The sequence below is a fragment of the Homo sapiens genome, chromosome Y (assembly GCF_000001405.40).
Source record: "Homo sapiens chromosome Y, GRCh38.p14 Primary Assembly".
NCBI classification, from domain to species: Eukaryota; Metazoa; Chordata; class Mammalia; order Primates; family Hominidae; genus Homo; species Homo sapiens.
The window spans coordinates 9,667,965-9,956,322 of NC_000024.10; the positions used below are offsets into that span (position 1 = coordinate 9,667,965).

The following is a 288,358-nucleotide window of genomic DNA, read 5'->3' on the forward strand; positions in this document are numbered from 1 at the left end:
AATATTTTTGAGAAGGAGAATTGTAAGATTGCAGACTGAACAGAAGAAAGCAAGACAATAAATCAAAGTTCTTAGCGATGACTTTTAGCAGAACAAAATAAAATTGTTACTTATTCCTCCATCCTAATATGGAGGAAATTGAAAACTGCCATTTTAAATTTTACATTTCATGTGTAGAGTATCAGTGAAGTTAGGTATTTATTGAATTCAGGATACACAAGCCAACACATTTCCATAGGAAAATTAGCTGGTGAACATATCATAAGTGAAAGGTGGACCTCTAAGTAATAGCACGTGAAGAGTATATTAAAGGAGAGTCTTTTCTATTTTGAAATAACAACAATGTTGTCATGATCCCTTTAACAGTATTGCTTATTGCAGTATAAGTAAATCTTGGTCATCGTTAGAAAATATTCACTAGTATACTTTAATTTGTCAACATTTATGATAAAGCCAACCACTTAGAGATAAAGGAGAAATTTTATGTAAAAGTTTAGCATGCAGTCATTCAAAGGTAGCAGTATTTGTGTGTGTGAGATGGACTGAACAGCATGGGAAAATTTACCTTCTTCAGCTGAGAAAGGACAATGTATGTAAATTTGAAAATCAGTGAAGAGTTTGATGGTTTTACATTTTTCCATGTGTCATTAGTAGTCATCAGTAATTCATATAAAAAGGAAAATCATAACTAAGTTGTAATTAACTATTACAAATGAACCTTTACCAAAGAATTTATGTCTGCCATCAGCTTTGTTAGAACTAGCCTTGCAGGAGCCATGGGATTATCCAAAGCCATAAGAAACATTCACAGTGTCATGATTTTCTAGTAATTTAGGGAAAAAAGAGTGGAGACATAGAAGAAATAATTTTAAAAAGTTGTTTGAGAGAAGAGAAAATAATGTTTCAGATTTGGTGTTCTTACATTATGTTCCTTCATTTTAGCATTAAATTTAATGGAAGAGAGAATTATGGAGGTCCTCCACTCGAGAAGCCAATCACTTCATGGAGAAATGACCATATGTTGTCAAGAGATGGTGGTTATGGAATTAAGGATAGGTAAAAGAAAAATCCCACTTAGCTGGAATTACAGACACACACCACCATGCTCAGCTCTTGTGTTTGTGTGTGTGTGTGGTAGGGACAATGCTTCCATATATTGTTCAGACTGGTCTTCCAGGCTTAAGTGATCCTCCTTCCTTGGCCTCCCAATGTGTTGTGATTATAGCTGTGAGCCACTGAGTCTGGCATATCACTTATTAGTATGAGTGACATTCCACCTTCGCTGTTTTAATTCTTCTCAGATATACAATAAATCATTATTAAGTGTAATCATCCTGGGCTACTGAACACTAGATTGTATTCCTTCTAAGCAACCACAATTTAACCCACCCCCTTCCCCTCTTTGATCTCAAGGTGTTGGCCAGGCTGGTCTTGAACTACTGACCTCTGGTGATCCACCCACCTCATCCTCCCAAAGTGCCGGGAGTACAGGAGTGAGCCACTGTGCTCAGCCTTTTCTTCAGCCTTTGATATCATCTATCTTTGAAAACATAAGCAATTAAAATATTATTTTCTTTTCCTTTTTTTTTTTGAGATGGAGTCTCACTCTTGTTTCTCAGGCTGGAGTGCAATGGCACCTTCTCAGCTCATCGCAACCTCCACCTCCTGGGTTCAAGCAATTCTCCTGCCTCAGCCTCCCAAGTAGCTGGGATTACAGGCATGCACCACTATGCCTGGCTAATTTTTTATTTTTAGTAGAGACCGGGTTTCTCTGCTTTCCTGATTATACACCCTAAAGAAATGAAATACATGAAGTTCCAGAAGTTTTACAGTCCATAATTCTTACAATTAACATACTAATCTGCAAGGAGGAAGCACTTTCTTGGTAAAATTTTGACAAGATCATCAATTTTTAGAGGGTAAGTGTGGAAATAATTTTAAAGACAGAAGTTACCAACTTTGAATTTCAAGTGAGTTCTTCATGTTATGAAGTTGTGTTTTCATTCACCTATAATGTAGCATTGTGAGGACGAAGTGAAAAGATAAAACTCCCTAGTCTTGTGTATGTTACTGTCCAGGTGTGATGGCTCAGTCTTTTAATTCCAGCACTTTGGGAGGCTGAGACTTGCAGATCACTTTAGGTCAGGGGTTTGAGACAAACCTGGCCAACACTATGAAACCCTATTTCTACCTGAAATAAAAAAAATTATCTGGGCTTGACGGCCCATGCTTGTAGTATGTTATAGTTAATTGGGAGGCTCAGGCAGGACAATTTTTTGACCCTGTGGGCCTAAGGCTGAAGTGAGCTGATATTGCACCTTGCACTGTAGCCTGAGTGACAGAGCAAGACTCCAAATCAAAATCAACAAATATATAAATAATACATAGCTTATCCTTCATTTCAAGCACTTTTTTTTTTTTTTTTTTTTTTTTTTTTTTTTTTAGACACAGGGTCTCACTCTGTTGTCCAGCCTGGACTGCACTGGCACCATCGTACCTCACTGCAGCCTTGAACTCCTGGGTTCAAATAAGTGAGACTTCCATTTCAGCCTCCCAAGTAGATAGAATTATAGACACACACCACTGTGCCCCACTTTTGTGTTTGTGTGTGTGTGGTAAGGACAATGCTTTGGATATATTGTTCAGGTTGGTCTCAGACTCTGAGGTTTAAGTGTCCTCCTTCCTTGGCCTCTGAACGTGTTGTGATTATAGCCTTGAAACACTGAGTTGGGCATATTGTTTCCAGAGTTGCTTCCTTCTGGTGCATTCTTGGTCTTTCTGACTTCAAGAGTGAAACCTTGGACCTTCAAGTTGAGTGTTACAACTCTTAAAGATGGTGTGTCTGGGGTTTATTCCTTCAGATGTTCAGATGCATCCAGGGTTTCTTCCTTCTGGTGAGTTCCTGGTCTTGCTGACTTCAAGAATGAAGCCATAGACATTCTTGGCCAGTATTGCAGCTTTTTTTTTTTTTTTTTTTTTTTTTGAGACGGAGTCTCGCTCTGTCGCCCAGGCTGGAGTGCAGTGGCGCGATCTCGGCTCACTGCAAGCTCCGCCTCCCGGGTTCACGCCATTCTCCTGCCTCAGCCTCCCGAGTAGCTGGGACTACAGGCGCCCGCTACCACGCCCGGCTAATTTTTTGTATTTTTAGTAGAGACGGGGTTTCACCGTGTTAGCCAGGATGGTCTCGATCTCCTGACCTCGTGATCCACCCGCCTCGGCCTCCCAAAGTGCTGGGATTACAGGCGTGAGCCACCGCGCCCGGCCTATTGCAGCTTTTAAAGTTGGTGTGGACCCAAAGAGTGAGCAGCAGCAAGACTTATTGTGAAGAGTGAAAGAACAAAGCTTCCACAGCATGGAAGGGGACCTGCGTGGGTTGCCACTCTGGGGTGGGGTGGCCGGCTTTTATTTCTTTATTTGGCCCCACCCACATCCTGCTGATTGGTCCATTTTGCAGAGTGCTGATTGGTCCGTTTTACATCCTGCTGATTGGTCCATTTTTCAGAGTGCTGATTGGTCCGTTTTACAGAGTGCTGATTGGTGCATTTACAATCATTTAGTTAGACACAGAGCACTTATTTGTGAGATTTTACAGAGTGGTGATTGGTGTATTTACAATCCTTTAGCTAAACAGAAAAGTTCTCCAAGTCCCCACTCGACCCATGAAGTCCAGCTGTCTTCACCTCTCAATGCCACAACTGCTGTTGGGAATTGGGCAATGACCACTCTAGCTACTTCCTGCTGGTTAGAGGTGAAGAAGGGGCCCTCCAGTGTTAGTGTCCTCTACAGGGGAACTCTCTAGGCCAGCCAAAGGGCCAGAGGGATGATCCAAGGTCTTTGGTAGAAGTTGTTAGTTGAGCTCATTTGGGGTTCCATTTGTAAGACCACCTGTAACCTCGATCCTATAGGAAATAAATATGACAAGGTGGTTAAAAATACAGGGCCTGAAGGCGAGTAATAGCAAGATGGCTGTCCTGGGACCTGGAAAGGGAAGAAGCCATATTGCCCAACACCAGAATTTGGTATAAGAGTTTGAAAGGAATTGTCTGATTTCAGAAGCCTTTTCCTTTAAATGCCGGGCGGCATCTTATACTATCCCTGACTGGTTGTAGAGCTTTCCTTTCTCAGCAGTGAGGAAGTCTAGGCCTCGGCAGTTTTGGAGAGTCACTGCTGCCAAAGAGTCTATTTTGGATTGCAGAGAAAGGATAGATTTTGTTATTTTTCACAAACTGTCTGAGAAATCCTTTGAGAGTGTGAGGTAGTAGGATAAAACATATTACACTGCTAACTTTTAGCAAATTTTACCTTCATTGAAAACCTTCTAATTTTGAGATTTCAATTATTCTTTGCTATTAATAAGACCTCATTCAGTCCCTATTAACTTAGAAATTGTATAGATGGCTCCTTCCTGATTCTGTAAGTACATTAAGGTTTGACTGAGTGAAAACAGCTCTCATGTTTGAGCAGACAAATTATTAGGTAATTTTCCTAATTGCTTCTACAAGTGTTCCCTTATCACTTACTGAATACCCATTCTGTCTTTTCCCCTTAATTGCCTGGAAAGAACCATCTATCATCCTGTCCTGAAGGGAGATCCTCATAGGTCTGGTTGGACTTTTGTATGGTAATTAGTTAAGACTTAGATCCCCTGTTAGGAAACCTGCCGTGTTTAACATTTTTAATAGGAGGGCTAGGGGTTGTCAGTAGCCTTAGTGATTTCAGGCTATGCCCTTGTTTACACTGACAACAAGGTGGTATTGGTGTGTTACAGGGTCATTGAGAAGACCTTCAATTATCAATTATAGGTTTTAAATTTACCCTGGCTTTTAAAGGAATAGGGTACACTGTTTTTTCTTTACCACTTCTATCTCTTTCTCTCTCTTTGGCTCCTTCTTTGTTTGTCTCTTCCTCTCTCTCTTCCCTTATGTATTTGACTTTGTCTCTCTCTTCCCTTCTGTATTTGACTTTGTCTGTCTCTTTTTCTTTCTCTCTGACTCCCTCTTTGCCTATCTCTTCCTCTCTTTGTCTCTTTCTAACTGTGTGTCTCTTTCTCTCTCTTTGACTCTTTCTTTGTCTGTCTCTTCCTCTCTTTCCTTCTGTCTTTGACTTTGTCTCTCTCTTTCTCTTTCTTTCTCTCTGAATCCCTCTTGGTGTGTCCCTTCCTCTCTCTCTCTCTCTCTCTCTCTCTCTCCTGACTTTCTGTCTCTTCCTCTGTCTCTCTGTTTCTTTCCTGTCTGTTGGTCGTTCTCTGATGCTGCCAGCCACTTGTGCTGCTGTTCTCCCCTCTCCTTCCACTTATGTTGGCTTTGGCAGTGTAAGACTGCCACCTCCTTGGACTTTTGCACAGCATTCAATAACTTCATGGTTTCCTCATGATATTTAATGGAGGTTTCTCCAGAGGTTAGGAATTCATTTTCTTTCCATATTGCAGGATGGGCATGTAGGATTAGATAAGCATATTTACTATCCATATACACATTTATTCTTCCCTTTCCCGGTTCAAATGCTTGGGTAAGTGCCACTAGTTCTGTTAACTGGGGGCTGGTCTTTGGTGAAGAGGCTTGCTTTCAAGTACTGTTACACCCCTAATTATGGCATAACCTGCCCTTCGTATCCCATTCTCCACAAATGAACTTTCATTGGTATATAGGTTAAGGTCAGGATTAACTAAGGGGACTTCTAAGAGATCTTCTTGGGAGGCATAATTTTGGACTATAATTTGTTGGCAGTCATGCTCGATTAGTGTTTCCCATCCTCTAGGAGAAAAATGGCATGGTTGAGGCCTGCACATATGCATATTTGAAGCATATGTCCCTCAAGGAGTAGTACCTGCTATCTAAGCAAGCTGTCGTCTGATAGCCATAAACTTCCTTTGTCACCTAGTGTGCCATTTACATCATCAGTAGTCCAGGCAGTGAGATCCTTTCCTTGAATTATTTTGATAGCCTCTGACACTAAGATGGCCACCACCACTACTACCAGTAAACAGTGAGGATGGCCTTTTGCTACTACATCAATTTCCTTACTTATGTATGCCACTGGTTGTGTGGTTGTCCCAAGAGTTTGAGTAAGGACTCTAAGAGCTATTCTTACTCTTTCTGTGACATATAAAGAGAAGTTTTGTCCTGTGGGAAGGCTTAAGGCTGGAGCTTGAGTTTGTTTCTTCTAATCCCCAGACTTCAGGGTTGACTACCTCCTCAAGCAGGGGACAAGAAATGGGTAACTTTTTCCCCATATTCATGTAGACAATAGTGCCAGCTTTGGCCAGTATGTCCCTCCCTAATAAAGTATGGGTCGTTCAGGCATAACAAGAAAAGCATGTGAAAAGAGAAAAGTCTCCCAATTACAACTGAATAAGTGGGAGAAACACCTGGTTACAGGCCATCCCAGGATTCGTTGGATGGTAACGGACCTTGAGGAAAGCTGTCCAGGACAGGAGATTAACACTGAGAAGGCTGCACCAGTGTCCAGGAGGAAGTCAATTTCCTGGTCCTCCACAGTTAAATGTACCTGGGGCTCAGTGAGGCTGATGACATGAGCTGGTGCTTGTCCCAGGCACCCTCCCGCCTGTTGTTGGAGCATCTGGTTGGGGGCCTCTGGCCTAGAGAACCTTTGTCCTCTGGGGCAGTGAGCCTTCCAGTGATTGTTTTGGCATAGTGGACATGTGCAAGAAGGCAGCTTGTTTCTTGTGGGACAATCTGTTTTAAGGTGCCCTTGCAAACCACACTGGTAAGAAACCCTACCATGCAATTGGCCTGCTCCATTTTCTGTCCTCTCTGAACCACCAAGGTTTGTTTATCTGAGGGCCATGACTAAGGCTGCAGCCTTTCTCTGATCTCACTTTTCCTTTTTGGCCAGTTCCTCTTGGTCCCTATAATAGAACACCAAGGTTGCCAGGTTTATTAAAGCCTCCAGATTTTGTTCAGGGCCCAGCTCTGATTTTTGGAGCATTCTCCTGATATCTGCAGCTGATTGGGTAATAAACTTATCTTTCAGGATCAATTGACTCTTGAGGGAGTCAGGTGACAGGTAAGAATATTTCCTTAAGGAAATACAGCTATTTCCTTCCTGTAGCTGCTCGAGGAAGGCAGAATGATTTTTTTCCTATGCCGGAGTCATGATGGACATCATTGCATCATTCATGAGCTTTTTCCTAATTCTCCTTTGTCCTTCTAGAACACAGGTCAACAGATGTTTGTGAAATCAGTCCCAATAATCTGAGTTGAGACCCCAGTGGGGTTCCATACTGGGGATGACTTGCTTATGGGTAGGGAATTTGTCCCTTTCTTCAGCTGTCATTCTGTCATTTACTTGACTAAGATACCAGGTATCTCCAAACTCCTGGGCAGCAGCTAAAGCCACATTCTTTTCATTAAAGGCCAGGATTTGATCTAACAATAGCATGGCATCTGTCCAAGTGAGGTCAAAGTTTTGCCCTGGACCCTGCAGGACATCTATGTACCTATCAGGATCATCTGAAAACTTCCCCAGCTCTGCCTTGATTGGCTTTAAATCAGGGAGGGAGAAGGGGACTTGTACCCAGGTTGGGCCAAATTCTCCTCCCCCTACAGCCTGAAGGGGACAGAATCGATAGCCCAGGGTTTTTTGTGGTCCTTTGCAGATTTCTTTGCTTGTTTCCTTCTGGGAGGAGGAGATTAGAGGAGGCTTACTAATAGGAAGGGGAGCTATATGGAGGCTAGGATATGGGGGTAAGCTGAAAGGTCCTCCTGTGGGATGTAAATGTCAAGCTTTCCATAGTTGTGGATTCTCCTTCAATGAAAACAAAGCTTGGACATAAGGTAGTTCACTCCACTTGCCTTGTCTCTTACAGAAAAGGTCAAGCTGCAGGATAGTATTGTAATTTATGCTGCCCTCAGGTGGCCATTTTTCCCCACCAGAGAGAGAATATTGGGGCCAGGCCATAGTGCAGAAAAAAATGAGCCACCTCTTTTTCAGGGTTTGTGGATCAAATTGGTCCCAATGGCTTAGGATGCATTTCAATGGTGAGCCTGTTGACGCCTGAATGTTTCCCATCTGAAAGACAAAACTGCCCACAGTTTTGGTTTGTTTGTTTCTCTCCCTGCCCAAGAAACTGCAATGGTCCCTGGACCCTGCTGATCAGAATAGTTGTGCTCACTGATGCAGCAGCAGAAACACCTCTTGCCCAAGAACCTGCAATGGTCCCTGGACCCTGCTGATTGGAATAGTTGCACTCACAGACGCAGCAGCAGAAACACTAGTTTCCTTCCTAGACCACAAGGAGGACCGAGGAAGGTTGGATTTATTGTCCCTTACTGACACACTCTCAAAAACCTGCACTATTTCCTGTCCTCCTAGACCACAAAGAGGAATGAGAAAAATCAGATTTAGTGGCCCTTACTGATGCATTCTTGAAAAACTGTTAGAGTCCTAAGCATTCTCTCATTAGTATTGGGACTTCACTCCTGTCCTATAAAGATGCTATGCCTCAAAAATGCAGTGGAGGGCCATACCCTGAGGGAGGGAAGGGATCTCCAGGGTTGGAAGAGTGATGACTTTTGTCCTCACTTGAATAGGAAGGATACGATTTCTGAAGCTCCCCATATCCTAGCTTCAGGGGTAGCTTTGTTAGGCCTGCTATTCTGAGGAGTGATCCGAAAATTCTAGATAAGATAGTCCCCCAAGACCACTGACAGGGCTTTGGGCAAAAATTATGTCTTTCTGATTGGTGAGCCTGGGTGCCTAAAGAAGGGAATAGAGTCCTGGAGTTTATAGTAGAAATCATTCTTATAGGTTCTAGATAAGCACCAGAGAGAGGGAGTGGTTTTTCTGTCTGGTGCTAGAAAACCACGAGAGACAGGGAGTGGTTTTTAGAATCAGGAATAGCCTTGGAGAAGAGGCAAGAGGAAGTTTGTCTGACAGGCATTAGGATCCAGAGTGCAAAGGTCAGAGGTCAGGATAGATAGGATAGATGGGTGAGTCTCGCTTGTGCAACGTGACTTTGAGAGTTCTGCTCATGGCCACAGGGTCAACCAATTTGCTCTTGGGACCCTGGAGCAGAATGGTTTTCCTCTCTGTTGACCCTCACCTCAGCCCAGAAGTACAGGGAATCAGAAGCTCTTTCCAGGCAAACCAATTCTCTCAACTGTGAAGAGTTGGGGGTTGTTACAGAGCACTTTCCCAGAAAGTCTGTCACCCATGTCTTTAGTCCAGCAGCCACACTAGTCACTTCTAACTGGCTGACAGGTGCCTGGTATGTAACACTCAAATTCTAAGGAAAAATAGGACAGAATAACAAGTGAAAGGGGTCCGATGGTACTCACTGCTTTGTGATAGGCGATAGTCCCTTTGTGGTCACCATAACCTGTCTGGAATTTATTCCTTCTTATGGGTTCTTGGTCTCGCTGACTTCAAGAATGAAGCCGCAGACCTTCGTGGTGAGTGTTACAGCTTGTAAAGATGGTGTGGACCCAAAGAGTGAGCAGCAGCAACATTTATTGTGAAGAGTGAAAGAAAAATCTTCCACAGTATGGAAGGTGACCCAAGCAGGTTGCCGCTGCTGGGTGAGGTGGCCAGCTTTTATTCTCTTATTTGGATCCACCCACGTCCTGCTGATTGGTGCATTTACAATCCTTTAGCTAGATACAGAGTGCTGATTGGTGCATTTTTATAGAGTGCTGATTGGTGCATTTACAATCCCTTAGCAGACAGAAAATTTTTCCAAGTCCCCACTTGATCCAGGAAGTCCAGGTGGCTTCACCTCTCCCTAGGACCTCCAAGAAAAAAATAGGGATTTAAATAGACATTCAAGCACTTCTGAAACTGTTTTTCCCTGGCTTACTGGATCTCAAGCAGTCAAGAAAGCTCAGCTCCCACTTTGTACCTTGAAGAACTTAGATTGTACATCTAACACCTTGACTTTTTTTTTTCTTATTTTTCTTGTGATGGAGTCTTGCTCTGTCACCTGGGCTGGAGTGCAATGGCATGATCTTGGCTCACTGCAACCCCCGCCTCCTGGGCTCAAGTGATTCCCCTGCCTCAGCCTACTGTGTAGCTGGGAATACAGGTGACCACAACCATGCTAGGATAATTTTTGTATTTCTTAGTAGAGACAAGGTTTCACCATGTTTGTCAGGCTGGTCTCAAATTCCTGACCTCAGGTAATCCCCAACCTCAGCCTCCCAAAGTGCTGGGATTACAGGCTTGAGCCACCACACCTGGCCATGTCTTGACTTTTATAACTTCTGCCCAGGTATCTTGCTCCTAATCCTCCTGACTTTTGGATCTGTCAAGGTCCTCTGAGAGCAGGCACATAGGCATTTCTCATCGGCCTTCATCATCACTCACTCTAGCAATATACTGAGCTTCCAAATTTTCCTTCCAAGAAGTCAAACTACCCAACTATGGCCCTGACATCTAGGTTGCTGCCTAAGAGTTTCAATACTAACTTTCTAATCTCTGGAAACTAATGAATTCCAGCTTTTTTGTAGTCCCAGGATACTAAAGAGAAAAAATTATCGTTTTACCATAACTCTGCATGATTTTTAAACTTGCCTATTGTTATAGTTTTGACATTTGTCCCTCCAAGCCTCAGGCTGAAATGTGGTCCTCCACACTGTAAATGGCATGAAGGTGAGGTGTTGGTTTGTGTCATGGTGCTGGATCCCTCATAAATGGCGTGGCACCCTGGCCATTGTTAATAAGTGAGTTTTCTACTGTATTAATTCCCACAATGAAGCTTATATAGAAATAGGTTGTTGAAAAGAGCCTGATACCATCTCCCCTTCTCTCTCTTGCTCTTTCCACATATGACATGCCTGTTTTCATTTTATCTTCTGTGCTGAGTGGAAGCCTCGTGAAGCTCTCACCAGATGCAGATGCTGACACCACACACATCTTTTACAGTCTGCAGAACTAGGAATCATTGAAAGCTATTTTCTTTATAAACTTTCCAGTCTCATCCTTTCATAGGAACACAAGAGACTTAAGCATGTATCTCTGGCTGATAATGTGCCTTTATCGGTAAACAGTGTACCTCAGCATTCACTATTTCTTGCGTTCCATAGGGGACAAAGAAGTGGTTTTTGATGGTCCAATGAGATATTCCTTAAATCCAAACCTTGGCTTTCTCTAACTTTCAAGTTCTCCATGAAGCACCCCAAAGTTTTACACTCCTCCCTTTGGATGAGTTTTTTTTTTTTCTTTTTTTTTTTTTTGAGATCCAGTCTCACTCTGTCACCCAGGTTGGAGTGCAGTGCCATGATCTCAGCTCACTTTGACCTCCTTCTGCTGGGTTCAAGAGATATTCCTTCCTCAACCTTCCAAGTAGCTAGGACTACAGGTAAATGCCAACAGGCTCAGCTAATTTTTTTTTTGTATGTCTAGCAGAGAGGAGATTTCACCGTGTTATCCAGGATGGTCTTGACCTCCTGACCTCATGATATGCCTTCCTCATCCTACCAAAGTTCTGGGGTTACAGACATGAGCCACTGTGCTCAGCATGGACCAGTGTTTTAACTTGGCTGTTTCTAGGGTCTGGTGTGACAGAACAGGCATTCTATGATTCTGCTAATTCCTACCGCTCCAGAAAAAAACTCAGCTCACAACTATCCTTAGATAAGGACACCTTAGTGAATGATTCTATAACTTGAGGTTGAATATATGACACCTTTTTTGACTAGAACTGAGAATAGCCACACACATAGGATAAAAGAATAATTTTAATTTGATGTTTTAAATTTTTTCCTCCCCAAGCCAGCATGGTGTTGCACACAAAATTTTTCCCAGACTCACAGTTTCTTCAGAATGGAGAGAGTTGAAAATGTACACTCAGGCTTTTCTTTTCCATTTTGCAATTCTTCACATGATGTTCTCTCTAGTCTTACCCAGTGGGAAATATTGAGGGTATCAGACAACCGGGGTCAGTTAGAAACAAACTACATGGATGGGGCTCACATTGACCATAAAAGTAATCTTACACTTGCATTCCAGCCAGCAGAGGTGCACCATCAGGGAAACTAGGCAACAGCATCACTCTGCAGCAACCAACCATGGTTGATGCATCTGCCATGCTCAAATCATTAGCCAACTGCCATATCCCAACCTGGCTTTCTCTGCAAAACTTCCCAAGCTGTGACAAAGAGGCAACTAGGTGATTATCCACAGAAGGGGCATGTGACCCCACCCAATCCCAGCTGCCATATACTTTTGACCATCCTAGCCCTGTGTGTTCCATCAATCCCCAGGCTGAAAATCAGAGACAACTTAGTGGTTAAAGATAAAGTTTCTGGCTCTACCTGGACCCAGTGGCCAAGTAGCTTATATAATAAGCCTTGGTACCCCTGGAAGGAAGCTCACTTCTGATATATCTAATGGAAATCACTGGGGCATTAGAATCTGTAGAAGACATGACTTTATTGAGAAAAAGAATCCCAGTCTCAGCTTCAGCCCCTCCCTCTGCTGCTGGGAAGCAGCTACCCTGCTGGGGAACTTGCCTGTCTGAGCCAATGAATGTAGCCTATGCAGGCTCTATCCAGCAGGAAATGGATCTAGACTCTCCAGTTTTTTTCCCCTATGGGGAGGACCCACTTTCAGCTTTGGGCCTTCCCTAAGTCAGAGAACTATATAATCTTTGGGAAACTTTCTGGGCAATATGCGACTTTCTTAGCTGAGAGCAGGCCCTAAGTGGTCTGTTCAACAGCAGATTTGGTCAAGGGAGCTGATTTTCAGCCCCAGGGCCTCCTGCTGCAGGCAGAAAACTAGCCCATCTGTACAGAAACATTCCAGTAATAATCACAGCCAAAATTACAGCCATGCAATTTTCTGTTCCACAACAGAATCAAAGTGGACCCAGTCTTAGCTCCAGCCTGTCCAATCTCAATTTCCAAAATTGGATCATTACTAATAAATAACCTACCAGCCAAAAAAAAAAAAAGCTGAGAAACTGATAGATTCAGGATGCATTCTACCATATCTACAAACAGTTGTATCATATTCCATTATGTGGGCGATCCTATTTTGTTCAACTGGTTTTGTATGTATGCTTACACACACACACACACACACACACACACAAAATGCACACCACTGTTTCATATTTTCTCTAAAAGCAGCAATGGAAATGCCATGCTGGCCTCTGGTATTATCTGAGGGCTTAGTGGGGAAAGACCCATTCCTCTGCTTGCATGACATTGTTGTCAGCAGCCTTGTCCACAATGGCAGTTTTTCAGTGGTTTCTTACAGCTCTCCAGATAACCTGCAATTAGGTTTATTTATATGGTTTACAATATCTTTGTTAGCCTTTATCTCTAAACTTGAGGCTGGATACAATTGCTAAAGTATGTAATTTCAGAACTTTGGAAGGCCGATGTTGGAGAATCCTCTGAGCCCAAAAGTCTGAGACCAGAGTGATGTATAATTCAGCCTGTTGACAGAGCAAGACCCCGCCTCTAAGTAAATAAATAATAAAAATACAACTGATCATAGTATTTTTGTTTCACTGTTCGGAAACACAAATCTCCTTGATCAAATATATGAATATTTGATAGTCACTAACATAGCACATTGGCTTGTGCATGGGAACCAGTGCAGGAAAGCAGTAAGATGGGATGCTCTTTCTTCTTAATGCCTGAACATGTATATACTGTGATGATAGGACGTGAGTTTGGACCAGGAAGGTTTCTGCCAGAGCCATCAAAACTGTGGAAATAAAACCCTCCACAAGTCAGGAAACAAAACAGCCTTTACTAGTAATAGTAAATGGAAAATCTTTTGCAGATTTGATTTCATTTTTAATTTAGCATAGATTAGGCAGCATAATATAGACTACCTTGCCCCAATAGTATGCAATTGGATGACATACGTCAATTAAATTTGTTGAAAACTAGGTTTCAGCTCCTCCAAGAAGCTTAGTTACTTGAGTAATTTTGACAATACTCATAGTTAAATGAGTAATTTTGAAAATATATAGGTGCTTATTTTAAAATTTCTGTTAGTCCACCAGAGACCTAAATATTACTAATATTATTGTAAACATAAAATATTACTTTAAACATAGTTTGAAATTCATGTGGATAATGAGCAAAATCATAAGTTTTTATTTTTATTCATTTCCTTTTGGTTTTATGCCTTTCATTCTCTTTCTCCTTCCTTCCCTTCTTCCCTCCCTCCCTTCTTCCTTCTCTCCCTCCCTTCTCCCTGTCTTTCTTTCTTCCCTCCTTCCCTTCTCCCTGTCTGTCTTTCTTTCGTTCTCTTTCTTTTTCTTTTTCTTTCTTTCTTTCTTTCTTTCTTTCTTTCTTTCTTTCTTTCTTTCTTTCTTTCTTTCTTTCTTTCTTTTTCTTTCTTTCTTTCCTCTAACTCTGTATCTCTGTTTAATATTTTTAGATGGAATCCTGCTCTGTTACCTAGGCTGGAGTGCAGTGGCATGATCTCAGCTCACTGCAACCTTCCCATCCTGGGTTCCATCAGTTCTCCAGTCACACCCTCCTGAGTAGCTATGACTGCAGGCAAGTGACAACAATCTTAGCTTTTTTTTTTCTGTACTTTTAGTAAAGACCAGGTTTCACAATATTTGCTCAGGCTGGTCTCAAGCTCCTTTCCTCAAGTCATCCACCCACCTTAGCCTCTCAAAATGCTGGGATTTCAGTCATAAGCCACAATGTCCACCCAGTGTTATGCATTTCTCTTCTCAGTGATCTCTCCTGTCTATTTTATTATTTTATTTTGTTTTTATTTCTGAGACAGTGTCTTGGCTCTGGTGTCCAGGATAGAGTGCAGTGGTGTCATCTTACTTCACTGCAAACTCTGTCTCAGGGTTTCAGTGGATTCTCCTGCATCAGTCTCCCACATAGCTGAGATTATATCCATGGGACACCAAGCCCGGCTAGCTTTGCTATGATATTAGACATGGGATCTTGCCATGTTGGCCAGGCTTATCACAAACTCCTGACATCAAGAGATCCACCCACCTTGGCTTGCCAAATTGCTGGGAGTGCAGGTGTGAGCCACCATGTCCTGCCTCATATCTGTTTTAAAGCTCAGTTGATAAGCAATATTGTGTTCCTGGAATGCTTTATGTATATGAAACCACTATAGCACCATTATTTAGCCCCTTCAGATAAAATATGATAACACACAAAACATACAGACACAGACACAGACACAGTCAGTGATTAAAGATCAGTGTAGGCCAGGACCTAAAATGATATATGAGTTGCTGCAGTTGACTAAAATTAAAGCAGACCAGAGTTGGCAGATACCCAGAAAAGAGATGTGAACAGTCTTTCAAAGTACTCCATCAGATACATGTTAGATTATTCTCCAGCCATAGCAAAGGGAAATTAAATATCTGTTTTGTTTAGAATAGTCTTGATTGTTTGACTTTTCCAAGGTATTAGCATTCATGAAGTTGGCCTTTAAAGCTCTCCAAAATTACTCAAATCAGTAGACAACTCAGTTTTTCCAGGAGTCTAAAGTGCTTTTCAAAATTATCAAAAAGTTAGTGGCTTCAAACAATAATTATAATTTACTAACTGTCAGTCTCTAAAATCTTCCACAGTCTCTTAGCCCAGTGATTGTGGTTCAGGGGCACTCAGGAGGATACAATCTAGTGATGGCTCAGGATGGGGACATTGTCAGGTGTCTTCTTATTTCCCTGGTGCCATGGCTAGCATAACTCAAATAGTGGAGGTTGGGCTGCTGAGATCCTCAGGCATCTCCTTTTATTTCTATGAGTCTCTCCATGGGATGTCCATTCTGCATAGTGTTATCAGGGTGTTAGACTTCATGATGTACTGGTCTGAGGCTTCTGAGGGGTTTGTCCCCATGACAGCAGGAGACTTAGGCAGAGCTGTGTCACCTTTTCTAGCCTAGGCCAGAGGTGGCCCAATATCCAGAAAATGCTTTCACTGTTTTCTATTAATTAGAAGCAATTACTGTGTTCTGTCACAGTAGGAATATTTTCAAATTGGTTTGCAAAGAATTTCAAAGTGTGTTTTAGACCATTACGGTGGCCATGCCTAATAATTACTTATTTTTATAAGTGCTGGATGGGTTTTACCCAACGTAATATCAGATACAGACTTTTAAGCTTGAAACCTGTGTCATAGCTCTGAACATTTGGTTGTATGTTGAAATAACTCTCAAGCAAAAATTGATTTTGAAATTAGCACTATAAATAAATTAAATAAATGAGGTAAAGTCATAAATATCTGCATGAAATGCTTATAAAGAGGTCAGCCTTAAAAATGTCATGAAGTCTAATATGCCACCCTTTTATTATTTCTACGGATATTACTTGGACTGGAAGACAAGGACTCAGGAATTTGCTGGTCAATCTCTGCACCTGGAAATAGTGGCTGGGGCACCAGGAGTAATACTTCGGGCCATGGCCATGTAGTGAGGACAAGGAGTCCATCTGGGTTAAGGAGAGTGTCACTATATCTATCTATCTATCTATCTATCTATCTATCTATCTATCTATCTATCTACCTATCTATCTATCTAAAACACTATATATATATAACACTATATATATAATACTATATATATATTAAAAAACACTATAACAGAAACTCAGTAGTCATAGTGAAATCAAAAAATAATCACAGTCAATTTGATCTCATACCTAGACTGAAATATGAAACTTCAAAAGAAAAGAATGTTAAGAACTTTGGGCTTGTCAAAATTTTCCTACATAGATAAAATTATTGGTGACTTTAACTCACTAGAAAACATAAACAAAAATCGATGTTTTGTATATGTGTAAATGAAAATATTTTTATTTCTATTAGTTATGACATGCAAACAAGTAATAAAGTGAAAGTACAATAATAAATAATAAAATTATATAAGGAAATTTATGTGTCAAAAAATTCCATTGAGACTATCAATTTTATAAAACTGTAGAGAATGCTTCATGAAACTACATTATACATTACTTTTTAGTATTTCACTTACATTTTAAATAATCAACAAATTAAAGGAAATTCTGAATCATTATTTCTTACCAATATCATTATTCTACTCAAGACATTCTTCTGATATTAAATATTTTAAATAAAACATTAAAAACAAATTGTATTCACTGATATCAGCTTTTGATGAAATAATACTTCTGTATTTGTAATCATGTTAAATATATCTTTCTCCTCACAATGGATCTTTTGTAGCACCAGTGTTGTTATTTTCTCTGATACAAACCCTGTGACATCTCAGGGCGTTACTGTCTCCACACATTACATACCTCCAGAGAGTAGGCTCCAAACAGATGGAAAAATTATATCTGTGACAAAATTCTAGGAAAGGGAATGATAAAACAGGAGAATAATTTCTAAATTTCTAACTGTTCATCAATGGATTTGGATATATTTATATATAGACAAATATTTGCACACTGCAAGTTTGCACATGTGCACATAAATTTATAAGAGACACCCATAATGTGTGGGTTGTGTAATCTTTCAATTAATTCTCAATTTTACATGTGGGAAACTTGATAAGACTTTACCTTCATCAAATACTCAGTTTGAAGTACTATACTCAATTTGATGTAAAGCCAACAAAATCTCTGTCAACATTTATTTCAGTTAATCCAATAATATTAACTGCTGATAACTTTATTCTCCTTGTCCCCTGTTAACAGCTGAAAGTTGATTCTCACCCTAATTCAGCACTCAGGGTGTCATCCTCAAGAGACTATCACCTTGGTTTGGACTGTGACCTCTGACTCCACCACTTTCATCCTATAGCAGTCCTACCTTTGTGTAATTAATGAACTTTGTACATGGTTAAAAAAATAAAAATGCAGTGAAATGTCAGGCCATGCTGTGAAATGTTCCAGCGTTTCTATATCTCAAATTGACCTTTCATGTTATAGAAGATAAGAAAAACAATTCATTTCTTAGTATTCAGTCCAATGCACCCTTTCTTATTAATATGCCAAACCTGTCCCTTCAAAGCACTGACATTCAAGCACAGATAGATGTATCAAAATTTATTCTCAACAATAACCATTATGTTAATAACTGTTGCCCAGATCTGGACCCTGCCTGTGAAATCTTTGGTTGGAAATTGCTACAATCGCTCAAACTAGGGGAATTACTATTTTTTTGGCATAATTACTGCTATCATCTTACTGAAAAATATCATATTAGATGGCAGCTTTTAGTTAGATAAATCCTGTTGATTAATTTTTAATATCTATCATTTATGATATTGTACAAGTAAAGATCTTTGATAAGTTAAGTGGTTAGCTGAGAAACGAGTAAAATAACTCACAGCAATTCAAACATTCATTTACTTACTTGAAGTGACATACATCATTAACTTCTGCTGAAAGCAAAGTTGGGAAATTGCAAGTGCTAAATTGCTTACTAAAGCATGTATTTCAGGGTATTTTATAAAACTATCCATGCCATGTATGATGCTTCACCAGCCAGGATAAAGCTTTAGCATATATATATGTATGTGTGTATATATATATATATATATATATATATATATATATATATATATGCTATACACACATTTAGCATATATATATATGTGTACACACACACATATATGTACACACACACATGTATATGTACACACATATATATGCTAAAGACTGTATATCTATAAAGTCTTTATGTATGTATAAAGACTGCATATACACATAAAGACTTTATATATATATAAAGACTATATATATATAAAGCATAAAGACTTTATATATATATAAAAACTATATATATAAAGACTATATATATATATATAAAGTCTTTGGTTTTTAATGCATCTCTACATTTGTTTTCACAGCCTCAGCAAAAAAAAAAAAACACCCATGTACTTGACTTTCAGCTCAGTTGACTACAAGTTATTAGGGTTTAAGTAAACAGAATAAAGATTTCAAAATTTGGTGACCAAATATAAGAAATCACATTCTCACCATAAGTAATAATTATTATGAAGTGCCACTGCAAATGTAAAGTTGAAAGAAGAAATTAAGTCTAATATATTGCAATATTCTAAACTCTAAAATTTCCTCTTTGAAGTCTGGTGGTTCACACCTGGAATCACAACTCTCTGGAAGGCGGAGAAGGGAGGATTGCTTCAAACCCAGAGTTTGACATCAGCACAGGCTACACAGCAAAAACTATATCTAAAGTGTAACTACTTATTTAATTGGTTAAATTGGGCATGATGGCCTAATCTATTTACTCAGGAGTTCACAGTTGTAGTTAGCAGTGATCACACACTGCACTTCAGCCTGGGCCTTGAGGCAAGACTTTGTCTCTACAAAATAATTCAATATAAAAAGCAAAATAAATTAAAATAGAAACACTTTCAGGTGTTTTTTGAAAGTTTGTATAATTGCTCTAAAATCCTAGACATTGTTTAAAGTTGAGCAGTTCATGGGGGATTGGGTAGTGAACATTGTTTATTTTGTTTTCCAAAAATTAAGATAAATATTTATATAAATATCTAATAACCTTTTATACAATAAATATTGAGAAATGTCAAGCCATTGTGTTCATAGATTTTCCTTCAAAATATTAATTTAAGAATGAAGAGAAGAGCAATAATTGGAATGTACTCTGACCAGTGTTACAATATATGCAATATAGTAACTTAGTTGGAGAGGAAGAAAGTTCTTAACTGGGTTTACAGGGGTGTGGGGAACCTTCTTAGAACAGGAACAACTGACAGCATCTGTAAGGACACAAATTTTCAAGAAGAATGTTTGGGAGAAAAGCATTGTAGAAAAAAAGAAACATTCTTTCTATCAATGATAGAAGTACAACAGTGTATATGATGCCATCTGCCGAATGCTTAGACCATTCTAGCTCAATAAATATTTCCTGAAAGAATCCATGAATGGAAGATATTGGGAAAAGGATTCCAGAAGGGATTTTCAAAATCCTATAAAGGAAAGGTAAATAGCCTGGACTTTACCATTTTTGCCTGCTTTTCTTTATGTTCTTTTTATGTTTACTACCTCATAAGCTGTTTTACTTTTTGGTCTTTTCACAAATATCAAGCATGAATCATTCCTGAGAGTAATTCTCTCTTCATCCCTTGATACTGTATTTGTCTTTGATACTCCTTTGTGTGAGGCCCTGGGTTTGCATGCCCACAGCTACATCACTCACGTCTCCCTGGCACTGTTCTGTAATAGAGAGGCCTGGCCTCTGGGAGGTAGGGATCCTAGGCTCCCATAAAAATTACTTCCTCTTTCAGTTCAGTCAAGGGGTGACACTGCAGAGATAAGAGAACAAGAAGATGAGAGAAGCCAGTTTGTTTCCTTTTCCTTCTCAGTAAGAGATATGTTTCTGCAGTGATTCCATGCCTGCCGGACATGCTATCTGTGTTTCCATTTTGCATTCAGCGAGCCTAATCCTAGACTGGCTCTTCTAATGCCATTTTCTCCAATTGTCTTCTCTAAAGGTGCTATTTTGGAGTTTTAAATTTTAAAATATAATGATATGGAAGGAGGGCAGGGAAGTGCCTGGTAGAGGAGGGTGTGGTTCTTGGCTAGGGATCCACCATCACGCCTGTGCTCACTGACCTAGGTGAGGACACACACTTCTATTTTCTTGCCCCAGTTGGTGAGGACATGTGTTTCTGTTTTTTTGCCCAAGTGCTGCATTTTCCAAGACCACCCTGGCCTGCCATACCCCCATCCTGTGCTATAAGAAACCCTGAGACACTAGCAGGCAGATACACAGCAGCTGGACATCGAGAGGAACCATTAGCACAAGAAGACACAGCAACTGGACCTCGAGAGGACACCAGAGCAAGGAGAACACAACGACTGAGGCAGCAGGCCACTCACCACAGAACACAAGGTTTCATGGGGATGTGGGAGGACAGCTCTGAGCTGTCCCATTCCAAGGGAAAACCACGTTCCCACTCCATCTCCATTCTGGCTCCCCATCCATATGCTGAGCACTTCCAATCAATGAAACCTTGCACTTATTCTCCAAGCCCATGTGTGAGCCAATTTTTCAGGTACAGCAAAGCAGATAAGCTCAGGATGTGGAAAGCCCTCTGTCCTTGCAGTAAGGCAGGGTGTCTAATTGAATTAACACTAGTAGCCTACAGATGGATAAACTAAATTAGCACCGTGTAACACATGCCCGCTAGGGATTCAAGAAGTGTAAGCATTCACCCATAGATGGTACCTGGGGTCAGAACCCCAGATCCCATCCTTATTGATCTCCCAGCTGCAGGTAATAAGGGATGTTTTCCCATTCCAATATGAATCTGTTTCCAATGCAGTGTATTCTGCAATACTGCGGTGTTACCTTATTGCATATGTTTGACAAAATAATTTACAAACTATAACTAATCTGAGAAGAAAACAAATGGTGGAGAATAAGGAAGAAAAATGAAACATTATGTTTCACAATGAATGTTAACAATTATAGGTATGATTAATCAATACATGAGACCAGCCAAGCAGGTGCTTTATGTCATGAGGGAGCACTACTCCATCATCTTGGGCTTTCATTCTGGGACAGAGAGTGTGAGCAGCTATAAGGTCAGATAGAGAAGAGGACACAATCTGGTGAGGTGTGGATTGTGTCCCGCAAGTGCACCTGCAAAAAAGGTGAAGACAGATGACACAGAAGTTCCTTGCAACTGCATTACCACATCCTCTTAATTGCACAAGCCATGCACACCAGGGCCCGGTGTTCAAGTGGGAGTTCTCCAACATGCCATGAACATGTAGAGTACAAACTGGGGCTGTGCACTTAGAGGGCTTTCAAACACCGGGCCAAATGGGAGTGGGATGGATTGATGCTGGGTGGGATGTGGCCTCCACAGTTGCTCTTTTTTTTTCTGACTTCGATCTTCCTCATTGAATTAGGGTTTCCTTGGTCTGGCTCATTGTCTTCCATACTAAACATCTCCCAGTTCACAAAGGATGACCCTCATAGGAATCCATTGTGTGATTGTTTTCTTCTAAACACTGTCACATTTTAATGACTTGGCAGCTTTAATATTTTTAAAACTGTAAATTCCTTTAGAGCTGCCAACAGGGAAACTCTTGTTTTCCCACTTCTATCGGAGGGTGGCTTGATTCATATGGAATGAGAAGCAGGCAACTGTGTCTAATATTTGCCTGGTAATCTTGGCTCTGTTTCGTTTCATCTGCACGTCTTTTCATATTGTCACGGGTCTCTTTCAATGGGCTGTTGCTGGATGGGACTCCCTCTCACTGCAGGTCTTTTGACTGCAAGGAATTTCAGACAGCAAAGAAGACTTCAGAGAGACTGGCTGAGCTCCAGGTTGTGGGTCATGGTTGCATTGTTGGGGGTGAAGATTTTTGCAGTTTGCAGGAGGATTTTGAGTCCTCTGACAAGAATCATTGAACATTGCTTTGACTCCAGCATTTTGCAGCTTGTTCTCTCAGGTAAGCATTGATTTTTCTTGGCTTTCCTAGGGATTCCACATTGCCCATCAACTGAACTACTGGACACCATTTTCAGGTTTGCAATTGCCACAGATGGCCTCTGAGACACTGTCACAACTTCATCTGCCTATAGGCAAGGCCAGTTCGAGGTGAGAGAACACTGCTCCACCTTGAAATTGCCTTTGTAGTGGTTCTTGCCTTTCCCAGAGAGCCCCTGCAAGGCCCAGGATGAAGGGAGGCAGTGAGGTCAAGAGCCCAGCCATCTTTTGCAGACACCTGCCTCTGGGGTCTCAGGTGTGATTCCATCACATAAAGAACCCTCAACAACTCACTGGCCCCTGTCCCAATCCCCATGGGACCTGGTTCTTGCACATGGTCTCTTTCAGGAATGGAGTCAGAACAACAGTTTCCAGTGACCACCTCATAGCTTCTAAATACCTCCTCTTCCACCAGAACTCCACCACCAAGACGACACGATGGGGCAATAAGTTTGAGACTTTTAGGGTCATGCAGGCAACCTTTTTCTCAATACCAGGACGGCTCTGCCTGTACCATTTTCCTCTGCTTAGGCAGCTGATGGCTCTGACAGGCAGGCACCTGATCCTGTCTCATGAATGTGCATGAGCTAGTCTTAAAGCACCAGGTCTGAGCAGTGAGCTCTGGCTAGTGTCACAATAAATGGAACCATTGCCTAGCGACAAGTCCCTGCACCTTTGTGGAGAATGAGACCTCTGTGGAGGTGTGTCAGTGGTGGACTCTTGCCTGTCTTTTCTGTGGGATACACAGGACAGTGCCATGATTCTAGTAGATGGTAGATGTGAGCCAGCCCGAAGGAACATCAAGGAGAGTTCCAGGAATGAACCGTGAAATCCCTAAGGATCCAAAAGGATATGCAGGTTGCCTCCAGCCTGGTTACATGTTTCAGGGGTTACTCTTTTTAAAACTTGTCTCAAAATGATTACTACATATAGCCCACCTGTGTTCCCTAGGGTAGCTGTTTCCCAGATGTGTCTGCCTGCAGAACCATGCAGCCTCAGAAGCTGGCTTGCTGTTTCTGTGGGAGTGCTGCTAGTAGTGGATGTCTGCTTGTGTGTGTGGCTTTGTGTATTTGTGGGTGTGTGTGTGGGAGTGTGTGCCTGTTAGTGGAGTCTGCTTAAAATAATGTGGGCAATGCATTGCAGCACTTCTTCTTCCTTTTTTTTTTTTTTTGAGTAACCTAACATTTGTTTGCCTGTGTGTGTGGTTCTGCTTGGGATGCAAGGCTCCGTGTTCTTTATTTTTCTGTGGATCATGAATCTGTAGTGAATTAGGAGTCTGACCAAGATGAGCCAGAGTCCAAATCACCTCCCCCTGAAAAAAATTTACTTTTCCAGAAAGAAGAGCAGCACGTCATACCCAAGACCAACATCTCTCAGTGTTTCACGCTAACCCAAGGAGAGACACTAGCAGTCTTCTCTGCAGGACCCCTTGAATTTACATTGAATTCCATCCCCAGCCGAGCAGGTGCTTAAAGTCAACAGGGGACACTCCATTTTCTTGGAATTTCATTCTGGCAAAGAGGGTGTGAGCAGCAATAAGGTAAGAGAGGGGTTAGGACACTGTCTGGTGAGGGGTGTATGGGGTCCAGCACCTTCAACTGCAAAAAAGGTGAAGACAGATGAAACAGAAGTTGCTTCAAACTCCATCGCTGCATTCCCTTAATTGCATCAGCAGCGCACACCATGGCCCCATGTTCATCTGGGAGTACTCCAACATGAAAGGAACATTTGGAGTGCAAACTGGGGCCATCTGGGCAAACCCCAGATTCATTATGATAGCCGAATGGGAGTGGGATGGATTGATGCTGGGTGGGATGTGGCCTCCACACTTGCCTCTTCTTTTCCTGACTTCCATGTTCCCCATCTGCCTAGGGTTTCCTGGGTCTGGCTAAATGTCTTGCACACTAAATGTTTCCTAGTTCACAGAGGATGACACTCATGGGAATCCGTTGCACGAATGTTTCCTTACAAACACTGTCACATTTTAATGACTGGGCTGCTTTGATATATGTAAAACCATAAATTCCCATTACAGTTGTGGGAAAAGAAACTGTTGCTCTCCAACTTTTATCAGAGGACAGTGTATTCCTGGAGCATGAGAAGGAGGCCGGTGTGTCTGGCTTTTGCTTGGTAATCTAGGATGTGTTTCATTGTATCTGCATATCCTTTCTCATTGTGGAGAGACAATTTCATTGGGCTATTGCCAGATGTGACTACCTCTCTCCACAAATTATTTAGCTGTCAGGGATTTCAAAGTGCAAAAGGGACTTTGGGTAGGCTGGTTGCACTCCAGGTTGTGGGTGATTGCATCATTGTGCGGGCTGAGGTTGTTTGCACTTTGCAAGATTTGAGTCCTCTGACAAGAATCATTGAACATTGCTTATACTCCAGCAAAAGGCACTCATTTTCTCAGGTGAGCCTTGATTGTTCTTTGCTTTCTTGGGGAATCCACAGTGCCCCTCATCAGCACTACTGGACACCCTTTTCAGGCTTGCCATCACCACAGAGGGCCTCTAAGACACTGTCTCAACCTTATCTGCACCCGTGAGAGGCCAGTCTGAGGTGTGGGAATACTGTAATACCTTAGTCTTAACTTTGTCTTGGATTCTGCCTTTCCCAGAAAGCCCCAGTGAGGTCAAGATAAAGGGAAGCAGTGAGGTCAAGAGCTTGGCTATCTTTCACTGACACCTGGCTCTGTGGTCTCAGGTTTCAGGTATAAATCTATCACCCAAAAATTCTAAACAACCTACCAGGCTATATTCCAATCCCCATGGGATCTGACTCTTGCACACAGTTTCTTTCTGGAATGGAGCCAGAAGAGCAGTTTCCAATGATCACCTCGCAGTCTCAAAATGCCTCTTCCTCCAGCGAGACCCAACCACGGAGACAGCCCAAAGGGGGCCTGAGGTGAAGACTTTTATGGTCTGATAGTGAGTTTTCTGAGGCAGCATTTTCCCCAGTACTAGGCTGGCTCTGCTCCAGGAATAAACCGTGAAATCCTTAATGATCAAAAAGATCTGCAAGTCTCCTCAGGTCTGCCTAGATGTTGTGGGGGTGAGTAGTTTTGAAACTTGCCCCACTGTGATTTCTAGGTACACCCTGACTGTATTCTCTGGTGTTGCTCTCTCCTAGGTGGGTCTTCCTGAAGAACCAACCAAACTCAGGAGCTACCAGGCTGCTTGTTTCTGTGAAAATGTTGTGAGTGTTGGATGTCTGCATGTGTGTGTGCCATTGTGTGCTTAGGGGTGTGTGTGTGTGTGTGTGTGAGTGTGTGTGTGTTTGCCTTTAACTGGAGTCTGCTTAAAGGACTGTGGATAATGCACTTCAGTGCTTCTTTTTTTGAGTCTTCCAAACTTCTGGTTGCCCCTTGAATTTACCTCAAATTCATTTCATTGCTGAGCAGGTGCTTCACATCATGAAGGGATATTTTTCCATCATCTTGGGATTTCATTCTGGGACATAGAGTATGAGCCACAATAAGGTCAGAGAGGAGTGAGGATACAATCTTGTGAGGGGTGAACTGGGTCCAGCAACTTTGCCTGCAAAAATAAATAAATTAATTAATTAATTAGTAAATGAAGACAGATGACATAGCAGGTGCTTCCAACTCCATCCCAGCATTCCCTTAATTGCACAAGCAGTCCACACCATGGCCCAGTGTTCAGGTGGGAGTACTTCATTATGTAAGCAACATTTGGAATGAAAATTGGGGCCCTCCTGGCAAACTCTTGATTTGAGGTTTTTCATACCCAGAGGCAAATCGGAGTGGAATTGATTGATGCTGGGTGGCATGTGGCATCTACACTTGCCTCTTCTTTTTCTGACTTCCATATTCCACATTGGCCTAGGGCTTCCTTGGTCTGGCTCAACAACTTCCACACTAAATGTTTCTCAGTTCCCAAAGTGTGACCCTCATGGGAATGCATTGCCTGAGTGTTTTCTTCTAAAAACTGTCACATTTTAATGACTAGGCAAGTTTGATACTTTTAAAATTGTAAATTCCCATTACAGCTGCCAACAAGAAACCTCTTGATCTTTCACTTCTATTGGAGGGCTGCATGATTCCCATAGGATGAGAAGCTGACACCCAAGTCTGGCTTTTGCCTGGGAATCTAGCCTCAGTTTCATTTCAACTGCATGACCTTCTCATTGTGGAGGAGCTCTATCACTGGGCTGTTGCTGGAAGGGATGGCCTCTCACAACAGATTATTTTGCTGCCAGAAATTTCAGAAAGCAAAAGGGACTTTGGGTAGGCTGGATGTGCTCCAGGTTGTGGGTCATTGTCTTGTTATGGGGACTGAGGTTTTTTTGCACTTTGCAGGAGGCTTCTGGGTCCTCTAACAGGAATCATTGAACATTGCTTGGACTCCAGCTCAAAGCAGCTATTTTTCTGAGTCAAGCCTTAGTTTTTCTGTTTTCATGGGGAATCCACAGTGCCCCTCAAAAGCACTACTGGACACATTCTTCAGTCTTGCCATCACCACAGATGGCCTCTGAGACACTGTCTCAACCTCATCTGCACACGTGAGAGGCCAGTCCCAGGTGTGAGAATGCTGCTTCCCCTTGGACTTACCTTTGCCGTGGTTTCTGTCTGTCTCAGAGAGCCCCTGTGAGGCACAGGATGAAGGGACTCAGTGAGGTCTAGAGTCTGCTCCCCAGGTTGTGGGTAATTGTCTCATTGCGGGAGCTGAGGTTGTATGCACTTCAGAAGGGGCTTTTGGGTCCTCTGAAAAGGATCATTGAACAATGCTTCAACTCCAGCACAATGTACTGGACACCTTTTTCAGGCTTGCTATCACCACAGTTGGCCTCTGAGACACTATCTCAACCTCATCTGCAACCATGTGAGGCCAGTCAGAGGTGTGAGGACACTGCATCACCTTGGACTTGCCTTTGTAACTCCTGCCTTTCCCCGAGAGCCCCTGCAAGGCCCAGGATGAAGGGAGAGGGGGAGGTCAAGAGCCTGGCCATCTTTCACTGACACCAATGTCTGGGGTCTCAGGCATGATTCTGTCACCCAACAAACCCTCAACAACACACCAGACAATATTCCAGACCCGTGGGACCCAATTCTTGCACACAGCCTCTTTCTGAAATGGAGGCAGAAGATAAGTTTCTGGCGATGACCTCACAGTCTTGAAACACCTCTTCCTCCAGTGGGACCTGACCACGGAGATGCCCCAAAGAGGCCTTGAGGTTGAGACTTTTATGATCCCAAAGTGGGTTTTCATAGGCAGCCTTTTTCTCAATACCAGGCTGGCTCTGCCTGTACCATTTTCCTCTGCTTAAGCCCATTGACAGCTCTGAAAGCCGGGCATCTGGGCCTGCCTGACAATGTGCATACCCTAGTCTAAAAGCACCAGGCCTGATTGTGAGCTCTGGCTAGCCTCACAGTGAATGCCACCGTTGCCTAGCAACAAGTCCCTGTGGCTTGGCAGATAAAGGGACCTCCGTGGATGTGTGTCTTCGGTGGACTGTCCCATGTCTTCCCTGTGGAATCGACAGGATAGTCCCATGATCCAAGGAGAGGGCAGATATGAGCCAGCCTGAAATAATATCAAGCAGAGCCCCAGAAATAAACTGCAAATCCCTGAGGATCCAAAATAATCTGCAGGATTCCTTAGGCCTGCCTAGATGTTGTAGGGGGTGAGTCTTTTTCAAACTGGCCCCACTGTGATTTCTAGGTATAGCCTGCCTTTGTTCCCTGGGGTTGCTCTCTCCCAGGTGGGGCTTCCCGCAAAACCACACAACCGCAGGAGCTGCTGGGCTGTGTGTTTCTGAGGGAATGTTGTGAGTGCTTGATTTCTGCATGTGTGTGTGTGTGTGCCTGTAAGTGGAGTGGAGCCTGCTTAAAGGAATGTGGCTAATGCACTTCAGTGATTTTTTTTTTTTTTGAGCCTCACCACTTTTGATGGCCTGTCTGGATGTCTCTTCTTTGGCTGTGGGGCTCTGTGTTCTTTATTCTTCCATATATCATGAATCCTCAGTGAATTGGGAGGTGGGCTGGGATGCGGTGGTGTCCGAATCACCCCCACCCATGCAAAAAAAGCCACTCTTCTTGATAGAAGAGGGGCACATGAAATCAAAAAAGCAGGCATCTCCTAGAGTTTGATTGTACTGTGGCCAAACTAGGGAGAGACACTAGCAATCTTGTCCAAAGGGCCCCTTGAATTTACCTCAAATTGGTTCTCTGCTGAGCAGATGCTTCACATCGTGAGAGGGCAGTTCTCCATCATCTTGTGATTTCATCTTGGGACACAGAGTGTGAGTAGAAATAGGGTCAGATGGGAAAGGATATAATCTGCTGAGGGGTGGATGGTGTCCTTCAACTTCACCTGCAAAAATACAAAATGAAGACAGATGACAGAGAAGGTGCTTCCAAATATATTCCAGCATTCCCTTAATTGCACAAGCAGTCCACACCATTGCCTGGTGCTCTGGTAAGAGTATTTTCAATGGGCAAGAAATATTTGGAGTGCCAACTGGGGTCACACTGGCAAACTCCTGTTTTGAGGGTTTTCATACCCGGAGCTAAATGGGAGTGGAAAGGATTGATAATGGGTAAGATGTGGCCTCCACACTTGCCTCTCCTTTTTTGATTTTATGTTCCTTATCAGCCTAGGGGTTCCTGGGTATGGCTCAATGACTTCCATACTAAATGTTTCTCTGTTCATGGAAAATGATCCTCATGGGAATCCATTGCATGAGTGTTTCCTTCTAAACACTCTCAGGTTTGAATAACTGTGCAGCTTTAATACTTTTAGAACCATAAATTCCCATTACAGCCACCAAGAAGGAAAGTCTTGTCCCACTTCTATCAGAAAGCCACATGATTTCTGTAGGATGAGAAGCAGGCAGCCATGTCTGGATTTGCCTGGTAATAGAGCCTCAGTTTCATTTCTTTTGCATGGCATTCTCATTGTAGAGGTACTCTTTGTTGGGATGATGCTGGATGGGACTGCCTTACACAGATTATTTAGCTGCCAAGGATTTCACACAGCAAAAGGGACTTTAGGAAAAATCGCTGTGCTCCAGGTTGTGCATAATTGTCTCTTCATGGGGGCTGAGGTTGCTTGCACTTTGCAGGAGGCTTTTGGGTCCTCTGGCAGGAATTATTGAACATTGCTTAAATTTCAGCATGAGGCAGCACATTCTCTCATGTGAGCCAATTTTTTTTTTTTTTTTTGGTTTATTGGGTGAATCCACAGTGCCCTTCAACAGTGCTACTGGACACCCTTTTCAGGCTTGCCATCACCACACATCGTTTCTGAGATACTGACTCAACCTCATCTGCACCCAATAGTGGAAAGTCTGAGGTGCAAGAACACTCCTCAATCATACACTTGACTTTGTTGTGGTTCCGGTCTGTCCCAGAGAGCCCTTGCGAGGCCCAAAATAAAGGTAGGCAGTGAGATCTAGAGTCCAGCCATCTTCAACTGGAACCCATCTCTGGGGTCTCAGGTGTGATTCTGTCACCCAAAGAACACTAATCAACACACCAGACTACATTCCAATACCCAGGAAATCAGATTCTTTCACCAAAAAGCAGATATCTCCCGGTGTTTCATTTTCCTGTGGCCAAATCAGGGAGACACACTAGCAGTCTTGTCCTCAGGTCTCCATGAATTTACCTCAAATTCAATTCCCAGCTGAGCAGGTGCTTCACATCATGAGGGGTTACTCCTCTATTTTCTTGGGATTTCATCCTGGGACATAGAGTGTGAGCCGCAATGAGGTCAGATAGGTGTGAGGATACAATCTGGTGAGCGGTGGATAGGGTCCCACAACCTCACCTGCAGAAAAATGAAGACAAATGAAACAGAAGGTGCTTCAAACTCCATCACTGTATGTTCAGATGGGAGTACTTCACAGTGCAAGGAACATTTGGGGTGCAAATTGGGGCAACCCTGGCAAACTCCAGATTTGAAAGCTTTCATACCCGGAGCCAAATGGGAGTGGACTGGATTGATGCTGGGTATGATATGGCCTCCAGACTTCCCTCTTAGTTTCCTGATTTTCATGTTCCTCATCAGGCTAGGGTTTCCTGGGTATGGCTCAATGACTTCCACACTAAACGTTACCCAGTTCATGGAGAACGACCATCATGGGAATCCACTGTGTGATTGTTTCCTTCTAAACATTGTCATATTTTAATGACTGGGAAGCTTTAATACTTTTAAGACAGTAAATTCTTGTTACAGCCACCAATAAGAAAACACTTGTTCTCCCACTTCTATTGGAGGGCTGCATGATTATTGTAGGATGAGAAGCAGGCAGCCATGTATGGGTTTTTGCCTGGCAATCTAGCCTCTGTTTCATTTCATCTGCATAGCCTTCTCACTGCGGAGGGGTTCTTTCATTGAGCTCTTGCTGGATGGGACTGCCTCTTGCCACAGATTATTTTGCTAACAGGGATTTCAGAGAGCAAAAGTGACTTTGCAGAGACTGGTTGCACTCAAGTTTGTGGTTCATGGTCTTATTTTGGGGGCTAAGTTTGCTTGCAGTTTGCAGGAGGTTTTTGGGTCCTCTGACAGGAATCACTGAACATTGCTTGGACTCCAGCGCAAGGCAGCTCATTCTCTCAGGTGAGCCTTAATTTTTCTTTGCTTTCATGGGGAATCCACAGTGCCCCTTAGCAGCACTACTGGACACCCTTTTTAGGCATGCCATCATCACAGATGGCCTCTGAGACACTGGTCTCAACCTTGTCTTCACCTGTGAGTGGCCAGTCCAAGGCCTGAGAGTAGGGCTCCACCTTGGACTTTCCTTTGCTGTGGCTCCTGCTTTCCCACAGAGGCTCTGCAAGGCTCAGGATGAAGGGAGGCAGTGAGGTCAAGGTCCTGGCCATCTTTCACTGACACCAGGCCCTGGGGTTTCAGGTATGATTCTATCATCCAAAGAACCATCAAAAACATACTAGACTTTATTCCAATGTCCACGGGACATAATTCTTTCACACAGCCTCTTTCAAAAAGGGAGACAGAAAAGTAGTTTCCACAGACCACCTCACAGTATTGATATTCTTCCTCCTTTGGTGGGACCTGACCACAGAGATGGCCTGAAGGGGAGCTGAGGTCAAGACTTTTAGGTTCTCATAGTGGGTTTTGCAGGCCTCCCTTTTCATGATACCAGGACAACTCTGCCTGTAGTATTTTACTTGGCTTAGGAAGGCTGACAGCTCTGACAGCTGGGTGCCCGAGCCTGATTCATGAATGCATATAAGCTGGTTTCAGGGCACCATTCCTGATTGTGAGCTCTGGCTAGCGTCACAATTAATGTCACCATTGTCTAGCAAAAAGTTCCTGCATCTTGGCAATGCAGGAGGCCTCTGTGGAAGTGCATCCACAGGGGACTCTTGCCTGTCTTTTCTGTGGATCCATGGGATAGTTCCATAATCCTGGGAGAGGGCAAGTGGGAGCCAGCCTGAAGAAATGTCAAGCACAGCCCCAGGAATAAACCACAAAATCCCTGAGCGTCCAAAAATATCAGAAGGATTATTCAGGCCTGCCTACACATTGTAGGGGTGAGTGTTTTTGAAACTTTCCCCGCTGTGATTTCTAGGTGCAGCCCACCTGTGTTCCCTGGGGTTGCTCTCTCTTAGGTGGGGCTTCCTACAGAATGACACAGCCTCTAGAGCTGCCTCACTGTGTGTTTCTGTGGGAGTGTTGCAAATGTTGGATGTCTGCGTGTGTGTGTGGCACAGCGTGTTTGTGTTGTCTGTGTGTGTGTGTGTGTTTGTGCCTGTAAGTGGAGTCTGCTTAAAGAAATGTGGCTAATCCACTTCAGCGCTACTTTTCTTGAGTCTCAACACCTTTTGGTGGACTGTTTGTTGGGTCTGCTTGGGCTGTGTTTTCTTTATTGATCTGCGGATCATGAATCCGCAGTGAATTAGAAGCTTGCCAAATCCCACCGCCATCCAAATCACCTCCCCCTGCAAAAAAAAAAAGCCACTCTTCTAGAAAGAAGAGGAGCACACTACACTGAAAAACAAACATCTTCCAGTGTTTCATTGTCCTGTAGCCAACCCAGGTAGAGACACTAGCAGTCCTGTCCGCAGAGCCCCTTGTATTTACCTTGAATTCGGTTGACAGCCTAGGAGGTGCTTCATGCTGTGAGGGGGCACTCCTCCATCGTCTTGGGACTTCATCCTGGAACATAGAGTGTGAGCAGCAATAAGGTCAGGTAGGGTGGAGGATCCAATCTGGTGAGAAGTGAATGGGTCCTGCAACTTCACCTGCAATAAAAATGAAGACAGATGACACAGAAGGTGTTTCAAACTTCATCCCCTCATTCCCTTAATTGCACAAGCAGTCCCCACCAAGGTGCAGTGTTGAAGTGGGAGGACTCCAATGTGCACAAAACATCTGGACTGCAAATTCGGGATATCCTGACAAACTGCTGATTTGAGGGCTTTCATATTCAGAGCCAAATGTGAGTGGAATGGATTGATGCTGGATAGAATGTGGGCCTCCACCTCATCGGCCTAGTGTTTCCTGTGTCTGGCTCAAGGACTTCCACATTAAACATTTCCCAGTTCATGGAGAGAGGCGCTTATGGAATCCATTGCATTAGCATTTCCTTCTAAACACTGTCACATTTTAATGACTTGGCAGCTTTGACATATTTAAAACCATGAATTCCCGTTACAGCCACTAACAAGGAAACTCTTGTTCTCCCACTTCTGTTAGGGGGCTGCTTGATTCCTGCAGGATGAGAAGCAGGCAGCCATGTCTAGCTTTTGCCTGGCAGCCTTGCCTCTGTTTTATTTTATCTGCATGGCCTCCTCAGTGTGGATGGTCTCTTTCACTGGGCTTTTGTTGGATGGGACTGCCTCTCACCACAGATTATTTAGTTGCCAGCTATTTAAGAGAGCAAAAGGGACTTCATGTAGGCTGGCTGTGCTTTAGGTTGTGGGTTGTTTTCTGGTTGTGTGGGATGAGGTGGTTTGCACTTTGCCTGAGGGTGTTGGGTCCTCTGACAGGAAGAATTGAACATTGCTTGGACTCCAGCACAAGGCAGCCAGTTCTCTCAGGTGAGCCTTGATTTTTTGTTTGTTTGTTTTCATAGGGAATCCACAATGTGCCTCAACAGCACCGCTGGACACCTTTTTTCGGCTTGCCATCACCACAGACTGCCACTGAGACCCTGTCTCAACCTCATCTGCACCCTTGAGTGGCCTGTCTGAGGTGTGAGAACACTGCTCCACCTTGGACTTGCCTCTTTTCTGGTTCCTGCCTTTCCCAAAGAGCCCTTGTAAGGCATAGAATAAAGGGAGGAAGTGAGGTCAAGATCCTGGACATCTTTTGCTGACACCCACCTCGGGGGTCTCAGATATGATTCCGTCACACAAGGTATCCTCAAAAACAAACTAGACAATATTCCAATCCCAGTGGGACCCAATTCTTGCACACTGTCTCTTTCAAGAATAGAATCAGAAGAGCAGTTTCCAGTGACCACCTCACAGTCTGGAAACATCTCCTTCTCCAGCAGAACTTGACAGTGGAGATGCACTGAAAGGGCCCTAAAGTTGAGCCTTTTATGATCCTGCGGTGGATTTTCACAGGCTACCTTTTTCCTGATACCAGGCTAGCTCTGGCTGTACCATTTTCCTCTGCTTAGGCAGGCTGACAGCTATGACTCACAGATGCCCAAGCCTGCCTCACAAAAGCGCATGTGCTAGTCTCAGGGCACCAGGCCTAATTGTGAGCTATGGCTAGTGTCACAGTGAACTTCACCATTGCCTAGCATCAAGTCCCTGCAGCTTGGCAGAGAAGGAAACCTCCATGGGGGAGCGTCGGCCGTGGACTCTCACCTGTCTTCTCTGTGGGATCCCTGAGATAGTCCCATGATCCTAGGAGGGTGTAGACATGAGCCAGCCTGAAGAAACATCAAGCACCGGCCCAGGAATAAACTGTGAAATCTGTAATGATCCAAAGGGATCTGCAGGTTTCCTCAGGCCTGCCTAGATGTTGTAGGGGTGACTCTTTTTGAAACTTGGCCCTCTCTGACTTCTTGGTGCATCCCACCTGTGTTCCCCAGGGTTGCTCTCTCCAAGGTGGGGCTTCCTGCAGAACCATGCAGCCTCAGGAACTGCCGGGATATGTGTTTCTGTGACAAAGTTGCGAGTGTTGGATGTTTGCGTGTGTGTGTGTGTGTGTGTGTGTGTGTTATTGTGGGTTTGTGTGAGTATGTGTATGTCTGTGTGTGCCTGTAAGTGGAGTGTGCTTAAAGGAATGTGGCTAATGAACTTCAGTCCTTCCTTTTTTTTTTTTTTTTTTGAGTCTCCTAACCTTTTGTTGGCCTGTCTGTGTGGTTCTGCTTGGGCTGCAGGGCTCAGTGTTCTTTATTTTTCTGTGGTTCATTAATTGAAAATGAATTGAGAGACAGGCTGGCCTCCAAATCACCTCCCCATGCAAAAAAAGGCACCCTTCTAGAAGTAAGAGGAGCACACCACACCAAAAAGACAAACCTCTCCCAGAGATTCATTGTCCTGCAGGAAACCCAGGGAGCACACTAGCAGTCTTGTCCACAGGCCTTTTGAATTTACCTCATATTCGGTTCCCAGCCAGCTAGGTGCTTCACGTCGTGAGAAGGCACCCTCCATCATCTTGGGATTTCATTGTAGGACATAGAGTGTGACAATCAATAAAGTCAGATAGGAGTGAGGATACAATCTGGTGAGGGGCAGATGCGGTCCAGCAAAAAAAAATGAAAGATGATACAGAAGGTGCTTCTAACTCCATCCCCACATTCCCTTAATTGCACAACCAGTTCACACCAATGCCCCACTGTTCAAGGGGGAGTACTCCAATGTGCAAGGAAGATTTGGAGTGCAAATTGAGGCCATCCTGGAAAACTCCTGATTTAAGGACTTTCATTGCTATAGCCAAATGAAAGTGGAATAGATTGATGCCGGCTGCAAACCAGCCTGAAGAAACATCAAGCAAAGCCCCAGGAATAAACTGTGAAATCCCTAAGGATCCAAAAAGATCTGCAAAAGACCTCAAGCCTTCTTAGACATTGTATTGGTTAGTCTTTTTTTTTCTCAGTTTTTATATTATATATTTAATTAATATTTGATATTATAAAGCACATTTATCAGTTAATTTTATTATATTCTCATGAGTCCATTACATAACTATTATTATATGAACTTTTTTTTATACTTTAAGTTTTAGGGTACATGTGCACATTATGCAGGTTAGTTACATATGTATACATGTGCCATGCTGGTGTGCTGCACCCACTAACTCGTCATCTAGCATTAGGTATATCTCCCGATGCTATCCCTCACCCCTCCCCCCACCCCACAACAGTCCCCAGAGTGTGATATTCCCCTTCCTGTGTCCATGTGATCTCATTGTTCAATTCCCACCTATGAGTGAGAATATGCGGTGTTTGGTTTTTTGTTCTTGCGATAGTTTACTGAGAATGATGATTTCCAATTTCATCCATGTCCCTACAAAGGACATGAACTCATCATTTTTTATGGCTGCATAGTATTCCATGGTGTATATGTGCCACATTTTCTTAATCCAGTCTATCATTGTTGGACATTTAGGTTGGTTCCAAGTCTTTGCTATTCTGAATAATGCCGCAATAAACATACAGGTGCATGTGTCTTGATAGCAGCATGATTTATAATCCTCTGGGTATATACCCAGTAATGGGATGGCTGGGTCAAATGGTATTTCTAGTTCTAGATCCCTGAGGAATCGCCACACTGACTTCCACAATGGTTGACCTAGTTTACAGTCCCACCAACAGTGTAAAAGTGTTCCTATTTCTCCACATCCTCTCCAGCAACTGTTGTTTCCTGACTTTTTAATGATTGCCATTCTAACGGGTGTGAGATGGTATCTCATTGTGGTTTTGATTTGCATTTCTCTGTATTGGTTAGTCTTTTTGAAACTTGTCCCACTGTGATTTCTAGATTCAGCCCACCTGTGTTCCCTAGGGATGGTCTCTTTCAGGTGGAGCTTCCTGCAGAACCATGCAGCCTCAGAAGCTGCTTGGCTGTGTGTTTCTGTGGGAGTGTTGCGAATGTTGGTGTGGCTGTGTTTGTGTGTGTGGGTGTGTGTGTGTGTGCCTGTAAGTGGAATCTGCTTAAATGAATGTGGCTATTACACTTCAGCACTACTTATTTTTGAGTCTGTCAAACTTTTGGTGGCCTGTTTGTGTGGCCCTTCTTGGTCTGTGGCATTACATGTCCTTTCTTTCTTTCTTTCTTTTTTTGTGGATCATGAATCCACAGTGAATTGGGAGATTGGCTAGACATGCCAAAATTAAATTATGTACCACTGCAAAAAACAAAGCAAAACAAAACAAAAAACTCTTCTAGAAAGAGGAATAGCAAACCACACCCTAGAACAGACATCTCCCAGTGTTTCATGTTCTGCAGCAAACCCAGGGACAGGCACTTTCAGTCCTGTCCGCAGGGCCCCTTGAATCTACCAGGAATTTGATTCCCAGCTGAACAGGTGCTTTTTGTCACAATCCTCCATTATCTTGGGATTTTGTTCTTGGACAGAGAGTACAAGCAGCAATAAGGTCAGACAGGTGTGAAGATACGATCTTGTGAGGGGTAGATAGGTTCCTGCACATTCACCTGTAAAAATGGTGAAGACAGATTACACTGTCAGAATTCAATGACTGGACATCTGTAATGTATTTAAAACCATAAATTCCCAGTACTGACACCAACAAGGAAATTCTTGTTCTCCCTCTTCTATCAGATGGCTGCATGATTCCTGTAGGATGAGAAGCATGCAGCCATGTCTGACTTTTGCCTGGTGATCTATAGTCTGTTTCATTTCGACTGCAGATCCTTTCTCATTGTGGAGAGGGTCTTTCAGCTGTTGCTGGTTGTAACTGCCACTCACCACAGATCTTTTGGCTGCCAGCGATTTTAGGGAGCAAAAGGGCCTTCAGGTAGGCTGGCTGCATTTCAAGTTGTGGATCATGGTCTCGTTGTGGAGGCTGACATTGTTTGCACTTCTCAGGAGGCTTTTGGGTATGCCGACAGGAGTCTTTGAATGTTGCTAGGACTCCAACAAAAGTCAGCTCTTTCTCTCAGGCAAGCCGTGAGTTTTTTGTGCTTTCATGGGGTGTCCCCATTGCCACCCAACAGTACTATAGGACACAATTTTCAGGCTTGCAATAGCCACAGATGACCTCTGAGACAATGTCTCAACGTCATCTGCCTCCGTGAGAGGGCATTTTGAGGTTTGAGAACTCTGATCCAACTTGGACTTGCATTTGTTGTGGTTCATGCCTTTCCCAGATAGCCCCTGGGGGGCCCAGAATGAAGAGAGGCAATGGGGACAAGGGCTTGGCCATATTTCACTGACAAACACCTATGGAGTCTCACGTATGATTCCATGATAAAAGGACCCCTCAACAACTCACCAGACTCTATTCCCATCCCTATGGGACCTGATTCTTACAAATAGCCTCTTTCGGGAATGAAGTCAGAAGAGCAGTTTTCCATGACAACCTAACAGTCTGAAAACACCTCTTCCTCCAGTGGGACCCGACCAAGGAGATGGATGGAAGGGGTGCTAAGGTTGACATATTTAGGTTCCCACAGTTGGTTATCGCAGGCAGCCTTTCTCCCGATATGAGGCTGGATCTGCCTGTACCATTTTCCTTTGCTTAGCTCTGACAGCCTAGCACCTAAGCCTGCCTCGTGAATGTGCATGTGCTAGTCTCAGGGCACCACCCCTGAGCTGTGAGCTCCAGTTAGCCTCACAATGAATAACACTTTTCCTAGTGAAAAGTCCCTGTGTCTTGGCAGAGAAGGAGACCTCCATGAAGATGCTTCACGGTAGACTCTCGCCTCTCTTCTTTGTTGAATCCTTGGGATAGTCCCATGATCCTAGGAGAGGGCAGATGTGAGCCAGCATGAAGAAGCATCAAGCAGGGCCCCAGGAATAATCTGTGAATTCCTTAACTATGCTAAAGGGTCTGCAGATGCCTCAGGCCTGCCTAGACGTTGCAGGGGGTCTTTTGAAACTTGTCCCACTGTGGTTTCTACATACAGCATGCCTGTGTTCCCCAGGATTGCTCTCTCCCAAGTGGGACTTCCTGCAGAACCACACAGCTTCAGAAGCTGCTGGGAGTGTGTTTCTGTGGGAGTGTTGCCAGTGTTGGTTGTCTGTGTTTGTGTGTGTGTGTGTGTCTGTAAGTGGAATCTGCTTTAAAAAATGTGGTTAACACACTGTAGCTCTTCTTTGTTTTTGAGTCTCCCAAACTTTTTGTGGCCTATCTGTGTGGCTCTGCTTGGGCTGCTGGGTTCTGTGTTCTTTATTTTTCTGCAGATCATGAATCTGCCATAAATTGAGAGATGGCATGAGACCCGCCATGGTCCAAATAACCTCCCCCCACAAAAACAAAACAAACAAACAAACAAAGCCACACTTCTAGAAAGAAGAGGAGCACAGGAAATTCAGGAACAGAAATCTTTCAGTGTTTTATTGTCCAGTGTACACCCCATTTAGAAACACTAGCAGTCCGGTCCACAGGGTCCCTTGAATTTACTTCATATTCAGTTGCTAGCCAAGCAGGACCTCCACACCGTGAGGGGGCACTCTTCCATCATCTTTGGATTTCATTATGGGAAAGATACTTTTAACTTCAGATAAAGCTGAGGATACAAGCTGGTGAGGGATGGATGGGGTCCCGCACATTCGCCTGCAAAAAAATGTGATGACAGATGTTACAGAAGGTGCTTCCAACTGCATCCCCACATTTCCTTAAATATACAAGCCATCCACACCATGGCCTGGTGTACATTTGGGAGCACCCCAATATGCAGGGAATGTTTGGAGTGCAAACTGGAGCCATCCTGGCAAACTCCCTATTTGAGGGCCTTTATACCAGGAGCCAAATGGGAGTGAGGCCATTTGATGTAAGGTTTGATGTGGACACCATACTTACCTCTTATTTTCCTGACATCCATGTACCTCATCAGCCTAAGGTTTCTTGGGTCTGGCTGTACATATTCCACATTAAATGTTTACCACTTAATGGAAGACGACCCTCAAGGGAATCCATTTCATGAGTGTTTTCTTCTAAATACTATTGGGTTTTAATGACTGGGCAACTTTGATTGTTTTAAAACCATAAATTTCTGTAACAGTAGCCAAGAAGGAAACTCTTCTTATCCAGCTTTTATCAGACAGCTGCTTGATACCTGTAGGAGGAGAAGCAGGCAGCTGTACCTGGCTTTTGCCTGGGAAGCTAGGCTCTGTTTCATTTCATCTGCTGGTCTTTTTTCATTGTGGAGGGCTCTTTCATTGGGCTGTTACTGGATGGTGCTACCTCTTGCCACAGACTTATTGGCTGCCAGGGATTTCAGAGAGCAAAAGGGACTTTGGGTAGACTGGCTGTGCTTTAGGTTTGGGGTCATGGTTTCCTTGTGGGGGCTGAGATTATTTGCAATTTGCAAGAGGCTTTTGGGTCTTCTGACAGAAATCTCTAAATGTTGCTTTGACTACAGCACACGACAGCTCGTTCTCTCCTGTGAGCCTTGATTTTCCTTTGCTTATATGGGGGGTCCACAGTGCCCTTTAACAGCACTACCTGACAAACTTTTCAGGATTGCAATCATCACAGATGTCCTCTGAGACACTGTCTCAACCTCATCTGCAACCGTGAGAGGCCACTTAGAGCTGTGAGAATACTGTTCCACCTTGGACTTGCCTTTGTCATGGTTCCTGCCTTTCAACAAGAGCCCCTGCGAGGCTCAGGATGGGTGGGGGCAGTGAGGTTAAGAACCTGGTCATATTTCACTGGCACCCACCTGTAGGGTCACACGTATGATGCTATCACTGAAAGAACCTTCCACAACTCACCAGACAACCTTCCAATCCCCATGAGACCTGATCTTGCACACAGCCTCTTTCAGGAAGTTCTCAACAACCCCCTCAGTCTAAACACCTCCTCCTCTAGTGGAACCGGATCACAGGTACGGCGGAAAGGGGCCCTAAGTTTGAGACTTTTAGGGTTCCACAGTGGGTTATCACATGGAGCAGCTTTTTCCCCAGTACCAGGCCGGCCCTGCCTGTACCATTTTCCTCTGACACACAGGTGCTGAGCCACCCACAAATGCACATGCGTTAGTCTCAGGGCACCGGGCCTAAGCTGTGAGCTCTGGCTAGCCTCACCATGAATGTCACAATTCCGTGAGGTTTGGCGGAGAAGGAGACCTCTGTGGAGGTGCATCAGTGGTGGACTGTCCTCTCTCTTCTCTGTGGGATCCACAGGATAGTCCCACGATCCTAGGGGAGAGCAGACAAGAGCCAGCTGGAAGATACGTCAAGCAAACCCCAGGAATAAACCGCGAAATCCGTAAGGTTCCAAAAGGATCTGAAGGGTGCCTCAGGCCTGCCTAGGTGTGCAGAGGTGAGTCTTTATGAAACTTTACCCACTGTGATTTTTAGGTGCAACCCGCCTGTGTTGCCCAGAGTTGTTATCTCCCAGGTAAGGCTTTCTGCAGAACCATGCAGCCTCAGAATCTGCCGAGCTGTGTGTTTCTGTGAAAGTATTGAGTCTTTGATGTCTGCCTATGGGTGTGGCTTTTTTGGCACTGTGTCTGCTTAAAGGAATGTGGCTAACGCACTGCAGCAACTTTTTTTTTTTTGTCTCCCAACCTTTAGTTCACCTGTCTGTGTGGCTCTGCTTGGGCTGCAGGGCTCCACGTTTTTTATTTTGCTCTGGATCATGAATCCAAAGTGTAGTGGGAGGCTGGCTGTGACACACCGAAGTCCACATCACCTCTGCCTGCAAATAAAGCTACTCTTCTAGAAAGAAGAGGAGCACACCACATCCAAGAAAGGACATCCCTCTGTATTACCTTGTTCTATGGCCATCCCCGGAGGAAACACTAGCATTCCTGTCCTCACAGCCCCTTGAATTTACCTTGAATTTGCTTCCTAGCTGAGCAGATGCTCCACGTCCTGAGAAGGAACTCCTAGATCATCTTGGGATTTCATTTAGGGAAAGAGAACATGAATAGCAATAAGGTCAGAAGGGGTAAGGATGCAATCTGGTGAGAAGTGGATGGGGTCCCACACTTCCAATTGCAAAAAATGTGAAGACAGATGACACAGAAAGTGATTCCAACTGCATCCTCACATTTCTTTAATTACACAAGTAGTTCACACTATGGCCTGGTGTTCAGGTGGGAGTACTCCAACATGCAGAGAACATTTGAAGTGCAAACTGGGGCCATCCTGGCAAACTGCAAATTTGAGGGCTTTCATACTCGGCTCCCATTGAAAGTGAGAATGATAGACACAAGGTGGGATGTGGCCTCCACACTTGCCTCTTCTTTTCCTGTCTTCCGTATTTCTTGTCAGCCTAGGGTTTCCTGGATCTGGTTCATGTATTCCACGATAAAGTTTTCCCAGTGTTTCCTTCTAAACACTGTCACGTTTTAGTGACTTGGCCCCTGTGATAATTTTGAAACCATAAATTCCTGTTACAGCCAACAACAAGGAAACTCTTGCTCTTCAACTTTTATCGGAGTGCTGCATGAGTCCTGTAGGATGAGAAGCAGGCAGCTGTGTTTGGCTTTTGCCTGGTAATCTATGCTCTGTTTCATTGCATCTGCACATCCTTTCTCATTGTGGAGGTGGTCTTTCATTGGGCTGTTGCTGGATGGGGCTGCCTCTTACAATAGATCTATGGGCTGCCAAGGATTTCAGGGAGCAAAACAGACTCTGGGTAGGTTTGGTGGCACTCCAGGTTGTGGATCAGTGTCTTGTTATGTGTTGCTTGCACTTTGCAGGAGTTTTTTGAGTTCTCTGACAGGAATTTTTGAATGTTGCTTAGACTCTAGCACAAGCCATCTTTTTCTCACACACGAGCCTTGATTTTTCTTTGCTTTCCTGGGAAGTCCACAGTGCCCCTCAACAGCACTACTGGACATCCTTTTCTGTCTTGCCATGGCCACAGATGGCCTCAGAGACACTATCTCAACCTCATCTGCACTGGTGAGAGGCCAGTTCGAGGTTTGAGAACACTGCTCCCTATTGGACCTGCCTTTGTTGTGGTTCCTGTGCTTCATAGAGAGACCCTGCGAGGTCCAGAATGATGGGAGACAGTGAGGTTAAGGGCCCAACCATCATTCATAGGCACCCAATTCTAGTTTCTCAGGTATAATTCCATCACCCAAAGACCCCTCCTCAACTCACCAGACTACATTCCAATCCCCATGGGACTGGATTCTTGCACACAGCCTCTTTCCAAAAGGGAATCAGAAGAACAGATTTCAGCGACCACCTCAGTCTCTGAATGCCTCCTACTCCTGCAGGAGCTGACCAGGGAGACGGCTTGAAGTCGCCCTAACTTCGAGCATTGTAGGGTCCCGCAGTGCATTATTGCAGGCAGCCTATTTCTGGATACCGAGCCAGCTCTATGTGTACCATTTTCTTCTGCTTCCACAGGCTAACATCTGTGAAAGCCAGGCCAGCAAGCATGCCCTCAAATGCACATGCACGCCTCAGGGCACCAGGCCTGACTATGAGCTCTGGCTAGCATCACAATGAATGTCACCATTACATAGAGATCAGTCCTGGCTGCGTGGCCAAGAAGGAGACCTCCATAGAGGTGCCTTGGTGGTGGACTCTTGCCTGTCTTCTCTGAGGGATCCACAGGATACATCCATATTCCTAGGAGAGGGCAGACATGAGCCAGCATGCAGAAATGTCAAGCAGAGCCCAAGGAATAAACTGCAAAGTCCCTAAGGCTACAAAAGTATCTGCAGGATGTCTCAGGCCTGCCTGGGAGTTGTAGGGTTGAGTCTTTCTGAAACTTTCCCAACTGTGATTTCTAGGTAGAGCGCTCTGTGTTTGCCGGGGTTGCTCTCTCCCAGGTGGGGCCTTCTGCACAAACACACAGCCTCAGATGCTGCCAGGCTCTGTTTCTGAGGGCATGTTGCAAGTGTTGGATGTCTAGGTGTGGTGTGGCTTTTTGGCTTTGTGTGTTTTAGTGTGTGTGTGTGTGCACGCGGGCCAGTAAGCGGAGTTTGTTTAAAGGGAGGTGGGTCACACACTGCAGAGCTTCTTTTATTTGAGACTTCCAACATTTTCATGCCCTGTCTGTATGGCTCTTCTGGGGCTGTAGACCTCCCTGTTCTTTATTTTTCTGAATCCACAGTGAATTGCGAGGCTGGCTGTGACACGCTGAGGTCCACATAACAAATGACTTCCAAACAAACAAACAAAAAAAGCCACTCTCTAGAAAGAAGAGCTGCAGCACACCATACCCAAGAACAGAAATCCTTCAGTGTGTCAGTGTCCTGTGGCTATCCCAGGGAGAAACACTAGCAGTCCTGTCCACAGGGCCCCATGAATTTACCTCAAATTTTGTTCATAGGTGAGCAGGTACTTCCTGTCGTCAGGGTTCACTCCTCCATCATCTTGGGATTTCATCCTGGGTCATAGAGTGTGAATGGCAATAAGGTCAGATAGGGGTGAGGATACAACCTGATGAGGGGTGGATGGGGACCTGCACCTTCACCTGCAAAAATGTAAAGACAGGTGACACAAAAGGTGCTTCAAACAGCATTCCCACATTTCCTTAATTGCAGAAGCAGTCCACAACTTGGCCTGGTGTTTAGTTGGGAGTACTCCAACGTGCAGGGAATATTTGAAGTGCAAACTGGGGCCACCCTGGCCAACTCCTATCCTGACTTACATGTGCCTCATAATCCTAAGGATGATTGGGTATGGCTCAATGTCTTCTACACTAAATGTTTCCCAGTTCATGGAAGGTGACCCTTGGGGGGAATCCATTGAGTAAGTGTTTCCTTCTAAACACTTACTGCCCTGTCATGTTTCAATGACAGGGCAGCTGCGATGCGGTAATTCTAAAACAGTAACTTCCTGTTACTGCTGCCAACAAGGAAACTCCTGTTCTCCAAGTTTTATTGAAGGGCTGCATGATTCCTGTAGGATGAGAAGCAGGCAGCTGTGTCTGGATTCCACCTGGTAATATGGTCTGTGTTTCATTTTATGTGCACATCCTTTCTCATTGTGTAGGGGGTCTTTAATGTGCTGTTGGTGGATAGGGCTGCCTCTCATCACAAATTTATTGGCTGACAGGGATATCATGGAGCACAAGGGACTTCAGGTAGGCTAGCCACATCCCAGGTTCTGGGTCTTGTTCTCATTATGTGGGATGAGGATGTTTGCACTTTGCAGGAGGCTTTAGGGTTCTCTGACAGGAATCTTTGAACTTTGCTTGAACTCCAGCAAAAGGCAGCTGGTTCTCTCATGTGATCTTTGATTTTCCTTGCTTTCATGGGGGGTCAACAGTGACACTCACTACCGGACACCCTTTTCAGGTTTGCAATCGCCACAGACAGCCTCTGAGACACTGTCTCAACCTCATCTGTACCTGTGAGAGGCCAGTTCTAGGTGTGGTTCCTGCTTACCCGAGAGAGATCCTGTGAGGTCCAGGATGAAGTGAGGCACTGCGGTTAAGGGCCTGGTCGTCTTTCATTGACACTCATCTCTGGGGTCTCAGGTATGATTCTATCATTCAAAGACCCCTAAACAACCCACCAGACTACATTCCAATCCCCATGGGACCCAATTCTTGCACACAGCCCATTTTGGGAATGGAGTCAGAAGAGCAGTTTTTCATGACCAACTCAGTCCAGAAATGCATCCTCCTCCTGTGGGACCATTAAAGATGGCCCTAGGTGCCCTAAGGATGAGACTTTTAGGGTCCCAGAGTGGGTTATCACAGGCAGCATTTTCCTGGATACCTTTCGGCTCTGCATGTATCATTTTCCTCTGCTTAGGCAGGCTGACAGCTCTAACAGCAGGGCTTGCTGTTAGAGCTGTCATGCTGTAGAGCACATGCTGTAGAGCATGCACTACTCTTGGGACACCAAGCCTGATTGTGAGCTCTAACTAGCACCACAATGAATTTCACCATTGCCTAGTGAAAATTCCTGCATCTTGGCAAAGAAGGAGACTTCTGTGGAGGTGCATCAGTCATGAACTCTCACCTGTCTTCTCTGTGTTATCCACAGGATTGTCCCATGAGAGTAGGAGAGGGCATACATAAGCCAGCCTGTAGTAACGTCAAGAAGGGTCCCAGGACTAAACCACAATATCTCTAATGATCCAAAAACATCTGCAACATTTCTCAGATATGCCTAGATATTGTAGAGGTGAGTCTTTTTGAGACTTGCCCCATTGTGATTTCTAGGTACAGCCTGCCTGTGTTCCTCAAGGTTGCTCTGGCCCAGGTGGAGATACCTGCAGAACCACGCAGCCTCAGGAGCTGCTGGCCTGTGTGTTTCTGTGGCAGTGTTGCAAATGTTGGATGTCTCTGTGTGTGTGTGGCATTGTGTATTTCTGTGTGTGTTTGTAAGTGTGTGTGTGAGAGCCTGTAAATGTAGTCTGCTTAAAGCAATGTGGCTAAAAAACTTCAGTGTTTTTTTTTTTGAGCCTCCCATCATTTTGGTGGCCTGTCTGTGTCTCTGCTTAGCCTGCAAAGCTTTGTGTGCTTTGTTTTTCTGTGAATTATGAATCTCACATGAATTGGGAGGTGGGCCAAATCCCGCTGGCATCCAAATCACCTCCCCCTGCAGAAAAATCTACATTTCTAGAAAGAAGATGAGCACACCACAACAAAAAAACCAGACATTTTTCACTGTTTTATTTTCCTGCAGCAAATACAGGGGGAGACACTAGCAGTCCTCTCCACAGGGCCACTTGAACTTACACTGAATTTGGTTCCAAGCCCAGCAGGTGCTTCACATAATGAGGGGGCACTCCTCCATCATGTTGGGATTTTATCCTGGGACCTAGAGTGTGAGTAGCAATAAGGTCAGATACAGGTGAGTATACAATCTGGTGAAAGGTGGTTGGGGCCCTGTAACTACACCTGCAATAAAAATAAAGACAGTGTTTAAAGCACGTGTTTCCAACTTCATCCCCTCATTCCCTTAATTGCACAAGCAGTATACACAATGGCATGGTGTTCAGGTGGGAATACTACAACGGGCAACGGACATTTGGGGTGCAAATTGGGGCCATCCTGGCAAACTCCCGATTTGAGGGCTTTCATATTCGGAGACCAATGCAATGGAATGAATTGATTCTGGGTGGGATGTGGCCTCCACAGTTTCTTCTTTTTCTGACTTCTATGTTCCTCATCCACCTAGAGTTTCCTGTGACTGGTTCAACAACTTCCACACTTAAGCTTTCCCAGTTCACAGAGAATGATCTTCATGGGACTCCATTGCCTGAGTGTTTCCTTCTAAACAGTGTCATGTTTTAATAACTGGGAAGCTTGATATTTTAAAACTGAAAATTCCCATTACCACTGCCAACAAAGAAACTCTTTTTCTCCCACTTCTATCGAATGGCTGCATAATACCTATAGGATGAGAATCCATGTCTGGCCTTTGCCTGGTAATCTAGCTTCTGTTTCATTTCATCTGCACAGCCTTTTCATTGTGGAGGAGCTCATTCACTGGGCTGTTTCTCGATGTGACTTCCTCTTGCCACAGATTATTTAGCTGCCACGGATTTCAGAGGGCAAAAGGGACTTTGGGCAGGCTCCTGCCATCCAGGTTGTGGGTGGTTGCCTTATTGAGGGGCTAAGATTGCACTTTGCAGGAGAGTTTTCAGTTATCTGACAGGAATCACTGAACATTGCCTGGACTCCAGCACAAGGCAGCTCATTCTGTTAAGAAATGTCTTGATTTTTCTTTGCTTTCATGGGTATTTCACAGTGAATATTGACAGCACTAATATTCACCTTTTTCAGGCTTGCCATAACCACAGATGGCCTCGGAGACATTGTCTTAGCCTCATCTGCACCCATTGGAGGCCAGTCCAATGCGTGAGGACACTGCTCCTCCTTGTACTTGCCTTGTCATGGTAACTGCCTTTCCCAGAGATCCCCTGTTAGTCCCAAGATGAAGGGAGGCAGTGAGGTCAAGAACTCGGCCATCTTTTGCTGATACACACCTCTGGGGTTGGTCTCAGGTAAGATTCTATCACTCAAATAATCCTCAACCACACACCAGACTATATTGCAATCCCCATGTGACCTGATTCTTGTACACATATTCTCTTTTGGGAATGCAGTCAGAAAAGCTGTTTCCAGTGACCACTTCACAGTCTCAAAATGCCTTCTTCTCTAACAAAAACTGACCATGGAGACATCCCGAAGGGGCCCTGATATCAAGACTTTTAGGGTCCTGCAGTGGGTTTTTGCAGTCACGACTTTTTCTGATACCAAGCTCGCTCTGCCTGTACTATTTTTCTCTGCTTAGGCAGACTGATAGCTCTGACAAATGGGCACCGGAGCCTGTTTCACAAATGTGCATGCGCTAGACTCAGGGCACCAGGACTGATTGTGAGACCTTGCTAGCATCACAATGACTGTGACTGTTGCATACTGAGAAGTCCCTGAGGCTTGGCAGAGACGGAGACTTTCGTGGAGGTGCGTTAGCATTGAACTCTTGCCTGTGTTCTGGGTCTGGCTCAACAACTTCCACAACAAATATTTTCCTGTTCATGGAGAACGACCCTCACGAGAATCCATTGCTTGAGTGTTTTCTTCTAACCACTGTCACGTTTTAATGACTATGAAGCTCTGAGATTGTTAAAACTGTAAATTCCCATTACAGCCACCAATAAGAAAACTCTTGTTCTCCCATTTCTATCGAGGTGCTGCATAATTCCTGCAGGATGAAAAGCAGGCAGCCGTGTTTGTCTTTTTCCTTGTAATCTAGCCTCTGTTTCATTTCATCTGCATGGCATTCTTCTTGTGGAGGGTCTCTTTCATTGGGTTGTTGCTAGATGAGACTGCTTCTGGCTAGGGATTATTTAGCTGCCAGGGATTTCAGAGAGCAAAAGGGACATTGGGTACTCTGACTACACTCCCTATCATTGTCTTGTTGTGGGGGCTGAGAATATTTGCACGTGGCAAGAGGCTTTTGTGTTCTCTGACAGGAATCACTGAACACTACTTGGACTCCAGCACAAGGCAGCTCGTTCTCTTAGGTGAGACTTGATTTTTCTTTGTTTTCATGAGGAATCTACATTATCCCTTAACAGCACTACTGGACACCCATTTCAGGCTTGCTATCCCAACAAATGGCCTCTGAGACACTGTTTTAACCTCGTCTTCACCCAAGAGAGGGCAGTATGAGGTGTGAGAACAGTGATCCAACTTTGACTTGCCTTTGTTGTAGTTTCTGTCTTTCCTTGAGAGCCCCTGCAAGGTCATAGATGAAGGGAGGCAGTGAGGTTAAGAGTCCGACCATCTTTTCATGACACCCACTTCTGGGGTCTCAGGTATGATCCTATCACACAAAACACCCTCAAGAACACATCAGACTATATTTTAATCCCCATGGTACCCAATACTTGCACACAGCCTTTTTTGGGAATGGAATCTGAAGAGTAGTTTCTAGCGACCACCTCACAGTCACAAAATGCCTCCTCCTCCAGCAGAACCTAACCACCACGATGGCCTGAAGGGTCCCTGAGGTCGGGAGTTTTAGTGTGCTTCAGTGGGTTTTTGCAGACAGCCTTTTTCCTGATACCAGGACAACTCTGTCTGTACCATTATTGTCTACTTAGGCAGGCTGATAGCTCTGACAGCCATGCTCCCCAGCTTGCCTCACGAATGTGCATGCACTATCCTCAGGGCACCAGGCCTCATTGTGAACTCTGGCTTGCATCAGCATAAATGTCACCATTACCTAGCAACAAGTCTCTTCAGCTTGGTGAATGAGACTTCTGTAGAGGTGCGTCAGCAGTGAACTATCGCCTGTCTTCTCTGTGAGATCCACAGGATAGTCCCATGATCCTAGGAGAGGGCAGACATGAGGCAGCCTGAAGAAACCTGAAGCACAGCTCCAGGAATAAACCATGAAATCCCTAAGGATCCAAAAAGATCAGCAGGATTCCTCTGGCCTGCCTAGACATTGTAGGGATGAGTCTTCTTGAAACTTGCACCACTGTGATTTCTAACTACAGACTGCCTGCGTTTGCTTGTAGAACCACAGAGCCTCAGGGGATCCTGGATTGTGTGTTTCTGTGGGAGTGTTGTGAGTGTTGGATATCTGTGTGTTTGATGTCTGTGTGTCTGTGTGGCATTGGGTTTGTGTGTGTTTGTGCATGTGTTACTGTAAGTGGAGTCTGCTTATAAGAATGTGGCTAAGGCACTACAGCATTTCTTTCTTTCATTTTTTTGTATCCCAACCTTTTGGTGGCCTGTCTGTGTGGCTTGGCTTGGGCTGTATTGCTCAGTGTTCTTTATTTTTCTGTGAATCATTCATGAGTCTGCAGTGGATTGGGAAGCATGCCAAAATGTTTCAGCATCCAAATAACCTCCACCTGCAAAAACAAAACAAAAAAACAAACAAACAAAAAAACCACTCTAACCCCCTCTTCTAGACAGAAAGGGAGCACACATACAGAAAGTTTCCCAGTTCATAGAGAATTATCCTCATGGAAATCCATTTGTGAGTGTTTTATTCTAAACATTGTCATGTTTTAATGAGTGGGACGCTTTGATAGTTTTAAAACCATAAATTCCCATTAAAGCCATCCAGAAGAAAACTCTTATTCTTCCACTTCTATCAGAGGCCTGCGTGATTCCTGCAGGATGAGAAACAGGCAGCAGTGTCTTCATTTTCCTGGTAATCTAGCCTCTGTTTCATGTCATCTGCATGGCCTTCTTATTGTGGAGGGGCTCTTTCACTGGGATGTTGCCAGATTGGACTGCTTTTCACCATAGATTATTAAGTGGCCAGGGATTTGAGAGACCATAAAAAAGATTGGCTATTCTGGCTGCACTCCAGGTTTTGGGTTGTTGTCTCTTTTTGGGGGTTGAGGATGTTTGCACTTTGGAGGATGGTTTTGGGTCCTCTGACAGGAATCATTGAACATTACTTGGGCTCCAGCACAAGACCGCTTGATCTCTGGTGAGCCTTGATTTTCTGTTGCTTTCACAGGGAATCCACAGTGCCCATCAACAGCACTACTGGACACCATTTAAAGGCTTGTCATCACCACAGACAGCCTCTGAGACACTGTCTATACTCATATGCACTAGTGAGAGGCCAATCCGAGGTACAAGAACACCACTCCAACTTGGAATTGCCTTTGTCTTGGTTCCTGCTTTTCCCAGAGAGCCCTGTGAGGCTCAGAATAAAGGGAGGAAGTGAGGTCAAGAACCTGGACATCTTTCACTAACACCAAACTCTGGGATCTGAGGTATTATTTTATCACCAAAAGAACCCTCAACAACACACCAGATTATATGCCAATCCCCGCTGGACCCGATTCTTGCACATAGGTCTTTCCTGAATGGAGTCACAAGAGCAGTTTCCTGTGACCACCTCACAGTAACATAAAGCTTCTGCCTCTGGCATGACCCGATCACCAAGATGGACTGGAGAGTCCATCAGTTTGACAGTTTTAGGGTCCTGAAGTGGAGGTTTGCAGGCAGCCTTTTTTTTTGATACCAGGCTTGCTCTGCCTGTACCATTTTTCTGTGCTTAGATAGGGTGACAGCTCTGACAGCACAGTACCTAAGCCTCCCTCACAAATGTGCATGTGCTAGTCTCAGGGCACAAGGCCTGATTCTGAGCTCTGGCTAGCATCACAATACATGTCACCATTGCCTAGCAACAAGTCCCTGTGTCTTGTTGGAGAAGAAGATTTCCATGGAAGTGTGTTGGCTTTGGACTGTTGCCTGTCTTCTCTGTGGGATCCATGAGATAATCCCATGTTCCCAGGAGGGTACAGATGTGAGCCAGCCTGAAGTAACGTCAAGCAGAGCCGCAGGAATAAACCACAAAATCCCCAAGGATGCAAAAGATCTGCAGGATTCCTCAGGACTGCCTAGACATTGTAGGGGTAAGTCTTCTTGAAACTTGCCCCACAGTGATTTCTAAGTATATCCCGATTGTTTTTGGGTTGCTCTCTCCAAGGTGGGGATTCCTGCAGAACCATGCAGCCTCAGTAGCTGCCAGTGTGTGTTTATCTGTGGGAGTGTTGTGAGTGTTGTTTGTGTGTGTGTGTGGCATTGTGTGTGTGTGTGTATGTGCCTGTAAGTGGAGTATGCTTAAAATAATGTGGCTAATGCACTTCAGCACTTCTTTTTCGAATCTCCCAACATTCTGTTGTGTGGTCATTGTGGCTTTGCTTGGGCTGCAGGGCTTCATGGTCTTTATTTTTCTGTGGATCATGAATCTGCAGTGAATTGGGAGGCAAGTCGAAATATGCTGGCATCTAAGTCACCTCCCCCTGCAAAAAAAGCCACTCTCCTAGAAAGAAGAGGAGCACACCACACCAAAAATAAGGCATCTCCCAGTGTTTCATTGTCCTGTGGTGAACCCGGGGAGAAACACTAGCAGTCCTGTCTTCAGAGCTGCTTGAATTTACCTCATATTTGGTTCACAGCCAAGCATGTGCTTCATGTTGTGAGTGGCCACTCCAGCATTGCCTTGAAATTTCATCCTCGAACATAATGAGAAGCAATAAGTTCAGGTAGTGTTGAGGATATAATCTGGTGAGCAGTGCATGGGGTCTCACAACATCTCCTGCAAAAAAAAAAAGAAGACAGATGACCCAGAAGGTGCTTCCAACTCCATAGCCAGGTGTTCAGCTGGAAGTACTCCAACATGCAGGGAACATTTCAAGTATAAACTGGGGCCATCCTTTTAAACTCCTGATGTGCAGGCTTTCATACCCAGAGCCAAAGGAGAGTGTAATGGATTGATGCTGGGTGGTATGTGGCCTATACACTTGCTCTTCTTTTTCTGCCTTCCATATTCCTCTTCAGCCTAAGGTTTTCTGGGTCTGGATCCACATCTTCCATACCAAAAGTTTCTCAGTTCACAGAGGAAGACCCTCATGGAAATCCATTGCATGAGTGTTTCTTTCTAAACTCTGTCATGTTTTAATGAGTTGTCAGCTGTGATATTTTAAAAGCTTAAATTTCCATTACAGCTGCCAACATGGAAATTCTTGTTCTCCCACTTTTAACATAGGGTTGCATGATTCCTGTAGGAGGAGAAGCAGGCAGCCATTCTGCATTTGCCTGGTAAACTTGGCTTTGTTTCACTTCATCTGCATGTCCTTCTTCACTGTGGAGTGGATCTTTCATTGGCTCTTGCTGGATCGGACTGCCACTCGCTATAGATCTTTTGGCTGCCAGAAATTTCAGGAAGCAAAAAGAACTTTGTGTAGACTGGCTATGCTCCACGTTGTGTGTTGTGGTCTCCTTGTTGGGGAGCCGATGTTGTTTATGCTTTGCAGGAGGCTCTTGGGTACTCTGACAAAAATCTTTGAATATCGCTTGAACTCCCACACAAGTCTACTTGTTCTCTCAGGCAAACCTTCATTTTTCTTTGCTTTCATGGGGGGTCCACTTTGCACCTCATCAGCACTACTGGACACCATTTTCTGGCTTGCAATTGCCACAGACGACCTCTGATACAATGTCTCAATCTCATCTACACCCGTGAGAGGCCAGTTTGAAGTGTGAGAACAATGCTTTATTTTTGACTTGCCTTTGTCATGGTTCCTGCCTTTCCCTGAGGGCCCCTGAGATAAGCAGAATGCAGGGAGGCAGTGAGGTCAAGGGCCTGTCCATCTCTTGCTGACACCCACCTCTTAGGTCTCAGTGATGATTTCATTACCCAAAGACACCTCAAAGACTCACCAGATGGTATTCCAATCCCCAAGAGAGCAGACTCTTACACACAGTCTCTTTTTGGAATGGAGACAGAGGAGCAGATTGCAGCGACCACCTCACAGTCTCAAAATGACTCCTCTTTCAGTTGGACCTGACCATGGAGACTGCCCAAAAGGGCTCTAGAGTCTAGACCTTTTGGGTAAGGCAGTGGGTTATCTCAGGCAGCCTTTTATCCCACCCTAGTTCAGTTCTGCCTGTACCATTTTCCTCTGCTTAGTCAGGATGACAGCCCTGAGAGTTGGTTACCTGAGCCTGCCTTAAAATGTGCATGGGCTACTCTCAGGATACCAGGCCTGATTGTGAGCTCTAGCTAGCATCACAATAAATGTCACCATTGCCTAGTTACAATGCCCGTGGCTTGCCAGAGAAGAAGACCTCTATGTAGTTGTGTGGGCAGTGGACTGTCACCTGTCTTCTCTGTGAGATTTACTGGATAGTCTCATTACCCTAGGATAGGGTAGATGTGAACCAGCATGAAGAAAGGTAAAGCTGATCCCAGGAATAAACATTGAAAACCCTAAGAATCCAAAAATGTCTGCAAGATTTCATGGGCCTGCCAAGAAGTTTTAGGGGTGAGTCTTTTTGAAACTTGTCCCACAATGATTTCTAGGTACAGTTGCCCTGTGTTCGTTGGGGTTGCTCTCTCCTAGGTCGGGATTCCTGCAGAACCACACAGTCTCAGGTGCTGCCAGGCTGTATTTTTCTGTGGGAGTGTTGTGAGTGTTGGATGTCTGTGTGTGTTTTTGGCATCGTGTTTGTGTGTGTGTGTGTGTGTGTGTGTGTGTGTGTGCCTGTAAGTGGCTCTGCTTAAAATAATGTGGCTGACACACTTCTGAGCTTCTTCTTTTTTTTTTTCTTCCAACACTTTGTTGGCTTGGCTGTGTGGCTCTGCTTGGGTTATGGGTCCCTGTGTTCTTTATTTTTTGGAAGATCATAAATCCGCAGTCAATTGGGAGGCAGGTCGAGAGATGTCTGTGTCCAAGTCATCTCTCCGTACCAAAAAAAGCCAATCTTCTAAAAAGAAGAGGAGCACGTCACACCAAAAATGAGATATTGCCCAGTGTTTCATTGTCTGTCCTTTGGCCAAACGAGGGAGAGACATTAAGTGTCCTGTCTGCAGGGCCACTTGAATTTACCTCAAATTTGTTTCCCACCTGAGGAGGTGCTTTATGTCATGAGGGGGCACTCCACCACAGTCTTGGGATTTTATACTGGGACATAGAGAGTGAGCAGCAATAAGGTCAAATAGGGATGAGGATACAATCTGGTCAGGGTGGATGGGGTCCCACAACTACACCTGTAAAAATAGTGAAGACAGGTGACACAGAATGTGTTTCCAACTCCATCCCCGCATTCCCTTAATTGCACAAGCAGACAACAACATGGCTCGGTGTTCAAGTGAGAGTACTCCAATGTGCAAAAAATATTTGGACTGCAAATTGGGGCCAACCTGGCAAACTCCCGATTTGAGGGCTTTCATACTCAAAGCCAAATGGGAGTGGAATTGATGGATGCTGGGTGGGATGTGGCCTCCAGACTTGCCTCTTCTTTCACTGACTTCCATGTTTCTTGTTGGCCTAGGGTTTCCTGGGTATGGCTCAACCACTTCTACACTAAACGTTTCTCAGTTCATGGAGAATGATTATCATGGGAATCCATTGCATAAGTGTTTCCTTCTAAACACTGTCAAGTTTTAATGACTGGGCAGCTTTGATACTTTTAAAATCATAAATTCCCATTACCACCACCACCACCAAGGAAACTCCCACTTCTATTGGAGGGCTGCATAATTCCTGTAGGATGAGCACTTAGCCATGTCTTGCTTTTGCCTGGTAATCTATCCTCTGTTTCATTTCATCTGGACGGGCTTCTCATCATGGAAGGGCTCTTTCATTAGGCTATTGCTAGATGAGACTGCCTCTGGCCACAGATTAGCTGCCAGTGATTTCAAACAGCAAATGGGACTTCAAGTAGTCTGCCTATGCTCAAGGAGGTGGGTCCTTGTCTCATTGTTGAAACTGATGTGGTTTCCAAATTGCAAGAGGATTTTGGGTCCTCTGACAGGAATCATGAACATCATCTGGACCGCGGAACAAGGCAGCTCATTCTCCCAGGTATGCCTTGATTTGTCTTTGCTTTCCAGGGGAGTTCACAGTGCCCCTCAACAGCACAACAGGACACCACTTTCAGGCTTACCATCCCCACAGATGGCCGCTGAGACCCTGTCTCAACTTCACCTTCATGGGTGAAAGCCCAGTCCAAGATATGAGAACACTGCTCCACCTTGCCCTTGTTGTTGCTCCTGTCTTTCACAATGAGCCCCTGTGAGGCCCAGGATCAAGGAAGGCAGTGAGGTCAAGAGCACTGCTGTCTTTTGTTAACACCTGCCTCTAGATACTCAGGTATGATTCTATCGCCCAAGGAACCCTCAACAATACACCCAAGCACATTCCTATCCCCAGGGGACCAGATTCTTGCACATACCCTCTTTCTGGAATGGACAGTGACCAGCTCACTGCCTCAAAATGCCTCTTCCTCCACCGGGATCCAACCACAGAGATGACCCGAAGGGGCCCTGAGGTTGAGACATTTAGCATCCTGCAGTGGGTTTTCAGAGACAGCCTTTTTCTTGATACCAGGCTGGCTCTACCTGTTCCATTTACCTCTGCTTAGGCAAGCTGACAGTTCTGACAGCTGGCTGCTTGACCTGCCTCATGAATGCATGTGTGCTAGTCTCACAGAATCAGGCCTGATTGTGAGCTCTGGCTAGAATCACAATGAATGTCACAATTGCCTAGCAAAAAGTCCCTGTGGCTTGGCGGAGAAGGAGACCTCCTTGGAGGTGTGTCATCGGTGGACTCATGCCTGTCTTCTCTGTGGTATCCACGTGATTGTCTCATGATGCTAGGAGAGGGCAGATGTGAGCCAGCCTGTAGAAAGGTCAAGCACAGCCCCAGAAATAATCTGCAAAATCCCTAAGGATGCAAAAGGATCTGCAGGATTTCTCAGGCCTACCTAGATGTTGTAGAAGGGAATCTTTTTGAAACATGCCCCACTGTGAAGTACAGCCTGCCTGTATTTCTTGGGGTTACTCTCCCCAAGGTGGGAATCCCTGCAGAACCACACAGCCTAAGTTGGTGCTGGAATTTGTTTTTCTGTGGAAGTGTTGTGATGTTGCTTGTCTGCCTTTGTGTGTGGTATTGTGTATTTCTGTATGTGTGTTCCTGTAAGTGGAGTGTACTTAAAATAATGAGGCTAAAACACTTCAGCACTTCTTCATCTTTTTTTCTTTTTTTAGTCTCCAAACCTTTCTGGTGGATAACTATGTGTGTACGATTGTGTGTTTGTGTGTGTGTGACTGTAAGTGGAGTCTACTTAAAGGAATGTTGCTAATGCACTTTAGCACTTCCTTTTTTTTATTTTTTTGAGTCTCCCAACCCTTGGTGGCATGTCCGTTTGGCTCTGCTTGGGCTATAGGGCTCTCTTCCAGGTGGTGCTGCCTGCACAACAACACAACTTCAGTGGCTGCTGGGCTGTGTGTTTCTGTGGGAGTGTTGTAGTCTAGGATATCTGAGTGTGTGTGTGTGTGTGTGCGCGGCACTGTGTGTGCCAAAAAAGCCACTCTTCTAGAAAGAAGAGGAGCTTTTCTAGAAAAGAGACATCTCCAAATGTTTCATTGTCCTGTGGCCAACCCAGGGAGAAACACAAGCAGTCCTGTCCAAAGGGCCACTTGAATTTACCTTGAGTTTTGTTCCTAGCCGATCAGGTGATTCACATCTTTGGGGGGCAATTCGCCATCATTTTGGGATCTCAACCTGGGACATAAATTGTGAGCAGCAATAAGGTCATTTAGGCGTGAGGATACATTCTGGTGAGGGGTACATGGGGTTCTGCAACATCACCTGCAAATAAAATGAAGAAAAATGGCATGGAACGTGCCTTCAACTCCTTAGCCCAGAGTTCAGGTGAAAGTACTCCAATGTTCAGGGAACATTACAAACTGGGCCCATTCTGGCAAACCCTCAATGTGAGGGCTTTCATACCTGGAGCCAAATGAGAGTGTGATTGATTGATGCTGGGTGGTCTGTGGCCTCCACACTTGCCTCTTCTTTTCCTGACTTCCATGTTCCTTTTCAGCCAATGGTTTCCTGGGTCTTCCTCCATGTCTTCCACACTAAAATTTCCCAGTTCATGGAGGACAACCCTCATGGGAATCCATTGCTTGAGTGTTTCTTTCTAAACTCTGTTACGTTTTAATGACCGGGCAGCTGTGATATTTTTAAAGCGTAAATTCCCGATACAGCCGCCAACATGAAAAACCTTGTTCTCCCACTTTTATCAAAGGGCTACATGATTCCTGTAGGATAAGAAGCAGGCAGCCATGTATGTATTTGCCTGGTAATCTTGGCTCTGTTTTACTTCATCTGCAAGTCCTTCCACGATGTGGAGTGGATCTTTCATTGGCTCTTGCTGAATGGGACTGCTTCTTGCTACAAATCATTTGGCTGCCAAAAACTTCAGGAACCAAAAAGGATTTTTTCTATGCTGACTATGCTGTAGGTTGTGGGCCATGGTCTCCTTGTGGGGGCTGATGTTTTTTGGCATTTGCAGGAGGCTTTTAAATCCTCTGGCAAAAATCTTTCAACATTGCTTAGACTCCCGCACAAGTCAGCTTGTTCTCTCAGGTGAGCCTTCATTTATGTTTGCTTTCATGGGAGGCCCACATTGCTCTGCATCAGCCCTACTGGACACAATTTTTCTGGCTTGCAGTTGCCACAGACGGCCTCTGATATGGTGTCTCAACCTCATTTGCACCTGTGAGAGGCCAGTTTGAGGTGTGCAAACACTTTATCTTGGACTTGATTTTGTTGTGGTTCCTATCTCTCCCCAAGAGTCTCTGTGAGGTCCAGGATGAAGGGAGGCAGTGAAATCAAGGGGCTGGCCATCTTTTGCTGACATCTGCCTCTTGGGTCTCAGTTATGGTTCCATCACCAAAGGACCCATCAAAAACTAACCAGACATATTCCAATCCCCATGGGAATGGAATCTTGCACACAGCCTCTCTGGGGAATGAAGGCAGAGGTGCAGGTTGCAAAGACAGTTCACAGTCTCAAAACAACTCCTTCAGCAGAACTTGACCCCGGAGACTGCCCAAAACAGTCCTATGGTCTAGACTTTTTGGGTCTGGCCGTGGGTTATCACAGGCAGTTTTTCTGGCCATGCCAGGCCAGCTCTGCCTGTACCATTTTCCTCTGCTTAAGCAGGCTGACAGCTCTGAGAGACAGGTGCCTGATCCTTCCTCATGAATGCACAGGCACTAGTCTCCGTGGTATCCATGGGATTGTCCCATGATCCTAGCCTGGAGAAACATCAACCACAGCTCCAGGAATATACTGTGAAATCCCAAAGGATCCAAAAGTATACACAGGAATCCTCAGGTCTGGCATTGTAGGCGTGAGTCTTTTTGAAACTTGTCCCACTGTAATTTCTAGGTACAGTTCCCCTGTGTTTCTTGGTGTTGGTCTCTTGCAGATTAGGATTCCTGCAGAACCACACAGCGACAGGAGCTGCCCAACATTTATTTATTTATTTACTTATTTTGCAGGAGTGTTGCAAGTCTTGGATGTCTGCATGTGTCTGTGGCATTGTGTGTGTTTGTGTGCCTGTAAGTGGAGTGTGCTTAAAATAATGTGACTAATGTACTCAGTGCTTCTTCTTTTTTTTTTTTTTGCCTCCAAACATTTCTGGTGGAGTGTTGTGGGTGTTGGATGTCTGTGTGTGTGTGTGTGTGACATTTTGTGTTTGCATGTATGTGTGTGTGTGATTGTAAGTGCAGTCTGCTTAAAGGAATGTTGGTAATGCACTTCAGCACTTCCTTTTTTTGTGTCTCCCAAACTTTTGTTGGCTTGTCTGTGTGACTCTGCTTGGGCTGTGGGGCTCTCTCCCACATGGTGTTTCCTGCACAACAATGCATCCTGAGTAGTTGTTGGGTTGGGTGTTTCTGTGGGAGTGTTGCGAATGTTGGATGTCTGAGTCTGTATGTGGCATTGTGTGTGCCATAAACCACCCTTCCAGAAAGAAGAGGAGCACACTACACAAGAAAGAGATATCTTTCAGTGTTTTATTGTCTTTTGGCCAACCCAGGAGAGACACTAGCATTCCAGTCCACAGGGCCTCTTAAATTAACCTCGAATTCGCATCCCAGCCGAACAGGTGATTCATATGTTGTGGGGGGTGGGCACATTTTTTTATCATTTTGGGATTTCATCCTGGGACATAGAGTGTGGAGAGCAATAAGGTCAAATAGGGGTGATGATACAATCTGGTGAGGGGTGCATGGGTGACACAACTTTACCTGCAAGAGAAATGAAGACAGATGACACAAAAGGTGCTTTCAACCTCATGGCATGGTGTTCAGTTGGAAGTACTCCAAAGTTCAGGGAACATTTGGACTGCAACTGGGGATATCTTGGCAAACTCCAGATTTGAGGGCTTTCATCTCCACAGCCAAGTGGGAGTGAGATGGATTGAAGGTGGGTGGGATGTGGCCTCCACACTTGCCTCTTCTTTTTCTGACTTCCATGTTTCTCGTGGGCCTAGGTTTTCCTGGGTCTGGCTCCAAGTCTTTCACGCTAAATGTTTTCACTTCATGGAGGACAACCCTCATGGGAATCCCTAGTGTTTCCTTCTAAACACTGTCACATTTTAATGACTGGGCAGCTGTGATATTTTAACACCATAAATTCCCATTACAGCCACCAACAAGGAAAGTCTTTTTCTCCCACTTCTATTGGAGGGCTGCATGATTCCTGTAGGATGACAAGCAGGCCATCGTGTCTGGCTTTTAACTGGTAAACTACGATCTGTTTCATTTCATTTGCACGTACTTTCTCATTGTGGAGGGTGTCTTTCATTGGGTTGTTGCTGGATGGGACTGCCTCTTGCCACAGATCTTTTGGCAGCCAGAGATTTCAGGGAGCAAAAGGGAATTTGCATAGGCTTCTGTGCTCCAGGTTATGGGTCATGGTCTGTATGTGGACGCTGACGTTGTTTGAATTTTGCAGGAGGATTTGGGTCCTCTGATGGGAATCTTGAAACATTGCTAGGACTCCAGCACAAATCGGCTCATTCTCTCAGGAGAGCCTTGATTTTTCATTCCTTTCATGTGTGGTTCACTGTGTCCCTTAACAGCAGTACTGAGTACTTTTTTCAGGCTGGCAATCACCACAGAGGGCATTTGAGACATTCTCTTAGCATCATCTGAATGCATGATTGGCCTTTCGAGGTGTGAGAATGCTGCTCCACCTTGGACTTTCCTTTGTTGTTGTTCCTGGCTTTCCCAGAGAGCGGCAGTGAGGCCCAGGGTGAAGGGAGGAAGTGAGGTTAAGAACCCAGTCATCTTTCACTGACACCCACCTCTGATGTCTCAGGTTTGATTTTGTCAGCTAAAGACCCCTCAACAACACACCAGACTATATTCCAATCCCCATGGGACCCGATTCTTGCACACAGACTCTTTCAAAAATGGAGTCAGAAGAGTAGTTTTCAGTAACCACCTCAGAGTCTGGAAATGCCTCAGCCTGAAGGCAGCCCTCAGGTGGAGACTTTTAGGATCCCACAGTAGCTTATAATAGGCAGCCTTTTTCCCGATACCAAACATTCTCTGCCTGTATCATTTTCCTCTGCTTAGGCAGTCTGACAGCTTTGAGAGTTGGCTTCGTGAATGCCCATGTGCTTGTCTCAGGGCACCAGGCCTGAGCTGTGGTCTCTGGCTAGAGTCACAGTGAATGCCACCTTTACCTAGTGACAACTCCCTGCAGCTTGGCAGAAACGGAGACCTTCGTGGAGATGCTTTGGCTGTGGATTTTCCCCTGTCTTCCCTGTGGGATCCAAGGAATAGTCCCATGATGCTTTGAGAGGGCAGATGTGAGCCAGCCTGAAGAAATGTCAAGAAGAGCGCTGGAAATAAACCAAGAAATCCCTATGCATACAAAAAAAAAAAAATCTGCACAATGCCACAGGCTTGCCTAGAGATTGTAGGGTCAATCTTTTTGAAACTTGTCCCATTGTGATTTCTAGTTACAGCCCAACTATGTTCCCTAGGTTTGCTCTCTCCCAGTGGGGGCTTCCTGCAGAACCAGGCAGCATCAGAAGCTGCCAGGCTGTGTTTCCATGGGAGTGTTTTCTGCAAGTGTTAGATGTCTTTCTGTGTTTGTGGCTTGGTGTGTGTGTGTTTGCATGCATGCCTGTGTGTGTGTGTGCCTGTTAGTGGAGTCTGCTTAAAGAAGTATGGCTAATGAATTTCAGCACTTTTTTGGTGGGGGACTCAAAACCTTTTGGTGGCCTTTCTGTGTGTCTCTGCTTGGGGTCCAGAGCTCCGTGTTCTATGGATTATTAATCCACAGTGAATTGGAAGGTGGGCTGATACCTGCAGGCATCCAAGTCAGCTCACCCTGCAAGAAAATTGACTCTTCTAGAAAGAAGAGGGCACACCACACCAAAAAAGAGACATCTCCCAGTGTTTTATTTTCCTGTGGCCAACACACAGAGAGACACTAGCAGTCCTGTCTGCAGGTCCCCTTGAATATACCTTGAAATTCCCAGCCCAGCAGGCACTTCACATCATGAGGAAACACTCCTCCATCATTTTGGGATTTCCTTCTGGGACATAGAGTGTGAGCAGCAATAAAGTCAGATAGGAGGGAAGATACAATCTGATGAGGAGTAAATGGGGTTCTGCAACTTCACCTGCAAAAAAAATTACATGACACAGAAGGTGTTTCCAACACCATTCCCACATTCTTTTAATTGCACAAGCAGTCCATAAAATGACCCAGTGTTCAGATGGAGTCCTCCAATATTTCAGGAAAAGTTGGACTGCAAATTGGGGCTGTTTTGGCAAACTCCCAATTTGAGGGTTTTCATACCCAGAACCAAATGGGAGTGGAAAGGATTGATGTTGAATGGGATGTGGCCACTTTTCTCTTCTTTTCCTGACTTCCATGTTCCTTGTCAGCCTACAGTTTCCTGAGTCTGGCTTAATCACTTGCACACTAAAGGTTTCCCCCTGCATGGAGAATAACCCTCTTAGGAATCCATTGCATGAGTGTTTCCTTCTAAACACAGTTATGTTTTAATGACTCGGCAGGTTTGATATTTTTAAAATTGTAAATTGCCATTACTGCCGCCAACAAGGAAACTCACCGTACTATATTCCAATCCCCTTGGGACCAGATTCTTGCATACAGTTTCTTTTGGAAATGAAGTCAGAAGAGCAGTTTCCAGCCACCACTTCACAGTCCTGGAATGCTTCATACTCCAGTGGGACCCGACCATGTAGATCACAAGACGTGGTCCTAAGTTGAAGACATTTAGAGTACCGCAGTGTGTTATCTCAGGCAGCCTTTTTCTAAATACAAAGCTGGCTCTACTTGTACCATTTTCCTCTGCCTAGGCTAACAGGTCTGAGAGCTGTGTGCATGAGCCATCCTCGCAAATGCATATTCGCTAGTGTCAGGGGCACAAGGCCTTAGCTTTGAGCTCTGGCTAGCATCACCATGAATGTCATAGTTGCCTAAGTCTCTGCATCTTGGCAGCTGAGAAGGAGACTTCTGTGGAGGTGTGGATCCTCGAGATAGTCCCATGATCCTAGAAGAGGGCAGATGTGAACAAGCCTGAAGAAACATCAAGCAGAGCTTCAGCAATAAACCATGAAATCCATAAGGATCTAAAAGGATCTGCAGGATGACTCAGGCATGCCTAGATGTTGTAGGGGTGAGCCTTTTGAAGCCTATACCCCACTGTTTTTTGAAGGGTTTTTTGTGTGTCTATTTCCTTCAGTTCTGCTCTGATCTTAGTTATTTCTTGCCTTCTACTAGCTTCTGAATGTGTTTGCTCTTGCTTCTGTAGTTCGTTTAATTGTGATGTTAGGGTGTCAATTGTAGATCTTTCCTGCTTTCTCTTGTGGGCATTTAGTGCTATAAATTTCCCTCTACACACTGCTTTGAATCCAGGAGCTGGTTTTTTGAAAAGGTCAACAAAATTGATAGACTGCTAGCAAGACTAATAAAGAAGAAAAGAGAGAAGAATCAAATAGATGCAATAAAAAATGATAAAGGGGATATCACCACTGATTCCACAGAAATACAAACTACCATCAGAGAATACTATGAACACCTCTACAAAAATAAACTAGAAAATCTAGAAGAAATGGATAAATTCCTCAACACATATACTCTCCCAAGACTAAACCAGGAAGAAGTTGAATCTCCGAATAGATCAATAACAGGCTCTGAAATTGAGGTAATAATTAATAGCTTACCAACCAAAAAAAGTCCAGGACCAGATGGATTCACAGCCAAATTCTACCAGAGGTACAAGGAGGAACTGATACCATTCCTTCTGAAACTATTCCAATCAATAGAAGAAGAGGGAATCATGCCTAACTCATTTTATGAGGCCAGCATCATACTGATACCAAAGCCTGGCAGAGACACAACAAAAAAGAGAATTTTAGACCAATATCCTTGATGAACATTGATGCAAAAATCCTCAATAAAATACTGGCAAACCGAATCCTGCAACACATGAAAAAGCTTATCCACCATGATCAAGTGGGCTTCATCCCTGGGATGCAAGGCTGGTTCAACATATGAAAATCAATAAATGTAATCCAGCATATAAACAGAACCAAAGACAAAAACCACATGGTTATCTCAATAGATGCAGAAAAGCCCTTTGACAAAATTCAACAACCCTTCATGCTAAAAACTCTCAATAAATTAGGTATCGATGGGACATATCTCAAAATAATAAGAGCTATCTATGACAAACCCACAGCCAATATCATACTGAATGCACAAAAACTGGAAGTATTCCCTTTGAAAACTGGCACAAGACAGGGATGCCATCTCTCACCACTCCTATTCAACACAGTGTTGGAAATTCTGGCCAGGGCAATCAGGAAGGAGAAGGAAATAAAGGGCATTCAATTAGGAAAAGAGGAAGTCAAATTGTCCCTGTTTGCAGATGACATGATTGTATATCTAGAGAACCCTATAATGTCAGCCCAAAATCTCCTTAAGTGGATAAGCAACTTCAGCAAAGTCTCAGGATACAAAATCAACTTGCAAAAATCACAAACATTCTTATACACCAATAACAGACAAACAGCCAAATCATGAGTGAACTCCCATTCACAATTGCTTCAAAGAAAATAAAATACCTAGGAATCCAACTTACAATGGATGTGAAGGATGTCCTCAAGGAGAACTACAAACCATTGCTCAATGAAATTAAAGAGGATACCAACAAATGGAAGAACATTCCATGCTCATGGGTAGGAAGAATCAATATCATGAAAATGGCCATACTGCCCAAGGTAATTTATAGATTCAATGCCATCCCCATCAAGCTACCAATGACTTTCTTCACAGAATTGGAAAAAAAAATACTTTAAAGTTCATATGGAACCAAAAAAGAGCCTGCATAGTCAAGTCAATCCTAAGCCAAAAGAACAAAGCTGGAGGCATCACGCTACCTGACTTCAAACTATACTACAAGGCTACAGTCACCAAAACAGCATGGTACTGGTACCAAAACAGAGGTATAGACCAATGGAACAGAACAGCGCCCTCAGAAATAATGCCGCATATCTACAACTATCTGACCTTTGACAAACCTGACAAAAACAAGAAATGGGGAAAGGATTCCCTATTTAACAAATGGTGCTGGGAAAACTGGCTAGCCATATGTAGAAAGCTGAAACTGAATCCCTTCCTTACACCTTATACAAAAATTAATTCAAGATGGATTAAAGACTTACACATTAGATGAAAACCATAAAAGCTCTAGAAGAAAACCTAGGAAATACCATTCAGGACATTGGCATGGGCAAGGACTTCATGTCTAAAACACCAAAAGCAATGGCAACAAAAGCCAAAATTGACAAATGGGATCTAATTAAACTAAAGAGCTTCTGCACAGCAAAATAAACTGCCATAAGCATGAACAGGCAACCTACAGAATGGGAGAAAATTTTTGCAACCTACTCATCTGACAAAGGGCTAATATCCAGAATCTACAATGAACTGAAACAAATTTACAAGAAAAAAAACAAACAACACCATCAACCAGTGGGCAAAGGATATGAACAGACACTTCTCAAAAGAACACATTTATGCAGCCAAAAAACACATGAAAAAATACTCACCATCACTGGCCATCCGAGAAATGCAAATCAAAACCACAATGAGATACCATCTCACACCATTTAGAATGGGGATCATTAAAAAGTCAGGAAACAACAGGTGCTGGAGAGGATGTGGAGAAATAGGAACACTTTTACACTGTTGGTGGGACTGTAAACAGTTCAACCATTGTGGAAGTCAGTGTGGCGATTCCTCAGGGATCTAGATCTAGAAATACCATTTGACCCAGCCATCCCTTTACTGTGTATATACCCAAAGGATTGTAAATCATGCTGCTATAAAGACACATGCACACGTTTGTTTACTGCGGCACTATTCACAATACCAAAGACTTGGAACCAAACCAAATATCCAACAATGATAGACTGGATTAAGAAAATGTGGCATATTTACACCACGGAATACTATGCAGCCATAAAAAATGATGAGTTCATGTCCTTTGTAGGGACATGGATGAAGCTGGAAACCATCATTCTCAGCAAACTATCACAAGGACAAAAAACCAAACACCGCATTTTCTCACTCATAGGTGGGAATTGAACAATGAGAACACGTGGACACAGGAAGGGTAACATCACATACTGGGAATTGTGGGGTGGGGAGAGGCGGGAGGGATAGCATTAGGAGATATACCTAATGGTAAATGATGAATTAATGGGTGCAGCACACCAATATGGCACATGTATACATATGTAACAAACCTGCACATTGTGCACATGTACCTTAAACTTAAAGTACAATAAAAAAAAGAAACTTACCCCACTGTGATTTCTAGGTACAGCCCACCTGTGTTCCCCAAAGTTCCTCTCTTTCAGTTAGGGCTTCCTGCAGAAGCACGCAAACTCAGAAGCTGCCGTGCTGTGTGTTTCTGTGGAAATGTTGAAAGTGTTGGATGTCTGCATATCTGCGTGGCTTTGTGTGTTTGTGTGTGTGTGTGTGTGTGTTTATGTGTTTGTGTGTGGCTGTAAGTGGAGTCTGCTTAATGGAATGTGGATAACGCACGGCAACACTTCCTCTTTTTGAATCTCCAAACCTTTTGGTGGCCTGTTGGTGTAGCTCTGCTTGGGTTGCAGGGCTCCATCTCCGTTATTTTTCCGTGGAGTATGAATTCTCAGTGAATTAGGAGACAGCGCATCACACTCCAAAGCAAATATCTCTGTGTTTCATTGTCCTGCGGCAGACCCAGGGAGAGAAACTAGCAGAACTATCTGAAGGGCCCTTTGAATTTACTTTGAATTTGGTTCCCAGACAAGCAGAGGCTTCATGTCGTCATGTGGCACTCCTCCATCAACTTGTGATTTCATTCTAGGACAGAGAGTATGAGCAGAAAGAAGGTAAAATATGGGTGAGGATACAATCTGGTGAGGCGTAAATAGACTCCCGCACTTTCTCCCGCAAAAAAAACGTGAAGACTGATGACGCAGAAGCTGCTTCCTATTGCATCCCCACATTCCTTTAATTGCAGAAGCAGTTCACATTATGGCCCGGTGTTCAGGTGGGAGTAATACAATGTTCAGGGAACATTTGGAGTGCAAGTTGAGGGCATTCTAACAAACTCCCAATTTGAGAGCTCTCATACCCTGAGCCAAATGAGAGTGGGATGTATTGATGGTAGGTGGGATGTGCCCTGCACACTTGTCTCTTCTTTTCCTGACTTCCATGTTCCTCATGGCCTAGGATTTCCTGGGTCTGGCTTCACACTTTCCACACTAAGCAATTCACAGTTCATGGAGGACGACCTTCATGGGAATCCAATGCATGAGTGTTTTCTTCTAAACACTGTCACGTTTTAAAGGCTGGGCAGATGTGATGATTTTAACACTGTAAATTTTCATTACAGCCACCAACAAAGAAATTCTTATTCTCTCACTTTTACTGGAGGGATGCATGATTCCTGTAGCATAAAAAGCAGGCAACTATGTTGGGCTTTTGCCTGGAAATCTAGCCTCTGTTTCATTGCATATGCAAGTCCTTTCTCTTTGTATACAAGGTCTTTCACTGGGCTGTTGCTGGATGGGACTGCCTCTCACCACAGATCTATTGGCTGCCAGGGATTTCAAGGATGAAAAGAACTTCAGGTAGGCTGACTCCCTCCGGGTTGTGGTTTTTGGTCTCATTGTGAGTACTGAGGTTGTTTGCACTTTTCAGGAGGCTTTTGGGTACTCTGCCTGGAAACATTGAACATTGCTTGGACTCCAGCACAAAACAGGTCATTCTCTGAGGTGAGCTTTGATGTTTCTTTTCTTTCATAGAGAATCCACAGTACCCTACAAATGCACTGCTGGTCAGTTTCAGGCTTGCTATCACCACAGAGGGCATCTGATACATTGTCTCAACCTCATCTGCACCCGTGAGAGACCAGACCGAAGTGAGAACACTGACCCATGTTGGACTTCTCTTTGTCATGGTTTTTGCCTTTTGCAGAGGGCCCCATCAAGGCCCAGGCTGAAGAGAGACAGTGAGGTAAATAGCCCAGCCATCTTTCATTGGCACCCATCTCTGGGGTCTCACGTATAATTCTCTCACCCAAAGAACCCTCAGCAACACACCAGACCAAATTCCAATTCCCATGAGACCCGATTCTTGCAAAAAGCATCCTTTGGGAATGGAGTAGGAAGAGCAGTTTCCAGCCACCACCTCACAGTCTCAAAATGCCTCCTCCTCCAGCCGGTCTCAACCATGCAGATGGCCTGAAGGGGCCCTGAGGTCGAGACTGTAGAGTCTGACCATGGCTTCTAGCAGGCAACATTTTCACAACACCAGACCGGTTTTACCTGTACCATTTTTTCTCTGCTTAGGCAGGCTGACAGCTCTGACAGCCATGCACTTGTACCTGCCCCGGGAATGCATATGCACTAGTCTCAGGGTACCAGTTCTCATTGTGAACTCTGGCTAGCATCACAATGAATGTCAGCATTGCCTAGAGACAAGTTCCTGCCTCTTGAGGGAGAAGGAGACCTCGCTGTAGGCATGTCAGCTGTGGACTCTTGCCTGTCTTCTCTGTGGGATACTTGGGACAGTCTCATGATCCTACAAGAGGGCAGACATGAGCCAGCTGAAAGAAACATCAAACAGAGCCCCAGGAATAAACGGCAAAACCCCTAAGGATCCAAAAGATCGCAAGATTCCTCAGGCCTGCCTAGATGATGTAAGGGTGAGTTTTCTTGAAACTTGTTTCACTATGATTTCTAGTTACAGCCCACATGTTCCCCCGGGTTGCTTTCACCCAAATGGGGATTCCAGCAAAACCATGCAGCCTCAGAAGCTACCAAGTGCTGTGTTTCTTCAGGAGTGTTGCAAGTGTTGGATGTCTGTGTGTGTTTGGTATTGTGTATTTGTGTATGAGTGTGTTTGTGTGTGTCTATGTGTGCCTGTAAGTTGAGTCTACTTAAAGGAATGTGGCAAACACACTCCAGAGCTTCATTTTTTTGGATCTCCCAACCTTTTGTTGGCCTGTCTCTGTGGCTCTGCTTCGGCTGCGAGGCTTTGTGTTATTTTTTTTCTGTGGATCATGAATCTGCAGTAAATTAGGATGTGGGCTGGGACCCGCCAATGTCCAAATCACCTCCCCCTGCAAAAACAAACAAACAAAAAAACACACACACACAAAAAAACAACACACTTCTAGAAAGAAGAGAAGCACACCACACCAAAAAACAGACATCTCCCAGTGTTTCAGTGTTCTGTGGCCAACCCAGAAAGAAACACTAGCAGTCCTGTATGCAGGACCCCTTGAATTTACATAGAATTTGGCTCCCAGCTGAGCATGTGCTTCATGTCATGATGGGGAACTCCTCTATCATCTTGGGATATCATCCTTGGACCTAGAATGTGAACAGGGAAAAGTTCAGATAGGGGTGAGGATAAAATCTGGTGAGGAGTGGATGGGGTTCTGCAACTTCATCTGCAAAAAAAAAAAATAATGAAGACAGGTAACAAAGATAGTTCTTCAAACTCCATCCCCTCATTTTCTTAATTGCACAATCTGTCTGCACCTTGGCCCAGTGTTCAGGTGGGAGTACTCTAATGTGCAAAAAACATTTGGACTGCAAATTGGGGCCATCTTGGCAAACTCTGGATTTGAGGCCTTTTATACCCAGAGTCAAATGTGAGTAGAATAGATTGATGATGTCTGGGATGTGGCTTCCACAATGGCCTCTTCTTTTCCTGACTTCCATGTTCCTTATAGGCCTAGGGTTTCCTGGGTCTGGCTCAACGACTTCCACATTAAACATTTCAGAATTCATGGAGAATGGGACTTATGAAAATCCATTGCATTAATTTTTCTTTCTAAACGCTGTCATGTGTTAATGACTGCATGGCTTTGAATTTGTTAAAACGATAAATTCCTGTTACAGCTGCCATAAGGAAACTCGTGTTCACCCACTACTATCAGAGAGATGCATGATACCTGAAAAGTGAGAAGCTGACAGCCGTGTCTGCCTTGGTCTTGTAATCTAGCCTCTGTTTGGCTGCCAGGGATTTCAGAGAGCAAAAGGGACTTTGGTTAGGCTGGCTGCACTCCAGGTTGTGATGCTTGTCTCATAGTGGGAGCTGAGGTTGTTTGCATTTTCCAGGAGGATTTTGGGTCCTCTGACAGGAATTATTCAACAAAGCTTGAACTCCTGCACAAAGCAGCTTGTTCTCTCAGGCAAGCCTTCATATTTTTATTTTTTATTTTTTTTTTGCTTTCACTGGGATTCAACAGTGCCCCTCAACAGCACTAATGGACACCCTTTTTAGACTCGCCATCACTGCAGATGTCCTCTGAGACACTGAATCTCATCAGCACCTGTGAGAGGCCAGTATGAGCTATGAGAACACTGCTCTACCTTGGACTTGCCTTTGTTGTTGTTCCTGCTTTTCCCAGAGGGCCCCTGCAAGGCCCAAAATAAAGGGAGGCAATGAGGTCAAGAGCCAGGCTGTCTTTCTTTGACATTCACACCTGGGGTCTCAGGTATGATTCTATCACTTAAAGAACCCTCAACGACACACCAGACAATTTTCCAATCACCATGGGACCCATTTCTGGCACACAGCCTCTTTTGGGAATGGATTCAGAAGAGCAGTTTCCAGTGACCACCTCACAGTCTGGAAATGCCTCTCCCTCCAGTAGGACCTGACCAGAGAGGTGGCCAGAAAGGGGCGGCCTTAGGTTGAGAGTTTTAGGATCCTGCAGTGGGTTTTCACAGGCAGCATTTTTCCCAATACCAGTCTGGCTCTGCCTGTATTATTTTCCTCTGCTTGGGCAGACTGACAGGTCTGATGGCCAGGCACCTGGGCCTGCCTCACGAATGTGCATGCACAAGTCTCAGGGCACCAGGACTGATATTGAGCTTTAGTGAGCATCCCAATGAATGTCATTGTTGCCTAGCAACAAGTCCCTTCATCTTTGCAGAGAAAAAGGCCTACGTGGAGCTGCGTGGTTGGTGAACTCTTGCCTGTCTTCTCTGTGGAAACCACAGGATAGTCCCATGAGCCTAGGAGAGGGCAAATGAGAGCCAGCCTGAAGAAACATCGACCACAGCACTAGGAATAAACCTCAAAATCCCTAAGGATCCAAAAAAATCGGAAGGATTCCTTAGGCCTGCCTAGACTTTGTAGGTGTGAGTCTTTTTGAAACTTGCAGTACTGTGATTTCTAGGAGCAGGCCACCTGTATTGCCTGGGGTTGCTCTATGCCACATTAGCTTCTTGCAAAACCACACAGCCACAGGAGCTGACAAACTGTTTCTGAAAGAGTGTTGTGAGAGTTGGATGTTGGCATGGGTGTGTGGCTTTGTTTTTTGTGTGTGTGTGTTTGTGTGTGCCTGTAAGTGGAGTCTGCTTAAGGAATGTGGCTACCACACTTTGGTGCTTCTTTTTTTAATTGAGTCTCACAAATTTGGTGGCCTGTCTGTGTGGCTCTGCTTGGGCCGCAGGGCTCCATGTTCTTTATTTTCCTGTGGCTCATGAATCCACAGTGAATTGGGGGCCGGGCTGAGACCTACCAGCATCCAAGTCACCTACCACAGCAAAAAAAGCCACTCTTCTAGAATGAAGAGGAGCACACCACACCAAAACAAAACAAAACAAAAAAAAAAAAAAAGAAAAAAAAAACAGGCATCTGCCAGTGTTTCATTGTCCTGTGGCCAACCAAGAAAGAGACACTGTCAGTCCTGTCCTCATGGCCCCTTGAATTTACCAAGAATTCAGTTCACTGCCAAGCAGGTTCTTCTGGTCATGAGACGGCACTCCTCCATCGTCTGGGCATTTATCCTGGGACATACAGGGTGAGCAGGAATAGGGTCAGGTAGGAGTGAGGATACAATCTGGTGAAGGTTGGATGAAGCCCCACAACTTCACCTGCAAAAAAAACATGAAGACAGATGACACAGAAGGTGCTTCCAACTCAACCCCCACATTCCCTTAATTACACAAGTAGTCCACACCATAATGTGGGTTCAAGTTGGAGCACTGCAATGTGAAAGGAACATTTGGAGTGCAAATCCGGCCCATCCTGTCAAACTTCTGATTTGAAGGCTTTCAAACCCGGAGCCAAATGGGAGTGGAATGAATTGATGTTGGGTGGGATGTGGCCTCCAAACTTGCCTCTTCTTTTCCTCACTTGCATGTTCCTCATTGGCCTGGGGTTTCCTGGGTTTGGCTGAACAACTGTTACACTAAACATTTCTGAGTTCATGGAGAACATCCCTCATGGGAATCCACTGAGTGAGTGTTTTCTTCTAAACACTGTCACGTTTTAATAACTGGGCAGCTTTGATGCTTTTAAAACTAAATTCCCATTACAGCCACCAACAATGAAACTCTTCTTTTCCCTCTGCTCTCAGAGGGCTGCATGATTCTTGTATTATGAGAAGCATGTAGCTGTGTCTAGATTTTGCCTGGTAATCTAGCCTCTGCTTCATTTCATCTGCTCCTCCTTCTCATTGTGAATGGGTTCTTTCATTGGGCTGTTAATGGATGGGTATGCCTCTTGCCACAGATATTTTGGCTGCCAGGGATTTCAGGAAGCAAAATGGTTATAGAGTAGACTGGCTGCACATCGGGTTTTAGGTCATTGTCTTGTTGTGGGGTCTGAGGTTGTTTGCATTTTGAAAGAGGCTTTTTATTTCTGTGACAGGAATATTGGTACATTGCTTGGACTCTAGCACAAGTCAGCTCGTTCTTTCAGATGATGCTTGATGTTTCTTGGCTTTCATGGGGGATTCACATTGCCACTCAACCACACTACTGGATACACTTTTCAGGCTTGCCATCACCACAGATGGCCTCTGAGACACTGTTTGAACCACATCTGCACCTGTGAGAGGCCAGTTTGAGGTATGAGAACACTGTTTCAATTTGGACTTGCCTTTGTCTTGGTTCCTGCTTTTCCCAGATAGCACCTACCCAACCCAGGATGAATGAGTGCAGAGAGGTCAAGTGCCAGGCCATCTTTTGCTGACACCCTTTTCTGGTATTTCAGGTATAAGTCCATCATCCAAAGACTGCTCAACATCTCACCAGAATATATTTCAATCCTCATGGGGCATGATTCTTTCACAAAACCCCTTTCAGGAATGGAGTCAGAAGAGTAGTTTCCAGAGACAACCTCACAGTCTTGAAACGGCTCTGCCTCCCATGTGATCTGACCATGGAGATGGCATATAAGGGCCCTAAGTTTGAGACTTTTAGGGTACTGCAATGCGTTATCACAGGCAGCCTTTATCCTGATACCAAGCCAGCTCTGCCTGTACCATTTTCCTCTGCTTAGGCAGGCTGACAGCCCTGACACCCTGGTGCTCCAGTTTGAGTCACTATATGTGGATGTGCTAGTCTTAGGGCAATGGACCTGAGCTGTGAGCTGTAGCTAGTGTCACAATGAATGCCAGCTTTGCTAGTAACAATTCCCTTTGGCTTGGTAGAGAAGGAGACCTCTGTGGAGGTACAATGGTGGTGCACTGTCACCTGTCTTCTCTGTGGGATCCATGGGACAGTTCCATGATCCTAGGAGAGGGTAGATGTGAGCCAGCCTGAAGAAATGTCAAGCAGAGCCCCAGGAATGAAGCACAAAATCACTACAGATCCAAAAGGATCTGCAGAATTTGTCAGGCCTGCCTAGACATTGTAGGGGTTAGTCTTATTGAAATGTGTCCCACTGTAATTTCCAACTTCAGCCTTCCTGTGTTCCCAGCAGTTTCTCTCTCCCAGGTGGGGCTTTCTGCAGAATGACACAGCCTCAGAAGCTACTGGGCTGTGTGTTACTGTGGGAGTGTTGCGAGTGTTGGATGTCAGCATGTGTGTGTGGCTTTGTGTGTTTGTGTATGTGTCTGTGTGTGTGTATGTAAATGAATTCTGTGGATCAGGAATCAGCAATGACTAGTTAAGCTGTCTGTGACCAGCCGGGTTCCCCATCGTCTGCCCCTGCCAAAAAAACAGGTACTCTTCTACAAAGAAGAGGAGAGCACCACACCCAAGAACAGACATCTCCCAGTGTTGCATTATAAAGCAGCCAACCCACAGACACTAGCACTCTGGTCTGCATAGCCCCTTTAATTTACCTAGAATTCAGTTCCCAGCCAAGTAGGTGCTTCATGTCCTGAGGGTGCAATCCTCCATCATCTTGAGATTTCATGCTGGTACAGAGAGTGTGACAGCAATAAGGTCAGATAGGGGTGAGTATACAACCTGGTGAAGGGTGGATGGGGTCCCGTACCTTCACCAGCAAAAAGGGTGAAAATAGATGACACAGAATGTGCTTCCAACTCCATCCCCACATTCCCATAATTGCAAAATCAGTCAACAACATGGCCTGGTGTTTAGGTGGGAGTACTCCAACCTGCAGGAAAAATTTGGAGTGCAAATTGTGGCCAATCTGGAAAACTCCTGGTTTGAGGGTTTTAATACCTGTAGTCAAATGGAAGTGGAATAGATTGATGCTGGGTGGGTTGTGGCCTCCACATTTGTGTCCTCTTTTACTGACTTCCATTGTCCTCATTGGTGTAGGGCTTCCTGGATCTGGCTCAACATCTTCCACACTAAACTCTTCCCTGTTCACAGAAGACCATCATAAAAATGCATTGTGTGAGTATTTACTTGTAAACACTGTCACGATTTAATGACTGAGTTTCTGTGATACTTTTAAAATCATAAACTACTATTACAACCAGCAACAGGGAAACTTTTGTTCTCCCACCGTTATCAGAGGGCTGCAGGGTTCGTGAAGGAGGAGAACCAGGCAGCCATGTCTGGCTTTTGCCTTGTAATCTAGGCTCTGTTTCCCTTCATCTGCAGACTATCTTCCAGTCCCCATAGCTATCTGATTCTTCCACACAGCCTCTTTTGAAAATTGAGTCAGAGAGCAGTTTCCAAAGACCCCATCACAATCTCAAATTGCCTCCTCCTCCAGCAGGACCAAACCACTGATACAGCTGGAAGAGGCCCTGGGGTCAAGACATTAACAGTCCTGCAGAGGGTTTTCATATGCAGCCTTTTTCCTGACAATAGGCCATCTCTGCCTGTAACCTTTTCCTCTGCTTAGGCAGGCTGACAGCTCTGACAGCCTGGTGCCCAACCTGTCTCATGAACAAGCAAGCACCACTCTCAGAGCACCAGGCCTGAAAGTGAGCTTTGGCTAGCACCATAATGAACGTCACCATTGCCAGCAACATGTAATAGTCCCATGAATGTAGGAAAGGGCAGACATGATTCAGCCTGAAGAAACCTCAAGCAGAGCCCCAGAAATAAACTGCAAAATCCTTAATAATCCAAAATGATATGCAGGATTCATTAGGCCTGCCTAAATGCTGTAGGGGTGAGAATTTTTGAAAAGTGCCCCTAGGTGATTTTTAGGTACATCCTTCTTCTGTTCTCCGAGGTTGCTCACTCCAAGGTGGGGCTTCCTACAGAACCACTGAGCATCAGGAGCTGCCAGGCTGTGTGTTTCTGTGGGACTGTTGCAAGTGTTGGATGTCTGCATGTGTGTGTGGCATTGTGTGCTTGTTGGTGTGTGTCTGTGTGTGTGTGCTTTTAAGTGCAGTCTGCTTAAAGGAATATGGCTAACACACATCAGTGCTTCTTTTTTTTTAGTTTTCCAACCTTTTTGTGGCCAGTCTATGTGGCTCTGCTTGGGGTTTGGGGCTCCATGTTCTTCATTTTCCTGTGGATCATGAATCCACAGTGAATTCAATGGCAGCTGAGATACCCCGGCATCCAAATCACCACCCCTGTGAAAAAAGCCACTCTTCTAGAAAGAAGAGGAGCAAACCACACCAAAAACAGACAACTCCTAGTTTTTCATTATCTTGAGGCAAACCCAAGGAGAGACACTGTCAGTCCTGTCCACAGGGCCCCTTGAATTAACCTCGAATTCAGTTGTCAGCCAAGCAGGTGCTTCATGTCATAAGGGGGAAAGCCTCCATCATCTTGGGATTTCATCCTGAGAAATAGAGTGTAAGCAGAAATAAAGTCAGATAGGGGTGTGGATACAATCTAGTAAGGGTTGGATGGGGTTCTGCAACCCCACCTGTAAAAAAATATGAATACTGATGACAAACAAGGAGCTTTCAACTCCATTTCCACATTACTTTAAGCACCAGCATTCCACACCATGGCCCACTGTTCAGTTGGGAGTACTCCACAGTAAAAGACCATTTGGAGTGCAAATTGAGGCCGTCCTGGCAAACTCCAGATTTGAGGGCTTTCTTACCTGGAGTCAAATGGAGGTGGAATGGATTGATGCTGGGTGGGATGTGGCCTCCAGACTTGCCTCTTCTTTTCCTGACTTTCATGTTTCTCATGAGCATATGGTTTCCTGGGTCTGGCTCAACGACTTCCACACTAAACATTTCCCAGTTCATGAAGAACAACCCCCATGAGAATTCATTGCATGAATGTTTCCTTCTAAACACTATCAGGTTGTAATGACTGGGGAGCTTTGATACTTTTAAAACCATAAATTCCCATTACTGCCACCAATAAGGAAACTCTTGTTTCTCCCACTTCTACCAGAGGGTTACAGGATTCCTGTAGGATGAGAAGCAGGCAGCCATTTCTGGCTTTTGTCTGGTAATCTAGCCTCTGTTTTATTTCTTCTGCACTGCAGTCTCATTGCGGAGGGGCTCTTTCATTGGGCTGTTGCTGGATGGAACGGCCTCTTGCCACAGATTATTTGGTTGCCAAAGATTTCTGAGAACCAAAGTGACCTCAGGTAGGCTGGCTGAGTCCAGGTTGTGTGTCATTGTCCTGTTGTGGGGACTGAGATTGTTTGCACTTTGTCAGAGGCTTTTGAGCCCTCTGATATGAGTCATTGAACATTGCTTGGACTCCATCACAAGGTAGCTCATTCTTTCAGGTGAGCATTGATTTTTCTTTGCTTTCATGGGGAATCCACATTGCCCCTCAACAGTAGTACTGGACACCATTTTCAGGCTTACCATCACCACAAACAGCCTCTTAGACACTGTCTCAACCTCATCTGCACCTGTGAGTTGTGAGCCCCAGGTGTCAGCACACTGCTTTACTGTGGACTATCCTTTGTCGTGGTTCCTGCCTTTTGCAGAGAGGCCCTGCAAGGACCAGGATGAAGGGAGACAGTGAGGTCAAGAGCCCAGCCATCTTTCACTGACACCCACTTCTGGGTTCTCAGGTAAGTTCCTATCACCAAAATAACCCTCAACAACATACCAGACTATATTCCAATCCCCAAGCGACCTGATTCTTACACAGCCTCTTTTCAGAATGGAGTCAGAAGGGCAGTTTCCAGAGACTCACTCACAGTCATGAAACACCTCCTTCTCCAGAGAAACCTGACAACGGAGATGGCCCAAAGCATTCCTGAGGTTGAGACTCTTAATATCCCACAGTGGATTTTTGCCAGCAGCCTTTTTCATGATACCAACCTGGCTCTGCCTGTACCATTTTTTTCTGCTAAGGCAGGCTGACAGCTCTGACAGACAAGTTCCTACGCTGACATCACGAATATGCACATGCTTGTCTCAGGGCACCAGGCCTGATTGTGAGCTTTGGCTAGCATCACATTAAATGTCACCGTGGCCTAGTGACAAGTCCCTGCTACTTAGCTGAGAAACAGGCCTCTGTGAAGGTGCAGTGGTGTTGTACTCTTGCTTGTTTTCTCTGTGGGATCCATGGGATAGACACATGATCCTAGGAGAGGGCAGGCATGAGCCAGCCTGAAAAAATTCAAGCATAGCCCAAGGAATAAACTGTGAAATCCCCAAAGATCCAAAAGTATTTGCAGGATTTCTCAGTTCCACCAAGATATTGTAGAAATTAGTCTTCCAGAAACTGCCCCACTGTGATTTCTAGATACAGCCCCCAGTTGTTCCCCAGGATTGATGTCTCCCAGGTGGGGTTTCATGAAGAACCACACAGCCTCTAGAGCTGCTGGGCTGTGTGTTTCTGTAGGAGTGTTGCAAGTGTTGGATGTCTGCATGTGTGTTTGTGTCTGTGTGTGTTTGCCTGTAAGTGGAGTCAGCTTAAAGGAATGGGGCTAACACACTCCAGCATTTCTTTTTTTTTTGAGACTCCTATCTTTTGTTGGCTTGTGTGGCTCTGCTGGAGCTGCAGGGCTCCATGTTCTCTATTTTTCTGTTGATCATGAATCCATGGTGAACTGGGAGGTGGCCTGAGACCCCCCGGCATCCAAATTACCTCCCCTTGAAATAAAAAAAGGCCCTCTCTAGAAAGAAGAGGAGCACACCACACACACACACAAACAAACATATCCCAGTGTTTTCTCATCCTGTGGCCAAATCAGGGAGAGACACTAGTCATCCTGTCTTCAAGGCCCCTTGAATTTACCTCGAATTCAATCAGATGCTTCACATCATGAAGGGACACACTTCTATTGTCTTGGGATTTCATCCTGTGAAATAGAATGTGAGCAGCAATAAGGTCAGATAGAGGTGAGTATATAATCTACTGAGGGGTGGATAGAGTCCCACAATTTCACCTGCAAAGGAATTGTCCACACCATGTCCTGGTTTCAGGTGGAATTACTTCAACCTTCAAGGGACACTTGGTATACAAATTGGGGCCATTCTGGCAAACTTCTCACATGAGAGCTTTCATATCTCAGCCAAATGGGGGTGGAATGCATTAATGCTGTGTGCAATGTGACCCCTAAACTTGCCTCTTCTTTTCCTGACTTCCATGTCCATCATTGGCTGAGGGTTTACTGTGACTGGCTCGATGACTTCCACACTAAACATTTCCCAGTTCACAGAGAATCACCCTCATGGGAATCCATTGCATGAGTGTTTCCTTCTAAACAGTCATGTTTTAATGACTGGGCATCTTAGATACTTTTAAAACAATAAATTCCCATTACAGCTGCCAGCAAGAAAACTCCTGTTCTCCCTCTTCTATTGGAGGGCTGCATGATTCCTGAAGAATGAAAATCAGGCAGCCATGTCTGGCTTTTGCCCAGTAATCCAGCATTTGTTTCATCTCATCTGCACCACCTTCTGATTGTGGAAGTGATTTTTTATTGGGCTGCTGCTGGATTGGACTGCTTTTCACCACAAATTATTTAGCTGCCAGGGATTTCATAAAGCAAAAAGGTCTTTGGGTAGGCTGGCTGCACTATAGGTTTTGGGTCATTTTCTCATTGTGGTGACTGAGGTTGTTAGCACTTTGCAGCAGGGTTTTGGGTCCTCTGACAGGAAATATTGAAAATTTCTGGGCTCCATCACAAGGCAGCCCATTCTCTCTGGTGAGCATTGATTTTTCTTTGTTTTCATGTTGAATCCACAGTGCCCCTCAATAGCACCACTGGACACTCTTCTCAGGCTTGCCATTGCCACAGACAACCTCTGAGACATGGTCTCAATTTTATCTGCACCCATGAGAGGCCAGTCCAAAGTACTGTTTCACATTGGACTTGGCTTTTTCATGGTTCCTTCCTTTCTCAAAGAATCCCTGCAAGGCCCAGGATGAAGGGAGACAGTGAGGTCAAAAGCCTGGCCATCTTTCACTGACACCCCATCGTATTCGATTCTGGCACACAGCCTCCTATGGGAATGAAGCTGGAAGAGTGGATTCCAGTGACAACCTCACAGTCTTGAAATGCATCCTCCTCCAGTGGGACCCGACCACAGAGGCTGCCTGAAGGGGCCCTGAGGTTGAGACTTTTGGGGACCCACAGTGGGTTTTCACAGGCAGCATTTTTTCTGATAGTATGCCAGCTCTGCCTCTACCATTTTTCTCTGCTAGTCAGACTGACAGCTGTAAGAGCTGGGTGCCCGAGCCTGCTTCATGAATGCACATGCACTATTCTCCAGGTCAGACTGTGAGCTCTGGCTAGCATCCCAAAAATATCACCACTGCCTAGCCACAAGTCCCTGCCTCCTGTCAGAGAAGGAGACCTCCGTAGAGGTTTGTCCATGGTGAACTGTCACCTGTCTTCTCTGCAGAATCCGCGGGATAGTCCCATGATCCTAGGAGATTTCAGATGAGAGACAGTGTGAGGAAATGAAAGCATAGTCCCAGGAATAAACTGCAAAATCTTTAGGAATCCAAAAGGATCTGCTGTTTACCTCAGGCCTGCCTAGATGTAGGTGTGAGTTTTTTTGAAACTTGCCCCCATGTGATTTCTAGTTACAGCTCGCCTGTGTTCCCCAGGGTTGCTCTATGCCAGGTGTGGCTTCCTGCAGAACCACACAACCTCAGAGGCTGCCAGACTGTGTGTTTCTGTGGGAGTGTTGTGAGTGTTGAAAGTCTGTGTATGTGTGTGGCATTGTGTGATTGTGTGTCTCTGTGTTTGTGCTTGTATGTGCAGTCTGCTTAAAGAAATGTGGCTATCACACTTCACTGCTTCTTTTTCTGTGTCTCCAAACCTTCTGTTTGGCCTTTATGTGTGGCTCTGCTTGGCTTGCGGGGCTCCATGTTTTTAAATTTTCTGTGTATCGTGAATCCGCAGTGAATTGGGAGGCGGGCAAGGATCCACTGGCATCCAAATCACCTCCTCCTGAAAAAAAAGTCCACTTTTCTAGAAAGAAGAAGGACACACCACACCACAAAAAGTGGAAAAATTGACATCTGCCACATTTCATTGCCCTGCTTCCAACCCAGGGAGAGGCAATTAAAGTCCTGTCTGCAGGTGCCCTTGAATTTACCACAAATTCAGTTTCCAGCCATGCAGGTGCTTCAAATCATGAAGGGTCCCTTCTCCATTGTCTTAGGTTTTCATTCTGGGACATTGAGTGTGAGAAGGAATAAGGTGAGACTGGAGTGAGGATACAATTAGATGAGGGGTGGAAGGGGTCCCACAACTTCCCATGCAATAAAAATGAAGACAATTGATGCAGGAGGTGATTCTACGTCTGTACTCACATTTAATTAATTGCACAAACAGTCCACACCATGGCCCCAATGTTCAGGTGGGAGTTCTGCAATGTGCAAGGAATATTGGAAGTGCCAGTTGGGACCATCCTGGCAAACTCTGGATTTGAGGTCTTTCATACACGGAGGCAAATGGGAGTGCAATGTATTGATGCTGGGTGGCATGTGGCCTTCACACTTGCCTCTTCTTTTCCTTTCTTCCATGCGCCTCATTGGCCTAGGGTTTCCTGGGTCTGGCTCAACAACTTCCACACTAAACATTTCCCAGTTCATGAAGAATGACCCTCACTGGAATCCATTGTGTGAGTGTTGGTTTCTAAGCATTGTCACATTTTAATGACTGCACAGCTTTAATATTTTTAAAACTGTAAATTTGTATTACAGTCACCAACAAAGAAACCCTTGTTCTCCCACTTGCATCAGAAAGCTGCACGATTTCTGAAGGATAAGAAGCAGGCAAACATGTCTAGCTTTTGCCTGGTAATCTAGTCTCTATTTTATTTCATCTTCACGGCCTTCTCATTGTGGGAGGGCTGTTTCTTTGGGCTGTTCCTGGATGGGACTCCCTCTCTCTACAGTTTAATTAACTGCCAGGAATTTTAGACAGCAAAAGGGACTTTGTGTATGCTGGATGGGCTCCATGTTGTGATTGTTGTCTCGTTCTGGGGGCTGAGGTTCTTTGCACTTTGTGGGAGGCTTTTGCGTCCTCAGACAGGAATCGTTGAACATTGCCTGTACTCCAGCACAAGGCAGCTTGTTCTCTCATGCGAGCCTAGATTTTTCTTTGCTTTCATGGGGGATCCACAGTGTCCCCCAACTGCACTACTGCACATACTGTTCACCCTTGCCATCACCACAGATGACATCTGAGACACTGTTTCAATGTCATCTGTGCCCTTGAGAGGCCAGTCTGAGGTGTAAGAACAGGTCAAGTGCCGCCTCTGGGGTTTCAAGTATGATTCTTTTACCCAAAAAACCCTCAACAAAGTCTGATTCTATCACCCAAAAACCCCTCAACAGCACGCCAGACTATAAACCAATTTCCATGGGACCTGATTCTGACACACATTCTCTTTTGGGAATGGAGTCAGAACAGCAGTTTCCAGAGACCACCTCACAATCTCAAAATGCCTTCTCCTCCAATGGGACCCGATCACAGAGACGGACGAAGGGGCCCAGAGATGGAGACTTTTTTGGGTCCAGCAATGGGTTTTCACAGGCTGCTTTTTTTCTGATACCAGGCAGGTTCTGCCTGTACCATTTTCCTTGGTTAGGCAGGCTAACAGCTCTGACAGCCAGGTAAGTGAACCTAACTCATGAATGTGTTTGCACTAGTCTTGGGGCACCAGACCTGATTGTGAGCTCTTTTGAGCATCACAATGAATGTTATCATTGCCTAGCAACAAGGCCCTGAGGCTTGGTGGAAAAAGGAGACCTTCATGGGGGTGCATCTGCAGTGGACTCTGCTTTTATTCTCTGTGAAATCCATGGCATAGTCCCACAATCCTAGGAGAGGGCAGAAGTGGATTCCTCAGGCCTGCCTAGACATTGTAGGGGTGTGTTTTTGAAACTTGCCCCACTGTGATTTCTAGTTACAGCCCCCCTTGTGTTGTGCATTGTTGCTCTATGCCATGTGGGGTTTCCTGCAGAACCACACAGCTTCAGGCGAGACCAGGCTGTATGTTTCTGTGGGAGTGTTGCAAATGTTCAAAATCTGCATGTGTGTTTGTGGCATTGTGTGTTTGTGTGTGTGTGCATGTGTGTGTCTGTAAGTGGAGTCTGCTTAAAGGAATGTAGCTATTGCACTATAGCATTTTTTTTGAGTCTCCAAAAATTTTGGTGACTTGTCTCTGCTGTTTTACTTGGTATGTGTGTTCTTTATTTTTCTGTGGATCATGAATGCAGTTAATTGAGAGGCTGGCTATGACCTGCTAGGGTCCAAGTCCCCTCCACCTGCAAAAGTGTCACTCTTCAGGAAAGAACAGGAGAAAACCACACCTAAGAATAGACATCACAATGTTTTTCATTGTTCTGTGGCCATCCCAGGGAGAGACAATAGCAGTGTTGTTCACAAGACCCTTTGAATTTACCTAGAATTTGGTTCCCAGGAGAGCAGGTTCTACATGTCATGAGGGGCAACTCCTCCATCGTTTTGGGATTTTTTTTCTGGAACAGAGAGTGTGAGCAGCAAAAAGAACAGTTAGGGGTGAGGATACAATCTGCTGAGGGGTGTATGGGGTCCCACACCTTAGCTTGCAAAAAAGTTTAAAACAGATGACACAGAAGGTGTTTCCAACTGCATTGCCAAATTCCTTTAGTTGCAAAAGCAGTCCACACAATCCCCATTGTTCAGGTGGGAGTACTCCAACGTTCAGGGAATATTTGGAGTGCAAACTGGGGCCATCCTCACAATCTCCCAATTTGAGGGCTTTTATATCTGAAGCATAATGGGAGGGCAATCGATAGATACTGGGTGGCATGTGGCCTCCACACTTGCCTCTTGTTTTCTTGACTTCCGTGTTCCTTTTCAGCATAGGGTTTCCTTGGTCTGGCTCAATTTCTTCCAAACTAAATGTTCCCAGTTCATGGAGGACGACCCTCATGGGAATTCATTGAGTGAATGTTTCCTTCTAAACACTGTCACGTTTTAATGACTGGAGAGTTGTGATACTTTTAGAACTGTAAATTCCCGTTGCAGCCACCAACAAGGAAACTCTTGTTCTCCCACTTCTATCAGAGGGCTACACAGTTTCTCTAGGATGAGAAACAGGCAGGCATTTCTGTCTTTTGCCTGGAAATCTAGACTCTATTTCATTTCATCTATATGTCCTTTCTTATTGTGGAGGGGATCTTTCATTGGGCTGTTTCTGGATGGGGGTGCCACTCACCACAAATCTTTTGGCTGCCAGGGATTTCTGAAAGCAAAAGGGAATTTAGGCAGGCTGGCTGAGCTCCAGCTTGTGGGTCATGGTCTCATTGTTGCAGCTGAGGCTGTTTGCAATTTGCAGGAGGATTTAGGGTCCTGTGACAGAAATCTTTGAATGTTACTTGGACTCCAGCACAAGTCAGGTGGTTCTCTCAGGCAGGCCTTGAATTTTCTTTGCTTTCATCTTGGGTCCACAGTGCCCCTCAACAGCATTACTGGAAACCCTTTTTAGGCTTGCATTCATCACAGACGGGCTCTGAGACACTGTCTCAACCTCATCTGAATCCGTTAGGGGTCAGCTCGAGGTCAGAGAACACTGCTCTGCCTTGGACTTGCTTTTTTCGTGGTTCCTTCCTTTCCCAGAGGGCCTCTGCAAGGCCCAGCATGAAGGGAGGCAGTGAGGTCAAGAGCCCAGCCATCTTTTGATGACACCCACCTCTGGTCTCTCAGGTATGATTCCACCACCCAAAGAGCCCTCAACAACTCACCAGAATATATTCTAACCTCCATCTGTCCAGACTCTTGCACACAGCCTTTCAGGAATGGAATCAGAGTAACACTTTCCAAAGACCACCTCGTAGTCTCGAATCACCTCCTTCTCCAGTGGGACCTGGCCACAGGAATGACTTGTAGAGGCACTACAGTTGAGACATTTATGGTCCCTCATTGAGTTATTGTAGGCAGCATTTTTTTCAATACCGTGCCGGCTCTTCCTGTATCTTTTTTTTTCTTTTTTTTTTAGGCTGGCTGACAGGTCTGACAGCCCATCACGAAAGCCTGCATACTCTTAGACACAAGGACTGAGCTATGGGCTCCAGCTAGCATCACAATGAAGGCCACCATTGCCTAGGGATAAGTCCCTGTGACTTTGTGGATAAGAACTCCGTGGAGGTGAGTCAGCGGTGGACTCTCGCCTATCTTCCCTGTGGGATTCCCACGATAGTCCCATGGGCCTAAGGAGAGGGAGCAGGTGAGTCAGCCTGAAGAAAAGTCAAGCACAGCCCCAGGAATAAGCCACAAAATCCGTACAGATCCAAAAGAATCTGCAGGATGCCTCAAGCCTCCCAGACTTTGTCGGGATGAGTCTTTTTAAAACTTACCATACTGTAATTTCTAGGCACAGGCTGCCTGTGTTCCCTGGGGTTGCTCTTTCAAAGGCAGGGCTTCCTGCAGAACCAAGAAGCCTAAGAAGCTGCTGGGCTGTGTGTTTTTGTGAGAGTGTTGCAAATGTTGGAAATCTGCATGTATGTGGTAGTGTGTATGTGTGATTGAGTGTGTGTGTGCCTGTTAAGTGGAGTCTGCTTAAAGGAATGTGGCTAATGCACTGCAGTGATTCTTTTTTCTTTTTTTTTTTTTGAGTCTCCAAACATTGTAGTGGCCTGTATGTGTGGGTCTACTTGGGCTGCTGGGATCCATATTCTTTATTTTTCTGAGGATCATGAATCTGCAGTGAATTGGCAAGCTGGCTGAGAAACACCACTGTCCAAATCACCTTCCTTTGCCAAAAAAGCCACTCTTCTAGAAAGAACAGAAGAACACCACAACCAAGAACAGAAATATACCAGTGTTTAATTGTCTTTCAGCCAATCCAAGGAGAGACACTATCATTCATCTCTACCGGGCCTATTAAATTTACCTCGAATTTGATTCCCAGAGGAGTTGGTGCTTCACATCATCAGGGGGAACTTCTCCATTGTCTTGGGATTTCAGTCTGGGATAGAGACTTTGAACAGCAATAAGGTAATAAGGTCAGATAGGGGTGGGGATACCCCTCTGGTGAGGGGTGGATGCCATGCTGTACCTTCACCTGCAAAAAAAGAAAAAAAAAAAAGAAGACAGATAACACAGAAGTTGCTTCCAACTGCATCCCAGCATTCTCTTAGTTGCACAAGCCGCACATACCATGGCCCTGTGTTCACGCGGGAGTACTCCAACGTGCAGGGGACATTTGGAGTACAAACTGGGGCCAAGTTGGCTAACTCCATATTTGAGGGCTTTCATACCCAGAACCAAATGGGACTGGGAGGGATTGATGCTGGTGGCATGTGGCCTCCACACTTTCATCTTTGCATTCTGACTTCCATGTTCCTCATCGACCTAAGGTTTCCTGGGTCTGGATCTAAGTTTTCCATAACAAGCATTTCCACTTCACAAGGATGATCTCATGGGGATCCATTGTGTGATTATTTCTTTCTAAGCACTGTCTCAGTTTAATGTCTGGGCAGCTGTGATAATTTTAAAACAATAAATTCACATTCCAGTGGCCAAGAAGGAAACTCTGTTTCTCCCACTTCTATCGGAGAGCTGCATGATTCCTGTAGGATGAGAAGGAGGCAGCCCTGTGTGGCTTTTTCTGGTAATCTAGGATCTGTTTTATTAGATCTGCCCATCCTTTCTCATTGTGGAGGGTTTCTTTCACTGTGCTATAGCTGGGTGGGAGTGCCTCTTGCCAAAGATCTATTGGTTGCCAGGGATTACAGGGAAAAATAGAAACTTCAGGTAGGCTGGCTACACTCCAGGTTGTGGGTTGTTTTCTCATTGTGGAGGCTCAGGTGGTTTTCACTTTGTAGAAGGCTTTGGGTTCTCTGACAGGAATATTTGAACATTGCCTGGATGCCAGGGCAAGTAACCTCATTCAATCAGGGGAGTCTTGATTTTTCTTTCATTTCATGGGGGGTCCACAGTTCTCCTCAACAGTGCTAATAGACATTCTTTACAGGCTTACAATCACCACAGACAACCTTTGAGACACTGTCCCAACATCATCTGCACCTATGAAAGGCCAGTGCGATGTGTGAGAACACTGCTCCACACTGGATTTGTCTTTGTCGTGGTTCCTACCTTTCCCAGAGAGACCTTGTGAGGCCCAAAATGAAGGGAGGCAGTGAGGCCAAGGCCCTGGTAGTCTGTCACTGACATCTGCCTCTGGGGTCTCAGGTATGATTCCATCATGCAAAGACCTCTCAACAATTCCCCAGACTATATTTCAATACCCATGGGACACGATTCCTGCACACAGCCTTTTTTAAGAATGGAGTCAGAAGGGCACTTTCCAGCGACTACCTCACAGTATCAAAATGTCTCCTCCTCCAGAGGGAACGACCCAGAGATGGCCCAAAGATGCCCTAAGCTCAAAAGTTTAGAGTCCCACAGTGAATTATCACAGGCAGCATTATTTCTGACACCAGATCAGCTCTGTCTGTACCATTTTCCTCTGTTTAGGCAGGCTGACATCTCCTAGAGCCAGGCACAACAACCTGCCTCATGAAGGGATATGTGCTAGTATCAGGGCACCAGGCATGAGATGTGCACTATGGCTAGCGTCACAGTCAATGCCACCATTGACTACTGACAAGTCCCTATGGCTTGGCGGAAAAGGAGAATTTCGTGGGGGCGGGGGGTGGGTATTGGTGTTGGAATTTCGCCTGCCATCTCTGTGGGATTCACAGTATAGTCCCATGATCCCAGGAGAGGGCAGAGGTGAACCAAACTGAAAAAAAAACATCAATCAGAGCCAGGAATAAGCCCTGAAATCCCTAAGGATCCAAAAATATCTGCAGAATGCCTTAGGCCTGCCTAGACGTTGTAGGGGTGAGTCTTTTGGAAACTTGCCCTACTCTGATTTCTATGTAGAGCCTGTTTTCCCCATGGCTGCCCTCTCCCAGGTGGAGCTTCCTGCAGAACCACACAACCCAGAAGCTGCAGGGCTGAGTGTTGCTATGGGAGCATTGGGAGTGCTGGATGTCTGCTTGTGTGTGTGTGGCTTTCGGTGTTTTTTTGTTTGTGTGTGTGTGCCTGTACATGGAGTCTGCTTAAAAAAAATCTGGCTAACGCACTGTGGCACTTCATTTTTCAAGTCTCCTAACATTTTGGTGGCCTGTTGGTGTCACTGTTTTGGCTGCAGGGCTCAATGTTCTCTATTTTTCTGTAGATAATGAATCTATTGTGAATTGGGATGCTGGCAGAGGTCCAAATCACCTTTCCCTGTAAAAACAGTCTCTCTTCTACAAAGAAGAGGAGCACACCACATTCAAGAACAGACATCTTCCAGTGTGTTTTAATCCTGCAGCCAACCCAGTGATAGACAGTAGCACTGTTCACAGGGCCCCTTGAATTTACCTCAAATTTGATTCCCACCTGAGTAGGTGCTTCACCTTGTACGGAGGCACTAATCCATTGTCTTGGGGTTTCACTTTGGGTCAGAGAGTGTGAGCAGCAGTGAGGTCAGATAGGGGTGAGGATACAATCTGGTGAGGGGTGGATGGGGTCCTACACCTTCACCTGAAAAAAGGTGAAGACAAATGACAAAGAAGTTATTTCCAACTATATCCTTGTCCTTGTATTCCCTTAATATCACAAGCTGTCCACACTATGGCCCCATTTTCATGTGGGAGTACTCTAACACACAGGGAACATTTGGAGTGCAAACTGGGGCCATCCTGGCAAACTCTCAATTTGAGGGCTTTCAAACGCAGAGCCAAATGTGAGTGGGATGGATTGATACTGGGTGGGATGCAGCTTCCACAATTGCCTCATCTTTTCCTGACTTCTTTGTTCGTCATTGGCGTAGTTTCCTTGGTCTGGCTCAACGTCTTCTAAACTCAACATTCCCCAGTTCATGGAAAATGATCCTCATGGGATTCTATTGTGTGAGTATTTCCCCCTAAACACTGCCATGTTTTAATGACTGGGCAGCTGTGATACTTTTAAAACTGTAAATTCATGCAACAGCCACAAACAAGGAAACTCTTGTTCTCTCACTTCTATAGAAAAGCTGCATGATTCCTGGAGAATGTTTTATTGTCCTGAAGTCAACCCAAAAATCAACACTACCAGTCATGTTGCAGAGCTCCTTGAATTAACCTTGAATTCAGTTTCCAGCTGAGCAGCTGCTTCACGTTGTGAGGGGGCAATCCTCCATCATCCTGGGATTTCATTCTGGGACACAGAGTTTGAGCAGCAATAAGGTAAGATGCGGGTGAGGATGCAATCTGGTGAAGGGTGGATGGGGTCCCACACCTTCACCTGCAGAAATGGTAAAAACAGATGACACAGAAGGTGCTTCCAACTGCATTTAAGCATTCCCTTAATTGCAAAAGGATTCCACACCATGGCCCTGTGTTCTGGTGTGACTACTCCAAGTGGCAGGAAACAATGTTAGTGCAAACTTTGGCAATGCTGGCACATTCCCTATTGGAGGGCTTTTGTACAGGGAGCCAAGGGGGAGTGGGATGGAATGATGCTGTGTGGGATATGGTCTCCACACTTGCCTCTTCTTTTCCTCACTTTCGTGTTCTTCATTGGCCCAGAATTTCCTGGGTCTGGCTAAATGTCTTTCACAATAAACGTTTCCTGGTTCACAGAGGATGACCCTCATGGGAATGTATTTCATCAGTGCTTCCTTCTAAACACTGTCACATTTTAATGGCAGAGCTGTTGTGATACTTTTAAAACCATAAATTCCCATTACAGCCACCAACAAATAAATTCTTTTTCTTTTTTTCCTTAGACAGAGTCTCATTCTGTTGCCCAGGCTGCAGTGCAGTGGCATGATCTCCAGTCACTGCAAGCTCTGCCTTCTGGGTTCACACCATTCTCCTGCCTCAGCCTCCCGAGTATCTGGGACTACAGGAGCCTTCCACCATTCCTGGCTAATTTTTTATATTTTTAGTAGAGATGGGGTTTCACCATTTTAGCCAGGATGGTCTCAATCTCCTGACCTCATGATCCTCCCACCTCAGCCTCCTAAAGTTCTAGGATTACAGGCATGAGCCACCATGTCTGGCCCTTGGGAAACAGTTCTTCTCCCATTTCTATCAAAAGGCTGCATAATTCCAGTAGGATGAGAAGCAGACAGACGTATCTAGCTTTTTTTCTGGTAATCTATGTTCTGTTTTATTTCATCTGCAAGTCTTGTCTCATTGTGGAGGGCATATAGCATTGAATGTTGCTAGATGGGAATGTCTCTAAATACAGATTTTGCTGCCACTGATTTCAGAAAGCAAAAATGACTTTGCATAGGCTGGCTGCCTTCCAGCTTGTGGTTCGTGGTCTCATTGTGAGAGCTGAGGTTGTTTGCAGTTCTCAGGAGGCTTTTGGTTCCTCTGACAGGAACCTTTGAAAGTTTCTTATACTCCAGCTCAAGCCAGCTCCTTCTCTCAAGCAAGCCTTGATTTTTCTTTCCTTTCAGGCTGGGTCCACATTGCCCCTCAACAGCATTAGTGGACATGATTGTCAGACTTGCAATTTCCGCAGACACCTTCTGTGAACATTTTTCAACATCATCTACATGAGTGAGAGACCCGTTCGACATGTAAGAATACTGCTTGACTTTGGACCTGCCTTTGTCGTGGTTCCTGCCTTTCTCATAGATCCCCTGCCAGGCCCAGGATGATAGGAGGCAATGAAGTCAAGGGCCGAGCCCCATTCATTGAAAGCTGACTCTGGGGTCTCGGGTATAATTCCATCACATAAAATCCCCTCAACAACTCACCAGACTATATTCCAATCTCCATGGAACCTGATTCTTGCACACAGCCTCTTTCAGGAATGGAGTCAGAAGAGCAGTCTTCAGAGACCACCTCAGTTTGGAAAAGCCTCCTCCTTCAGTGGTTCCCAGCCATGGAGTCATCGTGAAGGGGCTCCATGGTCAATAATTTTACGGTACTGCACTTGGTTATCACAGACAGACTTTTTCATGATAGCATGCCATCTCTGTCTATATCATTTTCCTCTGCTTAGGCAGGCTGACAACTCTGACAGCCAGGGGCCCGAATCTACCTGGCAAATGTGCATGCTCTACTCTCAGTGCAAAAGGCCTGTTTGGGAGTTCTGACTAGTGTCACAATAAATGCCGCCATTGCCTAGTGACAAGTCCCTGTGGATTGAGGGAGGAAACCTCCATGTAGGGGCATTGGTAGTGGACTCTCACCTGTCTTCTAAGTAAAATGCATGGGACAGTCCCATGATGCTAGGAGAGGGCAGACAGAAGCCAGCCTCAAGAAACCTCAAGGGCAGCCTCAGGAATAAACTGAAGCATTCCTAATGATTTAAAATATGTGTAGAATTTCTAATGCCTGCCTAGATGTTGCAGGGGTGAGTCATTGTGAAACTTGCCCCACTGTGATTTCTAGGTAAAGCCCACCTGTGTTCCTGGGGTGGCTGTCTCCCAGGTGGGGCTTCCTGCAGGACCACAAAGCCTGAGAAGCTGCCAGACTTTGTGTTTCTGTGAGAGTGTTGTGAGTGTTGGATGTTTGCGTGTATGTATGGCTGTGTCTATGTGTGTGTGTGTGTGTGTGTGTGGTGTCTGTAAGGGGAGTCTGCTTAAAGTAATGTTGCTAAAGCACTGCAGCCCCCTTTTTTTTAAGTCTTCCAACTTTTTAGTGGATTGTCTCAGGCTGCGGGGCTTTGTATTCTTTCTTTTTCTATGGATTATGAATCTGCAATGAAGTCTAAGGCAGGATGAGACCCGCCAGGTAACAAAACACCTCCTTCTCCCAAAAACAACCACTTTCCTAGAAAGAAGAAGGCCATACCACCCTCAAGAACAGACATCTCCCAGTGTTTTATTGTCCTTCAGCCAACCCAGGGAGAGACAGCAGCAGTCCTGTCTGCAGGGCTTTTTAAATGTACCTCGAATTTAGTTCCCAGCCAAGCTGGTGCTTCACATCGTGAAGGAGAACCCCTCCATCATCTTGGAATTTCATTCTGGAACAGAGAATATCAGTAGCAATAAGGTCACAGAGAGATGAAGATACAATGTGGTGAGGGGTGGATGAGGACCTGCACCTTAACATGCAAAAAAGGTGAAGACAGAAGACAGAAAGTGCTTCACACTGCATCCCTGCATTCCCTTAATGACACAGTAGTCCACACCATGGCCCGGTGTTCAGGTGGGAGTACTACAAGGTGCAGGGAACATTTGGAGTGCAAACTGAAGCCATCCTGCAAACTGCCAATTTAAGGGCTTTCATACTAAAGCCAAATGGGAGTACCATGAATTTATCCTGGCTGGGATGTGGCGTCTACACTTGCCTCTTTTTTTCCTGACTTCCATGCTCCTCATCAGCCTAGGGTTTCCTGGGTCTGGCTCAACGTCTTCGACACTAAACATTTCCCCATACAGTGATTATGACCCTTATGAGAATCCATTGTGTGCGTATTTCATATTAACAATGTCACATTTTAATTACTTGGCAGCTGTGATACTTTTAAAACCATGATTTCCTGTTACAGCTGCCATTAAGGAAACTCTTGTTCTACCACTTCTATCAGGGGCTGCAAGATCTCTGGGGTGAGAAGCAGGCAGTCATATCTCACTTTTGGCTGGCATTCTAGGCACTGTTCCATTTCATCTGCATGTCGTTTCTCATTGTGGAAGGGATCTTTCACTGGACTGTTGCTGGATGGTACTACCTCTCATCACAGATCTTTTGGCTGCCAGGGATTTCAGGGAGCAAAAGACACTTTGGGTAGGCTCACCAAAATCCAGGTTGTGAGCCATGGTGTCAACGTGGGGGCTGAGGTTGTTTGCACTTTACAGGAGGCTTTTCGGTCCTCTGACAGGAATCTTTGAACATTGCTTGGACTGCAGCACAAGGCAGATTGTTCTTTCAGGTGAGCATTGATTTTTCTTTGCTTTCATAAGGTATGCATAGTGCCCATCAACAGCAGTACTTGACACTTTTCAGGTTTGCCATGGCCACAGACAGCCTTGGAGACACTGTCTCAACCTCATCTGCACCTGTGAGAAGACAGTCCACGATGTGAGAACACTGCTCCTTCTTGGACTTGCCTTTTTGAGGTTGCTGCCTTTCCCAGAGAGCTCCTGCGAGGTCCAAAATAAAGGGAGGCAGTGAGGCCAAGAGACCGGCCATCTTTCTCTGACACCCACCTTTGGGGTCTCAGGTATGATTGTATCACCCAAAGAATCCTCAACAACTCACCAGACTATACTCCAATCCCCATGAAACCCGATACTTGCACATAGACTTTTTCAGAAATGGAGTCTGAAGAGCAGTTTCCAGAGACCATGTCACCATCTTGAAATGCCTTCTTCTCCAGCGGGAACCAATCATGGAGATGAACTGAAGGGGCCCTGACTTTGCAAATTTTACAGTCCAGCCGTTGGTTTTCGCAGGCAGACTTTGTCCTGATACCAGGCCATCTCTGCTTGTACTATTTTCCTCTGCTTAGGCAAGCTGACAGCTCCAACAGTCAGGCGCCTGAGCCACCCTCATGAATGCACATGTGCTAGTCTCAAGGTATCAGGGCTGATTGTGAGCTTCGGCAAAAGTTACAAAAAAGGTCACCATTGCCTAGTGACAAGTCCCTGCCTCTTGCTGGAGACGGAGACCTCTGTGGAGGTGTGTCAGTGGTACACTCTCACCTATCTTCTCTGTGAAATCCACAAATAGTCTCATGATCATGGCAGAAGGCCTGGAGCTTGGTAGAAAAGGAGAATTCCCTGGAGGTGCACCGGCATTGGAACCACACCTGTCTTCTCTGTGGGATTCACAGGATAGTCCTAGAAAAGGGCAGATGAGAGCCAGACTGAGGAAAGGTCAAGAAGAGCCCCAGGAATAAATGGCAAACTGCCTAGGGATCCAAAAGGATTTGGAAGGATTCCTCAGGCCTGCCTAGAGGTTGTAGGGGTGAGTCTTTTAGAAACCTGTCCCAATGTGATTTCTAGGTACAACATGCATGTGTTACCCGGGGTTGCTCTCTCCCAGGTGGGGATTTCTGATGAGCCACACAGCCTCAGTAGCTGCCAGGCAGTGAGTTTCCGTGGGAATGTTGCAAGTGTTGGTTGTCTTTGTGGGTAGGTGTGGCATTGTGTATTTGTGTGTGTGTTTGCGTGCCTGTAAGTGGAGTCTGCTTAAAGGAATGTGGCTAATGCACTGCAGCATTTCTTTTATTTTTGAGTCTCTTATCCTTATAGTGGCCTGTCTGTGTGGCTCGGCTTGGGTTGCCGGGATTCATGTTCTTTATTTGTCTGTGGATCATGAATCTGCAGTGAATTGGGAGGTGGGCCGAGACACACAAGCATCCAAATCACCTCCCCTGCAACAAAAGCCACTCTTCTAGAAAGAAGATGAGCATACCACACCAAAAAAAAGAGATCTCCCAGTGTTTTATTGACCTGAGTCCAAACCAGAAAGTGACACTCACAGACCTGTGTGCATGGCCCCTTGAATTTACATCAAATTCAGTCTCCAGCTGAGCAGATGCTTCATGTCATGAGGAAGATCTTGTCCATCATCTTGGATTTCATTCGGGGACATAGATTGTGAGCAGAAATAAGGTCAGATGGGGTGAGGATACAATCTGGTGAGGGGTGAAAGTGGTCTCCCAACTTCACCAGCAAAACATAAAGACAGATAACACAGAAAGTGCTTCCAACTTCATCTCTGCATCCCCTTAATTGCACAAGCAGTCCACACCATGGCTCGGTGTTCTGGTGGGAGTACTTTAATCTGCAAGGAATATTTGGAGGGCAAATTGGGGCCATTTTTGCAAACTCCCAATTTAAGAGCCTTCATACATGAGCCAAATGGGAGGAGTATTGATTGATGCTGGGTTGGATGTGGCCTCCGTACTTGCCTTTTTCCCCCTGACTTCTATGTTTTTCATCAACCTAGGGTTTCCTCTTTCTGGCTCAATGACTTCCACACTAAATGTTTCCCAATTCATAGAGAACAACCCTCCTGGGAATCCATTGCATGAGTGTTTCCTTCTAAACATTGTCACCTTTTAAAGACTGGGAAGCTTTGATAGTTTTAAAACGGTAAATTCTTGTTACACCCACCAACAAGGAATCTGTTTTTTTTCCCACTTCTATCACAGGGTTGCATGTTTACTCTAGGATGAGAAGGAGGCAGCCACGTCTGGCTTTAGCCTGATAATCTAGCCCCTGTTTCATCTCATCTGCATGGACTTCTCATTGTGGAGGGGCCCTTTCACTGGGCTATTGCTGGCTAGGACTGCCACTTGCCACAGATTATTTTGCTGCCAGGGATTTCAGAGAGTAAAAGGGACTTTGATAAACTGGCTGCACTCCATATTGTGGATCATTGTCTCATCGTAGAGGCTGCAGTTGTTTGCACTTTGCAGGAGGCTTTTGGTTTCTGACAGGAATCTTGAACATTGCCTGGACTCCAGCAAAGGCAGCTCATTCTTAGGTGAACCTTGGTTTTTCTTTGTTTTCTTGGGGAATCCATAGTGCCCCCCAACAGCAGCACTGCACACCATTTTCAAGCTTGCCATCACCACAGATGGCCTCTGAGACACTGTCTCAACTACATCTGCACAAGTGAGAGGCCATTCCAAGATGTGAGAACACTGCTCCACATTAGACTTGCCTTTGTCATGGTTCTTGCCTTTCATAGATAGCCCCTGCAAGGCTCAGAATGAAGGGAGCCATTGAGTTCAAAAGCCCAATCATCTTTTGCTGACATCCACTTCTGGTGTCTCAGGTATGTTTCTGTCACCCAAAGAACACTCAACGACACACCAGATTATATTCCAATCCCCTTGGGACCCAATTATTGCACACACCCTCTTTCGCTAATGGAGTTAGAAGAGCAGTTTCCAGCGACCACCTCACAGTCGCGAAACACCTCTTCCTCCAGCGCGACCTGAACAAGGAAATGGCTAGCAGGGTCCCTGAGGTCAAGACTTTCAGGGTCCTGCAGCGGGTTTTTATAGTCAGCCTTTTTCCCAATACCAAGCCAGCTCTGCCTGTACCATTATCCACTGCAGAGGCAGGCTGACAGCTCTGACAACCTGACTTGAGTCTGCCTCACAAATGCACTTGCGCTAGTCTCAGCGCACCTGGTCTGATTGTGAGCTCTGTCTAGCATCACAATAAATGTCACCATTGCCTTGCAAGAAGCATCTGCATCTTGGTGGAAAAGGAGACCTCCGTGGAGAAGTGTCAGCGGTGTCTTCTCGTCTGTCTTCTCTGTGAAATCCACAGATAGTCTCATGATCCTAGGAGAGGGCAGACGTTAGCCAGCGTGAAGGAACATCAAGCTTAGCTACAGAAATAAACCGCAAAATCCTTAAACATCCAAAAAGATCTGCAAGATTTTGTAGGCCTGCCTAGATATTGTAGGGGTGAGTCTTTTTGAAACTTGCCCCACTGTGGTTTCTAGGTACAGCCTGTCTATGTTCCCTGGGATTGCTCTCTCCCAGGTGGGAATTCCTGCAGAGCTATGCAGCCTCGGGTGCTGCTGGGCTATGTTCTTCTGTGGGAGTGTTGCAACTGTTGGATATGTGTGTGTGTGTGTCATTGCGTGTTTGAGAATGTGTTTGTGGCTGTAAGTGGAGTCTGCTTAAATAATATGGCTAACGCACTTCAGTGCTGCTGCTTTTTTTTTTTTTTTTGTATGTTTCAATCTTTGTTGGCCTGCCTGTTGCTCTGCTTGTGCTTTGGGGCTCCATGTTCTTTATTTTTCTGTGGATCATGAATCTGCATTGCATTGGGAGGTGGGCCAAGACACACAATTGTCCAAATCAACTCCCCCCACAAAAAAAGCCACTCTTCTAGAAAGAAGAGGAGCACACCACACCAGAAACAGACATCTCGCAGTGTTTCACTGTCTCAACCTTATCTGCACAGTCCAAGGCCAGTCTGAGGTGTAAGAATAACCTCAACTGCACAGTGAAAGACCAGTCCAAGGTATGAGAACACTCCTCTACATTGGATTTGCCACTGTTGTGGTTTCTACCTTCCCCAGAGAGCTTCTGAGAGACCCAGGATGAAGGGATGCAGTGAGGTCAAGAGCCCAACCTTCTTTCACTGACACCCACCTCTAAGTTCTCAGGTATGATTCTGTCACCCAAACAACCCTCAACAACACAACAGATTATATTCCAATTCTTATGGGACCAGATTATGGCTCACAGCCTGTTTCAAAAATGGAGTCAGAAGGGCAGTTTCCAGCGAACAGGTTACTATCTCAAAATATTTCCTCCGGCAGTGGGACCTGACCATGGAGACAGCCCAAAGGGGCCTTCAGGTCGAGACATTTAGGGTCCCACAGTGGGTTTTCACACACTGCCTTTTTATTAAAAACAGGCCTACTCTGCCTGTACCATTTTTCTCTGCTTAGGATGCCACCTTGCTTACACACAGGCAAAAACCTCTGCAGGATTTTTCAGGCCACCCTAGATGTTGTAAGCATGAGTCTTTTGAAACTTGCCTAACTGTGATTTCTAGGTGTAGCCAACCAGGGTTTCTTGTGCTTGCTCTCTCCCAGGTTGGGATTCCTGCAGAATCACATAGCCTCTGGAGCTGCTGAGCTGTGTTTTCCTGTGGGAGTGTTGCGAGTGTTGGATGTCTGCATCTGTGTGTGGCATTGGGTGTGTGTGTGCACCTGTCAGTGGAGTGTGCTTGAAATTATGTGGCTAACCCACTTCAGCCCTTTGTCTTTCTCTTTTTTTTTTTTTTTTTTTAGTCTCCCAACCTTTCTGGTGGAGGATTTCGAGTGTTGGATGTCTGCATCTTTGTGTGGCATTGTGTGTGTGTGTGTGACTATAAATGGAGTCTGCTTAAAGGAATATTACTTATGCACTTCAGTGCTTTCTGTTTTTGAGTCTTCCAACATTTTGGTGGCCTGTGTTTCTCTGCTTGGGATGTGGGACTTTCTCCAGGTAGTGCTTCCTGCACAACAATGCAGCCTCAGTAGCTGCTGGGCTGTGTATTTCTGTGGGAGTATTTTGAGTGTAGGATGTCTGAGCGTGTGTGTGGCATTGTGTGTTCAAAAAAAGCCACTCTTCTAAAAAGAAGAGGAGCACACCATGCCAAAAAGAGGTATCTCCTAGTGTGTCATTGTCATGAGGCCAACCCAGGCATAGACACTGGCAGTCCTGTCCACTGGGCACTTTGAATTAATCTTGAATTCAGTTCCCAGCTGAGCAAGTGATTCACATCTTGTGGCGGGGGGCACTTCTCCATCATCTTTTGATTTCATCCTGGAACATACAGTATGAGCAGGAATAAAGTCAAATAGCAGTAAGGACAAAATCTGGTGAAGGGTGTATAAGGTTTTGCAATATCACCTGAAAAAAATAAAATAAAGATGGATGACACAGAAGCTGCTTCCAAGTAAATAGCCTGGTGTTCAGGTGGACATGCAGAGAACATTTTGAGAACAAATTGGGGCCATCCTGGCAAACTCTCAATGTGAGGGCTTTCATACCCAGAGCCACATGAAAGTGTGATGGATTGATGCTGGGTGGGATGTGGCCACCACACTTGTGTCTTCATGTTCCTTTTTGGCCTAGGGTTTTCTGGGTCTGGTTCCACATCTTCTACACTAGAAGTTTCCCAGTTCACAGAGGACCACTCTCATGTGAATCCATTGCATCAGTGTTTCTTCCTAGACTCTGTCACATTTTGATGACTGGGCAATATGAGACTTTTAAAAGCATAAATTCCCGTTACAACTGCCAATACAGAAATTTTTATTCTCCTTTTATCAAAGAGCTGCATGATTCCTGTAGGAGGAGAAGCAGGCAGCTGTGTTCTGCATTTTCCTGCTAATCTTGGCTCTGTTTCACTTCATCTGCATGTCATTCCCTGCTGTGGAGTGGATCTTTCATTGGCTCTTGCTGGATGGGACTGCCTCTTGCTATAGATCTTTTCACTGCCAGGAATTTCAGGAAGCCAAAAGGACTTTGCATATGGTGGCTACATGCCAGGATGTGGATCATGGTGTCCTTGTGGGGGCTGATGTTGTTTGCGCTTTGCAGGAGGCTTTTGGGTCCTCTGATGGGAATCTTTGAACTTTGCTTGTACTCCCACACAAGTCAGCTTGTTTGCTCAGATAAGCCTTCATTTTTCTTTGCTTTCAAGGGGAGTCCACATTGCCCCTCATTAGCAGTACTGGACACCATTTTCTGTCTTGCAATTGCCATGGACCACCTCAGACATACTCTGTCAACCACATCTGCATCTGTGAAAGGCCAGTTTGAGATATGAGAACAATGCTTTATCTGGGACTTGCTTTTGTTGTGGTTCCTGTATTTCCCAGAGAGCTCCTGTGAGGCCCAGGATGAAGGGAGGCAGTGAGGTCAAGGGCCTAACCATCTTTCACTGACACCCACCTCTTGGGTCTCAATGATGATTCCATCACCCAGAGATGCCTCAAAAACTCACCAGATGGTATTTCAATCCCCATGGGAATTAACTCTTGCACACATCTTCTTTTGGGAATGGAGGCAGAGGTGCAGATTGCAGCGACCCTTTCACAGTCTCAAAGTGACTTCTCCTTCTGCAGAACCCAACCTTGGAGACTGCCTGAAAGGGCCCTGTCATCTATATTTTTATGTCCAGTGGTGGGTTATTGCAGGCAGCATTTTTCCCTATACCAGGCAGGCTCTGCCTGTACCATTTTCCTCTGCTTAGGCAGGCTGACAGCTCTGATGAGTGCCTGAGCCTGCCTCAGAAATGCACATGTGCTAGTCTCAGAGCACCAGGCCTGAGTGTGAGTGCTGGCTAGCATCACAATGAATGTCACTGCTGCCTTGTGACAATGCCCTGTGGCTTGGCAGAGGAGACCTCCTTGGAGATGCATCGGCCGTGGACTCTCACCTGACTTCTCTGTGGTGTTCATGGGATTGTCCCATGATCCTAGAAAAGGGCAGGCATGAGCCAGCCTGAAGAAAAGTCAAGTACACCTCCAGGAATAAACTGCAGAATCCCTTAGGATGCAAAAGGATATACAGGATTTCTCAGGACTACCCAGAAGTTTGTAGGGTTGAGTCTCTTTCAAACTTGCACCACCGTGATTTCTAGGTACAGTTCCCTTGTGTTTCTTGGGGTTGCTGTCTCCCAGGTTGGGATTCTTTCCGAACAACACTGCCTCAGGGGCTGCCAGTCTTTGCTTTTCTATGAGAGTCTTGCATGTGATGGATGGCTGTGTGTGTGTGTGTAGCATTGTGTGTTTGTGTATGTGCGTGTTTATGTGTCTGTAAGTGGAGTGTGCTTAAAATAATGTGCCTAACACACTTCAGCACTTCTTCTTTAGTCTGCCAACCTTTCTGGTGGAGTGCTGTGAGTGTTGGATGTCTACATGCATGTGGGTGGCATTGTGTGTTTGTATGTGTGTGTGTGTGAGAGACTGTAAGTGCAGTCTGCCTAAGGAATATTGCTAATGCACTTCAGTGTTTGCTGTATGTACATCTCCCAACCTTTTGGTGGCTTTTCTGTGTGGGTCTGCTTGGGCTACCTGCAGACCCAGTTGGTGCTACCTGCACAACAGCACAGTCTGAGTAGTAACTGGTTTGTATGTTTCTGTGGGAGTGTTGTGAATGTTGGATGTCTGAGTGTGTGTGTGGCATTGTGTGTGTGAGAAAAGCCACTCTTCTAGAAAGAAAAGGAGCACACCACACCAAAAATGAGACATCTCAGTGTTTCATTGTCTTGCAGCCAACCCAGGGAGAGATGCTAGCAGTCCTGTGCACAGGGCACATTGAATTCACCTTGAATTCGATTCCCAGCCAAGCCAATAATTCATGTCTTAGGTCGGGGGGCTCTCAAATATCATCTTTGGATTTCATCCTGGTGCATAGAGTGTCAACAGCAATGATGTCAGATAGGAGTAAAGATGAAATCTGGGGAGGTGCATGGGATACCCCAACTGCACCTGTAAAAAAAAAAAAAAAAGAAAAAGGATGACAGACGACACAGAGATTGTTTCCAGCTAAACAGCCTGGTGTTCAGGTGGAAGTACTCCAATGTATGGGGAAAATTTTGAGTACACACTGGGGCCATCCTGGCAAACTCCCAATGTGAGGGCTTTCATACCCAAAGGCAAAGGAGAGGGTGATGGATTGATGCTGGATGGAATGTGGCTGCCACACTTGCCTCTTCTTTTCCTGACTTTCATGATCTTCTTTGGCCTAAGTTTTCCTGGGTATGGCTACACGTATTCCACACTAAAAGTTTCCCAGTTCACAGAGGATGACTCTCTTGGGAATTCATTACATGAGGGATTCTTTCTAAACTCTGCCACATTTTAATGACTGGGCAGCTGTGATACTTTTAAAAGCATAAATTCCCATTACATCCACCAACATAGAAACTCTTGTTTTCCCACTTTTATTGGAAGACTGCATGATTCCTTTAGGATGAGAAGCAGGCAGCCATGTCTGCATTTGCCTGGTAATCTTAGCTCTGTTTCACTTCATCTGCAAGTCCTTTCTCTCTGTGGAGTGGATATTTCATTGGCTTTTGCTGGATGGGACTGCCTCCTCCCTACAGATCTTTTGGCTGCCAGGAACTTCAGGAAGCCTATAGGACTTTGTGTATGCTGGCTATACTCCAGATTTTGGGTCTTTTTCTCCTTGTGGAGGCTGATGTTGTTTGCTCTTTGTAGGAGGCTTTTGGGTCCTCTGACAAAAATCTTTGAACATTATTTGGACTCCTGCACAAGTCAGCTTATTTGCTCAGATGAGCCTTCATTTTTCTTTGCTTTCATGAGGGTTCCACATTGCCCCTCATCAGCACTACTGGACACCCTTTTCTGGCTTGCTTTCACCACAGACAGCCACTGAGAAACTGTTTCCACCTCACCTGCACCCATTTTAAGGTGTGAGAACAGCCAGTTTAAGGTGTGAGAACAATGCTTTATCTTGGACTTTCTTTTGTCGTGGTTCTTACCTTTTCCCGAGAGCCCCTGTGAGGCCCGGTAACTCACCAGACTGTATTACAATCCCCATAGGAACTGCCTCTTGCACACAGCCTCTTTCCAGAATGGAGGCAGAGTATCTGATTGCAGCGACCACTTCACAGTCTCAAAATGAGTTCTCCTTCAGTGGAACTCGACCTCAGAGACTGCCCAAAAGGGCCCTATGGCCTAGACTTTTTGGGTCCAGCAGTGGTTTATCACAGTGCCTTTTCTTTGTTCCTCTTTTTGGTCAGGCTAACAGCTCTGACAGCCAGGCCCCAGAACATGCCTCTTGAATGCGAAGGCACTGGTCTCAAGGCACAAAGACTGAGCTGTGAGTTTTGATTAGCGTCACAGTGAATGCCACCATTTCCTAGAGACAAGTTCCTGCAGGTTGGCGGAGAAGAAGACCTTTTTACAGGTGCTGTCGGTGGTGGACTCTCACCTGTTTTCTCTGTGGGAATTACTGTATAGTCTCCTGATTTTAGGAGAGGGCAAATATGAGCCAGCCTGAAATAATGTCAATAAGAGCACCAGGAATAAACCATGAATTCCAGAAGGATCCAAAAGGGTCTGCAAGATGCTTCAGGCCTGCCTAGGCACTGTATCCTCACCCCTGTGAGTGAGTGAGGGGTGAGTGCTTTTGACACTTGCCCCACTGTGATGTATAGGTACAGCCCTCCTGTGTTCCTTGGTGTTGCTCCCTCCTAGGTGTGGCTTCCTGCAGAACCAAACTGCCTCAGGAGCTGATAGGCTGTGTGTTTCTGTGGGAGTGCTGCAAGTGTTGGATGTCTGCCTGTGTGTTTGACTTTGTACATTTGTGTGTGTGTGTGTGTGTGTGCCTGTAAATGGAGTCTGCTTAAAGGAATGTGGCTAACACACTGCAGCACTTCATTTTGTTGAGTCTCCAACCTTTTGTTGTCTTCCTGTACGCCTCTGTTTGGGACATAGAACTCCATGTTCTTTATTTTTTTGTGAATCATGAATCTGCAGTGAGTTGGGAGGCTGGCCGAGACATGCTGCTGTCCAAGTCACCATGCCCTGCAAAAAAAGCAACTCTTCTAGGTAGAAGAGAGTCAAACCACACCCAAGAGCAGACATCTCCCAGGTTTTCATTGTCATGTGGCCAACCCAGGGAGAGACAATAGCAATCCTGTCTACAACAACCCTTGAATTTACCTCAGGTTATATTCACAGGTGAACACGTGCTTCACATCATGAGGGTTACTCCTCCTTTGTCCTGGGTTTTCATCCTTGGACAGATAGTTTGAGCAGCAGTAAGGTCAGACAGGGTGGGGATACAATCTTGTGAGGGGTGGATGGGGTCTCACAACTTCACCTGCAAATAAGGTGAAGACAAATGACACAGAAGATGCTTCCAACTGAATCCCTACATTCCACTATTTGCACAAGTAGTCCACACCATGGCCCATTGTTGAGGTGGGAGTACTCCAACATGCAGAGAACATTTGGAGTGCAAACTGGGGACATCCTGGCAAACTCCAGATTTGAGCGCTTTCATAGGCAAAGCCAAATGGGAGTGGGATGGACTAGTTCTGGGTGAAATATGGCCTCCACACTTGCCTGTTTTTTTCATGTCTTCCATGTTCCTCTATGGCCTATGGCATGCTGCATGTGGCTCAAAATCTTCAACACTAAACCTTTCCCACTTCATGGAGGTCGAACTAATTGGAATCCATTGCATGAGTGTTTCCTTCTAATCACTGTCACATTTTAATGAATGGGCAGCTGTATTTATTTTTAAAGCATCAATTCCCATTACAGCTGCCAACAAGGAAACTTTCGTTCTCCCACTTTTATTGGAAGGCTGCTTGACTCCCGTAGGATGAGAAGCAGGGAGCCGTGTTTGGATTCACCTAGTAACCAAGGCTGTGTTTCACTTCATCTGCACTTCCTTTCTCATTGTAAACAGACTCTTTCATTGAGCTTTTGCTGTATGGGACTGCCACTCACAATGGTTCTTTTGGCAAGCAGAATTTCAGGGAGCAAAAAGACTTTGGTCGGCTGGTGGTGTTCCAGGTTTTGTGTCATGGGCTTGTTGTAAAATCTGAGGTTGTTTGCACTTTGTGGGAGGCTTTTGGTTCCTCTGGCAGAAATCTTTGAACATTTCTGGAAATCCAGGACAAGTCCACTCATTCTCACAGGTGAGCCTTGATTTTTCTTTGCTTTCATGCTGGGCCCACATTGCCCCTCAGCAGAAATACTGGCCACCATTTTCAGGCTTGCAATTGCCAAAAACGGCCTCTGAGACAATTTCACAGTATCAACTGCACCCATGACACTCCAGTTCGGTGTAAGAACTTCTTGATATTGGACCTACCTTTTTCATGTTTCCTGCCTTTTGCAGAGAGCCCCTGTGAGGACCATGATGAAGGGAAGCAATGAGATCAAGGGACTGGCTATATTTTACTGACACTCATTTTTGGTGTCTCAGGTATAATTCCATTACACAAAAATCCTTTAACAACTCACCAGACTATATTCCAATTTAGATGGGTCCTGATTCTTGCACAAAGGCTCTTTCAGGAATGGAGTCAGAAGAGCTCTCCTAAGCAACCACCTCACAGTCTTGAAACGCGTCCTCCTCCAGTGGTACCCAAAGATGCAGACATCCCAAAGGGGTTCTAAGGTAGAGAATTTTAATGCTAGTCTCAGGACACTAGGGCTTAGATCTGAGCTCTGGTTAGAGTCACAATGAATGTCACATTTGCCCAGCGACAAGTCCCTGTGACTTGGCTGAGGAGGATACCTTTGTGGAGGTGCATCAGCAGTGGACTCTCACTTTTATTCCCTGTGGAAGCCTCGGGATAGTCCCACGATCCTAGGAGAGGGCAGACATGAACCAGCCTAAAGAAACATCAGGCATAGCCCCAGGAATAAACCACAAAATTGCTAAGGATCCAAAAGGAACTGCAGGATTTTTTAGGACTGGCTAGATGCTGTATTGGTTAGTCTTTCTGAAACTTGCCCCACCGTGCTTCCCAGGTAAAGCCTGCCAGTATGCCCTGGGGTTGCTCTCTGCCAGGGTAAGTTTCTTGCACAACCACGAAGCCTCAGGAGCTGCCAGCCTGTGTGTTTCTGTTGGAGTGTTGTGAGTGTTGGAGGCCTGCATGTGTGTGGCATTTTGTGTGTGTGTGTGTTTGTGTGTGTGTGTCTGTAAGTGGAGAGTGCTTAAATGAATGTGGCTAACACAATTCAGGGCTAGTTTTTTGAGTCTCCAACCCTTTTGGCTCTGCTTGAGCCACATCATAAGTCTCAGTGAATTGAGAGGCAGGCCATAACCCACCCATGTCCAAATAATCTCCCCCTACAAAGCACAAAGCCATTCTTCTAGAAACAAGAGGAGCACACCACACAAAAACATAGATATCTTTAGTGTTTCATTGTTATGTGGCCAACCCAGACAGAGACAGTAGCAGTCTTGTTTTCAGGGCCCCTTCAATTTACCTGAAATTCAGTCCCCAGCTTAGCAAGTGCTTCACGTCCTGAGGGGGCACTCCTCCATCATTTTGGGATTTTATTTTGGGACACAGAGTATAAGCAGCCATAACATCGGATAGGGGTGAGAATTCAATCAGGTGAAGGTTGTCACCTGAAGACAGGTGACTCAGAAGGTACTTCCAACACCATCCCCACATTCCCTTAGTTGAAGAAGCAGTCCACACCATGGCTCAGTGTTCAGGTGAGCGTACAAGCTGGGGCCATCCTGGCAAACTTCCGATTTGAGGGCTTTCATACCCGGAACAAAATGGAAGTGGAATAAATTCATGCTAGGTGGAATGTGGCCTCCACACTTGCCTCATCTTTTCCTGACTTCCATGTTCCTCACTGGCCTACAGTTTCCTGGGTCTGGTTCAATGACTTCCAACACAGAACATTTCCCAGTTCACAAAGAACAACCCTCACGGTGATCCACTGTGTGAGTGTTTCCTTCTAAACACCATCACGTTTTAATGACTGAGCTGCTTTGATACTTTTAAAACAGTAAATTCCTGTTACAGCCACCAAAAAGCAAACTCTTCCTCTCCCACTCCTATCAAAGGGCTGCATGACTTCTGCAGGGTGAGAAGCAGGCATTCATGTCTGGCTTTTGTCTGGTAGTCTATCTTCTGTTTCATTTCATCTGCCTGGTTTCCTTATTGTGGAGGGGCTCTTTCATTCAGCTGTTTTTCAGTAGGACTGCCTCTCTACACAGATAATTTAGTTACCAGGATTTCAGAGAGGAAAAGGGACTTCAGGTAGGCTGGCTGCACTCCAGGTTCTGGGTCATTGTCTCATTTGGGGGGCTGAAGTTCCTTCCACTTTACAGGAGGCATTTGGATCCTCTGACAGGAATCATTGAACATTGCTTGGACTCCAGCACAAGGCAGCTCATTCTAGAGAGATGAGGTTTTATTTTTCTTTGCTTTCATGGGGAATCTACAGTACCCCTAAACAGCAGTACTGACACAACTTTTTATCCTTGCCATGCCATAAATGGCCTTTGACACACTGTCTCAACCTCATCTGCACCCATGAGTGGTCAGTCCAAGGTGTGAGAACAGTGCTCCACCTTGGACTTGCCTTTGTCTTAGGTCCAGACTTTCCCAGAGAGCCCCTGTGAGGCCCAAAATGAAGGGAGGAAGTGAGGTCAAGGGCCCAACTATCTTTCACTGACCCCAGCTTCTGGGGTCTCAGGTATGATTCTATCATCCAAATAACCCTCAACAACACAGCAAACTATATTTGCATCCCCATCATACCCGATTCTTGCACATAGCCTCTTTTGAGACTGGAGTCAGATGAGCAGTTTCCAGCGATCAGCTCACATTCTTGAAACGCCTCCTTCTCCAGCATGACATGGCCATGGAGATGCCATGAAGGGGCCCTGAGGTCCCCACTTATGGTCCCACAGTGGGATTTCACAGGCAGCCTTTTTTCTCGCTACCAGGCTGCACTGCCTGTACCATTTTACTCTGCTTAAGCAGGCTGACAGCTCTGACAGACAGGAAACATAGGCTGCCACAGGAATGGGCATGCACTACTCTCAGGGCACCAGGCCTGATTGTGAGCTCTGGCTAGCATCACAATGAGTGTAACCATTGCCTAGCAACAAGTTCCTGTGGCTTGGTGGAGAAGAAGACCTCCGTGGAGTTGTGTCAAAGGTGGACTCTCACCTGTCTTCACTGTGGGATCCATGGTATTGTTCCATGATCCTAGGAGAGGGCAGATGTGAGCCAGCCTGAAGAAACCTCAAGTAAAGTTCCAGCAATAAACCATGAAATCCCTAATAATAAAAAATGATCTTCAGGATTCCTCATTCAACCTAGACATTGTAGGGGTGAGCCTTTTTGAAACTTACCCCACTGTGATTTCTAGGTAGAGCCAGGCTGTTTTCCCTGGGGTTGCTGTCTCCCAGGTGGGGGCTTCTTGCAGAACCAGTCAACCCCATTGCTGCATTCCTTTGTAGCAGGACAAGCCATGAACAAAACCCCTCAGACACTGGATTAAAGAAGAAAGTGGCTTTATTCAGCTGGGAGTGTTGGCAGACTCCTGTCTCAGGAACTGAGCTCCTGGAAGAAACAGTTCCTGTCCCTTTTAAGTGCTTACAACTTTAAGGGGTTACACGTGAAAGGGTTGTAATAGATTGAGATCTAGAGATAGCACGTGTGGTTAGAGTGGTGGGTTAAACTTTTAACCTCAGGCCTGTTCATTAGTGGCACCAGCTGGTCTTGTCAATGATTTCATTCCTGATGTTTTTCAGCTTTTACTTCCTCCTTCTATTCAGAGAACAGGGGACAGTAAGAGAAATAGCCTTCCTCCTCATCCCCCTCTTTGAGAGCTGCACTCACTAGTGAGAGTTCTCTTTCTCATCTTCATTACCCAGGTCTTTCTGCAAAACAGATTGATAGTGATTTATGTAATGCACTTGTGCTGTGGTCTTTTGATGAACTAAGGTGGTAAAAGTACAGGTACCATACAGGGAGTAAACACTGGCTTGGGAGAGTGCCTGTGGACCTTCCCTTAGACTAAAATATTTACTTGGGGATCCAGTCCATTTCCATTGATTCTTAGAATTACATACTCTCCTGTTTTCCGACAGGGATCAAGTAGTTATAATGGGTTTTCCCACATCAGGCTGGTTACTTCCTGGGCTGCATACCTTGTGCAGGGTGGCGTTATACAAAGTCATCCCTTTTAAAGTTGCAATACATTCATAATAACTATAAAACAAAAAGACTGCTTTAACTTTTTTCCCTACCTCAGTAACTTGAACAGTCCTCAGTCTGAGGAAGGTCAGTTGAAGTCCTTACTGTACACATCCAAAATTTAAGAAAAGTGAGTCCTACAATGAGTTTCCTCATGTTTTGGCCATGCGTGGACCAGTCAGCTCCTGGGTATGACTGGAGTAGGGCTTGTCATCTTCTTCAAAGTCACCTTGGAGGTGTTATCTGGGCTTGGTCTCTCCTCCCAGGTCTCAGGTGCTGCAGTTTTAGGTGGCTATGATGGATCCACGCTAGAATTTTCTCTACATTTGTGGCTGTGGGAGTGGTCAAGACGAAGGCCTGGTGTCCTTTCCACCTGTGGCCACAAGGGGGCTACTTTCCGATCCGGGATCCACACCCGATCATCTGGGAAGAAAGTCATTTACCCTGGCTGAAATTGTTTCTGTAATTTTCCCTAGAGCCTGTAATTGTTGCTGTAACTCAATTTTACCTAGCTCTCAATGAGTGCCTAGGAGTCCCCGTAGTATGGGAGGGGGCCTATGATATAATATTTCATAAGGTGAATATCCTGTTCTTTTAGAAGGAATACATTTAATCTTAAACAATACCTTAGGGAGAGCTTGTGCCGGCTTTAATCCTCTTTCTTGACACACTTTTTCTAAACTATTTTTGATAGTCCAGTTCATCTGCTTCACCTTTCCGCAACTCTACGGTCAATAAGCAGTATGTAGTTTCCATGTCATTTCCAATACCTTTGCTGCCTTTTGTACCAAGTCAGCAACAAATGATGGCATGTTGTCTGAGCTCATTCATAAGGGCAGTCTAAACCTAGGGATGACATCTTGGAGAAGCACATAGTGTACTTCACGAGCTTTCTAAGTTTTTGTTGGATAGGCCACCACCCACCCAGAGTATGTACACACTAGAACTAGCAAATACTTGTTACCTCTACATTTGGATATCTTGGTGAAGTCTACTTGGATGTTTTCAAAGCGGGCTAATCCATAAGCTTGTATGTTGGGCAAGACGGTTAGACCTTGCCTAGCATTTTTCTGTGGAAAGGTGACACACTGAGTTTTGGTCTAGGTGGGTGGTCTCATGCACAGCCAGTACCACTGTGGCTACTAGTAGTTGTGACATGGCTATTCTTCCATCAAATAACAGAATCTTTCCCTCTTCTATCACATGCCCTCCCTCTGCTTGGAGAAAGTCTTTCTTTTCTTTAGAATAAATAGGTACAAGGTCAGGTACCTGATGGAGCAACAGGATTGTGACTGATGCCCCATAGTGGGTGGATGCTGCTTTCCGAGACTCTGAGTCAGCTCGGGAGTTCTCCAAGGCAATCGAGTGGAAGTTTGCTTGTTTCCTCTGCAGTGTATGACTGCTTTTCTTGTAGATTGACAAGCTACTCCCATCCATGTACAGCTCCAAATCTACTGATGCCCAAGAATGGTCTCAATGGGGAGTCTGCTAAAATAAACTGTGTCCAACACCTCTACACAGTTATGTTCACCTGGGCTCTCTGACACCAGTAAGGTGTATGTAAGGTGGTGGAGTTCAAGGTGTTGCAGACTTCAATGATTATGTGGGGATTTTCACAGAGCAAGCTTTGGTAGCTACTTACCCTTGCATTCATTAGCCAATGATGTCCTTTGGTATTCATTAATAACACCACAGCATGGGGAGACTTTATGTTCAGGTTTTGCCCAAGAGTTAGTTTATCCACTTCTTGTGCTAGCAGGGCAGTTGCTGCCAAGGCCTTCAAACATGGGGGCCAACCTTTAGAAACTCCATCTAGCTGTTTGGAGAAGTAGGCTACCAATCTTGGCCAGGGCCACACTGTGTGGGTAAAAACTCCAGCTACCATTTTTCTCTCTCTGACACATATAGTGTAAATGGCTTTGTGAGGTCAGGCAGCCCCAGAGCTGGGGCTGATGTAAGTTTCTCTTTTAATTCATGAAAAGCTCATTACTGTTGGGACTCCCATTCAAAATTCTCTCTGTTACCTCCCTTTGTGACTTCCTACAGTACTGAAAATACAGCTCCTAAGAATTCTCTCATCTGCCTTCTGGTTTTAGTCTCCAGTAGGTTGCAAATGACCTGCTTTCTTTCTGATCCTAGGCTGTGCTCCATTGTAGGATAGTAAATCCCAGATAACATAAATGCTGTCAGCAGATCTGAGCTTTCTTTGGACACCTCATACCCGCAGTCCCCCAGGTGCCAGAGCAGGGTATCCATTCCCTTGGGGCACCCGATTACTGTTGGGTGTCCCTGCAGGAGGTCATCAACAGACTGGAGCAAAAAACAGTCTAGGTCTCTGTGGGAAACTTCTGGAAGTCCCGAGCCAGTACCTTCCCAAAGATAGTGGGGGAGTTATTGAACCCTTGGGGAAGCAAGGTCCAAGTGTACTGAGTGGTGACACCTGGCCCCGCATCTTCCCACTCAAAGGCAAAGAGTTTCTGGTTCTCAAGGGCTAGGCTGATGCTAATGAAGGCATCCTTCAGCTGTCCTCAGCTGGCAGCAACCCCAACAATTTGTAGGAGTTAGGTACAACTGGGGCAAAGTCACTGTAGCTTGGATGACTGAATACAACTCCAGTACTGGCCTGTAGTCCTTGATCCCTGGCTTTGGAACAGACAGGCAGGGAGTGTTCCATGGATACTAACAAGGGACTATAATTCCAAGGGCCCTCAGGTGCTTGAGATGGACCTGGGTACCTTCAAGAGCTTCTCTGGGGACTAGGGACTGTTTTTTCCTGGCTGGCTGGGCCATAGGCTTATCTCCTATGAGTAAGAGGGCCTAGTTAATTGCCAATCCTGGAGGGTTCTTTTCTGCCCACACTTTTGGCCATCACTTAGCCAGAGCTGGTCTTACATCTTAGCTTAACTGAATTAAGAGGCATCTCCATTCCTTCTCGCTAGGAACAATAAGGGCCATGATGACTCTCCTTCCAAGTAACTTTAACTGTAAAGAGCTGTGTTTTGTAAAAGAGATGGTGGCTCTCAGCTTGCTAAGTAAGTCCTTCCTACCAAAGGCAAGGGGCAGTCAAGCATGTACAGGAAGTGGTGAATCACTTAATGACCCCCCCATCCCCTAAAGTGCAGGTCTAGGGCAAACAGAAAGCTTACTTTGTCAGGACCCCTGTGTATCTGATTATATTACTAGTCTTTGTGGAAAAGAGGGCGACCAGGATGGTTACTACTGCACATCAGCCCGGACCCCCACAGTCCAATAACACTTCTGCTAGATTGAATAAGTCCCCTTCATCTTTGTCTGAGGACTCCTGCTCAGAGTCACCTTATTTCCCTTTCAATCTGGGGCACTTGTCCTTCCAATGCCCTATTTCCTTACAGCAAGGACACTGGTTACACAGCAAGCATGGATGACCAGACTGGGTATTTTTCCTAGGGCCCCCCTTCTCTCACCACTTTGGGGGGGCCCCTCTAATAGCCGCAGCTAGAAGGTCAACGTTTCACCAGGCTCGGCATTCACTCTCTCTGAGGTTCCCTCTGCAGCTTACTGCATCTCTATTTACAAACTTCTGGTGGGCTATCTCCAATACTGTGAATTATTCATGCCTGCAAACCCAGTCTGTTTCTGCCATTGTCTTCTAATGTCTTCTATACTTTAAGTAACTAAAGCCATGTTAATCATGTGCTGATATTGAGGGCTATTGGGATCAAAGGGAGTATATTGGGATCAAAGGGTCCCACAGTGGGTGTTCATAGGCAGCTTTTTCATAATACCAGGATGGCTCTGTCTGTACAATTTCCCTCTGCTTAGGCAGGCTGACAGCTCTGACAGCCTGGAACAAGATGTTGCCTACAGATATGCATGCACTAGTTTGAGGGGACCAGGCCTGATTGTGAGAGTTGGCTACCATCACAATGAATGTTATCATTGCCTAGAGAAAAGTCCCTGCAGCTTGGTTGAGAAGGAGACCTCTGAGGAGGTGCATCAGCAGTTGACTCAACTGTCTCCTCTGTGGGATTGTTCCATGATCCTAGGAGAGGGCAGACTTGAGCCAACCTCAAGAAACATCAAACAGAGCCCCAGGAATAAATTGCAAAATCCCTAAGTTTCCAAGATGACCTGCAGGATTCCTCAGGCTGGCCTAGACATTGTAGGGGTGAGTCTTTTTGAAACTTGTTCTGCTGTGACTTCTTGGTACAGCCCACCAGGGTTTTTCAAGGTTGCTGTCTCCCAGGTAAGGCTTCCTGAAGAACGACATAGTGTCAGGCACTGCTGGGTTGTGTGTTTCTGTGAAAGTGTTGGGAATATCGGATATGTGTGCATGTGAGGCATGGTGTGTTTCTGGCTGTCTATGTGTGTATGAATGTAAGTGGAGTTATCTTAAAGAAATGTGGCTAATGCACTTCAGCGCTTTTTTTTAAGTCTCCCCACCTTATGGTCACCTGTCTGTGTGTTTCTGCTTGGGCAGTGGGGCACCGTGTTCTTTATTATTATGTGGATCCAAAATCCACAGTGAATTGGTATGTGGGCAGGGAACTGCTGGTGTCCAAAACAACTCCCTCTGCAAGAAAAGCCACTGTTCTAGAAAAAAAGAAAAGCACACCACACCAAAAGATAGACATCTCCCTGTGTTTCATATTCCTATGGCCAACACAGGAAAAGACACTAGCAGTTCTGTCGGCAGGGCCCCTTAATTTTACCTCAAATTCTGTTCTGAATTGAGCAGGTGCTTCAAGTCCTAAGGAGGCACACCTCCATTGTCTTGGGATTTTATCCTGGGATATAGAGTGTGAGCAGCAATAAAGTCAGATGGGGTGAGAATACAATGTGGTGAAAAGTGGATGGGGTCCCACAACTTTACCTGCAAAAAAAGAATAAAGACAGATGACAAAGAAGTTTCTTCCAACTCCATGCCTGCTTTACCTTAATTGCAAAAGCAGTCCAGACAATGGCTCAGTGTTCAGGTATGAGTATTCCAATGTGCAAGGAACATTTGGAGTGCAAATTGGGACCATCCTGGCAAACTGCCGATTTGTGGGCTTTAATACCCAAAGTCAAATGTGGGTGGAATGGATTGATGCTGGTTGGATGGGGCTTCCAGACATGCCTCTTTGTTTCATGACTTCCATGATTCTCATTGTTTTAGGGTTTCCTGGGTCTGGCCTAGTGACTACCACACTAAACGTTTCCCAGTTCATGGAGAATGACTCTCATGGGAATCCATTGTGTGAATGTTTCCTTCTAAACAGCGTCATGTACTAAGGACTGGGAAGATTTGATACTTTTAAAAATATATATTGATGTTACAGCTGCCAAAAGAAAACTTGTTCTCTCACATCTATTGGAGGGGCCCATGACTCCTGTAGGATGAGAAGCAGGCTTGTGTGTCAAGTTTTTCCTGGTAATCTAGAGTCTGTTTCATCATCTGCACAACTTTCTTATTTTGGACGGGCACTTTCATTGAACTGTTGCTGGATGGAACTGCCTTTCACCACAGATTATGAATCTGCCAGTGATTTCAGACAGCAAAATGACTTTCAATAGGCTGCCTGCACTCCACATTGTGGGTCGTTGTCTCATTGTGGGGGCTGAGGTTGTTTGCACTTTGTAGGGTGTTTTGGGTCTCCTGACAGGAATCATTGAACATTGCTTGGATTCCAGCACAAGGAAGCTTGTTCTCTCAGGTGAGACTTTTTTTTGGACACCCTTTTCAGGCTTGCCATGACTGCAGATGGTGTCTGAGACACTGTCTAAACCTTATCTGCACCCAAGAGGTGACAATACGGATGTGAGACCATTGCTTCATATTGGATTTGCCTTTGTGTTGCTTCCTGTATTTCCCAGAAAGCCTCTGTGAGGCACAGCATTAAGGGAAGCTGTGAGGTCAAGAACCCAGCCATCTTTCACTGACCTCTGCCCTTAGGGTCTTAGGTATGATTCTATCAACAAAGAACCCTTAACACACCATACTATATTGCAATCCCTATGGTACCAGACTGTCGCAAAGAACATCTTTTGGGAATGAAGTCAGAAGAACAGTTTGCTGTGACCACCTCAGAGTCTCAAAACCCTTCCTCCTCCAGCAAGACCCAACCACAAAAACTGTCTAAAGGCGCCCTGAGTTTGAGAATTTTAGTGTCCTGCTCTGGGTTTTTCCAGGCTGCCTTTTTCTTGATACCAGGCTTGCCCTGCCTGTACCATTTTTTACTGCATAGGCAGGCTGACAGCTCAGACTGACTGATGGCGGAGCCTGCCTCACAAATGTGCATGCGCTAGTCTCACAGCACCAGGCCTGACTGTGACCTTTCAGTAGAGTGACAATTAATGTCATTGTTGCCTAATGCCAAGTCCCTGTGAATTGGAGAAGAAGGGCACCTCTATACAGTTTTGTTGCCCATGGACTCCCACTTGTCTTCTCTGTAAGACAGACAGGACAGTCCCATGATCCCAAGAGAGGGCAGATGTGAGAGTCTGTAGAAACATCAAGCACAATTCCAGAAATAAATTCTGAAATCCCAAAGGATGCAAAGAAATCTGTAGGATTCTTCAAGCCTGCCTAGGCATTGTAGTTGTGAGTCATTTTGAAACTTGCCCCACTGTGATTTATAGGTACATCACGCCTGTGTTCCCCAGGGCGGGGCGGGGAGAGGGGCTCTCTCCCACATTCAAATGTCCTGCAGTACCAGGCAGCCTTAGGAGTTCCCACGCTGTGTGTTTCTGTGGGAGTGTTGTAAATGTTGGATGTCTGTGTGTGTGTGTGTGAGACATTGTGTGGTTTTGTGTGTGTGTGTATGTGTGTGTGCCTGTAAGTGGAGTCTGCTTAAATGACTGTGGATAATGCACTTCATTGCTTCTTTTTTTTGAGTCACCAAACCTTTATGTGCCCTGTCTGTGTGGCTTTGCTTGGACTGCGGGGTCCAGGTTTTCTATTTTTCTGTGGATCATGAATCCACAGTGAATTGGGAGGTGGGCTGATACCTGCCATAGTTTAAATCATGTCCCTCTGCAAAAAAAGAAAAAAAAAAAGGAGAGAAAAAAAAAGAAAGCCATTCTTCTAGAAAGAAGAGAAGCACACCACACCAAAAAAAAAAATGACATCTAGTGTTTCATTGTCCTGCAGCCTAACCATGGAGACACTAGCAGTCCTGTTCTTAGGTCCCCTTGAATTTACATTGAATTAGCTTCCCAGATGAGCAGGTGCTTCATGTCATGAGGGGGTATTCCTTCATCATCTTGAGATTTAATCCTGGGACATAGAGTGTGAGAAGGAATAAGTTCAGATAAGGGTGAGGATAAAATCTGGTGAGGGGTGGATGGAATCCCAAACTTCACCTGCAAAACAAATGAAGACAGGTAACACAGAAGGTGCTTTCAATTCCATCCCGGTAAATCCTTAATTGCAGAAGCAGTCCACACCATGGCCAGGGGTCCAGGTGAGAGTGCTCCAACATGCTGTGGATATTAGGAGTGCAAACTGGGGCCATCCTGGCAAACTCCCGATTTGAGGGCTTTCATACCCATAGCCAAATGGGAGTTGAAGGGATTGAGGCTTGGCGGGATGTGGCCTACAGACTTGCCTCTTCTTTTCCTGATTTTCATGATTCTTATCATCCTAGGGTTTTCTGGTTCTGGCTCAATGACTTCCACAATAAATGTTATCCAGTTAATGTGGAACGACCCTCAAGGGAATCCATTGCCTGAGTGTTTCCTTGTAAACACTGTCATATTTTAATGACTGGGCAGTTTTGTTACTTTTAAAACTGTTAATACCCATTAGACCCACAAACAATGAAACTTTGTCTCCCATTTCTATTGAAGGGCTGCATGATTCTTGGAGGATGAGAAGAAGGCAGCCATGTCTCACTTTTTTTCTGGTAATCTAGCCTCTGTATCACTGCATCTGCATGGCCATCTCATTGTGGAGGAGCTCTTTCATTGAGATGTTGCTCGATAGGACTGCCTCCAGCAACAGATTATTTAGCTGTCAGGAATTTCAGAAAGCAAAAGAGACTCTGTGTAGGCTGGCTGCATTCCAGGTTATGGGTCATTTTCTCCTTGTAGGGGCTGTGGTGGTTTTAACTTTGCAAGATAATTTTGGGTCCTGTAACAGTAATCATTGAACATTGCTTGGACTACAGAAAAACGTACCTCATTCTGTCAGGTGAGTCTTGAGTTTTGTTTGCTTTCATGGGGAATCCACAGTACTCCTCAACAGTACTATTGGACATGCTTTTCAGGCTTGCCACGGTCACAAATGGACTCTGAGACACTCACGCTCATTTGCATCTGTAAAAGGCCAGTTTAACTTGTGAGATCACTGCTCCACATTGGACTTGCATTTGTCTTGGTTTCTGCTTTTTTCAGATAGCCCCTGTGAAGTCCAGGATCAAGGAAGGCATTGAGGTCAAGAGCCCAGCCATCATTTGCTGAAACCCACCTCTGGGGTCTCAGGTATGATTCTATCACCCAAAGAACCCTCTACAATACAACAAACTGTATTTCAATCCACAAGGGACCCGATTCTTGCACACAGCCTCTTTCTGGAATGGAGTCAGAAAAGCAGTTTCTAGTGACAAACTCATAGCCTCAAAACATCTCCTCCTCCATAGGGGCCTGATCATGGAGATGATCTGAAGGGGACCTGAGGTCTAGATTTTAGTGTCCCACAGTGGGTTTTCATAGGCAGCCTATTTCGCGACATTCGGCCAGATCTGACTGTGCCAATTTCCTCTGCTTAGGCAGGCTGACCAATATGACAGCCAGGGGCCATAGCCTGCCTCACAAATGTGCATGTGCTAGTCTCAGAGCACCTGGCCTGATGATGAGCTCTCACTAGTGTCACAATGAATGTCATCATTGCCTAGCAAAAAGTCCCTGTGGCTTTGCAGACATAGAGACCTCCGTGGAGATGGGTCAGCAGTGTACTCTCACCTGTCTTCTAGGTGGGATCCACTGGATTATTTCATTGTCCTAGGAAAGGCCAGACATGAGCCAGCATGAAGAAACATCAAGCAGAACCCTAGGAATAAAATGCAAAATCCCTATGGATCCAAGAAAATCTGCAGGATTCCTCAGGCCTCACTAGACGTTGTAGGAGTAAGTCTTTTTGAAAATTGTCCTACTGTGATTTCTAGGGACTGCCTGCCTGTGTTTCTCAGGGTTGTTCTTTCCCAGGTGGGTCTTCCTGCAGAACCACACAGTGTCAGGAGACGCCAGGTGAAGTGTTTCTGTGAGAATGTTGTGAATGTTTGATGTGTGAGGTATTGTGTGTTTCTGTCTTTGTGTGTGTGTGTGTTCCTGTAAGTGGAGTCTGCTTAAAGGAATGTGGCTAACGCACTCCAGTGCTTCTTTTTATTGTGTCTCTCCACCTTTTGGTGGTCTATGTGGCTCTGCATGGATGGCAAGGCTCCATGTTCTTTATTTTTATGTGTATAATAAATCCCCAGTGAATTTGGAGGTGGGCTGGGAACCGCCGGCATCCAAATCAACCACCTCTGCAAAAAAAGTCACTGTTTTACAAATAAGGGGAGCCCTTTGTCAGATGAGTAGGTTGCAAAAATTTTCTCCCATTTTATAGGTTGCCAGTTCACTCTGATTGTAGTTTCTTTTGCTGTGCAGAAGTTCTTTAGTTTAATTAGATCTCATTTGTCAATTTTGGCTTTTGTTGCCATTGCTTTTGGTGTTTTAGACTTGAAGTCCTTGCCCATGCCTATGTCCTGAATGGTAATGCCTAGGTTTTCTTCTAGGGTTTTTATGGTTTTAGGTCTAATGTTTAAGTCTTTAATCCATCTTGAATTAATTTTTGTGCACACGTATGTTTATTGCAGCACTATTCGCAATAGCAAATACTTGGAACCAACCCAAATGTCCAACAATGATAGACTGGATAAAGAAAATCTGTCACATATACACCACGGAATGCTATGCAGCCATAAAAAATGCTGTGGCTCACACCTGTAATCCCAGCACTTTGGGAGGCCGAGGCAGGTGGATCATGAGGTCAGGATATCAAGACCATCCTGCCTAAGACGGTGAAACCCCGTCTCCACTAAAAAATACAAAAAAAATTAGCCAGGCGTGGTGGTGGGCACCTGCAGTCCCAGCTACTCAGGAGGCTGAGGCAGAAGAATGGCATGAACCCAGGAGATGGAGCTTGCAGTGAGCCAAGATCGCTCCACTGCACTCCAGTCTGGGCAACAGAGCGAGACTCCGTCTCAAAAAAAGAAAAAAAAATGATGAGTTCATGTCCTTTGTAGGGACATGGATGAAACTGGAAATCATTATTCTCAGTAAAATATTGCAAGGACAGAAAACCAAACACCGCATGTTCTCACTCATAGGCGGGAATTGAACAATAAGAACACATGGACACAGGAAGGGGAGTATCACACTCTGGGGAATATTGTGGGGTGGGGGGAGGTGGAGGGATAACATTAGGAGATATACCTAATGCTAAATGACGAGTTAATGGGTGCAGCACACCAGCATGGCACGTGTATACACATGTAACTAACCTGCACATTGTGCACATGTACCCTAAAACTTAAAGTATAATAAAAAAAAAAAGAAATAAGAGGAGCACACCACATCAAAAAAGCAGGCATCACCCTGTGTTTCATATCCCTATGGTCAACACAGGGAGAGGCACAAGCAGTCCTGTGGGCAGTGCACCTTGAATTTACCTAAAATTTGGTTCCCAGAGGAGCAGGTGTTTCACGTCATGAGGTGGCAGTCCTCCGTCATCTTGGAATTTTATCTGGGGACATAGAGTGTGATGAGTAGTAAGGTTAGATAGACATGAGGATACAATCTGGTGTGAGGTGGAAGGGGTCTCTCAACTTCACCTGCAAATAATAATAATAATAAAAAACACTGATAATACAGAAGGTGCTTCCAACTCTATCCCTGCATTCCCTGAATTGCAGAAGCAGTCCACATCATGGCTCGGCTTTCAGGTAGCAGTACTCCAACGCTCAAGTAACATTTGAAGTGCAAATTGGGGCCATCCTGGCAAACTTCCGATTTGAGACCTTTCATACTCAGAGCCAAATGGGAGTGGGATGGATTGATGCTGGGTGGGATGGTGTTTCCAGTCTTGCCTCTTCTTTTCAGGCCTTTCATGATTCTCATGGCCCTAGGGTTTCCTAGTTCTGGCTTAACGACTTCTACACTAAACATTTCCCAGTTCACAGATAATGACCCTCATGGAAATCCATTGCATAATTCCTTCTAAACACTGTCATGTTTTAATGACTGGGAAAATAAGATACTTTTAAATCCATATATCCCTGTCACATCAGCCAAAAGCAAACTTGTTATCTCTTTTCTATCGAAGGGCTGCATGAATCCTGTAGGATGAGAAGCAGGCAGTTGTGTTAGACTTTTACCTGGTAATCTAGACTCTGTTTCATTTCATCTGCATGGCCTTCTCAATTTTGAAGGGCAATTTCATTAAACTGTTGCTTGGTGGTACTGCCTCTCACCACAGATTATGTAGCTGCCAGGGATTCCAGAGAGCAAAAGGGACTTCCATTAGGCTGTCTGTGCTCCAGGTTGTGGGTCATTGTCTCAATGTGGGGGCTGAGGTTGTTTGCACTTTGCAGAAGGCTTTTGGGTCTTCTGAAAGGAATAATTGAACATTTCTTGGACTCCAGGACAAGGCATCTTGTTCTTTTGGGTGAGTGTTGATTTTTCTTTTCTTTCACAAGGAATCCACAGTTCTCCTCAACAGAACTAATGGACACCATTTTCAGGCTTGCCATCTCTACAGATGGCATCTGAGAACCGTCTAAACATCATCTGCACTTGTTACAGGACAATACGAGGTGTGAGAACACTGTTTCACCTTGGACTTTCCTTCATCTTGGTTCCTGCCTTTCCCAGAGAGCCTCTGTGAGGCCAAGGATAAAGGGAGACAGTGAGGTCAAGAGTCCGGCCATCCTTCACTGACATCTGCATCTATGGTCTCAGGTATGATTCTATCACCCTAAGAACCCTCAACTACACACCATACTGTATTCCAATCCTCATGGTATCTGATTCTTGCACACAGCTTCTTTTGGGAATGAAGTCAGAAAAACAGTTTCCAGTGACCACCTCAGAGTCTCAAAACGTTTTCTCCGTCAGAGAGATCCAACCATGGAAACGGCCTGAAGTGGTCTTGGGGTTGAGACATTTAGTGTCCCACAGTGGGTTTTTGCGGGCCCCCTTTTTCTTGATAACAGGGTGGCTCTGCCTGTACTATTTCCAACTGATTAGGCAGGCTGACAGCTCTGACAGCCTGGCACCAGAACCTGCCTCAAGAATGTACATGCACTAGTCTCACAGCACCAGGCCTGATTGTGGGCCCTGGGTAGTACCAGAATGAATGTCATTGTTGCCTAGCGCCAAGTCCCTGCAGCTTGAAGGATAAGAAGACCTCCGTTGAGTTGCATAGGCTGTGGACTCACATCTATCTTCTCTTTGGGATAGATGGGATAGTTCCATGATCCCAAGAGAGGTCAGACATGAGCTTGCCTGAAGAAATGTCAGGCACAACCCCAGGAATAAATTGTGAAATTGTTAAGGATACAAAAAATCTGCAAGATTCCTCTGGCCTGCCTAAAGGTTGTAGATGTGAGTCTTTTTGAAACTTGCCCCGGTCTGATTTCCAGGTACAGCCTACCTGTGTTCCCAGGGGTGGCTCTCTCTTCAGTGGGGCTTCCTGCAGAACCAGGCAGCCTCAGGAGTTGCAGGTCTGTGTTTCTGTGAGAGTGTTGCAGGTGTTGGATGTCTGAGTGTGTGTGTGTGTGTGTGGCATTGTGTGTTTGTGTATGTGTATGTGTGTCCCTGTAAGTGGATTCTGCTTAAATGAATGTAGCTAATGCACTTCATTGCTTCTTTCTTTGAGTCACCAAACTTTTAGGTGGCCTGTCTGTGTGGCTGTGCTTGGGCTGCAGGGCTCCTTGTTTGTTAGTTTTTCTGTGGATCATGAATCCTCTGTAAATTGGGAGGTGGCCCAAGACCTGCCATTGTTTAAATCACCTCCTTCTGCCAAAAAAAAAAAAGCCACTCTTCTAGAAAGAACAGGAGGACTCTACACCAAAAAAAAAACAGACATCTCTCAGTGTTTCATTGTCCTGTGGCCAAACCAGGGGGAGACACTAGCAGTCCTGTCTGTAAGTCCCCCTGAATTTCATCCCTGTGACTCACGTATGATTCTATGACCCAAAGAACCCTCTACAAGACACCAGAATATACTCCAATCAACATGGAACCTGATACTTGCACACAGCCTCTTTTGGGACTGGAGTCACAAGAGCAGTTTCCAGCAACCACCTCACAGTCTCCAAATGCCTCCTTCTCCAGCAGGACCTGACCATGGAGAAGTGGAGAAGGCTGGAAGAGTCTCTGAGGTCTAGACTTTTAGTGTCCTGCAGTGGTTTTTCACAGACAGCCTGTTTTGTGATACTTGGCCAGCTCTGCCTGTACCATTTTCCTCTGTTTGGGAAGGCTGACAGCTCTGACAGCCAAGGGCCCTAGTCCACCTCATGAATGCACATGTGTTAGCCTCAGGGCACCTATCCTGATTGTGAGCTTTGGGTACCCTCACAATGAATCTCACCATTGCCTAGCGACAAGTTCCTGCAGCTTGGTGGAGATAGAGACCTCTGTGAGGGTGCATCAGCTATGGATTCTCACCTGTCTTCTCTATGGGATCCACAGGATTGTCCCCTTGTCATGGAAAAGAGCAGACATGAGCCAGCTTGAAGAAATGTCAAGCAGAGCCCCAGGAATAAACTGCAAAATTCCTAAGCATCCAAGGTCTGCAGGATTCCTTAGGCCTGTCTAGACATTGTAGGTGTGAGACTTTTTGAAACTTGCCCTACTATGGTTTCTAGGTACAGCCCACCTGTGTCCCTAGGGTTGCTCTCTCCCTGGTGTGGCATCCTGCAGAACCATACAGGATCAGGAGCTGCTGGGCCATGTGTTTCTGTGGCAGCATTGTGAATTTTGGATATGTGCGTGTGTGTGAGGCATTGTGTGTTTATGTCCTTTTGTGTGCATGTGTGTGTGTGCCTTTAAGTGGAGTCTCCTTAAAGGAATGCAGCTAATGCACTTCAGTGCTTTTTTTTCTTCTGTCTCCCCATCTTTTGGTGGCCTGCCTATGTGGCTCTGCTTAGGCTTCAGGTCTCCATGTTCTTTATTTTTATGTGGATCATGAATCTGCAGTGAATTGAGAGATGGACCTGGAATCGCTGGTGTCCAAATCAACTCCCTCTGCAAAAAGAAGCCACCGTTCTTCAGAGAAGTGGAGAACACCACACCAAAAAACAGACATCTTCCAGTGTTTCACAGTTTTGTGGCCAACACAGGGTGGCCCAACACAAGCAGTCCTGTAAACATGGCCCCTCGAATTTACCTCAAATTCGGATCCCAGCCGAGCAGGTGCTTCATGTCATGAGGAGGCACTCCTCCATCATTTTGGGATTTCGTCCTGGGACATAGAGTATGAGCAGGAATAGGGTCAGATGGGGTGGTGATACACTCTGGTGAGGCATGGATGGGGTCCCACAATTTCACCTGCAAAAAATAAAATAAAATAAATAACACAGATGTCACAGTTGGTGCTTCTAAATCCATCCCTGCATTCCCTTAATCGAACAAGCAGTCCACACCATGGCTCAGTGTTCAAGTGAGAGTACTCAAAACAAAAACAAAACACTTGTTCTCTCACATCTATCAGAGGGATTCCTGTAGGATGAGAAGTAGACTGCCATGTCACGCTTTTACCTGGTAATCTATACTCTGTTTCGTTTCATCTGTACAGCCTTCTCATTTTGGAGAGGTTTTTTCATTGAACTGTTGCTGGATGAGACTTCCTCTTGCTACACATTATGTAGCTGCCAGTGATTTCAGAGAGCAAAAGGGACTATGGCCATGTAGGCTAACTGCACTTCATGTTATGAGTCGTTGTCTCGTTTCTGGGGCTTAGGTTGTTTGCACTTTGCGGGAGGGTTTTGGTTCTTCTGAGAGGAATCATTAAACATTGCTTGGACTCCAACACAAGGCTACTCTTTCTCTCAGGCAGGCATTGATTTTTCTCTGCTTTCATGGGGAATAAACAGTGCCCCTCAGCAGCAATGCAGGACACCATTTTCAGGCTTACCATCACCACACAGAGCCCCTGAGACCCGGTGTCAACCTCACCTTAGAGTTGACTTTGTCGTGGTTCCTGCCTTTCCCAGAGAGGCCCTGTGATGCCTAGGATTAAGGGAGACAGTGAGGTCAAGATCTCATCTGTCTTTCAATGACACTGACCTCTGGGGTCTCAGGTATGATTCTATCATTCAAAGAACAGTCAACAACACATCAGACTATATTCCAATCTCTTTGGGTTTCAATTCTTGCACAGAGCCTCTTTCAGGAATGGAATCAGAAGAGAAGTTTGCAGTGACCACCTCACAGTCTTGAAACACCTCCTCCTCCAATGGGACCTGACCACGGAGATGGCCCAAAGGGGTGTTGAGGTTGATACAGTCAAGGTCCTGCAGTGGGTTTTGGCAGGTAGCCTTTTTCCCGATACCAGGCTGGCTCTGCCTGTAGCGTTTTTCTCTGCTTAGGCAGGCTGACAGCTTTGACAGCCCAGTGCCTGAGCCTGCCACATGAATGTGCATGGGCTAGTCTCAGAGTAGCAGGAATCATTGTGAGATTTGGCTAGCATCACAATGAATGTCACAGTTGCCTTGTGACAAGTACCTGTGTCTTGGCAGAGAGGGAGTCTTCCATGGAGGTGCATCAGGGAAGGACTTTTGCCTATCTTCTCTGGAATTCATGTGATACTCCCATGATGCTAGAAGAGAACAGAAGTGAGGCAGTCTGAAGAAGCACGAAGCCCAGCACCAAAAATAAACCATGGAATCCCTAAGGATACAAAACTATCTTCAGGATTTGTCAGGCCTGCCTATACATTGTGGGGTGTCTTTTTGAAAGCTGCCCCTTTGTGATTTCTAGGTATAGCCTGCCTATGTTCCCCAGGGTTGCTCTCTCACAGGTGTGGCTTTCTGAAAAACCATGCAACCTCAAGAGCTGCTGGGCTGTTTCTTTCTGTGGGAATGTTGCAACTGTTAAATGTCTTTGTGTGTGTGTGACATGGTGTGTTTGTGTGTGTGTGTGCCTGTAAGTGGAGTGTGCTTAAAGAAATGAGGCTAATGCACTTGAGCCCTTCTTTTTTATGAGTCTCCCAGTTTTTCAGTGACTTGTCTGTGTGGCTCTGCTTGGACTGCGGGGCTCCATGCTTTTTTTTTTTTCTGTGGATTATGTATCTGCAGTGAATTGGAAGGCTTGCAAGATGTGGTGGTGTCCATACTATCTCTGCCTGCAAAAAAAAAAAATTCACTCTTCCAGAAAGAAGAGGAGCACACCACACCAAAAAACAGGCATCTCCCAATTTTTCATTGTGCTGAGGCCAAACTATGGATACTTGCAGTCCTGTCCAGAGGTGCCCTTGAATTGAACACCAGTTCGGTTCCCAGCTGAGCAGGTGTTTTATGTCATGAGAGTGCACTTCTCCATCGTCTTGGGATTTTATGCTGAAACATAAAGTGTGAGCAGCAATAATGTCAGATAAGGGTTAGCATAAAATCTTGTGAGGGGTGGACTTGTCCTGCAACTCCACCTGAAGATAAAATGAAGACAGATGCCACAGAAGGTGCTTCCAACTCCATACCTGCCTTCCCTGAATTGAACAAGCAGTCCACACTGTGGCTCAGCGTTCAGGTTGAAGTACTCTGATGTGCAAAAAAAATTTGCAGTGCAAATTGGGGCCATCCTGGTCTACTCCCTATTTGAGTTCTTTCATTCCTGTATCCAAAAGGGAGTGGAATTGATTGATGTTGGGTGGGCTGTGGCCTCCTCACTTGCCTCTTCTTTTTTGAATTCCGTGTTCCTCATTGGCCTAGGGTTTCCTGGGTCTGGCTTAATGACTTCCACACTAGATATTTCCCAGTTGACAAAGAACAACCCTCATGGGAATCCATTGAGTTAGTGTTTCCTTCTAAACAATGTCAGCTTTTAATGACTGGACAGTTTCATACTTTTAACACTGTAAATTCCCATTAATGTCTACCAACAGGAAAACTCTTGTTCTCCCACTTCTATAGGAGGGCTGCATGATTCCTATAGGATATGAATCAGGCAGCCGTGTCTGGCTTATGCCTGGTAATCTAACTTATCTTCCATTTTATCTGCACAGCCTTCACATTGTAAAAGAGCTCTTTCATTGGGCTATTGCTGGATGATATGGCCTCTTGCCACAAATTATTAAGCTTCCAGGGATTTCAGAGAGCAAAAGGGACTTCAGGTAGGCTGACTGTGCTCCATGTTGTGGGTTGTTGTCTCACTGTTGGGCTCAGGTTGTTTGCACTTTGCAGTAGGCTTTTGAGTCCTCTGACAGGAATCACTGAACAGTGCAGAGACTCCAGCACAGGGCACCTCATTCTTTAAGGCAAGCCTTGATTTTTCTTTGCTTTCGAGGGGAATCCACAGTGCCCCTCAATAGCACTACTGGACAGGTTTTTCAGGCTTGGCCTCACCACAGAAGGCATCTGAGACACTTTCTCACCCATATCTGCATGCATGAGAAGCCAGTCTGAGATGTGAGAACACTGCTTCGTTTTGGGCTTGCCTTTGTTCTGGCCCTGTGCAGAGATCCCCTGTAAGACCCAGGATGAAGGGAGGCAGTTAGATAAAGAGCCCAACCATCATTCACTGACACCCACCTCTGGGGTTTCAGGTATGTCTCTATCACTTAAAGAACCCTCAACAACAAACCAGACTATATTGCAATGCCCCTGGGGCCTGATTCTTGCACATAGCCTATTTCAGAAATGGAGTCAGGAGAGCAGTTTCCAGGAACCACCTCACATCACAGTCTTGAAACTCCTCCTTCTCTAGTGGGATCCCACATCAGAGAAGGCATGAAGGGGCTCTGAGGTCCAGACTTTTAGGGTACCACAGTGAGATGTTGCATGCAGCCTTTTTCCCAATACAATGCTGGCTCTGCCTATATGATTTTTCTCTGTTTAGGCAGGTTGACAGCTTTGACAGCTGGGCACCTGGTCCTGGCTCATGAATGCACAGGCACTAGTCTCAGGCATTAGGCCTGATTGTGAGCTCTGGCTTGCATTACAATGAATGTCACCATTGCCTAGAGACACATCCCTGGGCCTTGGCAGAGAAGGAGACTTTGTGGAGGTGCTGCAGCCGTTGACTGTCATCTTTCTTCCCTGTGGGATTCACAGAATAGTCCCCTGATCCTAGTAGAGGGCAGAGGTTAACCAGCCTAAAGAAATGTCAAGCAAAGACCCATGAATAAACCTGAAAATCCCTAAAAATCCAAAGGAATCTTAGGTTTCCTCAGACCTGCCTACAGGTTGTAGTAGTGAGTCATTTTGAAACTTGCCCCACTGTGATTTCTCGGTACAGCCTGCCTGTGTTCTATGGGTTTGCTCTCTCCAAGGTGCAGCTTCCTGCAGAATCATGCAGCCACAGGTGCTGCCAGACTGTGTTTCTGTAGGAGTGTTGCTATTGTTGGATGTCTGTGTGTGTCTGTGACATGGTGTGTGTGTGTGTGCACATGTATGTAATAAAGTCTGCTTAAAGGAATGTGGCTAATGCACTTCAGTGCTTCTTTTTTTTGAGTGTCCCAACCTTTTGGTGGCCTGTCTGTGTGGCTCTTCTTGAGTTGCAGGGCTCGATGTTCTTTATGTTTCTGTGCATCATGATTCTGCAGTGAATTGGGAGGCAAGCTGATATTTGCTGGAGTCCAAATCACCGACCGTTGCAAAAAAAGCCACTCTTCTAGAAAAAAGAGGAGCACACCACACCAAAATTCAGACATCTCCAGTGTTTCATTGTCCTGCAACCAACTACGGAAGAGATACTAGCAGTCCCTTTAGCATTACCCCTTGAATTTACCTCCCATTCTGTTCCCAGCTGAGCAGGTCCTTCATGTTGTGAGGGGGCTCTCTTTCATTGCCTTGGGATTTCATTCTGGGACATAAAGTGTGAGCAACAGTAAGGACAGATAGAGGTGAGGATATAATCTGGTGAAAGGTAGATGAGGTCCCAAAATTTCACCTGCAAAAAAAAAGTGAAAACAGCTGACACAGAATGTGTTTCCAACTCCATCCCCACATTCCCTAAATTGCACAAGCAGTCCACACTATTCCTGGGTGTTCATGTGGGAGTATTCCAATGTGCAAGGAACATTTGGAATGCAAATTGGGACCAGCCTGGCAAACTCCCAGTTTGAGTGTTTTCATACCCAGAAACAAATGGGAGTGGAATGAATTGATGCTGGGTGGGATGTGGCCTCCACACTTAACTCTTGTTTTCCTGAATTACATGTTTCTCTTCGGGCCTAGGGTTTCCTGCATCTGGCTCAATGACTTCCACACTAAGCATTTCCCAGTTCATGGAGAACGACACTCATTGGAATCCACTACGTGAGTATTTTCTTCTAAACAGTGTCATGTTTTAATGACTGGGCAAAACCACAAATTCCTGTTACAGTCACCAGCAAGAATACTCTTGTTCTCTCACTTCTATCCGAGAACTGCATGATTCCTGTAGGATGAGAAGCAGGTAGCTGTTTGTGGCTTGTGCCTGGTCATCTTGCCTATGTTTTATTTTATCTGCACAGCCTTTTTATTGTGGAGGGACTCTTTTATTAGGCTGTTGTTGGATGAGACTGCCTCTCATCACAGATTATTGGGTTGCCAAATATTTCAGAGAGCAAAAGGGACTTTGGGTAGGCCAACTGTGCTCCAGGTTGTGGGTTGTTGTCTTGTTATGGGGGCTGATGTTGTTTGCACTTTGCAGGAGGCTTTTGGGTCCTCTGACAGGAATCATCGAAGATTGCCTGATGCCAGCACAAGGCAGCTCATTGTCTCAGGTGAGGCTTGATTTATCTTTGCTCTCATGGGGAAGACACAGTACCCCTCAACAGCACTGTTGGACACACTTATCAGGCTTGCCATTGCCACAGATGGCCCCTGAGACAATGTTTCAACCTCATCTCCACACGCTAGTGTTCAGTCTGAGGTGGGAGAAGACTGCTCCACCTTGGACTTGCCTTAGTCTTAGTTCCTGCCCTTCCCAAAGAGCCCCTGCAAGTCCCAGGGTGAAGGGAGGCAATGACATCAAAAGCCCAGGCATCGTTCACAGACAACAACCTCTGTGGTATCAGGTATGATTCTATCACCCAAGGAACCCTCAAAAACACACCTGACTGTATTCCAATACTTATGGGACCCGATTCTGGCACACAGCCTCTTTCAGGAATGGAGTCAGAAGAGCAGTTTCCAGTGACCACCACACATTCTCAAAATGTCTCCTCCTCCAGTGGTACTCATCCATGGAGATGGCTTTGGGAGCCCTTAAGTAGAGACATTTATGGTCCTGCAGTGTGTTTTCACAGGCAGCCTTTTTCCCAATAGCATGCCGGCTCTGCCTATACCATTTTCCCCTCTTAAGGCAAGCTGACAGCTCTGACTGCCAGTCACTCAAGCCTGCCTCATGAATGTGCATGTGCTAGTCTCAGGGCAAAAGGCCTGATTATGAGCTCTGGCTAGCTTCACAATTAGTGTCACCATTGCCTAGTAACAAGTCCTTTCAGCTTGGTGAAGGACGAGACTTTTGTAGAGGTGTGTCAACCGTAGGCTCTTGCCTGTCTTTTCTGTGGGACCGCAGGATAGTCTATTGATCCCAGGAGAAGTCAGACGTGAGCTAGCCTGAAGAAACATCAAGCACAGCCTCAGAAATAAACTGAGAAATTCCTAAGGATACAAAAGGGTCTGCAGGATTACTCAGGCTTGTGTAGGCATTGTAGAAGTGAGTCTTTTTGAAACTTGCCCAACTGTGATTTTCAATTACTCCTGCCTCTGTTCCCTGGGGTTGCAATCTCCAAAGTGGGGCTTTCTGCACAACCACACAGCCTCAGGAGCAGCTGGGGTGTGTGTTTCTGTGGGAGTGTTGTGAGTATTGAATGTCTGCATGTGTGTGGCATTGTGTGTTTGTGTGTGTATGCATATGAACCTGTAAGTGAAGTCTGCTTAAAGGGATTTGGCTAACGCATTTTAGCCCTTCTTTTTTTTTGGAGTCAGCCAACTTTTGGTGGTTTCTCTGTGTGGTTCTGCTTGGGCTGCAGGGCTCAGTGTTTTTTATTCTTATGTGGATTATCAATCTGCAGTGAATTGGGAGCCAGGCTGAGACCCAACAATGTCCAAATCAACTCCCCCAGCAAATAAATAAATAAATAAATAAATAAGCCACTCTTCGAGAAAGAAAAGGAGTATACCACATGAAAAAACAGATATCTCCCAGTGTTTCATTGTCCAGTTGCCAGCCCAGGAAGAGACACTAACAGTCCTGTCCACATCGCCCCTTGAATTTACCACGAATTCAGCTCCCAGCCTAGCAGGTGCTTCATGTCACGATAAGGTGCTCCTTCATAGTCTTGGGATTTCATCCTCGTACATAAGAGTGTGAGCAGCAATAAGTTATATAAGGGTGAGGCTACAATTTGGTGAGGAGTGGTTGGAGACCCACAACTTCACCTGCAAAAAAATAAAGGCAGATGACACATAAGGTGCTTTCCACTCCATCCCCACATTCCCTTAATTACACAAGCAGTCCACACTGTGGCCTGGTGTACAGGTTGGGAGACTGCAATGTGCAAGGATCATTTGGTGTGTAAATTGGTGTTATTCTGGCAAAATCCTGATTTGGGGGCTTTCATACCCAAAGCCAAATGGGAGCAAAATGGATTGATGCTGTGGGGATGTTGCCTCCACACTTGCCTCTTCTTTTCTGGACTTCCATTTTTCTCCTTGGCCTAGGTTTTAATGGGTCTGGTTCAACAGTTTTCACACGAAACGTTTCACATTTCACAAAGAATAACCCTCATCAGAATCCGTTGCATGGATATTTACTTCTAAACACTGTCACGTTTTAATGACTAGGCAGCTTTGATAGTTTTAAAGCCATAAATTCCCATTAGAGCCTCCAACAAGGAAACTCTTGTTATCCCATGTCTATCAGATAGACGTGGATCCTCCTCCTGTAGGATGAGAAGCAGACAGCCATGTCTGGCTTTTCCTGGTAATCTAGCCTCAGTTTTATTTCATCTACATGGTTTTCTCATTTTGGAAGGGCTCTTTCATTGGGCTGCTGCTAGATGGGACTGCCTCTCACCACAGATTATGTAGCTGACAGGATTTCAGAGAGCCCAGAGAGCCAAGGGACCTCAGGAAAGCTGGCTGAGCTCCAGGTGGTGGGTCATTGTCTCGTTTTGGGGCCTGAGGTTGTTTGCACTTTGCAGAAGGGATTTGGGTCCTCTGACAGGAATCACTGAACATTGTTTGGACCCCAGGACAAAGCAGCTCATTCTCTCAGTGAGCCTTGATTTATCTTTGCTTTCATGAGGAATCTACAGTGGCTCTTGATGGTACTGCTGGACACCCTTTTCAGGATTGCTATCACCACAGACGGCCTTTGAGACACTGACTCAACATCATCTGCAACTGTGAGAAGCCAATCAGAGGTGTGAGAACACAGCTCCACCTTGGTCTTGCCGTTGTCATGGTTACTGCCTTTCCCTGAGAGCCTCTGTGAGGCCCAGGATGAAGAGAGACAGTGTGGTAAAGAGAACAACCATCTTTCACTGACGCCAGCCTCTGGGGTCTCAGGTATGATCCTATCACCCAAAGAACCCTAAAAAACACACCAGGCTATATTCCAAATCCCATGGGACTTGATTCTTGCACACAGCCTCTTTTGGGAATATAATTAGAGTAGAAGTTTCCAGCAACAAACTCACAGTCTTAAAATGCCTCCTTCTCCAGCAGGAAGCAATCACAGATGGCACAAAAGGGGTCCTGGGAAGTTGAGACTTTTAAGGTCCCACAGTAGGTTTCACAGGTAGCCTTTTTTTTCTGGTACTGGGCTTGCTCTGCCTATACCATTTTCCTCTGCCTAGGCAGGCTGACAGCTCTGACAGCTGGACACTTTAGTCTTCCTCACAAATGAGTACGCCCTAGTCCTAGGGCATGAGGCCTGATTGTGAGCTCTGGCTAGTATCACAATGAATGCACTACTGCCTAGAGACAAGCCTCCAAGGCTTGGCTGAGAAGGAGAACTCCTTGGAGGTTGTGTCAGCAGTGGACTCTTGCCTGTCTTCTCTGTGGGGTCCATAGTATGATCCCATGATCCTAGGAGAGGGCAGACGTGTGCCTACCTTAAGAAACCTCAAGCAGAGCCCAAGGAATAAACCGCGAAATACCTAAAAATCCAAAGGACCTGCAGGATTTTTCATGCTTGCCTAGATGTTGTAGGGTTGAGTCTGGAACGCAACCCAACTGTGCTCTCCAGGGTTGCTCTCTCACAGATGGTGCTTCCTACAGAACCTCAGAGCCTCAGAAGCTGCCGGGCTGTGTGTTTCTTTGGGAGTGTTGTGAGTGTTGTATGTCTGTGTGTGTGTTTGGCATTGTGTGTGTGTGTGTGTGTGTGTGTGAGTGCACTTGTAAATGGAGGTTGCTTAAAGGAATGTGGCTAATGCACATAAGTGCTTCTTTTTGTTTGTTTGTTTTTGCTCTCTTAACCTTTTGATAGCCTGTCCGTGCATCTGCTTGGGCTGTGGGGCTCTGTGTTCTTTATTTTTTTGTGGATTATGAATACATAGTAAATTGAGAGGCTGGCTAAGACCTGCCAGAAACCAAATCAACTTCCCTCTATAAAAACAGCCACTCTTCTCGAAAGAAGAGGAGCACATCACACCTAAAAGCAGACATCTCCCAGTGTTTCATTGTAATGAGGCCAATCCGGGGATAGACACTAGCAGTCCTATCTGCAGTGCCAATTGAATTTACCTTGAATTCCATTCCCAGCTGAGCAGGTGCTACAGGTCTTGAGCGGGTATTCCTCCATCATCTTGGGATTTCATTCTCAGACAGAGTGTGAGCAGAAATAAGATCAGATTGGGATGAGGATGCAATCTTCTGAGGGGTGAATGAGGACCCACACCTTCATCTGCAAAACACATGAAGACAGTTGACAGAGAATTTGCTTCCAACAGCATACCCACATTCCTTTAACTGTACAACTAGTCCACAACATGGCCCAGTATTCAGGTGGGAGTATTCAAATGCAAAGGGAACATTTGGAATGCAAACTGGGGCCATGCTGGCAAACCCCTGATTTTATGGCTTTCATACCCAGAGCCAAATAGGAGTGGGATGGGTTGATGCTTGGTGGCAGGTGGACTCCATACTTCCCTTTTCTTTTTCTGACTTCCATGTTTCTCATCATCCTAGGGTATCCTGGGTCTGCCTCAACGTCTTCCATACTTAAAATTTTTCAGTTAATTGCAAACAACCCTCATGGGAATCCATTGCAAGAGTGATTCCTTCTAAACACTGTCATGTTTTAATGACTGGGCAGCTGTGATACTTTTAAAACCATAAATTCCCATTACTTCAGTCAACAAGGAAACTTGTTCACCCAGTTACATTGGAGGGCTGCATAATTCCTATAGGATGAGAAACAGGCAGCCCCACTGGCTTTTGAGTGGGAGTCTAGAATATATTTTATTGCATCTGCACATCCTTTCTCACTGTGTGTGACATTCATTGGGTTGTTGCTGGATGAGACTGCCTCTCACCGCAGATCTTTTCACTGCCAAAGATTTCAAGGAGCAAAAGGGATTTTGAGTAGGCTGGCAGCACTCCAGGTTGTGGGTCAGGTCTGTTTTTGGAGGCTGGGTTTTTTGCAAATTGGAGAAGGCTTTTTGTGTGCTGACAGGAATCTTTGAATGTTGCTTTGACTCCAACACAAGGCAGCTCATTCTAGCAGTTGAGCCTTGATTTATCTTTATTCTCATGGAGAATCCACAGTGCCTCTCAATAGCACTACTGGACAGCCTTTTCAGGCTTGTAATCACCACAGTTGGCCTTGAAGACACTGTCTGAACCTCTTCTGCACCTGTGAGAAGAGAGTCCGAGGTGTAAGAACACTGCTTCATCTTGGACTTGCTGTGTTGTGGTTCCTACCTTTCTGAGACAGGACTGCAAGGGCCAAAATGAAGGGAAGCATCAAGGTCGAAGGCATGACCATCTTTTCCTAACACCCACCTCTGGAATCTCAGGTATGATTCCATCATCCAAAGACCCCTCAACCTCTGATCAGACTATATTCCAATCCCCATGGGCAAAGATTCTTTGACACAGCCTCTTTCAGGAATGGAGTCTGAATATCGTTTCCATGGACCACCTCACAGTCTCAAAACACTGCCTTGTTCAGTGGGACCTGACCAGAAAGACTGCCTGAAGGTGCGGTAATGCTGAGACTTTTAGAGTTTTGCAGAGTTTATCAGAGGCATCATTTTTTTTGACATCAGGCCACTACTGCCTATAATATTTTCCTCTGTTTAGGAAGGCTGACAGCTCTGACAACAGGACACCAGAGCCTGCCTCACCAATGCAATGCACTAGTCTCAGGGCACCAGGCCTGAGCTGTGAGCTCTGGCTAGCATCACAATGAATGCCACCATTGCCTAGCGACAAGTCCCTGCCATAAGGTAGAGAAGTAGCCCTTCGTGGAGGTGCACAGACCATGGATTCTTGCCTTCTTCTGTGTGGGGTCCACAGGATATTCCCATAGTTCTAGGAGAGGACAGACATTAGCCTGCCTAAAGAAACATCAAGCAGAGCCCCAGGAATAAACTGTGGAATTCCTAACGATTCAAAAAGATTTGCAGGATGCATCAGACCTGCCTAGACATTGTAAGGGTGAGTCTTTTTGAAATTTGCCCCACTGTGATTTCTAGGTACAGCCCATTTGTGTTGCCCGGAGTTGCTATCTCCCAGATGGGGCTTCGTGCAGAGCCACGCAGCCTCAGAAGCTGCCAGGATGTGTGTTTCTATGAAAGTAATGTGAATGTTGAATGTCTGTGTATGTGTGTGGCTTTGTGTGTGTGTGTGTGTGTGTGTGTGTGTGTGTGTGTGCACCTATAAGTAGAATCTGCTTAAAGCAATGTGGCTAATGCACTGCAGCACTTTTTTTTTTTTCAGTCTTCCAACATTTTGTTGGCCTGTCTGTGGCTCTGCTTGGGCTGCTGTCCATCCTTTTCTTTATCATTTTGTGGAGTTTGAATCTGCAGTGAATTGGGATGCTGGCTCAGACCTGCCGGAATCCAAATTACTCTCATCTGTAAAACAGCCACTCTTCTAGAAAGAAGAGAAGCACACCACAAACACAAAGAGACATCTTCCAGTGTTTCATTGTCCTGGGGCCAACCCATAGAGAGACACTAATAGTCATGTCCACCTTCAATTTACTTCGAATTCATTTCCCAGCCTAGCAGGTGCTTCAGGTCATGAGGGGTTACTCTTTCATCATCTTGTGGTTTCATTTTGGGATAGAGAATGTGAACAACAACAAGGTTAAATAGGGGTTGGGATACAATCTGATGAGGGGTGGAAAGAGACCCACACATTCACCTGCAAAAAATGTGAAGATAGTTGACACAAAAGTTGCTTCCAACAGCACCACAGCATTTCTTTCATTTCTCAAGCAGTTTACAACATGGCACAGTGTTCATGTGGGAGTTCTCCAATATGTAGGGAACATTTCAGATGCAAAATTGGGCCATCCTGGCAAACTCCCAAGTTGAGGGATTTCATACCCATAGTCAAATGGGAGTTGGATGGACTGATGCTGGGTGGGATGTGGCCTCCACACTTCCCTCTTCTTTTCATGATTTTGGTGTTCCTTGTCAGCCTAGGGTTTTCTGGGTGTGGCTCACCATTTTCCATACTAAACGTTTTCTGCTCCATGAAGAACGACCTACGTGGGAATCCATTGTGTGATTGTTTCCTTCAAAATACTGTCAAGTTTTAAAGACTGGGCAGCTTTGATAGTTTTAAAACTATAAATTCCAGCTATAGCTGCTAACAAGGAAACTCTTGTTCTCCCACTTTTATTGGATGGCTGCATGATTCCTGTGGGATGAGAAAGAGGCAACCATGTCTGGCTTTTGCCTGGTAATCCAGCCTCTGTTTCATTTCATCTGCACAACCTTCTCATTGTGGAAGGGTTCTTTCATCGGGCTGTTGGTGGATGGGACTGCCTCTCATCACAATTATTTAGCTGCCAGGAATTTCAGAAAGCAAAAATGACTTCAGGTAGGCTGGCTGTGCTCCAGATTGTGGGTTGTTGTCTCATTGTTGAAGCTGAGGTTGTTTGCACATTGGAGGACACTTTTTGGTCCTTTGACAGAAATCATTGAACATTGCTTTAACCGCAGTAAAATGCTGCAGATTCTTTCACATGAGTTTTGATTTTTCTTTACTTTCATGAAAAATCCACAGTGCCCCTCAACAACACTACTAGACATACTTTTCAGGATTGCCATTTCCACAGATGGCTGTGAGAAGCCAGACTGAGGTGTGAGAACACTGCTCCACAATGAACTTGCCTTTGTCACTGTTCCTGCCTTTCCCAGAGAGCCCCTTCCAGGCCTAGGATGAAGGGAGGCATTGAGGTTAAGAGCCCGGGCATCTTTCACTGACACTTGCCTCTGCAGTCTCACGAAAGATTCTATCACCCAAAGAACTCTGAACAACACACCAGGCTATAGTCTCTCCATGAGGCCCAATTTTTTGCACACAGCCTTTTTCGAGAATGGAGTCCAAATAGTAATGCCTGCAACCACCCCACAGTCTTAAAAAGCCTCTTCCTGCAGCAGGTGGAATTCTGAGTTTGTGTGTGTGTGTGTGTGTGTGTGTGTGTGTGTGTGTGTGTGTGTATGTGTGTTCCCGTAAGTGGAGTCTCCTTAAAAGAATGTGGCTAATGCACTTCAGCCCTTCTTTTTGTTTTGAGTTTCTCAATCTTTTCACGACCTGTGTGGTTCTGCTTAAGCTGCAGGGCCCATATTCTTTATTTTTCTCTGGATTATGATTCAGATCCCAGATAAGCAGGGGCTTCATATCGTGAGGGGGCAATCCTCCATTTTCTTGGAATATCATCCTGGGACAGAGTGAGCAGAAACAGGGTCAGATTGGGGTGAGGATACAATCTGGTGAGAGATGGATGAGGTCCCATAACTATACTTGGAAAAAAATGAAGACAGATGACACAGAAAGTGCTCCCAACTCCATCCCCATATTCATTTAATTGCATAAGCAGTCAATACCGTGGCCCAGTGTTCAGGTGGCAGTACTCCAGCATGCAACAACATTTGGAGCTCAAATTGGCGCCACCCTGGAAAACTCCCGATTTGACCTCTTTCATACCCAGAGCCAAGTGGGAGTGGAATAGATTGATGCTGGGTGGGATGTGGCCTCCCTTGCCTCTTCTTTTCCTGACTTTCATGTTCCTTGTTGGCCTAGGGTTTCCTGGGTCTGGACTTCCACACTAAATATTTCCCAGTTAATGGAGCACAACCCTCATGGGAATCCAATGTGTGAGTGTTTCCTCCTAAACACTGTCATGTTTTAATGTCTGGATAGCTTTGATGCTTTTAAATCCATAAATTCCCGTTACAACCGCCAACAAGGAAACACTTCTCCCACTTCCGTTGAAGGGTTGCATGATTCCTGTAGGATGAGAAGCAGGCAGCTGTGTCTGGTTATTACCTGGTAATCTACCCTCTGTTTTATTTTATCTGCACTGCCTTCTTATTGTGGGGGGTACTCTTTTATTGGGTTGTTGCTTGATGGGACTGGCTCTTGTTGCAGATTATGAGCTGCCAGGGATTTCAGAGAGGAAAAGGGACTTCGGGAAAGTTGGTTGCACTCCAGGTTGTGGGTCCTTGTCTCCTTGTGCCAGCTGATGATATTTCCACTTTGCAGGAGGCTTTTGGGTCCTTTGAGAGGAATCACTGAACATTTCTTATACTCCAGCACTAGGCACCTCATTCTCAGCCAAGCCTTGATTTTCCTTTGCTTTCATTGAGAGTCCACAGTGCCTCTCAACAGCACTACTGGATACCCTTTTGAGGCTTCCATCACCACAGAGGGCCTCTGAAACACTGTCTCAACATCTTCTGCACCCGTGAGAGGACATTCCGATTTGTGAGAACACTACTCCACCTTGCAGTGTTAAATGTTTGTGTGTGTGTGACATTGTGTGTGTGTGTTTGTGTGTGCCTGAGATTGCCTCTGGGGTCTCAGGTATAATTCCATTACCCAAAGACCCCTCAACTTCTCACCAGACTATATTCTAATCCACGTGGGACTTGATTCTTGCACACAGCCCTTCTTGGGAATGGAGTTAGAAGAGCATATTCCAGCGATAACCTCACAGTCATGAAATGGTTCTTCCTCCAGCGTGACCCAACCATGGTGATGGTCATAGGAGTCCTAAGGTGAGACTTTTAGGGTCCTGCAGTGGGTTATTACAGTCAGTCTTTTTCCCAATACAAGGCCGGCTCTGTCCATACCATTTTCCTCTGCTTAGGCAGGCTGACAGCTCAGTCCACCTTGCTAACACACATGTGCTAGTCTCAGGGAACCAGGCCTGAGCTGTGACCTGTGGTTAGCATCACAATGAATTTGGCCTGTGCTCAGCAACAAGTCCCTGCAGTTTGGTGGAGGAGGAGACCTCTGTGGAGGTGTGTCAGTGATGGAACCTCACCTATCTTCTCTGTCTTACCCATGGGATAATTCCATGATCCAAGGAGAGAGCAGATGTGAGCCAGTCTGAAGAAATGTCAAGCAGCGCCCCAGAAATAAACCACAAAATTCCTAAGGATCCATAAAAATCTGCAGGATTCCTCAGGGTGGCCTAGATGCTGTAGGGGTGAGACTTACTGAAATGTGCCCCACTGTGGTTTCTAGGTTCAGACCTCCTGTGTTTCCTGGTGTTGCTCTCTTTCAGTTGGGGCTTCCTGCAGAACAATGCAGCCTCAGAAGCTACCAGGCTATGTGTTTCTGTGGGAGTGTTGTGAGTGTTGGATATCTGTGGGTGTGTGTGGCTTTGTGCATTTGTGTGTGTGTGCCTGTAAGTGGTTTCTGCTTAAAGCAATGTGGCTAACACACTGCGGTGCTTTATATTTTTTAGTGTTTTAACCTTTGGATGGCCTGTCTGTGTGACTCTTCTTGGGCTGCAGGGCTCCCTGTTCTTTATGTTTCTGTGGATCATGAATCAGCGATGAATAGGTAGGCTGGTTGTGACCAGCCAGGGCCCCCATCATCTTCCCCTGCAAAAAAAAAGGCACTCTTCTAGGAAAAAAAAAAAGAGGAGAACATTACACCCAAGAAGAGACACCTCTCAGTGTTTCATTTGTAATGCAGCCAATCCAGAGAGAGACACTAGCAGTCCTGTCCACAGAGCCCATTGAATTTCTCTCAAATTCAGCTTCCAGCTGAGCAGGTGCTTCATGTCATCAGGGGGCACTTCTCCATCGTCTTTGGATTTCTTTCTGGGGCAGAGACTGTGAGCAGCAATAAGGTCAGATAGGGGTAAGAATACAATCTGGTGAGTGGTTGATGGGGTCCTGTATCCTCACCAGCAAAAAAGGTGAAGGCTGAGGACACAGAGGTGCTTCAAACTGCATCCCCACATTCCCTTAGTTGCAAAAGCAGTCCACACCATGGCCCAGTGTTCAGGTGGGAGTACTCCAACTTGCAGGAAACATTTTTAGTGCAAACTAGAGCCAACCTGGCACACTTCCCATTTGAGGGCTTTAATACCCGAAGCCAAATGGGAGAGTGAGATGGAATGATGCTGGGTGGGATGTGGCCTCCACACTTGCCTCTTCTTTCCCTGTCTTCCAGGTTACTCATTGGCCTAGGCTTTCCTGGGTCTTGCTCAATGATTTCCACACTAAACATTTCCCTGTTCATGAAAAATGACCCTCATTAAAGTGCATTTCGTGTTTCCTTCTAAACACTGTCATGTTTTTATAACCGGTCTTCTGCGATAATTTTAAAACCATAAATTTCTGTTAGAGCCAGCAACAGGGAAAATTTGTTCTCCCACTTCTAACAAAGGGCTGCATGATTCCTGTACTATGAGAAGCAGGCAGCCGTGTCTGGCTTTTACCTGGTAATCTAGCTGTTTCCTTTCATTTTCATGTTCTTTTTTATTGTGGAGGGGGTCTTGCATTTGGCTGTTGCTGGATGGGCTGCCTCTCACCACACATCTTTTTGATGCCACTGATTTCAGGGAGCAAAATGGACTTCAGTTAGGCTGGCTGCACTCCATATTGTGAACTGTTGTCTCATTGTGGTGGCTGAGATTGTTTGCACTTTGCAGGAGAATTTTGGATGCTTTCACAGGAATCTTTGAACATTTCTTGGACTCCAGCACAAGTCAACTCATTCTGTCAGGAGAGCCTTGATTTATCTTTGCTTTCATGCTGGGTCCACATTGCCCCTCAACAACAATATTGGCATTTTTCAGGCTTGTAATCACCACAGAAAGCCTCTGAGAAAATTTCTCAACCTCATCTGCACCCATGAGAACACAGTTTGATGTATGAGAACACTGTTCCACCCTGGACTTGCCTTTGTTGTGGTTCCTACGTTTCCCAGAGAGCCCCTGTGAGGCCCAAAATGCAGAGAGACAATGAAGACAAGGGCCCAGCCATCTTTTATTGATCCACACCTCTGGGGTCTGAGGTATAATTCCATCACACAAAAACCCTTCAACAACTCACCAGACTATATTCCAATTCATATAGGATCTGATTCTTGCATGCAGCCCTTTTCAGAAATGGAGTCAGAAGAGCAGTGTTTGTCCACCACCTTACAGTATTGAAACACCTCCTCCTCCAGCATGGCCTGAATACGTAAACATCCCGAAGGGGCCCTAAGGTCGAGAATTTTAGCATCCTTCAGTGCATAATGGCAGGAAGCACTTTTTTTTTTTTCACGATACCAGGGCGGCTCTACCTGTACTGTTTTCCTCTGCTTAGGTCAGGCTGACAGCTCAGCTAGACGGTCACCTGAGTCTGTCTCACAAACCCACAGGTGCAAGTCTCAGAGCACCAGGCCTGATTGTGAGCTCTGGTTAGCATCATAATAAATGTCACCATTGCCTAGCATCAGTTCCTCCTGCTTGGCAGAGAAGGAGACCTCCATGAAGATGTGTTGGCGGTGGACTCTTGCCTATCTTCTCTGTGCAATTCACGGGATGGTTCCATGAATCTAGAAGAGGGCAGACTTGAACCAGCCTCAAGAAACTTCAAGCATAACCTCAAGAATAAAAAGCAAAATCCCTAAGGATTCAAAACAATCTGCGGGTTTCCTCACGCCTGCCTAGACATTGTAGGGTAGAGTCTTTTTGAAAGTTGCCCCATTGAGATTTCAAGGTGTAGCCTGCCGGTGTTCCCCATGGTTGCATTGTTGCTCTTTCCTGCAGAACCACGCAGTGTCAGGAGCTGCTGAACTGTGTGTTTTTGGGTAAGTGTTGTGAGTGTCTGATGTCTGTGTGTGTGTGTCTGGCATTGTGTGTTTGTGTGTGTGTGTGCCTGTAAGTGGAGTCTGCTTAAAGGATTGTGTCTACCTCGCTTCAGTGCTTCTTTTTTTTTTTTTTTTTTTTGTCTCCATACCTTTTGGTGACTAGTCTATGTGGCTCTGCTCGGGCTGCAGGGCTCCGTGTTCCTTAATTTTCTTTGAGTCATTAATTCACACTGAATTGAGAGGTGGGTGGAGACCCGCCGGCGTCCAAATCACCTTCCCCTGCAAGAAAAAGCTACTCTTCTAAAAATAAATAAATAAACAATAAATAAATAAATAAAAGAGCAGCACACCACACCAAAATATCAGACATCTACTGGTGTTTCATTGTGCTGATGCCAACACACAAAGAGACACTAGCCGTCTTGTCTGCCAAGCCCCATGTACTTACCTCAAATTCAGCTACCAGCTGAGCTGGTGCTTCACGTTATGAGTTGGCCCTCCTCCATCGTCTAGGGATTTCACCCTGGGACATGGAGTGGGAGCAGCACTAAGGTCAAGTAGAGTGTAAATACAATCTGGAGAGGAGTGGATGGGGTCCCACAACTTCCCCTGCCAAAAAAAAATGTCACCAAAGGTATGACAAACTTCTTCCCCGAGTTCCCTCAATTGCACAATTAATCCACAGCAGCCCTGTGTTTGAGTGGGAGTACTCCAACGTGCAAGAAATATTTGGATTGCAAACTGGGGCCATCCTGGCAAACACCCGATTTGAGGGCTTTCATATCTGGAGCCAACTGGGACTGGAATGGATTCATGCTGCTTGGGATGTGACCTCCACGCTTGCTTCTTCTTTTCCTGACTTCCATGTTCCTTGTTGGCCTAGGGTTTCCTGGGTCTGGATAAATGACTTCAACACTAAATGTGTCCCAGTTCATGGAGAATGACCCTCATAGGAATCCATTGTGGAAGCATTTCCTTCTATCCACTGTAATGTATTAATGGCTGGACAGCTTTCATACTTTTAAAATTGTAAATTCGAGTTACAGCCACCGACAAGGAAACTCTAGTTCTATCACTTCTATTGGGGGTGCTGCATGATATCTGCTGAGTGAGAAGCAGGCAGCAGTGTCTGGATTTTTACTGGTAATCTGGCCTCTGATTCATTTCATCTGCATGGCCTTCTGTTTGTAGAGGGGCTTTGTTGGGCTGTTGGGGGATGGGACTGTCTTTCATCACAGATTATTTAGCTGCCAAGGGTTTTAGAAAGCAATAGGGACTTCAGGTAGGCTGGCTGCACTTCAAGTTGTGGGTCGTGGTCTCGTGGGGGCTCAGGTTGTATCCTCATCCTTATCTGACCTTATTGGTGCTCATACCGTATGTTCCAGGATGAAATCCCAAGACGATGGAGGAGTGTCACCTCACAACATGAAGCACCCACTCAGCTGTGAACCAAATTCGAGGTAAATTCAACGGTCCCTGCGGACAAGACTGCTAGTACCTCTCCCTGGGTTGGACTCAGGACAAGGAAACACTGGCAGATGTCACTTTTTTAGAGTGGTGTGCTCCTTTTCTTTCTAGAGGATTATTATTATTATTTCTTACTATTATTTGCATGGGGAGGTGATTTGGATGCCAGCCGGTCTTGGCCCACCTTCCAATTCACTGGGGATTTATCATTTTCATAGAAATAGAGAACACGGAGCCCCAGAGCTGAGCAGAACCACACAGACAGGCCATTAAACGGTTTTGATATTCAAAACAAAGAAGTGCTGAAGGGCATTAGCCATATTCCTTTAAGCAGTCTCCACTTACAGGGACAGACACACACCCACACAAACACAAAATACCACACACACAGAGACATCCAACACTCACAACACTCTCCCCGAAACACATAGCCTGGCAGCTCCTGATGCTGCGTGATTCTGTGGGAAGCCCCACTTGAGAGAGAGCAACCCCAGAAAACAGAGACAGGCTGCTCCTAGACATCACAGTGGGGTAAATTTCAAAAAGACTCACCACTACAACATCTAGGCCAGCCTTGGAAATTCTGCAGCTTCTTTTGGATTTTTAGGGATGTCGCAGTTTATTCCTAGGGCTCTGCTTGACGTTTCTTCAGGCTGGCTCACGTCTGCTTTCTCCTAGGATCATGGGACTATACTGTGGATCCCACAAAAAAGACAGGTGAGAGTCCACCGCTGACACACTTCCACGGAGGTATTCTTTTCTGGCAAGCCACAGAGACTTGTCACTAGGCAATTGTGGCATTCATGGTGACACTAGCCAGAGCTCAAAATCAGACTTGGGGCTCTGAGACTAGCACATCCACATTTGTGAGTCAGACTCGGGAGCCCAGTTGTCAGAGCTATCAGCCTGCCTAAGCAGAGAATATTGTTAAAGGCCGAGATGGCCTGGTATTTGGAAAAAGGCTGCTTGTGAAAACCCACTGCCAAACCCTAAATCTCTCAACCTCAGCGATCCTCCGAGCTGTCTTGGTGGTCGGGTACTGCTGAAAAGAAAGGCCTTTTGTGACTGTGAGGTCATCACTAGAAACTGCTCTTCTGACTCCAATCCTGAGAAGCTGTGTGCCAGAATCTGGTCTCATGGAAATTGAAATATAGTCTGGTGTGTTGCTCAAGGTTCTTTGGGTGATAGAATCATACCTGAGACCCCAGAGGCAGGTGTCAGTGAATGATGGCTGGGCTCTTGACCTCACTGCCTCCCTTCATCATGGGCCTTGCAGGGGCTCTCTGGGAAAGGCATGCACCATGAAAAAGGCAAGTCAAAGTTGGATCAATGTTCTCACACCTCGGACTGGCCTCTCTTGGGTGCAGATGAGGTTGAAACAGCATCTCAGAGGCCATCTGTGGCGATTGCAAACCTGAAAATAGTGTCCAGTAGTGCTGTTGATGGACAATGTGGAATCTCTAGGAAAGCAAAGAAAAATCAGTGCTGGCCTGAGAGAACGAGCTGCCTTGTGCTGGAGTCCAAGGAATGTTCGATGCTTCTTGTCAGAGGATGCAAAATCCTCCTGCAAAATGCAAACATGCTCATCCCCCACGACATGTCCACAACCCACAACCAGGAGCTCAGCCAATCTACCCAAAGTCTTTTTTACCCTCTGAAACCTCTTGCAGCCAAAAGATCTGTGGTGACAGGCAGTCCCATCCAGCAACAACCCACTGAAGGAGCCCCGTGACAATGAGAATGGACCTGCAGATGAAATGAAACAGAACAGTGGCAGGGAGAGGGGAGTGATGTAGCTGTGGGCATGCAAACCCAGGGCCTCCCACAAAGGAGTATCAGAGACAAATACAGTATCAAGAGATCAAGAGAGAATTACTCTCAGGAATGATTCATTCATGATGTTTATGAAAAGACCAAAAAGTTAAACAGCTTGTGAGGTTGTGAACATAAAAATATCACAAAGAAAAGCAAGCAAAATTGCAAAGTCCAGGCTAATTACCTTTCCTTTATAGGATTTTGAAAATCCCTTCCAGAATCCTCTTCCCAATATCTTCCACTCATGGATTCATTCAAGAAATATTTATTGAGCTAGAAAGGTCTAAGCATTCAGCAGATGGCGTCATATGCACTGTTGGTACTTCCATCATTTACAGAAAGGATGTTTGTTTTTTCTCTACAATGTTTTTCTCCCAAACATTATTCTTGCAAATTTGTATCCTATCAGATGCAGCCAATTGTTCCGGCCCTAAGAAGGTTCTCCACACCCCTGTAAACCCAGTTAAGAACTTCTTTCCCCTCCAACTAAGTTACTAAACTGTGTATATAGTAATGCTTGCCAGAGTACATTCCAATTATTGCTCTTTTCTTCATTCTCCAATTAAACTATGAATATTTTGAAGGAGAAGTCTATAAACACAATGGCTTGACATTTGTCAATATTTATTGTATAAAAGGTTATTAGATATATAACCTTTTTATATTTTATTTATATATAATATTCTAATATATTTATCCTAATTTTTGGAAAACAATATAAACAATGTTCACTGCCCATTCCTCCATTGACTGCTCAAATTTACACAATGTCTCTACTTTTGGAGCAATTATACAAACTTCCAAAAAACACCTGAAAATGTTTTTATTTTAATTTATTTTGTTTTTTATATTGAATCATTTTGTAGAGGCAAAAGTCTTGCCTCATGGCCCAGGCTGAAGTGCAGTGTGTGATCACAGCTAACTATAACTGTGAACTCCTGAGTAAGTAGAACAGCAGATGTGTGCCATCATGCCCAATTTAACTAATTAAATAATTAGTTACATTTTAGAGATAGTTCTTGCTGTGTTGCTTATGCTGCTGTCAAACTCTGGGTTTGAAGCAGTTCTCCCTTCTCAGCTTCCCAGAGAGCTGCAATTCCAGGCATGAAACACCAGACCTCAAAGACGAAATTTTAGATTTTAGAATATTGCGATATATTAGACTTAATTTCTTCTTTCAATCTTGCATTTGCGGTGACACTTGAGAATAATTACTACTTATGGTGAGAGTGTGATTTCTCATATTTGGTCACCAAATTTTGAAATTTTTATTCTGTTTACTTAAATCCTAATAACTGGTAGTCAACTCAGCTGAAAGTCACATACATGGATGTTTTTGTGCTGAGGCTATGAAGACAACAAATGTAGTGACGTATTAAGAACCAAAGACTATTATTTTTAATATATGCTAAAGCTTTATCCTTGCTGGTGAAGCATCATACATGGCATGGATAGTTTTATAAAATACCCTGAAATACATACTTTAGTAAACAATTTAGCACTTGTAATTTTTCAACTTTGTTTTCAGCGGAAGTTAATGATGTATGGCATTTCTAGTAGGTAAATGAATGTCTGAATTGTTGTGAGTTACTTTAGTCACTTCTCAGCTAACAATTTAAGTTATCAAAGGTCTTTACTTGTGCAATATCATAAATGATGGATATTAAAAATTAATAGAATGGATCTAACTAAAAGCTACCATCTAACGTGATATTTTTCAGGAAGATGACAGCAGTAATTATGCCAAAAAATAGTCATTCTCTTAGTTTGACCCATAATAGCAATTTCCAACCAAAGATTCCACAGGCAGGGTCCAGATCTGGGCAACAGTTATTAACATAATGGTTATTGTTGAGAATAAATTTTGATACGTCTAGCTGTGCTTGAATGTCAGTGCTTTGAAGGGACAGGTTTGGCGTATTAATAAGAAAGGGTGCATTGGACTGAATACTAATAAATGAATTGTTTTTCTTATCTTCTATAACATGAAAGTTCAATTTGAGATATAGAAACACTGGAACATTTCACAGCATGGCCTGACATTTCACTGCGTTTTTATTTTTTAACGATGTACAAAGTTCATTAAATACACAAAGGTAGGACTGCTACAGGAAGAAAGTGGTGGAGTCAGAGGTCACAATCCAAAGCAAGGTGACAGTCTCTTGAAGAAGACACCCTGAGTGCTGAATTAAGGTGAGAATCAACTTTCAGCTGTTAACAGGGGACAGGGAGAATGAAGTTATCAGCAGTTAACATTATTGGATTAATTGAAATGAATGTTGACAGAGATTTTATTGGCTTTACATCAAATGGAGTATAGTACTTCAAATTGCGTATTTGATGAGGGTAAACTCTTATCAATTTGCCACATGTAAAATTGAGAATTAATTAAGAGATTACACAACCCATACATTATGGGTATCTCATATAAATTTAAATACACATGTGCAAACTTGCAGTGTGCAAATATTTGTCTATACCTAAATATATCCAAATCCATTGATGAACAGTTAGAAATTTAGAAATTATTCTCCCATTTTATCATTCCCTTTCCTAGAATTTGGTCACAAATATAATTTTTCCATCTCTTTGAATCCTACTCTCTGGAGGTATGTAATGTATGGACACAGTAAAGCCTTGAGATATCACAGGGTTTGTATCAGAGAAAATAATAACACTGGTGTTACAAAAGATCCACTGTGAGGAGAAAGATATATTTAACATGATTACAAATACAGAAGTATTATTTCATCAAAAGCTGATATCAGTGAATACAATTTGTTTTTAATGTTTTATTTAAAATATTTAATATCAGAAGAATTTCTTGAGTAGAATAATGATATTGGTAAGAAATAATGATTCAGAATTTCCTTTAATTTGTTGATTATTTAAAATGTAAGTGAAATACTAAAAAGTACTGTATAATGTAGTTTCATGAAGCATTCTCTATGGTTTTATAAAATTAATAGTCAATGAAATTTTTTGACACAGAAATTTCCTTATATAATTTATTATTTATTATTGTACTTTCACTTTATTACTTGCATGTCATAACTGATAGAAATAAAAATATTTTCATTTACACATATACAAAACATCGATTTTTGTTTATGTTCTCTAGTGAGAGAAAGTCACCAATAATTTTATCTATGTAGGAAAATTTTGACAAGCCGAAAGTTCTTAACATTCTTTTCTTTTGAAGTTTCATATTTCAGTCTAGGTATGAGATCAAATTGACTGTGATTATTTTTTGATTTCACTATGACTACTGAGTTTCTGATATTGTGCTTTATATATATATATAGTGTTATATATATAGTGTTTTTATATATAGTGTGTGTTTATATATATATATATATATATACAGTGACACTCTCCTTAACCCAGATGGACTCCTTGTCCTCACTACATGGTCATGGCTCAAAGTATTACTCCTGGTGCCCCAGCCACTGTTTCCAGGTGCAGAGATTGACCAGCATACCCCTGAGTCCTTGTCCTCCAGTCCAAGTAATATCCATAGAAATAATAAAAGGGTGGCATATTAGTCTTCATGACATTTTTAAGGCTGACCTGTTTATAAGCATTTCATGCAGATATTTATGACTTTACCTCATTTATTTAACTTATTTATAGTGCTAATTTCAAAATCAATTTTTGCTTGAGAGTTATTTCAACATACAACCAAATGTTCAGAGCTATGACACAGGTTTCAAGCTTAAAAGTCTGTATCTGATATTACATTGGGTAAAACCCATCCAACACTTATAAAAATAAGTAATTATTAGGCATGGCCACTGTAATGATCTAAAACACACTTTGAAATTCTTTGCAAACCAATTTGAAAATATTCCTGATGTGACAGAACACAGTACTTGCTTCTAATTAATAGAAAACAGTGAAAGCATTTTCTGGATATTGGGCCACCTCTGGCCTAGGCTAGAAAAGGTGACACAGCTCTGCCTAAGTCTCCTGCTGTCATGGGGACAAACCCCTCAGGAGCCCCAGACCAGTACATCATGAAGTCTAACACCCTGATAACACTATGCAGAATGGACATCCCATGGAGAGACTCATAGAAATAAAAGGAGATGCCTGAGGATCTCAGCAGCCCAACCTCCACTATTTGAGTTATGCTAGCCATGGCACCAGGGAAATAAGAAGACACCTGGCAATGTCCCCATCCTGAGCCATCACTAGATTGTATCCTCCTGAGTGCCCCTGAACCACAATCATTTGGCTGAGAGACTGTGGAAGATTTTAGAGACTGAGAGTTAATAAATTATAATTATTGTTTGAAGCCACTAACTTTCTGATAATTTTGAAAAGCACTTTAGACTCCTAGAAAAACTGAGTTGTCTACTGATTTGAGTAATTTTAGAGAGCTTTAAAGGCCAACTTCATGAATGCTAATACCTTGGAAAAGTCAAACAATCAAGACTATTCTAAACACAACAGATATTTAATTTCCCTTTGCTATGGCTGGAGAATAATCTAACATGTATCTGACAGAGTACTTTGAAAGACTCTGTTCACATCTCTTTTCTGGGTATGTGCCAACTCTGGTCTGCTTTAATTTTAGTCAACTGCAGCAACTCATATATCATTTTAGGTCCTGGCCTACACTGATCTTTAATCACTGACTGTGTCTGTGTCTGTGTCTGTATGTATTGTGTGTTATCATATTTTATCCAAAGGGGCTAAATAACAGTGCTATAGTGGTTTCATAATCATAAAGCATTCCAGGAACACAATATTGCTTATCAACTGAGCTTTAAAACAGATATGAGGCAGGACGTGGTGGCTCACACCTGCACTCCCAGCAATTTGGCAAGCCAAGGTGGGTGGATCTCTTGATGTCAGGAGTTTGTGATAAGCCTGGCCAACATGGCAAGATCCCATGTCTAATATCATAGCAAAGCTAGCCAGGCTTGGTGTCCCATGAATATAATCTCATCTATGTGGGAGGCTGATGCAGGAGAATCCACTGAAACGCTGAGACAGAGTTTGCGGTGAAGTAAGATGACACCACTGCACTCCATCCTGGGCACCAGAGCCAAGACACTGTCTCAGAAATAAAAATGAAATAAAATAATAAAATAGACAGGAGAGATCACTGAGAAAAGAAACACATAAAACTGGGTGGGCATTGTGGCTTATGACTGAAATCCCAGCATTTTAAGAGGCTAAGGTGGGTGGATGGCTTGAGGAAAGGAGCTTGAGACCAGCCTGAGCAAATATTGTGAAACCTGGTCTTTACTAAAAGTGCAGAAAAAAAAAAAAAAGCTAAGATTGTTGTCACATGCCTGCAGTCATAGCTACTCGGGAGGGTGTGACTGGAGAACTGCTGGAACCCAGGATGGGAAGGTTGCAGTGAGCTGAGATCATGCCACTGCACTCCAGCCTAGGCAACAGAGCAGGATTCCATCTAAAAATATTAAACAGAGATACAGAGATAGAGGAAAGGAAGAAAGAAAGAAAGAAAGAAAGAAAGAAAGAAAGAAAGAAAGAAAGAAAGAAAGAAAGAAAGAAAGAAGATAGAAAGAAAGAAAGAAAGAAAGAAAGAAAGAAAGAAAGAAGGAAAGAAAGAAGGAAAGAAGGAAAGAAAGACAGGGAGAAGGGAGGGAGGGAAGAAGGGAGGGAGAAAAAGAGAATGAAAGGCATGAAACCAAAAGGAAATGAATAAAAATAAAAACATGATTTTACTCATTATCCACATGAATTTTGAACTATGTTTACATTAATATTTTATGTTTAAAATAATATTAATAATATTTAGGTCTCTGGTGGACTAACAGAAATGTTAAAATAAGCTGGTGTATATTTGACAATACTCAAGTAACTATGAGTATTGTCAAAATTACTCATGTAACTAAGCTTCTTGGAAGAGCTGAAACCTAGTTTCCAACAACCAAACACAATTGACATTTGTCATCAAATTGCACACTATTAGGGGCCGGGTAGTCTGTATTATGCTGCCTAGTCCATATTAAATTAAAAGTGCAATCAAATCTGCAAAAGATTTTCCATTTACTATTACCAGTAATGATTGTTTTGTTTCCTGACTTGTGGAGAGTTTTATTCCCATAGCTTTGATGGCTCTGGCAGAAAGCCTTCCTGTTCCAAACTCACCACTTATCATCATAGTACCCGCGTTCAGGCATTAAGAAGAAAAGAGCATCCAATCCCTCTGCTTTCCTGCATCGGCTCCCATGCACAAGCAAATGTGTTGTGTTAGTGGCTATCAAATATTCATGTATTTGATCAAGGAAATTTGTATTTCCAAATGGTAAAACAAAAATACTACTATCAGTTGTATTTTTATTATTTATTTACTTAGAGTGAGGGTCTTGCTCTGTCAACAGTCTGAATTATACATCACTGTAGTCTAACACTTTTGGGCTCAGAGGATCCTCCAACATCAACTTCCTAAAGTACTGAAATTATAGACTTTAGCCATTGTACCCAGCCTCAAGTTTAGAGATAAAGACTAACGAAGATATTGTAAAGCATGTAAATAAACATAATTGCAGGTTATCTACAGAGCTGTAAGAAACCACTGAAAAACTGCCATTGTGGACAAGGCTCCTGGCAAAAATGTAATGCAAACAAAGGAATGGGTCCTTCCCAATGAGCCTTCAGATAATACCAGAGACCAGCATGGCATTTCCATTGCTGCTTTTTGACAGAACATGAAACCTAGTTGTGTGCGTTTTGTGTGTGTGTATAAGCATACATTCACAACCAGTTGAACAATCTAGGATCACCCACACAGTGGAATATGATGCAGCTCTTTGTATATATGGTAGAATGCATCCTGAATCTGTCAGTTTCTTGGCTTTTTTTATTTTGGCTGGTAGGTTATTTATTAGTAATGATTCAATTTCAGAAATTGAAATTGGACAGGCTGGAGCTGAGACCGGGTTCACTTTGATTCTGTTGTGGAACAGAGAATGGCATGGCTGTAATTTTGGCTGTGATGATTACTGGAAGGTCTCTGCACAAATGGGCTAGTTTTCTGCCTGCAGCAGGAGGCTCTGGGGCTGAAAATCAGCTCCCTTGACATTGCTGTTGAACAGATCATTTAGAACCTGGTCTGGGCTAAGAAAGTTGCATTTGCCCAGAAAGTTTCTCAAAGAGCTTATAATTCCCTGACATAGGGAAGAACCAGAGCTGAGAGTGGGTTCTCCCAATAGGGAACAAAGGCTGGAGAGTCTAGATCCATTTTCTGCTGGAGAGAGCCTGGATAGACTACATTCATTGGCTCAGACAGGCAAGTTCCCCAGCATGGTAGTTGTTTCTGAGCAGCAGAGGGAGGAGCTGGAACTGAGACTGGGATTCTCGGTTTCTCAATAAAATCATGTGCTCTAGAGATTCTAACACCCCAGTGATTTCCATTAGATATATCAGAAGTGAACATCCTTCCAGAGGTAACAAGGCTTATTATATAAGCTACTTGCCCTCTGGGTCCAGTTAGAGCCAGCAACTTCATCCTTAACCACTAAACTGCCTAAACTGCCTCTGATATTCAGCCTGGGGATGGGTGGAGCACACAGGGCTAAGATGGTCAAAAGTATGATAGCCTAGATTGGGTGGGGTCACATGAACATTCTGTGGGTAATTACCAAGCTGCCTCTTTGTCACAGCCTGGGAAGTTCTGCAGAGAAAGCCAGGGTGGGATTTGGCAGTTGGCCAATGATTTGAGCCTGGCAGACCAATCAACCACGGTTGGTTGCTGCAGAATGATGTTGTTGCCTAGTTTCTCTGGTGGTTCTCCTCTGCTGGCTGGAATGCAAAGCCACCAGTAAGATTACTTTCATGGTCAATGTGAGCCCCATCCATGTAGTTTGTTTCTACCTGACCCCAGTTGTCTGATACCCTCGATGTTACCCACTGGGTAAGACTAGAGAGAACATCATGTGAAGAATTGCAAAATGGAAAAGAAAAGCCTGAATGTGCACTTTCAACTCTCTCCAATCTGAAGAAACTGTGAGTCCAGGGAAATGTTTTTCATATGCAACACTGTGCTGGCTTGGGGAGAAAAAAAACTTCAAATTAAAACTGTTCTTTTATCCTATGTGTATGGCTATTCTATGTTCTACAGTCAAAAAAGGTGTCATAGATTCAATCCCAAGTTATAGAATCATTCACTAAGGTGTCCTTATCTAAGGATATTTGTGAGCTGAGTTTTTGTTTGTTTGTTTTTTTGTTTTTGTGGAGAGGGTAGGAATTAGCAGAATCACAGAATGCCTACTCTGTCACTTCAGATCCCAGAAACAGGCAAGTTAAAAGAATGGTCTATGCTGATCACAGTGGCTCACACCTGTAACTCCAGCACTTTGGGAGGATGAGGTGGGCATATCACAAGTTCAGGAGGTTGAGACCATCCTGGCTAAAATGGTGAAATCTCCTCTCTATTAAACATACCAAAAAAGAAAAAAATCAGCCAGGCCTGGTGGCATGTGCCTGTAGTCCCAGCTACTTGGAAGGTTGAGGCAGGAATATATCTTGAACCCAGCAGATGGAGGTCAAAGTGAGCTGAGATCATGCCACTTCCCTCCAACATGGGTGACAGAGTGAGACTCAATCTCAAAAAAAAAAAATACTGGTCCTAAGGGAGGAGTTTAAAATGTTGTGGTGCTTCCATGGAGAACCTGAAAGCTAGAGTAAGCCAAGGGTTGGATTTAAGGACAATTTCACGGGACCACCGAAAACCACTTTTTTTTTCCTCTGTGGAACAAAGGAAACAGTGAATGCTGAGCTCCACTGCTTACTGATATAGGCACATTATCAGCCAGAGATACATGGCTTATTCTGTTTGTGTTCCTATAAAAGAATGAGACTGGAACATTTATAAAGAAAAAAGCTTTCATTGGCTCCTGGTTCTGGAGGCTGTAAAAGATGTGTGGTCTCAGCATCTGCATCTGGTGAGAGTCTCATGAGGCTTCCACTCAGGACAGAAGGTAAAGGAAAACAGGCATGCCACATGTGGAGAGAGCAAGAGAGAGAATGGGAGACAGTATCAGGCTCTTTTGAACAACCTATTTGGATGTAAATTCCATTGTGGGAACTAATAGAGTGGAAAACTCACTTATTAACCATGGTGAGGGTGCCAAGCCATTTATGAGGGATCCAGCCCCACACTAGGTGTCATTTATAGTGTGGACAACCACATTTCAACCTGAGGCTTGGAGGGAAAAATATTTAAACTACAAAAATAAGCCAGTTTAATAGTCATGCAGAGTTATGGTAAAAAAAATCATTTTTCCTCTTCAAAACCCTGGGGCTACAAGATGCTGGGCTTCATTAGCTTCCAGAGATTGGCAAGTTAGTATTAAAACTCTTAGGCATCAAGCTGAGAAGTCAGGGAAATAGTTGGGTAGTTTGACTTCTTGGAAGGAAAATTTAGAAGCTCAGTATATTGCTAGAGTGAGTGACGATGAAGACTGATGGGAAATGCCTATGTGCCTGCTCTCAGAGGACCTTGACAGATCCAAAAGTCAGGAGGATTAGAAGCAAGATACCTGGGCAGAAGCTATAAAAGTGAGGACATGACTGGATGTGGTGGCCCATGTCTGTAATCCTAGAACTTTGGGAGGCCAAGGAGGGGGATCACCTGAGGTCAGGAATTTGAGACCAGCGTGACCAACATGGTGAAACTTTTTCTTCACTAAAAAATACAAAAATTAGCCTGTCATAGTGGTGGTCACCTGTATTTCCAGCTACTCGGAAGGCTGAGGCAGGGGAATCACAGGAGGCAGGGGTTGCAATGAGCCAAGATCATGCCATTGCACTTCAGCCCAGGTGACAGAGTAATACTCTGTCTCAAAAGAAATGAAAAAACAAAAAAAGAGTCAAGCCATTAGATGTACAATCTAAGTTATTTGAGGTACAAAGTGGGAGCTGAGATTTTTGACTACTTGAGATCCCTTAAGCCAGGGGGAAACCATTTCAGAAGTGCTTGAATGTCTATTTAAATCCCCATTTTTTCTTGGAGGTCCTAGTGACAGGTGAAGCCACCTGGACTTCCTGGGTCAAGTGAGGACTTGGAGAACTTTTCCCTCTAGCTAAAGGATTGTAAACACACCAGTCATCACTCTAAAAATGCACCAATCAGCACTCTGTGTCTAGCTAAAGGATTGTAAATGCACCAATCAGCACTCTCTAAAATGGAACAATAAGCACTCTGTAAAATGGACCAATCAGCACTCTGTAAAATGAGTCAATCAGCAGGTCGTGCATGGATCCAAATAAGGGAATAAAAGCTAGCCACCTCACCCAGCATCAGCCACCTTCTTGGGTCCCCTTCTAAGCTCTGGAAGTTTTGTTCTTTTGCTCTTCACAATAAATCTTGCTGCTGCTCATTGTTTGGGTCCACACCACCTTTAAGAGCTGTAACACTCACTGTGAAGGTCTGCAGCTTCATTCTTGAAGTCATTGAGACCACAAGACCACTGGAAGGAAGAAAGTCTAGGCACATCTGAACATCTGAAGGAACAAACTCTGGATATGCCACTTTAAGAGCTGCGAAACTCACTGTGAAGGTACGCGGCTTCATTCTTGAAGTCAGCAAGACCAAGAACCCACTAGAAGGAATAAATTCCAGACACATTATGGCAACCATGAAGGGACTATCACCTATCACCAAGCAGTGAGTACCATCAGACACCTTTCACTTGCTATTCTGTCCTATTTTTCCTCAGAATTCTGGGGCTAAAAAACCAGCCACCTGTAAGCCAGTTAAAAGTGACTAGCATGGCCGCTGGACTAAAGACATGGGTGTCATGCTTTCTGGGGAAGTGCTGTCTAACAAGCCCCAACTCTTCAGATTTGGGAGCATTGGTTTGCCTGCAACCAGCTTCTGCTTTCCCTATACCTCTGGGCTGAGCTGGGGGTCAACAGAGAGGAAAGCCATTCAGCTCCAAAGTCCCAATAACAAGTTGGTTAATGCTGCAGCCATGAGTAGTACTCTCAAAGTCACGTTGCACAAGTGAGACTCGCCCATCTATCCTATCTATCCTGACATCTGACCTTTGCTTCCTGGGTCCTAATACCTGTCAGACAAACTTCCTCTTGTCTCTTCTCTGAGGCTAGCCCTGCTTCTGAAAACCACTCCCTGTCTCTGGTGCTTTTCTAGTTTCTCTGCTAAGAATGATTTCTAGTATAAACTCCAGGACTCTATTCCCTTCTTTAGGCACCCGGGCTTACCAATCAGAAAGATATAATTTTAGCCCAAAGCCCCACTGGGGGACTGGGGGAACATCTTATCTAGAATTTTAGGATCTCTCTTTAGACTAGCAGGCCTAACAAAAGCTACTCCTGAAGCTAGGGTATGGGGAGCTTCAGAAATGGTATCCTTCCTATTCAAGTGAGGACAAAAGGCATCACTCTTCCAACCCTGGATAACATTTCCCTCTCTCAGGGTATGGCCCTCCACTTCATTTTTGAGGTGTAATATCTTTATAGGACAGGGGCATAGTCCCAATACTAATGGGAGAATGCTTAGGACTCTAACAGTTTTTCAAGAATGCATCAGTAAGTGCCACTAAATCCGATTTTTCTTGGTCCTCTTTGTGGTCTAGGAGGACAGGAAAGGGTGCAGATTATTGAGAATACATCAGTAAGGGACACTAAATCTGACCTTCCTCAATCTTCTTTGTGGTCTTGGAGGAAAACTAGTGTTTCTGCTGCTGGGTCAGTGAGCGCAACTATGCCAATCAGCAGGGTTCAGGGACCATTGCAGTTCTTGGGCAGGGGAAGAAACAAACAAACCAAAATTGTGGGAAGTTTTGTCTTTCAGATGGGAAACACTCAGACATCAACAGGCTCACCATTGCAGTGCATCCTAAGCCATCGGGACCAATTTGATCCACAAATCCTTGACAAAGAGGTGGCTCATTTTTTTCTTCACTATTACCAGGCCTCAATATTCTCTCCAATGGGGAAAAATGGCCAACTGAGGGAAGTAAAAATTAAAATACTATCTTGCAGTTTGACCTTTTCTATAAGAGAGAAGGCAAGTGGAATGAAATACCTGATGTCCAAGTTTTATTTTCATTGAAGGAGAATCCACAGCTTTGCAAAGCTTGCCATTTACATCCCACAGGAGTACCTTTTAGCTTACCCCTATATCCTAGCCTCTGTATAGCTCCCCTTTCTATTACTGATAAGCCACCTCTAATCTTCCCCCTGCAGAAGGAAACAAGCAAAGAAATCTACAGAGGACCACAAAAAAACTCCGGGCTATTGATTATGTCCCCTTCAAGATGTAGGGGGAGGGGAATTTTGCCCAACCTGGGTACATGTCCCCTTCTCTCTCCCTGATTTGAAGCAGACCAAGGCAGACACAGGGAAGTTTTCAGATGATCCTGATAGGTACATAGATATCTTATAGGGTCTAGGGCAAACCTTTCACCTCACTTGGAGAGATGTTATGCTAATGTTAGATCAAATCCTGGACTTTAATGAAAATAATGTGGCTTTAGCTGCAGCCCAAGAGTTTGGAGATACCTGGTATCTTAGTCAAGTAAATGATAGAATGACAGCTGAAGAAAGGGACAAATTCCCTACCAGTCAGCAAGTCATCCCCCATATGGATCCCCACTGGAAACTCAACTCAGATTATTGGGACTGGAGTCACAAACATCTGCTGACCTGTGTTCTAGAAGGACTGAGGAGAATTAGGAAAATGCTCCTGAACTATGCAATGATGTCCATCCTAACTCTGGGAAAGGAAGAAAATCCTTCTGCCTTCCTCGAGTGGCTATGGAAGGCCTTAAGGAAATCTACTCCTCTGTCACCTGATTCCCTTGAGGGTCAATTGACTCTGAAAGATAAGTTTATTACCCAATCAGCTGAAGATATCAAGAGAAAGCTCCAAAAGTCAGCGCTGGACCCTGAACAAAATCTGGAGGCATTAGTAAACCTGGCAACCTCAGTGTTCTCTAATAGCTACCAAGAAGACCTGGCCAAAATGGAAAAGTGAGATCAGAGAAAGGTTGCAGCCTTATTCATGGCCCTCAGACAAACAAACCTTGGTGGTTCAGACCGGACATAAAATGGAGCAGGCCAATTACCAGGTAGGGTTTCTTACCAGTGTGGTTTGCAAGGACACCTTAAAAAAGTTTGTCCAACAAGAAACAAGCTGTCCCCTGGCCCATGTCCACTCTACCGAGGCAATCACTGGAAGGCTCTCTGCCCCAGAGGACAAAGTTTCTCTAGGCCAGAAGCCCCCAACCAGATTATCCAACAACAGGCCTGAGGGTGTCTGGGTCAAGTGCCAGCTCATGTCATTACCCTCACTGAGCCCCAGGTACATTTAACCATTGAGGGCCAGGAAATTGACTTCCTCCAGGACACTGGTGTGGCCTTCTCAGTGTTAATCTCCTGTCCTGGACAGCTGTCCTCAAGGGCTGTTACTATCTGAGGAATCCTGGTTTGGCCTGTAACCAAGTGTTTCTCCCACCTTCTCAGTTGTAACTGGGAGACTTTGCTCTTTTCACATGCCTTTCTTCTTATGCCTGAACATCCAATACCTTATTAGGGAGGGACATATTAGCCAAAGCTGGAGCTATTATCTACGTGAACATAGGGAACAAGTTACCCATTTGTTATCCCCTGCTGGAGGAGGGAGTCAACCTTGAAGTCTGGGCACTGGAAGAAATAAACTCAAGCTCCAGCCTTAAGCCTTCTGAGAGGACAAAACTTTTATTTATATGCCAGAGAGAGAGTAGGAATAGCTCTTGGAGTCCTTACTCAGACTCATGGGACAACCCCACAACCTGTGGTATACCTAAGTAAGGAAATTGATGTACTAGAAAAAGGCCAGCCTCACTGTTTACTATTAGTTGTGGCAGTGACCATCTTAGTGTAAGAGGCTGTCAAAATAATATGAGGAAATGATCTCACTCTCTGGACTACTCATGATGTAAAGGGCATAGTAGGTGCCAAAGGAAGTTTATGGCTATCAGACAACAGCCTGCTTAGATACCAGACACTACTCCTTGAGCGACAGGTGTTTCAAATATGCACATATGTAGCCCTCAACCCTGCCATTTTTCTCCTAGAGGATGGGAAACACTAGTCAAGCATGACTGCCAACAAATTATAGTCCAAATTTATGCTGCCCGAAAGCCTCTCTTAGAAAGCTCCTTAGTTAATCCTGACCTTAACCTATATACCAGTGAAAGTTCATTTGTGTAGAATGGTATATGAAGGGCAGGCTATGCCATATTTAGTGGTGTAAGGGCACTTGAAAGTAAGCCTCTTCCCCCAGGGACCAGCGCCCAGTTAGCAGAACTAATGGCACTTACCCAAGCCTGACAATGGGGAAACGGAAGAAGAATAAATGTGTGTATTGATAGTAAGTATGCTTATCTACTCCTACATGCCCATCCTGCAATATGGAAAGAAAATGAGTTCATAACCTCGGGGGGAAGCCCCATTAAATATCACAAGGAAACCATGGAGTTATTGCACACTCTGCAAAACCCAATGTGGTGGCAGTGTTCCACTGCCGAAGCCATCATAAGGGGAAGGAGAGGGGAGAGCAGCAGCATAAGTGGCTGGCAGAGGCAGGAAAAGACCAGCAGAGAGAGAAGAGAGAGAAAGAGAGAAACAGAAGAAGAGACAGAAATTCAGAGAGAGTGAGAGAGAAAGAGAGGAAGAGACAGACAAAGAGGGGGTCAGAGAAAAAGAAAAAGAAAGAAAGAGACAAGGTCAAAGACAGAAGGAAAGAGAGAGAGGAAGAGACAGACAAAGAAGGAGTCAAAGAGAGAGAAAGAGATTGAAGTAGTAAAGAAAAAGCAGTGTATCCTATTCCTTTAAAAGCCAGGGTAAATTTAATAACCATAATTGATAATTTAAGGTTTTCTCAATGACCTCTAACACCCCAATACCACCTTGTTGTCATTGTAAACAAGGGCATAGTCTGAAAGCACTGAGGCCACTGAGAACCCCTAGACCTCCTATCAAAAAATTTTAACTCAGCAGGATTCCTAACGGGGATCTAAGGATCAAAGTCTTAACTAATTACCATACAAAGGTCCAACAAGACCTAGGAGGAATTTCCTTCAGGACAGGATGATAGATGGTTCCTCCCAGGTTATTAAGGGAAAAAGACGCAATGGGTATTCAGTAAATGATAAGGGAACTGTTGTAGAAGCAGTTAGGAAAATTGCCTAATAATTTGTCTGCTTAAATGTGCGAGCCGTTTGCCCTCAGCCAAACCTTAATGTACTTACAGAATCACGAAGGAGCCATCTATACCATTTCTAAGTGAATAGGGACTGAACGAGGTCTTATTAATAGCAAAGAATACTTGAAATCCCAAACTTAGAAGGTTTTCAACAAAAGTAAAGTTTGCTAAAAGTTAACAGTGTAACATGTATTATCCTACTACCACACACTCTCAAAGGATTTCTCAGACAGTTTGTGAAAAATAACAAAATCTATCCTTTCTCTACAATCCCAAATAGACTTTTTGGCAGCAGTGGCTCTCCAGAACCACTGAGGCCTAGACTCCCTCACTGCTGAGAAAGGAGGGCTCTGCACCTTCTTAAGGGAAGAGTGTTTCTTTTACACTAACCAGTCTGGGATAGTATGCAATGCCACCCAGCATTTAAAGGAAAAGGCTACTGAAACCAGACAATGCCTTTCAAACTCTTATACCAACCTCTGGAGTTGAGCCATATGACTTCTCCTCTTTCCAGGTCCCATGACAGCCATCTTGCTATTACTTTCCTTCAGGTCCTGTATTTTTAACCACCCTGCCAAATTTGTTTCCTCTAGGATTGAGGCCATCAAGCTACAGTTGATCTTACAAATGGAACCCCAATGAGCTCAACTAATAACTTCTACCAAGGAACCTGGATCAACCCACTGGCCCTTTGGCTGGCCTAGAATATTCCCCTCTGGAGGACACTACCACCAGAGACCCCTTCTTTACCTCTATCCAGCAGTAAGTAGCTAGGGTGGTCATCACCCAATTCCCAACAGCAGTTAGAGCATTGAGATGTGAAGACAGCTAGACTTCATGGGTTGAGTGGGGACAGGGAGGACTTTTCTGTCTAGCTAAATGATTGTAAATGCACCAATCTGCACTCTGTGTCTAGCAAAAGGAATGTAAATTCACCAGCACTCTGTAAAAAAGCATCAATTATTGCTCTGTGTCTAGCTAAATGATTTTAAACACAACAATCAACGCTCTGTAAAATGGACCAATCAGCACATTGTAAAATGGATCAATCAGCAGGATGTGGGTGGGGCCAGATAAGGGAATAAAGCTCGCCAACCCACCCAGCAGTGGCAATCCATGCAGGTCCCCTTCCATGCTGTGGAAGCTTTGTCAATAAATCTTGCTGCTGCTCGCTCTGGGTCTGCACCAACTTTAGGAGATTCAATACCAGCCATGAAGGTCTGCAGCTTCATTCTTGAAGTCAGGGAGACCAGGAGGTCCCCTGGGAGAAGGAAGAAACTCTGGACATATCTGAACATCTGAACGAATGAACTCTGGACACACTATCTTTAAGAGCTGTAACACTCTATGTGAAGGTCCACGGCTTCATTCTTGAAGTCAGAAAGACCGAGAACCTACCAGAAGGAACCAACTCTGGAAACAATATGCCAAACTCAGTGTTTCAGGGCTATAATTGCAACACTTTGGGAGGTCAAGGAAGGAGGACACTTAAGCCTGGGAGTTTGAGACCACCCTGAACAATATATCTGAAGCATTGTCCTTGCCACACACACACACAAAAGTGGGGCACAGTGGTGTGTGTCTGTAATTCTTTCTACTTGAGAGGCTGAAATGGAAGGCTCACACATTTGAACCCAGGAGTTCAAGGCTGCAGTGAGTTACAATGGTGCTGCTGCAGTCCAGGCTGGACAACAGTGTAACCTTGTGTCTAAAAAGAAAAAAAATGATAAGTGCTTGAACTGAAGGATACACTATTTATTATTTATATATTTATTGATTTATATAATTATTTGTGACTTGGAGTCCCACTCTGTCACCCAGACTAGAGTGCATGGTGCAATATCAGCTCACTTCAGCCTCAGGCTCACAGAGACAAAAAAATTATCCTTCCTGAGTCTCCCAATTAACTACTACTAGTTAACATACTACTAGCATGGGCCACCAAGCCCAGCTAATTGTTGTATTTTTGGTAGAGATGGGGCTTCAGGGTTTTGGCCAGGCTGGTCTTGAACTCCTGACCTAATGTGATCTGCAAGACTTGGCGTCCTAAAGAGCTGGAATTAAAGAACTGAGCCATCACACCTAGACAATAACATATACAAGACTAGGGAGTTTTATCCTTTCACTTCATCCTCACAATGCTACATTATAAGTGAATGAAAACAAAACTTCATATCATGAATAAATCACTTGAAAACAAAAGTTGGTAATTTCTCCCTTGAAAATTATTTGCACACTTACCCTGTAAAAATTGATGATCTTGCCAGAATTTTACCAATAAAATACTTTTTCCCTGAAGATTAGTCTGTTAATTGTAAGAATTATGAACTGTAAAACTTCTGGAACTTCATGTATTTCATTTCTTTAGGGTGTATAATCAGGAAAATGGAGAAACCTGGTCTCTACTAAAAACACAAAATTAGCAAGGCATGGTGGTGCATGCCTGTAATCCCAGCTATTCGGGAGGCTGAGGCAGGAGAATTGTTTGAACCCAGGAGGTGAAGGTTGCAGTGAGCTGAGAAGGTGCCATTGCACTCCAGCCTGGGCAACAAAAGTGAGATTCCATCTCAAATAATAATAATAATAATAATAATAATAATAATATTTTAATTGCTAATGTTTTCAAAGATGGATGATATTAAAGGCTGAAGAAAAGGCTGGGCACAGTGGCTCATTCCTGCACTCCCAGCACTTTGAGAGGCTGAGGTGGGTTGATCACCTGAGGTCAGAAGTTCAAGACCAGCCTGGCCAACATTTTGAAGCCCCGTCTCTATTAAAACTACGAAAATTAGCAAAGTGTGATGGTGGATGCCTGTAATCCCAGCTACTCAGGAGGCTGAGGCAGAAGAATCACTTGAACCAGGAGGCAGAGGTTGTAGTGAGCCGAGATCATGCCATTACACTCCAGTCTGGGCAACAGAGCGGGACTCCGCCTCAAAAGAATAAAGAAAAAAAAAAGTCAAGGCATTAGATGCACAATCTACGTTCTTCGAGGTACAAAGTGGGAACTGAGCTTTCTTGAGTGTGTGAGATCCAGTAAGCCAGGAGGAAACAGTTTCAGAAGTGCTTGAATGTTTACTTAAATCCGTCTTTTATCTTGGAGGTCCTAGGAGAATTATGAATGCAAGTCTGTGTTAGAATCCAGAGATAGGCAAGCTAGGTATCATTTTGTGGAGAAGCAGCTGTAGCATTTAACAGGTGGGGTGCTACATATGTGATTTAATACTTCGGTCATCTGAGAGAAGCTGTGAAATAATAGTTCTCTATTCATTCTAGGGCACTGTGTCAGACATAAACTCTAGAAAAAATTTATGATTCAGTTTTTATTACCTCTTTTTAAGTGAGTATTTTCATAATCGTATGTGTGCAAGAGTATCTCAAATACTTTCTGTGTTTATCTCACAGGGAATTGATGTGGGTGAGGCATTTTATTTGTTGCATTTGTGGATGCAGGGACAAATTAGAGCCTCCCATTTTATCACCTTAATGGAGATACCCTTTCTATTATTTCTTTTACTTATTTTAAAAAATTGTATGTAACGTTTGTAGATACTTTTGGTGATATCATGTGATATTATATGATATTTGATACAAGCAATGTATACTGGTAAGGAAGGTATCATAGAAGGGTTGGGGGTGGGTTAAATGACAGTTGCTTAGAAGGAATACGATCCAGTGTTCGGTAGCCCAGGATGACTACACTTAATAATGGTTTATTGTATATCTCAAAAGAATTAAAAGAGTGAAGGTGGAATGTCACTTATACTGACAAATGATATGCCAGACTCAGTGGCTCACAGCTACAATCACAACACTTTGGGAGGCCAAGGAAGGCGGATCACTTAGGCCTGGAATTTTGAGACCAGCGTGAACAATATATACGAAACATTGTCCCTACCATACATGCACAAACACAAGAGCTGGGGATGGTGGTGTGTGTCTGTAATTCCAGCTACTTGGGAGGCTGAAATGGAAGGTTTGCACATTTGAACCCAGGAGTCCAAGGCTGCAGTGAGCTATGATGGTGACACTGCAGTCCAGACTGGACAACATAGTGAGACTCTGTCTCTAAAAAAGAAAAAAAAGAAATAACTAGTTGAACTGATGGATACATTATTACTTATGTATTTGTTGATTTATATAATTATTTTTAGTTGGTGTCTCACTCCATTACCCAGGCTAGAGTGCATGGTGCAATATCGGCTCACTGCAGTCTGAGGCTCCCATGTTCAAACGATTCTCTTGTCTGAGCCTCCCAATTAACTGTAACATAATACAGGCATGGGCCACCATGCCCGGTTAATTTTTGTATTTTTGGTACAGATGGGGTTTCATGGTGTTGGCTAGGCTTGTCTTGAACTCCCGACCTAAAGTGATCTGCAAGCCAATATCCCCCTTCAGTCACAGAATGCTTCAAGTAGATTGTTCCAGATGTCTTAAACTTTAGTATCAACCACATCTAATTATTTCCTTTGACCTGTACTATTACTCTATAAGATAAACATTGTATGGTGAGGCAAACAGTTTTGTAGTGTTTCTGGAGATTTCGCTAATGTTTTAATCTTGTAATTTTTTAAAGAGAAACACAGCCTAATTAGAAAACTTATGCAACTTGAAAGGGAGACATAATATATGCCTGATTTTGTATCTATTTATGTTCAAAGAAACAAAGTGTTCACAACGCAATTTACTCTTCTATTTAATTTGCTTTTAAGCATGTGTAGCTAAGCAGTAACATCAGGCATTTTGCATTACATGTAAAAATTGATTATGAAAATTTTATTCCAGATATTATAACTAACAGTAACAAGTATGAAATTACTTTGAAAAAAATTCATTTTCCTTTAAATAGCTCAAAAAATTCATGGAGTAAGTTAGTTTCTGCATTTCTACCTCTCTCCACAAAAACAACAAGTTTCTTTTAGTAAGACACATGTAACAAGGCAGAAATAAAATTTCAATGTTCGATTTGCAAACAAGGTTTAGTATGCAATAACTATTATTTTGAATACTTGCTTTAATATCTACTTCAGTCTCCTTTTTCAGATCGGCTTCTGCCACCATCTCCTATAGATGTCACATAACTTGAGCTACCATAGGCTTCACAAGGAGCAGTGTGCACCCTGTCCAGAGAAAATGGATTCCTTCCGTCTTTTCTGCCACTGTGCTCACAACCGCAGGAATAAAAATTACTGCAGCTTCTTAGGTAACTCTCCCAAGTTCTGCCATATCTATCTCATAAATTGTTATAATCATGGTGGCTTCTTCCACCATAAGGCATCTGAGGCCCTTGGACAGGTGGTGCACCATCAGAGGTCCCTGCAGGGTTGATAAAATAATATGTTGGACTACATTTAAACATTTTTAGTGCTATCACTAAAGTATTAATTAGTTAAACTACTACTTGGAAATATCTGCTTTCCTCCGCCTTCATTTACAGATATTAATTATGCCTGCAATAGTCAGAAGGTTTTTTTTAAAAGAAGTGTAAGAGTAGTATTTTGAAGCTTAACAAATTTAATTCTAAAGTAAACGTTGAATCACATTTAACTGAACGTGAAATGAAATTCTCACCTTTATATCATTCCCTACACTTTATGCTGTTAAGAATACTCAATATTTAAACATGTTATATTTGTCCTTTATAATTTCCTTAGTTTTCTTTAAAATAATGATCTGGTCTATTTAATATAATTCTATAATTTAAAAATCCAACCTGGACTCATACCATAACTCTGAAATGCATCTCTGTAAGAACTTCCACTTGGACATTCAGAATGTTCTCTACCTCACAGCAGCCATCAAGATCACTAAATTGAAAAAAAAAAAAAAGGTTTCTTTTGTCAGAATGAACAATTTAAGAAAGCTGTTTTATAAATCCACAAAACATTATAGTACCTATATAGTACTTATATAGTACCTATATCCTCTAAAGGAATGTTCATCCTGACTCAAACGACTGTAATAATGGTATGCATAGCCTCTAGGTGTTAGAGCATAATCCCTCATTTCTTGGGAACTTGGATGATTTCTGTGTGCATAAGTTTAAGCAATAAATTTTAAATTTTCAAATTCTAGTGTCCAAAATATCCATCATAACTAAATTACAGCATACATAATACCTAAATTACAACTTAAACAAAATTAAAGGGCCAAACAGCTAAATAGATATTTCTCCAAATAAAATAGCCAAATGTCTCAAAATCGCATGAAACAGATACTCATAATCTGTGATTCAGAAATACATTTCAAATCCAAAATGAGATACCATAATTCACGTACACACTGGAAAGGCAATAAATTTTAAAAAGCAGGAAATAGTAAGTGTTTGAGAAAATGTAGATAAATTGATACATTGATGCAATGTTAGTTGGAATGAACAATTCAAGAACTCTATTTGGCAAATGCAGAAAGTATTATTATAGTACCTATTTCCTGTAGAGGAATGTTCATCCTGACTAGAATGACCATAATCACGGTATGCATAGTCTCTAGATGGTGGAGCATAATCCCTAGATTCTGAGGAACCTGGATGATTACTGTGTGCATAAGTGTATGCAACAAATTTTAAATTTTCAACTTCTGGTATCCAAAACATAACTAACTTACAACTTAAACAAAATTAAAAGGCCAAACATCTAAATGGATATTTCTCCAAATAAAATAGACAAATGCCCAAAAAGCACATGGAACAGACACTCATAATCAATGATTCAGAAAATGCATTTCAATTGAGAGGATGTAGATAAACTGGAACCCTGATACAGTGCTAGCTGGAATGGAAAATGATGCAGCTCTATAGAGAAATGTGGTGGTTCCTCAAGAACACACACATAATTATCATAGGGCCAAGCAATTCCACTTCTATATATACCCAGAATTGATTAAGTGTGCCCAAACAAATATTGGTTCATAGAAATACTGGGGTGGAAACAACTCAAATAAAATGATCGGTTAACAGCTTGTGGAAGAAATGAAGTGCTATGACATATGTGAACCTTCTGGACATCATGAAAAAGGAAAACAGACAGTAAAAAAGTCATGTAGTGTTTGACCCCATTAACATTAAATGCCCACAACAGGTATGTGCACAGGCAGAACACAGATTGGTGTTTGCTAGCAGCTGAGGGAAGGGAGAAAATGAAGGACTGCTTAACTAGTAGTTGGAATTTTAGTTTGGAGTCATGAAAATGTTTTGGAACTCGATGGAGGTAGTTGCTGCACTACACAGAAGGTATCTAACTCCGCTTAACTGTTTACCTTATAATATTTAATTTTGTTAAGTGAATTTCATCACCACAACAAAAAAAAATTAACTATTTTTTCTTTCTTTTTTTTTTTTTTACCTATCCTTAGTTGCATAACCAACATCTTTTGATGACACATGGTCATTTCTCCAGGAAAAGACTGACTGTCTCTGTGGAGGAACTCCATAATTCTCTCTTCCATTACATTTAATATTAAAATGATGGAACATAATGTAAAGAACACGAAATCTGAAACATTATTTTCTCTTCTCTCAAACAACTTTTTAAAATTATTTCATCTACGTCTCCATTCTTTTTTTCCCTAAATTACTAGAAAATCATGACACTGTGAATATTTCTTATGGCCTTGGATAACCCCATGGCTCCTGCAAGGCCAGTTCTTCTAACAAAGCTGAAGGCAGATGTTAATTCTTTTGTAAAAGTTCATTTTAATGTTTAATAACTACTTAGTTATTATTTTCCTTTTTATAGAATTACTAATGAATACTAATGACACATGGAAAATGTAAAACCATCAAACTCTCCACTGATTTTAAAGTTTACATACATTGTCCTTTCTCAGCTGAAGAAGGTAAATTTTCCCATGTTGTTCAGTCCATCTCACACACACAAATACTGCCACCTTTGAATGACTGCATGCTAAACTTTTACCTAAAAGTTCTCCTTTATCTCTAAGTGGTTGGCTCTATCTTAAATGTTGGCAAATTAAAATATACTAGTGAAGATTTTCTAATGATGACCAAGATTTTCTTATACTGCAATAAGCAATAGTGTTCAAGGGGTCATTATCACATTGTTGTTATTTCAAAATAGAAAAGGTTCTCCTTTAATATACTCTTCACGTGCTACTCCTTAGAGGTCTGTCTTTCACTTATAATATGTTCACTGGCTAATTTTCCTATGGAAATGTGTTGGCTTGTGTATCCTGAAGACAATAAATAACTAACTTCACTGATACTCTACACATGAAATGTAAAATTAAAAATGGCAGTTTTCATTTTCCTCCATCTTAGGATGGAGGACAAAGTAAGAATTTTATTTTGTTCTGCTAAACGTCGTCCCTAAGAATTTTTATTTATTGTCTTGTTTTCTTCTGTTCAGTCTGCAATCTTACAATTCTCCTTCTCAAAAATATTACTTCTATTCGATCCTACTGTTCAACTCTTGTTGCTTAGTTCTAAATTCTCGCCTCAAATAATTTCAAATCTTACACTAAGGTCTTGTGTTAATGTTTAAACATCCAGGTACAATCTTAATTATTGATTTACATCCCCTTATATTTCATAACTCTACACTTCTGTGATATCCACTTAATTTAAGAATATTGGACTCCTTCATGTCTAACTTACAAGCCTTAAATTATTTTTTAAATAATGTTTAAGCTCAGTGAATCTTTTTCTGCTAAATATTCTTGCAGTTCTTTTCAATCTTTATATAAGCAGGAAAAATGCCTCACGGATTAGAATTATTGAGGTCTCAAAACCTAGATGGCCAGGCTAACTGGCTCACACTGTGGGCCAGTGTGGAAGGGTGAGGCACCTGGACTGCTTGAGCCCCGGGCTTTAATGTCAGTTTTGTCAATGTGGTGAGATCCTCTCTCTACAAAAATATAGGGGAAAAAACTTAGCTAGATATGGTGGTGCATGGCTATAGTTGCAGCAACTCAGGAAAATGAAACAGGAGAATTGCCTGAGCCCAGGAGTTTAAGGCTGTAGTAAGCCATCATCTCACCTATGCACTCTGACCTCATAAGAGCAAGACTCCAACCCAACAAAGGAACTGAACAAGCAATTTTTAGAATGGGACACCAGGGAACCACTACCAGGGGACCTAGGAAATGGAAGAATTCATTAGATGAAGAAGACTACAATCAAAGAATACTGCTAGGAACTGTTAGAATTATTAAGGGGAATTCTCTAGCAAACACAGGATTAAAAGTAATGTTGGCCTCACTCTAATAACTTATTTCACCTGCAATGAGAAGCTCAAGTATTTCTTTACCATAAATCTGAAATGTAGTTAGTGATATATAAACCATAATAAAAGGTATCAGTCTGAATTATGCCCATGTATGTGTCACTCCTCTTTCGTTCGATGAAGTTAAAGTTAAGCATTCAAGTAAAATAGCTTATTTTTAGTCATACGAAAAATACTGTCTTTCTCTCTGGTAGCACTTACCTTGGCCTCCCATCCAACTACTGCTTCTTGCCACAGCAGGAGCAGATTTTGTAGGAGGAGGACCTCCACTTCTTGAAGGTGGACCGCTTTTAACTGGAATGTGCCCCCTAGAAGAACTCATGTTGAGATCAAGAGTTTATCCACCATCATCTGTATTTCAAACAAAATCTTTTTAGTTGACTAACATCACTGTTTCTTAAATAGCTAAGTTTTAGTTGTTTATAAAGATTTTCTACATATTATAATCTTACAAATTCACATTTGTCTAAACTAATAAAATTAACATTTTTATATGAAATAAGTACAATTCAAGCAATAAAAGTCCATTTAGAAAATCTAGAAAGAAACACAAGAATCATAATATGTTTGCGTGAGAGAGAGATGTGGAAAAAGTGGGGAGTGAACAGGGAGCAGAAAACTATCAGTAAAATATCTAAGTATAATATATATAAAAACATTGAAAGAAAAATGATAAATGACTGTTTATATCATTCTCTTATGAGGAAAAATTTTCAAAGCATATCATAAAGATAAACTAAATTCCATTCAAAGAAACTCAGATATTTACAATATCAAAAGGTGACACATCAGGAAAATATATTATCTCTAAAATTTGTTAACATAATATTGAATTCTTACAATTCCCTTATGAAACACTAATTTTCAGGTTAGACTATGCTAAATATTAATAATCTTTAAGAATTCCATATTAAATAATATGAAAAAATATTTTTATATGTCTACAAAAAATGTAGATATATGCCAATTGCCAGGCAGTGTTACAGGTTAGAATATGCACATTCTTATCCACGGCAGAATATTATTGAACCTCACCCTCAAGACCAATGGAGACAAAATAATCATGAAGCTGTGTTTCTTAAAATGGAGCAAACACTGCAATTTCAACTTTAAAAAACATCTCCCATTAATTAAAAATCTGGTTACTAAACTCAAAATTAAATGATATATATTTGAAGGTTGATTAATAGATAATAAAAGTTTAAAAATGGATTTATTATTTATTGAGATGGACTCTTGCCATATCCCACAGGCTTGAGTGCAAAGTCGTGACCTTGGCTCACTGCAGCTTCCACCTGCCAGTTTTCAGTGATTCTCCTGCCTCAGTCTCCCGAGTACCTGGGATTAGAGGTGGAAATCACCACACCAGATATATCTATATCAATATCTATCTATATATATAATATGTTTATATTATATATAAATACATGAAATATATTTATTTCTATATATAAATACATGAAATATATATATTTTCATACATAAATACATGAAATATATATATTTTCATATATGAATACATGAAATATATTTTCATATATGAATACATGAAATATATTTATTTTCATATATGAATACATGAAATATATTTATTTTCATATATGAATACATGAAATATATTTATTTTCATATATGAATACATGAAATATATTTATTTTCATATATGAATACATGAAATATATTTGTTTTCATATATGAATACATGAAATATATTTATTTTCATATATGAATACATGAAATATATTTATTTTCATATATAAATATATATTTATTTTCATATATAAATATATAATATATTTATTTTCATATATAAATATATAATATATTTATTTTCATATATAAATATATAATATATTTATTTTTATACATAAATATATATTTGTTTTTATACATAAATATATTATATATTTGTTTTTATATATAAATATATTATATATTTGTTTTTATATATAAATATATTATATATTTGTTTTTATATATAAATATATAATATATTTATTTTTATACAAATATATAATATATTTATTTTTATTTAAATATATAATATATTTATTTTTATATATAAATACGTTATATATATATATATTTTCCTTTTATTATACTTTAAGTTTTAGGGTACATGTGCACATTGTGCAGGTTAGTTACATATGTATACATGTGCCATGCTGGTGCGCTGCACCCACTAACTCGTCATCTAGCATTAGATATATCTCCCAATGCTATCCCTCCCCCCTCCCCACACCCCACAACAGTCCCCAGAGTGTGATGTTCCCCTTCCTGTGTCCATGTGATCTCATTGTTCAATTCCCACCTATGAGTGAGAATATGCGATGTTTGTTTTTTGTTCTTGTGATAGTTTACTGAGAATGATGATTTCCAATTTCACCCATGTCTCTACAAAGGACATGAACTCATCATTTTTTATGGCTGCATAGTATTCCATGGTGTATATGTGCCACATTTTCTTAATCCAGTCTATCATTGTTGGACATTTGGCTTGGTTCCAAGTCTTTGCTATTGTGAATAGTGCCGAAATAAATATATGTGTCCATCTGTCTTTATAGCAGCATGATTTACAGTCCTTTGGGTATATACCCAGTCATGGGATGGCTGGGTCAAATGGTATTTCTAGTTCTAGATCCCTGAGGAATCGCCACATTGACTTCCACAATGGTTGAACTAGTTTACAGTCCTACCAACAGTGTACAAGTGTTCCTATTTCTCCACATCCTCTCCAGCACCTGTTGTTTCCTGACTTTTTAATGATCGCCATTCTAACTGGTGTGAGATGGTATCTCATTGTGGTTTTGATTTGCATTTCTCTGATGGCCAGTGATGATGAGCATTTTTTCATGTGTTTTTTGGCTGCATAAATGTCTTCTTTTGGGAAGTGTCTGTTCATATCCTTTGCCGACTTTTTGATGGGGTTGTTTGTTTTTTTCTTGTAAATTTGTTGGAGTTCATTGTAGATTCTGGATATTAGCCCTTTGTCAGATGAGTAGGTTGCAAAAATTTTCTCCCATTTTGTAGGTTGCCTGTTCACTCTGATGGTAGTTTCTTTTGCTGTACAGAAGCTCTTTAGTTTAATTGGATCCCATTTGTATATTTTGTCTTTTGTTGCCATTGCTTTTGGTGTTTTAGCCATGAAGTCCTTGCCCATGCTTATGTCCTGAATGGTATTGCCTAGGTTTTCTTCTAGGGTTTTTATGGTTTTAGGTCTAACATTTAAGTCTTTAATCCATCTTGAATTGATTTTTGTATAAGGTGTAAGGAAGGGATCCAGTTTCAGCTTTCTACATATGGCTAGCCAGTTTTCCCAGCACCATTTATTAAATAGGGAATCCTTTCCCCATTGTTTGTTTTTCTCAGGTTTGTCAAAGATCAGATAGTTGTAGATATGTGGTGTAATTTCTGAGGGCTCTGTTCTGTTCCACTGATGTGTATCTCTGTTTTGGTACCAGTACCATGCTGTTTTGGCTACTGTAGCCTTGTAGCATAGTTTGAAGTCAGGTAGTGTGATGCCTCCAGCTTTGTTCTTTAGGATTGACTTGGTGATGTGGGCTCTCTTTTGGTTCCATATGAACTTTAAAGTAGTTTTTTCCAATTCTGTGAAAAAAGGCATTGGTAGCTTGATGGGGATGGCATTGAATCTGTAAATGACCTTGGGCAGTATGGCCATTTTCACGATATTGATTCTTCCTATCCATGAGCATGGAATGTCCTTCCATTTGTTTGTATCCTCTTTTATTTCCTTGAGCAGTGGTTTGTAGTTCTCCTTGAAGAGGTCCTTCACATCCCTTGTAAGTTGGATTCCTAGGTATTTTATTCTCTTTGAAGCAATTGTGAATGGGAGTTCACTCATGATTTCGCTCTCTGTTTGTCTGTTGTTGGTGTATAAGAATGCTTGTGACTTTTGTACATTGATTTTGTATCCTGAGACTTTGCTGAAGTTGCTTATCAGCTTAAGAAGATTTTGGGCTGAGACAATGGGGTTTTCTAGATATACAATCATGTCATCTGCAAACAGGGACAATTTGACTTCCTCTTTTCCTAATTGAATAACCTTTATTTCCTTCTCCTTTCTAATTGCCCTGGCCAGAAATTCCAACACTATGTTGAATAGGAGTGGTGAGAGAGGACATCCCTGTCTTGTGCAAGTTTTCAAAGGGAATGCTTCCAGTTTTTGCCCATTCAGTATGATATTGGCTGTGGGTTTGTCATAGATAGCTCTTATTATTTTGAAATATGTCCCATCAATACCTAATTTATTGAGAGTTTTTAGCATGAAGTGTTGTTGAATTTTGTCAAAGGCCTTTTCTGCATCTATTGAGATAATCATGTGGTTTTTGTCTTTGGCTCTGTTTATATGCTGGATTACATTTATTGATTTGTGTATATTGAACCAGCCTTGCATCCCAGGGATGAACCCCACTGGATCATGGTGGATAAGCTTTTTGATATGCTGCTGGATTCGTTTTGCCAGTATTTTATTGAGGATTTTTGCATCAGTGTTCATCAAGGATATTGGTCTAAAATTCTCTTTTTTGGTTGTGTCTCTGCCCAGCTTTGGTATCAGAATGATGCTTGCCTCATAAAATGAGTTAGGGAGGATTCCCTCTTTTTCTATTGATTGGAATAGTGTCAGAAGGAATGGTATCAATTCCTCCTTGTACCTCTTGTAGAATTCGGCTGTGAATCCATCTGGTCCTGGACTCTTTTTGGTTGGTAAGCTATTGATTATTGCCACAACTTCAGATCCTGTTATTGGTCTATTCAGAGATTCAACTTCTTCCTGGTTTAGTCTTGGGGGAGTGTACGTGTCAAGGAATTCATCCATTTCTTCTAGATTTTCTAGTTTATTTTTGTAGAGGTGTTTGTAGTATTCTCTGATGGTAGTTTGTATTTCTGTGGGATCGGTCATGATATCCCCTTTATCATTTTTTATTGCATCTATTTGATTCTTCTCTCTTTTTTCTTTATTAGTCTTGCTAGCAGTCTATTTTTATTTATTTTTATATATAAATATATAACATATTTATTTTTACATATAAGTATATAAAATACATTTATTTTTATATATAAGTATATAAAATACATTTATTTTTATATATAAGTATATAAAATACGTTTATCTTTATATAGAAATGCATAAAATATGTTTATCTGTATATAGAAATGAAAAAAGTACATTTATCTGTATATAGAAATGCATAAAATACGTTCATCTGTATATAGAAATACATAAAATACGTTTATCTGTATATAGAAATACACAAAATATGTTTATCTGAATCTAGAAATACATAAAATACATTTATCTGTATATAGAAATACATAAAATATGTTAATCTGTATACAGAAATACATAAAATACCTTTATTTTATAAAGAAATATATAAAATTATAAATATATATACAATACATGGTTTGATTTTCTTTTTTATGTAGAAATAACCCCTTATTTCTTTTGTGTAAATCACTCATGAATATCATTTTCAGAGACTCATCCTTCAGCAAAGAAAGATATATAGATATGTGTGAAGCAGTAGTTCTTAGACATTTCCAGAGTCACAGACTGTTTTCAGAAATTAAAGTTCTACATTTCTTCAATTGAAAACGCTTTATGGCAAGCCAATGTACAAACTCTGTTTATCAAAATTACAAAGCGATTCATCTGCATAGATGTTTGCACAGGTATACACACATAAAAAATGAAATATTGAAAAATCAATCTTAAGTACTGAGTTACTTTTTTCCCATTTGAAAACTGTAAATATTCCATTGTATTTTGATAATAAAACTGATTTGAATTTCTGGGCCCTGGAGTAGAAAACTCTAAAGTATAATAAATATAAATGAGTTATGCAGAAAACCAGTTGAGTACAGGCAATCAGCATTCATAAAATCAATTCAGTTTGAAATCTGTGTTATTTCTTGAAGGGATTTTCTGTCTCTATTTCCTTCAGTTCTGCTCTGATTTTAGTTATTTCTTGCCTTCTGATAGCTTTCGAATGTGTTTGCTCTTGCTTTTCTAGTTATTTTAATTGTGATGTTAGGGTGTCAATTTTGCATCTTTCCTGCTTTCTCTTGTGGGCATTTAGTGCTATAAATTTCCCTCTACACAGTGCTTTGAATGTGTCCCAGAGATTCTGGTATGTTGTGTCTTTGTTCTTGTTGGTTTCAAAGAACATCTTTATTTCTGCCTTCATTTCGTTATGTATCCAGTAGTCATTCAGGAGCAGGTTGTTCAGTTTCCATGTAGTTGAGCGGTTTCGAGTGAGTTTCTTAATCATGATTTCTAGTTTGATTGCACTGTGGTCTGAGAGACAGTTTGTTATAATTTCTGTTCTTTTACATTTGCTGAGGAGAGCTTTACTTCCAACTATGTGGTCAATTTTGGAATAGGTGTGGTGTGGTGCTGAAAAAAAAGTATATTCTGTTGACTTGGGGTGGAGAGTTCTTTAGATGTCTATTAGGTCTGCTTAGTGCAGAGCTGAGTTGAATTCCTGGGTATCCTTTTTAACTTTCTGTCTTGTTGATCTGTCTAATGTTGACAGTGGGGTGTTAAAGTGTCCCATTATTATTGTGTGGGAGTCTAAGTCTCTTTGTAGGTCACTCAGGACTTGCTTTATGAATCTGGGTGCTCCTGTATTGGGTGCATATATATTTAGGATAGTTGGCTCTTCTTGTTGAGTTGCTCCCTTTACCATTATATAATGGCCTTCTTTGTCTCTTTTGATCTTTGTTGGTTTAATGTCTGTTTGATCAGAGACTAGGATTGCAACCTCTGCCTTTTTTTTATTTTCCATTTGCTTGGTAGCTCTTCCTCCATCCTTTTATTTTGAGCCTATGTGTGTCTCTGCAGGTGAGATGGGTTTCCTGAATACAGCACACTGATGGGTCTTGACTCTTCATCCAATTTGCCAGTCTGTGTCTTTTAATTAGAGCATTTAGTCCATTTACATTTAAAGTTAATATTGTTATGTATGAATTTGATCCTGTCATTACGATGTTAGCTGGTTATTTCACTCGTTAGTTGATGCAGTTTCTTCCTAGCCTCAATGGTCTTTACAATTTGGTATGATTTTGCAGTGGCTGCTACTGGTTGTTCCTTTCCACATTTAGTGCTTCCTTCAGGATCTCTTTTAGGGCAGGCCTGGTGGTGACAAAATCTCTGAGCATTTGCTTGTGTGTAAAGTGTTTTATTTCCCCTTCACTTAGGAAGCTTAGTTTGGCTGAATATGAAATTCTGGGTTGAAAATTATTTTCTTTAAGAATGTTGAATATTGGCTCCCCCTCTCTTCTGACTTGTAGAGTTTCTGAGGAGAGATCCACTGTTAGTCTGATGGCTTCCCTTTGTGGGTAACCTGTCCTTTCTCTCTGGCTGCCCTTAACATTTTTTCCTTCATTTCAACTTTGGTGAATCTGACAATTATGTGTCTTGGAGTTGCTCTTCTTGAGGAGTATCTTTGTGGCATTCTCTGTATTTCCTGAATCTGAATGTTGGCCTGCCTTGCTAAAATGGAGAAGTTCTCCTGGATAATATCCTGCAGAGTGTTTTCCAACTTGGTTCCATTCTCCCCGTCACTTTTAGGTACACCAGTCAGATGCAGACTTGGTCTTTTCACATAGTCTCATATTTCTTGGAGGCTTTGTTCATTTCTTTTTATTCTTTTTTCTCTAAACTGCATGAATCCAGGAGCTCATTTTTTGAAAGGATCAACAAAATTGACAGACCACTAGCAAGACTAATAAAGGAAAAAAAGAGAAGAATCAAATAGATGCAATAAAAAATGATAAAGGGGATATCACCACTGATCCCATAGAAATACAAACTACCATCAGAGAATACTATAAACACCTCTACAAAAATAAACTAGAAAATCTAGAAGAAATGGAAAAATTCCTCGACATATACACTCTCCCAAGACTAAACCAGCGAGAAGTTGAATCTCTGAATAGACCAATAACAGGATCTGAAATTGTGGCAATAATCAATAGCTTACCAACCAAAAAGAGTCCAGGACCAGGTGGATTCACAGCCGAATTCTACCAGAAGTACAACAAGAAACTGGTACCATTCCTTCTGAAACTATTCCAATCAATAGAAAAAGAGGGAATCCTCCCTAACTCATTTTATGAGGCAAGCATCATCCGGATACGAAAGCCGGCAGAGACACAGCCAAAAAAGAGAATTTTAGACCAATATCCTTGATGAACATTGATGCAAAAATCCTCAATAAAATACTGGCAAACTGAATCCAGCAGCACATCAAAAAGCTTATCCACCATGATCAAGTGGGCTTCATTCCTGGGATGCAAGGCTGGTTCAATATATGCAAATCAATAAATGTAATCCAGCATATAAACAGAACCAAAGACAAAAACACATGATTTTCTCAATAGATGCAGAAAAGGCCTTTGACAAAATTCAACAACCCTTCATGCTAAAAACTCTCAATAAATTAGGTACTGATGGGATATATCTCAAAATAATAAGAGTTATCTATGACAAACCCACAGCCAATATCATACTGAATGGGCAAAAACTGGAAGCATTCCCTTTGAAAACATGCACAAGACAGGGATGTCCTCTCTCACCACTCCTATTCAACATAGTGTTGGAAGTACTGGCCAGGGCAATTAGGCAGGAGAAGGAAATAAACGGTATTCAATTAGGAAAAGAGGAAGTCAAATTGTCCCTGTTTGCAGATGACATGATTGTGTATCTAGAAAACCCCATTGTCTCCCCCCAAAATCTCCTTAAGCTGATAAGCAATTTCAGCAAAGTCTCAGGATACAAAATCAATGTACAAAAATCACAAGCAGTCTTATACACCAATAACAGACAGAGAGCGAAATCATGAGTGAACTCCCATTCACAATTGCTTCAAAGAGAATAAAATACTTAGGAATTCAACTTACAAGGGACGTGAAGGACCTCTTCAAGGAGAACTACAAACCACTGCTCAATGAAATAAAAGAGGATAGAAACAAATGGAAGAACATTCCATGCTCATGGGTAGGAAGAATCAATATCATGAAAATGGTCATAATGCCCAAGGTAATTTATAGATTCAATGCCATCCCCATCAAGCTACCAATGACTTTTTTCACAGAATAGGAAAGAACTACTTTAAAGTTCATATGGAACCAAAAGAGAGCCTGCATCTCCAAGTCAATCCTAAGCCAAAAGAACAAAGCTGGAGGCATCACACTACCTGACTTCAAACTATACTACAAGGCTACAGTAACCAAAACAGCATGCTACTCGTACCAAAACAGAGATATAGATCAATGGAACAGAACAGAGCCCTCAGAAATAATGCCACATATCTACAACTATCTGAATTTTGACAAACCTGAGAAAAACAAGCAATGGGGAAAGGATTCCCTATTTAATAAATGGTGCTGGGAAAACTGGCTAGCCATATGTAGAAAGCTGAAATTGGATCCCTCCCTTACACCTTATACAAAAGTTAATTCAAGATGGATTAAAGACTTACATGTTAAATGTAAAACCATAAAAGCTCTAGAAGAGAACCGAGGAAATCCCATTAAGGACATTGGCATGGGCAAGGACTTCATGTCTAAAACACCAAAAGCAGTGGCAACAAAAGCCAAAATTGACAAATGGGATCTAATTAAACTAAAGAGCTTCTGCACACCAAAAGAAACTACCATCAGAGTGGAGAGCAACCTACAGAATGGGAGAAAATTTTTGCAACCTACTCATCTGACAAAGGGCTAATATCCAGAATCTACAATGAACTCAAACAAATTTACAAGAAAAAAACAAACAACCCCATCAACAAGTGGGCAAAGGATATGAACAGACACTTCTCAAAAGAAGACATTTATGCAGCCAAAGGACACATGAAAAAATGATCATCATCACTGGCCATCAGAGAAATGCAAATCAAAACCACAATGAGATACCATCTCACACCAGTTAGAATGGCAATCATTAAAAAGTCAGGAAACAACAGGTGCTGGAGAGGATGTGGAGAAATAGGAACACTTTTACACTGTTGGTGGGACTGTAAACTAGTTCAACCATTGTGGAAGTCGGTGTGGTGATTCCTCAAGGATCTAGATCTAGAAATACCATTTGACCCAGCCATCCCATTACTGGGTATATACCCAAATGACTATAAATCATGCTGCTATAAAGACACATGGACACATATGTTTATTGTGGCACTACTCACAATAGCAAAGACTTGTAACCAAGCCAAATGTCCTACAATGATAGACTGGATTAAGAAAATGTGGCACATATACACCATGGAATACTATGCAGCCACAAAAAATGATGAGTTCATGTCCTTTGTAGGGACATGGGTGAAACTGGAAATCATCATTCTCAGTAAACTATCACAAGGACAAAAAACCAAACACCACATGTTCTCACTCATAACTGGGAATTGAACAATGAGAACACATGGACACAGGAAGGGGAACATTACACTCTGGGGACTGTTGTGGGGTGGGTGGAGGAGGTAGGGATAGCATTAGGAGATATACCTAATGCTAAATGATGAGTTAATGGGTGCAGCACACCAGCATGGCACATGTATACATATGTAACTAACCTGCACATTGTGCACATGTACCCTAAAACTTTAAGTATAATAATAATAATAAAAGAAATCTGTGTTATTTCAATGCAAAGTTGTTACAATTTTAAAATGAATTTTAGATATTAATTCAATCATTCTTATAATACACCTTTAGTAATTAGAGATAATTGTGCTTATCAATAATTAATATTCTGCTCATAAAGATAATAAATAAAATTGAGAAATTTTGATACCTTCAAACTTGTTTTCTTTCAGTCCCATGGTTCCACCTTTATATTTTAAAACATTACCCAAGTGTTCTTCATGTGAGGGCAGCCACGCTCTTTTTCCTCCACTACTTCCTCTTGCAGATCTCAGATTTGCTGACGGGCTTCTGTTTCTTGAAGAAGGTGGTGGTCTCCGCCTACCACCACTTTGAAAAGACGGTTTTTTGGCTTATTCTACTTTTATTGCTTTTCGATCCAAAGACTAAAAGTACTAAGGGTACCATCAATAACATTGGCACATTTAACATAAGCACATTTACAAACATTTTTACATCAACTACAGTTCATAGTTAATTAGGTGACAGGAAAATGTTGGAAGAAGTGTTTTGAAGTCACTTTGTCTTTAAAAATGCTTTACTTGAGCAAGGACTAAACCGTTGAGGAAGTAATCTAGGAATATATTTGGAGGAAGAGAATTCCAGGCAGAGAAAATAACCATTGAAATAATTCTGAAACTAGAATTAAGCAAATAGTCATACTGCCATCATGTGGCAAGATGAACTAAGGAAAACTCTTAAGTGAGATCAAAGACAAATCCTTTTGATTTTATTCTGAGTATAATTCCGGCTACTGGGAGAACAAACTAAGCTACACGTGAGTGTCCGAATCAAGCAGAGAGACCAAACAAATGATGATGCTTCAACAAATGTAATGGCAGAGGAGGTGATACACACAGTCGTTTCATGTGACTGTATAAACCGTATACTTGGCTGAGGGCATAAGTAATAGTCAGATAATGATGTTGAATATGTAGGTGATTTTTTATTGTTACAACTTTCCTCTAAATTCCCTCTAGTATTTGGTTTTACTCTTTTAACCAGAGTTTCAATTATTTATGCCTAAGTGTTATATGGAACTCATTAGGTATGTACCATGTAAAATTTCTTACTGTCCATCCAGTAATATAAAATTTGCATGTGATAGAAAAGTATAATTTATATGTTTAAGTTAATATTTTATAATGTATGTATAAACCCCTTGTTATATAGCTAATTTATAAATATAAGTGTTCCAAAACATATATATGTATCTGTATACTTTATAATATATATGAATTGCATATAGATGAAATGTATGCATTATATATATTTTAATTCATGTATAGTATATGTCTATATGTATTTTTTATATACTTTAAGTTCTGGGGTACATGTATCGAACGTGCGGTTTTGTTACACTGGTATAAACCTGCCATGGTGGTTTGCTGCACCCATCAACTTGTCACACACATTAGGTATTTCTCCTACTGCTATACCTCCTCTAGCCCTCCACCCCTGGCAGGCCCTGGTGTATGATATTCCCCTCCCTGTGTCCATGTGTTCTCATTGTTCAACTGCAACTTATGAGTGAGAATATGTGGTGATTGGCTTCCGGTGCTGGTGTTAGTTTCCTGAGAATGGTGCTTTCTAGCTTCACCCATGTCCGTGCAAATGACATAAACTAATCTTATTTTATGGCTGCTTAGTATTCCATGGTGTATATGTGCCACATTTTCTTTATCCAATCTATCATTGATGGACATTTGAGTTGGTTCCATGTCTTTGCTATTGTGAACAATGTGTCAATAAACGTAAGTGTGCACGTGTCTTTATAGTAGAATTATTTATAATCCTTTGAGTACATAACCCATAATGACATTGCTGGGTCAAATGGTATTTCTAGTTTTAGAGCCTTGAGGAGTCACCAGACTGTATTCCACAGTGGTTGAACTAAGTTACACTCCCACCAACAGTGTAACAGCGTTCCTACTTATCCACATCCTCTCCAGCATCTGTTGTTTCCTGACTTTTTAATGATAGCCATTCTAACTGTCATGAGATAGTATCTCATTGTGGTTTTGATTTGCGTTTCTCTAATGACCAGGGATGATGAACTTTTTTCATGTTTGTTGACTGCATAAATGTCCTCTTTTGGGAAGTATCTCTTCATACCCTTCACTCAGTTTTTGATGGGTTGGTTTAGTTTTTTTCTTGTAAATTTGTTTAAGTTCTTTGTAGATTGTGGATATTGGTCTGTTGTCAGATTAATATGTTATCCCTTGTCAGATGGCAACTTTATGGTGATAGCATTGAATCTATAAATTACTTTGCACTGTAGGGCCATTTTCATGATATTGATTCTTCCTATAATGAGCATGGAATGCTTTTCCACGTATTTGTGTCCTCTCTTATACCTTGAGCTGTGGATTGTAGTTCTCCTTGAAAAGGTCCTTCACATCCCTTGTGAGTTACTTTCCTAGGTATTTTATTCTCTTAGTAACAACTGTGTGTGTGAGATGACTGTGATTTGGCTCTCTGCTTGTCTGCTATTGGAGTATAGGAATGCTTGTGATGTATGCACATTGATTTTGTATCTTGAGACTTTCCTGAAGTTGCTTATAAGCTTAAGGAGATTTTGAGGTGAGACAGTGCAATTTTCTAAATATACAATCTTGTGATCTGCAAACAGAGACAATTTGATTTCTTCTCTTTCTCTTTGAATACACTTTCTTTCTCTTGTCTGATCGCCCTTGTCAGAACTTCCAAAACTGTGGTGAATAGGAATGGTGAGAGAGGGGGTAACCTTGTCTTGGGCAGGTTTTTAAATGGAAAGCTTCCAGGTTCTGCCATTCAGTATTATATTGGCTATGGTTTTGTCATGAGTAGCTTTATTATTCTGAAATGCATTCCATCAATACCTAGTTCACTGACAGTTTTTATCATGAAGTATGTTGAATTTTATCGAGGGGCTTTTCTGGATCTGTTGAGATAATCATGTGGTTTTTGTCATTGATTCTCTTTATGTGATGGATTAGGTTTATTGATTTGTGCATGTTGAATCAGCCTTGCATCCCAAGCATGAACGTGACTTCTTCATGGTGGATACACTTTTTGATATTCTGCTGGATTTGGTTTGCCAGTGTTTCATTGAGGATTTTTGCATCAATGTTCATCAGAGACATTGGCCTGAAATTTTCTTATTTTGCTGTGTCTCTGTCAGATGTTGATATCAGGATGATTCTGGCCTCATAAAATGAGTTAGGGTGGATTTCCTGTTTTTCTATTGTTTGGAATAGTTTCAGAAGGAATGGTACCAGCTCCTCTTTGTGCCTCTGGTAGAATTCTTCTGTGAACAACCTACTCTTCGACCTTTTGTTGTTGTTGTTGTTGATAGGCTCCTAATTACTGCCTCAATTTCAGAACTTGTTAGTGGTCTATTCAGAGATTCGATTTCTTCCTGGTTTAGATTTTGGAGGGTGTATGCATCCAGGAATTTATCCATTTCTTCTAAATTTTCTAGTTTATTTGCATAGAGGTGTTTACAGTATTCTCTGATGGTAGTTTGTATTTCTGTGGGATCAATGGTGATATCCCCTTTATCATTTTTTATTACGTCTGATTCTTCTCTCTTTTCTTCATTAGTCTGGCTAGTGGTCTATCTATTTTGTTGATCTTTTCAAAAAACCAGCTCCTGGATTCATTGATTTTTTTGAAGTGTTTTCATGTCTCTGTTTCCTTCAGTTCTGTTCTGATCTTATTTATTTTTGTCTTCTCCTAGCTTTTGAATTTGTTGCTTTTGCTTTTCTTGTTCTCTAGTTCTTTTAATGTTGATGTTAGTGTGCCAATTTAAGATGTTTCCTACTTTCTCTTCTGGACATTAAAAGTGCTATATATTTCCCTCAAAACACTGCTTTAAATGTTTCCCAGAGATTCTGGTATGCTGTGTCTTTGTCCTTATTGGTTTCAAATAACATCTTTATTTCTGCCTTCATTTCATTATGTACCCAGCAGTCATTGAGGAGCAGTTTGTTCAGTTTCCACATAGTTGTGCAGTTTTGAGTGAATTTTTAAATACTGAGTTCTAGTTTGATTGCACTGTGGCCTGAGAGACTGTTTGTTATGATTTCTATCCTTTCGCATTTGCTGAGGATTGTTTTACTTCCAACTATGTAGTCGATTTTACAATAAGTGTTTACTCTGAGTATAATTCTGGCTACTAGGAGAACAAACTGCAAGCTGCAAGTGGGCATCAGAATTAAACAGAGAGACTAAACAAATAATGATGGCATCAACAAATGTAATGGCAGAGGAGGTGACACAAACAGTCATTTCACATGATCGTATAAGTTGTGCTTTGCCTAAGACTGCTTGGCTAAAGGCATAAGTAATATTCAGATAATGATGTTGAGTATGTAGGTAATTTGTATTGTTTAGAACCTTCCTCTAATTTCCTTCTAGTGCTTGATTTTACTGTTTTAACCACAGTTAGAATTATTTATGCCTAAGTGTTATATGGAACTCTTGAAGTATGTACAATATATTATTTATTACTGCCCATCAAGTAATATGAAATGTACATGAGATAGAAAAGTAAAATTTATACTTATAGTTTAGTATCTTTTAATTTAATATATAAGCCATATAAACTATATAATTTATTGATATAAGTATTCATAAACATATACAAGATATGTATCTGTATATTTTATAATTAATATATATGTATTGCATGTATATGTAATTTATGCATTACATATTGTAATACATGTATACTACACATCTATGTGTATTTCTAACATATATGGTTAACTTTGTTTCCAACCATTCAGGTACAGCAAGGTCATCCTGTTCTTTGCCTCTTTGGCAGTCACTGCCTGGTCAGTGATACCTCAGTAGTAGGCCTGGTCAGTGATACCTCAGTAGTAGGCCTGGTTAGTGATACCTCAGAAGCCTGTTATGACCCCGTTCTTGTCATCAGGACAGCCCAATACATATCTTGAATGAGATGGCTTATCAAGGCATCCCAGAAACCACTGGGGGTATTTTTTTCTCTACCCTGCAATTTTTCTCCTGGAGTAGAAGATAGTCCACAAAATACAGTTACCTCTAATACAGGCTCTGACAATTTGATCTTTCATGGATTCTCAGAACAAATAAGGAGGAGAAGATTAAGCACTTCCCCAGTGTACAGAAAGCACCGGAACCCCCACTGAATGTTTTTTTTTTTTTTTGGTTAGAATAATAGAGATTTTTTCATGCCAATAGACTATTACACTTTCAAAGTGGTCACCTCTCCTCAGCTAGCAAATTCCCAATGGTACAATCCCGGATTTCTCCTGCTGCCAAACCACGGGATCATCCTGGTACAGCTGAATGCTGGAGTACCCCAGAAATGGAAACTTCTCAATATTTCTTTTTTTTTCTGGACTCCAGAACTCCCAAACAGATATTAAACCTATAGCCTGGAATTTTCCTGAGAAAAATACAATGGATTATAAATATTAAGCTGTGACTGATTCAGCAAGATTCTGGATTAATACATTAGCTAGTACAATTAGGCTTCATACTCTACCATTAGTTAATGCTGGTACATCCTGGTTTCTCTTTTCAAGTGGGATAGGTGAATCTCAAGTTCCTGTTAAGATGGATACTGGTCAATCTCAAGTTCAATTTATTAATGTTCCATCTCATGGACAACTTGTAGCTAAACCTTGGCTAGAAATTACTCCTGAAGTTGAAACTTAGAAACAATTGTTAGCTTATAAAACAGGAACAGTGATGCAGATTAAATCCAGTGAAGAGAGTACTAGAAACCAAAAGTATCATGTAGCTCATAGAGTTAACCCTGGTGCAAAACCAGCAACTTACAACTAGATTCCACCAGTACTTTTCATAGTTAATAAAATTGAAATATGGACTCATTGATCACTCAATGAAGATGGATCTCAGCATCCTACAGTAACCCATACCTTTGAACCATGGTGTCAGCTAGTGTTGAATATATTTGTATCCCCAAGAAATTATAGAAAGGACAGATGGATACTAGATTCTCACTGAACCTGAGTCAACTCAGTTCTGGATTTCTTCTATACTGCATACTCTTCATGTGCAAAGTTAAAAGGTGACAATATTAGGGCTTGGACACAACAGAAAACCAGTATAATGAGGCCCTCAAATCAAATAGATAGATTGAGTCCATTGAGTAAACATGTGGCTATTATTACTGAAACCCCTGATGCAGACATGAATCTTAATACATCCTATTATGAATGCAATTGAGCCCTCAATTCACTCCAAAGTTGAGATGATCAAACCCTGAAGTCAGCCTAAAACAGTCATAGTCCTAACGTGAATCTAGTCAGAAACTCAATCAGGAAGACTCTTGACTCACCTGAAAGCTGATACAATTAAACAACAGTTACAAATTGAAATGGAAACAATGAGACCTTGGATTCAGCATAAATTTAAAATACTGAGGCCCAGAACCCAGACTCAAGAATGGAAAGAAAAACACTGGACCCAACCAGAAGCAGATCCAGTTAGGTACTGGTCCCAAACTGGGATGGAAACAGTGGTACCCAGGCCCCAAACTGGAGGTGATAGATCCAGACCCCGAAATCACACTGAAGCTGATATCATCAAACTTTTGTTTTGATCTCAAGCAGAGACAGTCACACAGTGGAGAGAACCAGTAACTCTGACAAATCAGCATTGGATACAGTCTGAAACTGAAATATTGAGGTTTTGGAACCAACCTGTGACTGATAAGTTAAGAGACTGGATACAACATGAAGCTTATGCATTTAGACTCTGGGGCAAGTTTGAAAGTGTTAAAGTTAGATCGTGGACCCAAGCTGAAGATGACACTTTGAGACCCTGGAATCAGAAAGACATTGGTGTAATTGACCCCTGGGTACAAAGTAAAGCTACCGTACTAACACAATGGATGCAGGGAGAGTCTCAAGAATTAAATCCCTGGACACAATCTAAAACTCACACAGTCCCACTGTGGACCCAGACTGAAACTCCAATAGTAAACTCTTGGACCAAGATGTTAGCAGATACAGTCACAACATGGACAAAGGCTGAATTTCAAAAATTAACATCCTGAAGACAGTCTGAAACTGATCCAATCATACTGTGAACTATTGCCAAATCTCCAGCAGTGAATCTCTGGACACATTCTGTATCTGATAAAGTCACATGTTGGAACCAAGAAGAATTTCCAGCCTTATTTCCCTTGACATATTCGTATAGCTAAGACAGTCACACCATGGATCCAGGATAGATTTACAACAGTGAATCTCTGGGCAAAAACTGTAGCTGAAACTGTCATACCATTGACCCTTGATGAAATGCCACCAATAAATCCATGGAAAAATTGCAGCCTGAATATCTAGAAGGAAATAACTTACTCCCATCTGAATTTAATCCAGTCTCATTGTGGACCATGGCTTATTTGCCAGCAGTAAATTACTGGATACAGTTTGATACTGAGGCAATAACACTGTGAACCCAGATTGAGGTTCCAGCAATACATTCCTGGAAACAGTAGGTAACTGATATAATCACACTAGGGACCAATGATGAATCACTAGTGATGAATTCATGAATATATTCTCCTATATCTGATACAGTCATAATAATGTGTATCCAGGCTGAATCGCTATTATTACATCATTGGAAACAGTCTGAAACTGATATACTCACAACATGGATTCTGGCTGAAACTCTAGGAGTAAGTCCCTGGACACATGATATATTCCTATCATGGACCCACCCTGAACATCCACCAGTATCTTGGACTCAAACATGGATTCTGGGTGAAACTCCAGCAATGAATGCCTGGAGAGAGGCTACAGCTGATATGGTCCTACCAAGGAATTAGGCTGAACTTAAAGAGGGAAATGCATGGACAAAGTCTGAAATGTATACAGTCACAGAGTGGATCCTGGTTAATTCTCTAGCAGTAAATTCATGGACACAGACAACAGCTGATGCAGACAAGCTGTGGACCAAGCCTGAATTTTCAGCTGTAAATCCCTGGGCAGTCTCTGGGTGATAGTACTATACTGTGGATTCAGGATGACTCTCCAGCAATGAATCCTTTTACACAGTATCTATCTTATAGAATCAAACCATGGGACCAAGATGAATCTTCAGCAGTAAAGCATTTGACACAGGCAATAGCTTATACAATCAAACTCTGGAACCAAGTCAAATTACCTGCCATAAATCTCTGGAAACAATATGAAACTGATACCTTCATACAGTAGACCAAGACTGAATCTCCAAAAGTAAATGACTGGACACAGCCTATACCTGCTGCAGTTATACCACAGAACCAAGATGAACCTGTAGGAGTAAATCCCTCCACAAAGCTTGAAACAGAAATTGTCTTACTGTGGACCCAGGCTCATTCTAAAATCAATAATCTCTGTACATATACTTATTGATAGAGTGAAACCATTGGCTAAGAATGTTTATGTAGTAGTAAATCTATGGAGACAGTCTAAAACTGAGAAAGTCACATCATGGACCCAGGATCTGTTGCCAGCAATAAGTCACTTAGCATTGGCTGTAACTCATATAGACACACTGCAGTACACGGATGTATTTCTAATAATAATTCTCAGGAGAGAGGCTCTAGCTGATATATTCATAACATGGACACAGACAAAATCACCAGCAATCAATTTCTGGTTACAACCTGTACCTGATACAGTCACACTATGGACCTAAACAAAATATCTATAAGTAAACACTTGGAATGAGGCTGAATTTCCAGCTGTAAATCCCATGATGCAGTCTAAGTCTCTAATTGTAAATATCTGGACAGAGTCTGAATGTTCAGTCCCAAGTCCTCTGTTACAGGATGAGACTGACACAGTCATACCATGGACACAGACTGAATTTTTGGCAGTAAATCCATGGACCAAGTCTGTTGCTGATACATTCACAGTGTGTACACAGCCTGTAACTCCATCATTAATCTTCTTTTCATAAAGTTTACATGGTACACTTAAAGCAGGGCATCAAACTGAATGTCTACCAGTAAATATCTGGACAGAGGCTGTAGCTTCCAAAGTTATACCCTGGACCCAGGCTGAATTTCCAGCAATAAATCCCTGGACACAGCCTGTTTTTTATACAGCTACAACTTGGGCACAGGCTGTATCTGCAACAGTAAAGGCCTGGGCACAGCCTTCATCTAATACAATCAGATTATGGTCCCAAACTGAATCTGCAGCATTAATTACATGGATCCTGCCTGTATCTGAGACATACATAGGATTGATCCAATTTGAATTTTCAGCAGTAAATCCTTGGATACTGCCTATATCTAATACATTATCACTGTGGACCCAGCCTGTATCTCTAGCAGTCAATCCATGGATAGAGGCAATAGCTACCAAGTCACCCCATGGATCAAAGCTTTACTTCTAGCAACAAATCCCTGGATACATTCTGTATCTGATATAGTTGCACTGTGGGTGCAGGCTGAATCTTCTGCAGTCATTACCTCCACACAGCCAGTATCTGACAAAATTATACTGTGACTTCTGGCCCAGTCTCCAGTAGGAATTACCTGGACACAGACTGTATCTGATATACTTATATCATGGAACTATGATGAAACTTCAGCAGAAAATCCAGAGGCATGCATGGGCTGAGAAACTGCATGGGCTGCAGTTTCCTCAGTGTTACCATGGACCCAGGGTATCCCTTCAGCAGGAAAAACCTGGACACTACCTGTGTCCAAATCAATCACCCCATGATCTCAGTCTGAGTCTCCAGTGGTAAACACATGGACAGAGGCCACAGCTTCCACAGACACAAAGTGGACTCATGATGATTTTCCAGATGCAAATTCTTATACACAGAGTGATATGGGCTCATTTTGGATGATGGTTAAAACTGAAGCTAAGAAACTCTAGGCACTGCCTGAAGCTAAAATATTTATAGAGTTTCCTTGCTGCCTTAACCTTATACTACGCAACTTTTGATCCAAGATGAAAATCAAGCATCTATTTTATGGACACATCATGAAATTGAAAATATCGATGAATGGACCTTGCCTGAGTTTGGAACACTTATATCCTGGATACTGGCTGTGCCTCAAGCAGCAAAACCATGGTCCCAACCTGAAGCTCAAGTTAAAGAACTTCGTTTAAAACTGGAACAGAAAAAATAAAACCTTGGGCTCAGTCAGAATTTCAAACATTGAGCACGTTTACTCCCTTTGGACCTGGTAAAATAGAATCCTGGGCCAAACAGAGAACTACAACATTTATAACATGGATCCAGTCTGAAATTGATGGCTTCTTCCTGTGTACCCAATCTGAAGTAGGTACAATGAGATCCCAGACCATTTCTGAAGCTCATACAGTAAAACTATGGATCCGGTCTGAAGCAGGCACAATCCACCCCTGGACTCAAGGCAACATTAATACAATCATTGTCTGACACACTATTATATCTGGCTGAAATGCAGGCAGCAAAATGCTTGACCATGCCTGACATTAATACTCTGAGTGCTTGGTTTCAGACCCAAAACAATGTAAGAAGAAGTGGTACTCAACTTTCTTCTCAAAGAGTTACTACCTGGATGAAGCCAGAATGGCAAATAATCCGCCCATTGAACCAATCTGAAAAGAATGCAGTCATACCCTGGACCCAGTCTGAAGGTGATGTTCTGAAACCTTGGATCTATGCTGAAACCAATACAGTCAGACACGAGACACATTCTGCAACTGATAAAATAGAGCAATGGACTGAGCCTGAATCTCAAGCAATTAGGATGTGGCATGAGGTAGGTATGGTGACATGTTGGTCCCCAACTCATAACGCTTCTGTTTGGCCCTGGACCCAACTTGGATCTCAAATGACACACTCCTAGATCCAGAATCAAGTTAGCATAAATTATTCCTGGACTCAGCATGTACGTGCTACAATCAGACCATGGACTTACTCTGAAATTCATCCCTGGACCCACCCTGAAGACAATATAGTGATAAGATACCTGTTCCAGACTCAAATGAATTCAGTAAGATCCTGGAACCAACCTGAAACTGAAGTTTTCCAAATTTGGACTGTAAGCCAAGGAATAAAGCCCTGAAACATGACTGAAATTGATACAGTCACATCTTGCTTATAGACTTAATGTGATACAGTTAGACCCTGGATTCATCCTGAAAGTCAGCTGCTCTTTCCCTGGCCACTGACTGAAGTTGGTACATTTTGGACCTGGACTCAGCCAAGAGCTGCTACATATCAAACCTGGACCCACCTTGAAACCCAAGCAGTGAGACCCTCGATCGAGCAGGAAACTAATATAGTCAGATCTTCATTTTACATTCAAATGAATAAAGGCAGATCATGGGTTTATTCAAAATCTCAAACAGTCAGTCCCTGGATCCAGCTGGAAGTTGACATAATTCACCATTTTATCCAGTCTGAAACCTTCTTACTAAGATTCTGACCCAAGATTCTACCTCCAGTAGTCAAAACACGGACCTTGCTTATAGGAAGAACACTCGTATGTTGGATACTGCCTGTAACCCAAGCAGACAGACACTGTATCCAGTCTGAAGCTGATATTATTGAATCCTTTGCTATTTTTAAAGCGGGAAAAGTAAGAACATGGATCCAGCCTGAAACAGAAATACTAAGACCCATAAACCATTTTAAGGCTGATATAATTGCATCATTTTCTCCTCCTGAAATTGAGCCTAATGGAGAAACACTATTAACGAGTCATTTTGGCTCCTTGTCTAAACATGTGCTCTTTTTGCCAGTAAAAACTGTTTCTTACCCAGATCAGTATTTTATCTTTGTTAACTGAGATAACTGCCACCGAAAGCCAGGATAAAATCAATTCTCTCCAGTTGAGCCAGCGTACAAGTACTTGGTTTCCTGGAAGAGTGTTTACCAGCACTACGGCAGGAAATTAAAAATTATCCAGATAAAAGAAAGCCCTGATGTCCAGGTACCTCTCTTATCTCTCTTTCTTCCTCCATTTTCCTTCCTCTTTCTTATTCTCTTCCATCTCCATGTACACTGTGCCCTTCTTGTTCAGTCTTTTCTTCTTGTACATTCCCTTCATTCTTCATTTTCCCATCTTGCTCAGTTATTTATCCTCTGGTCTCCTCTCTTGTTCTCCTATCCATAGCCTCTTCTACTAATGTTCTTCAGAAAATATCTTCCTCAACATTTCCTGAAGAGTCCATTATTTCTCATTCTTTTTCATCCTTGCATGCTGCTGCAGCCACACTTTCAACAAAACAACTTCTCCTGATGCCTGGATTTCAATCTGGACCCAATCCTGGACAAAAACCTCTTAAGCAATCAGAACTCAATGTTTCCCGGTTGAGTGTCAACTAGCTGTAATCTGGAAGTTTCCAGGCTTTCTGGCTCTTCAAGACAGCTGTTATTTCTCATGAAACCACAGGCACCTTTAGACTAGTCATATGTGTGAGTTAATATACTTGCTACGAAGACTCTTGTTGAACCCTAAAACCACAGTTTGTAAGATCAGAGGTTATGTCCTCAAACCTTTGCAAAACCAAAATTTAGATTATTGTATGAATCAGCAGAGATGTCTAAATATTGAGAGAATATCTTACTTTTGCCAAACAGGATTTATGGGCTATGTTTTATAAACACAATTCTATTCAGAGAAGAGTATTTTTAAGATAGTCTTACTTCTTAGAAATGGTTTATTATTCCACTTGAAGTATATGAATATATACACCCACAACTGGATAATACTATAATATCTTGGATACAATAATAAGATATATTATATATTTATATATACATTAAATTATCATTTGAAGGGAAAGTATCCAAATAACCTCTGTAGCATATCTAAAATTGTAGCATGAATAATGTATATTTCCAAGTATTTTCTCAGAATTGAAGATACTGAATTTCCAAGAACATTCCTAAAAACCTAAAATTATATTTTATAAATAGGATAGTAGTAACACTAATCTCACTCTATTCCACATGTGTATTCCTTCTGCAGAGTGTGGATTATGCCCTGGCCATATCACCCACTGTCACAACCGCTGGGAGTCAGAAATTGGTGAATTCTCTTGAATAGTTTCTGTACAACGTTCTGTCTCCCATTTCTGTGCTGGCTCCATACTAAATGAACACTATTTCCTTACTACAGCTAGATGTGTCAATTTTATGTAAGTCTAAGAAATTTATCTTAAGATTAAGATATCATTATAAAGCAATAATAACATTGAGATTCTAAAGGAATATATTTACCTTTGTGTGTGTGTGTGTGTGTGTGTGTGTGTGTGTGTGCCTATGTGACAGAAAGAGACAGAGAGAAAGAGAGATAGAGACAGGGTCTTGCTCTATTGCCCAGGCTGGAGTGCAGTGGCGTGATTCAGAGTAGCCTCAAACTACCAAGATTAAGGAGTTCTCCCACCTCTGCCTCCTGAGTTCATGGGACCACAGGCACATACCATTGCATCTGGCTAATTTTTTTTCAGCAGAAATAAAGTCTTATCATGTTGCCTACCTGGTCTCAAATGATCCTTGAAAATAGTTTCTAAAGGAGTATTTGTACTTTAGTGCTTACCTGGACTTCATCTGATTCACGTGACCTCCAGGGCTTTATTCAAATTGAAATGTAGAAATAATAAGACTTTTTCTTGACTTTTTTTTCCCCTGAAAAAACTCAGCAGCCCTGGCCCTGGTCCAAGTGGAGCTTAATCATCTTCTAGATTCTGCCCAAGCTCAGACTGTCAGCATTGACTGTGCCATACCCTACCTAGGTTCCAAGTGATTCTGTGACCTGGGTTGATCTTCCTGAAGCAGCCACCATATTTTCAACCCCTGGTCCTTCCTATATGCCTGAAGGAAAGTCTGGAACAGGAGAAATTTATACAACTATATGACTGTTGGCTATCTAGTTGGTCCCTTATGTGGGCTGAGTAATGAAGAAGACAGTGGGATGAAAGAGAAGCATGTTTGGAAAGAGAATATTATTCTCTCTTGAATAATAAAGTATTTGTCTTTCTCTTCACCATATTCTCTCTCTAATCTAGGCTAAGTATGAAAACAAACAAAAAAACCTCTTCTCTGTTTTCTATCAAGGAGTCCTGGAATTATGCAGAAACAGCACCTGAGCATCCTACAAGTCAGCACTTGTAACCAATTTTGCCCAAAACTAAATGAATTCACTTTTTGTGTGGAGGCCAAGAAAGCTACGTGGGAGCCTGGCTGTAAGTTGACAAATTCATGGGGTGTGAATGCCAGGGAGAAGAAGGAATATCTTGAACACCAAAAGTTACTTCCGGCCATCCTTCAAAATATTATTTCCTTGGAAATTGAGGGATCTCTTTTGGTCTCATGAATTAAATGTGCATTTAACCACAGCTATTTTATAGCTACCCCTATTTCTATAGCTACAGTGAATAATATATTTAAAACATAAAGGAGGCCATAATTATTTGCTCACATCCTCCAAGTCTAATTCAAAGAAAACTACATGTAAGATATTAGTTATGCTTCTAATTTCATCTCTACTTGCTTACCCTTTCTATAGACAGGTTATCTCTCTATATATATTCAGGAGCATTGCTTCAACTCAATTTTCTGAGGAACTCTAAAATCATTTCAAAAATATAAGCTCTTTTCTGAAACTCAAACTTGAATTTTCTATTTAAACTATTGGATTGGTATCTCACGAACACTATACGTTTATGAAGATAAGCCCTCTCTAATTTAGAGACAGGTGCTTTATCTCCAGATTTTTCACTATTTATCTAATAGCTTCAAATCATTGCATTTTTTGTTGCCTATCTACTTCAATGACTTCTAAGTAGCTAAAATCATAGATAAATAAATGTTGCAATGGGGGAGAAAGCTGGAATGACTCCCAGTATTTTGACTAAAGAAACTTAAGCTAGGACATAAAGAAACTATGATCTTGGAAAGATAATAAGAACACTTATTTTCAAGAAAAATGCATAAACACAAAAGAGGTAGAAGTTTGTCCTTGCTAGTCATATTTCTCAATGCTGACTTGGTTAGCAGAAATAGGAGGGATTTAAAACTTTAAATAATGGTCTACAGATGGCAATTCTATTCAAATTAGCACATTAGCTTATTTTTCTCCTCAGCTTCAGCAGATCAGATTTCTCTGCAATATGCCATGCCTTGGTAGGCTGGGATCATCAGCTGTGGCAGTCAGGTCTGCAGTGGTTCCGTAGTTAGTAGCTCTTGGGTTCTCACAGCTGCCCACTATGTCAGGAACATGTAAGATTGTGCCTGCCTCTTCCAATACCCTGTAATTCATTATCCTATAATTACATTGCTGAAGGTTTCTGTGTCCAAATTCACTTCAATAATGCATGACCATCTCACTTCTACAGATATCATTTTTGTTTTAGGCTGAAAAGAAATTGCTTTACTGTGGCTTACTAGTACCTCTGTTAGTTAATTCCTCTGCAATCCCATTGTCTGTGGGATTTATTCATATATTTCTGATTTCTCTGAAGATGAGCTAGGGACCTTGTGTATCATGACTAAAAAATATGCTAGAAAGCCTGATGTACGTGTAAGGTTCAGGTTTTCTAATGAATGTACCACAATAAATCTTTGCCTATGCACACAGGAATCCTGAAGACACCGCTGTGATTCTGGGCCTGAGGCACCGTGGGGCATTATTGAGAGTTGTGAAGGTGTCTAGTATTCTATTGCATGAGAGGTTCCAGTTGGTCAGTGGGGCAGAAGGAATGACCTGGCATTACTACTCCTCCAAGATGTCCAGACTCCCATTTGGCTCTTAGCCCCCTTGGGCTATCTGAAGAACCTGAATAGTTCAGCATGCCGGCTCTCTGGGCCACAAATTATTACACCAGGTCAGTGGTTAGTTTTCTTATTTGGGTAGCAGTTCTAAAAAATGAGGTTCATATTTTTAATATTATGGTTCAAGGAAGAAGTACAATCACAATTGTATATATTACTAAGTGTAAGATATTTAATCCACATAAGAGACCCAATAGGAGATTTGTTTTCATTTTATAAGATGATGGCTCTGATGATAACTTCATAGGATTTTAGATCCGAAAACAATTACATGAGGATCTTTCCCTGTACAGTCAATTTTGTAAACTAAAGTAGAGATGATTTGCTTTCCAACTCTTTGCTGACTTCAAAACAAAGGAAAAAGGAGTTTTTTTGTTTGTTTTGTTTTTCCCTCTTTATGAAAATTAAACTGAACTTGACTTGGCGTTTAGAATTTCATAAGTAAAATTTACTTGTTACTTTTGAAGAGTGGCATTTAGAAAGTGATTAAAGAGTGATGATGCTGTCCGCAGTGGCTCACTCCTATAATTCTAGCACTTTGGGAGCTTGAACTAGGAGAATCCTTTGGGCCCAGGAATTTGATACCCACTTGGGCAATATAGCAAGGCTTCATCACTAAAGAACAACAACAACAACAACAACAAATAGCCTGGTGTGGTGTTGCACACATGTAGTCCCAGCTACGTGGGAGGTTGAGACAGGAAGATAGCTTGAGACTGAGAGTTTGAGGCTGCAGCATGTGAAGGTGGTGCCAATGCACTCCAGCCTGTGTGACCACACAATAACTTGTCTCAGAAAAAAAGAGAGGGGGCTGGTGTCGTCGCTCATGCCTGTACTCCCAGCATTTTGGGAGGTTGAGGCCAGCGAATAACCTGAAGTCAGGAGTTTGAGACCAGTCTGACCAACATGGGGAAAACCCATCTCTACCAAAAATATGAAATTAGGCAGGAGTGGTGGTGTGTGCCTGTAATCCCAGCTACTTAGAAGGCTGAGTCAGGAAAATTGCTTGAAACCAAGAGGTGGAAGTTGCAGTGAGATCAGGCCACTGCATTCCAGGCTGAGTGACAGAGTGAAACACCATCTCAAAAAAAAAAAAAAAAAAAAAAATGAAGTCACTAGAAAGAGAATGAAATTATTGGCTATAAACTGAATTTCTTTCTATAAGTTATACATACAAGTTTAAAGTAATAATGATACAGTGATAGACAATTCATGGTTTTATCTCAATACTTAGTGTTTAATTGTAAAATATGTTCTATAGGATAGCTATACTCCATTTTTCTTTCTAGGGGAGACTTATGAGAATCCAGAAATGTTAAAGACGCAACTAATGCAAGCTTCCATCTGTGCCCACCTGGATTCTGACATAGGCAGCTCCATTGTTTGCTTTGTTACTGAGGCCAAAGACTCTAATGCAAATGTGGTACACAGTCAAAAATTTTTTTTCTAGCTACTATAAAACTATAGTAACTAGTTTTATAGTAGTTCTATAGTGATAGAAACTATAACTTTGTTCCTATATACAAGGGTATACAGCATATGCCTAAATGATAAATTTAAGTGAATCATTGATTAACAGGAAACCATTTTAAAAGTCTTCAATTGCAGAAAAAATCTCTGAAAACACTTTGTTGTTAATCTCTGAGTTTTCTTACATGGGTCACTAATCTCTAGCCATGCTAAATTGCTGGCATGCTGCCCTTGAAACAAATTAGACATTTTATATAATTCTCATATTCTAATAATAGTATCTTTACACCTCAGAGTTTAAAATGAGTCTAACCTTTTCCTATTTCCCTAATTAAATAACTTTTTTAAAGTTTAATCTTCAGTGATTTTTTGTAGTAATACTTTTGAATGTATTTCATCAGGATGATTTACTTATGTAGTTACCTGATGTCTCACTTTCTTCTGAATGCATATTTTTTATCCATTTATTAGATCTAAGTTTAAGAAGTTGGAATAGGGATTTAAATCCAAATTCTACGTTTGAATTTACAGGAGTCAGTGAGTCTAGGAAGTGCCGTTATTTGTAGACCAATATCTGGCAATGGCAGTTGGAGACAAATAAGCTTCAATAGTCTCAAAGCCCTAGCTACTACAGTGAGTTCACACCTCTCCTGGGTCATATCTACTTCAGCAAAAGAAGGCCACCCACTAAACTAGGCCTTTATGCCTTGGGTGTAAACTCCTAAGTCCTCTAGTCTCCTTAAGCAGCCAACCACAGTGCCACTTACTTCAATAATAATTACTGCACCTCTGAGACTTTCGTAGCCTTGTGACTATAACTAGTGATGCTAGAGTCTGGTCATAGTATGATAAAACACCAGAGCAATAAAAACAAAATATTGACTTAAGCCTCCTAAAATCTCTCTAAATATACCTTCAATAAATATGCTTTTTCTACATAACAACTGCTTTCTACTTACTTCCTGAACTAATGCTTGGCCTTGGATTATTTTCATTCTTGAAATTGATTCAAAAGTGTATATTTAACATGAGGGCGAATACAGAATTTCATATGTCAGCAAATAAAATTTTCAAAGTGATGCAAAATACAAATGTGAACTTGTGTTTGTGAACTTTACTATTCCTTCAAATTAAATGCTCATACCTACCCACTCACACAATTTTTTATAACTATCTGCATGTTCTTCTCAGGTGGGAGAAAACAGTATCAGAGTTCTTGAATAATTTATGGAAGTCAGAATGACAATACTATACAAGGTTTAACCTATTCACAATACTGTATTTAGTGAATGAAGACATGACTTTTAAAATCCTACTAAAGTATTAAGTAAGTAAAATATATGATTTCAATAACTCTAAAATATGTGTACATGAAGAAAATAGATCAAGGATTAAAATACGTAAACAACAAATGAGTCCGGGTGTGGTGGCACACATCTGGAAGACCAGCATTTTGAAAAGGCTTATGTGGTCAGATCACTTGAGGTCAGGAGTACAAGACCAGCCTGGCAAATATGGTGAAACCCAGTCTCGACTAAAAGTACAAAAGTTAGCTGGACCTGGTGTCATGCACCTGAAATCCCAGCTCCTCAGAAGGCTGAGGCAGGGGAATTGCTTGGACCTGGGAGGCAGAGGTTTCAGTGAACCGAGATCATGCCACTTCACTCCAGCCTGGGTGACAGAGTGAGACTCCATTTCAAAACACACACACACACACACACACACACACACACACACACAAACGAATAAAAAAAAATCTGTTTTAGAAAAAGTGCTCACAGGAAACTCACATATCTAACAGAAAAAAAAAAATTCTTGAAAACAAAAGTTCCAGAATGGGCAGATAAGAAAACAAATTTAACACTTTGCATATAAAGTACAAATAGTAAACTGAAAAGAACCACAGGGGAAAACCATTCAAAATTTACAACTAAGTACTCTAAAAGAAGCTGAAAGTCCCTCAAAAACTTTCTAGAGCCCATGTTCCTGTATTGCAAAAATGATCATAAAATTTGCCAAGAGTAGAACAATAAAAATGTATCTTAAACCTTGATAAATACTTCAAGTCTCACATAAGATTTGTAATGGAAAATGGATCCTTCCGCAGGTTTTGCATACAATTATGAACAAACCATTTTTCTTTGTATTTAAATTGGCTTTTTCAATATTCTAAGAAATTAACTTTTATATTAATAGTAGGTGATGTAACAAAGCAGGTCTTTATCAAGATAACTGACACTGGATATCCACACCATTACTCAGGTGGGCCTTAATTCCCAGTCAGGTTCCCTCCCTGGACACACACTGAAGGTCCACATCTATTTTGTAATCTCTTCACATTTACAGCCCTGGAGGAAGCTCTAAAATACATGTACATTCAGAAAATAGAACATTTCCTCACACTGGAGCCCAGTGTGGTCCTCCAGATTCCCTGTACAGTGGCCTGTCTTATCTGGGAAGGAAGGGCAGTGGGAGTGCAAGTGAGGATGGCAGAGAGGAGAATGCATGTCAGGGGTGCCTGGGGTCATTAAAACAGAACATGACAGGCCTGGGAGAAACATTTTGAAAGGGTGTAGACCTAGATTGGCCTCAGGTGCACATCTGCTTGGAGAGGGAGAGGGCCCTGGTTGAGCTCAATCTGAGCCCCAGGTGGCAGCAGGCCTCAAGGCAGGGGAGGGAGCTGGTGAGTGATGATGAGACAGCTATCCCTTAAGCCCTGCTTCTCACTGACATTAGACACATATGCATTGTCGATGGCTTAGGGTTCCCCAATCCTAAAATGTGGGTGTTACAGTTCCCTGATGGGCCTTTCTTCCCAAACCGATGGTTGGCCTGGGATTGCTCACTGCAGTCTTCTCCATGATCCTTGAGTTCTCCATGCAGGGTACAGATCCATGACTCGAAGGCCTCTCAGTTCCCAGACCTAGGCTGCTCACCTGGCCTCCTCTTTGTTCCCTCTCTAATGCTGTCCCTCACTCCCTGGGGTAGAACTCCAATGGATTGAGCCATAGGCCCTGGCTAATGATCTGGGGAACTGCAGAAGGGGTCCACAACAGGTCAGGTCACAGTTCAAAGCCCATTCCCAAGAGGCCAAGGAATGAGCAGCAAGGTCCTTTCCCATGATGCCCCACCACGGACCCCACCTCAGCAATCCTGCCAAAACCCAGGCAGTCATATTCAGCCAAACAGCTGAACAAGCTCAGGTAGGCAATGTTCTGCCTACAGCTGGAGGCTTGACCTTCATGATCCCACTGGACTGCAGTGGAATGAGACACCCTGTACCCTGCAGGGAGAGGAGTCAGGGAGGTTCATGACAGGCTTACCCTCTCACACACCAGCTCCCTTACCATGCTGAGAGGCACTTCTTACCCAGGATGCCAAAGAAGTATTCCTTAATGATAACTTCATTGTGGAAGTAAAGGTTGTGATGAAAGGAAATTTCATCCAGCCGCCGGTAACCAGGATGACTGAGTTCCTCCACCTGTCTGATCAAGAAGAAGAAAGAGGATGGACTCAACGGGACCATTTCATCTAGCTGGGCTGAAGTGGGCTGCCATCTGGAGTAAAGGATGAGTTTCCCCTTTCCAGCTCTGCCACTGAGACAGCCCCAGGCCCCAGGGGAACCTCAAACTGACTCAGAAACTGGACCACTCCCACAGACCCAGGCTCCCCACCCTGACCTGCAAATCCATCATGTAGCAAAGCAGGACTTCATCATGGTTTCTGACCTAGGCCGACATCTGGGCTTGCCAAGCAATCTACCTCTGGTCAAGGAGCCTCCAGATGATTGGTTGGGCAAGCGTGGTGACACCCTGCAATTTTGCAAGATCACAGAGAATGTGGAGCAGGGCTATCTTCCAGACATTTGGCCTGTCACCCTCTCTTGTTGATCCCCTGTCTTTGGCAAGAAGGCAACACCACGACTGTGGTGGTTTTTGGTTGGGTGGAGCCAGGCCAAGCTGGCCTGCACTGACCAGGGACAGGAAGCAGAATGAGTGGGCAGGTGGTTTTGGCTGAGGGAGGGATGGGGGAAGGCAGGGTGGTATGAGGTGTCTGCTTCCTCAGGGTTCATGAGCTGCAGGAGGCCCTTGTGTGCTGGGTTCTGGACATGCTCTGCTGATATCTGGGTGTGTGGTGTCCTCTTATCCTGGACTCCCTGAGGGTGTGCCTGTCCACTTGAGGGAAGCCTTGTAGGTAGAAGGAGCTTGCAGGATTTTGCCTGGTGCTCCCCATGGGAATTGTGTGGGTGCAAAGGAGTTTATATATGCTCGGGGCCTACACCTCTTTTGGTGCAGCGCCCGCAGGGGAAAGAAAGCGTTATCTGGGGAGCTGGTACCTGCCTTGAGGAGGTCAGCAGCCCCATGCACCACAAACTCGAGTCTTTAGCACCTTGTGTTTCTGGGGTGAGCCTGGTGGAAACAGGCACTAAAAGCGGGGGTGGTTCATTAGCTGGCCCGAGCTTGCAGACTCCCCTTCCTCCAGGGCATTTCCCAGGGAAACGTGCCCCTTAACTTTGTGCTGTGAGTGAAGGACCCTTGGCGCCGAGATTCCTCCTTGTGAGTACTGTGCTTGGCTTCCCTTCCCTACCACGTGCTCCCGGGGCTCCCACAAGCAAGCTAGCCTCCTATCTGCAGGAACCTGGCCTCCGCTCCCAACCTGTGCCCCATCCCCTGCCTCCTGGCTCACCCCATACGCCTCCCTCCTGGCTCCTCCCCCAACCCAGCCCCCATGCCCCCCACCCCGAAGCCTGATGCCCATCCCCTGCTGCCAGCAATACCGAATGGACAGCTGCAAGGATATGGCTCTGTCCCAGAAGCCGGAGACGCCCTGTGGCCTGGCCCATTCACAGCCCAGCTGCAAGTGAAGGACCTCCAGAGAGTCCATTCACGGCCCGGTTCTGCTGGGTCCAGGGCCAGGCTGTGCCCGCTGGTCCTCCTTCTGCCACTACACATTGGTCTCCTCCTTAACCACCACCTCCTTCTCAGCCATTATGTCTTCCACCATCAGCACCGCCTCCTCTTTCAAGGCCGCCTCCTTGCTCTGTACCCGGGCCGTCCTCTCCAGCAGAGCCTCCCGCCTGAACACTGTGCCCTCCTGGGTACTCCCGCAGACCCCGGTCTGTGCAGCCCAGCCCATCCCCGGCACCACTAGGCTCTGGGGCCGCTCCCCAGGAGGCCCGCTCCCCGGAAGGCCCACAGACCTCGCCCTGCTGAGAACCTAGTCCCACAGGTACGTAGACGCAGGTTTCCTGAAAAGCCCGGCTGGGCCCGCAGATCGCCGCACTTGACCTGGGGCTCAGGTCCCCAGCAGGGTCAACTGCGCACAGGAGCTCAGGAGCCACAGCCCAAGGCCTTGGGCTTGCAGAGCCCCACCAGCAGGCACCGCAGCCGCTGCTGCACGTGCGGGAGCCTCTAGGTCTGCAAGGCAGCGTACAATTGTGTGCACGCAGGATATCGACGGCCAACCTGGCGGCTGGTCTCCGGTGTGCCTAGGGCATAGGACGAGAGGCACTTTGGAATGCTCCCCGGAGTACAGCATCCTCACGGAGGAAGCATGGTACGCGGAGCCTGTATTTGCCTCGACCTGCGAGAGCGCTTGCCGGGGTTCTGGCCTCTAGAGGCGACGACTTCCACCCAAGCATAACCCGGCTACTTTCCTCCCTAGCGTCGGCCCCGACCCACTTTCCCCAGGCCACCCCCACTGCCCTCGCCCCAGCAGCCAGAGAGAGTTCTCCTCTGGATCTGCAATATTCCGTATCATCTACCTGGCTTGCCTAATGAAATGAGATGTTTCATGTGCTCCTTGTGGGTCAATGATTTGCCACATTCAGGATGTCAGTTAGGGCACAGGTCTCCCATGCCCGCAATTCCAAAGGCCACGCAGCCCACGTGTGCCTGGACGCAGCGCTACCTGGCACAAGCTCCAAGGGCTTTTCAGAGGAGGGTTACCCCAGGAGGCTGGGACTGCAGGCCAACCTGGGTTGGTGCCGCCCAGGGAGACGCCCACCGCCCTCCGACTGATTGACCGCGGGGGGAGGCGGGTGGTGTTGGCGCGGCTCCTGGCGCCGTTTGCCTGAAGTCTGTTGGGGGAGCCTGGAGCCCAGTGCATGCGCCCTGAGGGCCCTCCGACCCACAGGCTCCAGTAAGGGCAGCGGCAGGGTTCCTGTGGTGTGGGTCAGGCAGCACAGGCGGTGGTCTGTGGGAGTCCGGAGAAGGGCACTGTCTTCAGGATGGAGGCTGTACAGGAGGGGGCTCCCGGTGCGCAGAGCGGGGAGGCAGCCTTGGAGGAGGAGTTGTGCTGCTGTTAGACAACATAATGGCGGAGACGAAGGTGGTGGCCCAGGAGGAGGCCGACGTGGAGCTGCAGGAGGAGGACCAACGGGCACAGCCTGGCCCTGGGCCCATGACCCCAGAGTCTGCACTGGTGGAGCTGCTGGTCGTTCAGGTGGGGCTGGAGCTGGTTAATGCCCGAGCCAGGAATACCTTTTCTCAGGAGAGGAGAAAGATGGAGCAGAGGCGCAAGCCCCAGCTGGACCGCAGAGGCGCCATCATCCAGAGCATCCCTGGCTTCTGGGCCAGTGTTGCATCATTTTCAGTGTTTCTTCTGCCTATCTAGTTGAGAGGTGCTCTTGGGGAAGTGTAAGTAACTGATGGGCAGCTCGGCGTCGATGTGACCATTTGGGGAGGAAACGTGGGTTGCCACGGACACATGTGGCTGTAAAAAGCCGGAGCAGAGGCGGGTACTATCTTCCTGCATGCAGCGGAGAAACCCTTCCTGATGCTGAGCATCAGACGTTTGGGGCATCTTTTTGAAGAGCAGAAGCGAGTTCTCACCAGAACAGGTTTTTCTGTGAATCAAGATATTGTTAAGGGTGTGTGATTGCTCCCCCTTACTAGTCTGATCTGAGACTGGGAGTCTTTGGGTATAAGCAGATTCTGCCACTCCTTAGACACCAGGAACTCTCTGCAAATTTCCCCTCCCAATATCAGTGCAGTCAGCCTCAGAATTACATACTCTCCGTGAACCCAAGAGTCCTTAATTCAGGGGGAGGGAGAGGGGAAAGGGAGGTCATACATGGAAGCAGATCTGATAAATTCCATACCCCTGCCTTTGGGTGCTCTTAGGCCTTCTTCCCTGTTGTTTCTAGCTTTTCCTTCCATGGCATCTAAAGCCTCTTTGACCTAAATCAAGATTGCGAACCACCCCCAGATGTCAGCCTTGATTATGGGTTTATATGCCCACAGATACATCAATCACATCTCCTGGCACTGCTCTGTAATAGAGAGGCCTGGCCTCTGTGAGTCATGGTTCCTAGGCTCCCATAAAAATTACTTCCTGTTTCAATTCAGTTGAGGGGTGACAGTGAAGAGACTAGAGAACAAGAAGACTAGAGAAGCCAGTGTGTGTCCCTCTCCTTCTCAGCAGGGGATATGTTTCTGCAGTGATTCCATGGCCTGCAGGACATGCTCTCTGTTTTCATTTTCTATTTAGTGACCCTAATCCTAGAATATTCTAATGCTATTTCCTCCAATTGTCTTCTCTAAAGAATTTGGGTATCATTTTTGGAGACTTAAATAAAAACTATTGATATGGAAGGGGGTAGAGAAGTGCTGGGTAGGGGAGGGCATGGTCCTTGGTTAGGGCTCCACCCTCAGACCTGTGTTCACTCACATAGGTGAGGACAAACACTTCTGTTTTCTTGTCCAAATGTTGCATTTCCCAAGAACACCCTGGCCTGCCACACCTCCATCCTGTGATATAAGAAACTCCGATACCCTAGCAGGCAGTGACATACCCGCAGATGTTGAGAGGAACATTTCCCAAGACCACCCTGGCCTGCTACACCTCCATCCTGTGATATAAGAAACCTGGAGACCCTAGCAGGCAGTGACATAGCCGCAGATGTCGAGAGGAACCATCAGCAGAAAAAGACGCAGCAACTGGACCTTGAGAAGACACCAGAGGAAGGAAAGCACAAGGACAGAGGTGGCAGGCCATCCACCTCAGAAGAACATGGAGTCCCATGGGGCTGTGGGAAGAGAGTCCAGAGCTGCCCCATTCCAAGGGAAACCGACCTTCCTGCTCCATCTCCCTTGTGGGTCCCCATCTATCTGCTGAGAGCATCCACTCAATGAAACCTGGCACTTATTCTTCAAGCCCACGTGGGAGCCAATTCTTCAGGTACACCAAGGCAAGAAACCCCGGGATTCAGATAGCCCTCTGTGTTTGCAGTAAGGCAGGGTGTCTGATGGAGCTGACTAACTCAAGCCACCTACGGATGGATAAACTAAAATAACACCATGTAACACATGACCTCTGGCAATTCCAGATCTGTGAACATTCATCCCTAGACACTGCCTGGGAGCAGAGCCCCACAACCTGTCCTCATTGCAAGCTCCATTGGGAAGGGTAAAAGCGATGTTTTCCCGTTTCAATATAAGTCTGTTTTCAATGCAGTGTGCTTTCTATAATACTGCCGTGTTACCTCATTTCATATATTTGACAAAATAAGTTACAAATTATAAGTAATGTGAGAAGAAAATAAATGGTGAAGAGTAAGATAGAAAATGAAACATGTTGTCATTAAGGAATGTGTTTTACTTCATATAGCAGAAAAAAGTAAGCATGAATTAAACAAAAAGGGATTTCTGTTTTTCACATGTGAACCAGCCATAGTTAGGCAGTTGCTGCCTTTGATTAGTTGCTCTGCTACATGGTAGTAGCAGAGCTGCATGGTAGTAGCAGTGAATTTTTGGCTATTTTCTCTAAGGCGAAACCTAGATGAAATTCCACACCATGTTGAATTTCAACCAGCTGTTCCTAGCCAGATTTGCCCACACCCTGGTTTTCCACAGTCTTATCATCTCCTACTTTATGTGGCTATTTTAACAGTGTATATTTGCTAGTCATGTGAAACACCTGTCTGAGATTTTCTATGCTCCTGCAATCACCTACTATTTTTCCTATCTCAAATTATGTGCCTTGCTCACTTTTCTCCTCAGGACACTATAGGATGTTCTTTAGCTGATTTTTTTAAAAGAGCATTGGTAAACCAGTTTCATTTCCCTCAGATACTTGTGAGAGTTTCTGAGAAACTTATACAAGTCTCAGCTAAACACCTGGCACTGGACCACTACCCTTTCAGCTGCCTGTTGCTGACTTCTTTCATTAGATAAGATCCCCCAGGCAGCACCTGCTTGTGTTGCCCTGCCTCCACTTGGTGTCCTAAAGACAATATCTAATGTTTAAAACACCTTAAGTCTTAGATATAGCATAAAGTGTTTATGGGATACAAAACAACAATCAGACACAACAGATTGAGTCATTCTTTTTTAAACTCTTATATGAAATTATTTTGTAGTTTGTCTTATTGGAAGTGAGAGACCCAGAGAGTAGAAACAGTGCTTCCGCTTCATCCACCCTAATGCATCTCAAACATCTGTCTCATCACTTGCTTTCTATGAGATGTCCATGTATGAGCTCCCATAAAATGTTGCATAATTTATACAAGCAAATGGTCCTATGGAACAATATTAATTTTTAAAGACAAATCCTCATTCAAAAGTAAAGATTTTCAAAACCAGAAATAATTTACAGAAATGCTACAAAATGTGGCATAATAATCATAGTGTGGAAATAGAAATTCAGACAAACTTTCATATTGTTACTGAGAGTATTTTTCCTTGAAGAGCTATAGTACTGGCTATCTGCATCCCAGTAATATTTTTATTATTTTTTACCGTCTCATAACCAAATGGCCCACAAGGTTAGATTTTCTGTGATAGAGTGTTTGACTAAAGAGTCAATAACTCTTGCAACTGAGATCATCCTTAGAAATTAGCTTAGAAATTAGTTGACCAAAATCTCAAAGTTCCCAAGGCCAATCCTTAGGGTTCAATCTCAGACTGTAATAGTGTTTTCTTCAGAACAGTGGCTTTAAGTAGGCAGATATTTTCACATTTATAATCTATTGGTGGAAAGTCTGGTCTTAAAGTAAGAGCAGCAGATGCATCTCTCCTTTCATGACAAGTTTGACACTCAAGAGATGATAAACTTATAGGAAAAAATGGTTTTCTCCATTTTTCTTTAGCTATCTATTCCCAGAAGAAATTAGAATAAATATATGAATGACATTTTGAAACATTCTGGAAAAAATTAAAGAAGAGCATATTAAGAAACAAAACTTTTGCCAGTATCAGTCTTTGACGACAAAGTTAACCACTTCAACTATACAGTATAAATGTATTTACAAATAAAGTGAATGCATAGGGAAATGTTTCTTGCATTGCACCCACTTTCTCCAGTGATGTCCTAGCCACTCATTTAAAATGGGTCATTGATTGAATTACAACTATAACCTTAATGCAAATAGTACAGTAGAAATTTTTTTAAAACAGAACACATGCACACATTGGTTATTCTTCCAGTTGTACTGTTTCTTTTGTATGGGTGTGTGTATGTCTATGTAATTTTAGAAAGTTATAGAGAATAGATTTCGGGCAAGTAATTAGAAAGTAACCAGATTTTATTTGCAATAAAAATGAAAATGGTTAACTTTAATTGAAATTTTAGTAGAACAGTAAAACTGTATAAGAATTTATCCTGCTCAGGGAAAAGATATGTAGTGTTTTGCAGACTGAAAGAGTTATTTCCTGAGTAACCAAGTGTTGGTATTTACTGCAGAAATAGATTTGTTTTGGTAGATCCCTGTAGCCAGCTACCTGCAGAGAAGGAAATCCTACTAGAGAGAATTCTAAATAGAATAAATAAATATTCTTTCATTTGGGTGAAGTGTTCACATACGATATTCTTTTATATTCATCTATAAACATTTACTTTTAATACACTTTCCAAAAAATTAAAGTAATTATAAAAATTAACAAGAGAATTGTATATTCCTTATTTAAAATTTTTAGCCTTTTCAAATCTAAGAAGGCCACTGTGAAATACCTGAAAATGAGATATAAAATGGAAAAGAAAAGAAAATCCAGCAGAATGTACCAGATTTTTTTAATGTGTTGGATGTACATATATCTGTTAGCTTTTAGTGGCAGACAGAGTGCAGTCTACATAATTTTGTTCATAATAGTTGCCTATGCATCATACATTCACACATAAATATTATTTCTCTGAAGATTGAAATAGAAAGCTAGTAGAACACAACATGACACATATGCTGAATTACATTTAAGCAAGAGTGAATTATGTAGTTAAATGATCTCTTCAAGGGGCTTCTTACCACTCTCTCACTAGGTAGTCTAGGGATTAATTAAGTTCCTAAGCTCTTTCAAGCTAAGAAACACTATGTAGTGCTATACGTTATCTTGGTAACACAAGAGGGAGGCATAAGTGATTTGCAACTTCATAGGCTCTGTGAAATGTGTCTAACCTGATAGACAGTTTTTTTCTGACAGTGTTTTATGGATTGGAAAGTGCTTATCAGATTTGAAGGTCGAATTTGCTCTATTAAAATCATGCTAATCTGCAAAATCAATCTTTGTTCTATGTGTATGTAGAGTGATGTTTCTCAAAATAGAAGAAAACTTGGGATATGATTTGGAAGGTAATATAATGAGGTAGAATTTTGACATCAATTATAACTTATCTATTATCGTTTGACTCAGCTAATGCTCTCTTAATTAGTGCAACTGAAGTCTAGTTAATCTGCGTAAAGGTAGAGGAAATTTTGTAACTAATACAATATTATGTAACCATGAATCTGTTGCCAAAATACCAGAAAATGTAAAATCTGTGAAAGGGAAAAAAAAAATGCAAAACAGAGGAGGCTTTGGAGGTATTTTTACTGTAAGGACATTGAAACTTAAGAATTTAAATGATGTTCCCAGGATCACCAGCTGGTAAATACTAGAGTTTCAAACATCAACTCATTTAATTCTTTCAACAACTTTTTATTTTAAGTACTACTATTATTTGTATGCAACAAATAAGGTGACTGAGGTCCAGGGAAGGTAAGTAACTTGGCCAGGGCCATGTGGCTAATAAGTGTCAGAGCCAGGATTCAGGCCAAGAAATTTGACTCCAGAGCCCATGCTTTTAATTTTACACCATTCTGTCTCTCCAGGAATAGCTGTACTCAGTTTCCAGACTTCGCTTTCCTCAACCCCTCCCACTTTTCTTTTCATTATATTGTGTTGCCAAGCACACACACACACACACACACACACACACACACACACACAGACACACGCCTGCTAAAAAACATATATAACCCCATAAAACATTTAACAAAAACATGTATATGTGTATACATTCTTTGCTTCTCAGTGTGTCTGCAGAATGATGATTGATAAATGACTCAAATCAGAGAGCAAAAGAGACTGATTCTGTTTTATCATCAGCCAGAAAAAGGAAGATTCCTTTAGGCATTCTAAGCATAAGGCAAGATGAATAGTGTGCTAATTAGCTCTAACACTATCAGCCTGCTGTCCTTTGTTTGGGGCCAAGAATGAAAGCGGTTACATTGTGCCTAACAACATGGTCCACTGGCCTTATTACAAGGCTCCAAGAAGGATTTTGCAACATAAGCATATGGATATTTTGCAATATTTACAGGGAGTGAAATATATGCTGATTAGCATACAAGCTACAAATGTTTCATGTTGTAAGCCTTTTCAATTTCTTTCCAAAGGTATTGCTGCTTATCCTCCACTTGGATATATATTTTTTAATTTGAAGAAAATATTTTACTCAGTTACAACCTGAGCTATGACTTTTGTAGTGAATTTAAAAGAAAATACCATTAATATAGTATAGTCCAAAGAATATTGTAGAGTCAGAAATCATGAAGTTAAGTCCCATTTTTGCTCTGCACATTAGTTATCCTTTCTTCATAGCTGGAGAAAATCAAATCATCAGCCACCCTAGTTTAACTTTAATTGTTCTCAAAACTCAAATTAAGTCTCAATACTTCCTGGAATTTCCACTGTTTTTCTATAGCAAGTTCACTTTTTCACTATCTCTAAACTCATTTTCATATCTTCCCTTTCCTTAAATTTTATATACCCACCTGTCCCAATCTCATTGTTTCCAATTGTATACCTCACTGAGAAAATGGGAGGAAGCCATGAAAAGAAGCTTGCTCCATATTTTGACTGTGACATCTCCAAGCCTGATGTTAATATACCCCTTTTCTTTATTTCAAACCAAGAAAGTGTCCCCATTTCTAAGAGATGGGACAGTCGTTCCACAATTGTACTGGGTCCCATTCTTCTTCACTCCCCAAGGATTTTACTCTTTCAGGTGCACCATATTTCTCTTGCAACATCAGTTTCTCCTGTATTGTATCATATCTGTTAACATTCAAACATGTTAAAAAAATGCCATCTTCAAAATAATATGATAAAATACTTATTTACCCTAAATCCCTATCTACAGTCTAATTTATCTGCTTTCCTCACTGCAAAACCTGTTATAAGAATTGTTGATGTGGGCGGTGGCTCACGTCTGTAATCCCAGCACTTTGGGAGGCCAAGGTGGGTGGATCACGAGATGCAGTCCATCCTGGCAGACACGGTGAAACCCCCCTCTTCTTTTTTTTTTTTTGGAGAGATTAATATTTTATTTTATTTTTTATTTTCTTTTACTTTTTTATTATACTTTAAGTTTTAGGGTACATGTGCACAACGTCCACGTTTGTTCCATATGTATGCATGTACCATGTTGGTGTGCTGCACCCATTAACTCATCATTTAGCATTAGGTATATCTCCTAATGCTATCCCTCCACCTCCCCCTACCCCACAACAGGCCCCAGTGTGTGATGTTCCCCTTCCTGTGTCCATGTGTTCTCACTGTTCAGTTCCCACCTATGAGTAAGAACATGCAGTGTTTTGTTTTTTGTCCTTGAGATAGTTTGCTGAGAATGATAGTTTCCAGCTTCATCCATGTCCCTACAAAGGACATGAACTCATCATTTTTCATGGCTGCATAGTATTCCATGGTGTATATGTGCCACATTTTCTTAATCCAGTCTGTCATTGTTGGACATTTGGCTTGGTTCCAAGTCTTTGCTATTATGAATAGTGCCTCAATAAACATACGTGTGCATGTGTCTTTATAGAAGCATGATTTATAATCCTTTGGGTATATACCCAGTAATGGGATAGCTGGGTCAAATGGTATTTCTAGTTCTAGATCCCTGAGGAATCACCACACTGACTTCCACAACTGTTGAACTAGTTTACAGTCCCACCAACAGTGTAAAAGTGTTCCTATTTCTCCACATCCTCTCCAGCACCTGTTGTTTCCTGACTTTTTAATGATCGCCATTCTAATTGGTGTGTGATGCTATCTCATTGTGGTTTTGATTTGCATTTCTCTGATGGCCAGTGATCATGAGCATTTTTTCATGTGTCTTTTGGCTGCATAAATGTCTTCTTTTGAGAAGTGTCTGTTCATATCCTTCGCCCACTTGTTGATGGGGTGTTTGTTTTTTTCTTGTAAATTTGTTGGAGTTCATTGTAGATTCTGGATATTAGCCCTTTGTCAGATGAGTAGATTAGAAAAATTTTCTCCCATTCCGTAGGTTGCCTGTTCACTCTGATGGTAGTTTCTTTTGGTGTGCAGAAGCTCTTTAGTTTAATTAGATCCCATTTGTCAATTTTGGCTTTTGTTGCCATTGCTTTTGGTGTTTTAGACATGAACTCCTTGCCCATGTCTATATCCTGAATGGTATGGCCTAGGTTTTCTTCTAGGGTTTTTATGGTTTTATGTCTAACATTTAAGTCTTTAATCCATATTAAATTAATTTTTTATAAGGTGTAAGGAAGTGATGCAGTTTCAGCTTTCTACATATGGCTAGCCAGTTTTCCCAGCACCATTTATTAAGTAGGGAATCCTTTCCCCATTTTTTGTTTTTGTAAAGTTTGTCAAAGAACAAATAGTTGTAGATATGCAGCATTATTTCTGAGGGCTCTGATCTGTTCCATTGGTCTATATCTCTGATTGGTACCAGTACCATGCTTTTTTGGTTACTGTAGATTGTAGTATAGTTTGAAGTCAGGTAGCATGTTGCCTCCAGCTTTGTTCTTTTGGTTTAGGATTGACTTGGCAATGCGGGCTCTTTTTTGTTTCCGTATGAACTTTAAAGTAGTATTTTCCAATTCTCTTAAGAAATCATTGGTAGCTTGATGGGGATGGCATTGAATCTATAAATTACCTTGGGCAGTATGGCCATTTTCATGATATTGATTCTTCCTACCCATGAACATGGGATTTTCTTCCATTTGTTTGTATCCTGTTTTATTTCATTGAGCAGTGGTTTGTAGTTCTCCTTGAAGAGGCCCTTCATATCACTTGTGAGTTGGATTCCTAGGTATTTTATTCTTTTTGAAGCAATTGCGAATGGGAGTTCACTAATGATTTGGCTCTCTGTTTGTCTGTTATTGGTGTATAAGAATGCTTGTGATTTCTGCACATTGATTTTGTATGCTGAGACTTTGGTGAAGCTGCCTATCAGCTTAAGGAGATTTTGGACTGAGACAAAAATACAACAAAAATTAGCCAGACGTGGAGGGTTACACAGGAGAATTGCTTTAACCTGGGAGGTAGAGGTTGCAGTGGGATGAGATCGCACCACTGTACTTCAGCCTGGGTGATATAATAAGACTCCATCCCCCCTCCAAAAAAAAAAAAGAAAAAGAGAAAAAAAAAGAGTTGTTGATACTCACTTTTTTTCTCAAAATTCTGATCACTCCTTAAACCATCCAGATTTCAGTCTGTCCACTCCACTGATCTTGCTTTTGTCAAGGTCATCAGTGACTTCTATATTTCCAATTTAATGGTCACCTATCACTCTTAAAGAGTTGGACATCCGTTCTTTGTTTGAACATCTTCTTCCCTTGTCTTTTGTAAAGTCAAGTTTAATTTTGTTTTCTTCCTACCTCACTGACTTCTCTCATTCTCCTTGACTGGCTCCTACTTAATTCAGCCCCTAAATGTTTGTCCTAGGCTCTCTACTTATTTGTGACATTCACTAGATTCCACCAAACCTCTGCTTCCAATATGCTGTTTCTTTAACTATATATGCACTATTTTTATTTCCTTCATACTTAGAATTTAACATGGCTGATTAGACATAGTTCGTGGAAAAAATATAGTTCTGGATTAGATTGGAAGTTGGCTTCTGATCAGATTTATTCACCTTGAATACTCAGGTTTACAGTGTCTATCTTATAGTCATTAAGTACCAAATATAATTTTTAAAGCAGGTTGAATTTATATGAACAGGAACAGAATATGGAAGACAATGGACATCAAGTCTATCAGTTAAGAGTTTGAGGGGGTGGAGCCAAGGTGGCCGAATAGGAACAGCTCCAGTCTACAGCTCCCAGCATGAGAGATGCAGAAGAAGAGTGATTTCTGCATTTCCAACTGAGGTACCAGGTCCATCTCACTGGAGAGTGTCGGACAGTGGGTGCAGGAAGTGGGTGCAGCGCAACAAGCATGAGGCATAGCAGGGCGAGTCATCTCCTCACCCGGGAAGAACAAGGGGTCAGGGAATTCCCTTTCCTACTCAAAGAAAGGGGTGACAGATGGCACCTGGAAAATTGGGTCACTCCTGCCCTAATACTGTGCTTTTCCAATGCTCTTAGCAAATGGCACACCAGGAGATTATATCCTGTGCCTGGCTTGGAGGGTCCTATGCCCACAGAGCCTCACTCATTGCTAGCACAGCATGCTGAGATCAAATTGCAAGGCAGCAGCGAGGCTGGAGGAGGCTTGAGTAGGTAAACAAAGCAGCCAGGAAGCTTGAACTGGGTGGAGCTCACCAAAGCTCAAGGAGGCCTTCCTGCCTCTATAGACTCCACCTCTGGGGCCAGAGCATAGCCAAACAAAAGGCAGCAGAACACTCTGCAGACTTAAATGTCCCTGTCTGACAGCTTTGAAGAGAGTAGTGGTTCTCCCATCACGCAGCTGGAGGTCTGAGAACAGTAAGGCTGCCTCCTCAAGTGGGTCCCTGACCCCCGAGTAGCCTATCTGGGAGGCACCCCCCAGTAGGGGCAGACTGACACCTCACACGGCCGGGTACTCCTCTGAGACAAAACTTCCAGAGGAACCATCAGGCAGCAACATTTGCTGCTCACCAATGTCTGCTGTTCTGCAGCCTGCACTGCTGACACGCAGGAAAACAGGGTCTGCAGAGGACCTCCAGCAAACTCCAACAGACCTGCAGCTGAGGGTCCTGACTGTTAGAAGGAAAACTAACAAACAGAAAGGACATCCACACCAAAACCCCATCTGTACGTCACCATCATCAAAGACCAAAGGTAGATAAAATCACAAAGATGGGGAAAAAACAGAGCAGAAAAATTGGAAACTCTAAAAATCAGAGCACCTCTCCTCCTCCAAAGGAATGCAGCTCCTTACCAGCAGCGGAACAAAGCTGGATGCAGAATGACTTTGACAAGTGGAGAGAAGAAGGCTTCAAACCATCAAAGAACTCTGAGCTAAAGGAGGAAGTTCAAACCCATGGCAAAGAAGTCAAAAACCTTGAAAAAAAATTAGACAAATGGCTAACTAGAATAACCAATGCAGACAACACCTTAAAGGACCTGAGGGAGCTGAAAACCATGGCATGAGAACTATGTGACGAATACACAAGCCTCAGTAGCTGATTCGATCAACTGGAAGAAAGGGTATCAGTGATGGAGATCAAATGAATGAAATGAAGTGAGAAGAGAAATTTAGAGAAAAAAGAATAAAAAGAAATGAACAAAGCCTCCAAGAAATATGGGACTATGTGAAAAGACCAAATCTACGTCTAATTGGTGTACCTAAAAGTGACGTAGAGAATGGAACCAGGTTGGAAAACACTCTGCAGGGTATTATCCAGGAGAACTTCCCCAATATGGCAAGGCAGGCCCACATTCAAATTCAAGAAATACAGAGAATGCCACAAAGATACTCCTCAAGAAGAGCAACTCCAAGACACATAATTGTCAGATTCACCAAAGTTGAAATGAAGGAAAAAATGTTAAGTGCAGCCAGAGAGAAAGGTTGGGTTACCCACAAAGGGAAGCCCATCAGACTAAAAGATGATTGCTCACCAGCAACTCTACAAGCCAGAAGAGAGTGGGAGCCAATATTCAACATTCTTAAAGAAAAGAATTTTCAACCCAGAATTTCATATCCAGCCAACTAAGCTTCATAAGTGAAGGAGAAATAAAATCCTTTACAGACAAGCAAACGCTGAGAGATTTTGTCACCACCAGGCCTGCTCTAAAAGAGCCCCTGAAGGAAGCACTAAACACGGAAAGGAACAACCAGTACCAGCCACTGCAAAAACATGCCAAATTATAAAGACCATCAAGGCTAGGAAGAAACTGCATCAACTAATGAGCAAAATAACCAGCTAACGTCATAATGACAGGATCAAATTCACACATAACAATATTAACCTTAAATGTAAATGGGCTAAATGTTCCAATTAAAAGACACAGACTGGCAAATTGGATAAAGAGTGAAGACCCATCAGTGTGCTGTATTCGGGAAACCCATCTCACATGCAGAGACACACATAGGCTCAAAATAAAGGGATGGAGGTAGATCTACCAAGCAAATGGAAAACAAAAAAGGCAGGGATTGCAATCCTAGTCTCTGATAAAACAGGCTTTAAACCAACAAAGATCGAAAGAGACAAAGAAGGCCATTACATAATGGTAAAGGGATCAATTCAATAAGAGGAGCTAACTATCCTAAATATATGTACACCCTATACAGGAGCACCTAGGAAGTAATTAGAGACTACAAAGAGACTTAGACTCCCACATAACAATAATGGGAGACTTAAATATGCCACTGTCAACATTAGACAGATCAACGAGACAGAAAGTTAACAAGGATATCCGGAACTGAACTCAGCTCCGCACCAAGTGGACCTAATAGGCATCTACAGAAATTTCCACCCCAAATCAACAGAATATACATTCTTTTCAGCACCACACCACACCTATTCCAAAATTGACCACATAGTTGGAAGTAAAGCACTCCTGAGCAAATGTAAAAGAACAGAAATTATAACAAACTGTCTCTCAAACCACAGTGCAATCAAACTAGAACTCAGGATTAAGAACACCACTCAAAACCACTCAACTACATGGAAACTGAAAAACCTGCTCTTAAATGACTACTGAGTACATAACGGAATGAAAGTAGAAATAAAGATGTTCTTTGAAACCAACAAGAACACAGGCACAACATACCAGAATCTCTGGGACACATTCAAAGCAGTGTGTAGAGGGAAATTTATAGCACTAAATGCCCACAAGAGAAAGCAGGAAAGATGTAAAATTGACACCCTAACATCGCAACTAAAAGAACTAGAGAAGCAAGAACAAACACATTCAAAAGCTATCAGAAGGCAAGAAATAAGATCAGAGCAGAACTGAAGGAAACAGAGACACAAAAAGCCCTTCAAAAAAATCAATGAATCCAGGAGCTGGTTTTTTGAAAAGATCAAGAAAATTGATAGACCGCTAGCAGGATTAATAAGGGAGAAAATAGAGAAGAATCAAATAGACACAATAAAAATTGATAAAGGGGATATCACCACCAATCCCACAGAATTACAAACTACCATCAGAGAATACTATAAACTCCTGTATGCAAATAAGCTAGAAAATCTAGAAGAAATGGATGAATTCCTCGACACATACACCCTCCCAAGACTAAACCAGGAAGAAGTTGAATCTCTGAATAGACCAATAACAGGCTCTGAAATTGAGGAAATCATTAATAGCTTACCAACCAAAAAAAGTACAGGACCAGATGGATTCACAGCTGAATTCTACCAGAGGTATAAGGAGGAGCTGGTACCATTCCTTCTGAAATTATTCCACTCAATAGAAAAAGAGGGAATCCTCCCTAACTCATTTTATGAGGCCAGCAGAGACACAAGAAAAAAGAGAATTTTAGACCAATATCCTTGATGAACATTGATACAAACATCCTCAATAAAATACTGGCAACCCAAATCCAGCAGCACATCAAAAAGCTTATCCACCATGATCAAGTGGGCTTTATCCCTGGGATGCAAGTCTTGTTCAACATACACATATCAATAACCATAATCCAGCATATAAACAGAACCAACAACAAAAACCATGATTATCTCAATAGATGTAGAAAAGGTCTTTGACAAAATTCAACAATGCTTCATGCTAAAAACTCTCAGTAAATTAGGTATATATTCGATGTATCTCAAAATAATAAGAGCTGTCTATGACAAACCCACAGCCAATATCACACTGAATGGACAAAAACTGGAAGCATTCCCTTTGAAAGCTGGCACAAGACAGGGATGCCTTCTATCACCACTCTTATTCACATAGTGTTCAAAGTTCTGGCCAGGGCAATCAGGCAGGAGAAGGAAATAAAAGGGTATTCAATTAGGAAAAGAGGAAGTCAAATGTCCCTGTTTGCAGATGACGTGATTGTATATCTAGAAAACCCCATCATCTCAGCCCAAAATCTCATTAAACTGAAGGCAACTTCAGCGAAGTCTCAGGATATAAAATCAATGTACAAAAATCACAAGCATTCTTATACACCAGTAACAGACAAAGAGAGAGCCAAATCCTGAGTGAACTCCCATTCACAATTGCTTCAAAGAGAATAAAATATCTAGGAATCCAACTTATAAGCAACGTGAAGGACCTCTTCAAGGAGAACTACAGAACACTGCTCAATGATATAAAAGAGGATACAAACAAATGGAAGAACATTCCATGCTCATGGGTAGGAAGAATCAATATCATGAAAATGGCCATACTGCCCAAGGTAATTTATAGACTCAATGCCATCCCCATCAAGCTACCAATGCCTTTCTTCACAGAATTGGAAAAAACTACTTTAAAGTTCACATGGAACCAAAAAAGAGCCCGAATTGCCAAGTCAATCCTAAGCCAAAAGAACAAAGCTGGAGGCATCACACTACCTGACTTCAAACTATACTACACACTACAGTAACAAAAACAACATGGTACTGGTACCAAAACAGAGATATAGAACAATGGAGCAGATCAGAGCCCTCAGAGATAATGTCGCATACCTACAACTACCTGATCTTTGACAAACCTTACAGAAACAAGAAATGGGGAAAGGATTCCCTATTTAATAAATGGTGCTGGGAAAATTGGCAGCCATATGTAGAAAGCTGAAACTGGATCCCTTCCTTACACCTTATACAAAAATTAATTCAACTACTTGGGAGGCTGAGGCAGGAGAATGGCGTGAACCCGGGAGGCGGAGCTTGCAGTGAGCTGAGATCCCGCCACTGCACTCCAGCCTGGGTGACAGAGCAAGACTCCGTCTCGAAAAAAAAAAAAAAAAAATTAATTCAAGAGGGATTAAAGACTTAAACATTAGATGTAAAACCATAAAAACCCTAGAAGAAAACCTAGGCAATACCATTCAGGACATAGGCATGGGCAAGGACTTCATGTCTAAAACACCAAAAGCAATGGCAACAAAAGCCAAAGTTGACTAATGGGATCTAATTAAACTAAAGAACTTCTGCACACCAAAAGAAACCACCATCAGAGTGAACAGGCAACCTACGGAATGGGAGAAAATTTTTGCAATCTACTCATCTGACATAGGGCTAATATCCAGAATCTACAATGAACTCCAACAAATTTACAAGAGAAAAACAAACACCCCATCAACAAATGGGCGAAGGATATGAACAGACACTTCTCAAAAGAAGACATTTATGCAGCCAAAAGACACATGAAAAAATGCTCATGATCACTGGCCATCAGAGAAATGCAAATCAAAACCACAATGAGATACCATCTCACACCAGTTAGAATGGCGATCATTAAAAAGTCAGGAAACAACAGGTGCTGGAGAGGATGTGGAGAAATAGGAACACTTTTACACTGTTGGTGGGACTGTAAACTAGTTCAACCATTGTGGAAGTCAGTGTGGCAATTCCTCAGGGATCTAGAACTAGAAGTACCATTTGACCCAGCCATCCCATTACTGGGTATATACCCAAAGGATTATAAATCATGCTGCTATAAAGACACATGCACACGTATGTTTACTGTGGCACTATTCACAATAGCAAAGACTTGGAACCAAGCCAAATGTCCAACAATGATAGACTGGATTAAGAAAATGTGGCACATATACACCATGGAATACTATGCAGCCATGAAAAATGAGTTCATGTCCTTTGTAGGGACATGGACGAAGCTGGAAACTATCATTCTCAGCAAACTATCTCAAGGACAAAAAGCAAAACACTGCATGTTCTTACTCATAGGTGGGAACTGAACAATGAGAACACATGGACACAGGAAGTGGAACATCACACACTGGGGCCTGTTGTGGGGTAGGGGGAAGTGGAGGGATAGCATTAGGAGATATTCCTAATGCTAGATGACGAGTTAATGGGTGCAGCACACCAACATGGCACATGTATACGTATGGAACAAACGTGGACATTGTGCACATGTACCCTAAAACTTAAAGTACAATAAAAAAAAGTTTGAGTGTTGTAACATCTTAATGTAAGTGAACATGTCCTGAATTAGGTATTTCGTGGAAGTGCAAACGTAACAAACAGCAAAAGGCATTCAAAAATACTTGAAAGAGTAGGCAAAAGACTGAATATGAGGTTTATAAAACAGAGAATTGTACCTCCCCATGATTTGTGACCCAAATGACTTGGAGGATAAAATGCTGCTAATCCTGGTAATGAACACATTTCTCTCTAGAGACTGACTGACTCCAAATTTGAAGCCAAATTTACTTTTATGGTCATGCTTAAACTAACATAATAATATATTGGTCTAATTTCTTCTATGAAATCAGATCGAAAAATAAATAATCTTGTATTCAGACTTTCTGTGTGTTCTGTTTTCATCTTAGTACTGTAGCTTAAGATCACTTTGTGACTTTTTCTTGTATTTTCCCAAAGGCTATTGCAAAAGCAAGGAAGTTGTGATCTAGTTTTGTGGCAGAACAAGTATGGTCTAGAGGGAAAACTGACTTGGAGCAACAGATGTGGTTTTAGACATGTTGAGTTTAAGGTGGTGTCAAGATATTCCATTGAAAATGGAAGTTACAGAACTATGACTGAAGGTCAGGGAACACTCTGAATGGTGAACGCAGGCTGGAAAGTCATTCAACCATGACATACTGACCTGGAGACACATAGCTAGTGGTATCCTAAATATTTAGGCTTGGGTTTACATTTTACAACTAGCAGATGACATAATAAAGCCAATCAAAGATGCGAGCAGAAAGGGAAAGAAAACAAGGGAGTGAATAGCCAAGGGACACATTTTGCAAGGCTCAGTCAAGTTGACTATACTGAATGTTGTGGAGAGCTGTCAAAGAAAGTAAAGACAGAAGATTTTGTAATGGTAAGGTTGACCTTGAAGAGTATATTTTCAGTGGAGTAGTAGGGGCAGGATTCTTTTGGAAAATGAAATGAGTGAATAATGATGAAAAGGAGATAAGCAAACAAGAAAAAAGATTAATAGCTTTAGGGAGGTGTTTTCAAGGGAAAGTATTTTTTAATAACTTTAATAGCTTATTGCTTTATTCAGTGAAAAATGAGCCTACTGTAAGATTTGAAAATACAAAAAGTACAAAGAAGGACGCAAAAAAAACCATGTGAAATGCAACAATAAAAAAAAAACTACCCTTATTGTTTTGAAAAACATACTTGCAGGTTTCAATTAATAGAGCATACAATTCATTGAAAAGAGTATGTTAAATTTTTTTGGAAAATACTTGTTAAACATACAATGTTAATATTGATTAAAATACATTTCTTGGCCAGGCACAGTGGCTCGTGCCTGTAATCTCAGCATTTTGGGAGGCCAAGGTAGGTGGATCACCTGCGGTCAGGAGTTCGAGACCAGTGTGACCAACATGGAGAAAGCCCATCTCTACTTAAAATACAAAATTAGCTGGGCATGGTGGCACATGCTTGTAATCCCAGCTACTGAGGAGGCTGAGGCAGGAGAATTGCTTGAACCCAGGAAGGGGAGGTTGCAGTGAGCCGAGATTGCGCCATTGCACTCTAGCCTGGGAACAAGAGCAAAACTCCATCTCTCACACACACACACACACACACGCACACACACAAAGAAAATATATTTCTTAGTGAGATGCATGATATTGTTCCTGCCCCCTTCTCATTTACTCTCATTCTCTCTTGTAGACTAGAAAACTATTGCTAAATGCCAGAGTGAGACAGCATTCATTATTAATTCAATTTTTACTTTTTTCTCTCTATGGATGGAAGTGTCAAAAAGAGACTTTGTTCCCGTGAATATGTATATAGGAATGGAAGAATGAATTTTTAAAGCAATTTCACTCAATTCTTTGAATTCTTCATGTATTAAATACCGAAAACTATATACATGACAACTGCAAGTCATTCAATTTTGTTGAAACAAGCATTGAAAATTGCTTGACTTAGAAGAGGAGTTACTATTTAGCCTTTAGAAATTGTTCACCTTGTGAAGCCAATGCCTTACATTTCTAATCTTAAAAGGTAAACTGAGGCACATTTTTAAAGAGTTTGAGCAAGAAATATTCCATGAATTGTGCAGCTCCAAAGTAGAAGCCATTCAGGAGCTCCATCAAGGGAAAACAATGGGGAGAATTTTATAAAACACACACAGAACTAAAGCAGATGGTATTTGATTGGTTACAATTACACAGTTGCCTCATTTGATCAGTCCCATCGGGAAGTCCTAATCATATAAGTTTGTTAACTGCTTCTAATTGGTTGAGTTTACATTCTTTTTTTTAGATATAAACATTTACAAGAAAGAGCTGAAGTTAAGTTTTGCTTATGTTTGCGAATCAAGTAAGGTTGAAGTCACTTCTGAGGCCTGTTGTTTTCTTCTAAGAGATTCTTCAGGTCTGGTCTCTATGTTAAGTTGTATCAGCCTTAAGGAACCTCTTGTCCTCGATGTGTTTCTTTTTTTGCTTGTTTTTATTTTTGCCTTTTTATTTTAAGATAAAACTCAGATATGGAAAGCACACAAGTGTATGGTTTTATTTCCACCACACAGATATAAAGCAACAGCATATTGCCTACCAAACTAGTATTCCAATGCAGATACCTTGTCCAAATCACCATTCCCTTTAGGCCTTTCACAAAACTGAGAAATTTGTCTGTGTTATTAGGAAGCCACACAGTGGCCAATGAAGAAATGAATACCAAAGACAGTTAGACTTAGAAGAAATACATGATGAATCAAGGTCTTGAAGAAGGCCTGAGTGGAAAGAATCAGATAAATTCTACATCACTGACAAAGGTTAGTCTTGGAAAAATGAAATTTCTTTTACTGCAAGTCAGAGAAAAGAGAAGAGAGGACAAGTTCATTCAACCTGTCATTTAATAAAGATTTATTAAGGCCCTATTACTTGACAATAGTGTAGAAAGCACTGGAGAGAGATTTTAAAGAGGAAAATAAACTGTACTTGGGCTCTCCAGTTAGATGGACTTAATTGCTTCAAAAAAGGAGGAGATGAGGTTGTGGTTTTCAATAAAAGCTGTTTAGGGGATTGTGGATTTGGACATGTGAAGAGTGGGGACAAAATTTCAAAAAGCTACAGTAGAGAAAACCCTACAGAATCAATACATTTTATTTGCAGGACTCTGGAAAGAGCCAAGTCTACCATTTTGTTTTAAAAGCTAAGCTTGGAATGCTTATATCAGTCACCACAGTGAATCTAATTGTTTCTATTTTTATAATTGGACCTACTGCTGGAGTGATGCCAAAACAAACATACCAAATTAAAGTACAAACACTAATAAAACATAACAGGAGCAGAATGCTGCAAACTCAACTGCTTATTTAAAAAAAAATGATTAGCTTTAAAATGTTAGCATGTCAGAAAACAATTTCCTTTTACTAACATCAGTTTTGAAGGTCCACTAATCAAAAATATATAGAATTAGGACAGGCAGTGAATTCAATAAAGTAGACCTTGCAGTAAAATAAAATTTGCTGCAGGCCCATGCTATTGGAATTAGAAAGGCGTCGTCAATCATATGCCTGCAGATCAGAGGTCTCAGTGAGCCAGTGATAATTCTCATGTTTAGAGTCCCCCTGTTATAACATGTCATCTTTTTAAATATCCTATTTGATGCAATATTTAATTGTCTCTTTAAGGGTGATGAAAAAAATACTAGGATGCTTGAACACTTTAAAAATAAAAATATCCAAATGAGGCAGGCAGTGGGACTTCTTTTGTGTTTTCCTTTCTTTGAGCAAGACAGCATTTTTCTTTCAATTCTTTCCTTCTGTTCTCATGAATTAATCTGCATTTTGTGATTTTAGATCTGTGCAGGGTGGAGTGTGATTACTGAGGTCTTAATCAACATTTAGGCTGACAGATAACGTAGAACCAGCTATTATCTTCTGTGCAGAGAGATATGTTTATTGTAAATGCTGTGGGCTCTGAAAAGTTGGGAGACGAGACTTTTGAAATGGATGAGAGTGTCAAAGTGTTGCTTTAGATCCCTATATAGGTGAAAGAACTGCAAAGATGACTTGGAAAGAAAGAGTTATTTGTGATATATTTGAATGGAAGATAAAAAAGGAAATTATTTTACTTCAAATATGATATGTTTTGTAATTATTAACTGAATTATAGAATTTGAATAGGAAGTGATTTCATAAAGCAATCACTCTAGTGATTTCCCAATACTGATTTCCAGACAGACACAAGACTGGGATAATATTTTCACTACTCCACGGCAGAATTTAAAAAAAATAAGATATCATTATAGACAGATTTTCAATGAAGCTAGATTTGTTACTTGATTTTAATTTAATATTACATTATTTTTATTTGTAGTCTTAAAATACTCTTTCCTCTTTGAGATGACAGATGTATATGGTAGGATGTGTAAAATGCTCTTGGTTAGATTAAATGAAACAATCATTGTTCTTTTGGAAATTGGAGTAGGGCTAATGTGAAGCTAGATGAGAAAGTAGGCAGCATGTGGTTTGAGGAACAAGATCTTCTTGTGCCTGAGCTCTTCCTCTATGTACTCAATATCCTTATTTTGCTATCCAGTTTACAATGTCATTTTGTTCCCTACTCCCTTCTTTCCCAAATTGAAATCAACTTTGAAAAAGAATCAGCTTTCAGCCATTTATCCAACTCACAGGCAAGGTGAGAGTGCACTGTAGGTGCTAGAAACAAAAATCCACTGCTCTCAATTTTATTTTCTCATGTACGTTAATCCCTCTATCTCTACCAGCTCAGTATACATATACAACTGTGATCTAAATTCTTATATTGCTTTTATAAATTAGAATTTTTCCCATTGTTTAAGCCCCTGCCGCCTACCCCTTCATTACTTTTCTCCACTAAGCATGCTGTACCCACTTCTCTCATTTCTTCCCACTGGCTTTTCAGTTCAGTTCAATTTGGTTTTGGTCTCATTCCACTGGAACTACTTTTATCAAGGACAGCATTCCCATCTGTATTATTAAAACCACTGGTTACTTTACCATTTTCCTCTTACTCAAATTCTCAGCATTATTCTGCACATTAGCAACTCTCTTTTCTTCAAACACAGAACTATGCCAAAATTGTCCTATTCTAGAGAGTTGGCAGCTGTTTTCTCACTCTTTTGCAATGGTTGCTCTTTCTGATATATCAAATAGGAATTCCTTGGAGAAAGCTTCACTTAGTTCCCAAAATCCAATAGTTCTGTCTGTTATACCAACCATCACTACCGTCTGTTACTCTCTTTCAGCATCCCAAAGTTTCCTTCACAGCATTTACAATTGCTTGTGACTTTTATTTATTATCTGTCTCTCCCTGTACATAAAGCTTAAAGAAGTCAGGGACCATTAACCCCATATTCATTGCTGTACCTCCAGAACCCAGCACAGTGCTTGTTGCATAGTATTAAATATTCATTGAATATTTATTATTCAGTGAATAATAAATTTAATAATCTCAAATAATAATGAAGATCAATAATAATCTTGAATCTTAATAAAGATTCATTGAATAATTTGATGGATAGATGAATGCCAAGAATCCCACAATATTTTTTACTAGCCTCAACTTGAAAACTCATTCCAAGACTTTTGCATTTTATCTTTGCAATGATTCTTGCATCTGCCTCTTTCTTCCAGTCCTTTCTTCCACTTTCCTTGCCCAGGCCACCATCAGCTATTAGTTGAACCACTTAATAAAACTCATAACTCACCTTCTGTTTCTCTTGCTGATCTTCAACCCATCCTATATATTGCAGTTAGTCTTATAACCTTCGTGAAACTCAGATCTTATTTTCCTATGAAAAAACAATAACAAAAAAAACTTGCCTTTATGTAGACAGTTTGTTCTAAACTTTCTTTCCTGGCATTTATGCTCCTTGAAGATCTGTCTTTAACTGACACCAGCTCTAAGTTGTCATAATGTATTTGCCTAGCTCTTTTTTTGTGTGTACTTCTCTTTTGACACTTTTAGGACTCAATGTTGTGTTATTACAACATTTAATAGAATGAGAACATGTTGAAAGCAGATACATGGTATGTTTTCTAATCTCAGCACTTACCACAGTTTTTGATACACACAACTCTATAAATATTTGCTGAATAAATCATTGTGTGACCCTCTTCTTGAAGTTCTATGTTCAATATCAAAGAGAATATAGAATATAAAAATGATTAACTGCAAACCCTATATAGTGTTTGGTGTAACTAAAAATACTGAATTCTGTACATTTTGTTTAAGGCAATGGATATGACTTAATAGCTGTGTTACAGTTAAATATTGGTGTGCAACTGATGCCTGCAGTTTCCTGAGCCAAAAGAGAAAAAATCTTGTCCTTAGATATTTTTCAACTGAAAAGTCCTCCAATTAATTAGAAGACCCTTAGCAAAAAACCTGTTGATGCATGTTGCCTTTTCCCCAGAAAGATCTGCAAGATATGAAGAGAACAATAGCCTCAGGCAGTACACTCAGAAGATGAAAGTGTATAATGTGAAAAAACACACTGAGTATTTCTAGCACAGGCTGACTGCCTGCAGGTCCTGATATTTACCCTCAAGCATGCTGCTCAGAATTCCATTATAGAGGAATTAAAGTGGCCAAGCATATATGTATGTGTGTGTGTCTGTGTGTGTGTGTATGAGCGATGGAGTTTCACTCTTTCATATATATATATACACACACACCCACATATATACATTTATGTATACACACACATATATACATATATGTGTGTATGTATATATATATGAGTGAAACTCCATCTCTCTCACACACACACGTATGTGTGTGTGTGTGTGTGTGTGTATATATGTATAACTGTTCCAGTTATATTTGTTAACATTTAGAAGAGGGTTGACATGATGTGCATAATTTTAATCAATCCTGGTGTTGTCTCTGAGTAAACAAAGTGCATGACTGATATTTGAGATACTTCATGCCTTATCTCTGGATATCTACTTATGTTCTATTTTCATTTGTTTGTTTTTGAAGTGGAGTTTCACTCTCGTTGCCCAGGCTGGAGTGCCATGGCATGATCTCAGCTCACCATAACCTCCACCTCCCGGGTTCAAGCAATTCTCCTGCCTCAGCCTCCCGAGGAGCTGGGATTACAGGCATCCAACACCACGCCCGGCTTATTTTATATTTATATTTTTTTTTTTTGAGATGGAGTTTCAATCTTTCTTCCTGTCTGGAGTTCAATGGTTCAATGGTGCAATCTCGGCTCACTGCAACCTCCACCCTTCTGGTTCAACTGATTCTCCTGCATATGCCTCCTGAGTAGCAGGATTACAGGCACCCACCACCATGCCTGGCTAATTTTTGTACTTTTAGTAGAGATGGGGTTTTGCCATTTTGGTCACAGTGGTATCAAACTTCTGACTTCAGGTGATCTGCCCACCTGGGCCTCCCAAAGCGTAGGATTACAGGCATAAGCGAACATGCTTGGCCTTCTGTTTTCATCTTATACCATGACTGGTTCATCTTCCAGCTATGCTCCAGTCACCCTGAATTATCTTATAGTCACCTTGATTCCAATAATGCACAAGCTTTTTTGTCTCCAGGCTCTGACACAGGCTGTTTCCTCTGTTTGGACTCCCCTTCCCTTCTTTTCTGCCTAAAATATTTCTACTCATTCTCCTATATCCAGAGCTCTTGATGCACATTCTGAGTTAGTAAGCAAAATATATATGTATGTTCTATAAATGTTTATTGAAAGAATTATCATAAATTTCATCATTTTTAAAAAGGGTCTGTGACCCCATAAATATTAAGATTCATTTATTTCTGCCTGTAATCAAATGTGACACAGTGAAGGCATACACAGACCTCCTCATTTCCCACTGCCCGAAACAAGTTATCTGTCACAGATATTCTGTCCCTTTTCTCAGTTTTTATAGCACACTTTACATATTACTCTCCTTTTTTTTGTTTGTTTTTTTTTTTTTTTTTGAGACAGAGTCTTGTTCTTTTGCCTAGGCCAGAGTGCAGTGGCGTGTTCTTGGCTCACTGCAAACTCTGCCTCCTGAGTTCAAGCAGTTCTCCTGCCTCAGCCTCCCTGGTAGCTGGGAGGCTCCCAAGTATTCTCCCAAGTACTCCCACCATGCCTGGCTAATTTTTTGTAGAGATGGGGTTTTACCATGTTAGCCAGGATTGCCCCAATCTCCTGACCTCATGACCCTCCCGCCTTGCCCTCCCAAAGTGCTGGGGTTATAGGCGTGAGCCACTACATGCAGACTAGTATCGCTCGTTTTATACCATTTCTACTTGTCTCCCTTTGGACTGAGCTATCACTGAAGGCAGGAACAATGTCTTATTCACCTTTGATCACAGAAATTAGCACAAATGGATTCATTTTAGCTGGCAGAATGTTGAAGCTTAAGTCAACTTGCCTGGAATTTAAAGGTTTGCATATGCTAAAATTCTGGAGGATACAGTGCTTGCATCTTCTAACTATTACCCATACATTTAAATTTTTGACAGTCATTGCCCTTCTTCAGGTTACAATGTGAATACCAAGAAATACAACATTTCTCCTTAATAAAATATGACAACCTTGAGCTGTGATAGTCTGACACAAACACAATCAGTGTGGTGCTATCTTCTTCTCCAATATAATTTCTTCCAATTATTTTAATTATATGAGTTATAGAAATAAAATAAATAAGTAAAACACAGGGGAATAAATTGTTGGCAAAATAATTAAAAAGTCTCAGAACTTCAGGATGCTTATTTATAGATTAAAAGGTGAACACCTAGCAAAATAGATGAAAATAGACTCATGTCAAGATATATCAATGTAAAATTTGAGAACACTGAGAACAAAGAGAAAATTGCATAAGTTTCCAGAGAGGTAAAAATAGGTCAGGTACAAAGGATGAGGAATCAGATGATTTAAAAATTGTCAACATTGGCCAGCCATGGTGGCTCATGCCTGTAATCCCAGCACTTTGGGAGGCCAAGGTGCACTTTGGGAGGCTAAGGCAGGTGAATCACCTGATGTCAGGAGTTTGAGACCAGCCTGACCAACATGGAGAAACCCTGTCTCTACTAAAAATACAAAATTATCCAGGCATGGTGGTGCCTGCCTGTAATGCCAGCTACTCTACAGCCTGAGACAGGAGAATTGCTTGAACCCAGGAGGCGGAGTGTGTGATGAGCTGAGATTGTGCCATCGCACTCCAACCTGGGCAACAAGAGCGAAACTCCATCTCAAAAAAAAAAAAAAAAAAAATCAACACCATCACTATAAACCTGAAGGCAATGGATTACAGTTATGCTTTAAAAATTCTAAAAGAAAATAATTTCTGACATATGTTTTTGTTTCCACATAGACTAAAATCAAATATACAAGTAGAAAACATACATTTTTCAGACATATGACAACTGTAAAATTTTGTCTCCCTGTGAAGCTTTTCTCAGGAAACTGCTAGAGATTTTTTTCCTACCAAAAGGAAGAAGTAAACCAAGACAGACAAATATGTGAAATGCAGAAAATAAGAGACAGAACAAAAGAGAGAGATAAATTCGTAAAAGGGTAATGAATGAAATTCCTAGGATGAGACAATTGAATGAGGCCTAGAGGGCAACCAGTCAGACTGTTGCAGCAGCCTACAAGAGAGTGTTCTTCAAGGTGGGAGCATTTATAGAACAATTCATGTGAATAAAAGTCTTGATATGAGATTTAAAAAAATTAGTAAAGAATTTTCAATTGAATTAGCACAAGTTAAAATAAAATTAAGTGGAAATTGAGCAACAAAATTATAACCACTATTTCTCAGCAATTCATGGTTATCATAATAGAAATTTAAGCGTACTGAGAACTTAATGATACTGAAATTATTACAGATTAAATTTGTGAATAGCAGGAAAAGTGATATTACAATAGGAGTTTATAGACAAATGTTTCTATGACAACTTGAAAATTAATGTACTAGATATTTAAATAAAGTATTAGAAAAGAAACAGCAGCATCAATTCTGAAAAACTAAAGTGAGGGGATAATGATGCAGGGAAAATTAGTAAAACATACAAAGCTAACTTTTGGTTGTTGGAGAAATATAGTAAATGGTACAAACCTCAGGCAAGTTTAGATAAAAAGGGAGAAAGCACAAATAAAACTAAGAATTTAAAAGATACATAACTATAGATACAGTATAGATTAAGAAGCTAATAAGGAAATATGATTAACACTTCATCCTACAAATTTGAAAACTTAGATCAAATAGACAGATATTTATAATCTGTCTATATATATAGACATATATATAGCTTTCTATATATATTTTCATATTTAATTTTTTATATTTACATCTTATATTTATATATAATATATAAAGATAAATATAATCTATGTATATAGCTTGGTAAAATTGATATAAGAAGACATATATAATCTGAATAGTCTCATAAATGTTCAAGGAAATAAAGGATTGTTCCTAGAGACAAAACAATAGGCTCAGATTTTTTCCCCAGGCAGAGCATTTCAATATATATGAAGAATTCTATAAAATAAAAAAGGGAAAATCCTAAACTTATTCTGTGAGGCAAGCAGGACTTTGAAGCCAACAAGACATAAACTGAGTAGATAAAAAGATATGAAAACTAAAGTCCATTCTCATTCGTGAAACAAATGGTAAAATCCCAAATGTAACAAGATTTATGTGGGTTCTTTGAGAGTTAGAAGGAAATTTGCTTCTGCCCGATCCTGCTACTCTAGGACAACCCACACACAAATTTATGTTTTGAGATTTTCTATAATACCCATGCAATATGGAACTGGCTTGACAATCTGTGTGATAGCCAGCCTGTGGCCATGACTTCTCAGGGACACAAATTGTTTCTGTTTGCCTCCTTCTTCTGCTCAGCTCCAAGAGAACTTTGACCAAAGTTCCTTGAGCTTGGAAATAGGAATGGGTTTACTTCTGTTTCACCATTACTGTGAAGATACGGTCTGGTGGAATCCAGATCCACTGGGAGAGAGTTGGCTATTAAACTCTTTTCCTGAGTAGTCCCTAGGCCTTGACTAGAGCCTTTCTTGAGATATGAGGCTAATAGTTCCTTCTTGGTCCACCACTTTTTGATATAATTAATGTTTCTTCCACTGGGAATTTTTAATGGTTTGGGAAGTGACATGGTTTGGTGTGTCTCCATTCAAATCTCAACTTCAATTGTATCTCCCAGAATTCCCACGTGTTGCAGGTGGGACCCAGGGGGAGGTAATTGAATCATGGGGGCTGGTCTTTCTCATGCTATTCTTGTGATAGTGAATAAGTCTCAAGAGATCTGATGGGTTTTTCAGAGATTTCCGCTTTTGGTTCTTTCTCATTCTCTCTTGGCATTGCCATGTAAGAAGTGCCTTTATTCCTATACCATGATTCTCAGACCTCCCCAGCCATGTGGAAGTGTAAGTCCAATTAAACGTCCTTTTCTTCCCAGTCTCAGGTATGTCTTTATCAGCAGCGTGAAAATTAACTAAGACAGGAGGGTTGGTCCAAATAACTTTGGCTTCCATTACAGAAGATAGAAGTTGGTGAAATGTTTAATCTTTTCTGTGGCAAACTTTAGCAGTGGGTATTATTTTTCTAATTGTTTTTTGTTCTATTCACCTTTCTCATAGGGTACTCTTGCTCTGTAGCCCAGGCTGGAGTGCAGTGGCAGGATCTTGGCTCAACACATCCTTCGCCTCCCAGGTTCAGGCTCTCGAGTAGCTCGGATTACAAGCATGCATCACCACGCCCAACTAATTTTTTGTATTTTTAGTAGAGGCTGGGCTTCACCATGTTGGCCAGGCTGGTCTCCAACTCCTGACCTCAGGTGATCCACCTGTCTCAGCCTTCCAAAGCCCAAAGTGCTGGGAATGCAAGCTTGAGCCACTGTGCCCAGCCAACTCCAGTATTTTTTACCTAAGCGAGTGGAGTTCTGTTTTTTTTTTTTTTTTTTTTTTTTTTTTTTCCTGAGACAGGGTCTTATTGTGTCATCCAGGCTGGAGTGTAGTAATGTGATCTTGGCTAACTGCAACCTCTGCCTCCCAGGTTCAGGTAGTTCTCCTGCCTCAGCCTCCCGAGTAGGTGGGACTACAGGAATGTGCCATTAGGCCTGGTTAATTTTTGCGTTTTTGGTAGAGACATGTTTTTGCCATATTGCCCAGGCTGGTCTCGAACTCCTGACCTCAAGTGACCCACCAACCTCAGCCTCCGAAAATGTGGAAATTACAGGCAAGAGCCAGCAGGCCCAGCCTGGAGTTGCTTTTTTTTTTTTGACATAAAAAGAAATCTGTGGAGGAAAAAGCTTGGTTTGTGGGAGCACCTGAGCTCAGTTTGGCTCACCTATTATTTACTGGCAGTGAAGGTATGTTGTTAATGTACAATATGTTCATGTACATAGCATATGTATATGCTCATCAGGTATTTTCAGGTAAAAAATAGTCATTCCCATAGTTTGAGCCATTACAGAAATTGCCACCAGGGGATTTCACAGTTGAATTCCAGTTCTGGGCAACAGTGATTAACATAATGGTTATTAACAAGAAGAGATTTTGAGACATCCAGCCATGTTTAGATGTCAGGGCCTTGAAGGGATAGGTTTGGCATATTAGTAAGAAAGAGTGCATTGGACTGGATACTAAGAAACACGTTGAATTATTTTTCTTGCCTCTATAACATGAAAGGACACTTAGAGATACAGAAATAATGGAACATTTCACAGCATGGCTTGACATTTCACTGAACTTTTATCCATTTAACCATGTACAAAGTTTATTAAATATGCAAAGGTAGGACTGCTCTAGGAAGAAAGAGGTGGAGTCAGAGGTCACAATCCATAGCAAGATAACACTGTCTTCTGGATTGCACCCTGAGAGCTGAATTAGAGTGAGAATTAACTTTCAGGTTGCCAAAAGAGAACAAGGAGAATGAAGCTATCAGCAGTTAACAGTATTGGATTAATTGAAATGAATGTTGACAGAGATTTTTTTGTCTTTCCATCAAATTGAGTATAGAAAAGGTAACCGCTTATCAAATTTCACACATATACAATTGTGGATTAATTAAAAGATTACACAACCCACATATTATAGGTATCTCTTGTAAATGTATATGTACATGGGCAAACTCACAGTGTGCAAATATGTGTCTATATCTAAATATACACAAATCCATTGATCAACAGTTAGAAAGTTAGAAATTATTCTCCCATTTTACCATTCCCTTTCCTAGAATTTTGTCACAAATATAATTTTTCCATATGTTTGAAGCCTACTCTCTGGAGGCATGTAGTGTATATGTACAGTAAAGCTGTGAGATATCACAATGTTGTTGTCAGAGAAAACAATAACACTGGTGTTATGAAAGATTAATTGTGAGGAGAAAGTTATACTTCACATTACTACAAATACACAAGCATGATTTCATCCAAAGCTGAAATCAGTCAATATAATTTGTTTTTAATATTTTATTTAAAATACTTAATTTCAACAGTATTACTCAAGGAAAATAATGGTATTTGTAATAAATAATGTTGAAGAATTCCCTTTGTTAATTATTTAAAATGTAAGTAAAATACTAAAAAGTACTGTATAATATAGTTGCATGAAGCATTCTTTGTGGTTTTCATAAAATTAATAGTCTCAATGGAATATTTTGAGACTGAGAAAGTTCCATATATCATTGTAATGTACTTTCACTTTATTACTTGCTTGCATGTCATAACTGATGGAAATAAAAACATTTATATTTACAAATATGCAAAACATGGATTTTCGTTTATGTTTTCTAGTGATACAAAGTTACCAATAATTTTATCTATATAGGAAAATTTTTACAAACCCAAAGTTCTTAACTTTCTTTTCTTTTGAAGTTTCATATTTCAGTCTAGGTATGAAATGGAATTTGCTGTTATCATTCTTTGATTTCATGTTATTGGTGAGTTTCTGATACAGTGTTAGGAATGTATAGACTTTAAAGCTTGCTTTCTTCTTCTTCTTCTTCATTTCCCTTTGGACCTGTATCTGTGATGTCTGCAGTAATGTGCATCATTATCTCACATATGGTTGCTGAAAGATACAAGCATAAATAGAATTCTTAGTTTCAGTGAATCTTTAGGAACAGACAATAACACTGAAAGATAATTATGGTATGGATGTAAGTAAGCAGTTTATCACAGAGGTACAATAAGGGCGAAAATAAATTTAAAAATACATGCCTCATCCAAAACATGAGGTAGTACAAATGAAAAATTTAATTTGGCATAAAGAACAGTTTAAAAGTTCTGATTATTTCTGGTGAGAGGAAGTATCTCTGAAACCATGAGAAAGTCCTTCAAAGCTGCATGTTGGATTTGCAGGTCAGGATGGAAAGCCTGGTTCTAGGGGAGGGTGCTAAGGTCCTGGTCAGTTTGAGGTCCTCCTGGGACTCAGGGGTGTCTCAGTGGGAGAGCTGGGAAGGGGAAACACATGCTTCACCCCAGCTAGCAGGCCACCTCAGCCCACCTAGATGAAATTGTCCCTTGACCATCTCTTTCTCCTTCTCAGACAGGCAGGTGGAAGAACTCAGCCATCCTGAGAACAAGTGGTAGGAAGAAATTTGCCTTTCATCACAACATTTACTTCTGCATTGAAGTGATCACTAAGGAGTATTGCATTGGCATCTGCAATGAGGAGCGCCTCCCCGCATGGTAGAGGGAGTGGTATGTGGGAAGCTGGGCCTGGCATGAGCCTTTCTGAATTCTCTCCCTCCAGGATACAGGGCAACTGGCTCCACTGCAGTCCAGTGGTTCTAGGGTCATGCAGGTGAAGGCCCCAGTTTCAGGCAGAGCACTGCCTAACTGAGCTTCTTCAGTTGGTTGATTTACTGTGACTGTCCAGGGTATGGCAGGATTGCTGAGGTGAGGTGGCTATGGGGGGTCATGAGAAATGACCCTGTTGGTCATTCTTTGGCATCGGAAGAACTGGCTTTGAACCAGAACCTGACCTGTGATGAACACTTTGCCCAGTCCCCCAGATCATCAGCCAGGGCCTGTGGCTCAATATTCTGCAGCACTATGCAAGGGAGTTAGGCCCTCAGAGAGGGAACAGAGAAGAGGCCAGGGAAGCAGCCCAGGGCTGGGGGTTGACAGGCCTGTGGGTCCTGGAGTTAGGACACACATAGAGAAGCCAAGGCTCAGGGAGGAGACTGCAGTAAGCAAACTCAGGCCATCATGGGCTGGTGGAGAAAGGCCCATCAGGGAACTGTAGTACCCACATTTCATGATGGGGGAACCCTAATCCACTTAATAGGCATAAGTAGCTAAGGTCAATGGGTGGGAAGCCAGGATGAAGAGATAGCTGCCTCATCATCCCTTGCTAGCTCCTTCCCTGTCCTGAGGCTTGCTACTACCTGGGGTTCAGTTTGGGATCAACCAGGGCTCTCTCACCCTCCACACAGATGCCTACCTGAGGCCTCTCTAGGTCTGCGTCCTCCCAGAATGGCTCTCCCAGGCCTGCTACGTCCCGTTTGGATGACACCACGCTCCCCTGACATGCTTGGTCCCCTCCGCCATCCTCATTCACCCAGCAACTCCCCACCCCCCAAATAGGCAGGCCACTGCACAGGGAATCTGGAGGACCACACAGGGCTCACAGGGGAGGAAATGTGAAGAGATGGCAAAATGGAACGGGACCTTCTGTGTGTTTCCAGAAGGCAATCTGGCTGGACATTCAGGCCCACCTCAGTATTGGTGAGGACACCCAGTGTCTCTTGGCCCTGAGCATGTGCACACAAACACACACATTGTCTAAACGGCATTGACATCACTACTACCTGAGTCATCCTCAGATTCTATACAACCCCTGTAAAAATATCAATGACCCATTCTTCTTAGAAAAACCATCTGAGAATCCTAAATTTGCTATGAAATGGCAGAAGATCCTGAAAACCCAGAGCAATCCGGTAAAAAGCACAAAGCTGGAGCCACCACACTACCTAACTTCATGATATACTACTACAAAGCTTTGTGTATCAAAATACAATAGCACTGGCAGAAAAGCAGAGACTAGAGCTTAGGAAAAACAATAAAAGCCCACAACTAAGTCACTCCATTTGCAGCTCACAGCCTTTTCCCAAAGAAGCAAGAACGTCCAGTGCAAAATCAAGTATCTTCTATAAACTAGGTTGGGGAAATCTGAAGAGCCACATAAAGGATTTTACAGGTGGATTATTTATCACCAAACTCCAGTGTCGCATCTGAAACAATAAAATTACCAGAAGAAATCACAAGGAAGAAGCTCCATGGCCATCTGTGTGGGCCGTGATGGTCTCAAAGTGACTGCAAGAGCACAGTAAACACCATCAAAAACAGAGAATGGGGTTATATCAAACTAAAGTGCTTTGGCACACCACAGAAAACTAAACAGATGGAAGGGACATCCTACAGGATGGGAGAAATTATTGGATCACTATACATCTGTTAATGGGTGAATATTCACAGTACATAAGGAACTCCCAACAATCAATAGCATGAAAAGAAATGGATTAAGGATGTGAATATTCATCTGTGAAACTAAGACATACAGTTGCCCAGAAGACACACTAAAAAGCACTCATCATCCCTAATCCATCAGGAAAATGCAAATCAAAAACACAATGAGATTTCTTCTCACTTCAGTCAGAATACCTATTATCCAAAAGACAAAACAAACAAACAAACAAACAAAAAACCCTCATTTCTGGTGAGGATGAGGAGAAAAGGAAATCCTTGTGCACTTTTGGTGAGAATGTAATTTAGTGCAGGCATTACAAGAAGCTTTATGGCTTTTATTTAAGTATAGAGCCTTCAGAACTCTACAAGTAGAACCACCCATCATGTGATCCAGCAAATCAGAATACTGGGGCACACCCACAAGTACACAAATCAGTATGTTGAAGCAGTGTATGCACCCATGCAATTATTGCTGCACTCTTTACATTTTTGCTGTAGCCAAAACACGGAAGCAACCTGAGTGTCCCTCAATTGATAAGTGGATTAAAAAAATGGGGCAAAAACACATATGCACAATGGAAAAATGCACTGCAGTAATAAATAAGGAAATCCTGCCACTTGTGACAATACGTGTGAATCCGCTGAATGCGTCCATGCCATTTTCTTTAGTGACATAGGCCAGGTATCAGAAAGGCAAATAGCACGTGACCTCATTCTTATATGAAATCTGAAAAGCAGACCCCACAGAGGTAATGACTCCAATGGTTGGGGTGGTGTTTAGTGAAGAGGGTGCACTGAGGAGATGCTGGATCAAGAATACATATTTCTAGTTAGAAAGGAGGAATAGGTTAAAAACATTTTCTACAGCATGCTGATTATAACTAGTGATAACATATTCTTTCTCTAAAAAATTCTAAGACAGTGTCTTTCATGTTTTATCATCACAAAAATGCTAAGTATGTGAGGTCATGCATAGGTTGATTAGCTGGATGTATCCAATGCATAATGTATGTGATCTTTTGAACATCACCCTGTAAGTTATAAATATGTATCATTTCATATGACTATTTAAAAAATAAACATACAATTTTTAAAATGCCTTAAGAGAATAAATGTCAATAAAGTATTTTATTATAAAGCAGTGCTTTTCTTTTCTATCAAAGTCTTTTTCATGACACATGAAAGAATGCAACATCATTTGGTAAGTTAAAATATATATACACACACACACACACACACACACACACACACATATGAACATCCCAGTGAATGCAGATGATCAACTGAAAGATTGAAATTACAGGTGCAGAATATAGTCCATAAATTGAAACCTTCACTGCATGTTTGAAAAGAAGACATGAGGAGGCAGAAGAAAAAAGCAAAAAACTCAAAGCCATGCCAGGGCCCTGGGTCACACCTGTAATCCCAGCACTTTGAGAGGCCGAGGTGGGAGGATTGCCTGCACTCAGGAGTTCCAGATGAGCCCGGGGCAACATGCGCCCACGTGTAAAAAGTAATTAATTAATTAATACGTAGCTGGGAGGGGTGACATGCACCTGTAGTGCCAGCTATGTGAGTCTGACTTGAGAGGATCACATGGGTGTGCGGTGTCCAGGCTGCAGTGGGCTGAGATCCTGAGGCTCCTCTCCAACCTAGGAGACAGAGTAAGACCTATTCTCAGGAAACAAACAAAAATGAGTCACCTTAGGTAAATTAAAACTACGCAGTGTAAGGAGAATCAAAATAAACGAAACATCATTACAGCCTACATGATCCGATGAAAGAAACAAGCTTTCACATAATAACAGCCCCAGATGGGGAGAACAATGAGAAAGGGCAGAGAGATAACACACCAAACTCCCCAAATGAGTTAAAAGACATAAATGTAGAAAGAGTGCTTCTTTTGAACTCAAAGCCCTTAATGACAAGTGCAAGTGTCTTTTTCTGAATCCCTGACATGCATTCAGCTCACCTGAACCTCTTGGTGAAGTTCTCAGACCACAGTTTGCCCTTTCTATATGCTCTCATTTTGTAATTTCCTATCACTTATCTGTAGCAGGTCACAACAAATCATGATTCTTTGACATTGTTTGACACAATGAAGAACTCAGATATGAGTTCATTAAACAATAGTTTATGACATGTCATGAATAAATTCTGTTTGCATGATGTTTGTTAAAATGATAATACAAAATAAAAACGGAGGGAAAAGAACATTTTCTTTGTTTCATCATTGCGCTTGTGTTTATGCAGCATGTATCTATGAACTATAGCTGCCTCCTGGAAAATGATCCAACAGAATCCCTTGAAATTTCTCCTTCCGCTTTGGAGACCACAGGCATAACCCGCTTTTTCACATTTCCACCTTTTGGATACAATGAGTGGGATGAGTGGGATCCGTGTGACCTTTGCCTTTGCTGTAATGTCTAGTTTTTTGTTTTTTGTTTTTTCTTTTTTTTTTTTTAACTCTGTCATTGCTAGATCAGCCTAAAATAAACAGTTCATTATGGCTCACAAAAAGAACTCATCTCCTTCAGCGGATATTCTTTATAAGAGGAATTTCATCCAGACATGAAAACGATAATCTGATGCCACTGCCAACAGATTGAGAATTACAAACTAAATTCAGATCGAGAATAGGAAGACAGATGATACAGATGGAGAGACGGTGGTGGGGAAGGAAGGGAAGGAAGAAAGGAAGGGTGTGAAGGAAGGAAAGCAATGAAGAAAGGGAGAGAGAGTGATAGATGTTCAAAGACAGAGATACAAAGTCGAGCATGGTTGTAGAGATAGGCGTGTACAAATTACCATGGGCAGTGTGGAAACATATCAGACAGAGTGACATAGGTGGAGTCAGAGAATAGAGACAAACCCATACAGAGAAATAAATATACGCAAATACAGACACACGGTTGGTAGTTTAAACCTGTCTGATTTTCTGTGACTGGATCTGTTTTTCCTTTAGTTCTTGGGCATAAGACCATGTTGAGTACTGACGTCCTGCATACTATAGTAACTATGTAGGAGTTCTGCTGTATTAGGTAAAGTGTGATGCTCCATCATATTCCACTCACCATCTGGGAGTCCCCTAGAGAAACACAAACACGTGTCAAAATGTATTTCCTCTGAGCCATACTTCAAAATGTTTTAATTTTAGGGCCTGCTGAGAAAAGACTACCCCTTCCCCATTTGTGATCTCTTAAACTTCCTCCTACCATGTGCTACAAACTGTTCCCTGCAATATTTTCCCCATTCCCAGTATTCACTGTGACAGGAGTCAGCTAACAAGATTCATTGTATACTAAAAGCACACAGAAATCTGATGGGGCAATAGCTTAACAAAATGCAATGACCTAAACAGTCCTCTGTGGTTTGTGGCAAGGACAACAAGGAGGCACATTCAGGGAGCCCCATCTTAAGGAGTTGGTAGGATGGCTGCTGGTGGGGTTGATGGCCATGGAATCAAGTGCCACAAATTGAAGTGAATGATTCAACTTTACTTCTCAGTGAGTCTGGACATAGACTATGCTTCCCTGGGCTTAAGACTCCACAGCTATAACCTGCTTTGCAGTGTGGTATCTAATGTGCCTTTTTCAGCCCAATGCCGTTAATGTCCTGGATTCTGTCACTCTCTGTCTTTCTCTCAAGGAATTTCTACATGTATGAAAGGAGCCTCAATTTCTACATTTCTGAAATGAGCATCCAGGCTCCCTGAACAGGCAGGTATGTCAACCCCCTTACCCTGGGCACCAAATAGCTCCAGTTCCAACTTAACGGCTCATCTGAAATCTCTGTTCCCTCTTCAGGTGGCTTCATCTTCATGTAGTATTGCAGGGGTTTGTGCCACAGTTCCGTACATAAGCTCTATCAGGGGAATCAATTGGGAAAGGCCTCATCAGGGCTCAGACTGGTGACCCAAGCAGCTGGGAACACACCAGGGTCATTCCTAATGTTTCCCAGTGAGGACTCTCCTCAGCAATCCTGTTAGATCCTGTGAAGTTGCGGTCAGCAAACCAGTTGAAGAAGTTAAGGCTGCTGTTGTGGTGTCCCCAGCGATAGGGCTCAACATCATAATCCTGATACTGCTGAATTGGAGTGGAATAAGCCCTGTATGCTACAAAGAGAGGGTTTTGTGGGAAGGGGCCTGGATCATGTTGGCAATGACCCACACATCATCTTCCTTCCACTACCCATCTGGGGTGCCACCTCTCACCTGTGATGTTCACGAGATATTCCTTGGTAATCACTTTATTCTGAAGTAGGGGTTACTCCAAAAGAACAACATGATCTTGCAGAGATGAATGGGATGCTTCACTTCTTTCATCTGTCAGGACAAGGTGGAGAAAGCTTAAATACCTTTTCGGGTGAGGTGCCCACTGTTGCTTACAGGAATGAATTATTTCCTTTACCCTCCCCTACTAAACCCTCTAGCCTCAGTCTTCCCAGCCTCACCTCCAGGCTGACCATGTAGCTCAGCATGTCTTCATCTTGGTCAGTGATCAGGGCTGACATCTGGGGGTGGTTTGCAATCTGATTTAGGTCAAAGAGGCTTTACATGTGATGGAAGGAGAAGCTAGGAGCAACAGGGAAGAAGGCCTAAGAGCGCCCAGAGTCTGGGGTAGGGGATTTCTCAGAACTGCTTCCATGTATGACCTCCTTTTGCCTCCCCCTCCCCCTAAATTAAGGTCTTTTGGGCTCGCAGAGAGTGTATAATTCTGAGGCTGACTGCACTGACATGGGGAGGTGCGATTTGCAGAGAGTTGCTGGTGTCTGCGGAGTGGCAGAATCAGCTTATAGGCGAAGACGCCCAGTCCCAGATCTGACTAGCAAGGGGGAGTAATCACACTCCCTTAACAATACCTTCATTCACAGAAAAACGTATTCTGGTCTGAACTCGCTTCTGCTCTTCAAATGATGCCCCAAACGTCTGCTGCTCGGCATCACCAAGGGTTTCTCTGCCGCATGCAGGAAAACAGTACCCACGCCTGCTCCGGCTTTCTACAGCCTCATTTGTCCGTGGCAACTCCCCTTTGTTCTCCAAAGAGTCATATCGACGATGAGCTGCCCATCGGTCACTTACACTTCCCCGAGAGCACCTCTCAACTGGAAAGGCAGAAAAAACACTGAGAAGGATACAACATGGGCCCAGAAGCCAGGGACGCTCTGGATGACGGCGCCTCTGCGGTCTAGGTGGGGCTTGTGCCTCCATTCCATCTTTTCCCTCTGGCGAGAAAAGGCCTTCCTGGCTTGGGCATTAACCGGCTCCAGCTCCACCTGAACGGCCACCAGCTCCTCCAGGGCGGACTCTGGGATTATGGGCCCAGGGCCAGGCTGTGGCTTCTGGGCCTCCTCCTGCCCCTCCACGAGGGCCTCCTCCTGGGCCACCACCTCCACCTCTGCCATTATGTCATCCAACAGCTGCACCGCCTCCTCCCGCAAAGCCGCCTGCTCACTCTCCACCCCGGCCGCCCCCTCCTGTACAGCCTCCATCCTGAAGGCGGTGCCCTCCTCGGCACTCGCACACACCAAGGCCTGTGCTGCCCGACCCAAGCCACAGGAACCCTGCCGCAGCCTCTATGGCACCCGGTAGGTCAGCGAGCCCTCAGGGCGCATGCGCCGGACTTCCAGGCGCCCCCTAAGGGACTGCGCGCGAAGGGCCGGGGGGCCGCACCCAGGCCGACTTCCTCCCGTCGTGGCCAATCAATGGGAGGGCGGTGGGCGTCTCCCTGGGCGGCACAGCCACTGGCGGGCCTGCATCTCCAGCCCCCCCACCCCCCGCCTTCCCTGCCCAAGCCTCCTCCGAGAAGCCCTTGGAACTTGTGCCGGGTAGCTAGGCGTCCGGGCACACGCGGGCTGCGTGGCCTTTGGAATTGTGGGCATGGCAGCCCTGTGCCCTGACATCCTCAGTGTGGCAAGCCATGAACATCTCTATGTGTCATGAACACAGGAAACATCTCTCTTCATTAGGCAGGCCAGGTAGATGGTACATAAGGAATATTGCAGATCCAGAGGAGAACTTTCTCTGGTTGCTGGGGCGAGGGCGGCGGGGGTGGCCTAGCAGAAGTGAGTCGGGGCGGGTATGTGGGAGGAAAGTCACCTGCTTGTGCAGAGGTGGAATTCGTCTGCACTGTAGGCTAGAACCCTGGCATGTACTCTCGCAGGTCGAGGCAAATACAGGCTCCGAGTACCATGCTTCCTCCCTGAGGATGCTGTACTCCAAGGAGCATTCCAAAGGGCCTCTAGTCCTGTGCCCTGGGCACACCAGAGGCCAGCCGCCAGGGTTGGCCATTGTCGGCCTGCGCGCACGCTGTTGTGCACTGCCTTGACGACCCAGAGGCTCCCGCACCCGCAGCAGCCGCTGCGGTGCCTGCTGGTGGGGCTCTGCAAGCACAGGGCCTCGGCCTCTGGCTTCTGAGCTCCTATGCGCAGTTGACCCTGCTGTGGTCCTGAGCCCCACGGCGAGTGCGGCCATCTGCGGGCCCAGCGGGGCTCCTCAGGAAACCTGGGTCCATGTAGGTGTGGGACTAGGTTTTCAGCAGGGAGAGGCCCGTGGGTCTTTCACGGAGCGGGCCTCTTGGGGAGCAGCCCCCAGAGCATAGGGATACCGGGGATGGGCTGGGCTGTGCAGGCCAGGGTCTGTGGGAGCACCCAGGAGGGCACCGTGTTCAGGCTGGAGGCTCTGCTGGAGAGGACGGCCGGGGTACAGAGCAAGGAGGCAGCCTTGGAAGAGGAGGCGGTGCTGAAGGTGGAAGACATAATGGCTGAGGTGGAGGTGGTGGTTGAGGAGGAGACTGACGTGGGGTGGCAGAAGGAGGGCCAGCGGGCACAGCTTGGCCCTGGACCCAGCACACCCAGGCCATCAATGGACTCGCTGGAGGTCCTTCACTTGGAGGTAGACTCCGTGAATGCCCCTGTGGCCTGGGCTTCTGGGACAGAGCCATATCCTTGCAGCTGCCGATTCCAGATGGCTGGCAGCAGGGGATGGGCATCGGGCTTCGTGGGGGCATGGGGGCTGTTGGGGGAGGAGCCAGGAGGAGGCACATGGGGTGAGCCAGGAGGCAGGGGATGGGGGACAGGATGGGAGCCGAGGTCACGTTCCTGCAGCTGTGAGGGCAGCTTGCTTGTAGCAGCACTGGGAGCACTGGGAGCACGTGGTAGGGAAGGGGAGCCGAGCACAGCACTCACAAGGGAGAATCGCGGCGCCAGAGTCCCTTCACGCACAGCACAATGTCAAAGGGCATGTTTCCCTGGGAATGTCCTGGAGGAAGGGGAGTCTGCATGACATTGCCAGCCATTGAATCACCCCCGCTCTCAGTGCCCGTTTCCAGAAGGCTCGCCCCAGAAACACAAGGTGCTTAAGACTCGGGTTAGCGGTACATGGGGCTGCCGACCTCCACAAGGCAGGTACTAGCTCCCCAGATATGCTTTCTTCTGCCTGCCGGCGCTGCACCCAAAGGGTTATAGCCCCTGAGCGTATATAACCTCCTTTGCACCCACCCAGTCCCCATGGGGAGCGCCAGGAACTACCCTGCAGCCCCTTCTAACTACAGGGCTTCCTCAGGCAGACAGGTCCACCCCTCAGGGAGACTAGGATAAGAAGACACCACACACCCGGACATCAGCAGAGCATGTCCAGCACCCAGCACGCAAAGGCCTCCTGCAGCTCATGAACCCAGAGAAGCAGCCGCCTCACACCACCCTGCCCCCGCCCCTGCCCCTCAGCTGCAACCACCTGCCCACTTTTTCTGCCTCCCGTCTCTGGTCAGCCCAGGCCGTCTTGGCCGGGGTCCAGCCACCCCAAAAACCACCACAGTTGTGGCATTGCCTCCTCACCAGACAGAAACAGAGGATCAACATCGGAGCGTGACAGGCCAAATGTCTGGGAGATATCCCTGCTCCACATTCTCTGTGCTCTTGCAGAATTGCAGGCGTCAGGAGGCTTGCCCACTGAATCATCTGGAGACTCCTTGACCAGATGTAGATTGTTTGGCACACCAGATGTTGACCTGGGTTGGAAACCATGATGAAGTGATGGATTTGCAGGTCAGGCTGGGGAGCCTGGGTCTGTGGGAGGGGTCCAGTGTCTGAGTCAGTTTGAGGTCCCCCTGGGGTCCAGGGTTGTCTCAGTTGCAAAGCTGGGAATGGGAAATTCATGCTTCACTCCAGCTAGCAGGCCACCTCAGCCCAGCTAGATGAAATGGTCCCATTGAATCCATACTCTTTCTCCTTCTTGGTTAGGCAGGTGGAGGAACTCAGGCATCCCTGTTACCGGCAGCAAGATGAAGATTTCCTTTTGTCACAGCCTTTATTTCCACAATGAAGTGATCAGTAAGTAGTACTGCATTGGCATCCTCGGTAAGGAGTGCCTCCTAGCATGGTAGGGGAGCCGGTATGTGGGAGGGTAGGTCTAGGATGAACCTTCCTGACTCCTCTCCCTCCAGGGTACAGGGTATCTCATTCCACTGCAGTCCAGTTGTTCTGGGATCATGAAGGTCAAGCCTCCAGCTGCAGGCAGTACACCTCCTACCTGAGCTTTTTCACCTGTTTGGCTGAACATGACTGCCCGGGTTTTGGTAGGATTGCTGAGGTGAGGTTCACCATGGGGCATCATGGGAAAGGACCTCGCTGGGCATTCCTTGGTCTCTGGGGAATTGGCATTAAACTGTGACATGAACTGTCCTGGACCCACTTCTGCAGTCCCCTAGATCATCAGCCAGGGCCTATGGCTCAATCCATTGCAGTTCTATTCCATGGTGGGAGGGACAGCATTTTAGAGGGAACAGAGGCCAGGGAACAGCCTAGGGCTGGGAACTGAGAGGTCTTTCAGTCCTGGATCTGTGCCCCACAGGGAGAACCCAAGGATCATGCAGGAAACTGCAATGAGCAATCCCAGGCCATCCATTGGTTGGGGGAGAAAGGCCCATCGGTGAACTGCAACACCCACATTTCAGGATTGGGGAACCTTAAGCCACTACAATGCATATGTGACTAAGATCAGTGGGTGAGAAGCAGAGCTTAAGGGATAGCTGTCTCATCATCACTTGCCAGCTCCCTCCCTTGCCCTGAGACCTCCTACCACCTGAGACTCAGTTTGAGCTCATCCAGGACCCTCTCCCTCTCTACACAGATATCCACCTGAGGCCCATCTAAGTCTACATTCCTTCAGAATGTTTCTCCCAGGTCTGTCATGTTCTGTTTTGATGACCCCGGGCTGCCCTGATATGTTATCCTCTCTGCTATCCTCACTCCAACTGCCCTGCCTTCCCATATAAGACAGTCCACTTCACAGGGAATCTGGAGGAATGCACTGGGTTCCAGTGTGATGAAATGTTCTATTATCTCCATGTACATGTATTTTAGAGCTTCCTCCAGGACTGGAAATGTGAAGAGATTGCAAAATGGCTGGGGACCTTCAGTATGTGTCCAGGGAGGGAACCTGGCTGGGAATTAAGGCCCACCTGAGTAATGGTATGGACATCCAGTGTCAGTTATCTTGATAAAGACCTGCTTTGTTACATCACCTACTATTAATATAAAAGTTAATTTCTTAGAATATTGAAAAAACAAATTTAAGTGCAAAGAAAAATAATTTCTTCATAATTGTATGGAAAAACTGCAGAAGGATCCATTTTCCATTATAAATATTATGAGAGACTTGAAGTGTTTATCAAGTTTTAAGATATATTTTTATTGTTCTACTCCTGGCAATTGTTATGATCATTTTTGCAATACAGGGACATGGACTCTGGAAAGTTTTTGAGGGACTTTCAGCTTCTTTTAGAGTACTTAGTCGTAAATTTTGAATTTTTTTCCCCTGTGGTTCTTTTCACTTTACTATTTGTACTTTATATGCAAGGTGTTAATTGTGTTTTCTTATTTGCCTCTTCTGGAACTTTTGTTTTCAAGGATTTTCTTTTTCAGTTAGATATGTGAGTTTGCCTCTGAGCACTTTTTCTAGCATAGATTTTTTTTTTAAATTCATTAGTTTTTGGGGGGGTGTGTGTGTTTGTTTGTTTTCAGATGAAGTCTCGATCTGTCATCCAGGCTGAAGTTAAGTGGCAAAATCTCGTCTCACTGCAACATCTGCCTCCCAGCTTCAAACGATTCCCCTGCCTTAGCCTTCTGAGGAGCTGGGATTACAGGCACATGTCCTGCTAATTTTTCTATTTTTAGTAGAGACTGGTTTCACCGTATTTGCCAGACTGGTCTCATACTGCTGTGATCTGCCTGCACTGGCCTCCCAAAATGCTGGGCTTCCAGGTGTGAGCCACCACGCCCAGCCTCATTTGTTTGTTAATGTATTTTAATCATTATTATATTTTCTTCATGTACATGTATTTTATAATTATTGAAATAATGTATTATATTTACTTAATACTTTTGTAGGATTTTATATGTAATATTTTCGCTCACCAAATACAGTATTGTGTATAGGTTAACCTTGTATAGTATTGTCATTCTGTCTTTCATAAATTATTCAAGAACTCCAATACTGTTTTTCCCCAACCTGAGGAGAACATGCAGATAGTTATAAAAAATTGTGCGAGGGGGTAAGTATGAAAATATAATCTGAAAGAATAATCAAATTCACAAATAAATTTCACATTTGTATTTTGCATCATTTTGAAAATTTTATTTGCTGACACATGAAATTCTGTATTCACCTTCATGTTAAATATACACTTTTGAATCAATTTCAAGAATGAAAGCAATCCAAGGCCATGCATTAGTTCAGGAAGTAGAAAGCAGTTGTTATGTAGAAAAAGATCATATTTAATGAAGGTATATTTAGAGAGATCTTAGAAGGCTTAAGTCAATATTTTTGTTTTTGTTGTTTTGGTGTTTTATCATACTGTGACCAGACTGTAGCATCAATAGTTATAGTCACTAGGCTACCAAAGTCTCAGAGCTGCAGTAATTATTATTGAGGAAAGTGGCAGTGTGGTTGGCTCTTTAAGGAGAGTAGAGGACTTAGGAGTTTCCACCCAAGCCACAACGGCCTGATTTAGTGGTGGCCTTCTTTTGCTGAAGCAGATAAGATACAGGAGAAGTGTGGACTCACTGTAGTAGCTAGGGCTTTGAGACTGGTAAAGCATATTTGTCCCCTAGTGCCATTGCCAGATATTGGTCTGCGCATAATGACATTTTCTGGACTCACTGACTCCTGTAAATTCAAACGTAGAATTTGGATTTAAATCCCTATTCCAACTTCTTAAACTTAGAATTAATAAGTGGGTGATAAAATATGTATTCAGAAGAAAGGCAGACATCAGATAAGTACATAAGTAAATCTTCCTGGTAAAATACCTTCAAAAGTGTTACTACAAAAAAATCACTGAAGAGCATACCTTAAACAAGTTATTTTACTTGGAGAAATAGAAAAATGTTGGAGTCGTTTTATATACAATGTCTAATTTGTTTGAAGAACAGCATACTATCTCTTTAGTATGGCTAGAGATTAATAACTCATGTAAGAAAACTCAGATTGACAATAAAATTTTTCAGAGATTTTGTTCTGTAATTAAAGACTTTTAAAATGGTTTCCTACTGATCAATGATTCACTTATATTTATCATTTAGGCATATGCTGTATACCCTTCTATACAGGGACAAAGTTATAGTTTCTATCATGTAGATAGAAAAGAATTTGACTGTGTACCACATTTGCATTAATGTCTTTGACCTGAGTAATGAAGCAAACAATGGAACTGTCTATGTCAGGTTACAGGTGGGCACAGCTGGAAGCTTCCATCACTTGTGCTTTAACATTTCTGCATTCTCATCAGTCTCTCCTGGAAAGAAAATGGACTATAACTATCCTAAAGAACATATGTTACATGTAGACACTAAGTATTGAGATAAAACCTTGATTTGTCTTATCACTGTCTCGTCATTACATTTGTATGTGTAACTTACACAGAGAAATTCAGTTTATTTTATCACCATTAAATTTTACATCACACATTTATATATTTTATTATCTTTCTATTGACCTTTATTTTTCTTGAGATGCAGTTCCACTTTGTCACTCAGTCTGGAATGCAGTGGCCTGCTCACAGCTCACTGCAACTTCAGCCTCTTGGGTTCAAGCAATTCTCCTGCCTCAGCCTCCTGAGTAGCTGGGATTACAGGCACACACCACCCCTCCTGGCTAATTTTGTATTTTTAGTAGAGATGGGTTTTCCCCATGTTGGTCAGACTGGTCTTAAACTCCTGACTTCAGGTGATTTACTGGCCTCAGCCTCCCAAAGTGCTGGGATTACAGGCATGAGCCACCATGCCAGCTCCCAAACCTTTTTTTGGACAAGTTCTTGCTTGGTCACCCAGGCTGGAGTGCATTGGCACCATCTTCACACACTGCAGCCTCAACCTCCTGGGCTCAAGCTATCTTCCTCTCTCAGCCTCCCAGGTAGCTGGGACTACATGTGTGCAACACCACATCAAGCTATTTGTTGTTGTTGTTGTTTAGTGATGAAGTCTTGCTCTATTGCCCAACTGGGTATCAAATTCCTGGGCCTAAAACATTCTCCTGGTTGAAGCTCCCAAAGTGCTGGAAATATAGGATTGAGCCACTGTGGACAACATTGTCATTCTTTAATCACTTTTTAAATGCCACTCTTCAAAAGTAACAAGTAAATTTTACTTAAGAAATTCCAAATGCCAAGTCAAGTTCAGCTTCATTTTCATAAAGAGGTAAAAAGAAAACAAATCAAAAAACCTTCTTTTTCCTTTGTTTTGAAGTTAGCAAAGAGTTGGAAAACCAATCATGTCTACTTTGGTTTATAAAATTGACTGTACAGAGAAAGATCCTCATATAAATGTTTTCAGATCTAAAATCTTGTGAAGTTATCATCAGAACCATCATCTTATAAAACAAAAACACATTTCCTAGTGGGTCTCTTGTGTGGATTAAACATCTTATTATTAGTAATGTATACAATTGTGATTACAGTTACTCCTTGAAACATAATATTAAAAATACAAATCTCATTTATTTTTTACAACTGCTACCCCAGTGAGAAAAAGTAACACTGACCTGGTGTAATAATTTGTGCCCCAGAGAGCCAGCCTTCTGGACTATTCAGATTCTTCAGACAGCCGGAGTGCTGAGAGCCGAATGGGAGTCTGGACATCTTGGAGGAGTAGCAATGCCAGGATATTTCTTGCTGCTCCACTCACCAACCAGAATCTCTCATGCAGCAGAATGGTAGACACCTTCACAACTCTCAGTTGTGCCCCAGGATGCCTCAGGCCCAGTATCACAGCAGTGTCTTCAGGACTCCTGTGTGCATAGGCAAAGATTTATTACAATACATTCATTAGAAAACCTGAACCTTAAACCTACATCAGGCTTTCTAGCATATTTCTTTATTTATGATACATAAGGTCCCTAGCTCATCTTCAGAGAAATCAGAAATCTATGGATAAAGAGTTCATAGACAAGGGGATTGCAGAGGAATTGACTAACAGAGGTACTAATAAGCCAAACACTGTGACAAAATTTCTTTTTAGCCTAAAACAAAAATGTTATCCATATAAGTGAGATGCTCATGTATTATAGAAGTGAATTAGGACAGAGAAACCTTCAGCAATGTACTTATGGGATCATAAATCATAGGATATGGGAAGAGGCAGGCACAAACTTACATGTTCCTGACACAGTGGGCAGCTATGAGAACCCATGAGCTGCTAACTATGGACCCGCTGTAGACCTGACTGCCACAGCTGATGATCCCAGCCTGCCAAGGCATGGCATATTGCAGAGAAATCTGATCTGCTGAAGCTGAGGAGAAAAATAAGCTAATTGTGCTAATTTGAATAGAATTGCCATCTGTAGATCTTTTTTTTTTTTTTTTTTTTGTGAGACGGAGCCTCACTCTGTTTCCCAGCCTGGAGTGCAGTGGCGTGCTCTCTGCTCAGTGCAAACTCCGCCTCCTGGGTTCCTGCCATTCTCCTGCCTCAGCCTCCTGAGTAGCTGGGATCACAGATGTCCATCACTGTGCCTGGCTAATTTTTTTTGTATTTTTTAGTAGAGACGGGGTTTCACCATGTTAGCCAGGATGGTCTCGATCTCCTGACCTCGGGATCCGCCCGCCTCAGCCTCCCAAAGTTCTGGGATTACAGGTGTGAGCCACCGCACCTGGCCCATTTTTTTAAGTTTTAAATCCCTCCTATTTGTGCTAACCAAATTAGCATTGTTAAATATGACCAGCAAAGACAAACTTCTACGTCTTTTGTGTTCATGCATTTTTCTTGAAAAGAAGTGTTCCTCTTACTATCTTTCTGAGTTCATAGTTTCTTTATGTCATAGCTTAAATTTCTTTAATCAAAATATTGGGAGTCATCCCAGCTTTCTCCCCCATTGCAACATTTATATATCTATGATTGTAGCTACCCAGAAATCACTGAAGTAGATAGGCAACAAAAAAATGTAATGATTTGAATGTATTAATAAATAATGAAAAATTTGGAGATAAAGCACCTGTCTCTAAAATGGAGGGGGCTTTTCTTCCTAAACTTATAATTTTAGTGAGATATCAAACCAATAGTTTAAATAGAAAATTCAAGATTGAGGTTCAGGAAAGAGCTCATATTTTTAAAATTATTTTAGCGTTCCTCAGAAAACTGAGTTGAAGCAATGCTCGTTTATATATATAGAGAGAGAGATAAAAATGTTGAAGATAACCTGTCTGTAGAAGGGGTAAGGAAGTATAGATGAAATTAGAAGCATAACTAAGATGTTAAGTGTAGTTGTCTTTGAGTTAGACTTTGGAGGATGTGAGCAAATAATTATGGCCTCTTTTATGTTTTAAGTGTATTATTCACTGTAACTATGGCGATAGGTGGTAGCTATAAAATAGCTGTGGCTAAGTGCACATTTAACTCATGAGACCAAAAGAGATCCCTCAATTTCTAAGGAAACAAGTAGAAGTACAGTAATGTGAAATAGCCATTGCTAATATTGTGATAGGTTTTCTGATAGCCAAAGGAAGGGGGAAACTGATAATAGCAACGTAACCCAATCTAGTACACCAGCACCTAAAACTCATTACTTACCAACTATTACACTGTTTCCAAACATCAAAATATCTTTAACTTAAAATATACTTAATTTAAAATAACTCTATTACAAATGCAAGCTACTGTGTGGTAGTAAAGAAATGTCTTTGTGTTAGAAGAGTGTGTCTTAATATTAGCCCTATTCATCTTTTGCCATGAGAAATCGATCAATCCATTCTACTTATCTAGTATCAGAATACACATTTAAGATAACTATAATAATCACGTTAAATGATCTCTATCATGATCTATAGGGATACTATGGAAATTGAATAATATATCAAGTATGAAATGCCTTTGTAAGCCATAAGGAAATAACTTCCATGATTTGGGAGATAAAATATTGTGCATTTTTCAGGAAGAGCTTTCTCTCCTCTCTCCTTCCATCTACTCTTTTCTATTTCAATTACCTTCTTCTTTGGCTTTGCCTACCAAGGTTTTGAGCCTTACTCTGAGGCTGTGGCAGAGAGATGAAGTGTGGCCAAATGGAAGTGGGAGCGGAGATAAAAGTCAAGGCATCTTTAGAAGCAGAGACTGAAAGGGACATGGAAGCAGAGGTAGTCATGGGCCCCTGGTGGTGCCAGGGTGCATGGCTAGGCCATGGCACTCCCAGGAGCCAGAAAGAAAAGGGTGCACTTGGCTGAAGACACAGGGCTTTGTGCAATGCTCCTCAAAGTGACTCAAGATTCCCACTTGCACCCAAGTGTCCTTTTGCTGTAGATGGCATACGAAAGGTGCTCCCAAGTCACGCTGCAAGAAACAAAGATACAAGATATGAATCAATATTTTGAAGGAGGGCCAGAAGTAACTTTTAGTGTGCAAGATATTCCTCTTTCTTCCTGGCATTCATACCCCATGAATTTGTCCCCTTACAGCCAGCCTCCCCAACAGCTGTCTTGGCCTCTACACAAAAAGTGAATTCATTCAGCTTGGGGCACAATTGGGCACAAGGGCTGACTTGTTGGTTGCTCAGGTGCCCTTTTTGCAGAATTCCAGAACTTCCTGATAGAAAACACAGAAGAGGTGTTTGTGTTTGTTTGTTTTCAAATTTAGCCTAGATTAGAGGGGGAAGTATGGTGAAGAGAAATACATTTTTTTTTATTATTCAAGAGAGGATACTATTCTCTTTCCAAACATGCTTCTCTTCCATCCCAGGGTCTTCTTCATTACTCAGCCCTCATAAGGGACCAGCTAGATAGCCAATAGTCATATAGTTGTGTAAATTTCTCCTGTTCCAGACTTTCCTCCAAGCATAGAGGAAACACCAGGGGTTGAAAATGTAGTGGCTGCTTCAGGAAGATCAACCCAGGTCCTAGAGGTCCCTTGGGAGCTAGGTAGGGTATGGCATGGTCAATGCTCACAGTCAGCTTGGGCAGATTCCAGAAGATGACTAAGCCCCACTGGACTAGGGCCAGGGCTCCTGAGCTTTTTCTGGGGAAAAAAAATCAAGAAAAATCTTATTATTTCCACATTTCAATTTGAATGAAGCCCTGGAGGTCACATGAATCCAGATGAAGTCCAGGTAAGCACTAAAGTAGAAATACTTCTTTAGAAACTATTTTCGAGGATCATTTGAGACCAGGTGCACAACATGATAAGAGCTTATTTATGCCAAAATAAAAATAGCCAGATGCAGTGGTGTGTGCCTGTGGTCCCATGTACTCAGGAGGCAGAGGTGGGATAATCTCTTAATATTGGGAGTTTGAGGCTACTTGTGAATCACGCCACTGCACTCCAGCCTGGGCAACAGAGTAAGACCTTGTTTCTATCTCTGTTTCTCTCTGTCTCTCTCACACACACAGACACACACAAATAAAGGGAAAGATATTCATTAACAATCTCCAGTTGTAATTGCTTTATAATGATATCTTAATCTTGAAATGAATTACTTAGATTTACATAAAATAGGCACATCTAGCTGTGGTAAGGATACACTGTTCATTTAGTATGGAGCCAGCACAGAAATGGGAGAAAGACAGTTGTAGAGAAACTGTCAAGGGAATTCACCAATTCCTGCCTCCCAGCAGCTGGGACAGAGGGTTACATGGCCAGGGCATAATCCACACTCCGCAGAAGGAATACACATGTGGAATAGAGTGAGATTAGTGTTACCACTCTCCTATTTCTAAAATCTAATTTTAGGTTTTTAGGAATATGCTTGAGAAATTCAGTATCTTCAATTCTGAGACAATGCTTCGAAATATGCATTATTCACCCTAAAATTTCAGATATACTACAGAGGTTATCTGCATACTTTCCCTTTAAATAATAATGTAAAGTATATATATATATACACACATATATATATATCTTATTTATATCCAAGATATTATACTATTATCCAATAGTGTGTGTATATATTCATATACCTCAAGTGGAATAATAAACCATTTCTAAGAAGTAAGACTATCTTTAAAATACTGCTCTCTGAATAGAATTGTGCTTATAAAACATAGCCCATAAATCCTGTTTGGCAAAAATAAGATATCTCTCAATATTTAAACATCTCTCCTGAGTCATACAATAACCTAAATTTTGGTATTGCAAAGATCTGCGGACATAACCTCTTATCTTACAAACTGTGGTTTTAGAGTTCAACAAGGGTCTTCGTACCAAGTATATTAACCCAAACCTATGACTAGACTAAAGGTGCCTGTGTTTTCATGAGAAATAACAGCTGTCTTGAAGAGCCAGAAAGTCTGGAAACTTTCTTTCCATATCACAGCTAGTTGACACTCAACCAGGGAAACATTGAGTTCTAAATGCCTAAGAGGTTGTTGTCTAGGCTTGGGTCCAGATTGAGATCCAGGCATCAGGAGAAGTTAAAAGTGTGGCTGGAGCAGCATGCAAGGATGAGAAAGAATGGGAAAGAATGCACTATTCAGTAAATGTTAAGAAAGATATTTTCTGAAGAGGATTAGCAGAAGAGGCTATGGATAGGAGAACAGGAGAAGAGACCAGAGGAAAAATAACTGAGAAAGATGGGAAAATGCAAAATGAAGGGAATGCACAAGAAGAAAAGATTGAACAAGAAGAACACAGTGTATGTGGAGATGGAAGAGAACAAGACAGAAAAAAGAAAAAGGAGGAACAAAGAGAGATAAGAGAGGTACCTAGGACATCAGGGCTTTCTTTTATCTTGATAATTTTTAATTTCCTGCCGTAGTGCTGGTAAACAAATCTTCTAGGAAGCAAATGCTTATAAGCTCGCTTGGTTGGAGAGAAATGATTTATCTTGGCTTTCTGTGACAGGTATCTCAGTTAACAAAGTGATAAAATAGTGATCTGGGAAAGAAACAGTTTTTACTGCCAAAAAGGGTACACGTTTAGACAAGGAGCCAAAGTGACTCGTTAATAGTGTTTCTTCATTCAGCTCAATTTCAGGAGGAGAAAATGATACAATTATATCAGCCTTATAATGGGTTCTGGGTCTTAGCATTTCTGTTTCAGGTTGGATCCAGGTTCTCACTTTACCAGCTTTAAAAACAGCAAAGCATTCAATAATATCAGCTTCAGACTGGATCCAGTGCATGTCTGCTTTGGCTACAGGTAGTATCCAAGATATGAGTGTTCTTCCTATAAGCAAGGTCCACGGTTTGACTACTGGAGATAGAACCTTGGGCCAGAAACTTAGTAGGAAGCTTTCAGACCGGATTAAAGCGTGAATTATATCAACTTCAGGCTGGATCCAGGGAATGAGATTTTAAATAAGCCCATGATCTGCCTTTATTCATTTGAATATTAAATGAAGATCTGACTATATCAGTTTCTTGCTTGATCCAGGGTCTCACTGCTTGGTTCTCAGCATTGGTTCGGTATGTAGCAGCTCTTTGCTGAGTCCAGGGCCAAAATATACCAACTTCAGTTTGGACCAGGGAGAGACTTTCAGGATGAATCCAGGGTCTAACTGTATCACATTGAGTCTGTAAGTGAGATGTGACTGTATCAATTTCAGTCATGTTTCAGGGCTTTATTCCTTGGCTTACAGTCCAAATTTGGAATACTTCAGTTTCAGATTGGTTCCAGGATCTTATTGAATTCATTTGAGTCTGGAACCAGTATCTTATCACTGGATTGGCTTCAGGGTGGGTCCAGGGATGAATTTCAGAGTATAAGTCCATGATCTGATAGTAGCAGGTACATGCTGAGTCCAGGAGTAATTATGCTAACTTGATTCTGGGTCCAGGAGTGTGCCATTTGAGATTCAAGTTGGGTCCAGGGCCAAACTGCATAGTTTTGAGTTGGGGACCAACATGTCAACATTCCGCCTCAGGCCAGGTCCTAATTTCTTGAGATTCAGGCTCAGTCCATTGTTCTATTTTATCAAATTCAGAATGTGTCCAGTGTCTGACTGTATTGATTTCAGCATAGGTCCACGGTTGAATAACATCACATTCAGACTGTGTCCAGGGTCTAACTGCATTCTTTTCAGATTGGTTCCATGGGTGGGTTATTTACCATTCTCTCTGGCTTCATCCAGGTAGTAACTGTTTGAGAATAAGGTTGAGTACCATTTCTTCTTACATGCTTTTGGGTCTGAAACCAATTACTCAGAGTATTAATGTCAGACATGGTCAAGCCTGATTCAATAGTGTACCAGACTCATACATGTAACAGTGTATCAGACAAGGCCAGGGTCCAGAGTCTGACTGCTTGAAATTCACCATGAGTCAAAGGTCTGATAGTATTAGTTTTAGCTCTAGTCCAGGGCTGGATGGTGCCTGCTTCAGTCTGGATCCATAGTTTTACTGTATCAGCTTCAGAAATGTTCTGGGATCTCATTGTACCTACTTCAGACTGGGTACACAGGAAGAAGACATCAGTTTCAGATTGGATCCATGTTATAAATGTTGTAGTTCTGTGTTTAGCCAGGATTCTATTTTACCAGGTCCAAAGGGAGTAAATGTGCTCAGTGTTTGAAATTCTGGCTGAGCCCAAGGTTTAATTTTTTTTCTGTTGCCGTTTTAAACAAACTTCTGCTAGTTAGAGCTTCAGGTTGGGAGCATAGTTTTGCTGCTTGATAGTGCAGAGGCACTACCAAGGATATAAGGGTTCCAAATTCAGGCAAGGCCCATTCATTGATGTTTTCAATTTCATGATGTGTCCACAAAATAGTGCTTGATTTTCATATTGGATTAAGGGTTGTGTAGTATCACCTATAGGTTCTGTCCAACAAACTACTGCTGGAGATTCAGCCTGAGGCCATGGTGTGTCTGTGTCATTCGTAGGCTTTGTCCAAAGATTTCCTGCTGGAGATTGAGAATGTGCCCATAGTGTGACAGTAGCAGCCCAGGGCAGTATTTATGGATATTCTGTTGTTAATTCAGCCTCTTTCCATAGTGTGATGGTATCAGCTATGGATGTTGTCCAGGTATTTACCGATGGACATTCAACCCGGGTCCAAGGTATGACTATGGAAGATATAGGCTGTGTCCATGGAATTACTACTGGAGATACAGCCTAGGCCCATGTTGTGACTTTGGAATTTACAGCATCTGTGCACGAATTTACTGTTGGAGACTCAGCTTGTGTCCACAGGATAACGTTATCAGATTCAGGTAGTGTACAGAGATTTACTGCTGAAGATTCATGTTGGACCCAAGGTTTTGTGTCTAGAATTTATTCCCTCTGGTGGGTTTGTGGTCTCACTAACTTTGAGACTGAATCCACGGAACCTCACCGTGAGTGTTACAGCTGTTAAACATGGTGTGTCCAGAGGTTGTTTCTTCAGATGTTCAGATGTGTCCAGAGTTTCTTCCTTCTGATGGGTTTGTGGTCTCGCTGACTTCAAGAGTGAAGCTGCAGACCTTCCCAGTGAATGTTACAGCTCTTAAAGGTGTAACAGCTCCAGAGTTGTTTGTTCCTCCTGCTGGGTTCTTGGTCTCACTGACTTCAGGAATGAAGCCACAGACCCTGAGGTGAGTGTTACAGCTCATAAAAGTAGTGCAGACTCAAAAAGTGAGCATCAGCAAGCTTTATTGTGAAGAGCAAAAGACCAAAGCTTTCACAGCATGGAAGGCGACCCAACCAGGTTGCTGCTGTGAGCTAGGGTAGCTAGCTTTTATTCCCTTATTTGGCCCCATGCACATCCTTTGATTGGTCCATTTTACAGAGCACTGATTGGCCCATTTTATAGAGTGCTGATTGGTCCATTTTACAGAGTGCTGATTGGTGCATTTACAATCCTTTGGCTAGATACAGAGCACTGACTGGTGCATATACAATCCTTTAGCTGGACGGGAAAGTTCTCCAAGTCCCCACCCCATCCTCAAACTGAGGTAAAGCTCAGCTGGTTTCACCTTTCAGTTTGATTGTATAAGATTGATCCTGTGTAAATGGATTTATTGGTGGAGACTCACTCTGAATCCATGGTATAGTACTAAACCCACTAGTTTGTCCAGGGATTTATGGCTGGAAATTCAGGCTTGGTCCACAGCCTGTCTCCATCAGCTATTGTCTGTGTCCATGAAATTAGTGTCGGAGAGTCATTCAGGATTCCCTGTGTGACTATGTAAGTTTCAGACTGTGTCCAGGCATTTCCTTCTATAAATTCACCCTCATTCCATGGTAGGACCATATCAGTGATAGCCTTTCTTCAGGGATTAATTGCTGGAGATTTACCTGGAATCCATGTTGACTACAAGATACTGGTGGATGTTCAGCATGGGTCTGTGATAGTAATATACCATGTGCCCAGGGACCTACTCCTAGAGTTTCAGCCAGAATCCACGTTGTGAGTATATCAGTTTCAGACTGTGTCCAATGATGTAGTAATAGTGATTCAGCCTGGATACACATTATTATGACCATATCAGATATAGGAGAATATATCCATGAATTCATCACTAGTGATTCAGCATGGGTCCCTAGTGTGATTATATCAGCTTCCAACTGTTTCCAGGAATGTACTGCTGGAGACTCAACCTGGTTTCACAGTGTTATTGTTTCAGTATCAAATTGTATCTGGTAGTTTACTGCTGGAAAATAAGCTGTGGTCCACAATGAGACTGAATTAAATTCAGATGGGAGCCAGTTGTTTCCTTCTAGATATTCAGGCTGCAATTTTGTCCAAGGATTTATTGTTGGCATTTCATCAAGGGTCAATTGTATGACAGTTTCAGCTATAGCTTTTGCCCAGGGATTCATTGCTGGGAATCTATCCTGGGTCCATGGTGTGACTGTCTTAGCTATAGGCTCTGTCAAGGGAATTAAGGCTGGAAATTCACCTTGATTCCAACGTGTGACTTTATCAGATACAAAACGTGTCCAGAGATCCACTGCTGGAGATTCAGCAATAGTCCACAGTATGACCGGATCAGTTTCAGACTGTCTCCAGCATGTTAATCCTTGAAATTCAGCCTTTGTCCATGTTGTGACTATATCTGCTGACATATTTGTCCAATAGTTTACTGTTGGAGTTTCACACAGTGGGACTGTGTGAGTTTCAGATTGTGTCCAGGGATTTAATTCTTGAGACTCTCCCTGCATCCATGGTGTTTACATAATAGCTTCATTTTGTATCCAGGAGTTGATTACACCAAGGTCTTTCTGAATCCAGGGTCTCAGAATGTCATCTTCAGCCTGGGTCCATGATCTAACTTTACCACTTTCAACCTTGCCCCAGTGTCTAAATGCATAAGTTTCATGAAGTATCCAGTCTCTTACCTTTTTAGCCACAGGCTGGTTCCAAAACCTCACTATTTCAGTGTCAGACTGTATCCAGTGGTGATCCATCAGAGTTACTGGTTCTCTCCACTATGTGACTGGCTCTGCTTGAGACTGAAACAAAAGTTTGATGATATCAGCTTCAGTGTGATTCAGGGTCTGCATTTATCAGCTTCAGGTTGGGACCCGGGTACCACTGTTTCCATTCCAGTTTGGGCCCAATACCTAATTGGATCTGTTTCTGGTCGGGTCCAATGTTTTTCTTTCCATTCTTCAGTCTGCGTTCTGGGCCACAATATCTAATATTTATGCCGAATCCAGGGTCTCACTCTTTCAGTTTCAGTTTGTAACCATGGTTTAATTGTATCAGCTTTCAAGTGAGTCAAGAGTCTTCCTGATTGAGTTTCTGGCTGGGACCACGTTTGGAATATGGTTGTTTCAGGCTGATTCCAGGGTCTGATCATGTCAACTTTAGAGTGAATTAAGGGCTCAATTATGTTCATAATAGGATTTATTAAGATCCATGTCTGCATTGGGGGTTTCAGTATAACAGCCTCATGTTTATTCAATGTACTAAATCTATTCATTTGATATAAAGGCCTGATAATACTTGTTTTCTGTTGCATACAGTACCTAATATTGGCATCTTTTGACTTAGCACATGACTATGGAGTATGCAGTATGGAAGAAATCCAGAACTGATTGACTCAGCTTCCGTCAGAATCCAGTATCCATCTGTCCTTTCTATAGTTTCTTGGGATCGAAATATATTTAAGACTGGCTGACACCATGGTTCAAAGTTATGGATTACTGTAGGATACTGAGATCCATCTTCATTGAGGGAAGAATGAGCCCATAGTTCAATTTTATTAACTCTGAAAGGTACCAGTGGAATCCAGTTGTAAGTTACTGGTTTAACACCAGGTTTAACTCTATGAGCTGCATGATACGTTTGGTGTTTGAATCTGCATCACTGTTTCTGTTTTATAAGACACAAACTGTTTCCAAGTTTCAACTTCAGGAGTAATTTCTAGCCAAGGTATAGCTACAAGTTGTCGATGAGATGGAACATTAATAGATTGAACCTGAGACTGACCAATATCCATCTTAGAAGAAACTGGAGATCCATCTATCCCACTTGAAAAGAGAAACCAGAGGCAGGGCATGGTGGCTCACACCTGTAATCCAAGCACTTTGGGTGGCCAAGTTGGGCAGATCACTAGGTCAGCAGATCGAGACCATCCTGGCTAACACGGTGAAACTCTGTCTCTACTAAAAATACAAAATAAATTAGCCGGGCTTGGTGGCAGGCGCCTGTAGTCCCAGCTACTCAGGAGGCTGAGGCAGGAGAATGGCGTGAACCCAGGAGGCGGAGCTTGCAGTGAGCCGAGATCATGCCACCGCACTCCAGCCTGGGCAACAGAGTGAGACTCTGTCAAAGAAAAAAAAAAAAGAGAGAAAGAAAGAAAGAAAGAAAGAAAGAAAGGAAGGAAGGAAGGAAGGAAGGAAGGAAGGAAGGAAGGAAGAAAAGAAAGAAAGAAAGAAGAAACCGGTAGAGTATGAAGCCTAATTATAATAGCTAATGTATTAATCCAAGATCTTGCTGAATCAGTCACAGTTTGATACTTATAATTCATTGCATTTTTCTGAGGAAGATTCCAGGATATAGCTATAATAACAGGGGTACTCCAGTGTTCAGCTGTATTGGGATGATTCCGTAGTTCAGCAACAGGAGAAATCCAGGATCATACCATTGGGAATTTGCTAGCAGAGGAGAGGTGACCACTTTGAAAGTGTAATAATCTATTGGCATGAAAAAAGTCTCTATTATTTGAACCAAAAAACATTGATTGAGGATTCCAGTGCTTTCTGTTTACTGGGAAAGTGCTTAATCTTCTCCCCTATGTTTGTACTGAGAATCCATGGAACACCAAAGTGGCAGAGCCTGTGTTAGAGCAAAGTGTGTTTTGTGGACTGTCTTTTACTCCAGGAGGAAAGTTGCAGGGTAGAGAAAAAGTAGGACCCAGTGGCTTCTGGGATGCCTTGGTAAGCCATCTCATCCATATGTATGGGACTGTCCTGATGACAAGAACAGGGTCATAACAGGCTTCTGAGGTTATCACTGACCAGGCCTACCAGTTCCCAGTGACTTCCAAAGAGGCAAAGAACAGGAATACCTTGCTGTACCTGAAAGGTTAGAAACAAAGATAACCAAATATATTAGAAATACATACAGACATGTAGTATACACTATTAAAATACATAATGCATAAATTACATATATATGCAATACATGTATATTAATTATAAAATACACAGATACATATATTTTATGTTCATCAATACTTATATTTATAAATTAGTTAAATAGTTATGTGGTTTATACATATATTAAATTATAAGATATTAAATTGTAAATATAAGTTATACTTTTGTATCACATGTAAATTTCATATTACTTGATGGGCAATAATAAATATTACATGGTCCATACTTCAAGAGTTCCATATGATACTTAGGAATAAATAATTCTAACTGTGGTTAAAATAGTAAAATTAAATACTAGAGGGAAATTAGAGGAAAGTTCTATACCATAAAAAATCACCTTCATACTCAAAATCATTATCTGAATATTACTTATGCCTTTAGCCAAGTAATCTTAGGCAAAGCAAAACTTATACAGTCATATGAAATGACTGTTTGTATCATCTCCTCTGCCACTACATTTGTTGAAGCCATCACCATTTGTTTGGTCTCTCTGCTTGATTCTGATAGCTACTTGCCTCTCACAGTTTGTTCTCCCAGTAGCCAGAACTACACTCAGAGTAAAAGTACTTATTCTAAAACTGACTACGTAATTGGAAGTAAAACACTCCTCAGCAAATGCAAAAGAACAGAAATCATAACAAACAGTCTCTCAGGACACAGTGCAGTCCTCAGGATTAAAAAAGTCACTAAAAGCTGCACAACTACATGGAAACTGAACAACCTGCTGCTGAAGGTCTACTGGGTAAATAATGAAATGAATAAAGAAATTCTTTGAAACCGATGAGAACAAAGACACAACATACCAGAATCTCTGAGAAACATTTAAAGCAGGGTTTTGAGGGAAATTTATACCACTTAATATCCACAAGAGAAAGTAGGAAAGATCTAAAATTAGCACACTAACATCAAAACTGAAAGAACTAGAGAACAAGAAAAGCAAGAGCAAACAAATTCAAAAGCTAGCAGAAGACAAGAAATAACTAAGATAAGAGAAGAACTGAAGGAGACAGAGACACAAAAAACCCTTCAAGAAAATCAATGAATCCAGGAGCTGGTTTTTCAGAAACATCAACAAAATAGATAGACCACTGGCCAGAGTAATAAAGAAGAAAAGAGAGAAGAATCAAATAGACACAATAAAAAATGATAAAGGAGAGATCACCTCTGATCCCATAGAAATACAAACAACCATCAGAGAATACTATAAACACCTCTACCAAAATACAGTAGAAAATCTAGAAGAAATGGATAAATTCCTGGATGCACACACCCGCCCAATTTTAAACCAGGAAGAAGTCGAATCCCTGAATAGACCAATAACAAGTTCTGAAATTGAGGCAGTAATTCATAACCTATAAAACAAATAAACAAAAAAATCCAGGACTAGATGGATTCATAGACAAATTCCAGCAGACATACAAAGAGTAGCTGGTAGCATTCCTTCTGAAATTATTCCAAACAATAGAAAAAGAGAGAATCCTCCTGAACTCGTTTTATGAGGCCAGAATCATCCTGATATCCAAACCTGGCAGAGACACAGCAAAAAAAGAGAAAATTTCAGGCCAATATCCCTGATGAACATTGATGCAAAAATCCTCAATGAAATACTGGCAAACCAAATCCAGCAGCACATCAAAAAATGTATCCACCACGATCAAGTCAGGTTCATACCTGGATGCAAGGCTGATTCAACATGTGCAAATCAATAAATGCAATCCATCACATAGACAGAACCAATGACAAAAACCACATGATTATCTCAATAGATCCAGAAAACCCCTTCAACAAAATTCAACATCCCTTCATGATAAAAACTCAATAAAGTAGGTATTGATAGAACATATTTCAAAATAATAAGACCTACTTATGACAAACCCACAGTCAATGTCATACTGAATGGCTGAACCTGGAAGCTTTCTTTCCCTCTGAAAATCTGCACAAGACAATGATGCCCCCTCTCTCACCACTCCTATTCACCATAGTATTGGAAGTTCTGACCAGGGCAATCAGGCAATTGAAAGAAATAAAGGGTATTGAAGTAGGAAAAGAGGAAGTCAAATTGTCTCTGTTTGCAGATTACAAGATTGTATATTTAGAAAACCCCACTGTCTCAGCTCAAAATCTCCTTAAGCTGATAAGCAACTTCAGCAAAGTCTCAAGATACAAAATCAATGTGCAAAAATCACAAGCATTCCTATACACCAATAGCAAACAGCGAGCCAAATCATGAGTGAACTCACATACACAATTGCTACAAAGAGAATAAAATACCTAGGAATATAACTTACAAGGGATGTAAAGGACCTTTTCAAGGAGAACTACAAAACACTGCTGAAGGAAATCAGAGAGGACACAAATACATGGAAAAACATTCCATGTTCATTATAGGAAGAATCAATATTTTGAAAATGGCCATCCTGCCCAAAGTAATTTATAGATTCAATGCTATCCCCATTAAAGGTATGATTGACTTTCTTCACAGAATTGTTAAAAACTATATTAAACTTCATATGGAGCCAAAAAAGAGCTGGCATAGCCAAGACAATCCTAAACAAAAAGAAGAAAGCTGTAGGCATCATGCTACCTGTCTTCAAACTGTAACAACACAAGGCTACAATAAGCAAAACAGCATGGTACTGGTACCAAAACAGATATATAGACCAATGAAACAGAACATAAGTCTCTGACATAATACCACGCCTCTACAACCATGTGATCTTTGGCAAATCTAACAGAAACAAGCAATGGGGAAAGGATTTCCTATTTAATAAATGGTATTTGGAGAACTGGCTAGCCATATGCAGAAAACTGAAACTGGACCCCTTCCTTACACCTTATACAAAAATTAACTCAAGATGGATTAAAGACTTAAACATAACACCTAAAACCATAAAAACCCTAGAAGAAAACCTAGATGATACCATTCAGCACGTAGGCATCAACAAACACTTCATGTCTAAAACACCAAAAGCAATGGCAACAAAAGCCAAAATTGACAAATGGGACCTAAGTAAACTAAAGAGCTTCTGACAGCAAAAGAAACTATCATTAGAGTGAACAGGCAACCTACAGAATGGGAGAACATTTTTGTAATCTATCCATCTAACAAAGGACCAATATCCACAATCTACAAGGAACTTAATCAAATTTACGAGAAAAAAATAAAACCACCCATCAAAAAGTGAGCCAATGATATGAACAGACACTTCTCAAAAGGAGACATTTATGCAGCCAACAAACATGAAAAAAAGTTCATCATCCCTGATCATTAGATAAATGCAAATCAAAACCACAATGAGATACCATCTCATGCCATTTAGAATGGTGATCATTAAAAAGTCAGGAAACAACAGATGCTGGAGACGACTGGAGAAATAAGAATGCTTTTACACTGTTGGTGGTAGTGTAAATTAGTTCAACCATTGCGGAATACAGTCTGGTGATTCCTCAAGGATCTAAAACTAGAAATACCATTTGACCAGGCAATCCCTTTACGGGTTATATACCCAAAGGATTATAAATCATTCCACTATAAAGACACATGCAAACTTATGTTTATTGAGGGATTGTTCACAATAGCAAAGACTTGGAACCAACCCAAATGTCCATCAATGATAGACGTGATAAAGAAAATGTGACACATATACACTATGGAATACTAAGCAGCCATAGAAAAGGATGAGTTTATGTCCTTTGCAGGGACATGGGTGAAGCTGGAAAGCATCATTCTCAGCAAACTAACACAAGGACAGGAAGCCAAACATGGCATGTTCTTATTCATAAGTTGGAGTTGAACAATGAGAACACATGGAGGGGAACATCATACACCGGGGCTTGTCGGTGGGTGGAGGGTTAGAGGAGGTATAGTATTAGAAGAAATACCTAATATATGTGATGGGTTGATGGGTGCAGCAAACCACCATAACACATGTATACCTATGTAACAAAACTGCACGTTCTGCACATGTACCCCAGAACTTAAAGTATATACAAAAAAGAAATACATATTTATATATAGACATATACTATACATATATTAAAATATATATAATGCACAATATACATGTATTAAATACATATATTGCACAAAGTTCATCTATAGGTAATACATATATAATTATAAAATATGTGGATGCATATATTGTATATGTTTAGGAATACTTATATTTATAAATTAGTTATATAGCTTATATGATTTATACATATATTAAATTATAAGATATTAACTTAAAAGTATAAATTATAGTTTTCTATCACATGTAAATTCCATATTACTTGATAGACAGTAATAAATTTTACATTTTATATACTTCATGAGTTCCATATTAACACTTAGGCATAAATAATTGTAACTCTGGTTAAAAGAGTGAAATAAGATACTAGAGGGAATTTAGAGGAAAGTTCTAAACAAAGATCACTTACATACCCAACATCGTTATCTGAATATTATTTATGCCCTCAGCCAAGTAACTTTAGGCAAAGCACAACTTATACAGTCACATGAAATGACTGGGAGTATCACTTTCTCTGCCGTTACGTTTGTTGAAGCATCATCATTTGTTTGGTCTCTCTGCTTGAACCTGATACTCACTTGCAGCTTACAGTTTGTTCTCCCTGTAGCCAGAATTATACTCTGCGTAAAACCAAAAGGATTTGTCTTTGATCTCAATTAAGTGTTTTATTTTGTTCATCTTGCCACATGATGGGAGTATGACTACTTGCTTAATTCTAGTCTCAGAATTATTTCAGTGGTTATTTTCTCTGCCTGGAATTCTCTTCCTTCAAATATCTGCCTAGATTACTGCCCCAAAGGTTTAGTCTTTGCTTAAGTAAAGCATTTTTAAAGTCATGCCACTCCAAAAGACATTTGCCAACATCTTTCTATCACTTATTAATTTATCAAAATATGTTTTACCACTGAACATTTTACTTTACTTTTTTCTTGCTTGTAGATTGACAAAAAATGTAAGCTTCATGATAGTAAGCCTAATTACATGATTTTATAACCAATAACCCTTAGCCCACACGAAAATAAATGATTAAGCACTTCATATTTTACAAATGAATGACTGCTCATTGTTTTTGTTCTATATTCAATATCATTACGTTGAAATGTAAAGAATATTAATTTATTTAACATATTAACAGATTCTTAAATATGATTTAATTTTTAAAGACCATCTTGCCTATTGCTTTCCAGAACAGAAAATGTTTTATTCCTCTAAAATGTGCTACTTTTGCTTTAAAATATTTCTGTAGGAAATTTTTTTCTGTGGCTCCTACTGATTAAATAATCAAGTCTAAATATCATAACTTCAAATTATGAATTCAGCTTATTTTTCTGTTCTCATGTCTTCTCTATCTCTTTTTACCAACTTTTTTCAGAAAAAAAAACACATTTTCCTATCCAAATATAATCTATGTATTAAATATTCTTCCTACATCTGTATATCTTATTTCTATAATAAAGAGCTGCTTTTCTTTCAAAGCCCATTCTAAAAACCTAATGAATGTGTACATATAATGAACCATATATTCTATATATTCCTACTGTTTGCAATACAAATTCCTGCATGAACATGGACCATTATATCTTGTAAAGTTATTGCACTATCCTTTACACTTGATTTATTTCATATTAGGCAGTAAGCTCTCTAACTACAGGGCTCAGGATTGGATTTTCTGAGAAGTGGGATGAGGCCTGTTTCCTGTATGTGCCCCATTAGGTTAGAATTCTTTGTCTGTACTGGTATCCTGCCTGTCTTAATTGCAAGTTTTTTAAGTACAAATTTTATGATTTTTTATGGTAGTCTTTTGGACTTCGAAAATGTTCCAATAATGTTTGTTAGCAAAGAATATTGAAATGATTTAGTAACCTTTCTCCATCATAAATTCCATTCATATTTCAAATAGTTTAACTTTTCTATTTTTTTTTTTTTTTTGAGAGAATGACTCTTCTCTGTCCCCTAGGGTGGAGTGCAGTGGCACAATCTCAGCTCACTGCAAACTCTGCCTTCTGGGCTCAAGCGAGTCTCATGCCTCAGCCTCCTCAGTGGCTGGTATTACAGGCACACATAACCACGACAGGCCAGTTTTTGTATTTTTAGTAGAGAAAAGGGTTTCACCATGTTGGTCAGCCTGGTTAAGTTTCCTTCTAAGGCCAAGCGTGGTGGCACATGACAGTTATCCAATGTAATTTGGGAGGTTGAGGTGGGCAGATCACTTGATCCCAGGAGTTCAAGATTAGCCTGGGCAACAGTAAGACTCCAACACTAGAGAAAAATAATTAACTAGGTGTTGTGGTGCATGCCTATGGTTCCAGCTACTGGGAAGTCTGAGATGGGAGTATCACTTGAGCCTGGGATGTCAAGGCTGCAGTGAGCACTGATTATGTCATTGTACTCCAGCCTGGATGACAGAGTGAGACCCTGTGTAAAAAAATAATAATAATAATAATTCTGGCCATTTTTGTCTTATTAATTGTGGCTATTTATACACTAAATATTACCCCCTTCAGAAGGTACTACATGATATCCTACATTAGGCTTTAAGAAAAAGACCATGATATTCTTTCAAAAGTAGCTATTTGTAGACGTGTGTTTTTCAGAACTAATTTTGCTGTGTCATTTTGGATTTTCATAATTGATAATGACCTTTCATGACTTCAGATTTTCATTTTTTATAAATTCTCAGTTTATATTTGTTTAATTGGATTATAGATTTTTTCTAACAACTGAGTTCAGGAATCAAACTATAACTCTGTCGGTTTTTCCCTTTGTTTCTAAATACCTTTTCATTTATTCTATTTGTTCTTTTTTTTTTTTTTTTTTAGAAACATAGTCTCCCAGGCTGGAGTGAAGTGACAAGATCATAGGTTACTGCAACCTCAAACTCCCTGGCTCAAGCAATTCTTTCCCAACAGACTTCAAAGTAGCTAGGGCTACAGGCACAGTCCAAAACACCCAGCTATTTTTTTTTTTCTAGAGACAGCATCTCACTATGTTCACCAAGCTAGTCTGGAACTCTTGGCCTCAAGTGATCCTCCTGCCTCAGTTTCCCAAAGTATTGAAATTATAGGCATGAGCCCCTGTGGCTTCAAAGACTTTCTATGTAAGTTCCCTATTTCTCAATTTTTTAAAATCACTAAAAATGCTTCTGCTTTATTTATTTGTGATTAAAGAAAATACATTCCTTCATGAACCTTTATAGAATTGGTAAGGTGTTTCTACAACCCCCTCACAATGCTAACTTTGCCTTTATATAGGAAGTTCCCAGCAGTCTTCTTGTGGCTGACTCCAGATACATAAATTATTATTCCTAGTCTTGTGAGTATGTTGATGGTGGCAGAAGAAGGGGTCTAGAAGCTTGACTGACAACTTCTTGATACTGCTGCCAAAGTTATTGTGAGCTGAAGAAACAGAGATGAGAAGGATATGAGACATGCATTATTCCATTAGGCAATTTATAGCATGGCTTTCCTATAAGATTTTATATTATAGCTTTCATTCATTACAAATATCCCTGAGACAGTTCAAATTCTCCTTTTCTCCATCTTATCTCATATATACTTACTTCATAGACTCTTGGATTTTGGCAAATCACCTTACACCAGGTAACATAATTCAGAGTAATTTCAATGCCTGACATTGTGATTTTACTTCCATTGTTACCCATATAAAGAGGAATAATATGGATTCAATTGTATGCTAGTTTTTTATACACTTCTGATTTTATTTTTCCATTAATTTTGTTTTTATTGTCAACCTCTGAATTATATTAATGATATAGAGAATATGACTCTTGTGGCTTAGTCTGATATTGCTATACCCTGCAGTGTCTGTACAAGCAGTTATAACAGCTCTTCCAAAAGATGTTGTAAGTGTGGGAATCTGGCATTTCTTCACTTCTGATAGGGTATTGGAGAAGGACCACTCCTATATCCCCCATTCCTGGATCTGTTCCGATTTGTGGATTAAATCTTGGGTGCAGGCAGATTTTGGGGCCCAGTAAAACACTGGTGAATGACTCCAGAAATGGTTAGTGTGCACTGCATTCTGGTCAATGACTCCTGAAATGGTTAGGGTGCAAATAGTTCCTAATGGAATGGAAACATAAAGAATACAATAAAGATTAAAGTGAGAAAACATTTAATTTTACTTCAATTTAAACTTAAATGTTTGCTAAAATATAATTTTTGTTGGCTGGGCATGGTAGGTCAGACCTGTAATCCCTGCATTTTGAGAGGCCTGTAATCCCATGACTGCCCAACACAGGCAGACAACTTCAGGTCAGGAGTTTCAGACCAGCCTGGATAATACCGTGAAACCCATCACTACTAAAAATACAAGAAAAAAATGGGTAGGTATTGTGGCACGCACCTTTAGTCCAAGCTACTCAGGAGGCTCAGGCAAGAGAATCACTTGTATCGGGAATGGAGGTTATAGTGACTGAGATTGTGCCACTGCACTGCAGCCTGGATGACAAAGCGAGACTCCATCTCAATAATAATAATAATACAATAAAATATAAAATAAAATAAATCCTTATTTAGCAATTTAAGCACTTGATATTTTACAAATGAATGATCCCTCATTTTTATTCTATATGCTATATCATTACAGTGAAATGTAAACAGTATAAATTTATTTAATAGACTGCATTGTTGCTAGATGCTGACAATGGGGCAACCATTGGGGTCAACGAGTATAACCACTGCTTCTGAGAATTAGGAACTAAATGCCTTTATATTGTACTTCATTTTGTACTTTTTGTTAATTTGTTTTTGGGACAGGTTCTCACTCGGTTACCCAGACTGGAGTGTAGTCGCTTGATCATGGCTAACTGCAGCCTTGACCTCTCCACTCAAGCAATCCTCCTACCTTAGACTTCTGAGTAGATCATACTACAGGCATATACCACCGAAAGTAGCTAATTTTTGAAACAAATATTCTTAGAGATAAGGTCTTTCTATGTTGTTCAGGTTGGTCTTGAACTCTTGGACTTAAGTGATCCTCCCAGTTCAGCCTCCCAAGCAGCTGGCACCATAGGCGTGCACCACCAAGCATAGCTAATTAAAAAAAATTCATATATTAGAGATGGGATATCCCTGTGTTGCCCAAGATGATCATGAACTCCTGGGATCAAGCGATTCTTTCACTGCAGCCTCCCAAAATGCTGAGATTACTGGTGTGAGCCACAGCACCTGTTCAGTATTTTCTCCCCCTTTCTTTCCTTCCTTCTCTTTCTTTCTCTTTCTTTTTCTTTCTTTCTTTCTTTCTTTTCTTTCTTTCTTTTTTCTTTCTTTCTTTCTTTCTTTTCTTTCTTTCTTTCTTTCTTTCTTTCTTTCTTTCTTTCTCTCTCTCTTTCTTTCTCTCTTTCTCTCTTTCTTTTCTTTTGTTTATTTCTTACAGGGTCTCACTCCCAGCAACATGTCATGGCTAGTGTCCATGGCTGAATCCTGCCAGGGTATTATTCTCAGTTGGTGGTAGATCCTGTCTACAGCCAGCTGTCTGACTAAACTGTAATTATGTAGAACAAGGCTAAAGAGCAGTGGCTCAATACAGCCAAGTTATCAGGCTTAGGTGATCCTACCACCTCAGCCTCCCAAGGAGCTAAGATGGGGTCTCACTCCAGTTGCCCAGGCTGGAGTGTAGTGGAACAATCTTGGCTGACTGCCACCTCTGCGTCTCAGGTTCAAGCCATCTTCCTGCCTTAGCCTCTTGAGTATCTGCAAGTACGGGTATGCACCACCATGCCCAGCTAATTTTTGTATTTTTGGTACAGATGATGTTTCAGCATGTTGCCCAGGCTGGTCTCAAACTCCTGGGCTGAAGCAATTTTCATGCATTGATCTCCCAAAGTGCTGGGGGTTACAGGAATGAGCCACCATACCTGGCCTATTATTTTCTAAAGAAGATTAAAGTCCCTTTCATGTATCAAAATCCAAGGCAAATATAGTTAATAATGATGAAATAGATCTAAAAACTAAATGTAAGCATAATTCCATTCTCATGGTTCTAAATACTTACAGTTTAGTCAGACAGCTGGCTGTAGACAGGATCCACCACCAACTCAGAATAATACCCTGGCAGGATTCAGCCATGGACACTAGCCAGGATGTGTTGCTGGATGCTGATAATGGGGCCATCAATGGGGTCAACATGTATAACCACAGATTCTGAGAATTAGGTACTATAAATGGGGGGGAATGGTAAATATAACATGAAAAACAGTATCTTTTCAAATGATCAGTGAGATATGTCATCCTATATATTTACTTGTTTGATGAAGAGGAAATTAAGGAAATACAGAGAAGAATGAGAAGGAGTAAAGAAAAGCATCTTCAAAATGTAGAATTAAGGGAAAGGGACCCATTAAATATAGTAAATGAGATAAATAATGTAGAGAAGAAAGAAGTGATAATATTTTAAAGACTAAAAACAAAACCGTAAGTACTCAGAACAACAAGTCTTAGTCAGGAGATTTACTTGAGAAAAAAAATTCCATGTTCTGTAACTTACCAGCAGAACAGTGAAGAAACAATCCCCAAGAAGAAAAGTAGAACTCCCATGTTGGCTTAAGTGTGTGCGAATAGAAGATAGGGTTTATGGTTATCTATGAAGATAGGGTTTTAGGAAACTATTTTGGAGATTAAAATGGCAGGATATAGAATGTCTGACATCATAAGAGGTCCTTGTGAGATAACTGCCTTCCTTTAGGATTAACTAAGCGTTATATGCAAGAAATGTAGCCAAATTAAATGAGATATTAAAATTTTAACTCTTCCATTAGTTCAGTGTTAACCATTAATTTTGGAGTAGGGACAGATAATATTCCAGTCCCACACCTTTTAAAAATTTAGTGTCTATTCTGTGTTACTATGTAGCTTTTTTTTTCATTATTTTTTTGAGATGCAGTCTTACTCTGTCACCCATGCTGGAGGGCAGTGGTAGAATCTTGGCTCACTGCCACTTCTGCCTCCAGAGTTCAAGACATTCTACTGTCTCAGCCTCCTGAGTAGCTGGGACAACAGGTACACACTAGCACGCCTGGCTAATTTTTGTATTTTCAGTAGAGACAGGGTTTCACCATGTTGCCCAGGCTGGTCTTGAACTCCTGTGCTTAAATGATCGCACCGTCTCAGCCTCCCAAAGTGCCGGGATTGTAGGTATGAGCCAACATGCCCTGCCAATATGTAGCATCTATCTATCAAATATTACTTAGTAATTAAAAACAAATAGATAATCTATATTATCTGACATATTTTCTGCAACAAGTTAAGGAAATATTGATAATTATTTAAAATAACCAATAAATAAATATAAAGAACAATAGCACATTTCATTCATATATCTATTGACATACCCACATCTACTCATTATTATATCTCTACTCAGAAACACTGATATTGTAAATTTACAGAAAATATCTCAAGACAAATTATCTGGCTTTCCTTTAATGGCAATCTGAAGCAAAGAGCTACAATTCAGTAAATTTTTATCAAATCTCTCAATTGGAATGGGCTATAAGTCAGACACATATATGAGGAAGACCAGTCTTTGCTCTCAGGGAGTTTTCAAGGCAGGGGAGAACAATTAATACATAGTATGGGTAGTTGCTACTAAACAAAATAGAAAAGCTGAAGTCAATTATATATAAATAAATTTATATTCCATACTATATAAGTCATGAGATAACAGAGAAGGCAGATTACGCAGATTAATGATTTTATTCTAGATCCAAATATATTTTATCATTCCACTTAGCAATTATAGTACATTACTTTCAGCTTCAAGATGACTGTAAGACAGCCTCACTGTACCCATCTCTATGTCCTTGTTCAAAATACCAAAAAAGAGGAAAGAAAATAGGGGGAAACCTTTCTTTTTTCTTTCTTTTTTGCTTTTTTTTTGTTTGTTTGTTTGGTTTTTTTTGAGACGTAGTCTTACTCTGTAGCTCAGGCTGGAGTGCAGAGCTGTGATTTCAGCTCACTGCAACTTCTGCCTCCCAGGTTCAATGGATTCTCCTGCCTCAGCCTGCCGAGTAGCTGGGATTACAGGTGCCCACCATCATGCCTGGTTAATTTTTCTCTTTTTAGTAGAGATGTGGTTTCACCGTGTTGGCCAGGTTAGTCATGAACACTGACCTCAGGTGATCCGCTCACCTTGGCCTCCCAAAGTGCTATGATTACAGGCCTGAGCCATCACGCCCAGCCAATAAATGATTAAAAAAAAATAATTAGCCAGGGATAGTGGTGCATTCCCCTAGTCTTAACTACTGGGGAAGCGAAGGAAGAGGATATGTGAGACTTGGAATTGGAGGCTGCAGCGAGCTATAATGGCACCACTGCACTACAGGCTGGGGAGAGAGACCCTGTCTCAAAAAAAAAAAAAAAAAGAGAGAACAAAAGAAGAAAAGAAGGAAGGAAGGAAGGAAAAGAAAGATGAGAGTAGGGAAGTGAAAGGGAAAAGAAAAAGAAATACAGGGAAAGGAAGAAGGAAGAATTTGTCAGCAAAATAGTGGCACTTAAACAGATTTTTCAGATTTATGCCCTAGAATTCATTACATATTAATTTGTTTTCTGTGTGTGTTTACTAGTTTTGTTTTGTTTTTGTTTTTGACACAGGGTCATGCTGTATCACCCAGTCCAGAGTGCAGCGGCGTGATCTTGTTTTAGTGCAAATTCCACCTCCCGGGTTTAAGGGATTCTCCCAGCTCACCACCTGTAGCTGGCACCACAGGCCCATGCCACTACTCCCAGGTAATCTTTTGTATTTTTGGTAGAGACAGGGTTTCACCATTTTGGCCAGGCTGGCCTTGAACTCCTGGCCTCAAGCTATGTGCCCCACCTTGGCCTCCCAATGTGCTAGAATTACAGACTTGAGCCACCAAGCTGTGCCTACATACAGGGTTTTTCTTTCTTTCCAAACAATTCTTGATAAATCATGTTTTTTCTTGAAATTATCTGTCATCTTATTTTTCACATGACTATGATAATAGTGCAACGATTTCTTACAATTCTTTTATTTTTCTTTCTCTTGTTAAATTATCTTGTTATTTATTCTTCCACTGTGTGTATGTGAGTTTGTGTGTGTACTCATACATGTGTATTTCTTCATTTCTTTACCTTCCTTGTATGCATGTATAAGTGTAAGTATACATTAATATAAATAAACTATTGGATATTTTACTTGATGCACAACATCCAAAGCAACTCAATTTTTAAAGTATATTTTATATATTTTGACCAGTCACTAAGGAAAGCAGGATTGCAAGTATACCTCTAGGTGTCACTGAATATAAATGTAATTATGACAATTCTATACATTTTTTAGCCCTAAACTATGTTGTATGTACTGTGCACAATACATTATTAATCTTATGATAATAATATCTAGTAGATACTGTTATTATATTCTCTGTGTTGATTGGGTAAATTTCAAAGATTAAGCAGTCTAACTTCACACAGCTATTAAGTGGTGAAGGTTAGATTTTTCTTGGTTTGCTTAACTTTATATTGTACAAATCACCACTGCATTATACTATCTTATAGATATTAAGCTTTTAGTCAAATGATTTTTAACTGCTGCCCTAAAAAAAAGTAGCCTATTAGGGAGGAGCCAAGATGGCCAAATAGGAACAGCTCCGGTCTACAGCTCCCAGCGTGAGCGATGCAGAAGACGGGTGATTTCTGCATTTCCATCTGAGGTACCGGGTTCATCTCACTAGGGAGTGCCAGACAGTGGGCGCAGGCCAGTGTGTGTGCGCACCGTGCGCGAGCCGAAGCAGGGCGAGGCATTGCCTCACCTGGGAAGCGCAAGGGGTCAGGGAGTTCCCTTTCCGAGTCAAAGAAAGGGGTGATGGACGCACCTGGAAAATCGGGTCACTCCCACCCCAATATTGCGCTTTTCAGACCGGCTTAAGAAACGGCGCACCACGAGACTATATCCCACACCTGGCTCAGAGGGTCCTACGCCCACGGAATCTCGCTGATTGCTAGCACAGCAGTCTGAGATCAAACTGCAAGGCGGCAACGAGGCTGGGAGAGGGGCGCCCGCCATTGCCCAGGCTTGCTTAGGTAAACAAAGCAGCAGGGAAGCTCGAACTAGGTGGAGCCCACCACAGCTCAAGGAGGCCTGCCTGCCTCTGTAGGCTCCACCTCTGGGGGAAGGGCACAGACAAACAAAAAGACAGCAGTAACCTCTGCAGACTTAAGTGTCCCTGTCTGACAGCTTTGAAGAGAGCAGTGGTTCTCCCAGCATGCAGCTGGAGATCTGAGAATGGGCAGATTGCCTCCTCAAGTGGGTCCCTGACTCCTGACCCCCGAGCAGCCTAACTGGGAGGCACCCCCCAGCAGGAGCACACTGACACCTCACATTGCAGGGTATTCCAACAGACCTGCAGCTGAGGGTCCTGTCTGTTAGAAGGAAAACTAACAACCAGAAAGGACATCTACACCGAAAACCCATCTGTACATCACCATCATCAAAGACCAAAAGTAGATAAAACCACAAAGATGGGGAAAAAACAGAACAGAAAAACTGGAAACTCTAAAACGCAGAGCGCCTCTCCTCCTCCAAAGGAACGCAGTTCCTCACCAGCAACAGAACAAAGCTGGATGGAGAATGATTTTGACGAGCTGAGAGAAGAAGGCTTCAGACGATCAAATTACTCTGAGCTATGGGAGGACATTCAAACCAAAGGCAAAGAAGTTGAAAACTTTGAAAAAAATTTAGAAGAATGTATAACTAGAATAACCAATACAGAGAAGTGCTTAAAGGAGCTGATGGAGCTGAAAACCAAGGCTCGAGAACTACATGAAGAATGCAGAAGCCTCAGGAGCCGATGCGATCAACTGGAAGAAAGGGTATCAGCAATGGAAGATGAAATGAATGAAATGAAGCGAGAAGGGAAGTTTAGAGAAAAAAGAATAAAAAGAAATGAGCAAAGCCTCCAAGAAATATGGGACTATGTGAAAAGACCAAATCTACGTCTGATTGGTGTACCTGAAAGTGATGTGGAGAATGGAACCAAGTTGGAAAACACTCTGCAGGATATTATCCAGGAGAACTTCCCCAATCTAGCAAGGCAGGCCAACGTTCAGATTCAGGAAATACAGAGAATGCCACAAAGATACTCCTCGAGAAGAGCAACTCCAAGACACATAATTGTCAGATTCACCAAAGTTGAAATGAAGGAAAAAATGTTAAGGGCAGCCAGACAGAAAGGTCGGGTTACCCTCAAAGGAAAGCCCATCAGACTAACAGCGGATCTCTCGGCAGAAACCCTACAAGCCAGAAGAGAGTGGGGGCCAATATTCAACATTCTTAAAGAAAAGAATTTTCAACCCAGAATTTCATATCCAGCCAAACTAAGCTTCATAAGTGAAGGAGAAATAAAATACTTTATAGACAAGCAAATGCTGAGAGATTTTGTCACCACCAGGCCTGCCCTAAAAGAGCTCCTGAAGGAAGTGCTAAACATGCAAAGGAACAACCGGTACCAGCCACTGCAAAATCATGCCAAAATGTAAAGACCATCGAGACTAGGAAGAAACTGCATCAACTAATGAGCAAAATCACCAGCTAACATCATAATGACAGGATCAAATTCACACATAATAATATTAACTTTAAATATAAATGGACTAAATTCTGCAATTAAAAGACACAGACTGGCAAGTTGGATAAAGAGTCAAGACCCATCAGAGTGCTGTATTCAGGAAACCCATCTCACGTGCAGAGACACACATAGGCTCAAAATAAAAGGATGGAGGAAGATCTACCAAGCCAATGGAAAACAAAAAAAGGCAGGGGTTGCAATCCTAATAAAACAGACTTTAAACCAACAAAGATCAAAAGAGACAAAGAAGGCCATTACATAATGGTAAAGGGATCAATTCAACAAGAGGAGCTAACTATCCTAAATATTTATGCACCCAATACAGGAGCACCCAGATTCATAAAGCAAGTCCTGAGTGACCTACAAAGAGACTTAGACTCCCACACATTAATAATGGGAGACTTTAACACCCCACTGTCAACATTAGACAGATCAACGAGACAGAAAGTCAACAAGGATACCCAGGAATTGAACTCAGCTCTGCACCAAGCAGACCTAATAGACATCTACAGAACTCTGCACCCCAAATGAACAGAATGTACATTTTTTTCAGCACCACACCACACCTATTCCAAAATTGACCACATAGTTGGAAGTAAAGCTCTCCTCAGCAAATGTAAAAGAACAGAAATTATAACAAACTATCTCTCAGACCACAGTGCAATCAAACTAGAACTCAGGATTAAGAATCTCACTCAAAGCCGCTCAACTACATGGAAACTGAACAACCTGCTCCTGAATGACTACTGGGTACATAACGAAATGAAGGCAGAAATAAAGATGTTCTTTGAAACCAACGAGAACAAAGACACCACATACCAGAATCTCTGGGACACATTCAAAGCAGTGTGTAGAGGGAAATTTATAGCACTAAATGCCTACAAGAGAAAGCAGGAAACATCCAAAATTGACACCATAACATCACAATTAAAAGAACTAGAAAAGCAAGAGCAAACACATTCAAAAGCTAGCAGAAGGCAAGAAATAACTAAAATCAGAGCAGAACTGAAGGAAATAGAGACACAAAAAACCCTTCAAAAAATCAATGAATCCAGGAGCTGGTTTTTTGAAAGGATCAACAAAATTGATAGACCGCTAGCAAGACTAATAAAGAAAAAAAGAGAGAAGAATCAAATAGACACAATAAAAAATGATAAAGGGGATATCACCACCGATCCCACAGAAATACAAACTACCATCAGAGAATACTACAAACACCTCTACGCAAATAAACTAGAAAATCTAGAAGAAATGGATACATTCCTCGACACATACACTCTCCCAAGACTAAACCAGGAAGAAGTTGAATCTCTGAATAGACCAATAACAGGCTCTGAAATTGTGGCAATAATCAATAGTTTACCAACCAAAAAGAGTCCAGGACCAGATGGATTCACAGCCGAATTCTACCAGAGGTACAAGGAGGAACTGGTACCATTCCTTCTGCAACTATTCCAATCAATAGAAAAAGAGGGAATCCTCCCTAACTCATTTTATGAGGCCAGCATCATTCTGATACCAAAGCCGGGCAGAGACACAACCAAAAAAGAGAATTTTAGACCAATATCCTTGATGAACATTGATGCAAAAATCCTCAATAAAATACTGGCAAACCGAATCCAGCAGCACATCAAAAAGCTTATCCACCATGATCAAGTGGGCTTCATCCCTGGGACGCAAGGCTGGTTCAATATACGCAAATCAATAAATGTAATCCAGCATATAAACAGAGCCAAAGACAAAAACCACATGATTATCTCAATAGATGCAGAAAAAGCCTTTGACAAAATTCAACAACCCTTCATGCTAAAAACTCTCAATAAATTAGGTATTGATGGGACATATTTCAAAATAATAAGAGCTATCTATGACAAACCCACAGCCAATATCATACTGAATGGGCAAAAACTGGAAGCATTCCCTTTGAAAACTGGCACAAGACAGGGATGCCCTCTCTCACCGCTCCTATTCAACATAGTGTTGGAAGTTCTGGCCAGGGCAATCAGGCAGGAGAAGGAAATAAAGGGTATTCAATTAGGAAAAGAGGAAGTCAAATTGTCCCTGTTTGCAGACGACATGATTGTTTATCTAGAAAACCCCATCGTCTCAGCCCAAAATCTCCTTAAGCTGATAAGCAACTTCAGCAAAGTCTCAGGATACAAAATCAATGTACAAAAATCACAAGCATTCTTATACACCAATAACAGACAAACAGAGAGCCAAATCATGAGTGAACTCCCATTCACAATTGCTTCAAAGAGAATAAAATACCTAGGAATCCAACTTACAAGGGATGTGAAGGACCTCTTCAAGGAGAACTACAAACCACTGCTCAAGGAAATAAAAGAGGACACAAACAAATGGAAGAACATTCCATGCTCATGGGTAGGAAGAATCAATATCGTGAAAATGGCCATACTGCCCAAGGTAATTTACAGATTCAATGCCATCCCCATCAAGCTACCAATGACTTTCTTCACAGAATTGGAAAAAACTACTTTAAAGTTCATATGGAACCAAAAAAGAGCCTGCATCTCCAAGTCAATCCTAAGCCAAAAGAACAAAGCTGGAGGCATCACACTACCTGACTTCAAACTATACTACAAGGCTACAGTAACCAAAACAGCATGGTACTGGTACCAAAACAGAGATATAGATCAATGGAACAGAACAGAGCCCTCAGAAATAATGCCACATATCTACAACTATCTGATCTTTGACAAACCTGAGAAAAACAAGCAATGGGGAAAGGATTCCCTATTTAATAAATGGTGCTGGGAAAACTGGCTAGCCATATGTAGAAAGCTGAAACTGGATCCCTTCCTTACACCTTATACAAAAATCAATTCAAGATGGATTAAAGATTTAAACGTTAGACCTAAAACCATAAAAACCCTAGAAGAAAACCTAGGCATTACCATTCAGGACATAGGCGTGGGCAAGGACTTCATGTCCAAAACACCAAAAGCAATGGCAACAAAAGCCAAAATTGACAAATGGGATCTAATTAAACTAAAGAGCTTCTGCACAGCAAAAGAAACTACCATCAGAGTGAACAGGCAACCTACAACATGGGAGAAAATTTTCACAACCTACTCATCTGACAAAGGGCTAATATCCAGAATCTACAATGAACTCAAACAAATTTACAAGAAAAAAACAAACAACCCCATCAAAAAGTGGGCGAAGGACATGAACAGACACTTCTCAAAAGAAGACATTTATGCAGCCAAAAAACACATGAAGAAATGCTCATCATCACTGGCCATCAGAGAAATGCAAATCAAAACCACTATGAGATATCATCTCGCACCAGTTAGAATGGCAATCATTAAAAAGTCAGGAAACAACAGGTGCTGAAGAGGATGTGGAGAAATAGGAACACTTTTACACTGTTGGTGGGACTGTAAACTAGGTCAACCATTGTGGAAGTCAGTGTGGCGATTCCTCAGGGATCTAGAACTAGAAATACCATTTGACCCAGACATCCCATTACTGGGTATATACCCAAAGGACTATAAATCATGCTGCTATAAAGACACATGCACACGTATGTTTATTGCGGCACTATTCACAATAGCAAAGACTTGGAACCAACCCAAATGTCCAACAATGATAGACTGGATTAAGAAAATGTGGCACATATACACCATGGAATACTATGCAGCCATAAAAAATGATGAGTTCATGTCCTTTGTAGGGACATGGATGAAATTGGAAACCATCATTCTCAGTAAACTATCCCAAGAACAAAAAACCAAACACCGCATATTCTCACTCATAGGTGGGAATTGAACAATGAGATCACTTGGACACAGGAAGGGGAATATCACACTCTGGGGACTGTGGTGGGGTCGGGGGAGGGGGGAGGGATAGCATTGGGAGATATACCTAATGCTAGATGACACATTAGTGGGTGCAGTGCACCAGCATGGCACATGTATACATATGTAACTAACCTGCACAATGTGCACATGTACCCTAAAACTTAGAGTATAATAAAAAAAAAAATTAAAAAAAAAAACAATATTAGGTCTTCCAATCTATGAACATGGGATGAAAAAAAAAAAGTAGCCTATTTGCATGGCAAGCAAAATGTTTCATGATCTTGCCCTCCCTCCCTGTGTCCGCTACTGACATTCCCTGATCTTTGTGTATTTAGTCTTGTTTCACTGACCACAAGAAAATGTAGGTTATTCCATCAAGTTGATTTTTACTTATAACACTGCATGTTTCCGCACATTCTCCTAGCAAATCTCATTCTATATTTGTGTTTTTGCTTCTCCTTCCACCACACAGATTTTAAAAACACTGTTTATCTGCATGTTTTATCTCTGCCTAGAAAATATTTCTTAGTACTATGTAATATATTAAAAATCATTTTCAGTCTTGTTTTTTTCCATTTCTTTATAACAGATAGTTTTCTTTAAGAGCAAAATATTTCTGGAGGAAAGATTTGTTGGTTTAAATCCTAATTTTTTTAGTAATATCCTCTTAAAACTGTGTAGCTTTCAAACGCTTGTAACTTAAGTTTCCTGTTTTGCAAATTAGGCCTAGTAAAAATTTTACAAATGTTATGGGACTTCTAAAAATGAAGTTGGTATAAAATGTATGTAGATATTTTATCAAAGCAGTTGATCCTTATCATTATTTAGAAAATGACATTATGTGTATCCTCTTTAAAAAAAAAAACACTGAAGCATTTTCTCATACATCTTATGGCATCAATCATTATGTATTATTTACAAATCTGTTTTTCCTGTGGTGTAGGCTCACTATCTAACTTATTAATTCATTTTTGTATTAGTTATCAATTTAGTATAATATACTACTCAATTACATATAACATTAGTAAATGCATTCCCTCAAGTAAATATAAATTGAAACAAAGGGAAATATTTTCTCTTCAAAATGGAAAAAGAGTAATCTATAATGTAGACAGAGCCATGGTCAAATTAATGTTTTTCTGGTAAGAATGTGACAAAAAGAATGTGAGAATAGAATGCTACAGTGGGTTTTGTAGCAAAAAAAACTAATAATAGAAATAGATTTGTAACCATAATTTAAGAAACTTTTTCTAAAATATACATAAACATATAAAATATCTTTCCTTCAGAGCATGATTTTACTGTTAGAATATTCATCAAAAAAGGAAGTGTTAAAAAGATAAATTAAAATATTTATGCAGACACAAACAGCTCTATATTGGTATGGTATAGTTTATGAACTAAGTAGTTCATAAGTGGGAGTATAGAATGTATAGACTTTAATTTGTTTAAATTAATATAAAGCACTTAAAATGTGGCTTATAATAAGCCTTTTTAAAAGTACTGTTCTTTAAAATTCTGATATGCACAATTTATAGACAAACTCAGAAAAATAAGTTTGGGTTGCATTGTGTAGATATTTAAATGTATTTTTTATGTTACATTTTATTTTGCAACAAAATTCGTAAAATGAAATAGGTAGGGGGAGAATAACTTAACGGACAATATAGTCTGTCAGCTAATAAAATATTTTTCTCAGGCATATAAATAGTATTTATTTTACTAGAGCTCTGTTAATTAAGGATGTTACTTATTATATACAAATTGAGGACAGAGAAATTGCCTATTTGTGTACATTGTTTTTGTTAATTTTGGAATTTTGGGTCAAATCACTACATTTATCTACTAAGCAAATAAAATAAAGTGTTCAAATATTTATATTACAACCCAAGAGAGAAGATACAAGATTAAGATGTAGAAACTTTACATTCCTAATTGACTTATTTTTCTTGCTTTCTTTTAATGTTACTTATTATTGCTTGTTTCTTATGGAGTTCTTTAAATTTTAGTTATTACTTTCCCCTTTATGCATTATTTTATGAAATAAGCTTATTGCTAATATTTGAGAGGGGGATGAAACATGGATGACTATTTCAAAATAAAAATACTTCTTTAAGGTTGATCACACTACCACAGTTGAAAAAAGTAAATAATGAAAATAATATAGAACACATTTTGGCATTTTAATTTTCTTTCCTTCTCTTTTTGTTTTTAATTCAAAAGTTTCTTGGGCCACGCTTTCTTTTATTTCTGTTACACTTGTCTTTCCCTACTTCCTTTGTGGCTCTCGCAGGGATGGTATATCCGGGTTTCTAAGCTTTTTAGCTGGGTACGCCACTAGCCTCGACTTTTCCTTCAGCTCATGGTGACAGAAGGTCGTGCACAGGCAGTTTCTCAGAAAATCAGGGAAATTAGGCAAATAAATTCTTAATTTTAAGCAGAGAGGACATGTTTGTATCTCAGGTGACAGAGATAATGTCTAAATCATCTGCGAATAGAGGAAATGTGGTAATTCAATCCATGTCTCTCAGGCTTATTTTGGCAAATGTTAAGAAATTTTATAATTGTTATTATGTGTGGATTTATGTATATAACTGGTTTCTTGTATACCACGGAGTTTTTTCAGACCCCTAAGATTTTGGATTTTTTTCTTTTTTCTTTTTGCTTTGATGGGTTTTCAATGTGTGGGTGTTGAATTATGGGAGGAAACAGTAGGGAGAGAACTCTTTACTGCTATTAAGAAACTCACTTTCGTTAAACTCGCTGATTTTTCTTGAGTATTCTTCCCTTTACTGTCAGACATGTCCGACATGCGGGCAAGTTGTGGGAGATGGAGCTAGGGCGCCATTTTTTTCATGTGCACTTTTTGTTAAAGTGGTTTTCCTCTGTGAATGTGGTCATAATTCAAATATATAGGCAATATACTTAACCACTGTGATTAAAAACTTGTATTTTTACTCATAACATGTCAAATTTGTGATTTGCTTGACAGAAATTATGAAATTTTGACATAAATTGCATTACTTTAGTGTATGAGGAAGTCTGGGGCCATAAATTATCTCAGTTTAAATTTGTCTCCGCAAAACCTTTAATCGTCTCCTTCCTTGTATGACAATATTTGAAACATGTTTCAAGTACCTCTGGCACCGTAAATAATTTAAATCGAATAAGTGGGTGTAATCGAGATAAATGGTGAAAGATAGCTTAAAACAGAGACAAAATAATACGTTTAAGTTTCTCTGTTAACTTGGCACACGGACTTATTTTTGTAATCCTACCATTTTGGGAAGAGGAGGTGTGAGGATGGCTTGAAGTCACGAGTTAGAGACCAGCCTGCGTAATATAATGAGCTCCTTTAATCTACTGCCATTTTGGCACCAGGGACCGGTTTAGTGGAAGGCATTTTTCCACAGACAAGAGGTGGGTAGTGGGAGAAGGTGGTGAGGTGGACACCTTGGGAAGGTGGGGGGCGGCCGTTCCAGGAGGAGTACAGGGTAGGGAGGGGTTTTGGGCCAGAGCAGTGTGACGGGGGGCAGCGATGGGACAGCGGGGTTGCCAGGGGAACAGGGCAGGCCAGCGGGGAATAGGGAGAAGGGATTCTGAATGAAACTGTTCCACCTCAGGTCACACTCAGGGGTTACATTCTTCTAAGGAGAGCGCCACATAGATCCTCACATGCGAGGTTCACAGTAGGGATCTTAACTCCTGTGAGAATCCAGTGCCTTCGCCAGGAGGCGGGACTCAGGCGGTGCCAGTGGTTCACCACCTGTTCTGCAGCCGGGTTCCTAACAGGCCACAGACAGATACTGGTTGGAGACCAGGGTTTGGGGATCCGTGATCTATTGTATATTTCAAATCACGAAAATATTGTAAAATACTTAAAACATTCTCCCCCAAGAAAGCATGTATTTTAGTTAGCTTGGTTTAATCATTTATTAAAATTTCAAGCTGGTCGTGGTTGTTCACCCTTGAAATATCAACACCTTGGTAGCACCAGGCCAGAAGAGCGCTTGAGTCCAGGAGTTCGAGACCAGCTTGGGTACCATGGAGAATCCCACATCTATTAAAGAAACACAAAAAAATTGCCTACTAGCTCTGATAGCGAGAGCCTGTAGCTTCCCAAGTAGCTGAGAAGTGGGAGGATCACTTGAGGCTCCGTAGGGGACACTGCAGTGAGCAGTGCACGTTGGCAACAGGAAATTTCCATCTCAAAAAAAAATACACAAAACATCACATTGTACAGTATAAATATATAGTTTTCAAATAAAATTATTTAAATGGGACATCCTGCATATTGCAGCTTAAGAAAATTACAATAGCTTTTCTCGTCTCATTTTGACAAACAAGTTTTTGCCAGGTACGTATTAAAATGCAGCATTTGTCCATGAAGTCAGTGCCCCTTTCGCTCTGCATGTTACAAATTTTACATATTTAAAGTAAGAAATACTAAAAGTATGTCAGCCTTTTTAAGGGAAGGGAATTTCACTTGAGTTTTCAACAGAGTATGTAATAAAATTTTATCCTTTGGGCTTATTTACTGTTATCTAAATATGGATTATTATTTTTTTTTACCATTTTCAGCAAAATGGTGGAAGCAGATGGGCCTGGCAATCTTTTCACTGGTGTCCTCCATTTAGAAACCAATGAAAAGTCGCTTAAAGCAGTATTTGGGAAATATGGTCCCATATTGGAAGACAACGTGTGTGTGTGTGTGTGTGTGTGTGTGTGTGTGTGTGTGTGTGTATGTATGTGTATGTGTGTTGGATATATATATACACACATATGTATGTTGGATATATATATGTTGGTTTTATATTTTTCCAAAATAAATATATACTTAATATATTTACTGAATACATAAAGTAAAATATTTATTTGTTTTTAAACTGTTATTTTCAAGTTTTTATTTGATATTGGGAAAATTCTCATGGCAGCAGTTAAGGGTCTGTGGAAAGGGTCACCTACTAGTGAGAAAGGAAAATGAGCAAAAGTAAATGTGTTGTGGAGGTAGGGAACAAATTGGAATACAATAGGCTGACTATAGAGGTGACTTAGTATTAAGAATCATACTAATGATGTGAAATGTATTTTTTTTCATTTGTTAGTACTATGGTGTGTCCACTATATAAATGTAAAATGTTTTCATGTATTTTACTTTTTCTGATAAATGATTGGGAAACCAGCAATTTCAGATGCTTTGCATTTATTCTGAGAATGTTGCAGATGAGTCCCTTATTAATAATATCCTAACTGTTCTTCACTTAACAGCATGTCAAGGTCTTTTTGGTATTACTAAACTTTTGAAGATATCATAATGTCATATGATCTGAAATACTGTATCCATCATCTTCTTTTTGCCATATAAGTGCAAATGTAGGTGGAAGGATATTGGAATAAATGTTACATAAATTAATACATGGTAATCCTATTTGTATGTTAGTATCTCAATACAAGTGTAAATAGATTTTCAAAGCTTTCAAGCAGCTTTAAAACTTAGAAGGAACTCTCACAAAAATGAGAGAAGTAAGTTAGTATTTATTAAATACTATTAATGGAATTACTTCCAATTCATGGAAACACTTCTATAGCGTAGACAAACTGCATAGTCAGCTAGAAAGACCTACAAGATGGAAATCTTCTATAGAGACACATCTAGACAGACTCATAAGAAGGAAAGATTATTTCACATTTTCTGAAAATACATTCTTGAGAAAGTATATTTGAACAAGATCTTTACATTTAAGGAAGTGTTAAGCACTTGAAAGTAGAAAATAATATGAGAACATTGAAGCTGGGTAACAGAACTACTAACTGGCATTTTTGCCCCATCATTGCTCTTTTTCTCCTAAAAACATTTTTATTCTGTCACCAGAGTGATTTATGTAACATGAATACCAATTACCCATTTTCCCAGTGTGTTTGAGCACTTATTGGATCCAACCAATGGTCTCTGTCTTATTGAATCTGAAATTCTAGGAATTGTGTGTTTATTACAGCTTTAAACTTTTGTGTCATTCTATTGCCTACTGAAATTGTTTATATTACCATCAAAATCATTGCATTCTGGATACTTTGGAGCCTTTTTGTTTTATAATATCATCCCAATCTGTTTTTAGTTCCCATTACTCTTTATGCTATCACCCATATGCTTTTTTGGACTTCTTGAGAGTTATTCTTCCCAGCGTACATCTCACAAATAGGAATTTATGCTCCAAAAACAGCTTAGATTTTACATTTTCTTCTTTATTGCATATTTTGGGTATTTTGGCCTCACTGAACAGAGTACTAATCTGTTGATTGTTAAATTGTCTTTAGTGCATATTTAAATTTTCCTAGTTGCCTTTGTTTCTGTTACATCTGGCACACTTCCTGGTACATAGCAGAAGTACATTTTTATTCAGGTTATACTTTCATATTTTAAGTTTTGGTAGACACTGACAGTTGCTTTTGGCTCATGGTTTTGTAGGTATGGAAATAATTTTGACTTATGTATAGTAATCTATGATAATTTCTTTTTCCCTGTAGTTTTCAAGCACAAGAACAGGTGATTTCTGTAGATGTTATTTCTAAATTACTTCATCCAACATATCTTACTGTGTAAGAATAAATATAAATGTAATATGCACACAAAAGTTAAGGAGGGAAATAAAGGAGGTACTTAGAGGTTTCAGGCGGAATGGACAGCTTCAGAAAGTTTGACTGACTTCTGAAAAGTGGGAAGGAAGCAGTCAGGCATAAATCTGAGGAACATATTTTGGGCCTAGAAATAACAAAAGAAGTCCCAAGGTTGGAAAGACAGACTATGTGACTGCAAGAGGTCTTGGAATGGATTTAAGTTCTTCCCCAAAATAACAAAGCAATGTAATTTTTAAATACATTATTTGCTGACATTTTTTCTAAAACCACGTTTGCCTATAGAAAAGATTAAACTGAAGAAAGTTATTATGAAATTAATTAGCACACTTAAGCATTTCTGAGAAATAACATGAAGTACTATATTAAGAGTCACTTATTAGTGACACTTCTAAGGCAAGATAAGAAATGAGTAAGGCAAAAAACCTGAATGAGACCAAAGAAGGATCACGTTTACAGAAACAGAACTAGAGTAAATATAGAATTGTAAATCATATTGAGACATTTTATGTAAGTGTTAGGAGAACAAACAAGAAACAGTTCGTAACCAATAATGTGGTTAATCACTTTGAATAAATAATATTTTTTAAGATGACACATTCATTCATATACCCTTGGGACACTGAAACAATTAAATGATATGAATACAAAGATTATAGATTGTAAAAAAGAAATGTGCTACATTATCCAATAGAATGTGTGATGGGTTAATTTTTTTTGAGGTGTTATTTTTCAATACTAGAAAACTTTTCAAGGAATTTGAATAACAGAATTCGTGTTTGGTCCCTTCATGTAGGGCATGTGCTCAGTAAATGTCTCAAATCTGGCATTGTGAAAGAGATGGTCGTTTCAGGAAAAAAAAATATATTTGCTTTGGGAGAAAACATCTAGAACTGAAATATAGTGGATGCAAAAATGTTTGTAAAATGTGTTTAGGTTAAATGTGACAACTTTATTGATAGGATACTTAATACTTTTAGTTTTTGGATGGAAAAGCAATGAAAGTAGAACAAGTTAACAAACCGTCTTTTCAAAGTGGTGGTAATGTGGAGATCACCATCTTCTTGGAGAAACAGGAGCCCTTCAGGAAGTCTGAGACAGGAAAAAAGTAAGTGAGTATTTTATGGTTGATCTTGCAATATTTGTTGTTTGTGTATACACATGGAAATATCTATACAAATATATTTCTTTGCCATTTTGATATGCATAATTTGAACATTAGCCTGCCATAAAGCGTTTTGCATTTGAGAAATCTGTAACTTCAGTTATTGAAAAGAGTCTGTGACTCAGGAAAAGTCTAAAAACCACTGCTTCACATATATGTTAGTATCTTTCTTTGCTGGAGGATGAGTCACTGAAAATGGTATTTATTAATGATTTACTCAATAGGAATGAGGGGTCAATTTTTACTTAAAAAAGTCCATGCATTAAAAAAAATTCATTCAATTATCTATTAACCAACCTTCAAAAATCTAACATTTGAGTTTTAATAACCAGATGTGTAATTCATTGGATATATTTTCTCAAGTTGAAATTGCAATGTTTGCTCCATTTTGAGGTACATAGCTTCATTTTATTTTTTTTCTCAATTGATCTTGAGGGTGAAGATTAATACTACTCTTCCATGTATGAGAATATGCATTTTCTTACCTGTGACACCACCAGGGTGGTGTCATATTTTTTGTAGATATATGAAAATATTTTATTACTTAATATACAATTCTTAAAGATTATTAAAATTGAGCATAGCCTGAGCTAAAAATTAATATTTCATAATGGATTTTTAAGAATTGTATATTATGATACAAATTTTACAGATAATGTATTTTTCTGAGGTGTCATTTTTTGATTTTGTAAATAACTGAGTTTCTTTGAACGGGATTTGGTGTAAGCTTATGATATGTTTTGAAAAAGCTTTACTCATACCAGAATTATATGAACAGTAATTTATCATTTCTCTCCTAATATATTTTTTCTTTATGTAGATTGTATTTATGTATTTAACTGATGATAGATTTTTGCTCTCTCTTCACTCTGCATTTATCCCAAATCTCTCTGTCACACCAATATAAAATGATTCTTGTGTCATTTTTTAAATTTTCTTCTGTCACCAGGCTGGAGTGCAGTGGTGTGATCTCAGCTCACTGCAACCTCTGCCTCCCGGGTCCTAACGATTCTCCTGCCTCAACCTCCCATATACCAGGGACTACAGTTGCTCACCACGAGGCCTAGTTAATTTTTTTTTTAAATTTTTAGTAGAGATGGGGTTTCACCATGTTGCTCAGGATGGTCTTGATCTCAACCTCATCATCTGCCCACCTCAGCCTCCCAAAGTGCTGGGATTCACACTGTGAGCAAACATTAGTTTTAATCCTGTGTTTGCTAGAGAATTCCTTTTAATTTTTCTTGAAGTTCCTGGCAGTATTCTTTGATGGTAGGCTTCTTAATCTAATGAATTATTCCATTTCCTAGGTCCCATGGTAGTGGTCCCTCAGTGTGCCAATCTAAAAATTGTTTGTTCAGTTTCTTTGTTGGGTTGGAGTCTTGCTCTCACCAGGCCAGAGTGCATTGATGAGATGATAGCTCACTACGGCCTTAAATTCCTGGGCTCAAGTAATTGTCCTGTTTTAGCCTCCTGCATTGCTGTGACTACAGGCATGCACCATCACACATAGATCAATTTATTTTTCTTTTTTCTGTATCTTTGTAGACACAGGATCTC

The 288,358-nt window shown here is 42.2% G+C and overlaps 8 long non-coding RNA genes and 4 pseudogenes across 8 annotated transcripts; 7 read left to right on the forward strand and 5 right to left on the reverse strand.

Annotated features, from left to right (window-relative positions):
• Positions 1 to 23,135: 23,135 nt before the first annotated feature.
• TTTY8 (testis expressed transcript, Y-linked 8) lies at positions 23,136 to 25,735 on the forward strand. Its single transcript, NR_001533.1, has 3 exons — positions 23,136 to 23,271; positions 23,749 to 23,953; positions 25,546 to 25,735. It is a non-coding gene; the product is annotated as a testis expressed transcript, Y-linked 8 (long non-coding RNA).
• A 13,124-nt stretch (positions 25,736 to 38,859) lies between these two features.
• On the reverse strand, positions 38,860 to 47,298 carry TTTY7B (testis expressed transcript, Y-linked 7B). Its single transcript, NR_003592.1, has 6 exons — positions 47,262 to 47,298; positions 46,159 to 46,320; positions 43,777 to 43,851; positions 42,612 to 43,088; positions 40,581 to 40,694; positions 38,860 to 39,105 (listed from the first exon to the last, which is right to left on the reverse strand). It is a non-coding gene; the product is annotated as a testis expressed transcript, Y-linked 7B (long non-coding RNA).
• Positions 47,299 to 49,688: 2,390 nt separating this feature from the next.
• TTTY21 (testis expressed transcript, Y-linked 21) lies at positions 49,689 to 53,332 on the reverse strand. The gene is made up of 2 exons (NR_001535.1): positions 53,131 to 53,332; positions 49,689 to 49,793 (listed from the first exon to the last, which is right to left on the reverse strand). It is a non-coding gene; the product is annotated as a testis expressed transcript, Y-linked 21 (long non-coding RNA).
• A 14,989-nt stretch (positions 53,333 to 68,321) lies between these two features.
• On the forward strand, positions 68,322 to 90,512 carry TTTY2 (testis expressed transcript, Y-linked 2). Its single transcript, NR_001536.2, has 8 exons — positions 68,322 to 68,526; positions 74,360 to 74,437; positions 76,914 to 77,000; positions 84,385 to 84,533; positions 85,226 to 85,382; positions 88,213 to 88,291; positions 88,412 to 88,609; positions 89,833 to 90,512. It is a non-coding gene; the product is annotated as a testis expressed transcript, Y-linked 2 (long non-coding RNA).
• TTTY1 (testis expressed transcript, Y-linked 1) lies at positions 85,192 to 106,355 on the reverse strand. Its single transcript, NR_001538.2, has 5 exons — positions 106,081 to 106,355; positions 102,497 to 102,656; positions 95,525 to 95,633; positions 93,031 to 93,168; positions 85,192 to 85,449 (listed from the first exon to the last, which is right to left on the reverse strand). It is a non-coding gene; the product is annotated as a testis expressed transcript, Y-linked 1 (long non-coding RNA).
• A 20,470-nt stretch (positions 106,356 to 126,825) lies between these two features.
• Positions 126,826 to 130,133, forward strand: LOC107987342 (uncharacterized). Its single transcript, XR_001756059.2, has 3 exons — positions 126,826 to 127,004; positions 127,381 to 127,453; positions 129,985 to 130,133. It is a non-coding gene; the product is annotated as an uncharacterized LOC107987342 (long non-coding RNA).
• A 3,055-nt stretch (positions 130,134 to 133,188) lies between these two features.
• Positions 133,189 to 145,281, forward strand: TTTY22 (testis expressed transcript, Y-linked 22). Its single transcript, NR_001539.1, has 5 exons — positions 133,189 to 133,343; positions 136,810 to 136,921; positions 141,347 to 141,421; positions 142,107 to 142,145; positions 145,236 to 145,281. It is a non-coding gene; the product is annotated as a testis expressed transcript, Y-linked 22 (long non-coding RNA).
• RBMY2NP (RNA binding motif protein Y-linked family 2 member N, pseudogene) lies at positions 163,454 to 168,003 on the reverse strand (annotated as a pseudogene).
• TSPY18P (testis specific protein Y-linked 18, pseudogene) lies at positions 201,657 to 202,175 on the forward strand (annotated as a pseudogene).
• TSPY13P (testis specific protein Y-linked 13, pseudogene) lies at positions 237,493 to 240,221 on the reverse strand (annotated as a pseudogene).
• On the forward strand, positions 242,834 to 243,998 carry TTTY23 (testis expressed transcript, Y-linked 23). The gene is made up of 3 exons (NR_001540.1): positions 242,834 to 242,890; positions 243,004 to 243,149; positions 243,690 to 243,998. It is a non-coding gene; the product is annotated as a testis expressed transcript, Y-linked 23 (long non-coding RNA).
• RBMY2OP (RNA binding motif protein Y-linked family 2 member O, pseudogene) overlaps positions 283,583 to 288,358 on the forward strand; it is an 8,297-nt pseudogene continuing 3,521 nt past the window's right edge.